Consider the following 261,972-nt stretch of genomic DNA (forward strand, 5'->3'; position numbering starts at 1 on the left):
AGCCTTTTCCCTAGAAATGCTTCCTATTAAGTCATTTTTAATTGGGGAATATTTTTATTTTCTTCATTTCCAATCCCTGATTTCCGGCCCCAAAGCTTTTTGAACAAAACAAAGAAGCAAATAAAAATAATCTCTTTTTTCCCTTGACATTAGTAGTTCTTTGAATTCCTCCAGCACCTGCCCTCTGAGGATCCCAAAGCAATTTGTACACATTCATGAACCGGGCTATTGAGAGAAATTTGGGGCCTCAGTACCCTCATGTTCGCTGGGTCCCCGCCCCCTCCCGTTTCATCCCAGTTATAGATGTGTTGTTATAGATTATAGTTATAGATGGGCCTCCCTGGCTTGGGACCCCAGTAGAACTGTCTCCCCCTTTCACCTCCTCTTGTCACCTCTGTTCATGAATGAAGCCTCATATAACCCCAGAGATGCAGAGTAGGTATAATAAGCCAGTTTTTGAGAGGGGCAAACTAAGGCACAGAGATATGAAGCAACTTGCCCAAGGTCATGCAGTGAGTCAACAGTAGAGACAGAAATCGAACCCAAAAGTCCTGACTCCATGCTTTCCTTTGCAACCACTAGACAAATCTGACCCTTTTCTTTTTGTGTTAATAGAAATTCTTGCCAGTTTACACATTTAGATTTAAATTGTGACTCTCAATGTTGCTCATCGTTAGAGTAACAAATGGGTCAAGTAAAGCACTAGGATGGTCCTTTTCACCCAGGGCTTGTCTAAACTACCCGTTATGTCGGTATAACTTATGTTGCTCAGGGAGGTGAATAAGCCACGTCCCTGGGCGACATAAATTACACTGATCTAAGTGCTGGTGTGGACAGCGCTATGTCCGTGAGAGATCTTCTCCCAGCGACATAGCTACTGTCTCTTGAGAGGTGGTTTTATTTTGCCAGTGGGAGAGAGTGTCTTCACCCAATGCGCGTGCTACAGCGGCACAACTGCATCAGTGCAGCTCCGCTATTGTAATGCTTCTAGTTTAGGCTAGCCCTGAGTCTCGCTATTTTCTCACAGACAGGCAGGCAGAGGCTAACTAACATTCTGCAGGAGGGTTGGGTCAGATGTGCTGGGTGAGTGAGATTCTCAGATGAGTATATAGAGTTGTGAGAAGAGGGAGGGAACTGTCTGAAGCCCATGGTGGAGTAATCGGGGGCGAGGAGTTTTTGGCTTATAAGTGAAAGCTGGGTAGGGATATGGGATAAAATAAAGGATATTTGGTTTTTACAGAGTTGTCCCAAACTGTGCAAGGGATCTAGCTACACATCTTCCCTTAGAGGGAATTCATGAAAAAAATCCCTCTATATTAAAAATTAATGTAAGATTTGTGCCTAAATCCCTTGAACTGCTTTGGAAATGTCAAACACTGGTTTAAGATTAATTAATATTTATTTACAAACCTAGGCTCTGATCCTGCAAACACTTAAGCACATGCTTAGCCTTAAGCACATGAGTAGTCCCAATAATGACAGTGGGGCTACTCATACATTAAAATTAGGGCAGTCAAGCGATTAAAAATATTAACCGCGATTAATTGCACGATTAAAAATTAATTGTGATTAATAGCGTGATTAATCGTACTGTTAAACAATAATAAAATACCATTTATTTAAATTTTTTTGATGTTTTCTACATTTTCAAATATATTAATTTCAATTACAACACAGAATACAAAGTGTACAGTTCTCACTTTATATTTATTTTTGATTACAAGTATTTGCACTATAAAAAAAAAGAAATAGTATATTTCAATTCACCTAATACAAGTACTGTACTGCAATCTCTTTATCATGAAAGTTAAACTTACAAATGTAGAATTATGTTGAAAAAAAACTGCATTCAAAAATCAAACAATGTAAAACTTTAGAGCCTGCAAGTCTACTCAGTCCTACTTCTTGTTCAGCCAATTGCTCTGACAAACAAGTTTGTTTACATTTGCAGGAGATAATACTGCCCGCTTCTTGTTTACAGTGTCACCTGAAAGTGAGAACAGGCATTCACATGGCACTGTTGTAGCTGACATCGCAAGATATTTACGTTACAGATGCGCTAAAGATTCATATGTTCCTTCATGCTTCAACCACCATTCCAGGGGACATGCGTCCATGATGACAGGTTCTGCTTGATAACAATCCAAAGCAGTGTGGACCAATGCATGTTCATTTTCATTATCTGAGTTAGATGCCACCAGCAGAAGGTTGATTTTCTTTTTTGGTGGTTTGGGTTTTGTAGTTTCCACACTGGAGTGTTGCTCTTTTAAGACTTCTGAAAGCATGCTCCACACCTCGTCCCTCTCACATTTTAGAAGGCACTTCAAATTCTTAAACCTTGTGTCGAGTGCTGAAGCTATGTTCAGAAATCTCACATTGGCACCTTCTTTGCGTTTTGTGAAATCTGCAAAGTGTTCTTAAAAAGAACAACATGTGCTGGGTCATCATCCAAGACTGCTATAACATGAAATATATGGCAGAATGTGAGTAAAACAGAGCAGGGAACATACCCTGGCAATTTAAAGTCAATTGTGAATGTTTTTCTAATATTTATGCTGTAATTCAAAAGGAATTATTTTGGGGAAGTTCTATGGCCTGCATTATGCAGGAGGTCAGACTAGATGATCATGATGGTGCTTTCTGGCTATGAATCTATTGCAACCTGCAGAATAAAGATGACATCAATCTGTAAAATAAATCCTTCTTCTCTAATCCAGAACTCTAGTGCAGAAGACCAAATGGTACCCATATTGACCCAATATGGGCACAATATTTGACCAGTGGCAGTGCAGGATGCGTGTTGAGTTAAAGAGTGTCGGAGAGGTACAAACATATACATGCATTGAGGTGGTGGAGGTTGCGTGCACCTTAATGGGGGAGGGTGTCACATTTTGGGGTGCAATCCAGATGGGCGAGGGGTTCTACCACCGCCTGCCCAGTAAAGTTGAGTGCCTCAAAATGCTCTGCTGCTGTATGTCTCTGGGCTGGACATGTCCAGTCAGCATACAAGCATGCACGGAGTGTCTGTGTGCTAAACAGCTCTGACTCAGGAATTCTGATTCCAGCAGCCTGTATGTCACACCACTACCACACTCTGGCATCCACCAACCTTGGTCACACCTGGCAAGGTGACCCCAATGCCCCCCCAGTCCCGAATTTTCCCCAAACTGTCTGCATTGCAATGTCCAGCCCCCTCCTGGACCATTCAGAGAGATAATATGGTTAGTTTGTTCCTTTAAAGCTACCCAGAAGCTTGCCATATTAACTGGAGTTACCATTCACTTTAAATCAAACACATCATTGGGTTGGTTTAGAGTAAAAGTAAAACAAGTTTATTAACAGAAGGCGATTTTAAATGAAGTGAAGTACAAAGGATAGAGTTATAAATGGTTACAAGCAAATAAAAGTGAAAAATGCTTCCTAGAGGCTGACTTAACAAAACAAGCTACAGCCTTTGTTCAAGTTAGTCTCCTTACCAATCTACCTTCCAGCAAGAGAGTTGACCACTCTTCTGGTCTGGATCTCCCCCCAAAAAAGGCCAAAGTTTGGATTCCTTTGTCCTCTTGGTGAAAGATAACTTGGGGTTATTTGCCCCTCTCTTTTCTAGTCCAGTGAACGTTTGACATGGATTTTGTGAAAGGTTACTGCCCAAAGTAAAGTTCATTCAAGCTCTGAGGAAGGCGACATGGAGTCTGGTGGTGAAGGAAGTTCCACACTGGTTTCTTTCCCTGCTGGCGTTTGCTAAAATGCAAACTGATCTGTTTCCTTCTTTCCTGTTGCCATCATATTTTCTTTCCCCTTTACACAGAAGATACCTTTTTTGTCTCCTTTGTCTATCAGAGTATCCATAATTTTATCTACAAAATTCTTATATATAAACATTTCACAGTGACAGCAAAGACCAGTGTGTCATTTCAAATGATATATTACCAGTCATCTTTTAAATAAATATCATGACACCAGTGTGTGATGTGTAGTGAGTCTGTCAGGCCTGATAAGAGTTGCTGACACCGAATTGTGAATCACAAATGGATCTGTCTTTCAGTGGATTAAGTTGAATACATTTACATGAGAAGTTGGGGACATTGCACACACTTACCATGCAGGATGTGTGCATTAGCGTGACCACATGTCCCAATTTTATAGGGACAGTCCCGATATTCAGGACTTTTTCTTATATAGGTGCCTATTACCCCCATCCCCTGTCCCGATTTTTCACACTTTCTATCTGGTCACTCTAGTGTGCATGAATGTACTAGTGGTGATTTCATGCATGCAGTTCTATGCACTGTGGGGTGGGGAGGATAGAAGAGAGTGTTGCATACATTTCCTTGGTGGGGGAGCAACAGTATGCTGGTAATTGCAGGGAACGGGGATAGTGTGGGTATAGCATGCAGCTCCTTGCAAGGGGGTGAGGATAGGGGTTATGGCATACATATGGAAGACAATTTGCCAATCAGACTTCTTGACAGAGTGGGGATAGAGGATATTGCATGCAGTTCCTTGCAGGGGGTGGGGATGGGGAGTGTTGCTTGCAGTGCCAGGCACAGGGTGGGGATGGGGGGTGTTCCATGCAGTGCCCTGCACGGGGTGGGGATGGGGGGTGTTCCATGCAATTCCCTACAGGGGGAGGGGGAGATAGGTGGTGTTGCATGCAGGCTGTTCCCTGCGGGGGAGGGGGAGGGGATTGGGGATGTTCCATGCAGTTCCATGCAGAGGGAAGGGATGGGGGTGGGGGAAAGTGGGTGTTCCCTGCAGTGAGTAGGGACAGGGACGGGGGTGGGGGGAGATGTCTATGCAGTTCCCTGAGGGGATGGGGATAGGGGATGTTCCATGCAGATCTCTGCAGGGGGCGTGGATGGGGGGTGTTCCATGAAGTTCCTTGCGGAGGCGGGGGGGATTGGGGATGTTCCATGCACTTCCCTGCAGGGGGTGGGGGTGTTCCATGTGGTTCCCTGCAGGGGCGGGGATAGGGCATGTTCCATGCAGTTCCCTGCGTGCGGTGGAGGAGGGGGATTGGGGATGTTCCCTGCAGAGGGCGGGGATAAGCGGTGTTGCATGCAGTTCTCTGAGGGGGGGGGGGAATGGGCGGAGGAAAGGATTGGGGATGTTCCCTGCAGTTCCCTGCAGAGGGCGGGGATAAGCGGTGTTGCATGCAATTCCCTGCAGGGGGCGGGGATGCCGGGGGGGGGGGGGGGAGGAAGGATTGGGGATGTTCCCTGCAGTTCCCTGCAGGGGGCGGGGATAGGGGTTTTTCTAATGCCCCCCCCCCCCCCCCCCCCCCCCCATAGACAGACAGCGCTCAGCTCCTTGCCCCAGCCCAAGGTAGCAGGAGCACTCCCAGCCTCAGGCATTGCAACCCTTCTCACGTGCCATCCCACACTGCTCTCAAGCTTTTTGCCCAGGAGCCTAGGTGGGATCTCTGCGGCCCACCGATGTGGCTGACAGGAGTGAAGACCACCATTGGGTATGAATTTTTGCCTTGATAGGCAGGTAGAACAGTGGGGAGGGGCCAGGGAGGAGGCGGGTTTTGGATGGTAGCTTGTGGAGGTTGCTATGGCCCTAACCGGAGATGGGTTGCGAAGCGAGCCAATGGCCGTACGTGCTTCCTGTGATGGACATGAGAGATAGCCAATGGGTGATGCTGTAGAGTGGGTGGGCGGGCCTTGTTCGGGGGTTAGCGGGAGGGGGTCGCGCGGTGGCGCTAAAGGAGCCCCGAGGAGGGGGTGTAGTGGGGAGTGTGCTGAGGAGTCGGGCGGGAGGCGCCAGCTCCGGGGATACGGAGCGTCTGTAGGTGAGGGGCCATGCCAGGGGACTTCGGTTAGTGGGGCCGGACTGTCCGTCCCCTCATTGTTCGGGGCTTGGCGGAGTAGGGCGAGGGGGGTGCGGCCCCTGTGTGGGGGTGTCTGTGGGCCCCCCTCAGTGTGGGAGGCAGGGTGCAGCCCTGATCTTCGCCGCGTATAGCCCCCCCCGGATCTGGGGGAGGGTGTATGTGGGGAGCGGGGGGCGTGCAGCCGACCGCCCTCCCGGCTCTGTGGTGGGTGCGCCCCCCCCCCCCGGCTCTTTCCCGCCTGCGGGGTGGGCGTGCGGCTGAGCCTGGGCTCGCTGTGGGGAGGGGGCGGCAGGGCGGGGGTGGCGGTGGCACGGGAGACAAAGACCCTGCTTGATCGTTGCAGCCCACTTTACCCGGAGCGGAGCTGCCTTGAGCTACAGCCTCCCCCTTCACCGGCCCCTGTTTGGGGGGGCTGCACCCCCGTGCGGGTCTCTTCTCCCCACCCCTCGGCTCCTTCTCCTGAGCCTCTGTGCTGAGGCTCCTGTCTGTATCGATCACACAAAGGTGGCCATTTTCCCCATCTCCTCCCTTCTGCAGCCTTGACTAGTGGCTTGCCAGCCTGCCAGAGGCATGGGGGGAGTCGCTGCTGAAAGGAGAGGGCTGCGGTGATGGCAGTGTCTGATTTGAGGCTGAGGAGGCCCCTTTGGGGGTGGGGTGGGGTCCCGTTCTGCGGGTGGGGCGAAATACTTGCGTTGTGATGCACCAGTGGGTCTGAGCGTATCTTAGATCATGTTCCTCCCTCTTTTTTTGGGCGGGGGGGGGGCATGGATGGATGGAGGGTGGGTGGGGTGAAGCGGCCAGTGGGCCTTAGTGCTGTTAAATGGGATCCAAACATCAAGGGATTGGCAAGATGCAATGCTGTGAACATGCGAGGCCATAGAGTGGGTGGAGTGTTTTGTCCGCAACCCCAAAGAAAATGGTCCAAGTCTGGAGCTTGCTCTTTTGTCCTTTAGTGTCCGGGCTAGTTAAAAACTGCAGCCTGCTGCCTTATCACTTCATTCTGAAGCCATTGTTTGATTAATGCTTAAATCAGAAAAGTAGCTTGAACTGTGAAATTGACTCTTGCTGGCTTTAGCATTATATTTATGAAAAATAATGTACCTCTAGGTAGTGAATGAGGTTCTTCTTACAAATTCCTGTCCTTGGAAATGCCAAGGCTCCACTGAATGATGCCACTCCCCACCTCTGCTGGTGCTCTTTGCTCTTTTATTTTGTTAACCTTTTATTTAGAACTGTAATATGCGTGGGATTATGTACTAGCATCTTAATTGTGAGAACTGGAGTTCTGCATGGTGAAATGGTATAATTATGAAAGTGGATTTTAATTTATCTTCCCCCTAAATAATACTGTCTAGCAAAAAGCCCTCATTAAGGCAAAGCACAATATATCTGGCTTCCGTAGGGGTATCCTTATTGTGGCAACCTGGCATTGTCCTGAGTAACTGGGTCACATCTGTGCATTGAGGACAGAAAATGAAAAATGACCATTAATGGTCTGTACTCTTAATATTTAATACACAGATTTGATTCTTAGTATGAACTAGTTCATATACTCTTTGGGAGTAAATCTAATGCTTCAACTTCTAGCCCTTAATTTTACTAATAAACAATCTTTTTGTTATTGTATTAATTTGACTAGGTAATAGAGTCCCAAAACCACTCAGTTTTTCACTAAAAAAACAAGCATGTGAAACCGATCCTAATTCAGATTATAAATGATAAATTTTTATGGAAGACAATTTGCCAGTCAGACTTCTTGACAGTGAGAGAGTGCCTCACACTGGATGGAAGCTAGGTTTTATAATATGAAGATATCTGCAGCATCAAGTAATAATCTAGAATTACAAAGATGACTAGCTTTTTGGATTTGGACGGAAGGCTCTACAAGTAACTAGCACTCTGAATGGTTTAGTAATTTGTTATTCCTTGCTGAGGTAAAGAATCAGATGGAGCTCCTGCAGTCATTTGGAGTCACCTCTAACTCTCTTCTTTTCTTCTCCATGGATTTTTCTCCCAGAAGCTTCTTCCAATAAATTCAGCTGTTATTGCTGTAATCAATACTTGATCTGATGATGCAGAATTAAGCCATTCTGTAGTAAATGGAGCAGATTGCTTCACAGCCCTCTGGTGGGTTGAATGACCTCATGCTTGCTTTGCATTAGTTGTGTTGAACAGTTTATCAAACTGACATGCTGTAGATGTAGACATTAGTATTGTACTTAAGTATTTAATTGAATGCTCACTTGAGGGTGGATGAGTTGTAAGACTTCCATCTGAATGCATGCTATAGCATAAAAAGTGGCGAATACACAGTTAGCTTCAAACACAGGATTTTTCAAATGTTTAGATTGCCAAACTACAGATTTCTCAATGGATTAATGCTCTAAATGCTTGGAAAACAGTTATAAATTTACCATGAAATAGTTCTGATGAATAAAACAAGATATATAGTGACCCAAACGCTTTGTATGTAGTGAAAATTCAGATTTCTTTTTTTTTTTTTAAGGATAGGGAAAAGCCATTAGGCCCAACCTCCCTACTCTCAAGTGCTTAAAGATAACCAAACTGTACATTTTGGGAGTTCTTAATCAAATACACCTCTACCTCGATGTAACGTTAAAAATCTTACCGTGTTATAGGTGAAACCGCGTTATATCGAACTTGCTTTGATCCGCCGGAGTGCGCAGCGCGCCCCACCCCCCCCAAGAGCACTGCTTTACCGCGTTATATCCAAATTGGTGTTATATCAGGTCACGTTATATCGGGGTAGAGGTGTAGATGCAACTGTCCTTGCGGCTGTTGGTCACATTTACTAGTCTAATGGATGAGAGATGGGAATCAAATGAAATACTTGAGACATTTTGGTATTTTGTCTTCTCTCAGTTGTATGAGAATTGATTAAGAAATGTATTCAATTTTTATTACATTTTATACTTACACAGGTTTTATGATACAAGGTGTTTGTTGGAAACATTTAAAACATAATAGCACCTACCGTTTGCAGCTGGAATTGATGGAAAGTAAAACCATGATAAATCTGATCTGCTTTCAGAAAGAATACAACGAGTGGCTATATGATGTGTAAAAACCCAAAACATATAAAGTTCTTATCTCTCAAGGAAAATTCTCTTTGTAATCAGTGTTTTTAGTCTAACTTATCTGATTTCACTGCTCATTTTTGTTTGGATGATGTATTGAGAACCAGCTATGTGCTGCACAGAACAAATAAAGTGGTGCTTTCCTTTGACTACTATTTCAGTACTCTTTACAGTACCTCTGGGCAAACACGTATTAAATCTGGTGTTTCAGGTTGCAGGAAACAGATCAGTGTATATCATAGGGCTGTTGTGCAGACAAATACACTAAAGAATTTAAAGTGTTTTCAGATCTACTGGTAAAAATTATTATACAAAAACTAGATATTATTATTATTTATTTTATTATCATCCTTGCTTTGCAGACTTGGTATGTACAGTAAAGAGACCCCCTGCACTATTCCCCTCCTATATAAATGTCTCCCTACTGCTCTATTTATGAATGTGATTTTTAACTTGTATAGAGCAGGACCTTTTAGTCAGGGTATGACCTTGTTTAAACTACTAACTTGATAAGTAGCATCAGGATTCTTTATATAAGTAGTATCCCTACTAGGTATCCAATTTAATATGCCGATTAGCCACTTCTTTTTATATGTTAAATGGTTTAACTATGAAATAATCGCAAACTGTGTACAGTACCAGTGACTGACATACCTTTTCTCCATCTAACAAGGTGAATGCTAGTGGACACCTCTATTTACAATGGCGCAGAGGTCTGGACAGGAAGATCCAGAGAGGTATCTCTTTGTGGATAGGGCTGTAATCTACAACCCTGCTACCCAGGCTGACTGGACTGCTAAAAAACTGGTATGGATTCCTTCTGAGCGCCATGGCTTTGAGGCAGCCAGCATCAAGGAGGAAAGAGGAGATGAAGTGTTGGTTGAACTGGCAGAGAACGGAAAGAAAGCAATGGTCAACAAAGATGATATTCAGAAGATGAATCCCCCCAAGTTCTCTAAAGTGGAAGATATGGCGGAATTAACCTGCTTAAATGAAGCCTCTGTATTGCATAATTTGAAGGACCGATACTACTCTGGACTCATCTATGTAAGTATTGGCCATTAAATTCTCCTCTATGGGAAAATTAATATGGTTGCTAATTTAGACTGAATTAATCAACTGCTTCATTTGTTTAAAAAATGAAGAGGAGGAGGTGGGTATAGACTTCGGACTGGATTTTGATAACCTAAAGCGTAAACTTTTTTCTGTCCGAGTACAGAATGCTTGGGACAGGGACTCTTAGCTACTTTATGTATTGATTAGCAAGTGCTACCATTATACAAAGAATAATTTTTGTATACAATTTTGTATATATTTGTATACAATAATTAAAATACTGCTGCAAGTATTAGCTAGCTATAATTAAGGGCCACTTAGCGATAGAATGTCAAATGGCCATCTCAATGTTTCGCTCATACTATCTAGTTAAGCATGTCCAAGGCAAATGCTTTAACTGACAAGTGAACAGCATCAACTGACTAGAAAGATTTTATAATCTTAACGTCAACAAATTGCCATTGTTTAATATAGTACATGAATGAGCAGATAACTTGCTTTAACTTAGCTAGCTGTACATTAAAGAAGGTAATGAGAGGTTATCATATCTTTATGAATTCCCACCGCTTTCCAACTATATTATTTAATTTCTTTTTTGGAATCTTGTATCAGCGTAGTGAGCCAGGAAAGAATGTATTGTGCTTAAAATAAACCAATAGATAAAGTTCTCTTCTCAATGGGTTGGAAATAGAAAATGAAACATCTAACTTATCACCATCTTCCTCTGGAATGAGAAATTGCAAAGCTATTGCTGCCTCTTGATGAAATAAAACAGGGTCAATGTTGATTGAAGGTCTGTGGCAGTACAGTAAGAGTGGCTCCTTGCCATATCTCTGCTCTTGGCAAATGAATTACATAGTCGCTTGCTGAGTCAGAGTATCATCATCATCATCTACAACTAGGTTCTTTGTCCTAAAAGAAATGGTAACATCTGCCTAAATATTTGACTCAGTATGGTAAACATTTGTTCCAAAGAATTAAACTCAATCTCTTCAATTTCTCGCGTGTACATTGAGTAGGTTAGCTATAGGACATATTGCCTACCCAGTTAATATGAATGCTTAAAGAGGAGAGTTTTTTTCTCAGTCTAGCCATTGCTAATATGTTGATTATATTTCTTTATTTAGTGGCTCACTCACACTATTTACTTGTATTCATTTGTAAACTGTCTATACTGAAGATGGTGGTTTTAGTGGAAGGGAGACCCTTAAGAAAAATAGCTCAGTGAAACTTACTCTTGGAATGCCTCACATTAGTTTATAACTAAAATTAATTAGATGCTCAGGATTAGGATGGAAAAAATAAAACTGAGTATAGACAAGTTTGAGAACTAAATGCTTAGTTTATATATTGTCTGTCCACAGTATCAAAGCAAACTCTAGTGTGAGTACTCAGACAGCAAATATAGATATGAGCTGCTTATGATGATAAAGCTGAGAACCTGTCACTTTCTTGTTTAAATAGATGTTGCGGTGATGTGAAACACTGTAATTCTGCACTAAATTTAAAAATAACACTTCTCTATGTAAACGCAACTATTAAATGAAATCCTATGCGACTTGTATGTGGTTGCTATACCTATGCTTCATCTACATCCAAAAAAGGTGCTTTCTTGTCTTTTCAATAATCCTAACCATTGATGCTGACTCTAAAACTGGTGTGACATTCCCAGGGTACAGCCTGGACTGTTAAACAGTGGTGTCCCCTTAACTCTCTAGCCTGGAGTGCTTTTTACACTGCTTTGGTGTGAACAGCCACCACTCTGGTGTGAACAGCCACCACTCCGGTCCTGCTCATACACAGGCACTAGCATCTAAAATCACTCCCAGCTGAATACATGAATACTCTCCCAGCCACTCATGAACTGCGTATGGGGGTGACACCTGCAAGTTCTTAGTCCCAGCCTGGACCCCAGAAATGCATGTCTTGTACTGCACAGTACCCTTCTGGATAGTACAAGCTCATAGTAAGGCCATCATTTCAATGAAGGAAAATGATTATGCACCAACCTTGCTGTCTTAAGTGGAGTTTCCAAAACATTTTGATCTGAACATACACTGGATTACATAAAACATAAAATAAGCTTCTTAACTACAGAAAGATATATTTTAAGTGAATCCGAGTGATAAGGCATAAAAGTTAGAATTGGTTACAAAAGAAATAAAAAGATAATTCCTAAACTTTAACTTGTATTTTTAACACACTAATAAGATTTAAAGCAAGTATCTTTTACCACAGGCTGGATTTCCTTTCAGTCAGGGGCTGCCCCACCCCACAGTTCAGAGTCCTTCAGGTGTTTGTTTGATGTCATGAGCAGAGAGATGGGAGGAAAAGAGGTGAAGTCAAGTGTCTTGCTCCCCCTTTAACTTAATTTCTTATGCTAGAAATATCCTTGCTGAGTCATAGTGACACGTAGTCTCTTGTGGATGTGAGGTTTAAAATGTTTCTGTGATGTAATGTACTTTTTTTTTGTTTTGTTTATACCCTTCCCATTGCTGAAAAATGGCTGCATAAGTTGGTGATTGCTCTTTAATACTGATTGTGGTGCTAGTGCATCTTTGTCTCGGAAAAAGTGGTTTAGACCTGCTTGTCTTAACTTTGGAGCATGTTCTAAATAGTGAAACATAATCTAATCTAATCACTTCTGATACAGTGTTGCTACACACATTTTACCAGGACAACAATATTCAGCAGATTGAGTTTTCAAATGGTCTTTCACATGGCATGCTTGATACAAAATTTTATCATAGTCTTGTAAAAGTGATGACCATAATATTATAGTTAGGGCTCTACAAAATTCAGACATGAAAATGAATCTCTGGCCATGAAATCTGGTCTTTTGTGTGCTTTTATCCACTACTATATAGAATTCACAGGGGAGACCAGCATTTCTCAAACTGGGAGTCCTGACCCAAAAGGGAGTTGCAGGGGGGTCGCAAGGTTATTTTAAAGGGGTCACGGTATTGCCACCCTTACTTTTGTGCTGCTGCCTTCAGAGCTGGGTGGCCAGAGAGGTGGCTACTGACTGAGGACCCAGCTCTGCATGCAGCAGCCTAGAAGTAAGCGTGGCAATATCCTATACCATGCCATCCTTACTTATGTGCTGCTGCTGGCAGCTGCTTTGCCTTCAGAGCTGGGCTCCTACCACCATCAGCAGCAGTGCAGAAGTAAAGGTAGCTGTACACCCCCCCCACCCCCTCCCCACACACACAATAACCTTGTGATCCCCTTCCCCCAGCCCCACAAGTCCTCTTTGGGTCAAGACCCCTACAATTACAACACCTGAAATTTCAGATTTAAATAGCTGAAACAATGAAATTTAAAATTTTTAAAAGCCTATGACTGTGAAATTCACCAGAATGGACTGTGAATTTGGGCCCTAACTATAGACTGTCACAACTGGACTTTGCTATCAAGACTTTAGGAGCCACATAATAATAATAATAATTAATAATTCTAGAAAGATCTCGATACAATAACTTCTTTCAATTTGGAGAGAAGAGTTGGGATCAAGATGATACTGCAGTTTCATAGGGGTGGACTGAAGGCCTGAGTTAAGAAGGGAGCCTTGCTTGAGGGATGCTCTGCTTGTCCAAGAGCAGTATTTTTTTGTTAATCTCTTAGCTGAAGTAGATTGAGTCAAACATGAGTGTGCTTGCTCAAGCATTGAGTATTTACTGGAATATTGGCATAAACAGGAGCAAATGCTAGTGGTGGAGAGGAGAAGCTCAAGAACTGGGCCTTGTAGAACTCATAGAGGTACAGTTCTGGTGTAGAGGAAGAGTCAAACCCCAGTTTGGTCAGATTAGCTGAATATCAAAGATCAGAGGTATGCCAAGAAGACACAAGATGCATTTATAGTTATGGAGGAGAAGGGGCTGCTCTGAGCTCAAAATGAATGTTGTTTTTTAAACTGGCCAATTTGACCACAAAAAGCAGACTTCATGTCATACTTCATACAAGTGCATGAGATGTCTGTCATTTTAAACAAACTTGTCAGTGTGTAATTTATGGATACCCTCACAGGAAGTAGAGGATAAAGAGCTGTCAATTAGAGTAGTAGTACATATAACCACCTCAGTCTATTTTGCTTCCTTTGTAGGAAGTTGTACAGAGGGTCTGGACCTTTGCTAATAAGTAATAGTTTGGCAAGAGTAGCTGCTTGGGGGAGCCAAGATGGTGTATGAAAGGTTAAGACTTTGAAAAGTGGCCACTGATCATTGTTAAAGGTTTTCTGTTCCTCAGTGAACCATCTCCTAGAAGATGGAGAATACAGTGTGGGTTGATAGAGAACTTTTATCTTTGTATCTTCCTAAAAACTGAGGAGAGAATGTAAAAAGCATGCCAATGGAGTAGGAGAGGTGCTGATTAAGTTTGCAGATGATACCAAACTGGGAGGGATTGCAACTGCTTTGGAGGACAGGGTCATAATTCAAAATGATCTGGACAAATTGGAGAAATGGTCTGAGGTAAACAGGATGAAGTTTAACAAAGACAAATGCAAAGTGCTCCACTTAGGAAAGAACAATCAGTTTCACACGTACAGAATGGGAAGAGACTGTCTAGATTGTTACATTCTCTCCTCAGTTTTTAAGAAGATACAAAGATAAGTTCTCTATCAACCCACACTGTATTCTCCATCTTCTAGGAGATGGTTCACTGAGGAACAGAAAACCTTTAACAATGATCAGTGGCCACTTTTCAAAGTCTTAACCTTTCATACACCATCTTGGCTCCCCCAAGCAGCTACTCTTGCCAAACTATTACTTATTAGCAAAGGTCCAGACCCTCTGTACAACTTCCTACAAAGGAAGCAAAATAGACTGTCTAGGAAGGAGTACAGGAGAAAGGGAACTAGGGGTTATAGTGGACCACAAGCTAAATATGAGTCAACTGTGTGATGCTGTTGCAAAAAAAAAGCAAACTTGATTCTGGGATGTTTTAACAAGTGTGTTGGGAGCAAGACACAAGAAGTCATTCTTCCGCTCTACTCTGCTCTGGTTAGGCCTCAGCTGGAGTATTGTGTTCAGTTCTGGGCATCGCATTTCAAGAAAAAATTGGAGAGGGTCCAGAGAAGAGCAACAAGAATGATTAAAGGTCTTGAGAACATGACCTATGAAGGAAGGCTGAAAGAACTGGGTTTGTTTAGTTTGGAAAAGAGAAGACTGAGAGGGGACATGGTAGCAGTTTTTAGGTATCTAAAAGGGTGTCATAAGGAGGAGGGAGAAAACTTGTTCACCTTAGCCTCTAAGGATAGAACAAGAAGCAATGGGCTTAAACTGCAGCAAGGGAGGTCTAGGTTGGACATTAGGAAAAAGTTCCTAACTGTCAGGGTGGTTAAACACTGGAATAAATTGCCTAGGGAGGTTGTGGCATCTCCATCTCTGGAGATATTTAAGAGTAGGTTAGATAAATGTCTATCAGGGATGGTCTAGACAGTATTTGGTCCTGCCATGAGGGCAGGGGACTGAACTTGATGACCTCTCGAGGTCCCTTCCAGTCCTAGAATCTATGATCTCAAGAGCAAGGAATTCTGATAGTTTCACTTGGGAAAAGGGAATTGCTTTCAAGGATGTAAGATGAGCTGCTTTTGCTCTCGGAGGCCTGGCATATGTTAGTTATGCTGGCATAGCTAAATATGCTAGGAGTGTGGGGTGGGGGGGAGGAGGAGGGGGATTGTGAGGCAGCCCCCCAGGTAAGAATGGAGCACCCAGATCAGCAGAAAAGAGCAGTAGGAGCTGAGGATCCCTGGACCTGATCTGCTGACTGCACTCTTTCCCCCTCACCTCTGCTTTTAAAGAAATTGCTTGACTACAGACCTTCCTTTGGTATTCCACACTTCCACTTCAGAGGAGAAATAACTTTGTCATCTCCTCCCAGAATTGATACCAGCTGCACAGTTTCTTCTGTGGCATTTGCTTAAAATGTGTGTGTAGCTGAAACTCTAATGTAGCCAGATATGTTGACTAACTCGAACTCCTCAAGAGCTGGATTTCTATATTCAGACTTCCCCGTCCATGAAAGTACCATTACTAGATCCTAGGAGTCAAATCCTCTTCTTTCACCTTATCCCACCTAGCCGTGAGTACAGCCTTCTAGGAATCTGGGCCATCTGACTATTTTTTTAGCTTTATCCGCAGGTAAGAACAGGTTTGGAGCTTCCCTTCCAGCCAAATGGTCTCCCATTTTATAGTAACTCTTTTCTGTTTGGTGGGGTTAACCTCTTCCTTACCTGTACTTTGGGGATGGATTTTTCCCACTTTGTTTGCTCTTCCAGGGACTCCGCTGCATTTCCCTATCCAGCAAAGTGCTCTTAATGATCCTTTGGTGTGGTCCCTTATGGTGCAGCACCATGGAGACCTCTCAAAGGCCCTTAGCTCCCTTTCAGTGTTTGCTAACTATCTGTTTCTGCAGTTTTAGATCAAATGGGTTGCCTGTCACTCTTGCATCCTCATTTTCTTCGGTGCAAATAGTTGATCTTGTGCCTATCCTGCTTCTCAGTGTGATGGTTCTCTAGGACCTGTGCTTATGCTTACCAGGAAGAGTATTCTTCTTGGTGGGTACTGTACAGATAGGTTGGGGATCTTTCTAAAAGATTTCTGATTTGAACAAGTTTCTTGTTTGGAACTCCTCCAAGCTCTAGAATATTGCCCTACCCTTGCGAACACACACTTACACTTACACTTGAGCCCTTAAAAAGTGGTGTGCCTCTCAGTCCCTGCACATCTCTTCAGGATGCCACCCCAGAAATGGAGCCTGCTTATCAAGTGTCTAGCTGACCTCCACTCACAGCATTCAGTAACCTGTAGCTTCTGACAAGAATTATGTTGGAGGTCTTCAAAATAGTATTTCTCATGGATTTTGTGACCATTCTGATTTTTGTTGGTTGTGGGTTGTTTGTTTTTAACAGTAAAGTGAATGTTTCCCTTCGGTGTGGGGTGGGGTTTGATATCTGAATAATAAGTGTAAGGGTTAATGGTTAGAACACGTTTCTTACCATGCCTATGAAGTTAGACCTTGTCCTTTGCTCAGAATGCTATGTAGTATTTTAGGCCAGAAGATGTTAGAGGAAAAGTTATTGAAAGTAGTGGAAATGTGAAAAGATCTGATTTGAGGGGATGGGGAGAGAGGGAGGCAAAGGTTGCAGGTAGCTTTAAGGATCTGACTTGCATTAGACTGTTAAGGGTAGATGAAGAAGGAGAAATAACACTGGTCTACAATTTTTGAGAAGTCGTCTGCTTCAGAGATAAAATGTGCTATTTATTATGTATTTTGATGTGCTGAATTCAAATATGACAATTAAAACTGGCTACTGTTTCTAAGATATTTAAGTTTTTACATTTTATGTCTATGTATATTTTGTAGATAGTAGAGTTTTAATCATAAATTGAAAACCTAGGTCTTTTCATGTGTTTATGGTTGCTTTACATGATATTTCACCTGTCCTGTTTATGTAACACTTTAAAAATCAGCAAAAGGGTTATATAAATAGAATTTATTATGAAACAAAAGGCAAAAAACTATTATGTACATAGTTTAGTTTAGTCCTATTCAGTGTCTACTCGGCGCTTCTTGGCTTGTCTCTTGTATTCATTAAATGGAGCATCTCTTGTCACGGTCCAGCAATAGTCTGCAAGCATTGATGGGCTCCATTTGCCCTGATAGCGTTTCTCCATTGTTGCAATGTTCTGGTGAAATCGCTCGTCGCTCACTGCTCCGCAGTTCGGTGGAAAAAATCTAGATGAGAGTGCAAAAAATGTATCTTTAGTGACATGTTTCAACCAAGGCTTTTGTATGCCTTGAGGTTTTCCACCAACAACCTGTAGTTGTCTGCCTTGTTGTTTCTGAGAAAATTTATTGCCACTAACTGGAAGGCTTTCCATGCCGTCTTTTCCTTGCCAGTCCACTCTTTCTTCTTTGACACACCTTTCCCAACTGGAGGCACCATGCAGAAGTAACAATTGCTGGTCTGATCTGTTGGCTCTCTCCAAATCATTGGCACTGCAAAAGCCATAGATTTCCTTTTCCTGTTCAACCACTGGTGAAGATTTGTTGCACAAGTGTTGCAGCATATGTGTGGGGCCCACCTCTTGTCCTGATCTCCAATTTTGCAGCCAAAATAAAGGTGATAGGCTTTCTTAACCATAGTGGTAATACTGCGCTTTTGTGATGCAAAAGTCACTTCACCACAAACATAGCAGAAGTTATCTGCACTGTTCACACAAGTATGAGGCATCTCTGCTCGCTTTGGCTAAACAGAAATGTGTCCCTTTGCAAAATCAAACACTGACAAATAAGAGAGCACGACACTGTATGATTTCTAGAGCTGATATAGGGCAATTTCATCAGCAGAGTGATGTAAGATTCGTTATGATTACATCATCCATGACTTCTAGGAATAACATGATGCAATTCATATCATGGATGACTCAATACCAGCTTCAGATTACATCATTCATTGTTTTGCCTAAAAAGCAAGTACTGTCCAAACCCAGTCATAGATTTATTCATAGATCCAGTCAAAGATGTATTTTAGTAATTTCTGGTTTAAATTGAGATCCCTTCCCTTCATAACTCACTTATCCTCCGTCATTCCCAAGTCAAGGGTCGTATATACTGACCCAATAGCATATCTTGAAAACTAGAGCCAATCAACAATTTTAGGCATCATTTTCGTTCTCAGTGACCCAGAATTAGTAAAGTTTGACTACATTTATTTTGGCTGTAGAGCAGTGTAATAAGTGTTATGAAGTAGGGGAAGATATTGTGAATGAGCATGATTCTACATGTGGGTGGCAAAGCAGATAATTCCTCATAACTGACTACTGGTAGTTTCTACCAAAGAAGAAACTAGGATCAGTAAACTGGACTGGAATCCTCTGTGTAGTCTGGCCGTTCCTGATGTTGGAGTGGATGTAGAATACGTAGTCCTACCTTTTTTAGACCTATCCAGTTATGTATGGAATTGCACAACTGGCTCTTATACAGAGGGGGCGCTAACTGCTTCTGCAAGCCTTATGGATTTTAATGGCCCATTCTGATTCAAGGCAGAGATCATTGCAGGATAAACACATTCTATGTGATGTGGAGAGCATACCTTAACTGAAGGAACGATTGAGAGCAACTTTAGTTGGTGAGTTTAGTGCATCCAAGCAGTTCAGCAATCAGATGGGTTAAAATAATTGAGTATTCAGACACCAGTAAGGAGTACCAGATGTGGTTGAGATGAGGACAGGTGAGGCCGCTCTTGACTAGATTAAGAGTTAGGACAATGGATAACATCAGACTGGAGAAGCTAGGCCTCAAAAATATCTACTAGGTAACTTGGGGCTTGTCTACATGACAAAGTAGTGCTGTTATAACTGGAGGCATGAATTTAAACAGCTATAGTTAAATTAGTGTAAAAGGCAGTGTTGACATGTTTGTTTCAGTTTAGCTTAAGTCAGTTAAGAACAGGGTTAACTAAAATAAGCCAGTCACTTTCTTACTTTATTTTTATTTTTAATGTCCACACATTTAAACCAGAAAAAGAGTTTGACAGTTTAAAAATTGAAGTTCCACCAGTGCAATTTTCTAGTGTTGACAAGCCTTAATTTTTCTCTGGTGCCCAGTGTAGGTGGTGGGAATATTTGAAGGCAGAATATTTGAAGTACTAGTGTAGTCTACTGATGTGCTGTTTTAAGGGAACTAAAATGAAAAAGGGGAAAAAAATATCTTTACAACAGTTACTGGGCTGAGGATCCCACTTGCTGGTGCAGAGAACTTGAACAGTGTCTGAAGCAAACATAAATATCTCTTGAAAATGAGCAGTTGGAAAACCTTCAGAAGACTTCCTACAGTTCCTTCAGGCTGGAGCTCATAAGATCAGCCAAAATCATATCAACTCTCAAGGAAAGGCAGCACAAGGAGGAGGAGTTTCTGTAACTGAATGCATATGATAGGAACCGGAAAGATCACTATATAGTGTTCTTGACCGTTGCAACTAGTGTAAGTTCGGTGGAGAAAGGGAAACACCACATTGGATAAGTTACAGTATCATTTGGAGAGGTTGTCTAACCCTTTGTAGCGGTACATGGCTCAATGCTCTACTTTAGCCACAGAAAAGCCTTTTATGCTTAAAAGGCAACTGCTGTGGCAAAGTAAATGGCAGGGTGTGCCTCTTAACCAGAGAACTTGTTTGTATAGTAGCTAGCAGAATGGAAACTCTAAGTGCTACCTCAACATTAAAAAGACAAATCTGAAACATCTTACACCTTGTCAAAGAGCATGCCTGCCCTGTAGCACCCACTTCTGGCCAGCATGCTGCTGCGAAGGCCTGCCTCAGTTTCCCCTTCACTTAGCATCCCTTAGAGTCAACACAGTCAAAACATTCCCCTTCTGGGATCCAATTTATTAAGTCTTAGTCTTTCAAAATAGAATTCAAACCAGCAGTCTTCCTTACAGTTTCATCTGGGTTCAGCCCCACCTCCCCGAGGGTCTATCTTTCTGCTTTCTGCCAAACTCCAAACGAGGTTCTGAATCTCCATAGGCATTCCCTCTGCTAACTCAGGGCCTTGCAGGATCCTTTTTAATCCCTGAAATGTCTGCAGACATCTGCCAACAACGCGCAGGTGCTTTCCCTTAAGCCCAGTTGGGCAGCAGGTAATCAGTCCACATGCACTGGATCCCACTCCCTCTTAAAGGGGCCAATCGTTTCCAACCCTTTATTGAAGAGTTGGAGATAAATGTTGAGTTTTGTCAGCAGATTTTCTGATTACTCAAGCCAGTTGGTTTAGTATATTCTAAATCTTCAAATTCAACTAAGGCTCTTCATAGCACATTTTATAAAATGGTATTTAAAGTGTAGGTTGAGGCAGGAGCCTGGATTTCACCCTTTGTGTTACAATGTACAAACCAGTTGACACTTTAAAGAAGTTTGGTTACCAATAAAACATACTAAAATGTTGAGTCATAACTTTTTCAGTCTCTGACTATGTCTATGGTAGGGAATATTTTTGTAAGATTCCCTACTAGTTCACAGGATTCTGGTTTCTTGCGTTTTTATCCCCATATTTAATTAAACCTGCTGAAAAATTTGAATGTGGCTTTTGAAAAAAGCTTGGCCACAGAAGCTTGCATTAGGGCTCCCACCAGAACCAGTGGAAATCTTTTTGTAAGAGTCTGAAGTTTAGATATTGCCAAAGGGTGAAAAATTATACAGTCTCAGCTTTATATACTTGAGGTCAACGGACAGTGATGAGGGATTCTGTAAACTTCATAGGTTTTTCTTAAACCTGTGGTAAGTTAGTGCACTTCTTGTTGGTGTCAGAAGATACCATCAAAATATGAACTTCCACACTCTGGGGTAATGATATAATGAGCTCTCTACTTGGTCACAGATTGTTTAGATAGTACCTCTTTATTGGCAAGCTTGCTATTTGAAACATAATACAGTTTCCAACTAATTCTGTGCCAGGAACCTGAGTGCTACATTATTGGATAGTTTATCATTTAGTAATTTGGATTTTGCTATACTGCTGGCTGAAGCCTTGTAAGCATCTGGAAGCATTCAGGCGCCACAATTAGTGTCCTGAAGGAGACTTTTGTATAACAAACGTCTGTCGCAGCTCTGCTTTAATGTTTGTCTTTGGAGCCTTGCCAAGATAGCCATTCCAGCATTCCTGATTTCCTTTGACTGGTACTGCCCACATCATTTTCTTCAGCAAAACAGAATTTTGTGCTACCCAAACAAGTGCCCTGTTTTGAAATTGAAAATTTAATGTTTGTGAAAAGCTGAAATTTTTTTGGTAAATCTGTATAAGCAAATACGTGCACATACTTTAAATTTATTATAGCAGGTTTTCATTATAGCCCGCTTTATCAATTGATTATAACTGGCTGAAATTTTCAGTGCGCGGTCTTTGTGCTACAGTGAGTGTTCTGAAAGCTTGAACAGAAATGGTTCATCTGTGGAGAACTAGAAGAAAGGGTAAAATACTTCCCATTAGAGGTCCTGTGTTTAGCAGTTTGTAGTCTAAATTGCCTGAGTTGGGAAAACTGAAATTAATAACATTTTCTATTGGTTAGCACCATTTCTAAGTTTCTGTTGAAACTTGTCCTTGATTTGACAGGGCCTTTTATGTTTCCAATTCTGCAGAATTGTGGTCCAGAAACCGAGCTCTTTACCTCACAAAAATCATTGTTGCAAAGAGAAACACCCAAATGTAAACAATGGAAACTTGATACAGTGATGTCTGCTCTAGTTTTTGTAGCTGGAACACAGTAGGCCCAAGCCCTTGCTTGCCCATTCCTTTTAGTAGGGTGTTCCTTCTTCAGTCTGATAATACAGATGTTGGTGTCATGCTGGTCACTTTTAAACTCCATTTAATGTGTTTGGGTTTGTGCAATAACTGCATTTTCACACCTTCAGTTTGGGTGCCAAATGCAGCACTGTCCCCTGACCAATTGCTGAAATGGTTTGAGCATTGGCTTTCTAAATCCAGGGTTATGAGTTCAATCCTTCAGGGGGCCATTTAGGGTTCTGGGGCAAAAATCTGTCTGGGGATTGGTCCTGGTTTGAGCGGGGGGTGGACTAGATGACCTCCTGAGGTCCCTTCCAACCCTGATATTCTATGATTGAGACTAGAAACCTCTTGCTTCTTCCTCCACTCCTTTCCCCACAAATTCTATAATGTAACTATACATTTTCACTGCAATATTTTGCAGTACTCTAAAAATGAGGCAATATAAAATTGACCTTGGAAGTACACTATCCCTCTAACACTATCCCTCTATCTGATATCTCCCTCAGTCATATTTGATTCAGTAAGAGCTGTTTCAGAGGGGGAGAGTTCTAGACTGTACAGAGCCTACATTCTGCTGCAATAGATTTCATGGAATCCAGTGTTCTTGCTGCAGAACATAGGTGCAATTTACTATAGAATACATGGCGGTCTGTGTTATGACTTTCTGAAGGTCCTATGCTGTGCATGCATAGTGTATCTTGCAGCATTTCCTAGGCTTAAACTATTCAGTTCAAGAATGCTGCACATGTGAGAGAGGCCATTTTAGCTTGATTGGGAAAAGTGTGTTGGAAATGACAGGTTTACGAGGGCCGCTGCACACTGTGGTTTGCAGGAAGAGGCCTCTTTAGTTCGCCATCAGAGCTTGTAATGAATTTTATCTTAATTACTGATATACTCTCAGTGTTAACCCCATTTTAAACTTTTGTCTGGGCATTTCCTTCATTGGAAATGAAGATGAACAAAAACTTGAACATCAATAACCTAAAACAAGCCAAACGCATCAAAATTCAGTTCTTAATCCACAATACTATTCTCCTGAACACATTAGCCTCTGGTCTCAATCCCAGATCTCCTCTTCCTCAGAACCTCCCTGGATTCAGACTACCTCCCTCACACCATTGCTGAATTTAGTCAGAATACCTCTGACTTAGTATCCACTCCTTTCCCTCAGCCTGTCCTGCTACATACCCAAATTAGCTGCCCTGAATTAGCCTTTTTCTGGCCCATCTTCTAACCGTGGACTAGGCAACCTCCACAAAGTTCAGGGAATGTAGATGAGGGGATGTGTGATGGATGTGAGTTACAGGATTCATTACATTAAGGGGTTTGATTATATAAACAAAGTTAGTAAGCATACCAATATTTAACTTTGTGTATTGGAGGAAGCCAACATAAGCTGCCTATAAAAGGCAGGAAAAAAGAATAAAGGCCTCAGATAACAACTACTTCACAAACAGGTAAGAGACCATACTAGAAGCATTCATGTGGATGACCCCACCTCCAACTCCTTATGGAGCTCTCACAAACTAGTGTATTTAGGGGGTCGATTCCCAGCTTGCAAACACATGAGAACAAAAAAACCCCTGCGGAACCTGAGACAAAGAGCTTCTGGGTGGGATATGTGTCATTCTCTAGGGAGGGGGCAATGGTTGTTGGGAGTTGCTGATGAGAAGCTGTTCTCACAGACACTGACCCCTAGGGGTCTGGAGTAAAGAGTGAACTTCCTAGGGTCTCTGCGAAGAGATGACAAGCCTCTGAGTGAGTAAGATTTGTGCATAGACTTTAACATACTTTTTCTCTCCCTTTATACTTTGTTCCAACTATGGTAAATATTTGGAGAAGGCTGTCTGGTCACAGATATTTTTAGTAAAAGTCACAGGTAACGAGCAATAATGAAAAATTCACAGAAGCCCATGACCTGTCCTTGACTCTTACTAAAAATACCCATGACAAAATGGGTAGCCTGGGCAGATATGGGAGGGGAGAAGGGCTGGGAGCTCCAGGGGGGTCCCCCCCAGCCAGGAATGGTGGTGGGGAGCTGTGGGGCTCCTCTTGTAGCACACGGTGGCCAGGAGCACCCACAGCTCCCTGCCTCCACAGGTGGCAGGGGATTCTGCAGCTCCCAGCTAGCTGAAGTCACAGAGGTCTTTGGAAGTCACGGATTCCATGACTTCCGTGACTAAATCGCAGCCTTACTAATTACCACTTGTTGTTATAGCACCCAAAGGGAAGAATTGCAGGTACCTAACCCAGTCTGACCTGCTGAGAAATCACTGTTATATGGGGTGCAGTAGTCCAGGATCTGGTCTTGAGTGAGAGTTGGTAAGGGAGGTAAACATAAGGCCTCATATCTTAGAGCAGTGGTTCTCAAACTTTTGTACTGGTGACCCCTTTCACATAGCAAGCCTCTGAATGCAACCCCGCCTTATTTTAAAAAGTGGTTTTTAAATTTATATATTTAACACCATTATAAATGCTGGAGGCAAAGCCAGGTTTGGGATGGAGGCTGACAACTTGCGACCCCCCCCCCCCATGTAATAATCTTGGGACCCCCCCCCTTAGGGGTCCCAACCCCCAGTTTGAGAATCCCTGCCTTAGAGCCATGTCCGAGAAGGGGTTAGAGGTCCAGCAAGCCCTATAATTAACCAGATAAACCTAAGAAAACACTTTCAAGGGTTATAGTTATGCAAAAAGTCCTATTTTGTGTTGAATGAAGAGGACTGCAGTAGCCCTGTGAGAGTGGAGCCTCAAACACTTAAGTTTTAGAGAACCTATCCAGGTGATAACGAGGTCAATCTAGTCTAGATTTTAACCAGGGCCAATGGATAACGAAACCCTTCCAGTTGAAGGGGCTATGAAGCAGAGGTCCTGTGTCAGACCAGGCTGGAGCAGTTTTCAATGTGCCTTTCTTACCATTTGTTCCCTTCCTAGGAACATGTAGAGCAGTCAAAGACCTGTAGTAAGATTTAAAATGTATGCATCGGTAGCACTAGCAAGTAACATTGCTACAGGTTATCTGAGACAGGCAGAATAGATCGGACCTGCTGTGCAAGGTCCTTTTGGAAACACAGATCTAGCTTCCTTCTAATTAACAGCTTTTCATGTAAGTTACTTCTGTTTGCATGCTCACCATTCACAAAAGAGCCTACTATCAAGGCCAGGTTAAAGTACTGGAATGAATGTTGTATGGGGGTTATGAGCAAAGACAAGACTTCAGATTCTGTTTTTGTAAGGAAATCTGTACCTCTGGGCTAATCTATTTCTTTACTTAATGCTGAAATGTGCCTTACTTAATTAATTGAGAAGGTGGATTGCCTGCTTAACAAGATTCCTCCCAGCAGCAGAAAGAACTGTGCTGCTTCCCTCTAGAAAATCAAGAGTATAGAGTTGGAAATTCCAGCACGTGTTCTTCATTCTCTTATGAAGAGCTCCCTGAATGGCTTTATTATTAATGACCTTAAACATTCATCCTGAAGGTCTTAATGCTAGGGCAAAAACGAGGAATACTTGTGGCACCTTAGAGACTAAAGCTTATGCCCAAATAAATTTGTAGTCTCTAAGGTGCCACAAGTATGCCTCGTTGTTTTTGCTGATGCAGACTAACACGGCTACCACTCTGAAGTGCTAGGGCAGTGGTTCTCAACCAGGGGTACATGTACCCCGGGGGTTCACAGAGGTCTTTCAGAGGGTACATAAACTCATTTGCCTAGTTTTACAAAAGTCTACATAAAAAGTACTAGTGAAGTCAGTACAAACTAAAATTTCATACAGACAAAATGAGAAAGTAAGCAATTTTTCAGTAATAGTGTGCTATGACACTGTTTTTGACTGATTTTTTGTAAGCAAGTAGTTTTTAAATGAGGTGAAACATGGAGGTTCTAAGACAAGTCAGACTTCTGAAAGGGATACAGTAGTCTTGAAAGGTTCAGAACCTCTGTGCTAGGGAATACTTTCCTTTTTAGCATCTGTGCCGCATTTCTTGAGGACTGCAAGAAACATCCCCTCCCCCTTAGTCTATTGAGTGAGTGGGGGAAAAACAAGTATTCTGTGACTGATTCAACAGCTGTTCATATATTTATATCAAAAGCAACACCTATGGAATATGCAAGTCTTTGTGACGAACGCTGTCTCTGGAATAAGAGAACTAAGGGTACAACTGATAGATAAAAAACAATGCTTAATGAAAACATATCATTATGAATGCAGAGAGGGGGATGTGGGTATATTTTCAAACTCACTAGCCGAATTTGAGCTGAGACAGACTCTGCAGAGAATCTGCCAGGAGGCAATGTGGATAAATTTTTAACACACTTTTTTTTTCTGGGCATTACAAGATCGTTTTCAGGGAGTTTAATCTTTCCCTGGAGGCTGCACTTTGCTGTAGCAGATAACTAATTTTTGCTCAATCTCTTCTAGTAGGCAAAGGGAAAGACTGACTTCCTGTTCCACTTTTTCCCTCTCTCCTTTCCATTTAGGATACCTTTATTATTCGTTAATTAAGGAATTCACTGACAGATGTATTCTTATAGGGGGGAGAAATTTGGCTTGCCTTTCAAATGTCCTGTCTTGAGGAGAAGGATGTCCAAGCATATGGCCCAGTTGATGAATTTGTGGCCTCCATGACACATTCAGGTTTCATAGAATTGCAGCTTCTGCTTTTTCTAAAAAAAAAAAAAAAAAAAAAAATTCTATTCCCTCATGGTTGCAATGCAAAAAACCTTCCAACTGTGAACAGGGTGTAAACAGACCCTATCTCCCTAAGTTTGCAGATAACCTGTTACATTCTCTGTAATGGTTCTGAACTGTGCTGCTCCCTATTAATCTCATTGGAGCATCAGCTCTAAAAACAAGTAGTGACACTTCACTGTCAAAATTGACTACTGAATTGCTGAACATTCTAGTGCATGGAATAAGAAGATGTGAGAGTGAAGCCCTCAGGGAGACGAGAATTGAGTGGTGTTGGTGGGAAGGAAATGCAGCAGGGTGAACAGAAGACAGTCAGTCATAGGAAAAGAAACAGAATTCTGGGGAAAGAGAGCAGAAACAGAAGTAGTGGTGGCTTGTGGGGAGCAGGTTTTTGTCACTGAGCAATGGAGAATTACAGTAGAGGACTGGATAATATATACTTAAAGCCTGTTTTCGACTTCCCCTACTGTGATCTTCCGCTCTGGGGAAAAAAGTCCCGTCCTGCAGCTTCCTGAACAGGCCAGTGTTCCGAAAGATGCGTGCATCATGCACCTTTCCGGGCCAGCCTGCATTAATGTCAATGAAATGCCCACGGTGATCCACAAGCGCCTGGAAAACCATAGAGAAATACTCCTTCTGATTAACGTACTCGGATGCTAGGTGGGGTGGTGCCAAAATAGGAATATGCGTCCCAATCTATCGCCCCTCCACAGTTAGGGAAACCCATTTGTGCAAAGCTATCAACAATGTCCTGCACGTTACCCAGAGTCAGTTCTTCTGAGGAGAATGCGATAAATGTCCCTTCAAACCTGCATCAACACGATTCCAGTGGTCGACATTCCCACTCCAAACTGGTTTGCGACCGATCGGTAGCTGTCTGGAGTTGCCAGCTTCCAGATTGCAATAGCCACCCACTTCTCCACTGGCAGGGCAGCTCTCAGTCTTGTTCCTTGTGCCGCAGGGTGGGGGCGAGCTCCTCACACAGTCCCATGAAAGTGGCTTTTCTCATCCGAAAGTTCTGAAGCCACTGTTCGTCATCCCAGACTTGCATGACTATGTGATCCCACCACTCAGTGCTTGTTTTCCGAGGCCAAAAGTGGCGTTCCACGGTGCTGAGCATGTCCGTGAACGCCACAAGCAGTTTTGTGTTGTATGCATTACGCGACTCAATATCATCGTCAGACTCCTCACTGTCACTTTGGATCTTAAGGAATAGCTCGACTGCCGTGACGTACTGGCGAGAGTCGTCAGCTTACTCCTCAGCAGTTCAGGCTCCATTTCCCACAGACCGAAACAGAACACAGATTGCGCTGCACAGAAACCGTTGAAAGATGGCGCCAAATGTGGACGGAAACACGGGGATTGGTGGGATGTGAAGCGATGCATCACGGGGCGTTGAGACAGGACCCAGAATGCCCCTCACCCTTCCCACAGCGCCAGAATGGGAAGAGAACTCTTGGGATAGCTGTGGGATAGCTGCCCATAATGCACCGCTCCCAATGCCGCTGCAAGTGCCGCAAATGTGGCAACGACAGTGCGCTGTCAGCTGTCCGTGTGGACAGACTGCAGCGCTTTCCCTACTCAGATGTATGAAGGCAGGTTTAATTCACAGCGCTGTACACCTGCAAATGTAGCCATACCCTGAGGAATTTGTGGAGTCCTGAACTTGGATCCTTTCCCATAGACTGTAATGAAACTGTGAATCTAGCTCTCTGCACCAAATGAGTTTGAGGCTTCTGTTCTGGGATGTTTAGCAACTAACTTTCCTATTTTTGTTTTTGAGGGAAGAGGTCCTATAGCTGGTCCTTGTTATGGAACTATTGATTAATTTTTACTTATCTGCTTTAAAAACTGCATCAAGCTACCTAGAGATGTGGCCTGGAGGAAAGTCTTAAAGGGGGATGCTCTTTGTTTTCTATAGCAGGAGGAGCAACCCAGCTGTTCAGTATTTATTACTAGATCATCTTGTAGAAATCAGCAGCTAATTCAAAATTTCTTCCTTTAACTGAGTGAGTAGACTCTGAACGTGAACAGCTACATTTTTTCATAAGTTTTGCAAGCATGATCCAAAAAACTTAGGGGTGTGTGTGTGTGGGGGGGGGGGGAAGCACATTTTATCAGAGTAAAATTTAAATCTAATCTGCTTTCAACCTTTGATGCAATTTGTGTCCAAGTTTAGTGAAAATGGAAAACATTCACTTTGTGGTTTTTATGTACTAGTGTAATACTACAGTTTTTCATTTGCAAAGAGGGAAAATTCAAATCTGCTTTTGGGGAATGAGGAGGAATCAAATGCTCAAGACTTCACCTCTATCGTAACTAAGCTCTTTTGGATACAAGTTATTAGATGTCTCAAAGTACCAACCAATATTTTTGAACTAAATAGTTTGAGGTGGTGGTTTTATTGAAGTCACTAATGTTCAAGACTAGCACAGAAATGGCCCACAATTTGGGAAGAATGAAGCTTTCCTGGCTTCTGTGGCTTCATTTAATAGCGGACATATAAAATAGCTAACCAAACTGCTGTTGGTGTGGGTTTTTTTTTTTAGACTTATTCTGGACTGTTCTGCGTAGTCATAAATCCCTACAAGAACCTCCCAATTTATTCGGAAAATATCATTGAGATGTACAGAGGGAAGAAACGTCACGAAATGCCACCACACATTTATGCAATATCTGAATCTGCATATAGATGCATGTTGCAAGGTAAGAACTATTTAAATATTACTTTGTTATAAATAGCTGAAATTGCTTAATGCACTTAATTTTAGGCGCTCTCTCTTGTCACACTAAAGTTTTGCCTTCTAATAAATATAGTAATCTTTAAACTTTTAAAGAAATATTTTTTTGCGAGTTGGAACAGAGAGTGACCTTTAAGAGTATGACTCCATGGTGTGTTTTCTTCTTGACTTTCAAAGTACCTGCCAGTTTGCTGCTGTGACTGAATGATAGACTTTGTAATTAGTGGTGTAATAGTAAACTTAAAGTGGAAATGGCTCCCTTCAGAACTAAGTAATGATGACATTTGGGACACAAGAGGTGCTAATACACTAGGGAACATGTACTTCCAGAGGCACCAAAATAAGAATTAAAAGGTGTGCAGCAAAACTAAACTAATTGGTTTCAGAAACAATTGCTAAATGGGTACTTTCAAACTGTTTTCTGTACTCCTGTTTTAATGTCACTGCACACTATCCTGAGGTTTCTCAGTGGCTAAAATATTTATTTTTTATTTTTTTATATCATATATACATGCACGCATGGGGTAGTTCTAGCCATGTCGGTCCCAGGATATTAGAGACAAGGTGTGGTGAGGTAATATCTTACTGACCAACTTCTGTTGGAGAGAGAAACAAGCTTATAGAGCTTTTCTTCAGGTCTGTGAAAGCTAAATGTAGACCCGAAGAAGAGGTCTGTAAGCTTGTTTCTCTCTCCAACAGAAGTTGGTCAGTAAGATATTCCCTCACCCACCTTGTTCCACATGCCGATGGGAGGGATTCTAATGTTGGTGAAGGTACTCCACTCCCCAAGAGGTGGTAGCTAGATCAAAGGGAGAATTCTCCCGTTGATCTGACCTAGTGTTATCTATGCTGGGGGTTAGGTTGGTTTAACTATGTTGCCTGGGGGATGTGGATTTTTCACAATAATATGTTTGACCATAGTCACATTTTGTGCGGGGGGGAGGGAGATGCTGTATTGTCTAAGGCCCAATTACTTAAGGTGAAGTTTTTTTTTTAGCCAATAAGAGTCTCAAAGATGAATTTAAAAACTAACACTTAAACTGCATTTAAGACAATAAGGATAACAAAACATAGCTCTAGATCAGCGGTACTCAAACCTCTTCATGTTTTAGATTATTTCAAGGGTGTGTGTGCATGGTTGGTTGTTTTTTTTTTGGTCTGCTTTTTGGCCACATCGCCTCATCCCAGTCTTGGTTCCACATCTCCATGGCGACCATAGTTTTGGTCTACATAAATGTCCTAGGATAGTGAGGCAAGATGAAGATAAATGCTCATGGAATGAGTTTGGTTACTTTATATCCCTGTTTCCCTGCATCTCGTCTGTTGTTTCCATGTCTTGGCATGTAGGAATTTTTGTCTAATGCCACACTGACATTCTGGTGTGCCATCCAGAGTGTTGAGGTGCTGTCACTCCTGCCCTGCAACTTTGGGTGCTTACAATGCTTTCCTGCTGTAGCTCTCACCTGGGTTGCTAACAGACTGCCAGCAGGTAGGTCACACCCTGAGTGTCTGTGTATAGCCATAGCCCTGGTCCAACAACTTTGACCCCAGCAACCTGTCAGCAAACACCAGCCACACTCTGGCTTTCAGCAGGCTTCGTTACCACATGTAGGGTGACCCCAACACTCTCCCAGTCCCAGATTCTCCCCTAAAATGTGTTCAGCACTGTCCAGCCCTCTCCTGGACAGTACAGAAACAGTAGGTCCATTGCCTGTCTAAGGGAACCAATATACAACAGTCTGCTATCTTAAATGGAGTTACCAAACAATTCAACACCAGATTAGTTTTAATTAAAGAATAAAACATGTTTGTTTAGCTACAAGGGAGGTGGGTTTTAAGAGAGTACAAGTATAAGCCAGTAAAAATGAGAAATGGTTACAAGAGAAATAAAATTAAAAACACTTCCTAGTATTCAAACTTAACAGATGAGACTTGGTTCAAGGTGAAGTTCTTAGCACATGCTCCCAAGAACAGGGCTGACCCAATTTCAGGTCAAGAGCAAATGCTGTTTCTTTGTGTTGTCTTAAGTGACAGAGAAAGAGATGGCTAGGGAGAGAACTTGGTGTGTTTGCCCCTCACTTTCATAGATTGGTCACCTTTCTGAAAAACCTTTTCCTAAGGTTTACCCATAGATAAAGTTCATTTCCACTGTGGGGATAGAGACCAGGAGTCTGGTGGTGAAAGAGGTTCCTTGATGCTGTTATCTAAAATGCAGATCTGTTTGTTCCTGCTCCCTCTTCTCCCCCCCTCCCCCCCCCCCCCCGCCTCTAAGAATGGCCACTAGGTGAATGCACACCTGGCTAGAGGCATCAGCTTGTGTTTTGTCTCTGAGAAACTGGTTTACCCAGACTTGTCTGGTAAACACACTGCAGATCTAATTTCAGCTTATGTTTTTAACTTTTCATAGAATGTGACTACACACGTTTCATCATATTATCGACCAGTGAGTTTAATTTTCAAATGATACCACACAAGGCATATTTTTGTACAAAGATTATTACAGTAGTGTAGAGGGGTGCATTCATTCACATACTCCTTATTTGCAGCCCTCACCCTTCTTGGCTCTGATCTCTCTAGGTTACTCTGTTTGGTTCTGCCTTTCTCTGTTTGTTTGTTTCCAAATTTGGTCCATGTTTACAAGAATAAAACCCTTGAATCAAAGAATGCAATTGCTAAACAAGATGCAGAAGTTTGACTTTGTGTTTGGCTGACGATAGCTTTTGGAACCCCAGAGTTCTGACTTGCCATTCAATGAGACAAGGTGGTTTGAGGTAATATCTTCTATTGGACCAACTTCTTCAGGTTAAAGCTTGTCTCTTTATCCAACAGAAGTTGGTCCAAGCAGATTTTATTGCACTCACATTGTCTCTCAATATCCTGGGACCAACTCTGCAAAGTGCTGAGGTTTATGAAGTTTCACTGCATCAAGACTGGATGATTCATGCTTCATAGAAGCAGCTCCTTGGACCATAGTTTGAGAAATATTGATTTAGTACCACCTTTGTTTGCTTCAAAGGTGGTAGTGGGGAAAACTAGAGTAGATGGCTGTAACAGTGCCTTCGTGGGTCACAACTGAGAATACGAAATTCAGGACAAACTGCTGAGAAATAGGATGATAGAATATCAGGGTTGGAAGGGACCTCAGGAGGTCATCTAGTCCAACCCCCTGTTCAAACCAGGACCAATCCCTAGACAGATTTTTTTTTTTTTTTTGATTTCGCTTTGTCACAGCAGGAAAGTCCGTTAAGTGTTGATAGGCATCTTCTATTGTGAGTTAAGTGGTCCGTTAAAGAAAGTCAAGGGCTTAACTTGAATAGCCCCTTCAAGATGTGCAGGTTAAATATCTTGTGGGTGCTACTACAGGAGCAAACATTTGAAATCCAGGTATAGAGCCAGTACTCATAACTTCAAATACAAAAATGATACATGCATACAAACAGCAAAATCACATTCAGCAAATCATAACCTTTCCATAGACACCTTACTTGACATATGTTGTACAACAGTGATCTATGTGGTCATATTTTATTAGATAATGTCACAATGGCATCTCTGGGTTTGAAGAAAAAATATAGGTGTCAGGCTTGAAATTTGATAGGTTTGGGCGGAAACTTAAACAAGGAAATTGCTTTAAAGAATTAATACTTTGTAGTTACTAAAAATCTGTGCACTTGAATAACCTCCACCTATATCGACCCATTGCTTTTCTTCCTTTCAGCAAGAGGTGGGAAGTGGTGTCAGCTAGTGGACTTCCCACTGATGTCTTACCTTCATGATTTCATTGCCAAGACAAAACAAGAATTGGGAAGTACAGATGTTGACAAACTGTACTTGGCTGCTTTGTGTTAGATCAAAGGAAAGGAAAGGCAATATTTCCTTTGCATTTGTAATAGGCTCCATTTAGTTATTCCTAGGCATTTCTTCAAGAACAAGATGGCAGGCAGGCTGCTTCTGAGACGTGTATCTTAGATACTTATGACCCCCATTACTGTAGTATGTGAGTGCCTCAGTCTTTAATGTATTTTCACAGTATCTCTCTGAGGAAGGGATGTGCTACCATCTCCACTTCTTACAGATGGTGAAACTGAAGCACAGACTAAATGACTTGCCCAAGGCCGCACAGGAAGTCTGTGGCATAGCTGAACCCAAATCTCCAGAGTCCTGGCCCATTGCCTCCATAAGACCTTTTTAGCGTGGGTCAGGCTAACATGACATTGCATTGTCTCAGTGAGGAAGTCCGAATACCACCAATAAAAATGAGACTAGTTTGAGTATGGTGGTAGACTTCTTGGAGACACAAGAGTAAGTTGTGAGAATGCCTGCCATTCTGCAAGAAAATCCAGGTTTTCTTTTGCTAGTGAAAATGTTCAAGGATCAGTATGGTATACATATTTTCCCAAACCTGTTAAGTACAGGAAAATGTTTGCTAACCTTTTCTTATGTATCGGATCACTACAAACGTCCTCAGTCTTAAATAGAGGTTACAAGATGAAACTGGAGTATCATCTACTTTGTCGAAAGTAAAATGTTATTTCGTCAAATTCTGGAAAGAAAACCTAAGCCGGCTTCATAGCTGACCTAAAGCCAAAGAGCAGCACCGCAACGGCTACCTAAATTGTAAATCCTGTTTCTTGTTTTTATTATGTCAAATGCTTATGAGGGGACTGAAACGGTGCCGCTGACTTAGACATTTCAAATAATCATTGACAGGAAAGATTCCTCAGCACATTACAATCTTGAGTGTTTTGATATTGCAGTTTCAATTTCTGATAACTGGACTATCCGTTTCAGAGCCCAAATAGGAGGAGGGTGGGTCACTGTAGCAGTGGTGGTACAACCAAGCTCCACCTGTAAACCAAGCTGTTCCTACCTGAGGCACCAGGCGATGAGAATCACAGTAGATCACGTAGCTGTTCAAAATACGATTGTGTGCTCTGCTGTGTTCATCAGGCTTGGCTCATCCTCTGATATTCAGATATATCTTATCACTAAGGTATAGGTGAGTACCTAGGACCTTGGCTTTTGAAGCTCTGATTTCAGAATCTTAAGCTTTCACTTCAGAGAGGATGGCAGAACAAACAGGTGACAATTGTTAGTCATGTTGCTTAATGCACTACTTGAAAGTGTCCAGATGTTATCATCACAAGCATGGTATAATCTGTATAAAATAGGAACATAATCTGAAAATTCTGGGGCCTACACTTTTTGGAGAAAGGTTTCTTCATCTAGTACAAAGCATCATCCCTCTTAGGAGGAAATATGAGCTTCAATTAAAAAAAGCAACCTAATGTTCAGAGTAGTTAGGTGTTTTCTGAAAGAAACCCATATCCTTTAGTTGCTTCTCAGCAAGTTTCAGGGCGAAGAGGTGTGTGAAATGTGTATAATCTGTAGTTTCTTGGAAGTACTTTGAGTTTACAGCAATTTTGTTAATTTCGGTCTAATTCTGGTTTGAGGAAAGTACTGGTATTTGGTTTTTGCTTGTTCCCATTGTGTCTAGTTGTAGCAGCAACTTTGCTATTTTGTTACCTTCCCCACAATGGTGGGATGATTATTACTTGCTTTGCCACCAATTGAACCTATTGCAATGGAAAAGAAGTCAACACAGAAAGGCCTAATCTACACTATACCAGCCAGCTTTTACTAGCTATACCAGCAAACCCTCCTAGCGTAGAGTCTGCTCCTATGAGCAAAATTGTGCTTTTGCCAGTATAGTTTATACCAGTTCCCTGAATAAAATAAGCTAGACCAGAAAAGCACTTACTAGTTTGAATTGCCATTCCTCCTAGGAGCCCTAGTCATAGACATTATAATAGCAGAAGACCTAGCGCAGATGCAGTTATATTGGCTAAAAAATGGTGTTCAGAACAATGAGGCCCTGGTGCACGACGAGGGCTCCTAGGAGGTATGGTAATTCAAAATAGTACCATGTATACTCAATCATAAGCCGGTTCGTTTATAGGCCGACCCACGCGCCCCTCCCTCCCCCAGATGGATAAGTAAAAATGGAAAATTTTTATAACCCGTTCATAAGCCAACCCTATAATTCAGGGGTCTGCAAACTTTGGCTCCCGGGCCATCAGGATAAGCCACTGGTGGTCAGAGATGGTTTGTTTACCTCGAGCATCTGCAGGCATGGAGGTAAACCTAAGTAAAGTGTCCCGGCGCGCCAGCTGCTTACCCTGAGGGTCGGGACAGCAACTGGTGGGGGAAATTTTTTTTGGGGGGAGAAGCTGGGAGTCAGGGGAGTAACCCCTCTGACCACCCCCCACATGACCCCACCCCTAGCCTGGGACCCCCACACTTTCCCCATCTCATCCTTTCCCACCTTATCTGGGGAGCGCCAGGGGAAGATGTCTCATACCAGGCTGGAGCTGCTCCGGCTTGGTGGCATGGCCACAGCCTGCTCCAGCAGGCCAGACCAGGCGGCGTGGCTGCAGCCTGTTCCAGCGGGCTCGGCCGGGTGTGGCTGCAGCGTGCTCCAGTGCCCGGGTGGTGCAGCCACAGCCTGCTCTGGGGGGTAGGGCTGAGCAGCATAGCTGTAGCCTGCCAGCCCCGGACTGGCCCCGGCTCTTCCCTTCTGTCTCTGCTGGCTGTGCTGCCTCTCCTTGCTCCCTCTGTTGGGGGGAGGGGCTGTGTCCCACCTCTCCCTCTCTATACCTGTTCATAAGCCGACCCCGGTCTCTGGTGCTTCCCTTTTTTACTAAAAAAAATTTTGGCTCATGAAGAAGTATATATGGTAAGTGATTTTTTTTTTTTTTCCTGGTCTAGCTTATTTTGTTCAGGGAACTGGTATAAGCTATATTGGCAAAAGCACATTTTTGCTTGTAGGAGCTGACTCTATGCTGGGAGGGTTTGCTGGTACCAGCAAACTTTATTTTTCAATTGTAGATTCGGCTCTTTTCTGAGCTGAGGGGTGAAAACATTGTCTACTACCTGCTTCATGTCCCAACTAAGGTCTAATGTCAAAAAGGTCTAAAAATCTCTCAATAATATGGAGACAATTATTTTCTTTGGTTCCAAATTGCAGTAATTTTGTTTTAGTTTCGCCTTCTCAGTTTGAGTATTGACAGGAGGTGTAATCTGTTCGCAAACATTCCAGGATAGAGTTTTTAATTTCAAAAAAGAAAGGAAATTTTTTTTGTCTCCGTTCTTTTAGAATGATTAAATTTAGGACTTGCGTCTGGAGGAGTGGATCCATTCTAGGAGATAAAACTGTAATAAAAATTAGTTTAATTTTTCCTATTCAGAGGTTAGAAGTTAACTGTAAATGAAATCGGTCTGGCCTCTGAGTTAGATGGTCTTTGCAGTCATGTTAGGAATAGGGTTTCTTTTTCATTTTGGAAATAGGCATCTTGCCATGTTGGCATTCCATCTGGTAGGGCAGTGTTTCCCGAACTTGGGATGCCACTTGTGTAGGGAAAGCCCCTGTCGGGCTGGGCTGGTTTGTTACCAGCCACGTCTGCAGGTCTGGCCGATCCCGGCTCCCACTGGCCGCAGTTCGCTGCTGCAGGCCAATGGGAGCTGCTGGAAGTGGCGCGGGCCGAGGGATGTACTCTGGTTGCTGCTTCCAGCAGCTCCCAGTGGCCTGGAGCAGTGAACTGTGGCCAGTGGGAGCTGCGATCGGCCGGACCTGCGGACGTGGCAGGTAAACAAACGGCTAGGCCTGCCAGGGGGTTTCTCTACACAAGCAGTATCCCAAGTTTGGGAAACACTGTGGTAGGGAATGAGTTTGTGACATGTTGCAAGAAGTCTGTCTGGGATATGGAGCAGGCTGTTTTGGGGGGGAACAAATGCATTATAGCTGAGCTTTATGTGGGATACTCACCCTATAAATTTTAATACAATAAAGGCTTGGAGAACTAGTCTTAAAATAACCAAAAAGAAATTTAGATTTTGGTAGGCAATTCTCTATGGGCCATGCCCAGCTAAAGAAAATGGTCTATAATAAACAAGTGGCTTCTCTAGGTAAACTCTTGCTTGGTAGAGTCCCTGCTATAAAAATGTATTGGAAAACACATTTTGTTTAGGTTGAGGGTGAACCCATTTGTATTAACTTTGTCTCCATGTGCTCCAGGTGAATCCAAAGTCTTGCTAGGTAGCCTAAGGAGAATTTAACAAGTGGTGGAGACTGCCCTCACGCCCTTTTGACAGAGTGGACTGGTTCAGCCATGTGCATGCACTCACATCCAGTAGTGCCTGCTATTGGATTTCTAACTTGCTATATGCACGTTAACTGCTGCTACTTATGTAACTGTGCCTCACACTTGAATTGTTTAGTGGAGAGCAGTCTTTTCCCTTGATTTTGCTGTCAAACTCCCCCAGGGTCTGAAATAGCTAGAATTGGTTGGTCTTGAGGGTATGCTGCATTACCCAGCATGTGTGTGTACTGTATTTTGTTTTTCTGGCATTTTGGGGAGTAGTGTAGAATACTAGTGGTCTAGAACAGGTTTTTTTTTTTTTTAACTTTGGATATGTTGGGGGATGACACTGGAGTGTTGTACTAGTAAAATTTTATAGTATGCCTTCATATAATGGCAGGGACTCTTTATATTGAAAATAAAATGGTTATGGGAATCTTGCTTTTTGGGATGTAAACTAGCCTTGTAATTTTGGGATTAGTGAATATAGTTTCCATTTGGTTGGTTCTAAAACCAAAGAGGAGGATATTTGACATGAATGATAAAACCAGAGTAGATGGTTCTTCTGGGGATAAAATGCCTTCTCTTTCTGCCACACACAGTTCAGCTCCAACTCTTTTGACAATTTAGCCAATTGAAATTTTCAGTTGAAGGAAGAATATGCAGGAAATAAGATGCCTCTTTTTTCTCCTGGCATTATCAAGGTCTGAACATGTTGAGAAATTGTATTAAAATCTGGATTGTCCACACAGGTGAGAGATGCCTTATCACCTCCTTTTGCAGTAGATTCTGAAGTTAGCCATGCCCCACTGGCCACTTCCTTTACAATTGCTGATTTCCAAGGTATTTGTATTAGATCCATGTGCAAGACCAAAGTGAGGGATTATACAGACCTAAGCTGTAACATTAAACAACTCTAAGACCAGTCTTTATATCGTGCAAATTGAGACTTCATTTCAAAATTAATGTGATGGGAGAACTGCTTGGAACATTCTGGTTTCATATCCTAGAATCAGATTAAAAGCTCACTAGTGCTCAACTTTGTGTCTCTAACTACATTCTCTTTAAATGCAAGTGTGTTAGGGCCCAAGAGTTTAAATAAACAATTGGGGCTTAAACTCCAAAATACCTCTGGTTCAGATTTTAAAAATCGAAGTGAGTGTGTGTGTGTGGTGTGTTTTAAGTCTACCAGCAACAAAACTTAACGTTGCTTGATCATCTGAATTAATCAATCATTGTCTTGCCTAGTGCTGGAAAGACTCCATTTTGTTAAACTCCGAATATAAACTGGAAACTTCACTGCACAATGACAGCTCTGTTGCAGAGGGTTTGTATAGCTGTCAGTTAGCAGTGCTGCTGTCAAACTGCTTCTGTATTCTTGTCCTATTAATGTAGGATGTCCTGCTGAAAGAAGGAAACTGGGTTGAAATCTATGCACTTGTGTGTGTGTGTGTGTGTGTGTGTGTGTGTGTCTCTTCCCCTCCTCCACCCTGTGTGCTTATAAAGCAAAAAGTCCTGTTCAGATAATAGAAATGTAGGACCCAAAGGGACTTCAGTAGGTCATCTTTTCTGGTCCCCTGTGCTGAGGCAGGACTCAGTATTCTTGAGACCATCCCTGGCCAGTGTTTGTCTAACTTGCTCTTAAAAAGCTCCAGTGATGGCGATTACCTACGGAGGTTGTGGAATCTGTTCCAATGCTAAACTACCCTTACAGTTAAAAACTTTTTCCTAATTTCTAACCTAAATCTCCCTTGTTGCTATTTAAGCCCATTACTACTTTTCCTGTCTTCAGTGGCTAAGGAGAACAATGTATCACCTCTCAATAACAACTTTTTACCTACTTGAATACTATCATGTGCCCCTCAGCCTTCTCATCTCTAGACTAAACAAACCTAGTTTTTCAATCTTTTCTTGTAGTTCGTGTTTTCTAGACCTTTAATTTTTGTGGCTCTCCTCTGGATTTTCTCCCAATTTGTCCACATCTTTCCCAAAGTGTGGTGCCCAGCCAGCACTGGACATAAGGCTCCAGCTGAGGCCTTATCAATGATGAATAGAGTGGAAGAATTACTACTTGTCTTGCTTAGAACACTCCTGTTAATACATCCCAGAATGACATACTTTTTTGCAACAATATTAATGTTGACTCATATTTAGTTTGTTGCTTAACCTCTGGATGCTTTTCTGCAGTACCCCTTCTTGGCAGTCACTTCCCATTTTGTGCAATTGGTTATTCATTCGTAAGTGTAGTGCTTTGCATTTGTCCTTTTTTTGAGTTTCATCCTGGTTTTTATTTCAGACCATTTCTACAGTTTGTCTAGATCATTTTGAATCTTAATCCTGTCTTCCAAAGCACTTGCAACCCCTCCAAGCTTGGTACTGGCCACAAACTTTAAGTATACTTTCTGTGCTGTTATCCAAATTATTTATGAGGATATTGAATAGAACCGGACCTAGCACAGATCCCTGTGGAACCGTACTTAATAGGCCCTTCTTGCTTGACACTGAACCATTGGTAAAAACAGAATATGGTGTGTGGGGGTTGTGGTTTTTTTTTTTTTTTTTTTTTTTTTTTTTTTTTTTTCAACCAGTTGTGCAGCCGCCCGTTAGTTCATCTGGACTATATTTCCTTAGCTTGCTTGTGAGACCGTATCAGAAGCCTTTCTTAAGTTGGGATATCTCATCTACTGCTTACCCTGATCCACAAGGTCTGTTACTCTGTCAAAGAAGGATTCTAGGTTGGTTTGACATGATTTTGTTCTTGACAAATCCATGTGGACTGTTACTTATTATCCTGTAGGTGCTTACAAATTGATTTCTTTATTTCCTCCATTATCTTTCCGGGTACTGAAGTTAAACTGACTGGTCTATAATTGGGTTGTCCTTACTCCCCTTGTTATAGATCAGTATTATATTTGCCCTTTTCCAGCCCTCTGGGATCTCTTCTGTCTTCCTGGAGTTCTTGAAGATACCCACTAATGGCCCAGAGCGCTCTTCAGCCAGTTCCTTAAATATTTTAGGATGTATTTTGTCAGGTCCTGCTGATTTGAAGATCTCTAACTTGTCCAAGTAATTCTTAACTTGTTCTTTCCTTATTTTAGCCTTAGATACTACCCTATTTATGCTGATGTTCACTATATCATCCGACCACTGCTAACCTTTTTGGTGAAAGCTGAAAAGAAGGCATTTAACTCTTCAGCCCAACCCCCCCGCCCCTCCCGCCAACTCTCCTGCTCTCTCTTCCCTTAGACTTGCTTCTTATGAGATCTTTCCTACCAGTTCTGAGTTTGCCAAAATCTGTCTTGAAGTCCATGACCTTTATTCTGCTGTTCTCCCCCCCCCCCCCAGCTATTCCTTCGAATCATGAACTGATCATTTCATGATCACTTTCACCCACCTTCAAATTCTCAACCAGTTCCTTCCCTTTTGTAAGAATCAAATCTAGATCAGCCTCTCCCCTACTTGCTTTCTCCACCTTCTATAATAGGAAATTGTCTCCAGTGTATTTCAAGAATTTATTGGTTAATCTGTGCCTTGCTGTATTTTCCCAGTGGATGTCTGGGTTGTGATGGGGGACTTCAGCTACCAAGTCCTGTGCTTTGGATGATTTTGTTGGCTTTTTTTTAAAAAAAGCCTCATCTACCTCTTCCTGGTTAGGTGGTCTATAGTAGACCATGCCATGGCATCACCTTTTTTTTTTTTTTTTTTTTAACTCCTTTTATCCTTACCCAGAGACTTTCAACAGGTCTATCTCCCACTTTGATATCAACCTCAATCAGGTGTATATATCTTGATTATACTAGGCAACTGCTCCTCCTTTTTACCTTCCTGTCTTTCCTGAACAAACTGTACCCTTCTATACCAATATTTCAATCATGTGAATTATTTCGCCCTCTGTAATGCCAATTATGTTGTAATTATTATTCACTAGTATTTCTAGTTTTCTTGTTTATTCCCCGTACTTCTTGCATTAGTATGAGACATCTAATCATATTGAACATGTGTCCTTTTGACGAAGACAATAGTAGGCAAAGCTGCATTATCTTCGTTAGCCAGTAAAGTGTATAAAACTTGATTCACTGGCCAATAAATCACGTTACTATTTTGGTTTATTTGTTTTATTAAGGGTATGATTGAAGATGTTTTAAACTGACAAACACTGCTGCAAAAAAGTTGCTAAATCACGTGTTGCTGTTGAAATATTTTACACCTGTACCAGAAAAATGTGTGGGTAGTTTTTGTGAGCTCTTGAGTTCTAGGATTCATCCCTGAGAAGGCTCATCCCACAGTGTCCTGTGCTGTGACACCACGAGGTTAACACAAGGTGCTTATTATTTGGTGACATAGGAGCGCTTTTGAAGATTGTTGTAGCCTGTAAGGTACAGACATAACATTTCTATTCCCATTCTTTTGTTTCCCTTCCATTACTTTAATTTCCTCACTTGCTAGCATTATGCAGGAACAGTTGAAAGAGCAGCAGAATATATACTGATTTGTGCACTAAACTTTAAACTTCCATATAACTAAACTATTTACATCAACAGAATCACATAGATAAGTGTGATGAAGGAACTAGTCTGTTTGTTTGCCTAAAACTAAATCTCTAGGCTGAGATTTTCAAAGCTACTTAGATGCTCAGTTCAGTGGGAATAGGGCTTCTAAATCCCTTTGGCAGCTTTGAAATGCTCAGCCCCAGTTTTTATACAACATGCAGGGCCATCTATGCTGCTGAAAAGTGAATAAGTGAGGAAATGAAAGTTGGGGTTGGGACTTGGGTTTTACTTAAGGTACAGGAAAACTTACAGAACACATCTAATTGCTGACTTTCAATGTTTTTTCATTTAATTGAAAATGGAGGACTGGCCTAATCTTGAGATAGTAGCACCAATTTGGGGATGTTACCTAGCACTCGTATTCATCAATAACTCAATTTATTCTTCTTCCTCTTCCCAAAATTTACTGCTGGTTTACCCTAGCTATACCTTATTTGTAGTCACTGTGTGGGATTTTTCATATGGCAGTTAGTTCAGTAGGTTAAAGCTAAATTTTCAAAGCAATGTCTCAGGTTGCTCAGGAGAATAAGAGGCCTGGTATTTCGGGTCTGTGTATGGGGAGGGAAGAGTGTTAGTGCTTGCCAAGGTCCATCGTGGTTTTGGGGGGGGGTTATTTTGCTATATTTACACTTTTTTTCATCTTGTTTCCTTGTTCTTTTGTTAAATATTAAATTAGCATTAATGTCATAGGACTGACTTTAATTCAACTGGGGAGAATTTTCATCTGTAAACAGTAGTTATGCCTACCACTAACTACTTTAGGTTAATCAAAGGCTGATATGGCCTATGGTTTTAGGGCCTACTGTCGCTTAGTGATTAGAAATGTAGAGTAATGCTCAATACCTGTTGTAAGTCTGTCCTTGGGAAGAGAGGTTTCAGAGTAGCAGCCGTGTTAGTCTGTATCCGCAAAAAGAACAGGAGTACTTGTGGCACCTTAGAGACTAACAAATTTATTAGAGCATAGGCTTTCGTGGACTACAGCCCACTTCTTTCCGAAGTGTAGTCCACGAAAGCCTATGCTCTAATAAATTTGTTAGTCTCTAAGGTGCCACAAGTACTCCTGTTCTTTTTTTCTTGGGAAGAAAGCGTTTTCCTAGGATTTGGAAGACTAGAACTAAAATTACAGCACAAACTCCTTTCTGAAAATTAAATGAACAAGGAACTCTAGCAGTCTCTCCTTTGGATAGCCTCACTTTCTCAAATGGAAACCACGCTATGTAGCAAGCAGCATAACATGCTGTTAGGCTGAAAAGACTGAGAGGGAGCCACACAGCATTCTCTCCATGTTCTGTAAAGAATGCAAAACACCTATTGTCAGACATACTAAATCTATGATTAAAATCCCAAATATTTTCCATGATCGTGTTTTTTTGTTTTGTTTTGTTTTTGTTTTTCTGGTTTATCACAAGAGTCACACAATCCTTTCTACCCTGGTAGCCATTTTGCACTTCTGCCTACACAGAACCAGCTGCATGTCAAGCCTTATGTGAGGAATTTGTGAGTCTTTTTGTGTATTGTTGCAACATGTTGTCCAGCTGCCTATTGGAAATTGAAGGTAGACACTGGTGCATAATGTGAGGAATGAATAAGTGAAGAGAAAGCATTTGTTTAGTGAGGGAAGGGAGGCAACATACAAGAGCATTGCCAAAATCTGCTGCAGACAGGAACTGAGTAATATAAATTCTGTTCTGCTGAAACAAACTTCCAGTTCACTTCAAATCCAAATAGAAAGCTAATGGAAAACACTTGATTGTTAGCTAAGCTTATTGAACTTTTTTTTTTTAAATAATTTTACCACAATAGAACCTCAGTTACGAACACCTGAGAAATGGAGGTTGTTCGTAACTTTGAAATCTTCGTAACGCAGAAGAAAACCTTATGGTTGCTCTTTCAAAAGTTTACAACTGAACATTCACTTAATATAGCTTTGGAAAATGCTGCTTTCTCTCCTCCTTTTTTTTTTTTTTTTTTTTTTAAAGTAGTTAAACTTTAACACTACTGTATTTGCTGTGGGGGTGTCTCTGCCTGATTGCATACTTACATTTCCAAATGGGGGGAGGGGAGGTTGATTGGTCAGCTCATAACTCTGAGGTTCTACTGCATTTTGTTATCAGGTCTCTGTGGGTTCACACTGTGATGTGTAAAGTTTTTGACTATCTTGCTTTCTTGAGGGCTGAAAAGAATCCATCCTTAATTCAGTACTAGTTATATTTCCTAATTCTTGCCTTTTATTAGCCACCAGTCCCACAAAGGGCTTAACAATAAGCTTGAAGGATTTATTGCTCGTGCAGGAGAAACTGAGATGAATTCTTATCTTGTCAGCATACTACATTTTAGCAGGACTGCTAAGTGTCACACATCTTGCATGGTTCCCCACGCATTTTGCAGCTCTACCTGTAGGGCCCTACCAAAGTCACGGCCATGAAAAGTGCATCATTGACCATGAAATCTGGTCTCCTGTCCCCCCCCCCCCAACAGTCTTGTGTGCTTTTACCCTATACTATACAGATTTTGCAGGGGAGACCAGTGTTTTTTTTCCAAATTGGGGGTCCTGACCCACAAGGTAGTTGCAGGGGGGGTTGCAAGGTTATTTTGGGGTGTGGGGTGTGGAATTGCCTCCCTTACTTCTGCGCTGCCTTCAGAGCTGGGTATCTGGAGAGCTGCGGCTATTGGTCAGGTGCCCTGTTCCGAAGGCAGCGCCCTGTCAGCAGCACAGAAGTAACGGTGGCAATACCATACCATGCAATCCTTACTTCTGCACTGCTGTTGGTGGCAGCGACAACCCCGGGGAATTACAGACCAGTCAGCTTAACTTCTGTAGCCAGAAAGATAATGGGGCAAATAATTAAGCAATCAGTTTGCAAACACCTAGAAGATAAGGTGATAAATAACAGTCAGCATTGGTTTGTCAAGAACAAATCGTGTCAAACCAACCTGATAGCTTTCTTTGATAGGGTAACAAGCCTTGTGGATGGGGCGAGCGGTAGATGTGGTATATCTTGACTTTAGTAAGGCTTTTGATACCGTCTCGCATGACCTTCTCATAAACAAACTAGGGAAATACAACCTAGATGGAGCTACTATAAGGTGGGTGCAAAACTGGTGGGAAAATCTTTCCCAGAGGGTAGTTATCAGTGGTTCACAGTCATGCTGGAAGGGCATAACAAGTGGGGTCCCGCAGGGATCAGTTCTGGGTCCGGTTCTGTTCAATATCTTTATCAGTGATTTAGATAATGGCATAGAGAGTACACATATAAAGTTTGCAGAACCAAACTGGGAGGGATTGCAAGTGCTTTGGAGGATAGGATTAAAATTCAGAATGATCTGGACAAACTGGAGAAATGGTCTGAAGTAAATAGGACGAAATTCAATAAGGAAGAATGCAGAGTGCTCCACTTAGGAAGGAACAACCAGTTGCACACATACAAAATGGGAAATGACTGTCTAGGAAGGAGTACTGAGGAAAGGGATCTGGAGGTCATAGTGGATCACAAGCTAAATCTGAGTCAGCAGTGTAATGCTGCTGCAAAAAAAGCAAACATCATTCTGGGATGTATTAGCAGGAGTATTGTAAGCAAGACACAAGAAGTAATTCTTCTGCTCTACTCTGAGCTGATTGGAGTATTTGTGTCCAGTCTTGGGTGCCACATTTCAGGAAAGATGTGGACAAATTGGAGAAAGTCCAGAGAAGAGCAACAAAAATGATTAAAGGTCTAGAAAACATGACCTATAAGGGAAGATTGAAAAAATTGGGTTTGTTTCTTCTGGAGAAGAGAAGACTGAGGAGGGGACATAAAAGGTTGTTACAAAGAGGAGGGAGAAAAATTGTTCTCCTTAGGCTCTGAGGATTGGACAAGAAGTAATGGGCTTTAATTGCCGCAAGGGCAGTTTAGGTTGGACATTAGGGAAAAACTTCCTAACTGTAAGAGTGGTTAAGCACTGAAATAAATTTCCTAGGCAGTTGTGGAATCTCCATCATTGGGGATTTTTAAGAGCAGGTTGGACAAACATCTGTTGGGGATGGCCTAGATAATGCTTATTCCTGCCTTGAGTGAAGGGACTGGATTTGATGACCTCTCAAGGTCCCTTCCAGTTCTATGATTCTATAATTACAACACCATGACATTTCAGATTTAAATAGCTGAAATAATGAAATTTACTATTTAAAAAATCCTATGACCGTGAAACTGACCAAAATGGACCATGAATTTGGTAGGGCCCTATCTGCATTCCCACAGACCCTCTGAGATGTTAAGCATTTAGCTGTGCCACCAGGGGTTGCTGTGGTACTTCCACTGCTAGCTGCCATGAAGCCTCTCTTGCCCTTTCACCACTCTCCCGTTGCTTCTTTTTGCAGGGAAAGGGCAGTTGAGAGGAGGAAGAAAGATGTCAGGGGCCCAGTACTGATACCAGTACCTCTTATCCCCTTTGAGCCCCAGACACCATCACCCTGCCTGTAGTTTTCATCTAGCATCCCCACCCAGCTACATCCAGCATCCTCAGGTGTCTATCATCAGTCCATACTTCCTCAAACACACAGGCACCCTAGCACCATCCAGCGCACATCAGACACCTTGTGGTACTCCATGCACTTAAGTAACCCTAGCAGGTTTCATAAACATTCCTGTCTATCTCAGCCAGAGATGCCAAGTTTTTGTGCAGTGTCGTATCCTGCCATTGCATAGTTCAGGATGTATTGAACATAACCTGAAGATTATGGTTATCCACCAAACACTCAAATAGCTCATTTTACAGCTTGTATAAAATGTCACACACAGCTCTACGGAGATTGGCATCTACATGTTTTAATTACACCATACTCAATATTCCTTGCAAAGTGTCAAGTTATAGAGTTTTGAAGTATTACAAATCTAGTTCGTGACTGACCATATATTCAGGGTTGGCAATTTCCTGGGGAAAAACTAGTTTAGGACAGGGCACTCGTAACTACTAGCTTAAAGTTATTTTCCCTAATTTTGCTGGTTTATTGGAATATATTAACAAAAATACTTAACAATTGGATAATAGTTTTTGCAGTAATATGGTCCCTTTAATTTTAAAGGAAATAAAATAAAATAAAAAAAACCCCTCCACTTAAAGCGGTATGCTATTGTCTTGGCGACCTCAAACTGGAATTGAAACGTCTGAATCTGGGAATTCCCCTTCTTTGTTTAGCAATGAAAGTTAGCTAACAAAACATGTAATTTTCATTGCTAAACAAAGAAGGGGAATTCCCAGATTCAGATGTTTCAGCTCCAGTTTGAGGTAAACTGGACTGAATAGTTAAGGCACTAGTCTGTTCCTTGATCTGGCTGGCTGAAGTACAACTGCTGCAGCTGAACTCCATGAGTACAGTGACTCAAGTAAAAATATTTCAATCTGAGCAAAGGTGGAAGACGACTTGTCCCAATTCATGGCTATTTTGAGAAAGTTCGTGAAGATGACGGAGTCTTAGATGCAGAAAAAGCAAAGAAAGTGAGTAGAAAGGCAGACGCTATAAAGAAACATTTTGCAGAATGCAGTGGGAAGAACAAAGACACTAGAACCACTGACTGGCTAAACACATGAATATTAGAATCGGACTCTGAGGATGAAGGTACTGGTAATACTGCATTGCCATTACCAAATACATCAAAAGAATGAGAGATCCAGGCTGGCCGCAGACAAGGAGGAAGAAGTACCAGTTTTTTTCAACCTCAAATGGATATGTATGTAACAAAAACCATACCAGAGGTGAAACAAAAGAGACTTGAAAATGGCTTTTTTTTTTTTTTTTTAATGGCTGTAATATTCCCCTTTCTGTTGGATGCTCAGCTGCCTAAGACCAGGCTATAAATACCCAGTTGAAAGCAGGTAGCGGGGAACTGTTAGATGCAACTCCTGATGGCTTGAGGGTGGAAGCACACAAAGAATTACATGGAAAAACAGTTACATTCATATGAGATGGCTGGAGTAATGTGCACAATAAGCCAGTAATGGCTAAGTGTAGCAGATAAGGAAAACTGGCTTATATATCAGCGGTTGATATTGGAGACCAATAGACTGGAAAGTACTATGCTACACTGGCAAGAGAAGCCAAGACATTAGCAAATGAACTGTATGGCGGTGTTGAGCTTACCTGACAGACAATAAGAAAAAGATGCAAAAGATGAAGTGATTTGGAACAAGATGACTATACTTTTGGTTACGTATGGATGTGCGTCATATTGGCTTTGTCTACTTGGACAAGACCCTACCCCCAAGTGATTTAATGAAAAGTGTTGTAGATTTAGAAAAGCATTTTTGTAATCACCATCACTCTGGAGCCTGGTAAAAAGAATGCCCCGGATCTGTAAACCTCCATCAGGTCTCACCAGGAATTTGGAACATTCAACTTGCCTGGAAACATATGTTAAAAATCACGTCGGGATTGAGAGTGTTCACAAGGCAGAACTTCAGTGAATCTTTCAATCTTTTCAAACTTCAGATACATCCATTCAAAACTGAGGCATAGGCTCAGTCTAGCCACTACATCGAAGTTGGTCTTTCGCTACAGAATGCGTGTGGCCAAATGGACCTGGATTGGTACTCTGCATGCCTCTGATTGCATAATGCTTCAAGCCTACAACAGTGTGCATTATTTTCATATGGTTTTGACTTCTGAAAACTGAAATGAGTCATGACCTATAAAACTTCCTTGAGAAAATACTGAACCAAAATGTATAGACACTCTGGTGGTCAATATTATAATTACATATTCGTGTTACACCCACTGTGGTTTTATGTTTAATTTGGGGTTGTACAAATCTCCAAATTTATGAAACTAAAACGAAGTGTAATATGATGTGCATTAATGAAACAGTTTTTAAAATAGCAAAATGCCTTAAACTGGGACTAAACTCTTCCCCCCCCCCCCCCCCCCCTTCCCCAGGGTGGTAAAAAAAAAAAAAAAAAAAAAAAAAAAAAAAAATTGTAAAAACCACCTCTGGTAAACCATGCCATTCTGAAAATCATGTGAATCCATCTACAGGATGCTTTTCTAAAATACCAGTCATAGCACTAGAAACTATAGTACTTGGTTTCACATGACTGCCATGGTGCTGAATCAGGCATTACTGTGGTCATAGCTCTTAAATAAACATTTCTCCCAATACTAAGAGGAACTAACTGAAAACATGAAACTGGCAGATAAAAATCTTACTGCATTTCTTGAAATAATTTGTAACGTGAACAGTTGCTATTAAAAACAGATATTCGGAGTCTCGTATAGAGGACTGTTTGAATGCAAAACTGGAGGAGGGAAAACTCTGTCCTAGAATAAACAGAGGAATTCTACAAATAGACTCCTTAACTAGATAAACTTTATTAGTGTGTTACAGGAAAATTCGTTACTCCTTGTGTGGAAAATGAGTTGGGCTCAGCTGGCTACTCCTTATGGGCCCGCAGTTGAATCCCCTCCATGCAATGTCAGCCTTGTCCCTCCCCAGCCTGGATTTTCTTTTTGCTTTTACCCCACTGTTAAAGACTGGGGGTGGGGGGAGTGGTACAGGTTAAGTAGAGAGTCAGATGGCAAGGAGTCAGTTTTTGGGTTTTTCGTTTGCCCAACAGAGGGCCTCTGGTGTAGAAGAAGCAGCCAGGGTAGAATAAACTGAGGATTCTTTTTATTCCCTGTGTGTCCTAACCAAGAATTGGGAAGGGGAAAAGTCACACTGCACTTTACAAACAACTAGACATCAAACCCTGTATAATTTCACTAACAAAATAGTTCAAACTTCTCATACAATGAAGCTGTACATATACAACTGAAGAAACATTTTTAGGATTAATGGTTGCTCCATTCCCATCAACTAGGTAACAAAGCTGAAGAATATTCTGTTTTGGGGAATACCGCAAAGAATTGCCATTTCAAAATGGCTTCCATTTGCATGAGCTTTAAGCTAAAAGCTGCCCTAGCAAAAGTGGCTAGTGTCTCCTGACTGCATAGTGGGCTACCATCTTCTTTGAAAGGAGCTTAGTTGTGGATCATGGGAAGTGATTGACACTTTAAAAGAGGGCATTTTAGCTGATGGCAACCTGTGGCCTCATTCTGATTTGAGAACAATGGGAGGTGGTAGCCATTTTGAAAGATGGTAATCCTTTGTGACACTCTCTGAAGGAGAAGACTTCTGTAAAATGATGAAAAATAAAGTTAGGAAAAAATAGTGGCAAAAAATGACCATAATCCTAAATATTTTTAGAAACTATTTGTTGTACCTTATCTGTTCTACAGGGGGAGGCAGGGAATCCTCAAATTGTATATTTTACAGTCTGAAGTCTAATTGTCTTCCTTCAAACTGAAGAATTTTACATGAATTCTCACCTAAGCCACCGTAGCCAACTACAAGAGACTAACTGCACTGGAATGTAATTTGAACATTGAGCATTAAAATAAATTATGAAAATCTACAAGAAAGATTGTAAAATGTCAACTTCTGACGGAATGGTAAGGTTTTACAATCCTTCTTGTAGATTATGAAAATCTATTCTAATACTGAAAGGTATGTGTTGTAGATCCTTGCTTAAAAAGACTGAGATCTGTAGTGCTGATTTCCAACTACCACTGCTTTTAACATGCAGTAGGGATCTATCAAGACTTGCCTAAATAAAATTTGAAATTGTCAATTTTTCTTATTTTAATGGGAAAATGTAGCTGTAGGATCATTTTACTTGATTTCAGAGTTCTAGTAAATAAATACTACTTTACAAGTAAAGAAATTGTAATACAAATGTGTAACAAGTCACATACTCAAGAGCTCCAGCTGGAAGCTTGCCGCTGTTTTGCAGACATGCCATTTTGTGGCATATCTACAATAGTGGAGTGAAAATGCATTCTTCTATATTGTGCTTTAAGTTTAGTTTTCTGGGGCATTTTCAGTAATCTAAACACTAGTTTAGATTGTAAAATCAAAATAGTAAATCGCAACTTTGATTTTTTTACAATTTTGAGTTGAGATTACTTAATGTTCTAAAGCAATGTGTAATAGCTAGTCTGGCAGAAACTTTTCTCTTAAATATATTTTGCAGCAGCAAATTTGAATAGATCAATGTCTTGCCACTATGTGTAGTTTTTAAAAAACAAATGCCTGCTTTTTATAGCCTTTGCTATTGAAACACTAAAGATTACTATTCAACTGAGTACTGTAGTTATCAATAAATTACTTTCTGTAGTGAAAATAACGTCAAACTGGAAAGTGCTTCACTTATTTTAGAACTGAAAGATACTTGCCACTAGCTCACTGGTAAATGAGTAACAGAACTGGCATCCATTCAGTTTTTAATTCTAAAAGAACTAATACAATAGCATTCAGATTTTAGTGGTATCTCTTCTTTGTTAGTCTTGTTTTGGCACATGGATTTAGCTACTGAAATCACAAAAAATACACAAGTCTTTGTCTAGCCATTGTAGGAAGCTTGTAAATTTCAGAAACTTCTAATCTTTTAGTTGTCAGTACAAACTAATGAAATTCTGGAGTATCTGTGACAGTGTGCTCACATTTGTATAAGATTTCTATTTCTCATGGGATATGTAACTCTATTGGCAGCACAGCTACCTTTTTCAATTCTGCATCAAAATGGCTATAACACCAATTCAGTGTCTGGTTGCTTTCCCTAAAGTTGTTACTCTTGTTGGTGACAGCAGCATGAGTATGACTAGAACCCGTTTTCACTACAAAAAGAAGATCTTTAGCTATAAGCATTCTACTCTGTGCAGACATTCAAACTGTCCTATAAATATTTAATACCTCACACCTCTGCCTTCCATAAAATGTCATCAAAAAGTATTGCTAAATTGTAGCATTTAACTTCTGCTTGTGGCTAATATACTCTGTACACTTGCAATATGTCTTTTTCTGTGTAACAGAAACCACTGCCTTGTTGAAAGCTTATTTAAAGAATAGCTGTATTGATTTATTCAGATGGGGAAAAATAGTAACATGCCTCATATCAGCATTGTGATATTTATTTGAGATTAATCTAAAATGGGATGCATTTAAAATGGTTCCAAGAATTTCTCATTTAGCTAGTTGTGGTGGTACATGGTAGTCGTTGGTGTCTAGACACTTTCCACAACCTTTTGAGAGGGCAGTTAATTTTAAAGATTACTGAACTGTACTTTGAATGAGGAACAGAAGTAGTTCATTAGAAATTCTGGCCTTCAACCATTCTCTGCTCTAATGTCTGCTTCTTGGAGCAGCTTCTCCTGGAATCCACAAGGGGAGAGGCAATTCTTGATTCAGTTCTAAATGGAACACAAGGTCTGGTCCAGGAGGTGAACATAGCTGAACTACTCAGTAATAGCGACCATAATGTAATTAAATTTAACATCCTTGGGGGGGATGTCAAATAACCCCCCCCCAGTAGCATTTACTTCAAAAAGGGGACCTACACAAAAATGAAGAAGCTAGTTAAAAAGAAATTCAAAGGATCAGTCACAAGTGTGAAATGCATGCAGACTGCGTGGAGAAAACATTTAAAAAGACTATCCTAGAGGCTCAGCCTAAATGTATTGCACCCCCCCCCAACAGTGAGAGGACGAAACATAGCCAACATGGGTAAACAGCAGAGTAAAAAGAGATGGTTAGAGGCAAAAAGGCATCCTATAGAAATTGGAAGTCAAATCTTAATGAGGAAAATAGAAAGGAGCATAAAGCTTCCCAAGAGTCAGTGAGGCCAGGCCACTGGAGGAATGAGGTGCTGATAAAGCATTTAAGGAAGACAAGGCCATTGGGAAGAAGCTAAATGAATTCTTTGTACAGGTCTTCACTGCAGAAGATATGGGGGAGATCCCCCACATCTGAACCATTATTTTTAGGTGACATATCTCAATCTGAGACAGTTCCTCAGATATCAATAGAAGAGGTATTGGAAAAAATTGATAAATTAAGCTAAAGTCACAAGGACCAGATGATATTCACCCAAGAATTGTGAAGGAATGCAAATATGAAATTGCAGAACTAACTGTGGCATGTAACCTATCGCTGACATCCGCTTCTGTACCACATAACTGGAGGATAGCTAATGGAATGTAGCTCCAGTGGTGATCCTGGCAACTAAAGGCCGGTAAGCCTAACTTCAGTGCCTGGCAAATTGGTTGATGCGATGGTAAAGAACGTAATTATCAGACACATAGATGAATATAATATGTTGGGGAAGAGTCAACATGGCTTTTGTAACAGGAAATCATGCCTTACCAATCTATTGGAATTCTTTGCGGGAGTCAACAAACATGGACAAGGGTGATTCAGTGGATATAGTGTACTTGGATTTTCAGAAAGCCTTTGATAGCATCCCTCACCAAAAGCTCTTAAGCAAAGCAAAGAGTCATGGGATAAGAGGGAAGGTCTTCTCATGGATCAGTAACTGTTTAAAAGACAGGAAACAAAGGGTAGGAATAAATGGTCAGTTTTCAGAATGGAGACTGGTAAATAGCTGTGTCCCCCAAGGATCTGTACTGGGGCCTATGCTATTCAACATATTCATAAATGATTTGGAAAAAGGGGTGAACAGTGAGAGGGCAAAATTTGCAGACAATAAAAATACTCAAGATAGTTAAATCCAAAGTTGACTGCAAAGAGTTAAAGGGATCTCACTAAACTGGGTGACTAGGTGCCAAAATGGCAGATGAAATTCAGTGTTAAGTGCAAACTAATGCACATTGGAAAACATAATCCCAACTATCCATACAAAATTATGGGATCTAAATTAGCTGTTCCCACTCAAGAAGGAGATCTTGAAGTCATCCACTCCCTATGGAGCAGCAGTCAAAAGAGATAAGTGTTGGGCACCAAAAGATATACTGGAATTGGAGAAGGTGCAAAGAAGGGCAACAAAAATGATTGGGGGATATATTACAGCTTCCATGTTGGGAAAGATTAAAAAGACTGGGACTGTTCAGTTTAGAAAAGGGATGGGTGGGTGGAGGGAAAGGATAGAGGACTATAAAATCATGAGTGGTCTAGAGAAAGTGAATAGGGAAGTATTATTTACCCCTTCACATAACAAATGAAGCAGAGGTCACCCAATGAAATGAACAGTCAGAAACAAACAAAAGGAAGTACTTCACACAATGTACAGTCAACCTGTAGAACTTGTTGCCAGGGGATGTTGTAAAGGCCAAAACTGGGTTTGAACTGGATTAAAAAAAGAATTTAGGTAAGTTCATGGCAGATATGGCTGTCAGCCAAGATGGTCAGGGATCCAACCCCATGCTCCGGATGTCCCTAAACTTCTAAGTGCCAGAAACTGGGACTGGACCACAGGGGATGTGGATCACTTGAAATTGCCCTGTTCTGTTTATTCCCTCTGAAGCATCTGGCAGTGGCCACTATCAGAAGACAGGATACTGGGCTAGATGGACCGGTGATATCACTCAGTATGACCATTCTTATGCTTCTGCTAATTAACATACCCATCTGTGCAGAGACCTTTTCTGATCTGTAACTGTTCCTGTATATCTTGTTTCTCCATGGATCATCCATGTAGCCAGAGCACTGAAAATACAAGTGCTAGTCACAATGAGTGCAGGAGCACTTCCAGTATGGTTAGTGATTCTGTCTTTCTGTCTTCCATTTGCAATTGAGTTATAAGCTGGTTTGATGGGATAACGTGATTTTAGTCAATCAATCAACAGCGTGCCATCGCGGGTAAATAGTATCAATGGTCAAAGAGGGTCTGGCTGGAGAATCTTGCCTGCATGCTCGGGGTTCTACTGATCGCCATATTTGGGGTCGGGAAGGAATTTTCCTCCAGGGTAGATTGGCAGAGGCCCTGGAGGTTTTTCACCTTCCTCCGCAGCATGGGGCGGGGGTTGCTAGCTGGAGGATTCTCTGTGACTTGAAGTCCTTAAATCACAGGATTTGGGGACTTCAACAGCTGAGTCAAGGGAAGGGGGTGGGTCAGCTTTTGTGGCCTGCATCATGCGGGAGGTCAGACTAGATGATCATACTGGTCCCTTCTGACCTTAAAGTCTATGAGTCTGAGTCCCAGTCCTGCAAGCGCACATCTGGCCAACTCAATACAAGTAGTCCCAAAATTACCAAACTTTGCGAGTGTCTGCAGAATTGGGCCTGTAATTTCAAAGTATGCCTCACGTGGTCACTTGGTAAAAGTCATGTTCCCTGGTGGGCAATACAGGTCCTGTTTGGGCTCATAAGGAATGGTTGGAAGAAGGGTCATGCTATGTATCTGTTTGTGCATCTGATGTTGCTTTTAATACCTAATATTTTGCCTTCACTTTAATGTTTGCTCCTGATACACTGAATATGGCTAGAATTAGAGAACGATATCTCCCATCCCAACCTGCCACAAACAGTACATTAGAATTATTCTTGCAAACCAGTTGGCACTGCTTGATCCCCTTCTACTGGAATTGTTCAGTGGGTGTAGCAAAGAACCAAATACAAGGAGACACTAAATACTGTATTTAGCACCTCGAGCTCTTAAATCATGTGTTTTTCAACCGGGAGCATTGTCAGGATTTTAAATTGAAACTTTCTTTACAACCATCCTCGTACTTGGTGTGGGAGGTGTTTACTTTAAGATGTGTTTGTACTAGGTACAGGCTTCTACTTTTGCAAGGAGCGAAGCAAAGGAATGGGACATGAAGCATAGAATGGAAGCCAGAAGAGAACTGGTTTAGGAAAACCAACAGCTGTTCTACATTGTGGTACCACTTAGCAGTTTTAAGACCACTTTTTAAGTCCACCATTTTAAGACCACTTTTCACCACCCTTGGACAAAAAATAAAAATCTTCCTGTAGCCTGAAATGTTGCACGCATGCTATATGCCAATTTTTTGGGAAGTCTGAAGTAAATCAGGCAGATATTTCCAAGTAGTGTTTTCACATCTTCAATTTAGTTATATTTTTTGTCTTTTCAAAACTCAAACTTCAGAGCTTAAAGACTTCAAAGTTCTTTCATACTTAGTTTTCACTGGGGATATCAGTTTTATTCTGTGTAGACATCTAGTGATTTACTGCATTTCTAACCCACCCCACACACTGGAAAATCCACATCCTGATTTGGGGGTTTGAACATTTTCTCTGTATACAGAGATACATTTATACCCACATGCTGTAACTTTTCATGCACTGCCAAGAAAAGCCACATGCCTCTATAATTGCAGATAATACTTTAATGTACAAACCACACTCAATATATGGCAGACAAGCAGTCAAGTTCAATCAGATTAGACTGGTGCTTGTTTTTACTTTTCAACCTTAAGGAGTCACTTAGCTTTAAATCAAGGGCAAGTGTCCCTGGTTAACTTCTTGGTTTTGGTTTCAGCTTCTTTAGGTATGGGAACAGCAATTTGCAGATTCTCACAGCCTGTGTAGTAGCCTCCCAATCCAGTAAACCTTGATTGAGATATGCAAGTAGGTCTGCTAAAGCTGCTGACTAGTCCAGGTACTTAGTCCGACACTTTCCAAAAGCAGTTTAGGGGTCTCACCATCTTTTGTCTCACAGAAAATAGATATGAAAGATAAACAATAGATTTTTTGGATTACCTCTTAGCAGTCTTTTGCAGATAGCCCTGTGTATTACGGATTCTCTAATTACAGTTTTGAAATGGGTCTCTTACCCCTAATGACTTGCAATACACATCTGGGCTTCCTAAATCTCTGAGTAACGTATGTTTTATTGCAGGAAGGGTCTGAAGGCAAATCTATAACTCAAATATACAGATGAAACAATCCTCTTTCTCCCCCCCCCTTGCCCCTTGCCTTTGGGGGAGGGGGCGGGGGCGGTGTCAGGTGGGCAGGCTGTCATGGAAAAAGTTCCAAGGACCCTTCTTGGTTTCTTGTGTTGTGTATATCCTAGTTGAGTAACAGAGAAAACAGGTCAACTGCTCCCTCCTGCCTGAGTCTCTTTTTAGAGGAGACAGCTAGCTATTCTGCTTCAGTACTTGTAATGGTACTAGTTGGTACATGAAAGCTTTATAAAATTAGTTTATATGATTTGGGTTTTGATTTCATATTCCTCCATACTTAGTAGTATCTTGGAGTCTAGCTCCTAAAAATCGTTGGCCAAAACTATCCAAACCCAACAAAATTTTACTTTGCTTCTTGCAGCAAAGACACAGTTGAGTTATACTGGGATATCCCATTTAAAAAAAATACCATGTGTCTAGACTTCAAATCCATTAAGTGAAATCATTGGATTCTAGGGGGAGGAGGGATGGCAGGAAGGGAGGAATCACATGTTTCACAGCAACATAATTGTCCTCCTGCCTGTCCACCTTTAGTGCTTCAAGTCTAGAACTGTTTTCCTAGAGAGAACAGCAGTGATCAGTTGCTATTTGATGCTTTTTTCTGAGTCTTCCTACTTAGTGTGTCATGCATGGCCAGCAATTCATAAAGATCTCAAAGGTTTAAAGAATGGCACATCACTTGTTTTGAAGGACAGAAAAGGGACCTTATAATGAGGACCCTTGAAACATGGAATTGGTCTTATTCTGGAAGGCTCAGGGGTATATCCCTTAGTCTTGAACCTTACGTTCAAACAAAATAAGGTTGACTTGTTTGCAGAGGAATTCACTATTATTACGAAGGATATGATTTAGTCATGGAGATCAGTTGTCACGGATTCTGTGACTTTACCGGACCTCCGTGACTTCTTTGGCTTCAGCTGGGACTGTGCACCCCTGCCTTGCAGATGGGGCTGCAGGACTGTGCCCCCTGGGGCTGGGGCTCTGCTCCCCTACCCCACAGATGGGTCGGGAGCCAGGACTGTGTGCCACCCACTCTCCTGCCAGGACTGGAGCTGTGCACTGCCCCCTGGGACCGCAGATGGAGCCATACGCCCCTGCCTTGTGGCTTTGGCCAGGGTTGCAGCTGTGCACACACCCCTGTGGCTGTAGCCGGAGCTGTGCACCTGTGGTCAGCTCCAGAGCCGGCGCTATGCGAGCTAGCTCGCTCCCCCTCCTATGGTGGTGGTGCTCTAGCTGTCATTCATGTGTGCCCCCCCTCCGCCCCCTTCCGCTCTGCTCCCTGGTATTTTTAGTAAAGCTACAGAGAGGTCACAGGCTCTTGTGAATTTTTGTTTATTGCCTGTGATCTGTCCATGATAAAAATCTTAACCTTAACAATTACCCATTAAAAATAAATAATTCTACTGAAATTCCCTCATGAGTTTGCAGTAGATGACTACCAGTTATTCAGTGATCATTATGCAGATGGCTATAGAACCAGTTTGAGAGAAGGCTGTGTGTGTGGGTGGGTGGGTGGGGGGTGGGGGGTGTTCATAGGCATGAGGAGATGCTGAGCTTACTGAAGAAGTTGGGGGGGGGGGGGGGGGGGGGGGAGGGAGAGAAAGAGTTCTTTAACTAACTGAAAGACCAGAAAACTTTATGAAGTATTTTTCAGAGGAGCTGTTAAAGTAGAAGGAGCATATATTGAAATGCAGTATGTAAAGATGCTGTAACTTACAAGAGAACCATTCACAGTTAATAGTGCATGTCCTTCAGGCAATCTTTTCAACGCACAGTAGTGTATATTGTGTGCTGAGCAGTATCCTGTTGCACAGTTCAGTTCTGTTCTCTATCTAGCTAGGCATCCTGTTGGCAACTCTCTCTCTTCTGAATAAACTGAATTAAAACAGCACTTATGAGCTTCCATGTTCACAAGAAAAAGCTGTAGCTGGGAATTATCATATTGGCTGCAGACGTTCTTGCTTTTTCCAAGTACTTAAAATCTTGTTTGTAGCCAGTGAATCTGGGAGACTGTGTAGGGAACATAAAACACTAAAAGTTTCAACTAGTTTCATTTTCTCTCTGAAAATAGACTACTATATGGTTTTAAAAAAATCGATTACTAAAATGAAAATAATTTTGTATATAATATTTATTTTAGTTTAGTCTGCACTGGCCAGCACTTTCTGTATAGACAGACAGTTTAATTGTTTCCCTGACTAGTCAGTCTCTCTTCTTGCTGAAAAGAAGACCCTTTATAAACAAAGAGCTGAAAAACATCTCTCCTCCTCCCACGCCCCCTCCCCCAATTAAATGACTTCAGGATGCTACTTAAAGACCACACCATCAAACATAATTGATTTTTTTTTTATTTTTTTTATTGCTGAATTACAAAAAGTTCAAGTTTCTGAATGTCCTTTTAATATAACTTTGTAGCTTGCAATTACAACAAAATATCAGAAAAAAATCACAATCTATATTCTTTCTTCTTTGTTTTGCAGACCGTGAGGACCAATCAATTCTTTGCACGTAAGTAAACAAAATAATAAGTTGGCTGTTTTTTATCATATTAGTGATAGTACAAGGAACTTCACTACTATTGCCGGGATAGATTACTCTTAGTGTTTCTCTCAGCAGCTGCTTGTAACAATTAGCAACACATAATATAAAATCTAATCTAGTCTGGTATAGAGATGTTGACTCGTTCATAAAATGGTGCATTTGAACTTTGTCCCACTATCAACTTACTGAAAGTGTTAAATAGCATTTACCACTCAATAAGCATAATATCTTAAAAAAAAAAAAAAAAAAAAAAAACCATCATAAATCAAACAAGTGAATCTCTCTAATTTATAGATCATTAATATTCTGATAATGTTAAACCATACTGTAACTATTCAAAGTGTAGAGACTAGCTGAATAACTACAATAAAAGATCAGTTGCCTACTTGGCAGGTTCAAATTCAAAATTCACTCAAACTAAGATGGTCTTTTTTAAAATTTTTTGTTTGTCATCATTTATCCTATATTATTGGTGGCATATAGTGCAAGGGGTCTGGTTTGGACATTTAAAAACAAAGTGAGAACCCCCAAACACAAATGAGTTTCTGAAGAAACTGGCTGGTTCTTTACTTTCTCATCTCTCTCCAGCTGGCTAATAGTTTAGGTTGGACTTGGTTTCTGGCCTCCCCTGAGTGAGTTAACATTTGAAGGGCCTCCTAGCTAATTTACAATCTTCCCTGTCAGTCACCGCTCCGTGCTCCGTGTCTGTTAACGTACCAGCCAGCTTATTTACTTAACTTCAAAACATTTCTCCTAAGGGCTTGTTTATATTAGCTTTCCTATCTCCAATTCGATTACCAATTAACTCATTATAGGTAACATGTCTGTGAAGGATAGTTTGGACACTACCACAAATGTTTGTTCCAGGACACACACATGTTTGTAGGTTACCCTAGGGCACTGTAGAGGTCCGGACTCACCCCTGCAGCGCCCCCTGCTGGTTACTCTGGGGAATCAGCTCAATCCAGCCTCCGGAGCGCCCTCTGCAGGCCAGTGATCCAACTTGTCGTCTTCTGGTGCCCATGTCCCTCCCAGGACCCGGTGCCCCTATTACTGGGATGCTGCCCCCTGGCAGTACCCTACAGATTTGGGTCTCCCCTCCCCAGGGAACCCCCACCCACTATCCCCACCTTGCCTCAGCACTAGGCCACTGCCAGTCACCAACTAGTCCCCGCTCCCTGGGGCAGACTGCAGTATAGGCCACTCATCACTGGCAAGGGGGGTTTGGACCTGCTGCCTTGGATTAGCCCTGGGCTGCCCTCTGTAACCCCCTAGTACCCGTTGGCCTAAGACTAGGCCGCAGCCTGGGGTTTTCTAGGCTGGAGTTCCCCAGCCCTGCTCCACTACAGGTACCCTGTGTCTAGCTCCCTGCAGCCAGGCCCTTCTCTCCCTGAATGCAGAGAGAGACTCTGGAGCTCCTCGCTTCCAGCCTTTTTATACAGGCCAGCTGAATCTGTTTGGGGCATGGCCCCAGCTGCAGCCACTTCCCCCAATCAGCGCAGCCTTCATGCTGCCTGCTCCCTGGGCTATCTCAGGCCCTTCCAGGCAGGAGCAGGTGTCCACCCTGCTACAGGCACCCAAAGCTTAACAGACTGGATCCCTGCCTATCCAACCAGAAGCAAAAAGTCTAATATTTCCCAGCCTATAAAGTAATATCTAAGAAGCTGGAGAAGGATTGGGTTTCCCAGGGTAGGAGATGGTACATTCCAAATGCAGGGCTACCCTTCACCCTCTCATTGAAAAATGAGTTAGGGCCAGTAGTGTTCAAATGACCTATTGTTTTACAAAACAGAAAAACTCCCTCTATGAGGAGGACAGCTTTAGGACAATGTCCCCCAAAGCAAGAATAAACCCTTTGCCCTGCTTTTGATGACTGGAAGCTCCCAGAAAGGGCTTGCTTTCTAGCAGGAGCAGACAACCCAGCAGCTGCCACTGAAGTTCAGTGGGAGCCTCTCCAGTGTAGCACTACACAAAATCAATATAGCTTACATTAAATGGATTAAAAACTGGCTAACTAGTAAATTTCAAAAAGTAACTGTAGATGGAATCCTCATTCAATGAGGATATTCTTGATGCAGTCCCACAGGTTCTTCGTTTATTGCTATTCAGTATCTTTATCAACGATCTGGAAGAAAATATAAAATTATTACTACCAAACTTGCAGATGACACAACTGGTTGCAGTATTAATAATGAATGGGGCAGATTGGTTCTAAAGGCTGACTTGAATTGCTTGTTGAAATGGGCTCATTTAAACAAGGTGTATCTTAATAAATACAGGGTCATGCATCTGGGGACAATGAATGTAGGTGACACTTCCAAGATGTACTGGATCTTGGAATTGCAGTCATACTGAACAGGATTTAGGGATCATAGCAGATAACCATTTGAACATGTGCTTCCAGTGCAATGCTGGAGTTAAGGAGATCAATATGATCCTCTGTATAAGCAACAGAGGGTCCTGTGGCACCTTTGAGACTAACAGAAGTATTGGGAGCATAAGCTTTCGTGGGTAAGAACCTCACTTCTTCAGATGCAAGTAATGGAAATCTCCAGAGGCAGGTATATATCAGTGTGGAGATAACGAGGTTAGTTCAATCAGGGAGGGTGAGGTGCTCTGCTAGCAGTTGAGGTGTGAACACCAAGGGAGGAGAAACTGTTTCTGTAGTTGGATAGCCATTCACAGTCTTTGTTTAATCCTGATCTGATGGTGTCAAATTTGCAAATGATACAAAGTAGAAGTAGTGAGGTGGTATGGTCTCTGTATATGGCTCTGGTAATTTAATTACTGGAATACTGTCTAGTTCTGGTCCACATATCAGAAATGTCAAAATTAGAAAGTGTGTTTAGGACAGAGCTACAAGAATGACTTGAGGTTTGGAAAACATCTCTTTATATGAGACTTTAGAAGCTCCATCTCTAACTTATCCGAGAGAAGGTTAAGGGGTGATTTGGAGAGGCGATCTCTAATAACACTTGAATCATAACAAGATCTGGTAGTTGGAATCTGAAGCTAGACAAGATCAATCTGGAAATAAGGTACAGGTTTTTACAGTAATGTTCATTAACCGTTGGAAGAACTTACCTGTGTTTCCGAAGTTCCCTCTATTGCCTGTGGCAGCAAGACAAACTGGCAAGTGTCTGACCTGGTAGTTCTTACCTCCAACTAAATCTCTCAATGCCTCAAAAATTTTCAGAACTTCTCTGCTCTGCTGATGTAATGCCTGTCTGAACTGAATATTGGCTGCCAGACACCCCTCGCGCCCCCCCCCCCCCCCCCCTGGACTCCTCAAAATGGTGGATTTGAAACCTACGGGTTTCAGGTCCTTCCGATCCGGTGATGGACAAATCCCCCAAAAGATGGACAAGATGGACTAATTCCTCTCTTGTTTAGAACAGTCTCATATAATGAATTGATGTTTGTCTATATTTCTCTTTGGGTATGCACAAACAGTGCAGCTAAAGCTTCCTCCTCTTGGGGCAATCTATTAAATTCTCTTCAGTTCTTAAGGAGACTAACACCTGTCACCCAACAACAGAAAACCCAACTTTGTCCAGTGCTCAATCTAGCAGACAAGTGACCCCCAAAGACCAGACCGCAACAGAGAAGACTGCAAAAGAAAGACCTGGCTCCAGCACATATGCCCCTGGTGCCAAAGCAGACCACATGGCTTCAGACATTGGCACCAAAAAGGACATAGTCCCAGATTCTGGTAGTAGAGGTGTTTAAGGGGTGCCACTCCAAACAGAGGGCTGAGACTCCAAATGGAACTCCGTATTGTGTCACAGAGTTTTGATCATGAAAAGCCTCTGGATGCAAATCCACCAAGCCCCGCATGATGCCAAAGGCTGGTGAAGAAGGGCAGCCTACAGCACAGAGTAATATTTCTCTGGCACCAGTCCCAGAGCTGTGGTTGCACCTCTCTACATTGAGATCTGTAGCAGACAGTGTACCTCTAAGTGAACCGGGACAGTCACTGGCACCGTCACTGGCACAGAGGTATTTATCTGTACTGAGAGTGCACTGCCCAGAGAGGAAGTCAGTCTCTCCATTGCATGTGTTCTCCCAATCCTCAAACAGGAAACTCTATTCTTTATGGTGCCACAGAAGGACTGAAAATTCACCCCGACAGGAATGCTATTGGACTGGCCAATATCAAGCTATTTAACCATATCCCTACCTTTATGCTGCTGTGGCCCTTATGGGAGTCTGATATATCAGTCGGTTAAGATTCAATCTCTACGCTCAAGAGAGGTCAATTTACCCATCATCTTCTCTGACCAGACCACCTACTGCAGATAGGAAGAACCAGATCTGGGGGCTAAGCAACACCAGTGACCTGCCTTGCCACCAAAAGACCTCTCATCATCACCTCACGAAGTGGTGTCTTTGGCACCGAATGACCCAAGAGCCCCTTATAAGATTCTAGAGAGAGAGAAACATCCAATCAGAGAAATCTCAAGAGTTGTTTGATACTTTGAGAACTGCCAGTGGCTTTTCCCAACGTGGACAAACTTCAGCCTTCCCCTTGCCTGAAAAATGATCCTTAAAGCTAGTGTGCTGCCAAGGAAAAGACCATTGAAGATTGATTTGCTTATGAAGTTCTAACCAGCCTCTCTCTCCTTCTGTTGCCTCCCTATTTAAAATCTAAGGTTTTGGGTGCTATTTGGATACATGATTTCATCATTGGTGTAGGTAGGATAGGATGATTCAGTGGACAAGATTTGTAATGGCAGCTATGGAGTTCTTCTAATTCTACCTTCCATTGCATACTGGACACGGTTTTGCCTGCAGGTAGGTAGGTCATTCTTGGGAGGGTAAATGATTCAGAAGGGATCTGGGGATCTCTAGTGCTGGTTGGAATTTTTAGTTCAGTTCCCTTGGATTGTTAGATAACTGACAACTCTCGGGAGCAAGCTTTATTTATCTTGTATATCCATTTATAGCATCCCCCAGTTGGTTAGAAATGCCAGTGATTAATGGGGGACCATAGTAGTGTTAGGCTCTGGATTTGTCTCATTTAGGAAAACCAGTACCTGTTTTCTGGCAATGGTGCCAACACACTGTTGCTACCAACACTAAGTACTAATCAGAAATGGTAGGCAATATGTCTTGAGTCCTGTCTTCGGTAGCTACCAGTGTTACAAAAACACTGCCCCAACATCAACATCACTGTTGGCTGAGAAATGGAAGTAATTATACTAATGTAATAGCACCCTAAAATGTAAATAGACACTGAAATAGGAAATGTGGGCCTCAGATGAGGACTGTAGAAGCTTTTCCTCTTGCAAGGAAATGCCAAATGCTTGAGTTTAAGGAAGGTGACAAAACTTCTTGTACTCTTGCTGCTGCCCATTATGGTTAAATGGGTGAGTGTGCCAATCTGTCCCAGACTGGTGACTTAGAAATGAAGAAATTCCTGATATGGGATACTAGGGTTCTGTGAGAAATGCTCAAGCCTCTCCTACGCTTGCTGTTTTTAGCTCTAGGATTCTATTTCTGTTAAAATATGAAAGCATAAGTTGCACTTTTTTGCTGGCATTCTAAATTTGAGAACCTTACCACAAGCTTATGATATTCCGTTGAAAATGGTGAGTAGGCTTGATAAATGGTCATTTTTACAGATGCATGAAGCCATACAAGGGTATATAATCTGAATTGGCTTCAGATGGGAGTGGTGGGATGGAGAAGAAACTGAGTTTGCTTCTAAAATGACGACAGCAGCAAATACCAAGCCTTTCAGTATACAACCTCTGGCTGGGTTCCAGCTTCCTAACATTCCCCTGACAACTGGTGTGAAAAGATGTGAACTATCTACAAGAAGATGAAACTGAGAACTATAAATAGTAAAAAACCAATTCTTGGATTTTCTGAACCAGTCCAGAAACTCGGGTGTACCTCTCAGTTTCCAGCAGATGTAGGCAGGTAGTTATGATGATCCTTTTATCTACAGGCCTTGCTTTCTGAATTCTCCAATTGTTTCTAGTAGGTGAAGGATCCACCCAGTTATTTCTCTGATAGGAGCTAGCAAGGAAGCTTATTCTGCACAACCACCACTGAAGAAGCACCTGTGATTGCAGTCATTTCTGCAGCTACTTTACCAGTACCAGCAGACTTTCGGTACATGTTTCCATGTGCTTTTGGTGCCTAATATATAGGGATCCCATCATCTCTGAGGTAAGGTGCTTCCTGTCCTCCGTGTTTGAGTGAAGTTAGTCTCTAAGGTCCCACAAGTACTCCTGTTCTTTTTGTGGATACAGACTAACATGGCTGCTACTCTGAAACCTGCCAGAGTGAAGTGGTATTCCTATGTTTTCTGGGGAAACCTTGTGACTGAGAAGAAACCTGCAAAAGAGCAGGTAGCAAGCAGCACTGGTCATCCTTCCTCTTGCAGTGGGTCTAGCTGCTAGAAGAGCCTCTTGCTTCCAGGCGAACTTGTTCTTGTCCCAATTTTGGTGATTCTGAGAAACAGCAGCACCGTTTTGTCTGAAACTTTACAAAATTTGGTCTGAGGCAGACCTCTAGCATGCGGAACTTCAGCCTGAATAGTTACTTTAACAAAGTTAAAAGCAATTGAAATAGCTTGTAGCGGGAAGCGTTGGGCAACCTTAACATGGCTGTGACACAACCCCCCCTCCCAGCCCCCCAAAAACACCCCTCATTCAGCTGCCTATCTAACTAAATGGTGCTTTATTACTTTGCAGCAGAGAAACTGGTGAGTGGGGTGTGGGAGGGAGGGAAGTCCTCCACTAAGGCTGTTTTGGGGTATGTGTCAGTTCTAGAGTTCATTGCTGTCTGACCTAAATCTTAATGCAGCATCGTAGCACACATGTGGTCAAGCAGTGAGAGTCAGCAAGGTCCCCCCTGCACCAGCATGATATTAATGCAGTGGTGTGCAAACGTTTCTAGTTGTGCCTCCACCCCAACTTACCATTAATGGAATCTGGTTGTGCGCCCCTCCCCCCCCCATTACTGCACAGCCAAGGCTTCCTTAGCCATAGAGCTTGAGCTGGAGGCAGAGCTGAGCTGGGGGTGGAGAGGAAATGAGGCAAGGCTGGGCTGGAGTGGGGCTGGTGCTGGAGTGGAACTGGGGGTGGATCTGGGTTGCGGGAGGAGCAAGGCTTGGGGCAGAGCAGGGCTGGAAGTATGGCAGGTGGGGAGGGAGTGCTACTTTTCCAGCCCCTCTCCGCCCCCAATGGGGGGGATGCACCCTGCAATTTGGGGACCACTGCATTAATGAATAGGTGGGACAGCTATAAGGCCACATCCCTAGGAATGGGAATTCATTGGGTGATTGGATGAGATGCATATTTGAGAGCATGATAAAACTTTAAATTCTCTCAGGTCCATGGTTTTTGGTGGGACACCAAACTTCCCTTAGAAATCTAATGTAGAATTAGCTGCATCTGGAGAAGCAAAGGTTATTGCCCTGAAGTGTAAAATGAAACTTCTGCAATCTCTTCATCTTGCTATATGCATGCGAGTCATGAATGTTAAGGAAACAGGATATTTAAGAGGCTTTCTGCCTTCAAATGGAAATGCTACAGGCAATTGCTGTGAGTTAGTTACACCTTGCATGTGACGGAGGAGGAGGAGATCACCTGAACTTACAGCATAACCAGAGTGATACCCAATATCAAGACAATCAGATGAAGAAAACTTCAGTTTGTGGGACCCACATGGATTTGATGAGCGGAGGAAGATGCTGGAGCAAGATTTGCAGGGATTGGTGGGTTCAACAATTTGGCTGACAGGACAGGATGCGGTATGGCGCACTTCTCAAGGCAGTGTGAAAACCACAAAACATGGAGGAAGATTGCTGGCCAGCGATTCCTGTGTGTTTACTGTTCAGTGTGATGTGACTCTGTGGTGCTTTGCACTATGAGAGAATTGCATAATTCACTTAATTTACCCCCCCCCTTTTTTTTTTTAAAAGAAAGTATTTAAATTAAATATGAATCTGCCATAGAGTCTGAAGTATTGGCAAAATTAAGGCAGCATAGTCTAGTGTATATGGCACCAGACTGGGAGTCAGAAGATCTGGGTTCTATCCTTAATTGTCGTCTGCTGTGTTGCCTTGGGCAAGTAACTACTTACCTTATCTGTCTTGCCCTCTTAGATTGTAAGCCCTTCAGGGAAGGGACTACCTCTTACTACATGTATGTACAGTACCTAGTGTAATGAGATCAGGATTTCGGTTGGGGACTCTTGGGTGCTGCTGTAACACACAATGCAGAATTTAAGTCAAGCCAGTTGCAGATTAGAGACTTTTTATAGCATAGGGGGGGGGAAATGTATTCTTCTTCACAGTAATGTCTTGTCTTTGTATTGTGCCCCAGCAAAGTAAAATTGTCTGCATTTAAACTCTGTTTGGTTAGGTTTGCCTTCAAAGATCAGACTAGAGAGCTTGAGGCTTGATAGGCAGAGAAATCAAGCACTGGAGTGCTATGTAACATTTCTTAGCTTTCACTCTCTGAATCGTAGCTGGAGTGGAACAAATAACCTCTGATCATGACAAACTGTTCTGAATGTGAGTTGATGGGGGTAAAGGAGCTAGTCTGAAGTGCTTCAGTATAAATTGTTCAGGCAGCCACAGCAACAACTTCAAAACAGGAGGAATGTGTTCTGACGGTTCTGTCTCTAGAAGGATAGAGCCACTCTCTTGAAGGAGCTGAATTCTAGATGTTCTCTGCATTTGTCAATAAATAAAACTGTTTGACCAGTGGCCCAGCCATGTAACATAGATTTTTAAAATGACAGTAGTGGAACAGAGACATCCACTCCTCAGTTAGAGGATTTCACTGTCTATTATAGTAACAAAGATACATTGTCAGATTTGTCAAAGTAGGCACATTGCTGAGCAATCACTTGGAGCCGATAATCAGAATTGCTGTTTGTTTGCATCTGCTTTCATAAAACTGTGGGAGAGAGTGGGTCCCACTTCTAATTCAATGAGTGGAACTGAGATTTAAGGCCAGGGGTGAAATCCTGGCCCTATTGAACTCAATGGCAAGGCTCTCATTGTTAACTTCACTAGGCCCAGGATTTTCCATAAGGGTTTTTAATAAACACTTCTGTAGTAACCTAATGATTGGAGTGTATTTAAAACCAGGTATTTTTTTTAAAAGGCTGATCTCTGACTTCATTATATATTGTCCTTCCACTTCACAAATATTGTATATTAGCATTTCTAAAAGTTTACCTTGTTTGGGCAATTTATAATTCATGCATTTGCACTCTTGGGGGAAAAAAAGCTGAAGTATGCAGATGTTCTTATTCCTATAAATGAAAAGGATTTCATCACCTAAATCTTCTAATTCTTCTTCTAGTAGAGTATATGACAGCAGAACTGCCTAACAGTTCATATCCAGCAGGAAATACTCAGCATATTTGTAAGGCATAAGGCAAGAAGAATTAGATAAGATACTAGCTGAGTTGTATGGAGACATTCTATAAAAGTATAATTTCAGACTTGCATTTTAGCCAAAGGAATACATCATAAACTCCAAGCTTTTGGCCTCATGTGCTTTATGAGACGTACAGGCTTTTATAAGAACTTGTTGATTTGTGGATTGTATTTGTAAAAAGGCCGTGTGTAGTCTCCTTTAGAACTGGACCTATGGAATATAATTGTACTCCCTCCACTCCCCAGAAGTCTGCTCACTAGATCACTGGAGTAGATTCTTTAAAATTTAGCTAAACTTTTTTTAACTACTTTTTAATCTTTTCCGCCAATTTAACTTCCATTCAGAGATTAGAAATATTAAATGTACCCTTCATTGAATTTAAAGAAAACCCCAAAACTCTTAGTCTCTCTTCTGAGGTAACAAATAATTTAATATTGATTCAGAATATAAAAGTTCGGTTCAGTATACAAAGCAAACTACTAAATCTAGTATATATAGTGCAATGGAGGGAAGTGTTGCCTTGGAAACTTCAACTGCAAAAGTTGTTAATCCACACTGCACACACATACGTTTTCAGTTAAACTATTTGTAACAGAAATCGCAACGGACTAAACTGACATCCTAGTAGGCTTGAAATGGTTCCACAGTTAACTATGTCAAGATTTATTTCTAAAATGAATATTTAACAATGGGAGAAAATTGCACTTTTCCAGTGCAATTCCAAGTAATTGAACTTTCTTAATTTCAAATGCTTCATAAACACAAACAGCAATCTCTTCCTACTTAGCTATGATTTGGTAGCCGAGTTAAGTTTGTAGTGAGTGTTATTAAAAGATGCATCGATAAATTTATAATGTAGCATTGTCTGAAAACTAAATTACGGCTATGAAAAAAACCTTGTGTCAGTCCTGTTTCATGTAAAGATAATATAGATTTAATAAATACCTCCCTTGGAAAATCAGTTTACAACTTTGTGTCCTACAGACATATCTTGAAATAAGTCAGACATATCCAAACACATTTTACTTCAAACCTAGCTGAGCATTCATTAAAATAATGCATGTTGTACCTGTTTACAGCAATAAAATTAAAAGTGTAATAGATGTGTACTCCTTGCAATCCTAGATATGCTTCAGCCTAGCCAAGAATCTGATTATGGTACGATATGTTAAGATGTATTTTACTGCTAATGCTCCTAGGGCCTAACTTTCAAAAGTACTGAGCACTTGCAGTCCTATTGACTTCACGGGGATTTGTGGGAGCTCAGTGTTTCTGAAAAATCTGGCACTTAGAGCATGAAGTGCCATTATGGCATTATGTTTATATATTCGTTATTCTAAGAGATTCAATCCATGGCCTTGGTCAAGTCAACCTCTCTGCTTCAGTTTCTTATCCTTTAAGGAAGAGGTAAGAACGCTTGTTTCACACAAGAATTGAAGATTAGGGTTTGTTGTTAGTTGGTGGTAAAGAACTATGATAAAAAGTATGCTTAATACATAATAAGCATACTTGACATTGTACCAATAATTAAATGATGTGCTAGGGAGACATTTTGGATAACGGCAGTGTTTAAACTGACAAACTCCTGATTTGTTTCCTTAAACATTACAGTCAAGATGGGTCAGGTAATGTCTCTTATTGGACCAATTTCTGCTGATGAGAGACAAGCTTTCGAGCCACACAGAACTCATCTTCAAGTTTGGGAAAGGAAAATGCATTTTGTTGTGAAGCTGTGAGTTCTTTTCCAAGGCCTGAAGAAGAGCTCTGTGTGGCTTGAAAACTTTTACCTCACCCACCTTGTCTCTCTAATATCCTGGGATAGACACATCTACAGCTACACTGCATACATCCTTAAACATTAGCACTTTTTCTTTCAGACAGTTAATAAAATACCATTGTACGGTCCAAGCCTGAGACTGAAATGCAATTAGGTAGTTACCATAAAAGACTGACTATGCTTATTAAAACTGAATTTTGGGAGAAAAATGTGTGAATGTGTCTTGCAGAGGTGAATCTGGTGCTGGGAAGACCGAAAACACCAAGAAAGTTATTCAGTACCTTGCTCATGTTGCTTCCTCCCATAAAGGAAGAAAGGACCATAATATTCCAGTAAGTATTTTTCAATTGTCTTTCTCTTTTCCAGAACCAGGCTTTATTGTATCTAAATACCCTAAAGTGCTGTCACTGCTAAAAGGATTAAAAACTAATATTTAGGATCTAAAATAAATATCAGTTGATATGGCTGTTAGCTAAGATATCATTAAAGTGTTCTAGCAACAGAAATGAATAATTTGGAAAATAAAGTGTGATTGTTTAATTCATAGCATTAAAAACAAATATTAACTGTTAAACTCTGACAGGATATGTGGAAAATTACAATATGTAATAAACACCGTGCTTTTGCAATGGTGAGAGCTAGAAGCCCACTGTTAGGGAAAGGTAATAAAACAACTGAGCCCTTTGCTATGATCGTTATCTTTCTGTTTTTATATGACATGGTATTGGAAAAACTTAACTCACTGCCTTATAACTTGGACTCTTTCAGTAAACTGGACTTCAGCAAAATCTGACATGCACATTGGTGGATTAAGGGTTTTATGCAATGCAGAGTCAAAAGTATATAAATGGGTTTCAGATAATCAGTTGTACACTCATAGTGACTCCATTATTCAGTTTCGCTCTAGGTTACTGATTCACTATCAAAAGTATTGCTGTTTGCATGCTTTATATTTTGCAATGGTACCACAGGTTGTATGGTGCTTAAGACCTAAAGCAGTCTCTGTCTTGAACCATTTACAGTAGCAACCCCTATGGTTTAGTTGACCTATTTCCCATTATAAGTTGTCCGGTGGATCCCACGCCTGCCCCTTAACTTGAACCCTGAGCACATGGAGGCTCAAAATCACAGGGAAGCAGGAGCCAGAACAGGATTTATACATGAGTTAGCAACGCTGAAGAGAACTGGTAGCAGCAGGACAGGGTTAAGAAGGAGAACCTGGAGGAGAGTGGGAGGGACAGGAGAGCAGAGGGGAGGCTGCTCTGTGTTCAGATGGACTCTTGGGGGAGTTTTTAACAAGTCCTGTGTGCAGGGAAACCTAAATTACGAACTCCACATCAGCAAATATTCTATTAACTTTGTGCATAGGGTAATTATGCAATGTGTTGTGCGCTTATGGTTTGAGCATGAGTTTGTAATAAGGCTTTTGTGTACACAGGTGCCGGCTTCCTCTGGGCCCTGGGGGTGCTCAACCCAACCCCCCTCCCCGGTGCCCCAGGCCCTGCCTCTTCTCACTCCTGCTCTGTCGCAGACACTCCCCCTGCCCCTTCTCTCAAGCCCCCACCCCATAGAAGCCTAGAATATCAGGGTTGGAAGGGACCTCAGGAGGTCATCTAATCCAACCCCCTGCTCAAAGCAGGACCAATTCCCAACTAAATCATCCCAGCCAGGGATTTGTCAAGCCTGACCATAAAAACCTCTAAGGAAGGAGATTCCACCACCTCCCTAGGTAACCCATTCCAGTGCTTCACCACCCTCCTAGTGAAAAAGTTTTTCCTAATATCCAACCTAAACCTCCCCCTCTGCAACTTAAGACCATTACTCCTTGTTCAGTCATCTGCTACCACTGAGAACATTCTAGATCCATCCTCTTTGGAACCCCCTTTCAGGTAGTTGAAAGCAGCTATCAAATCCCCCCTCATTCTTCTCTTCTGTAGACTAAACAATCCCAGTTCCCTCAGCCTTTCCTCATAAGTCATGTGCTCCAGCCCCCTAATCATTTTTGTTGCCCTCCGCTGGACTCCTTCCAACTTTTCCACATCCTTCTTGTAGTGTGAGGCCCAAAACTGGACACAGTACTCCAAATGAGGCCTCACCAGAGTTGAATAGAGGGGAACGATCACGTCCCTCGATCTGCTGGCAATGCCCCTACTTATACAGTCCAAAATGACGTAAGCTTTCTTGGTGACAAGGGCACACTGTTGACTCATATCCAGCTTCTCATCCACTATAACCCCTAGGTCCTTTTCTGCAGAACTGCTTCCTAGCCATTCGGTCCCTAGTCTGTAACAGTGAATGGGATTCTTCCATCTTAAGTGCAGGACTCTGCACTTGTCTTTGTTGAACCTCATCAGGTTTCTTTTGGCCCAATCCTCTAATTTGTCTAGGTCCCTCTGTATCCTATCCCTACCCTCCAGCGTATCTACCACTCCTCCCAGTTTAGTGTCATATGCAAACTTGCTGAGAGTGCAGTCCACGCCATCCTCCAGATCATTAATGAAGATTTTGAACAAAACCGGCCTCAGGACTGTCCCTTGGGGCCCTTCGCTTGAAACCGGCTGCCAACTAGACATGGAGCCATTGATCACTGCTCGTTGAGCCCAACGATCTAGCCAGCTTTCTATCCACCTTGTAGTCCATTCATCCAGCCCATACTTCCTTAACTTGCTGGCAAGAATACTGTGGGAGATCGAATCAAAAGCTTTGCTAAAGTCAAGGAATAACACATCCACTGCTTTCCCCTTATCCACAGACCCAGTTATCTCATCATAGAAGGCAATTAGGTTAGTCAGGCATGACTTGCCCTTCGTGAATCCATGCTGACTGTTCCTGATCACTTTCCTCTCATCTAAGTGCTTCAGAATGGATTCCTTGAGGACCTTTTCCATGATTTTTCCAGGAACTGAGGTGAGGCTGACTGGCCTGTAGTTCCCTGGATCCTCCTCCTTCCCTCTTTTAAAGATGGGCACTACATTAGCCTTTTTCCAGTCATCCGGAACCTCCCCCAATCGCCATGAGTTTTCAAAGATAATGGCCAATTGCTCTGCAATCACATCCGCCAATTCCTTTTAGCACCCTCGGATGCAGCGCATCCAGCCCCATGGGCTTGTGCTCGTCTAGTTTTTCTAAATAGTCCTGAACCACTTCTTTCTCCACAGAGGGCTGCTTGCCTCCTCGACATACTGTGCTGCCCAGTGCAGCAGTCTGGGAACTGACCTTATTCGTGAAGACAGAGGCAAAAAAAGCATTGAGTACATTAGCTTTTTCCACATCCTCTGTCACTAGGTTGCCTCCCTCATTCAGTAAGGGGCCCACACTTTCCTTGACTTTCTTCTTGTTGCTAACATACCTGAAGAAACCCTTCTTGTTACTCTTAACATCTCTTGCTAACTGCAACTCCAAGTATGATTTGGCCTTCCTGATTTCACTCCTGCATGCCTGAGCAATATTTTTATACTCCTCCCTGGTCACTTGTCCAATCTTCCACTTCTTGTAGGCTTCTTTTTTGCATTTAAGATCAGTAAGGATTTCACTGTTAAGCCAAGCTGGTTGCCTGCCATATTTACTATTCTTTCTACACATCGGGATGTTTTTTTCCTGCAACCTCAATAAGGATTCTTTAAAATACAGCCAGCAATCCTGGACTCCCTTCCCCCTCATGTTATTCTCCCAGGGGATATTGCCCATCAGTTCCCTGAGGTAGTCAAAGTCTGCTTTTCTGAAGTCCCAGGTCTGTATTCTGCTGCTCTCCTTTCTTCCTTGTGTCAGGATCCTGAACTCAACCATCTCATGGTCACTGCCTCCCAGGTTCCCATCCACTTTTGCTTCCCCTACTAATTCTTCTCGGTTTGTGAGCAGCAGGTCTAGAAGAGCTCTGCCCCTAGTTGGTTCCTCCACCATTTGCACCAGGAAATTGTCCTCTATACTTTCCAAAAATTTCCTGGATTGTCTGTGCACCGCTGTATTGCTCTCCCAGCAGATATCAGGGTGATTAAAGTCTCCCATGAGAACCAGGGCCTGCGATTTAGTAACTTCTGCTAGTTGCCAGAAGAAAGCCTCATCCCCCTGGTCTGGTGGTCTATAGCAGACTCCCACCATGACATCCCCCTTGTTGCTCCCACTTCTAAACTTAATCCAGAGACTCAGGTTTTTCTGCAGTTTCATACTGGAGCTGTGAGCAGTCATACTCCTCTCTTACATACAATGCAACTCCCCCACCTTTTCTGCCCTGCCTGTCCTTCCTGAACAGTTTATATCCATCCATGACAGTACTCCAGTCATGTGAGTTATCCCACCAAGTCTGTTATTCCAATCATATCATAGTTCCTTGACTGTGCCAGAACTTCCAGTTCTCCCTGCTTGTTTCCCAGGCTTCTTGCATTTGTGTATAGGGACTTAAGATAACTCGCTTATTGTCCCGCTTTCTCAGCCTGAGACAGGAGTCCTCCCCTCTTGCACTCTTGTGCTCGTGCTTCCTCCTGGTATCCCATTTCCACACTTACCTCAGGGCTTTGGTCGCCTTCCCCCGGTGAACCTAGTTTAAAGCCCTCCTCACTAGGTTAGCCAGCCTGCTTGCGAAGATGCTTTTCCCTCTCTTCGTTAGGTGGAGCCCATCTCTGCCAAGCACTCCTCCCATGGTTGAAGAATCCAAAGCCTTCTCTCTGACACCACCTGCGTAGCCATTCGTTGACTTCCACAATTCGACGGTCTCTACCCTGGCCTCTTCCCTACACAGGGAGGATGGACGAGAACACCACTTGCGCCTCAAACTCCTTTATCCTTCTTCCCAGAGCCACGTAGTCTGCAATGATCCACTCAAGGTCATTCTTGGCAGTATCATTGGTGCCCACGTGGAGAAGCAGGAAGGGGTAGCAATCCGAGGGCTTGATGAGTCTCAGCAGTCTCTCTGCCACATCGTGAATCCTAGCTCCTGGCAAGCAGCAGACCTCTCATTTTTTTTCGGTTGGGGCAGCAGATAGATGACTCAGTCCCCCTGAGGAGGGAGTCCCTGACCACCACCACCACCCACCTCCTCCTCTTGGGAGTGGTGGTTGTGGAACCCCCATCCCTAGGACAGGGCATCTCAGGCCTTCCAATTGGTGGAGTCTCCTTCTGCTCCCTTCCCTCAGATGTATCATCTAGTCCACTCTCTGCATTAGTACCAGTGGAGAGAACATGAAAACGGTTGCTCACCTGTATCTCCATTGCTGGTACATGGACGCTTCTCCTTCTTCTGGAAGTCACATGCTGCCAAATGTCTTGACCGTCCCTCTGTCCCCTCTGCACAGCCTGCTCTGATTCTTCAGAATGTTGTGCTCATAGAAGCATATCCTGACGTCTGTCCACCCCCATCCTGCCTCTTCCCGCCCACTCCTTCCCCGCACCTCCTGCATACTGCAGAGCAGCTGATGGTGGCGGGTGGGAGGCACTGGGAGGGAGGAAGAGGAGTTGATCAACGGGACTCCGGTGGGACAGAAGGTACTGGGGGGGGAGGAGGGGGGGGGGAGAGCTAGCTGCTGGTGGGTGCTAATTTTTTTTTCTATGGGTGCTCCACCCACAGAGTTGGTGCCTGTGTTTAATGTGCTACACAATCTCCCTGTGTTGTGTAGTGTTTTTGTCAGTTACAAGCAGAAGGAAGTTCCTTGTGGTATTTGAGTCTTGTCATGCCATGGAGGCATTAGGGCATGATTAAGAGGTATAATGTGACTTTTTGCTTTGGGAAAATGTCACAATTGCTCAAACTTAATTACTTCATTTAAAAGTTTTTGATTATGGACAATCCTGGCTCTGCCACTGACGTACAGTTTGTCTTTACGCAAGTCACATTCCCATTTTCTGTTTTCCCCATCTGTAAAATTGCTCACATCTCACAGGGATGCTGTGAAGATTGATTAGTTAATGTCTGTACAATGCTTTGAATGTATGAAGTGCTATGAAGATGTTTAAGTACTGTGTGTGTGTGTCGGGAAACCTAATGCTGGTGTCAGGTTGGATTCCCAATCACTCAAAAATTAGTGGACACTTCTGTGAATTTTGATCTTAATCTCTTTTTGCCTGAATTCCCATGAGTAAAATGGGATAATACAACTTTTGTATCTCATAGGGGATAAATTCATTTAATAGTGTGTATGGCACTTGGATATTGCAGTAATTGCCATAAAAGAGACCGTGGAGAAAGTAATTTTTTTTATTAGGTGTAAAGCTTTGGATGGTGAATAGTAAAAGGGCATGGAGTTGCACACACTGAAGGATGAGGATCAAAAGAAATTTTAAACACCTACCTCTTTCACCAAGTACCGTACTGTCTGTTGTGAGCAGTGAATGAGGTGGGGTCCTGTGAAAAATGTAGGAAGATGCAATTTGTAATCCATGTCCTAATACGTATAAAGGAGGGGAGCAGAATCCAGGTTGCATAAAGCAACATAACTTTTAGACTTTTTATGTAAAGAAAAATATTGGGATTGCGAAGTCCAGCATTCAAAGGGAATTTAACTGAAGTAAAAAAAAAACTATGTATTAAAAATATTGGGAAAAATACTTTGCTAGAGTCTGACTTTTACTGTACCTGGTAATCCACTCATATCTTTGATGCTTTATGGCTTGATTCTTGTTCTCTATTGGCATATACTGAGCTGGAGGCAGGGTGTCAGGAGTAAAGCTGCATTACGCTAGACCGATGTAGGAAGAGATGAAACTGATGAACTCCCTTCCCTTATCTGTATATTTTGCCTGTGTGCTCACACTGCATTAAAAGAACATTAAGATTGCAAAGTCTAGCACTCCATGGTTTAGGATATGCCAGAATAAGGCTGCCTGTGCAATCATAATTTGCCTGCCTTGTGTGTATGAGTCATGGCAGGGGTCAGCAACCTTTCAGAAGTGGTGTGCTGAGTCTTCATTTATTCACTCTCATTTAAGGTTTTGCGTGCAAGTAATACATTTTAACATTTTTAGAAGTCTATAACTTTCTATAATATATAACTAAACTATTGTTGTATGTAAAGTAAATAAGGTTTTTAAAATGTTTAAGACGCTTCATTTAAAATTAAATTAAAATGCAGAGTCCCCTGGACTGGTGGCCAGGACCCGGGCAGTGTGAGTGCCACTGAAAATCAGCTCACGTGCCGCCTTCGGCACGTGTGCCATAGGTTGCCTGCCCCTGCGTTATGGTGTGGTTTTTAGTTACGTGACTGCATACGATCTTTCCACAGGACCCCTGCCTCATTCCGTGCACAGGATGGACCAATAGTGAGGGGAATCACGGTTATGTAGTGAAGGAAGCTGTTTGTAAGACTTTTTTCTCATTTGAGGAATTTGGAAGTGTAGTGAATGCATCAGGGGATTTTAGGAAGAGAGGACAGTCTCATGGTTAAGGTAGTTCATTTCTGAGTTAGAAAATGGTATTCTAGCCCTGCCCCTACCACTGAATTCCTATCTGATGCTAGTCAAGTCACATAAACCAAACACTTCATAGGTGGTCATTAATTGTGGTGTTCATTTTCCAGATGCCCAGCTTGAGACCTTGAGCACTCAAGCGGTAAACTGAAGTCAGTGGGAGCTGGGCTTTAAATATATAATGTGCTATATAATGCTAAGTACTCTGGGGGGGGGGGGGAGGGGGAGAATCAGGTCCTAAGTGTCTCAAATTAGGCATCTAAAACCTGTGACACTTCGTACCTTAATCTGGGTGCCTCAGCTCCCTTTCTGTAAAATGGGGGTAATACCCCCTCACTTCAGAGGTGTTGTGAAGATAAATTAGTTCACTTGTGTGATTTGCATTGTAAAAAAGTGTCACGGAAGTTAATTCTGTAGTCAGAGCAGGGTTTGAATAGTGTGCAGTAAATAAGGCATGGGGATACACGAACAACAAGGATAAAAACAAAATATTAAATAGCTGTTCATTCAGTGAGAGCTGTCCATACTATGCACTGAATGAGGCAGCGTGGGTTCTGTGGAAAAATTAGTTTGTGATGATGTAATTTAAAGACCGTATCAAATGCATATGCACAAGGGAGCTGAATTAAAGTTGCACAGTCAACTTAACTCTGGCATTTCCTAGAGATTAATTACATAGGATTTTAAGAAACAAATTCCATCATGTGTTGTCATTGAAATCCATATGGTTCATCACCAGGCTGGAACCTTTTAGATCCATCACACATACTCCCTTTGCTCAAAGAGCAGGGGTAACTGAGAATAGCAGTAAGAAGAACAGGAGTACTTGTGGCACCTTAGAGACTAACAAATTTATTTGAGCATAAGCTTTCGTGGGCTACAGCCTACTTCATCTGATGAAGTAGGCTGTAGCCCACAAAAGCTTATGCTCTAATAAATTTTAGTCTCTAAGGTGCCACAAGTACTCCTGTTTTTGCAGATACAGACTAACAAGGCTGCTACTCTGAAACTTGATAATAGCAGTGTCACCTGCTGTGTGGACCAGCACCAAAAGGGGATGAAATGTATATTCTGCCTTTGAGTTTCATAGATATTTGTCAACAGCAGAAAAACAGTGAGATTCTGGGATCTTGTTCCTTTCGAGGTTCTGGAGAAGAGTGTGCTCTGGTGGGCACAGACCCTTCTGCCCATTTCCCCCTCCAACCTGTACTTTGTCCTGCTTTCTCCCTACCCCTGCTTTTTTGCAGTCCCAATCTTCATCTAATCTCTTCTTTCTCTTTTTCTTCCCTCTCCTGGCTTGCAGTCTTCTTGCCCAGCTAGTCTGCTCTCCCTGGCTTTTTGTCTCAATCTACTCTTCTTCTAGCCCCTTTCTCTCCCCACTCCATCCAGCTCTTGTTCTCTCTGCATTTGAGTGTCTCCTTCCTCCTCTGTGCTGCCTGAGCACCAGCAGGACAGGCCATAGAGAGCATCGGCTCCTTGTTCTTTGTTTGGTACCCAGCTCTACCTTGGCCCACAGCAACCAGGAGCTGCAGTTGTTGGAAAAGTCCTGACCTCCAGCATGCTCGGTAGCTCTGTGGGGATGGCACACACGTTCAGTCTGGTAGTATGTGGGAGCTGAGAGGCTGGAGCATGCTCAGTGCAGATAGACTTTTCAGATATAGCGGTGAAGCTCTAGCAAGCTCCTACCAAGCATCTGGAAACAGATTTTGTTTTCAAAGAGTTTAGAGACTTATAGTTCAACTATAACCTAGGGTTGCCAGCTTTCCAACTGCACAAAACCGAACACTGAGGCCTCGCCCCTACTCACTACATTTCCCCCTCCCTGGTGGCTGGCTCGCTGTCCCCCCTGGGTGCAGGAAGGGGGCTCCAGGTGGGGGTTGAGGGACTCGGAATGTGGGAGAGGGCTGTGGGTTGAGGCAGGGGGTTGGGGTGAGGGCTCTGGGCTGGAGGTGCTGGCTCTGGGCTGGAGCCAGGGGTGAGGGGATTGGGATGCAGGAGGGGGCTCCAGGTTTGGAGGGGCTCAGGGCTGGGGGTTGGGCTTACCTCAAGCGGCTCCCAGTCAGTGACATAGCGGAACGGAGGGGGGAGGCTAAGGCAGGCTGCCTGCCTATCCTGGGGCACCGTGCTGCACCCCAGAAGCGGCCAGCAGGTCCAGCTCATGGGGTGGGGGTGGACAGGAGGCTCTGTGGCGCGTGCTGCTCTCGGCCGCAAGCACCTCCCTTCCCCCCAGCTGCATGCAGAGTCCTGTTGTGTCCTCCCCCCGCCTAGGAGCTAGACCTGCTGGACACTTCCAGGGTGCAGCACGGTGCCCCCAGGACAGGTAGGGACTAGCCTGCCTTAACTCTGCCGCACCGCCGACCGGACCCTTAGCACCACCAATGGGGCTGTTGACCGGAGCCGTCAGGGTCCCTTTTCGACCAGGTGTTCTGGTAGAAAACCGGACATCTGGTCACCCTAATAACCTCTGAATGTTCAGTCTGCATGGAGGACACTCCAGTCCTTCCTGCTCCTAGTGGTAGCCAGGCTGCATGTGCAGTATCCCCATCGAGCAGCTGAGCACACTGGAAGGGGTTGAAAGCACTTCAGAGGAACAGAATTGAAAATGACTGAGACAATTTGGAGAATTCGTTTGCAATCAATAAAATGTGTATTTGATTTTTTCCTTCTTAGGTGTAGTACTTGTCTTAATTGAATTTCAAATACAAAATGGAGAGTAGCTGACTAGGCAGCAGTATTGCAGAAAAGGGGATATACAATGGGCCACTAATTGAGTGAGTTAATAGTGTGGGACTATTATAATAAAGGCAAATGTTATTCTGAGTTGTATTAACATGAGTGTCGTATGTGGCATCATATTGAATTAAGATGAGAGGTAACTGTTCCACTCTTCTTGGTGCTGGTGAGGTCTCAGCTGGAGTACTGTGTCCACTTCTGGATCCCACACTTTAAGAAAGATGTGGACAAGATAGAGGAGAGCAACACAAATGATAAAAGGCAGAAAACCTGACCTATGGAGAAAGATTGAAAGAATTGTCAAGAGAAGACAAAGGGGGAATGTAACAGTCTTTAACTATGTAAAAAGTTGTTATAAAGAGGTCGGTGATCAATTGTTCTCCATGTCCAAGGGTAGGACAAGAAAGTAATCTGATTAGTTTGCAGTAAGGGAGATTTAGGTTAGTTAGAAAGTTTTCTTCTAATATCTATCAGGATAGTTAAGCACTAGAACAGGTTACTTAGGCCACAGAATCCTTTTCATTGGTGGCATTTAAGAACAAGTTAAATGTCAGGGTGGTTCTCGATTTACTTAATCCTGTCTGAGCACAGGGTGCTGGACTAGATGACCTCTTAAAGTCCTTTCCGGCCCTACATTTCTATGACTCTACGCTCCAGCCTAGAGCTGCAGGGGCAAAGCGGGACTTTCCGTGTACATGGTGGCCAGGCACCAGAACTCAAAGCAGGGAGCTTGTCTCTTGTGCCGTCCGTGACTCCAAATCAGGCACATTTATTCTCTATTGAGTATGTGCCAGCAGCGAACACAGAGGGGGCCAGACTGGGAGCTGGTGGAGGGAATAATGGGAGGCTGGGAGAGGGGACAGGACAGATGGGTGAGGAGCTTTTGGAAGAGGTCAAGGGGACCTGGGACTAGCTGGGTAGAAGGTGCACAGGTCCATTCTGTGCAATGAATAGCACAGAGACTTGTAGGAAAAGTAACTCCAATCTTTCATTATATGATCATAGATAGGAAATGCCAGAATTCAGGTTTCCTTTTTTGGAAGGCTTAATTTTGCAACATTAATGTTCTCTTAATGTGGCTTTTTGATATACAATTCCAAAAATGGAGAAAAGACAAATTTATAGAATGTTTGTGTGCTTCCATGGTATTTTAAAAAGCCAGTGCAGAGGTTATAAACTTGTGGTGGAGGGAGGGAAATGGAGGAGAATTAGGGGCATGGCTCTATATAAGCTTGCAACAGCTAACCAGATCAGGGAGTCTTTTGGGGACTAGGAGGGCAGGAGGCCTTCCTGACCAGGAATATTTTATTTAGTACAGTAACCTCTTTCAATAAATCTAATTCAAGTGAGAAGCATTAATGAAAAGAGAAATTGGCAAAATTTGTTTTTGCCAAATGTAAAACTAATTTCTTTCTTTTTTTATTTTTTTTAAAGGAGTCTCAAGTCTTTAACATGGGGCTGGTCCACACACAGGCTTGCAGTGGTTTTAACTAAATGGGTTTTGCTTATGCAGATCAGTGGACACTTTGAAATTAAGGTGGCTAAAGTTGATTTAGCTAAAGTCAGTTTGTTGCCAGCTTCAGAATAAAAGTGTTTGTAAAGCTGGTAACAAACAGACTTTAGCCACCTCTATTCTAAAATAATTGTCCATATTTAGATATGTAGCTAAATAACTAAAATGGTTTAATTTAATTCCTTTGAGATTTACTGATAAAGAGCTATGTAAGAGTGAAGTGGTATTAATGTATTTCAGTTCAAGATTTGGTTTAGACCAGTCTATAGTGTTGCTATTGCATCATGAGGCATGTTAATAGGACTTGCTGATGGTATGTTTTAAGTTGAACAAAACCTCAAACTGAATGAGCAGCTTGCTTGAGAACATCTTTAGAGACACTTTTTCCTTGCTATGAAATAACTTCTTCAGTGCTTTGGAAATTTTGGGTGTAGATTTCATAGCATGCATTTGGCTTGGTATTTTATTTATTTATTTATTTTATTAAAATTCTAGTGTAATCAAGGGTTGTTTTACAGTAAGATTTAAAATGGTCTCTCTTGATTTTTGAGGGCCTGAACTTGCAGCCCTTTTGTGTCCTCTGTGAGAAAAGGTTTTAGGATCAGGTCTTACATAGTACTAGAGCTGGCTGAAAAAAATTAGATTTTATTTTTTTATTTTGCAAAAATTTCCCCAAGAATTGATCTTGTTTTCTGTCAAAATAAAAATTTGGAAAATTTCTACTACATCTACACAGTACTCTCATATTTTGACAGCATTTTCTTCCTCTAAGTCCAAGTAAGTGTCTTCCAACAATATTCACTTTCTCCTAGGGTGAAAAATGACTCTTGAACCCCCCCCCCCCCGCTCTTCTAGTGTGAGACCAAGATAGGAGGTTGCACGTTTAATTCTAAAAAGGAATTGTACAGCAAAAACATCCTTTCTGGGGAGGTTGGGGAGAAGCAAGTGCTCAGACCCTTTCTCTTGGTATCTCTTAGGACCAAGCGAGCTTCTTTAGAAGGATGCTGAATGCCATACTGCTGAACAAATATAATGTCCAGTGATTAAGCCTGCAGAGAAAGAACAACTCAATTTTATTTTAGTTATATTTTTAGTTGGCATTACTGAGAAAGTATATGTATACAGCAACTAGTTAAATTCTTGCCTCTGCAGTTGCCTGTTAGGCCATAAATGCCAGTATGTATGAGGGAAGACTTACTTTCTGGCAAGTGTACTTCATATGGCATTAGTTCTTTGAATATGCATAAGAAAATTTAGTAGGAAATGACAAATGAAATACAATAGTTCTGCTTCTAGCTACAGTAACTGGGTAAAACCACTTCCATGAACTGAGTGTTTGGTTGAACTAACATGTATAATTAACATGGAGTATAGCTTGCAGCTGGAAAAATGCGGACTTGCTAACACTTGCATTTGTTTGTTTGCAATGAACAGCCCGAATCACCTAAACCCGTGAAACATCAGGCAAGTGTTTTTCTTTATGCTTCTAAGTTTATATGGATTAATTCGTATTTTTCCAACTGTTTTTGTATGACGAGATGAGCGATCAATTTTAAATGTCTGTATACTACTAATTTGGCGGCATGTTTATCGTGAAGTGGTGACAGACTAGGACAGGTATACAGTTAAGTAATCTTAGCAAAATGTATTATTCATTTTTGTACAAAAGCACCGACTGGTACAGACTTTGAATTAAACTAGCTTGCGATGCTCCAGGATAAAATCTGGTATCTATCTGTCCTAGAGTTGCCAACAATGATTGAAGCTATTCCAGGAGATCGATTTCCCCCTTCTCCCCCTCCTCCTCCCCCCCCCCCCCGCCCAACATGACATAGGATATTTTAAGAAAATGGCATTATTAAAATTTTCGGGATTGCTTTCAATAGTCACTGGGAGATAGATGCTGATTCCAGGAGTCCCCAGGCCAATCCTGTAGGGTTGGCAACCCTAATCGGTCCTGAAGCAAAAGCTCCATCTTTACCACCAATTTAAATCCTCCACCTCACTGTGTGCCCTTGGTAAATGTACTGTGGAGATTTTAATGCAGAATGCTTTGGCATTATTAAGTGATGTGATAAAGACATTATTTAAATTTAAACTAATGGAAATTAAATGCACATTAATCCTAAAAGCTTGGGTGCTTGAATGTTTTATAGCCACTCAGGTTACACATTGATATGATATTCTTCACAACAGTACAGGGTGTGGGAAAACCAAGACTTCCTCTAAAGTGCAAACTCTGCCATGATGTACTATAACCTGACCCAACAGCTTAGTGGCTGCTCAATCCTGTATGGATTGAAATCTTCAGAGTGTGCTTGAGCTACTCTTGTTTCTCAGGCTGTCTGGAATTGTCATGAGGATGATGCTCTCTGATTCCTGACAGAGGAAGGGGTAGGCAAGCAACAATGATTGAGGTTTAACCCTTCCCCGTTCTTATGATGTGATGGAGCACTGCTGAGCTGTCAGTGGGGCTGTCTAGACTCCTATCTACAGAAAGTGCTGTGATCTCTACTGCTTTAATTAGCAGAAATGGGCAGTTAAGGGTAAAGTTAGGACTCCCTAATGCAGAGGGAAAAGCACACCAGACAAAGTATACACTCTCTAATCCAGGGGTTCTCGAACTGGGGGTTGTGACCCCTCAGAGGGTCACAAGGTTATTACTTGGAGGGTTGTGAGCTGTCAGCCTCCTTCCCAAACCCCACTTTGCCTCTGGCATTTATAATAGTGTTAAATATAAAAAAAGAGTTTTTAATTTATAAGGGGGGTCGCACTCATAGGCTTGCTGTGTGAAAGGGGTCACCAATACAAAAGTTTGAGAACCACTGCTCTAATCATTGCTTTCAGGAAGTAAGGGTGTGTCTATCATGGTCACCAGGGTTAGATAAAGGTAATATTTTCAAAAGCACCTAAGTCTCACTTTCAAAATACATAGGTATTTAAGTGCCTAAATCTCATTGAAAATCAACAGGACATGAGCAATTCTGAAATTTTACTTGAAGTCTTTACTCAAGTGTTTCTTTGTTGTAAAACCAGAAACTAATGAATAATGTTTAGATGGATTGCTTTTTTTTGCCAATGGACCTGTTCACATCAGGATTAAAAAAATGTGAAATTATGTTCATATTTTAAATGTCAATAGGAGTATTTTAAATTCTAATCCGGAATTGTTGGTATATTGCATAAATCATAACCATTAACATTTTGTTTCACTGTCATTTTGAACTACAGAGTGGATCCCTGTTGTATGTGAGTAGCATGTAGCTCCCTGTCTCTCACCCAGATTTCACAATGAACCAAATCACTGGGATGCTGGTTTTCTAAAACTGAGATAACAGTATCTCTTGTCCTTGCTCTAACATTGCTTTATTGATCTGCATGAATTATTGCATGACTTCACTTTTCACAATATCTTGATGCTGCTTTTTCCAAGATCTATTTGACTGTATAAGTACGGGAATCTAGCCCAATCTTGCCTTCATTCTAAAATCTCTGTGGAATGTTTCTGAATAGGATAACTGATTTCATAAAATTAAATGAATTTTTAGTCTATAATTTAAAACTATTTTAAAATTTAATGAAGAGAATACTTAAGTATGAGTGAGTTGTTTAGTAATCTGTGATAAGTTCCTTCTTATCTAGTCATGAATACCAAAAACTTCAACTAGGAAAAAACATTCTAGCTTTTTAGGCTGTAATCAAGTTTCTCCTCTTTACCATTCCTCACCACTCCTATCCTGATTGGTAAAGAACAGTGACAAATCAGTAGAAAGCAGAATTAGAACTTAACAGTTTTCCCAATCTGTGTACTTCAAACATTCAAAATCCCCTGAACAGAGATCAACCACTCTCCATAAATAAGTGTCAATATAGTCTCTCCAAACCAAATTGGAGGCTATTGCATTTCAGGTCATTCTGAAATTTATATATAATGCAAATGTTTCCCCTTATCAGACCAAACCATTTCTTTGTGCTTCCAATATTTTTACTTTGGTTTCTCTTAGGTAGACTTTGAAGTATGTACAGCACTGGTCTGTAATACCCCTCTGTTCAGTGGTAACGCAGTGTGCTGTCATTAGGTCAAAATTTTGAAACCAATATCTGTTGTTTCCAGGCTAAGTAGAACCTGAAATATCAGTGAGCTTCAATGAACAACAACTTGTGTGCATCCTTTTGTGAAAGGTGTTGGCTTACTTTATTTCACATATTTAATTTAGTCTGTTTCATGCTGAATACAAACAGGTGAGCAGGCTTCTCTGTCTAACTGTCCCGGACATCTGCTAACGATGAAGGCGCAAAAACGTGAACAAGATGCTGCCCACTACCTTGTATGGATCAAAGATTCTGAACAATCGATTTACAGTGTATATAAAAAAGAGACTAGTATTACAACCACTACACTGAGTAGAGTGCTAAACATTTTTCTCCAAGTTGGTTTCTGTTTTGTTGGTACAGTGTTGAGGAACACTTTTTTTTCTTTCTAAAACACTGGGAACGGAGTACAATATTTGTGTGTGTCCTTTGTAAATGTTCAGTGGTTAGTCTGGGAGAATACTCTGAATTTTTTTAGGAACTCTAGAATTCAAAAGATATACAGTTAGAAAGGAAATCTGTTTTTGAAGTGGATCAAACTTTGAGCAGTCTACCTGAGGTCAAGTAACAGATCAAGAACAAGCAGGAATCAGTTTTCAGCAAATCTGATATATGTTACAACTTAAAAATAAAAGCCTCTAACAGGCATTCATCAAAGTGAGTTTTAAAAAATAGTTCGTGTAATCATTGACATATGTAAGGACTAACAAAGGTGTGTGATGTCTCTCATTGTCAGTTGTTCATTCAGTCCAGGAGTTTTACTCCTCCGTGTGCTATAAATGGTAAATGATTGGAAAAAGCAGATTTATGAACACTAATTTTGTGATTGCATTCCAGAGACACAATTCCACTTTTTGTTCCCATCTTTCTGGGCAAGGAAATAGTATCACATCTTCCCACACACTTGCTACTTTTATGGGCTCATGGATGCAGCACAGACCTGGTTATACTAGTCAGATCTTTTAATAGGCAGCAAGCTTTAAAACAATTGGATGTCATAAATAATAGTACAGCGAGGTACAGCATATGTTGACTTTTTAAGTTTGAAAATAATTAATCTTACAATTTGGCATTATTCAACTTCACTTATGCCATTTGTGTCCTCCTTACTCCAGCTCAAAATATATGGAAGTACCACAAATTTTGTCCAAAATCTCCAGTTAGCTATGAGACTCAACAGCTTGCTGACTGATGGTGTATGCTTAAGCACCTGCTGTCCTATATGATCCTGGTTTAGATACTGATCATCAACAGTCCTAAAGCTCTAATTTGCAGAAACAACTTACACAGAAATCCAAAGATTATTCATTACTTTGTCAAATTGTTTTTCCCCTGCAAAAATAGCATACGGGCTTTATTCTGACTTCTGTGCCTAATTCATTTGCCCTGAACTTGAATTCACCTTTTTATGTTCAGTGTTTTTAACATCAGCCCACCCAAGCTCAGTCACTTTTCTATACAATAGATGCCATCTTCTCTTTTCCAGTGAAGTGTCAACAGAGCAAGGAATCAAACAAATAAGAGGCAATGTGTTTGAAGATCTTGTCAGGCACCTGGGGTAAAATGATCAGAAGGGAAACAGAATCAGGGACAGTCTGACATACACATGGTTTTCATATAAGTTTGCTTTTGTGTTTGTGTGGCTTTTTTAGGGGGAGCTGGAACGTCAGCTTCTGCAGGCGAATCCCATTCTGGAATCCTTTGGGAATGCAAAGACTGTGAAAAATGACAACTCTTCCCGTTTTGTAAGTTTAAAAAAAAAAAAAGACCAAAACCTGGATGTTTGTTCACAAAAATATACATTTTATCTACTCGTAGGCTAGCTCTCTGTTTGTGAGAACCTACCTTATTGGTATTGGAAGTTTCCTTTACACTCTACCTTCTTGAGTTCAACTGAAGTTTGTATACTGAAACTTTGAAGTCTTATTCCAATGCTGTATCCAGCATATTTAATTTACTAGAGATACTATGGTCACAATGTGGTGTTAGGCAAACACTTGCTTTAATACAAAACTTGTAGGCTCCTCTATCCATGAGTAGACAATTGTGCTGTTTACATGAGATGCGTAGTGGTAAACTTTCCCCAGATGGCAGTCTGTCCTGCACATAGCCTATGACACAAGTTAGTAATTACACAATAGACCTGAACTGTGGCTTGTGTACAGCGTAGTTAGTGAATTACCAAACTGCATATCATTTGAGAGCCCATAGCAACTAATTAAAGTTGTGAGAGAAGGGGAGGAATAGCTATAAGACACCAATTGGTTATGACTGAATATCCAGCTTTGCTATCAACTTGGTTTAGAATTGTATGGGTTTGTGTCAGTCTTAAAGGGTTATCAACTTAAAAACAAAAATCATACTTCTGTGTGGATTTTTCACTTGCTGTTGAGTAAAATCTAAGATTATGATTGAAAGATTGGAGAGTTGTCTTGTTAAATGCATAGAGCACTCGTGTAGTCAGTTAAAAATGTTTCCCATGTGACCTTCTGTTTTTATAGGCCTTTCAAATATCAATAGGGGAGAGGAAAAGCACTTTCTTTGGTTTTACACTTATACTTTACAAACTGGTAGGGCAACGCATGGATAGTAACTCTTCTTAATATATAAAATAAAACTGGATATGATTAAAGAAGCTGTGCTCTTGCTAAAGTGTAAACTAAATTTTACAGAGCAAATAGAACTTTTATATCCGTCTTACAAAATCGGGGGTGAAGTTTTGAGTAAGAATTCAGTTTGAACAGCTTTATGGCCTTTACTGTTTGGTTAGATCCTTTAAATAGTTCCTATCAATCAGAAGCTAGGAAGGGCACCACAAAAATGCAAGTTTGAGAATTCTTAAAGCCACATTATTTACAGTAATGGTTGGTATTCAGATGTGTTGGATATAAACTTTATAATATCAACAGATTTCAGCTGCCCTGTAATTCTATTTCTTGGATTCTTTGAAGACTACTAATTTAATGAAGATACTTTTTATGAAAGCTGTAAAGCATCTGTTTTGCATTTTTTTCCCCCCCCTTTAAGTTTGCATTGCCATTGTGAACATAGTCACTCAAGTGACTCTGGCATTATTTTTATAAAGGAGTAAGTATAATGCACTCCAGATGGTGCCTTCAATAGTCTTCAATAATAAGGATTTAAAAGGAAATGACAGCAATCCTCCCTCAAAGGGAAGAATGCAGTATGAATTCTCTTATCTCTAGATTTGAAGTGCAGTGCCTTGTTACGTAACACAAAAACCAGCAGCCTTTCCCATCTTTCTGAAATTTAATAGCAGACCATACTGTAGTGAGGCTGTCAGGTCTACACTCCTACAAAATATACAGTTCTTATGTTCGATAGTATACCAGGAATTAAAATCCCAACTTCCCTATCTTTTTACCCATTATAGACTTTTTGTTGTGGTTTTAATCAAATTTGGGATTGCAGACATCACAGAACAGGTCTCTTGCCATCTTTTTTGCTTGTGTATGTTGTAAACAGAACTAAGCTAGTTGTCAAATTGGAAAATACATTGTGATCCAGTAGCCTTTATTTGTTCACTTGGTGGTTTGATAAATTCAGTAATGCACAGCCTATCATCTAGTCACTGGTTTGAAGGTTCTGCTTTTTCAGTTATTGCTTAAATATCAGTGACTCGAGTCTACTCATAGTATTTCTGCGCTTTCAAATTTAAGTGGCATATCTGGAATATTCTGTTCTTATAGCAGATGGTGTGGAATCTACTCTTAAGTTTCAAAAAGCTGTCACTGTAGACTTACTAGTGTGGTACAGACTATCTAATCTGTTTTGACATAAATTAAACAAGAAGTCAGTTCATTCATCTTTTTATTCTTAACATTTCCAGAAAGCTGTATATTTTTCCTAATGAAAGAAACAGATATGTTCACCATCCATCATGCCAAAGTGAGCTTATGGAGTATGCTGATCTTCTGTGCAATGATATCTGGGATAAGTCTAAGAGCAAACTCTGGCCCTTAACAGTTAGCACATCTTTCATACATTTTAAAATAAGCTTCAGTGCTAAATTCACAGTTGTGGAGGCCGAAGTTCTCCCAGTTTAACCACAATTTTTTGTATGAGTAACAGAGCACAGTGGCATATTTTTGGGGGCTTTGAAGTAAACTTAAATGTGAATAGGACATTGTTTTGCAGTACTTCTAGGCCCAGTTTTCATGCATGTATGTCTGAAAGTTAGACATCGGAACACAGATTTAGACAACTTGAAGATAAGGTCCCTAACTGGAGTTGCATTGTTTATTCTCAGTGCTATAACTCTTCCTGTAACCACTTAAACTGTACAATAGAGCAATAAGATAACCAAGCACATAAGCATGTCAGTCTGTGCATACTTTAGACTTTCTAAGCAATCCATAATGTTAGGGGTACTGGATGGCGCACGTGACACACTGAGGTTTTTATCTCCATGTGTGGCATGTGCAATGTGAATGGCAGATGCAATATCAAAGGATTTGGTCATCTCAATCTAGTTTCTACTTGGCACATCTCTAGGTTGCACTCTGTACCGTCCACTGACTTAATGTAGACATGTCCTGATACTAGGAAAATGTGTTTTATTGCCAACAAGATGGCACATCTCATTGTAAAACTAGTGTAGACAAGGCAAGTGGTGGTTTCATCTTGAACAGTTGCGTAGAGGTCAAACTCTCACCATCTTGTCTAAACTCGGGATTTATGAAAAGTCATCTCATTTTAAAAATTACACCTTTTTTCTTTCCCTAGTGTAGATATGACCTTGTCAGAGTGACTTGAATGGGTGCAGAGAATGAATTCGCTCCACTGGAGGTGTGCCTTCAAGTCAGGATGGAGACACATTCAGGAGAAAGTTTATACTGCTGTTGCCAACCTTTCAACTCAGTACCTTTCATCAACATTAAAATTAAATGCCCTTTTAGTAAAAGCTTTCTTTCATAACCATATAAAAGGTGCCTATCTAGGTTACACACTCACCTTATTTTGAGCTTCTGAAAAACTGCAGTCTCTTTACAGTACATCGCACCTTATAGTAGATTGCAGTATTTTAATGGAATACAACTGAATGTGTATGAATGGTGTGAACGAATGATATCTTGCCACTGTTATCTGTATTAAACACTTATCACCTATTAAGACTGATGCAAATGTTACCTAATACAGTAGAATTTCAATGTTATGAACATCAGCGTTACAAACTGATCAGTCAACATACACCTCATTTGGAACCAAAAGTACACAATCAGGCACCAGCAAGGGTGGGCGGGGGGAGAGGGAAAGCAAATACACTAGAGTATCGTGTCAAATGCAAACTACTCAAATAAAGGGAAAGCAGCATTTTTCTTTTGCCTAGTAAAGTTTCAAAGCTGTATTAAGTCAATGTTGAATTGTAAACTTTTGAAAGAACAAACACAATGTTTTTTGTTCAGAGTTATGAACATTCTCCATTCCCGAGATGCTCGTAACTCTGAGGTTCTACTGTATGCCTTTTTAAATGGGAAAGATGTTTTAATATGGACAATTTTTTTTTTCAGTTACTAAAAACAGTTATTTTTTTTTGTTTCTTTTCCAGGGCAAGTTCATTAGAATTAACTTCGATGTTACGGGTTATATTGTTGGGGCCAACATCGAGACCTGTATCCTGCTTCAGCAGTGCAATGTCCGTTAAAATATGAAGTGACTCACTCAGCCTTTTGTCTCTCCAACTTCGTGTATTGCTTAGACTTCTTTGTAATGCAGCGTTAACACATTTGCAGGAAATAACATTTGGTGAACCTAGTGACATAAGGTATCATAGTGTGAATGCTTTCTTTGACTCCCAATCCTCCCTTTGTTTCAAAACAGTTTATCATACTATCAAGAAGTCTGAGAATTTCCTTTTTACTCTGAAATAAGTTTTCAGAAAATGTAATACTTTGTTTGAAATCTGCTAGATTTTGACTGTTCTGAAGGTATGACTGGGTGGTGTTTATTGGAAAAAACAATTAAGGTGAGCCAGTACTCCATAAAGTGACACTGTGGAAAATTGCATTACCTTAATCATCTCTGCCATGCGTGTGTACCCATTGTTACAAGCATGATTTTAGTCTTGTTTGGGTTGCATAGGCAGCGCATGCGGGGGGAAGGGGTGGGGGCCTGCAAGGCCAACTTCTGTCTCGTTTTTGTTAACAAAAAGCATTGCACAGATGTAGTTATATGAAGTCTAATGATTCAGTTTTTGCTGAATGGTCTTGATTCCTATTTCTTCCATACTTCCAGATGAACACTTGTTTGTAGTATTCCATTTTGTTTTGTTGAAAGTTGCTCTCATTGCATTGTAATAAAAAAAATCAGGGTGTTAGTCTCAGAGTTGAGTGTGCTCTCTGGAGGAATGGGATTAAGGCTCCAGTGCCTAAATCAGTATGGCTCTTAAATCAGGTAGGCGTTACAACTCTAAGTATCTGTAAAAATCCAAGCTTATTGTCTAAATAGCTGAGCGGAATTATTTTGTTTCAATTCATGAAAATTGGAGGATTTAGTGTCCAGTAGAGAGAAGTTAGGTTTGTTCCAGATGGTACATTACTGGGCTAATTTGATAGGTTACCTGTATCCTTTATAAAACAAACTTGTATTGCACTTCATTTCAGTATAGAAAAATGAAAGGAATTAATCTATGTCCAGCATCCTGTATGAAGCAACCTCTCCATTTGCACAAACTTTGAAATTTAGAAACTGTTTAAATACTATTAAACTCTTTAAAGTGAGAGAATGTGTAAACACTAACTTTTAAAAACATTTTTGAAACGACAAGTGCCATACAGAAGCTTTTTTTTTTTTAATGGAATTTGAGGTTTCAGCTGTACACTTTCTTTGAAAGACTGATTGATTGAAAGCATGGTTTCTTTAGGATCCCAACTTGTCCATTGTAGGTGGTGGTGGTTGTTTTCACATTAGGGAAAGCTAACCAGCACCAAAGAAGTTAATTTGCTGGAATTACAAACTCAAACTTTTAATTTGACTGTGTTTTGAAACCTGTTTAAATAAAGTTGCTGAGAGATTATAAAATGGAGCCCCAAAACTATTTTAACTGAGTGGGTTTAAACTAAAGCTTAAATTTCCGATTGAGACTTTTAAAGGCTTGGGGTGAACTTACAAAATTGTTGAGACACCAGAATTTTCTTAAGATGAGAAGAAGTGTCTATGTGAACTATCAAATTTATATTGGTTGAGCGCGTCTGATGGTGTCTTCTCCCTGTCCCTCTTTTTGGACACTTCCGAGGAATAATTGGTAACTTATTCAGCTAGACAGTATTGGTATCTTCATTCTTTCAACTAATATCACCATCATGGTGATCATTGCCATGTTCTGGTACCTGGGGATTTATAACTCTGGCCTTTTTGGATCCTCAAATATGTTCTTACAGATCAGATAAGGAGGAGATGCCAGATGACCCCTTTCCTTGCTGCAGTGTCAGTGCCCCCCCCCGCCTTATTCCTCCTACTGTTTTCCCATCTCTTTTCCTTTTATCTAATAGGAGCGTGGTTCAGGAGGGGCTAACTGGATTATGTGCTGTGCCTATGATCTTCCAGCAACTAAATTTTAATCACCAGAGAGAGAAGCTGCATTTTCCTGTCTTTTTTTTTTTTTTTATATATATAAAGCTCTTTTCCCCCTTTATGTGCAACTTTTGTTTTAGAAGACAAGTGATAGACTTTACCAGAACCTGAGAGCTACCACATAAACTGACTGACTCCAATGAGGATGTTTGTCATTTAAGACAGGTTTCAGAGTAGCAGCCGTGTTAGTCTGTATCCGCAAAAAGAACAGGAGTACTTGTGGCACCTTAGAGACTAACAAATGTATTAGAGCATAAGCTTTCGTGGACTACAGCCCACTTCTTCGGATGTCATTTAAGAGATTTTCAAGAAAGGATTTTTCCCTCTTGAAAAGACCTTACAACAAATACAGAAGGAGGGAGTAAGGAAAGTTGTTATAATGAAAATTAATTCTAGTTTTAGTGTTCCTTTTATGTACGTGAGAGTAACATTAGAACATTTCTTGTAATTGTGCAACAAGCAAAGCAAAGGACCTGGCAGTGGGGGCCTCAAACCCCAATTAACTACTAAATTAACACATGGGGGGGGGAATTTAAGAGCTTCCTAAAAAAATCCCTATCTGATCCTCGCAATAGGCTTTCATATGTCTCCTGCAAAAAATGAATAGAAAGGACGAGATCTTGTGTTACATGTGTTAAAAGAATCATAATTGTTTGTCACTTCTTGAGGGTGTAAATCCAACACAGCAAGCACCAAACTTAGCTTATGATAATTCTGCTGTTAATGTAGCCCACTTTGTGGAATTTTATGTTTTGAATTTTTCATGAAAAGATGCACAATGCAATTTAAGATCCTTGACTATTCATGATCAGATTTGTTGGAAAAGTCTCGCGCTGTTCGTCAGGCCAAAGATGAACGAACATTTCATATATTCTATCAACTGCTCTCTGGGGCAGGAGAACACCTAAAGTGTAAGTTACAAATCTAATCCTAGCACCCTGTTCGGTTCTTATGTATTCTGAATTTGTCATTTTTAGTGCTTGAGCAGTGAAGTTCCATTACTCCTTGGGCTTGAAAGAGTAATTAATGATCAGAGATCTGAGGTATGAAAAGAAAACAGCTGGCTTTATTCTGAAATCACTCTTCATATTACAACAGACTTGTTGGTTCAGCAGCTGTTGCATAACCGCAGTATTTCAGGTGAATGACTTCCAGATCACAAACTCTGGACCAGAGCAGACCAAGGGACGGTATCTGTCAGGGACGGTACTTGGTCCTGCTGTGAAGGCGGGGGACTGGACTCAATGACCTTTCAAGGCCTTTTCCAGTTCTACATTTCTATGATTCTAAGGGTTTTGCAGTGCCATAATTGAGTCCCTGCCTGGCAATCGGCTGGCAGTATTTCAGTTTCAGCAAGTCACAGAGCATGTTGGCAGGAAGTGCCAAATCTGTACTGTACCACACACTCAGACTGGGCAGAATGCCAAACCATTGGCCAAATCAACACACGATAAAAGCCTGAAGAAAACAGTCTGTAATGTTTACACTTCCATGGTGAATATCAATTAGCTCCAGCAGTGGGGCTCCGCCTCTTCTCTGTATATTTGATGTAATAACTTACATATATTTACCCAATAGTGTGGCATATACCATTACTAGAAGAGTGTGGTTATACTGGACAGCTCCATCCTTAGTCACATTCCTTAAAACAAAGAACTGCTAGTATCTAGTATAACTAAAGCTAAGATTATCACAGATATTTTTAGTAAAAGTCACGGACAGATCACGGCAAAAAAGAAAAATTAATGGAAACTGTGACCTGTCTGTGACTTTTACTAAAAATATCTGACAAAATGGGGATCTGCAGGTCCCCACACCACTTGAAGTGGGGCAGCTGTGCAGGGGCTAGGAGCCGCCTGCAGCAGCTGGGGGCTCCTGAGTACCCCTGCAGCTCTAGGGGTCCCCTGCTGCCCTTGGGGGCTGGGAGCTGTGGGTGCCCCGACCTCACATGTCAGCTGGGAGCCCAGGGTTTCCCCCACCTTGGCTGGGAGGTCGGGTGTCCCCCTGCCACCCTCAGCGGCTTGGAGCTTCAGAGGCGGCGGGGTACCCCACAGCTCCCTGCCCCTGCAGGTGGTGGGGGCCCTGCAGCTCTTGACCACCGCAGGCTGAAGTCAGAGGTCACTGGAAGTCACGGATTCACAACCTCTGTGACTAAATCATAGCCTTAAGTATACTACTTGAACCTTGCGCCTTAAACAGTAGCTGGCTGTGGCTATTCCAAAACAGGCAATTGGCTTCCAGTTAGCCAGTCAAGATTAATATGTGATGGGCCAAATTTTCAGTCATATGTGCATGCAGCTTAGCATATACTCGCTTTAGGTGCACAAACACTCCTGCCAACTTCACCTCCCCGAGAAGAGTAAGATGAGTACAGAAATCGACGGGAGAGCGCTCTCCCATCAATTTAGTACACCTTCACCAGACCCACTGAATTGATGCTGCTGCATGGCCTGTGTCAATACCTCCTCTAGAGCAGTGGTTCTCAACTTTTTACCATTGTGGGTTACATCCAATACTACCGGTATGGCCCTAAGGCTGTCACATGGGCTGCAGCTCTGTGCTGATTGGGCTGCAAGGAGCCTGTGGGCCAGAGGTTGAGAACCACTGCTCTAGAGGATTGCAACAGTAATCCCTATGCAGAACAGTGTCCAGTTCATGCCCAGTGCAAGGAACTAATCCATTCAGTTGTTTACGAAACCAACTTGAAGCTGTTGGTAACTGAGCCTTTTTATATTAAAGATTGTGGGAAGCTGGGCTGGATGGACCTTTGATCTGATCCAGTATGGCCATTCTTATGTTCTTAAGCTGGGATCAGCACTTTCACTCGTATTTCTAAAGTTACAGAAGACTTGGGGTAACTGGTTGTAATCCAGTTTATTTAAATGCTGATATAACTGGTAGTCCATTTATCTGTTAGGGTTTTTTTTTTTTTTTTTTTTTTTTAATATTAGATTTGTGCACAAAGCTTTTACTTTTTTCCCTCCACTACAGCTGACTTGCTGCTTGAAGGATTTAACAATTACAGATTTTTGTCTAATGGCTATATCCCCATTCCTGGGCAGCAAGACAAGGATAACTTTCAGGAGACTATGGAAGCCATGCACATCATGGGCTTTTCTCATGAGGAAATCTTGTGTAAGTTGAGTCTGTAGTGTACTTGTTTTTTATGTTTTTTTTAAAAAAATGTAAAATTACAAAAATTAAATGAAACAAATGTTCACAACCAAATTTAAATATAATGGAGTTTTGATGCACTGAAAGCCTGTGGCAAACATTGCACCACTTCAAAAACTTAAAGCAGTCTTCTGATTTTTAAGCTAAAATTGACCTAGAAGCAAGAAAGACTGTGCTACATAGTGCAATAATAATTATAAGTAATTCCTTTTTGAACTGAGCTTGAATGCATGCCTAAGATTGGAGAGGGGGTGAATTTTATTGAGACACATTTGACAAGAAAAATATTTGTATCTTTCTGTTAACACAGCAATGCTGAAGGTGGTGTCGTCAGTACTACAATTTGGTAACATTTCTTTTAAGAAGGAAAGAAACACTGATCAGGCCTCCATGCCAGAAAATACAGGTAAATTGGTCACACTGTGTGGCCTTTAATGACCTTAGTTGTGGTTTTCTGATTATAATTTGTTCATCAGATATCCTGTAAAGTTAGTCTGTTTTCCCCCCTCCCCCAGCCCCCCTTTTTTTTCCTCCCTGAACTTCCTCTATAAAGTTCTCTGCCAGAGAGAGGCCATAATTTGTAACTGTATCAGCCAGCATAGAACTACTAAAACTCTCCCTATCTTCTACTCTCTTCCACACAGACATTAAAACTTCTGTCTACAGAATTCCATAAATTATTGAAGCTGTTTATACTGCTCCTAAACTTTGAACAAGCATTTCAGCTGTAACCTCATTAATTGCTTCTCAGCAAAGACTTACGTATCGGGGGGGAGAAGGTGTGCTTAAATCAGTGTATTTTCTTTGGTTCTTGATAGTCATTACATTGCCAATGAAAAGAATCCTGGAGCGAAGCACAACTTCCTTAGTGAAGTGGCTGAATTTAAGAAACACTGTATTTAGACACTTAGTTCTGAAATGACAGGGTAGTGTGACTATGATTTTTTTCATTTTAATACTTCAGAGTGCAGTCATTATTTGGTAGATGTGCTTAAAAATGGAGACAGTCCCTTAGGTACTTCTAAGAATTTTCAGACTTCTAGTTTACCCAGTGTTCTGTCATTCTAAATCCTCTCTTAGAAAGTAACATCTTTACAGTAGTTTAGAACTCAACTTTGGTTAATTGCAAAGTGTTGGCTGTTTTCATATCTAAAAATTGGCTTTGCTTTATAGAAATCAGTTAGCAAGGGGGGGGAGGGATAGCTCAGTGGTTTGAGCATTGGCCTGCTAAACCCAGGGGTGTGAGTTCAGTCCTTGAGGGAGCAATTTGGGGATTTAGTTGGGGATTGGTCCTGCTTTGAGCAGGGGGTTGGACTAGATGACCTCCTGAGGTCCCTTCCAACCCTGACATTCTATGTAAGTCACAGAAGCAACTACAGGCTTCTTGCATAAGTCACGATATGTTGTGTTTTGTGATTATAGATGGGCACTTCTTACATCCATACTAGCAGTATCTTCAATTAATTTGTATCACCTCTCCACTTTCTGGATATCAAAAGTGTTGAATGATAAAACAAATGTTGCAGAAAGGCTGGCTCAGATTTAAAATTTGTTTCATAGCTTGAGCATCTTGCTGCTGTTGCTCATTTTCCTTGCTTTTTATCAATGTTTATATTTAGTGCCCTAACATTCTTTGAGGGAGAAAGTGGAAGTGGGGGAGTTATGAAATTTGCTGAGGACTTCATAGGCTCTGAAGAACAAATGAAGCTTTATATGAAGAATATTAATGATTGATGTATTATGCAATGACATAAAGCAATAAAATCCTATCCAGAAACATCAAGATGGCCTCTTAGGGCTTGTCTACACTTAAAATGCTGCAGCTGAAGCGCTTCAGGGGTTCTCCCACCGTTGGCATAGGTACTCCACCTCCCATAGAGGTGGTAGTTCTCCTCTTGACTTAATGCTGTCTACACTGGGGGGTGTTTTTAACTGCTGGATTTTTCACACCCCTGAGGAACATAGTTATACTGAAACTTAACAGCCTTTTTTGGTTCAGGAAGCCTAGAAACCTCTGAGTTGTTAGAGCTGTAGTGAGCTGTACTGAGACAAATATATCCTCAGAACTTGGGTATTAAAACAATGCTTTGTAGATTTGATGACAATTTGACAGTTATAAGGGAAAATTTTAAGACGCATGTTATTTTAATTTGGGCATCAAATTATCTGTTTCTACTGTACGCTAATCAGGTCTCCACTACAGAACAAAGTTGTTCTTGTGTCTCTATATATAGTTATACACAATAAAAATGTGGCAGTTCTACATTAATTGTATTTAGTTTGTATTTTTATAATCTGTTCGTGACTATTAAACAGCCAACAAAAAACATCCATAAGCAGATGCAACATATAAAACTATCATAAATTACCCCTAGAGATGCACCTGCCTTTCTATGCAGCATCTCAAATATTTCACAGGTAAAACAGAATCATAATATGCCTAGCTCCATGAGAGGGACACTTAGTAGATAAGGTTCAAAACCTGAAAGGCCATGTTTTGCTCTTGGACAAAGCAGGAAGTTTTCAAGTAGGGGGATGGTGAGCAAGACCAATATCCACTCTTGTGCTCCCCAATACAGTGCACATTTTCCCCCCCCCCCCCCCCCCAGTGGCAAAAAGCTCAAATATTTTGCAGTTTTCAGAAACTGGAGAAAAGTTCTGTGTACTGTCCCTCTTTAATAAACGAGTCTAATAACTTGGTGGTCCAATGACTTGTGCTAGATACTGCTATGTGGGTGACCCAAGCTTTAACTTAGTCCCATCCTTTTGCTCTATGTGCTAGCAGAGGCTTGAAGTCCTGAAAAGCATCAGTTCCTGGAGGTGAAAAAATTGATTGCATTGGTTGACCGACTTCTCCAGCCAACTGAGAATGCAGGTCTGTCCTGAACAGTGACTGTATCCTGTAAAACTGGTCATAGCTGTTTGTTTAGTGACAAATAGCTGTATCGGGTCTGTAAAGTCAAGAAAGATTCTGTTCCTTCATGTGGATCTTCCAGCAGAACCTTTTATTTGGGTACAATCGGTTACCTCTGCTTTCAGTGTGCTGCCCAATCTATGGGCATGGCTACGCTTGCAGATGTAGAGCGCTTTGAGTTAAACCAGCCTTCGGAGAGCAAATAGGGAAAGCGCTGCAGTCTGTCCACACTGACAGCTGCAAGCGCACTGGCATGGCCACATTTGCGGCACTTGCAGAGGATTGGGAGCAGTGCATTATGGGCAGCTATCCCACAGAGCACATCTTCCCATTCTGGTGCTGTGGCTTGTGGGAAGGGGTCGGAGCGTGCAGGGCATTCTGGGTACTGTCCCAATGCCCCGTGATGCATCGGTTCGCATCCCAGGAATCCCTCTACTTCTGTCCACATTTGGCGCCATCTTTCAATGTTTTTTGTGCTGCGTGTTCTGTCTTCCCTTTCGGTCTGTGGGAATGGAGACCGAACTGCTGAGGAATATGCTGATGAGTCTTGCCAGCACATCACGTTTGGCAGTTGAGTTATTCCTTAAGATCCAAACTGACAGGGAGGACTCCGACGATGATATCAACTTGAGTAACACATATGACACAAGATTGCTTGTGGCATTCACTGACATGCTCACCACCATGGAACGCCGCTTTTGGGCTTGGGAAACGAGCACTGAGTGGTGGGATCACATCATCATGCAAGTCTGGGATGACAAGCAGTGGCTGCAGAACTTTCGGATGAGAAGCCACTTTCATGGGAGTGTGTGGTGAACTCGCCCCCACCCTACGATGCAAGGACGCGAGATTGAGAGCTGCCCGGATGGTGGAGAAGCTGGTTGCTCTTGCAATCTGGAAGCTGGCAACTCCAGACAGCTACCGATTGGAGTTTGGAGTGGCAAAGTCTATCGTTGGAAGCGTGTTGATGCAAGTTTGCAGGGCCATTAATCGCATCCTGCCCAGAAGAACCGTGGCTCTGGGTAACGTGTATGACATTGTGGCTGGCTTTGCACAAATGGGTTTCCTTAACTGCGGAGGGGCGATAGATGGGATGCATATTCCAATTCTGGCACCAGCCCACCTAGCCTCCGAGTACGTTAATCGGAAGGAGTATTTCTCTATGGTTCTCCAGGCGCTTGTGGATCACCGTGGGCGTTTCATTGACATTAACACAGGCTGGCCCGGAAAGGTGCATGACGCACACATCTTTTGGAACACCAGCCTGTTCAGGAAGCTGCAAGCCGGGACTTTTTTCCCCAGACTAGAAGATCACCGTAGGTGAAGTCGAAATGCCCATTGTGATTCTTGAAGACCCTGCTTACCCTTTAATGCCGTGGCTCATGAAATCCTACATAGGAAGCCTTGACAGCACCAAGGAGCAGTTCAGCAACAGGCTGAGCTGGTGCAGAATGACTGTGGAGTGTGCTTTTGGCCATTTAAAGGGCCGCTGGCGCTCTCGGTATGAGAAGCTGGACCTGGCCGAAGACAGCATCCCCGCGGTTATATCTGCGTGCTGTACCCTCCATAACAATTGGGAAGGGAAGGGTGAAAGCTTCACTCAGGCATGTACCTCGGAGGTTCAACACCTGGAGGCTGAATTTGAACAGCCAGAGAGCAGGGCTATTAGAGGGGCCCAGCATAGGGCTGCAAGAATTAGTGATGCCTTGAGGGAGCAATTTGAGGCTGAAAGCCACCAGTAATGTCTGGTGCCCTGCATGGGCATGAAGTGCAGTGGTTCCAATATTAATAGGAATCTGTTTGCCACGCTGACTTGCAGTGCCTGTTGCTTTCCTGGGCCTAAGGTATCTTTTACTTTATGCAATAATAAAGAATGTTTGTTTTCAAAGCCAAAAAATCCATTTATTGAAAAGAAATTTCATCTCTTGAAAAGAGACACAACTGCTTGGGAAACAGGGCAAGGGGGTGGGGTGGGGAACGGTACAATCACAGGTTTGCGTATATCCTGTCTGGAGTGCTGTGCAATGGGTGCTGCACTTCAGGATGGCTATACTGCCTCGTGATGGGGATTGAGTGCAGTGGGTAAGGGTCATAGTTTTCAGGGCTGGGTGGTGAAGCTACAGTTGTTGGGGGCAGCTGATGGCAATAAGAACCCGGATGTTGGGGAAAGTGGGTTGGAGGTGACATGGGGGCACAAGGGAAAGAGTTTTGGGACAAGGGCTCCGGGGGGGGGGCTCCACCTGCATGGCTACGAGGGCCTGGATCAAGTCTGCTTGGCGCTCCATGATGCTTATCAGCCGATCCGTGCTTTGCTGCCGGAGCTCCGTGCATTTGTGCCAGCAATCCGCATTCTGCTGGCGGATCCTCCTTTCACTTTCCCTCCACTCCTGCGCTTTTAGCTTCTCGTTAAGTGACTGCTGCATTACTTCATGCAGCATGTCGTCTTTGCTTCTTCGTGGCCTCTTCCTGATTCTTTGCAGTCTCTCGGCCGGTGATAACATGGACGGCTGAGATCTCAAGGTTGCATCTGTAGAGGCAAAATGTAACACTTAACAGAGGCAGCATTTTCACACCAGGCAGAGCAATGATTTCCCCCGTACTTAAGGAGGGCAAGCACGGTCTACACAATAGCGTAATTTGCCCATCCCAAAGCGAGTGCACATAACCCATGGGAGCCCCAAGATGGTGAGTAAGCACAGGGACTGATTGTTTCATGGCTGTATCGTCCTTTGGGTTTCTGTGCCTTGGGGAGAGCCAACAGCTGCAGGGGGCCCCTGTACTGAACAGTGTCCCCACACTTTCCACAGGAATTTGTCCTGGAAGATGTCTCAATGCGGAGGGTGACCTGGGAAGCAGGGGAGGGTCTTCTACTACAATGCAGCATCTGCCCTGGCCCATTTGTAGCTTGCCTGTATGCAGCAGTGGTCTCCCTGCCCCTCACGGCACAGTGGTGCAGACACGTTAGACTGGGACAAGGACCACAGTGGCTCTCCCAAGAAACCTGCTCAAGCGCATTGCCCAAGTTCTGTCTGAGACCTTTGAATAGATCACTGAAGCCATTTACCGCGATGTGAGAGAGCACATCAATGCCCTATTCTGCATCTAGGCATGCATGCAGCCCTAACCCTCCTTGCCCCAAGAGCCCGCACTGAATAACTTCCTTCCCAAAATAAAAGACACTTACCAGGAACCTCCTCTGGTGTTTGTCCTTCCCCAAGCACCGGCCACCGCGACTGGCTACCTTCCTCTTGGCTTGAGAACAGCTCCTGGCTGCATGCATCTACGGATTCCGGGATGTCTTCCTCCACCTCAGCACCCTCACTCCTGCTTTCATAGAATCATAGAATCTCAGGGTTGGAAGGGACCTCAGGAGGTCATCTAGTCCAACCCCCTGCTCAAAGGAGGACCAACCCCAACTAAATCATCCTAGCCAAGGCTTTGTCAAGCCTGACCTTAAAAATCTTTAAGGAAGGAGATTCCACCACCTCCCTAGGTAACCCATTCCAGTGCTTCACCACCCTCCTAATGAAAGTTTTTTTTTTTTTTCCTAATGCCCACCCTAAACCTCCCCCTCTGCAACTTGAGACCATTACTCCTTGTTCTGTCATCTGCTACCACTGAGAACAGTCTAGATCCATCCTCTTTGGAACACCCTTTCAGGTAGTTGAAAGCAGCTATCAAATCCCCCCTCATTCTTCTCTTCTGCAGGCTAAACAATCCCAGTTCCCTCAACCTCTCCTCATAAGTCATGTGCTCCAGCCCCCTAATCATTTTTGTTGCCCTGCGCTGGACTCTTTCCAATTTATCCACATCCTTCTTGTAGTGTGGGGCCTAAAACTGGACACAGTACACCAAATGAGGCCTCACCAGTGCCGAATAGAGGGGAATGATCACGTCCCTCGATCTGCTGGAAATGCCCCTACTTATACAGCCCAAAATGCCGTTCGCCTTCTTGGCAAAAGGGTACACTGTTGACTCCTATTCAGCTTTTCGTCCACTGTAACCCCTAGGTCCTTTTTTGCAGAACTGCTGCCCAGCCATTCGGTCCCTAGTCTGTAGCAGTGAATGGGATTCTTCCGTCCTAAGTGCAGGACTCTGCACTTGTCCTTGTTGAACCTCAGCATATTTCTTTTGGTCCAATCCTCTAATTTGTCTAGGTCCCTCTGTATCCTGTCCCTACCCTCCAGGGTATCAACCACTCCTCCCAGTTTAGTGTCATCTGCAAACTTGCTAAGGGTGCAGTCCACACCATCCTCCAGATTGTTGATGAAAATATTGAACAAAACCGGCCCCAGCACCAACCCTTGGGGCACTCCACTTGATACCGGCTGCCAGCTAGACATGGAGCCATTGATCACTACCCGTTGAGCGCGACCATCCAGCCAGTTTTCTATCCACCTTGTAGTCCATTCATCCAGCCCATACTTCTTTAACTTGCTGACAAGAACACTGTGGGAGACTGTATCAAAAACTTTGCTAAAGTCAAGAAATAACACATCCACTGCTTTCCCCTCATCCACAGAGCCAGTTATCTCATCATAGAAGGCAATTAGGTTAGTCAGACATGACTTGCCCTTGGTGAATCCATGCTGACTGTTTCTGATCTCTTTCCCCTCCTTTAAGTGGTTCAGAACTGATTCCTTGAGGACCTTTTCCATGATTTTTCCAGGGACTGAGGTGAGACTGACTGGCCTGTAGTTGCTCCTCCTCCTCCTGCCTTGCTGAGCTGGGCTCTGAAGTGTCCATGGTGGTACTTGGAGTGGAAGTGGGGGTCGCCCCCAAGTATCTCATCCAGCTCTTTGTAGAAATGGCAGGTCGTGGGGGCCGCACCGGAGCGGTGGTTTGTCTCGTGGGCTTTGCGATAGGCATTCCACAGCTCCTTCACTTTAACCCTGCACTGCAGTGTATCCCGGTCATGGCCCCTTTCCATCATTTCCCTTGATACCTGCCTGAAGGTATCATAATTCCTATGGCTGGAGTGCAGCTGGGACTGGACAGCTTGCTTCCCCCCCCCAAACACTGATGAGGTCCTGCACCTCGCAATTGCTCCATACTGGGGATCGCCTGGCGCATGGAGGCATGGTCACCTGGAAAGATTCGCTGAGAGCACTCCACGCCTTGCTGAGCAAACAGGAAGGAGATTTTCAAAATTCCCAGAGAATTTAAAGGGCAGGTCTGGTGGTTGGTCACCTGAGAGCAGGGCAGTAGAGTTCAAACTGATGACCAGAGTGGCTAGAACAGGCATTGTGGGACACTTCTGGAGGCCAGAGTGCATTAACAGACCAGGGCGTTCACACTGGTGCCATGGCGCTCCAGCAGGGGCGCATCAAACATTGTTCCACTCGCCGAGGTGGAGTACCAGGAGTGCTCTAGCCACAGAGTCAGAGTGCTCTACATGCCTTGCAAGTGTGGCCATATCATGAGTTAGAGTGCACTGGGCTCTAATGCGCTCTAACTTGCAAGTGTAGCCATGCCCTAGGACTATGGGACTACTTTGGTAGGTACTCTGGTGATGATGCAGGAGATGGAAAGAAAACAGTGTGAGTTTGCAGCATTTGCAATTCAATACAGAGCAAATTTGATCAGGATATACTGAGGGGTCACTGTGGGGTTCCTGTTCAATTAAATTCGAAGCACTTTTTTTTTTTTTTTTTTCTCGAAGAGGAACAGTACATGCTGGCTTCAGAGAGAAGGAGTTGTCCGGTCTAAACCTGTTCAGCTGAAAGGAATGGCTCCTTTGAGGTTGCAGGGGATTTTAAAAACACCCCCCCCACACTCCCTTAGAGGAATCTTAAAGGATTAAGAGAATTCTTGAAATAAGACTGAAGAGGAAAACGAACTTTCATTTTCTTTAGGAAGTAGATTGCTCAGGACAAGTTCTGTGGGTATGTTTTAACTCCCCACTGGTTACATTCCCTTCTCTCTCTGGGTGAATCAGGCTGAAAATATAGTAGAACGGTCCTGTCAATTGTCAAAAATCTGTTAATCAAGCTTACAGCTACAGCTTCTTCCTTGCATGTCACTAGACGTGTCAATACATACATCCTTTCGGAAATGTAACCCAAATCCTCTAAAACATTGAGATTAACCTCTCTTCACAATCCAAACTGTCCATGTGATTCTAGTGCTAGCTCAGTGTTACTCATCATGTTGTCTAGCTTATAAAATACCATACCTGAAGACAACTAAAAAAGCAAGCTTTAGGTATTTTGGGGGGGAAGGGGGAAAAAATGGCAAGAACATCCCTGCAAAGTGGACAGTACATTTAGACTTCTAGAGATGGATAATGCTTCAGCTAACTCTTGGTATCTGAGTAATGACAAAAGAGAAATAAGTGCGGGAGGGTGGAAGAGTCTAACTTTTTTTTTTTTTTAAATAAGCCACCATTTCCGCAGATACCAGACGAACATGCTGTAAGATGCAAATTACTGGTGACTGTAGCTGTTCCTTTGCTTAGGGAAATCCATGGATACATGAGAGAGAGAGAGAGAATAGACTAACTTGAGATATTGGCAGGGAGGATTTTGAAACAATAAATCTTCTCTTAAATACCAATTTCATTTCATTTTTATTTTAAAGTTTGAGTGACTTTCATGCCATAAAAATATCAAGCCAAAGGGAGTTGTGACTACTCAATCTTGGGGGAACAAGACTCATCCTTAAAATGTGTAAATATGGACTCATGGGTGTCTAGTTCTAGATACCCACATTTGTGTTTTCTAACGATTGTTTAGAATGTTGTACTCCAAGTCCATTTCCTCCTGTGTTACAGTAGAGTGAAAGCATAATGCTGAATTTTTGATGTTACCATTGTTTCACTGACTGCATACTGAACCCACATGGAGTACATGATCAAGCACAGAATCTGGGGCTTTGGGGTTGGGAAATAATATCTTCAGTACTAGATTGCCCCTGAAAGAGGGTTCCCCTTTCTTTTTAAAAGACTAAGTTGAGGGGATGCCAAATCATCATATTGGAAAGATGAGGGACTAAAATATATTCATTTGCTAGATGTCCTTCTGAGAGCTTAGAAGCTGGCACACTTGAGAAAAACACTTAGCCCCAGGGCTAAAAATAGCTAATGTGTGTCAGATTCATTTTTAGAAATCTTAAGTCACAAAAAACACCCAACCTATTAATAGAAAATACGTGTAGGAAAGAGGATTGACATTGAAAGAAAATAAAGTAGAAATAATGTAGGTGTTGCCAAACCAGGAAAGGGCAGTGGGCCATTCAGTTTGATATTCTGCTTCCAGCATTCTTATACCAGTTGTTTTAGGTGAAAGCACTCGGACATTGTTTCAGTGACTGCTGTGATGTGGCCTAGGACTGAAATCCCCTAGCAATGCATTGGCATACCTGCCTGCATGGCAGCACAACAGTTTCTCTAAGCAGCCATATGTCTACACTACAGCGTGCTAGCTCTGCTTGAGCTAGTGCACTAAAAATAGCAGGGTAGCCAAGGGTAGTGTGAGTGGCAGCTTGGGCTAGCCACCAAAGTGTATGCCCAGGGGGTCTGGGCAGGTTATAGTCCAGCATGTCTGTCTCCCCAAACTTGGATGCACGTCTTTCCTAGCTACAGTGTAGACATATTATATCAAAAGAATGAATAAGCTTTTATTGAAAACCTACAATATTCAGCTCCAGTGCTTCCTAGCAATTTCCTGAACTAACCTGGTATTTGCTGTACTAAATTAACAGGGACTCACTAATGTGTTTATATGTAGTATTGCAGTTTCTGGGATTCCTTATAGACACTAGTTGTAATAATAGGTTTATTTTTCACAAGGTTGAATGCTACTTCTGACTTGTTTCATTAATGTTCTGGCTAGTCTGGAGAGTTTGGGGTATTTAAGTGAATAACTTTATTACTTTCAACCTCAGTTGCACAGAAACTCTGCCATCTACTGGGAATGAATGTAATGGAATTTACTCGAGCTATACTTACGCCACGCATTAAAGTTGGCAGAGACTACGTTCAGAAAGCCCAAACCAAAGAACAAGTAAGTTCTGATATATAAAAATAAAATGAAGCTCCAATTCATCCAAAGTAACTTTCCAGCTGCGGTCAGTAAACTATGTTGATGCTAGTTCCTGTTTAAATCTCTGTTCTTTGTTGCATCTTACAAAATGTCTTGTGTTTTGTATTTTCTTGCATGGCAAAAAACAAGACTGTGTAGAAAGTAAGAACTTCTTTCCTTTCCTTGGCCTTCAGCTGATCTTGATTCTAATGTCGTTTGACATATCAAATGTAGAAAAGCAGTCTTAATTTTTATTGATAATAGGGTTAAACTTTGTTATTTTTAATCAAATCATGTAGTATTTCTGCTGATTGTTTTCTTTCCTCAGTAGTATTCTTTCCTCCATGGTATTAACTGCATTAAACTTGCTTAGTTCCCTTAGCAGTTATTTGTGATAACATCCATCTCCTTGTTCTTTTAATGACTCCTTGAGAATAAGTAAATGTTTAATATGTTTTGATTTTCAGGCAGACTTTGCAGTGGAAGCCTTGGCAAAAGCCACTTATGAACGCCTCTTCCGCTGGCTTGTTCACCGCATTAATAAAGCTCTGGATAGGACCAAACGACAGGGAGCTTCTTTCATTGGCATTCTGGATATTGCTGGATTTGAAATCTTTGAGGTATGCTAAAGAGCCAGTTATGGGAAACTAATTTATAGCTTTAAATTCTGTCTCTATTGTAATCTGAGTTACACACCCATGCATAACCATTTATTCTGCAGTTGTGGATTTCTCCTGTAATATAGCAGTCTAGAGTGTACTACAGATAAGAATAACATCTTGTGGGTGAATTGAACTCAAGTTTTTTATATATTAATTTCAGACCAAATCGTATCTATCATTTATTGGATGTTAGGAAACTATCCCTTAATAAAATCAGAAATTTGCCCTACAAATACTACTTGCAAATGTAACAGATGACATTTTATAAGATTATAAATTCTGCTATTGAGTTATTCTTCTAACTCACTAAATATTTTGCAGCTGAACTCTTTTGAGCAACTTTGTATCAACTACACCAACGAGAAGTTGCAGCAATTGTTCAACCACACCATGTTTATCCTGGAACAAGAAGAGTATCAGCGGGAGGGCATAGAATGGAACTTCATTGATTTTGGACTGGATCTGCAACCCTGCATTGATTTAATAGAAAGGCCTGTAAGTTTGTCTTTCATATCTTGTGGATTTCTGAACCAGGTACAGACCCTCTTGTAGAACAGTCCCAAGAACTGGATTAATTTGAATATGTGACCACTGAGGACTGAATCCCATTATTTTTATATTAATTTTAGTCTAAGTAGCCTGTGCCCACTGGAGTAAACCTGTGTCCATTTGTGTGTGTACATATCTGCATACACATAGTGCACTGTTTTAGTCGTATGGGACTAAATACTTTGACCTACTATTTATGTTGTTTCCAATGCCAACCAAGTCCTCATTGCTCTCATCTTCAAGCCTAACCATGTGATGGTATTATGGGTGCTTAATGTGGTGGCTCAACCAGAAAGCTCTTGAAGATTTAGGGTGAAATCCTTGCCCCTTTTCAAGTCAATGGTAAAATTCCCATCAACTTCAGTGGGACCAGAATTTCACCCTATAAATCTGCCTTGTGTTTGAGTGGGTTTTCTAAGACTGTAGCCTTTGGGAAACTGTTTGTTTTCTCATGGCACTTGGCTAAAGGATCCTGTCTGTTGCCCAATTTCTGGGAACAGTAGACCGCTCCGATCAACTACAGATAACATGAGGAGCAGCTTAAGAGTCCAGGAAGAGAGCTCCAATCTTGAGTGGCTGTTCCCACTTCCCCACTCCACCACCCAGATCTGGGCTGAAGTTTATCCTGAAGTCCTCTGTAGGACAGATAATTAAGATGTCACAACATATGCTTGTTTTGAGTTACGGCATCATTATGTAACATCTCTATAGTATCATCCTTACAGGAAATGCAAAACCGAGCTAAGGGGTTCCTCCCCTCAGTTTAGGAAAATATTTCTTTTGCCCCAGAACCCAGTTTTGCAGGCTGACAGATGCACCAAAAAAAAAAAAAAAAAAATCGGTGGCATAATAATGGTTATGACCAGCACTTTAATCTGTCAGTTTTCTTATATTTTTTTCCCCAAATTTGAGCTGTAATTGTTGTGAAGGTATATTCTTTCACACATTTAATACACTATTTCTGCATGTAATGCTATACTTGTATCCAGAGCAGCAAACCAGTTCTTTCTTTAAAAGTTAGTTTGCAGGGAGAGAAATCTTAGCAAAGATCTTCACTTCAAATGTGTAGATCCAGAAAAAGGATCCAAATTCTGACTCCTTGGAATAAAGAGCTTTGCCTGCCATAAAGTCTGAGGGAAGAAATGTGCATGTTTTCACTATACAAAATATTTAGCATGAAATATTCTAAGACTACTTCTGTTTAGCGGGTTTTAAGAGCCAAACATTGGTACCTTCTCAGTCTTCCTGTAAATGAATTTGCATGGGCACATCGTCATAGAATGATCTCCGATAGCCATATCTTGTAAGATGTGGAGACTTGCAAATTCACAATTAATTGTTTTAAAGTGTAAATCTTTATAAATCAGTTCCTCTACTGTTAGTGTTTTTTTTTGTTTTTGTTTTTGTTTTTGTTTTTTTCCCCCTCTCTAAGACTTGTATGTAGGCATCTGTTTCCCCTGGAAAAGATAACTGATACCCTCAAACCAATCCCCACCTGTAAAATGAAAATAATAGTTTTTCCCTGCCTCATATGGATGTTGAGGATAAATACGCTAAACATTGTGAGGTATTCAGATACTGTGCTAAGGGGGGGAATGTATAAAATCCTTAGATAGCTAGGTAGAACTTTGCAGCTCACATAAGGGTTTTATTGACAAGCATTTGAGTTTTGTAACTCTACTGTTGTACCCAAAAAAGTATGAAATTATTATAGAACTGAGGATGTTTTTCAGGATATACAGTACAGGTACATGGTCTAAAATGGAATGAACTTCCTCAAACTCATTACAGGCTCTCTTATGTTTGTCATTGGTGAAGTGTATTTAAATAAAATGGGACTTGAGCAAATGAAATCTCAAACTTCACACTTTCCCTCCAGAAACGTGTTGTGGTGTTTTTTTTTCCTGGAGTGTGATGGGTTGGTGTATAAGATTTTTAAAAGGACTTAATTAAAAAATATGAAACCACATATTGAGAAAATTCTTGTTTAAATGCACCGTTTATTTTATTAGGCAAACCCACCTGGTGTACTGGCTTTGCTGGATGAAGAATGTTGGTTCCCTAAAGCTACTGACAAGACATTTGTGGAAAAATTGGTCCAAGAACAAGGAACCCACTCCAAATTCCAAAAACCACGGCAGCTAAAGGACAAGGCTGACTTCTGCATTATTCATTATGCAGGGAAGGTATGGGTTGTATGTTGAACAACTTGTATTATTGTGTTAGCAAAATCTGCTAAAGTTTTAGCGATATTATTCAGCTATGTGCATGCGAACTCAAACATAGGAACAGTTTAGTTCTTTTTGTTAAAAAGATATTTGAGAAAGCTTTATTGAAATCCCTGTTGCTGGATCAGAATCTACAGTGGCAGAACTGTAAGAAGATATTAAACAGACTTACTTGAAGAGATTTAAGCTTTCCAAATAATAGAATAAAAAAAGTTTTTGGTTCAGAAACGACTTATGATTGCATTATTTCCATTTGTAGTAAAGCTGATTGCATAGTAGGTGGATTTTTTTCAGGGTTTCTGATGAAAAAATGTAATTATTAAAATTAGCACTCTTAAAAGGTTTCAGATTTGACAGCTCTTGAAATCAGTCCTCTGTTTTAGAATAAGTTCAGCAGAGCAGTGGCAGTACCAGCACCAGCTTCCTCCTTCGATAGGAGTATATCTTTTGGAAGAATCCTTTTAGGGCTAAGAATGTATTTCAGTCATCATTAGTCATTCCATCTTTGCTTCCTCTGCTGAGACTGCTAACTGGCCCAGTCGTGATGTGGACAGTTGTTCATCAGGAAGTGGCTTTTTTTTGTCCAGATGTGTTACTCACTGGACCTGCCGTGATCCAGACTTGAACCAGTGCCACTGAAGTTTTCTGTTTAGACTTAACTGTTCTGGAATTCATGCTTCTACTGGATTTGGGCTCCTAGGGCTAAATGAAAGCATTCCTCTTATGTAAATGATGCTCTCGACTCTTCCCTTCCCCCTTCCCTCCCCCATTACCATGACCAGTAATTCAGGTGTTTTTATGGTTATTCTCATATATATGGTGCACTCAGTAACTATGCATCCGAAGAAGCCCATGAAAGCTTATGCTCTAATAAATTTGTTAGTCTCTAAGGTGCCACAAGTACTCCTGTTCTTTTTGAGGATACAGGCTAACACGGCTGCTACCCTGAAATCAGTAACTATGATCAACCTCTGGATGGATTTTACATTCGTATTTGCACAGGAAACTCCATGCTCATGTTGACAAGGAAGTTTAAATAACACTTCAAAATTATGGACTAGTAAATGTCCCAGGAAGTGGGCCTAAGTTTGACATAGGATCAGATACCCTGTCTTCTCACTCTGCTTCATTTTAAAAATTCCCTTCTAAGAGAATTGTGCCCCAAAACAAATTTTTAAAAATATTAGTGCATTTCCATACCCATTAAAACTGCAGTATTTGGCTGTTACCTTGTATAGCTAAACAAACATATATCCTATCCTATCAGAATATAAAGTGAAATTTCAAATTGATAACTTAGAAATACTGATGCCTGTCACTGTTTCACAGTTCCCACAACTGAATGGTGCTGGTGTGTCTGAGCACTGACATTTTACTGATACTTCACAGCAGGAGGGCCAGTATGATAAAGAAAACAAATCTAAATAGAGAAAATTAGAATAATGTAGCGCCTGCCTTCGTGGCAGGAGGCAGTCCAATATTTCTTGCTGTGAGGAGTTGTAATCTTGCCTTATGGAGAAGAGCAATCCAATTTGGAGTGGATTGGTCACTTCTGTGATACTGGCATTGTGTTGTGCAAATTTTTGTGGCAGGTGGAGCTGCTTAGAAAAACTTAGGAAATGTGTTTTGTCATGCAGTTCCACCAAATTGAAACACTCTGTGAAATCATGTCCATTTCAGCAAAATTTCATTTTGAAGGAAAGGAAGAGGGGAAAAGTCTGACATTGTCAATGTCCTGTTTCAGCACTGGCAGGGGGATTTTTTTTTTTTGTTTTTTCCCGTTTTTAAAGGACTTTTTGTTTTGAAACTTTTTATTTTATATTATAACATATAAAATAAAAAGTTAAAAGCTTTACATTTGTCAGAACATTTTGATCTAAATATTTTTTCATATTTCAAAACTTTCAGGTTCCATTCCAAATCAAAACAAAAACCTCAAAATCCTTCACAAAATAGCATTTCTGTTCTCCGCACAGCCCTACTGGTCAGGTTCCTGTTAACTTCACGTGCTGTCTAACTGTGAGTTAGACCAGAGGTTTCCAACCTGTATTGTGTTGTGTGCTCTTCTGAGAGCTGGCTGCTCACATGGGTGCTGACTGTTCTTTGTTTCTAGATGCAGTTGTGTGTTCTAACATAACTGCAAAGTACTTTTCAATGTCCGTTTTTGTAGTTTACCCACAGTGATGTTAAGTGATCACAAATGGGATGGGGTGGACAACAAAACAATCTCTTTATTAAAATGGAGTGTACACACTATGAAAAGCTTAAGAGCACTGAATTTGTACCTGTCATCTTCATGGTTGGCAAAATCTTTGAGGTGTTAAGTCCTTTGTAGGAGATTGATATCTCTCTTTGAGCTGATGCCCAAATTTTTAAAGGTGTCTAGGCACTTAGCTACCATTATAAAGTAAATATTTCTGAAATTCTGGGCTTGAAATATTAATTGTGGAAAACTTTCGTATTCAACTGCTGAGCTGTACTTCTAATATCACCCCGCAGTATTCTGCAAGACTATCAAAATAGAAGCTTTGTTTATTTTCACTAGTGTTAAATAACAGTTTGTCTGATTGCAGTAGTCATCCACATCTAAAAGTATCAATTATTTGCAACAGATCCTTAATTTACTCGACTTTGTAATTTAGCTGCATTAGTTAGAATCTTCTTATTTTACATGTTGTTTTGACATTTCCACAGTAAAGCTTCTGCTTGAAAATAACTTCTTTGAAAATGTTTTACCTATCATTGTTACAAGCAGCAAAGCTTGGCGCTCTCATCAGCAGAAGTTGATCCAGTGAAAGATACTACCTCCCCCACCGTGTCTCTCTAGCCAGCAAATAAGATGAATAAAATGGGGGTGGTGGGGAGAAGCAAAACTTTCTTGTTTGTGAAATTTAAAGTTTTAAAACTGCATTTGATAGCACTTAGTCTGTTTCTCCTTTGTTAGCACAAACTCTCAGCCACATAAACATCAATAGGAGGGAAAAAAAGGCTTTAACACTTTCTTGAAAGAATAGAAGAGAAAAATTCAGAGAACACTGTTTAAAGGATGTTTTTCTTGGGGGGGGGGGGGGAAGCTTTTTGAAAACACTAGTTAAAACAGAAAACAAAACCCAAGATAGCAGTATCCCAGTAACTCACCACATGTACCTTTTTTGCTTGCTTCTTTACAGGTAGACTACAAAGCAGATGAGTGGCTGATGAAGAACATGGACCCTCTGAATGACAATGTGGCTACCCTTTTGCATCAGTCTTCTGACAAATTTGTTGCAGAGCTTTGGAAGGATGGTAAGAGAATATACTGTGTCTAAATGCAGATTTCATCATAATCTGAGATGTAATCTTGTTTGGATTAGTTTTTTGTTTACACTCTTTCCTGGTCCATAATTGAAAATAATAGCAGCTTAATCCCAATAGGCTAGCCCCGATTAAACAGCCAAAATATAAGCAGAGGGAGCTGGTTTGTTCCCTAGACCCTGAATTCAGTCCCTTGCACATGTACCACCTCTTAATTTAGCTGCTTTTTCAACTCATTGCCATATATTGACTATTACTTCTAGCTGAAAGTCTTTGGAGTTAGTCAGTTTCAGGCTTGCTATAAAGAGCGGCAGGTGATGCCACTTCTGGTGGTGCTGCTGCTTAACAATGCTATTTTCATGAAAACCCATCTTATTGGGCTTCATGTGTCTAATGATGTGCAATATGTCTGTATCTCTTTCAAGCAAATTACAATTAATTAGCATATTAAAACATTGTAAGCAGTAAAATTCCCATGGACTTGGCATTGCTATTTAGCTAATTATCTGCACATCAGCTAACATATCATCTTTCACCACTCCCACTAAAATAATTTAAAAAGCACAGTTAACCATAGAAACACTTTGCAAGAACTGTGGTTTTGATTTCCCTTGCGTGTGTCCCCCCCTCCTTCCCAGAGTGTATTACGCTACATTTTCATATTTGGGAGCAAACCAATGTCTGTTTTATGATACAGAAGACACCTGAGCAATAGGCTTAGTATTGAGTTTTCCATTTGATGTATAGGATGAAGAATACTTAATTTGTGATTCAGGTACAGAGAGTTTTATGAAGTATATTACTCTGAAATCTGTCTTCTAAAGAAAACAAAACCCTTTTTCCTTTCAAGTAAATCCACTTCCCCTAAAAACACGTCAGGGTTTAATACTCAAAGTTTGATTCTAAGGATTACTGAAATGTGCATGAAATGTGTGTGGCCTAATTGCTTTTGTAGCACAACTTAAAGTTTGCTTGCGATTGTTAAAATGTGTTCTGTGTACTAACTGAAGTGTCTTGTGTATCTGCTCTTCTGTCTTTCTGTTTTTGCTGTTTCTCTACCGTAGAGATTCAGAATATTCAGAGAGCATCTTTCTATGACAATATTACTGGTCTTCATGATGCACCAGGTGAATGTATATATAATCATAGGCAGGATTGTACCTACAGGAAAACCATTTTTGCTTATAGGCTTGCACGAACCGTTCATTTCATGCTAAATTTAGATATTCCCACAAGGCAAGTGACTTTGAGTGCATACCTATTCAATTGCTACTGCATCTTATATTTTATGCACTGCACTTAAAGCATTGCAGATTAAAAGATTTATTACTGCTTCCTACTTCTATTTTGAGATGCCAAATTGCTTCTCCAATAGAAACAATACTCTGATAGCTACAGGTATTTGAAATCGCTTGTAGGCTTTTCAGGATTCTCATCTTTGTTCACAGCCCAACTTTAAGAAAAATACTAAAGCATTTTAACACTTATGTGCTTTAATAAAAAAAAAGGTAATTTGACTTGTGAACATTTTAAGTGGTACAAATACAGTTGGACAGTGGCTCGTTTCAAACTCCTGTAAACTTGCTTTCACTTAAGAGCTCTCTAATGTTTGCTGTTTCTACAAACTCTCCCTTGATGATTTTTGTTTTGTTTTTGTTTTGTTTTGTGAGGAGTTGAATGGATATTTGCAGTTTGTCATTATTTGAAAGTTCATCCAGAACACTTAAATTCTACTTCACACCCTCCCCCAAGAGTTTGTGAAAGTTTAAAAAACAAACCAAAAAAACCCCACAACAATAATTTATAATGGGCACCCTTAAACTTAGGTTTTGCTTTACATTACCTCTCATTACTTGCACTATTCCCTATACTTCTGTAAACTAGAAGTATTCCTATTAATTTCCTAAAATAAGTACTGAAGTTATGTTGTACAGTTATCCAAGGCAGCTGAAAGGTTTTTAAGTTACCACTGTATTTCACTGGCTACCTTTAAGGAAAAGCTGACATTGTCATTTACCTTTGTGTGTTTTAAAAAAAAAAAAAAAAAAAAAAAAAAAAAAAACCTGAACAGGTTTTTTATTTTTGTGGTTTTCAGTTATAACTAGATGTCTAACTTGGGTTATACCCACACAATTTAATGTATCTGTTATCATGGAGATGTAAAATGCAAGTTTGTGTGTGTTTAGTTGTTACTGTGTGCAAACAGACAACAGCATCTTTCTAATATTTTACAAACTGCTGGTTTATTGCATACTCTGTAGCATGGCTAAAGATCTCTTTAAATCCCACTTCTGGTTTAGATTTGCATTTTGCTTTCAGTTAAACCTTTAGGACATGAGCCTATAAACACATGTATAGGAGTAGTCCCATTGACTCTAGTGGAACTACTGCACTGCTTAAAATTAAGCATGTGGTTTAGTATTTGTAAGATTTGGGCTCTAATTTCCACTTATTTTGTTCACTTGTCACTAAGCTACACCTACTAAAGGGTGTCCAAACTCCATTAGGCCATATACATTCAGATTTTAATCTCAACTTCAGCAATAGAATGATGTAAATCATACTTGCAGGATGGGGCACTCTATCCACCATGATCCCCAAACCTTTTTCAGAGTTACTGCTTACTAGGATAATCAGCTGAACATAACTTCGCAGTGTGGCCAAAAAGGCTAATGCAATCTTGGGATGCATAGATAAGAGTAGAGAGATTATTTTACCTTTGTGTTTTGCACTGTTGCAACTGCTGCTGGAATACTTTGTCCAGTTCTGGTGTCTCCAATTTATCAACATCCTTCTTGAATTGTGAAGGGTTCAGAGAAGAACCACAAGAATGACTAAAGAATTAGAAAACCTGCCTTAGAGAGAGTGACAGACTCAAGGACATCTCTGTATTTAGCTTAGCAAAGAGATGAGTAAGGGGTGACTTGATCTACAAGGCTACAAGTACTGCATGGGGAATAAATATTTGATATTGGGCTCTTCAGTCTATCAGACAGACTCATAACATGATCCAATGTCTGGAAGTTAAAGATAGACAAATTCAGACTGGAAAAAGTTATAAATTTTTAACAGAAAGTAACTAACCATTGGAACAGTTTACCAGAGGGCATGATGGATTCTCTAACACTGGCAATTTTTTAAATTCAAGATTGGATGCTTTTCTAAAATTTCAGCTCTAGAAATTATTTTGGGGAAGTTCTGTGGCCTGTGACATACAGGAAGTCAAACTAGATGATCACAGTGTTCCCTTCTGACCTTGGAATGTATGAATTATGAAAATGAGAAACTGGTTCCAATTTGAAATATAAAACATTGCCATTTATGAAATATTGTATATGAAATAAGTAGCCAGAACCAATTCTAAAAGCATTGTTTTGTTTGAATGAATCTATTTAAAAATAGACTTGTAGGTTTTAACGTAAGTATAACTACTTGTTTCTAGCTGGCTAGCTTGGAACTGATGAATTACCAGTGCACACTGTATAAGAGTTCAATAACGAGAAATGCCAGCTCCCAGCATCCAGGTATTGAGCTGCCTTTTTGGATGAGAAATGAAAGATTAGAAAGGGTGTCTGGAGTTGGTTCACTTTGGAAATTTGGCTTTTGAGTTGCATTTAGACTCTTAGGCGTCATGAAGAAAAAGCTGTAGAGATACCTAGTAGAAATTTAAGTTACTGAGTATTTTTGATATTTTTTCTCTTCTGAAATATCTCTTCTGATGCTTTATTGCGGCTTTGGGACACCTTTATGCAATTTTGTTGTGCAGTTTTTATACTTTAAACCTATTGCATTTTTGGCTGAGGAAATCTGTGCAGTTTGACATAAAAAACTGTTAAAATAATTAAGGCCTTGCAAAACTCCAGCACATTTATCTCCCCTTTCTTTCACTGAAATCATAACCATCTATAGAGGAGCTAAAAGGAAACGTCTTTTCAATTAGTCTCCAGGATACATTAGGGCTTTTATTTAATTCTATTAAGTTGTATAGAACATATGTGATTATTCTAATTTAAGAAGATGTGCAGAGTTTGTGCAATTCAAAGTTTAAAATTTTCAGCCTCGAATTATTTTGCCTTATTTATAAGCTTTTTTTCACATCATTCATAACTTGCAGTTTCCAAGTAATTCTCTTTTGCTCATCAGTCAAGAGTTCACTTAAAATAGAGACAATGGCTTTATTGGTGCATATAGAATTTCAAAATAAAGAGCTGGATGTTTTTGTACATAGTTGTCAAAGCTACAGTATTCTGCCATATAAGTTTGTGGCTTTCAATTCCACTGCTTCTGCACAGTGTCCCGAACGTATGCTGTGACTGCCTTGTCTACTGATAGCATCTTCTACCATTTGTTCCACAAAGCTTTTGCTGCTGCACGGTCACTCCTGTGTACTGCATATTTTTATATCTGACTAATGTTAAGATCTGCTTAATTTTATTTTCTTGTCATTCCCAGTGGACCGTATTGTGGGCCTGGATCAAGTCACTGGTATGACAGAGACTGCTTTTGGCTCTGCATACAAGACCAAGAAGGGCATGTTTCGTACTGTTGGGCAACTGTATAAGGAATCTCTCACCAAACTGATGGCAACTCTCCGAAACACTAATCCCAACTTTGTGCGCTGCATCATTCCAAACCACGAGAAGAGGGTATGGGTTGAACACCAGTGTTGTACTCTTAGCAATTTTTGCACTAAAAATCATTGTGTTCTGAATGGAGACCTCATAAATGATGCTCGCTGTATTCCTCCTTTTAAAATAGGGAGAGTATTTAAAGCAGAATATCTCCTGTTCCATGTGTACATGGAACATAGGTGAAGTTGTGAAAAATTATAATAACTGTCTTTCCTTCATGGGAGTTCAGAGTATAAAGGTATTCTTTTGTCTCCTTGTCCAGGCTGGAAAACTGGATCCACACCTGGTTTTAGATCAGCTTCGCTGTAATGGTGTCCTGGAAGGAATAAGGATTTGTCGACAAGGCTTTCCAAACAGGATAGTGTTCCAGGAATTCAGACAGAGGTACCAGTATGGACAGCTTGGGTTTTTACAGAGCCCTCCCCCCACCCCACCCCGGTTAAAACTGTTTTTAACTTACACAAGGGTGTGGGGTGGGTTGGGTTTTTTGTTTTGTTTTATTAAGAGATCTGGAGGTGGTTTGAGGCTGAAGTGTTGAGGGGAGGGTGTTTGTGATACTTCCTATTTTCCCTTTCCAACACCAGTCATCTTTCTTTTGCCATCTCATGTCTCTTCCCACGTGGTTCCAAACCATTCTCCGCACAGGCATTCAAGATTCCAGACTTTCAAAAATAACAGCAAAGACACTGTTTTTCCTGAAACTTTTTTAGATGTTGATTATATTTAAAGTAAGCCAGAGTAGTGTCATTCAGGTCTCATGGAGGAAAATGTTTTCTTTGCTCTTTTTCTTGATTTTTAGAGTAGGAAGGTGAATATGGGTTGGTCACATTTTTGTGACTTTGCCTGGTGCTGTTAAGCACAGTTGTGTGTGAGTGCAAAGGCTCTTTACTTTAAGTAGGTGTTATTAAGAAAAGCTTACTGAATATACTGATTATATTTTAGCAACAGAGTAACTGGAATGCTAGCAATAGTACATCTTGTCCTTTTGTGGCAAAATTGTGAAGTGCTAGAGTCCTATTTTTCAAAAGTGATGTGGGCGTTTTGGTGCCTAAGCTACTTTTGAAAATGGAACTTTAAACTTTAAAGCTTTTTTTTAACACATTTTTTGAAAATCTTGCCCATGGTGTATCTTCCTTTTTCAATGGTGTAAAAAAAAATATTTTCTGGAGAAACTCTTTTTGAAGTCGGTCCACACTCCCTCCCCCCAGTGGGTTTGGATATTCAGAGCTTCCCAGGGTAAACAGCCTATTTTGGTCTTTCTTCCAAAAAGCAGTACTTCAAACACACTTTTGGTTAATGTGTAGGGAAAGACTTCCCAGACCTCTCTTTTTAGCGTATTTGTGTGTCAGTTCTGAAACACTTTTTGGGTATTCACAGGTATAGGAATAAAGTACCTAAATGTCTAAAATGCCAAATTTCCTTGAGTTGGCTTCTGGACATTAACCTTTCCTCCTCCAAATAGTATCTCATCTCCAGTGGGTGCACATGGTGGTGATGGTTCACTTCTTGTCGCATGCTGCTGGTGAAAACATTGAGGCTGCCAGTTCATTCATCTCCCTTTTTTGTATGAAAAGTCTCAGACTTACAATTTAGAAATAGAGAAAATCAATGCCAGTTTGCTAGTATGGTTGTGCTGGTGGCGATTCATTTCTGGGTCCAATGGTTTGTTCTTTACTTGACTTACAGGTATGAGATCCTTACTCCTAATGCAATCCCTAAGGGGTTTATGGATGGCAAGCAGGCTTGTGAACGAATGGTAAGCATTTAGTAATATTTTGGGTGCAAATGTTAAATGATTTACATCTAAAATACATTGTTTTGTGCACTTTTGTTTTAAATAATTGATTTCCCTCCCTCTTAGATCAGAGCATTGGAGCTGGACCCCAACTTGTACAGAATTGGGCAGAGCAAGATTTTTTTCCGAGCTGGTGTCTTGGCACATTTAGAAGAAGAACGGGACCTGAAGATCACAGACATCATTATCTTCTTCCAAGCCGTCTGCAGAGGATACCTGGCCAGAAAGTGAGTGAATGGGTAACTTAAGTGGCCATCTAAAGTCTAAACTTAATCCTTTTAAAGTTCTAATACATACTTTCTTGGCTTAACCCAAAGAAGCGTGTTCATGGTAAATTTTACGATCTTTAGTAATAGTTGGTTTAGGTTTGACAAGCTGGTCAATTAACAGGTCAAATGATGTCTATTGACAAGCTTGCAAGTCTAAACTGACACTTAATGAAGATCATACGACTTAGCATAGTTATATAGTCCAGCAAGAATGTCCTGACAGAGGTGGCAGCCTACCTTTTTTGACTGCAATGTGGTGCCATTCTTCTTCTTTTTTTTTTTTTTTTTTTTTTTTTTTTAAGAATTTCATTTAATTGTTTCACATTTTTTGAGTTGAAATAACTCAGGTACATTTTTATCTAGCTAAAGCTAAGCCTACTGGAGACCATAGTGTCTTACTCCTTTCTGTTACTGTTCTAATATATCAGCGTTTTAAAATATTTGACCAATATTTGGTCAGTTGACCAGTTTATTTTTGGACCTGTCAAATGCCCAGCCCTAAGTTGGTTATGCGATTAGCATGAAATTGTAATTTTATTTTCATTACCATTGAATGTCTTAATTATTGCTTGGGTGGTGATGTATTGATGGCTTTAAAAATGCAATTATTTTTATTAATAGCATGGGTAGGGACAGCAAAAACTCTCCTGCCCCACCAATATGTCTCAAACCTAACCTGGAGGGCCACCTCTAGGATTCAAGGGAGAGCTCAGTCTTTGAGGCCGTTTGTGGGACTTTTAGCACAGAGGGTCAGCCTATCTCAAAGGCTCTTTGTAATGTGAATGCTGAACTCAGGTATTAGCTTGATCCTTAGATGAGGAATGATCACTTTAGAGTTCTGTTGCCCATAAATCGGGTTAGTCAGCCTGTTGTGGTTTAAAAGTGTTCCAGAGTGGATCACCTAACGCCTACAAATATACTTTATGCTTGGCCTTACTGAGTGTGGAAAATGTTTTTGTTTCTGCCTTTAGGGCCTTTGCAAAAAAACAGCAGCAGTTAAGTGCATTAAAAGTCCTGCAGAGGAATTGTGCAGCATATCTAAAACTAAGGCACTGGCAGTGGTGGAGAGTCTTCACAAAGGTTGGCTGTTTTCTGTCACTTTCTTTAACTTGTGATAAGCAAGTAGCACACTATGCTTCACATTTTCCTCCATACACACAACTCACTTTCTAATTCCATTGCAGGTGAAGCCTCTTCTGCAGGTTACTCGACAGGAAGAAGAACTTCAGGCCAAGGATGAGGAGCTGCTGAAGGTGAAGGAAAAACAGACAAAAGTGGAGGCAGAACTTGAGGAGATGGAGAGGAAACATCAACAGGTTTGTTGTGCTAAAGATCAGCCTCTAATGGCCAGGTACTGACCCTAGATTCTTGTGTGAAGAACTCCTTTTGACAAATGTGGACAGAGGGCATTATACAGCAAGTGATTAACTCTACTATGTGAGACGAGACCACTTGTTGATTTCACTCATTTACCTATGGATCCAAACCTGACAAATCATCTTTCTTCAGAACAGAGGGGAAGATATTTTGACCCCCCCCCCCCTTTTTTTTTTTTTTTTTAAACACAGAAAAAAAGAATGGTGACAATAACACTTTAAGTGTAATTTTCAGGCCGGGAAACTTTCTGTAGCACCCGTGTGAGGAAACAGATTTATGTGATGTTTGGTTTTTTGTGGTTGTTTCTAACTGAAACTGGATCAGAGTAATGATGAATGTAAGTGTGTCATATTGAGCAGAAATGTTGTATGAGGTCATAGTGATTGGTGTTTGGTCCAGTCATTTTAAAATCTTAATTGGTTATTGATTGGAGAAGACAGGAGTTAATATTGCGGAATCTACAGAGCAGGAAATAAAATGAATTTCAATCTAGGGAAAATAATCCAAAATCGATTACTGCTGTTATTCCAAGAGAGCCAGAGGAAATAGTGGACATCAGATTAGACTTGAGCTTGCTCTTAGATACAGTAGCAAAAAATGCAAAAGAGAATTTGGGTGGCCTAAGCAGATGAATCCTATCCTAAGGTGATAGTTCCTCTTCATATGCACCTAAGACATCACCCATGACGCTGAAGTGCCCAAAATAAGGAACGCGTACTAAGGTGGTGAATACAGTGTAAAAAGAAAGTAGAAAAAAAAACTGCACAGTGTTTTGGAAAAATGAGAAGAAATTCAGAGGGGAGCAACAAATGACAAGAGTCTAGACAGACTGATTGCAGAAACTCTCAAAAGGACTAAATGTGGATAATTTGGCTAAACAGAGATTTAAGTCAAACTGTCTAAAAGTATTGAAAGGATGTAAATGCCAAAGAAGGAGAGCAATTGTTTAAGATGATGTAGGAGGGAATAACTAAAACTAATGAGTTGAGATTAAGAGTAAAATAAAATAGGTTAGTCAGACTATTTCTTCCTGGTAGACCAGATGTAGTCTCCTCAGGGGAAGTGTAGTGGGAAGCTCCATTACATGAATAACTAAAAACTGAACTGGACAAAGCTTTAGAAAATACCCTCTAGGAGACAGTCTAGTGTTGTGAGACAGAAGGTGGACCAGATAAAGAATAGGTCTTATGCTTTTAACTTCTGTGACTTATGGAAAAGGGTACATATTCGTTTTCAACTTCTGTAATTTATCATGTCTATAATTTCATGTGAGGCTTTTTGGCAACGTAGCAGTAGAGAAGCTTGAGGGTTTGCTGTTCTGTAATATTTGCAGATAGTAGAAGAAAAGAACATTCTTGCGGAGCAGCTGCAGGCAGAGACAGAGCTGTTTGCTGAAGCTGAGGAGATGAGAGCCCGTCTGGCCGCCAAAAAACAAGAGTTAGAAGAAATTCTGCATGATCTGGAATCCAGGGTTGAGGAGGAAGAGGAAAGGAACCAAGGCTTGCAAAATGAAAAGAAAAAGATGCAGGCACATATTCAGGTATTCCTCTGAGTATGCTGCAATTGGAAGGACATATGATCAGAATGCTAAATAAGAGAGCTATATTGTCACCTCCAGTAACTTTGCCTGGAAGGAATGAAAGAAGTGGAGACAATCGCTCCTTTGGGGTAAAGGTGGGGGAGTGAAAAGCAATATCCTAGCATCTTGTACAAATTCTGTGGTCTTCATGAGTTTGAGTACTTGGTGAAAAGATGGAGAAAGGAGTAGGTAATGTTTGCAACATCATCCTTCTTGAAACAAGCGTGGATTTTCCCTGAGTATATGTATGCAGACTCATAATAAAAAGGCTTTCTTGGGAGTTGCACCAAGTGCAGGTGAAGAGTTGATGGCAGCATGGCTCTTGAGGGAGCTTTAAAACAGTTTGAAGTGGAGTGGGGATTGGGAATATACTGCACAGGGCCTAGGTGCTTTCATGTGGGAACTAAGATCCATGTGATTTCCTCAGAGGTGGAAGTGAAATGTTTCATGCTTGTTCGTGATCATAGAGAAATCCATTCACTAGGTCTTACCAAAGCGTGCAAAGACTATTTCGTCCACTCCAAGTTGCTCAGATTTTCTTTTGCACTCTCATGGCTGCATCTTGATGTGGGTTAGGTCTTCTATTTCAGACTTGAGTTGGGGGAGAGTTTCAAAAAAGTCTCAGGTGTAAAGGAACACGCAGCCATCTGAAAGCCAGGAAGTGCTCTTAAAAATCTTTCACATTCTTCCTTAAGAACTCCAGGTGGTCTTCCAAGTTTTGTGGGAGAAACTGATTGGGAAACAAGTGTAAATGAATGGAAAATAGTATGATGTTACCATGGCTGCAACTGAAGTGTTGAAAAGTGCTGTTAATATCAGCGCACTTACATGTATATCTAGATGGCTTTACCAGTCTCAGAAACCCTCTTTGGGACCTAGATCCTTTGTGAGGTCCAGTAAGCTCCTTTCACTGCATCCCTCTCCTCATCCTCCTATATCTTTTTAACCATCCCTCCCACACTTAGATTTAAATGTTTGTGAAGTGGCATTTCTGCCCACATATGAGCAGTGTCAAGCTTTACACGCTTGCTTGTGTGCAGTGCTCTCTGGGGAAGCTTTGATATAAATAAAGCCTAATATGATGGGGGCCGTAAAAGGAAATTAAATGCGAAAAAAACAGTGCCATTTCACAGACCAAGTGGCTTGCATTCCTTCTGGGAGCCATATACTCTGCCCCACTGAGTGTGCATCTGTTAAAGTTAATATACCATACAGCAGTACAGAATGTGTGCAACATGGCTGTGTTAGCTGCTTTGGAAAGCATACACTTGAACTTCCTGACTTATCATATAATTGAGATTTATAAGCACAACTTTGCACTTACGTAGTGTAATCCGATCATGACTATCTAGTATAAAGTTGCCTTATACTAGGTTAAGGCTCCTACAATTGAAGCCACTTTTCATTGTTAGCACTTTACTCTGGAAAGCAAGGGGGCCTCTTCAGAAATAGCGAGGAGCGTTGTGCTTCTGTTGACTTGGAGCAGATGGGAAATATGGAAAACATGGTGCAATTGTGCTCTTTCTTAGGACCTAGAAGAGCAACTTGATGAGGAAGAAGGAGCTCGACAGAAGTTGCAGCTTGAAAAGGTAACTGCTGAAGCTAAAATCAAGAAGATGGAAGAAGAGATCCTACTTTTAGAGGACCAAAATTCCAAATTTTTGAAGGTGAGAAACCTGTATGTGATGTAAGTAAAACCTCTCATGTTAGAAGAAAATGTGGGAGGTGGCACCTTTCAATGGACACTTCAGGCTTTCTGGTAGTGTCAACATGTTTTTCAATGTATTCTCAATCCTTCCAAGACTATCCTTGTACTGTGATCTTATTGGGGGGGCAGGCCTGAGCTGCTTCCTACAGACTAAATATAAAATGCAAAGTTTTTAGTAAGAATCTTTGGGAGTATTTATCACACTTACTCTCATGCAGTGCTCAATAGCAAATACAATATATATTCTTAGGCCTAAATTGTCAACAGTGGCTAAGGCTTTGGAGTGCCCCAATTTTTGAGTACCCAACTTGAGGCACCTTTTTGGGGGCTCCACTTTCAAGTGGTTTGTTCTCAGCACTTTCGGAAAAGTGTTGAGCAGGCACTATCTAAAAATTATATCTCAGGCGTGGCATTCCAAATCACCAATCACTGTTAAATGAGGGCTTTCGTTATTTGGCAACTAGTCAAACTGAGCAGTAATGCTAACTTGCAGCCAGTTGAAATAAAGCTTGTGCTAAGGTATAAGATTTCTATACAGAATTCCTAGAGTCACACTCTATTGGTGCCTCGAGGCATTTTATATACTCTAACAGTCAATCTTTTTATCAACTAGGAAAAGAAACTAACGGAGGATAGAATTGCTGAGTGCACCTCTCAGCTGGCTGAAGAAGAAGAAAAGGCCAAAAACTTGGCCAAACTCAAGAACAAACAGGAAATGATGATCACAGATTTGGAAGGTTGGAGATCTTTTTGAATATGCCTTCTAACAACTTGGCATGTATGATAGAAAGTAATAAATAGGTCATTTAAAGTAAATGTGAGTACAGTAGAACCCCTGTTTTATGAACTAATTAGGGATTGAGGCATTCATAAAATGAAAAAGTTCATAAAATTGAACATCTTAAAATTAGAGTGGATACACTGCATAAATTGTACTACGGCACACTTCATCTTTCTTTTCTTGTCTTTCAAACCGCTGCAAATTGATTTCCAGTGTATTGAAGGCTTTGGAATGTGAATGAATGTTGACTTGTTCTTCATCAACACCACTTTCTTAATGGTTTTGGGTTTTTTTCAGTGGGAAACAATGGTTTGTATATCTTGGTCATTCATAAGATTAGTGTTTGTAAAATTGAGGTGCTATGTTCACTAGTCTGAGTGATGACTAATATGTTGGAGATGCCCCAAAATGGTGCATCTTTTGTGAGGGCTTGGATACCTCGGTAGCTGCTGTTTATTGTCCATGCAGCCCTTCTTTAGCTACGTGTTCCACTTGCATCAGACTTCTTCTATTTTGGCATAGCATTTGGCCACACCAATTTTAATGTGTCATATGGCCACACTAACCTATTGCTGGTCTTTGCTATTAGTTCCTCACTTTTGGAAACCCATTTAATTTACAAACACTTCTTTAAAAATTCAAGGCGCTAGATACATCTTTTTAATAATAGCAAAAGATGCTTGCCTTTTCCAGATGGTAATTGCAATTTCATATGATAAAAACATTCAGATGACAGTTTTCTAAAATAATGTTTAGGGCTGTCAAGTGATTAAAAAAATTAATTGCGATTAATCGCACTGTTAAACAATAATAGAATACCATTTATCTAAATATTTTTTGATTTTTTTTTTAAATTATCAAATATATTGATTTCAGTTACAACACAGAATACAAAGTGTACAGTGCTCACTTTATTTTTGATTACAAGTATTTGCACTGTAAAAAAACAAAATAAATAATATTTTTCAATTCACCTAATACAAGTACTGTAGTGCAATCTCTTTATCATTAAGGTTGAACTTACAAATGTAGAATCATGCGCAAAAACAAACCTGCATTCAAAAATAAAACAATGTAAAATTGTAGAGCCTGCAAGTCTACTCAGTCCTACTTCTTGTTCAGCCAATCGCTCAGACAAACAAGTTTGTTTACATTTGCAGGAAACACTGCTGCCTGCTTCTTGTTTACAATGTCACCAGAAAGTGAGAACCGGCGTTTACATGGCACTGTTGTAGCTGGCATCGCAAGATATTTACGAGCCAAATGCACTAAAGATTCATATGTCCCTTCATGCTTCAATTACCATTCCAGGGGACATGTGTCCATTCTGATGATGGGTTCTGCTTGATAACAATCCAAAGCAGTGCGGGCTGACGCATGTTCATTTTAATCATCTGAGTCAGATGCCATCAGCAGAAGGTTGATTTTCTTTTTGGTGGTTCGGGTTCTGTATTTTCTACATTGGAGTGTTGCTCTTTTAAGACTTCTGAAAGCATTTTCCACGCCTTGTCCCTCTGATTTGGGAAGGCACTTTAGATTCTTAAACCTTGGGTCAAGTGCTGTAGCTGTCTTTAGAAATCTCACGTTGGTACCTTTTGCGTCTTGTGAAATCTGCAGTGAAAGTGTTATTAAAATGAACATATGCTGGGTCATCATCCGAGACTGCTATAACATGAAACATATGGATGAATGCATGTGAAACAGCAGGGGACCTACAATTCTTTCCAAGGAGTTTGGTCACAAATTTAATTAACACGTTATTTTTTTGTATTGAGCATCATCAGCATGGAAGCATGTCCTCTGGAATGATAGCCAAAGCATGAAGGAGCATACAAATGTTTAGCATATCTGGAACGTAAATACCTTGCAATGCCAGCTACAAAAGTGCCATGCAAATGCCTGTTCTCACTTTCTGGTGACATTGTAAATAAGAGGGCAGCATTATCTCTTGTAAATGTAAACAAACTTGTTTGTCTTAGCACTTGGCTGAACAAGAAGTAGGACTGAGTGGACTTGTAGGCTCTGAAGTTTTACATTTTGTTTTTGAGTGCAGTTATGTAACCAAAAAATCTGTTTATAAATTGCAGTGTCATGACAGAGATTGCACTACAGTACTTGTATGAGGTGAATTGAAATACTATTTCTTTTGTTTATCATTTTTAGTGCAAATATTTGTAATAAAAAATACACACTTTGATTTCAGTTACAACACAGACTACGATATATATGCATATGTAGAAAAACTTCCAAAATATTTAATACATTTCAGTTGGTATTCTATTACTTAACAGTGTGATTAAAATTGCGATTAATCGTGATTTATTTTTTGAGTTAATCGCATGAGTTAACTGCGATTAATTGACAGCCCTAGTAATGTTATAGGCTAACTATATTTGTTGTTTTGGCCAGCAGAAATCATTCATGAATAACTAATTCTAAATAACTTTTGCTTGTCTTGATGCTCTGTTTATCTAAAATGGTTCCCTTTCTGCTCTTAACACTTGTTTCATATCTTATGTTTTTATAAGAAATACCATAAAATGTTTTCTAAGCAGCCACTTGCTAAGTAAACTTTGTGTAATCTCCTCTTAGAGTTGATTTTTACAGCTAGAAGCCATTTTGTATAATGTCTGGTTATTGTGCAACTCCGACTTGACACTTAATGTTGTGCAATATTTAAAGTCTGTGTTGCTCTCTGCCCCCTAATTTTGAAATAATTTCTCATCTTCTGTACTATGGGCAGTTTTGCTTCATATTTTACAACTGACTTGATTATGGAAGAATTGAAACATTTGAATCTTCTCCAGTTGGGCAAAAATGGAAACAAATATGGGTAGCAGCTGACTTTTGTACCAGTTTTGAGATACTCAGAGGCCTTAGAATGGACATAAGTAGACTAGTTACTCACTAGAAAAGAATGCTTGTTTAAACATCTGAGTAAATCAGCTTTGGCCATTGCTGATTTGCCTCAACAAACTGGTGGATCTTACGGGGCACTGTGAGGACCATTTTTTAAAATGGAAAGCTAAAGTTGATATGCAGTAAGCACTCTTGCCCTCCTTGCCCAAGGAAAGTATAATTATTTCCTCTCAAATAGCTTCAGTATAAATAGCCTACAGTTTATATTTATTAGAGCAATACTGCAGATGATTTAAGAAGGCTCATATAATTCAGATGACTCATTTAGGTTCCCTAATCACAAAATGGGTGTCACTTAAACACTTCAGCCCCAGTCCATTTCCATTATTTTTAATATAATGATTGAGTCATCTTGTAGCACAGACTTTGGAGTTCTCCTTCCCATCTAAACCACTAAACCAATGAACAATTTGGTTTAAGGACTTTGGTGTCCTCCAGGGAGGACTACTTAGTCTGAGTCTTGCTTCTCAAGAAGTCAGCTGCAGGAAAGTGACTTGGGTGTCCTCAAGACCCTATTCTGAATGCAGTAAAGCATGAAATCAGAGCCTGAGAACTTTTTCTAAGTAGAAAATCCCTAGTCACTATGCTTCTTGCCACAGAGGTTTGTAAGCTGCTGCACTCAGTACATTCTACTCATGCTGTGACCTCTTCAGGCCTCTGTCATTGGGCCAGACAATGGGGGGTGGAGGAGGGTCTGATGGAACCAGCCCACTCAGCTGGCAGCAGTATAAGGAGAGAGCTGTTATCCAGAGAAGATTGGCATAGAATGAGGGGGATAAGGACTTTGAGCTCTGTAAGGGAAGGGATTTTTCAGTCTTTCTGAACCCTGTCCCATCTCCTGAGATACTCAAGTGAATTAACCAAATCTTCCTGGAAGCCCAGGCATAAACTCAAGACCCCTTCTAAGATATTTCTGAAGCTGTCTCCAGAGGCTTCATATTACTCTGTGTCTGTCACTTCAAGGTAACAACTTGCCATAGCAATCACCCCCTTCCCTGGAAATAAAACTCTGTGATTCAGGTAATTGCCAGATCCGCCCTTGGCTCCACTGCTTCCTTTGGTTGTTCCATAACTTGTCTGGAAGTGAAATATTTCCTCTTACTTGGAACCAAAATGTCCTTTAGAAACTGCTAAATTGGTGTTCTAGCAGGATTGGGATTCTTACCAGAAATGCCTTCCATCAATGAAGTTCACTATTTCCTGAGGATTTTTGAACTCCAATGATCTTCCGTTATTCCTGGGGGAGATCCCTCCTTGTTTCACCCTTCATTGCAGAAAGATCATAGAGACAGCTTGCTCATCTCCTGATAGTAAACCTGTCTTCTCAAGGCTGCCTGGAAAATTATACAAAGTATCAAATGGCTTTACTGACATAGGGCATCTGTCCCTTCATGTGGGTTCAGTCAAGCCCTGCCCCAAGAAAAAACAATATCAGTGAAATTCTGTGCCTCGCCAGAGGGCTCCCCTTAGTAGGCAAAAGTGAAGCATTTATGGGGGGAGGGAGGAGAAATTACCTCAGTTCAGTTCACCTTTCTGCAGCAGGACAAAGTAATAAGATGTCTTGGTAGTGACTTGGGGGCAGCACCTGAGACTTTGAGGCCTGGTAGTCAGTCATGAGAAAGAGAGCCTTTGACCAGTGCAAGTGCTACTCATCTGGATTCATAGACTGACACCAAGCAAGGCAGAGTCGTCCTCATTGGAGAGCCTTCAAATGCTCAGTCTGATCCTACAGTTTCAACTAACATCTTGAAAAGCAGTCTTATTAGTCCTGGTTCAATGTTACCCTGCAACCATCTGTTTCTGCAGGCAGAATGGCACTCTGGGAGCAGGGAGGTGTGGAACGGGAGAATTTCAGACTTTTATTTGTGCCTTTTTGAAAGGCTCCCCTTGAGGCCCTCTGGGAGAAGACCTGTATTCCATTGTGATAATTCAACACAAGTTAGTTCAAGGAGTGTCCAAGGAAAGACACTTCTCGCAAATGCTGTCAAGAGTAGCCTTCTGCAAGGTAATGACAAACCTTATCAAGACGTTTGAGTTCATGTATTGAAACCAACCAGGAGGTACCCAGGCTCCTAAACTTTTCTTCTCTGCCCATCTGAACAGGAGGACTTTGTCTTGAGAGCCTTGCACATCAGACAGAGTATGAACCTGCAAGCTGGTGGCTCAGCAAATCCAAATGCCCCATGAGAAATAATTCCTGAAAGAGAGGAGTATTCCCACCTGACACTAGTTTGTGTGGTATGCCAACTGGGGAATTGTCTGTGCCACAGAAAAGCAGCATTACCAGTTCTGCAGCAAGTACCCAAAGCAGGAAGCTCCAGCCCATGATGACCACCATATGGTGGGAGTCCCACCTTACTTACAAGTTCCCCTGGCTTCAGAGGGCCTGGTATGCAGACATCTTGTTCTAGGGGAACTGACTTAACCTGCCTGTATGCCAGATCTTCTCTAACAGGGCTCAGTGGTACACCCATGCCTCAACACATCCAAACTCTCTCTACCTGGTTTGTGACAGAACACTGTAAGAACTGGAGGGGTATCTCCTTTAAGGTAGCATAGACTACATTGCACTTTTGCAAAAGCACCTTCTTTGCCTATTACTGGGTTTGTTCAATTTTCACAGCATGGTTCAGGACAAGATCTCAACTAGAAGAGCTAATATCATAGTTAACTCCTCTTGGAGAAAATCTAGGTTGGCTCACAATTCCTTAATGGTCCAAACCTCGTTCCTCACTGCTTTAAGGGTGTTTGTGGATGGGAGGATAATGGCATCAGCTCTGCTAGTTTCTGCAGTAAAATTTTCAAAAGTCTCATTGATTGGGCTCCCAAGTGACATAGGTGCTTGTGAAAACTACCTCACATTGGCCTAGTCTTCCAAAAGCAACACAAACCATCTTTTGACCCTCCCAGGAAATGACAGTCAACTGATGACTGATCTTAGATGCATTTTGTTGATCACCTTTTCCAGTAGGGCTGGGGAAATTGCAGTCTTCTTGCATCTGACCCTGTTCCTCGTTTTCCATCAGGGCAAGGTTGTCCTTTTTGTTATGACTTTAAGAAAGAAACTTGGTCCGTTTGCCCTTCCATTTAAATCCTAGCCCTTCTCTGTTTCTGTCCTCAAACTGCAGGCTGGGAAAGAAAAGTTGTGGCATAAGTTAGACTTCAGAAGGGCTTTGAAATACTACCTGTCAAGAACAGAGCCACTTGGGATGTACACCCTATTCATTGTATTCAAAGGACCTTAAAACATCTGGATATGCCATTGGAAAATGGATCAAAGCTTGCATTCAGGAAGCATACAGAATAGTAGAAATCTCTTGACTAGCTATAATCAAAGCCCACCGCAATCCCCATATTGTCAGTAGAGAGGGAAGAAGCATCAACAGTGGATAAGCCCTGTGTACATACTCTCCATACATTCACTTAAGTAAATATAGGCTAAACACGCAGGCTTTGGCTGATGCAGGCTTTGGCTTCTGTCTTTGGAGTAGTACTTCCATCAGGGAGCTTTCTCTGGAAATACAAAAAAGGGAGAAAATCTTTCTCCCCTCCCCCAACAGGTGACTGATTACTAGGGCTGTGGGGTACATGTCCTCTTTTGTCCCTTAAAGTGTTTCCTGGAGTACTGCCATTAGAGACCCGACAGTCTGTTGTAGATATTGCAAAAGGACAAATTTTAATCGTACTTGCCTGAAAGCTCGACAGACGCTGCTAACCAAGAAGGAATGAAACTGGAAATGGAGAGGCACCAAAATCCTTCCATCTGATTGTTTCAGAGAAAAGGGAGAAACCCAGGTGCTCTACTGTCTTAACCTAGTTATGCAAAGCAGACTTTCAGGAAAAGAGGATTAAAATGATCCCCCTACTGATATTAAAAGAATTAGTAGTTTATCATTCAGTTGTCCATAACCAATAAAATTGCTATCTGCAGGCTTTTTGCCATCTTTCTATACAATGTACTGAAAGAGTTGTATTGAGTATCTTCTCATCCTTCTAAAGAGCGCTTGAAAAAGGAAGAGAAGACCCGTCAAGAACTGGAAAAAGCTAAAAGAAAACTTGACGGAGAAACAACAGACCTTCAGGACCAAATAGCTGAGCTGCAAGCCCAGATTGAAGAGCTAAAGATCCAACTAGCCAAGAAAGAAGAGGAGCTGCAGGCTGCTCTTGCCAGGTCAGAGACTGGTAGGGTTTGTGCATAGATAAAATCAATGGGATTTTATTTCAGATTTATCTTTAATCCATTTTCAAGATTATACTGATTGGAGTTGGAAGTAGGGGAAGCTAGTATAGCACGAATTGCTGCTTTTTATTTTGAGACTGCTGAGGTTTCCTAGCTGAGTAAGTTGCTTCTGTATTGCAGACTAACTGCAAAGCCAGGATGGTATTAAGGCTGTGAGACAGGTTCTTATTTACACAAAAGGTATGTCTACACAGCCTGCAGCAGCGAGCCCTCCAGCCCAGACATGGGGTTGCAGGGCTCACACTACTGCTCTAAAAATAGCGGTGTAGACAGCTCTTTAAAGTTGCTGCTCAGGGGTGAGCCTCAGAGCTGGAGCTCTGGCCCAAGCTGCAACTTCAAAGAGCTGTCTACACAGCTATTCTTAGAGCGGTAGCGTGAGCCCCACAACCCCATGTCTGTCAGCCTGGGCTGACAGGAGCACTGCCATGAAGCACTGTGTACATGTAGCCCAAGGCACCTCTAGACTGTCAGAGTAGCATAAAGGAGGTTTGGCATAAATGAGAATCTGGCCTTATCAGTATGTTCCTTTTCACAGTTTGTAGTAAAAAGAAAGAGGTTTTGCATTTGTATGCTAGGCTTACTCTGCAAAAGAGCCTTTAACTTACCAACCCACTTCACTTTAAAAGGACTTCAGTTGGCATATTACAATTCAGCATCAAGAGCGCAAGACCACTTAATCATAAGTCAGTCAGTGGCTTTGCCATTCCTCAAGAAATATTCAAGAATTTGCATTTTCTCTCTGACACCAACCACATAAAATTCTGCACAGTAAGAAATTGGGTTGGGAGTATGGTGTGTCTGTGTGTGTGTGATGTTAACCTTGGTTTGGGGGTGGCTGACTATGTTTTAAATTTAATTTCTGGTTATTGATATGGGTTTGGCAACACCAAAATATACTACAGTTACTTTGTTTAACTGCTTGTTTTGCACCAAACAATCTGTTTTTAAAACAATTGATCTACTTGGGCAACTCTGCCAATTTTCCATTCAGTTGCTTGGGATAGTAAATGTGGCAGAATTGCTGGTAATGGAGCTGCTCTTTCACCTTCCTGGCTGTTGGGCCTTTAAAATCAGCTCTGTGCTGGCTCTCCCCACTCTGGTCACTATTTTAAAATAATCTTGCTGCTATACTTAGGTTTCTTACCAAAAATTCACAACTTAATCACACTATTAAAAAATATAGTGTGCAATAGAGACACAACTGCAAAAGATGTCAGTTTTCATGAATCATGATTAGTATACTGATGAGAGATGAATTTTGGGGAGAATTTAATATAGGCCTTAGAGAATTGGAAGACTGGAAGTAAGACAACTTTAATGCCCAACATCCCTAAGTATCTCTCTCAATAACTGAGGTACTAGTTTCAATACACTAAAAATGTACATGTTTGTTTAAAGGTGCATTTTGATTGTTGATGTTTTAAGTAAAATCTGTTTCTATTCCATTAACTCAAATTCCGTTATGAGAACTGGTAGTGAATGTCTTATTCCATCTTTAATATCAGATCTTATTCTTGCCAATTCCTTATCCTGTGTCCATCTTTAACAGAGGTGATGAAGAAGCAGTTCAGAAGAACAATGCACTGAAACTAATAAGAGAGTTGCAAGCTCAGATTGCAGAACTCCAGGAGGACCTTGAATCTGAGAAGGCATCACGCAACAAGGCTGAAAAGCAGAAGAGAGACCTAAGTGAGGAGCTGGAGGCACTGAAAACTGAGCTGGAAGACACCTTGGATACCACTGCAGCACAGCAAGAATTGAGGTGGGGTGACCAGCACATTTAAAAAGATACTGTTTAAAGTCCAGGTTTAATTTAAAGAGAAAAAAGTTACTTCATAAAGATGTTTCATCTAACCTTAGCTTGAAACTAATTTCAGTAAAGATTTTTGGCTTTAATAATTTCACCATGTAGCTCTTTCCAGCTGACAATTGCAAAGTATTTTACCAAATCTAATGAATTACACCTCAGTACCTTTTGAGGAAGGAAAATATTAATTGCAAAAAAACACAGATGGGGAAACTGAGAGGTGAAGTGACTTGCCGAGGTCCTACAGTGAGCCTGGTAGAGCTGGGAATAAAATCCAGGTCTACCAACTCTAGATCATTAATTGTGAAACCATTCTTCATCTCCCTCGCCCTTCCTCTCTTTTCCCCCCCCCCAAGGTATGGATTGTGAACACTGCTGTATTATGCTGCTGTGGAAACCACTGTAACACTTCAGGTAGACAGCAAGAGACAAAAGTTCAAAAAGAAAATTTGCTTAAAGGAGGAATAAACTAGACTGTAAAATGTTGATCTTTAATAATCTACAGTAGAACATCAGAGTTATGAACACCAGAGTTGCAAACTGACCAGTCAACTACACACCTCATTTGGAACTAAAAGTACACAATCAGGCAGCAGCAGAGACAAAAAAAGCAAATATAAACTACTAAAAAAAATGGAAAGCAGCATTTTTCTTCTGCATAGTAAAGTTTCAAAGCTGTTTTAAGTCTATGTTCAGTTGTAGACTTTTGAAAGAACAACCATAACATTTTGTTCAGAATTACGAACAACCGCCATTCCCCAGGTGTTCGTAACTCTGAGGTTCTACTGTATTACGATGCTTTCTCCAGGACAAAGCGTGAGCAGGAAGTGGCTGAATTGAAGAAAGCTATTGAAGAAGAAACCAAGAACCATGAAGCTCAAATACAGGAAATCAGACAAAGACATGCTACTGCACTGGAGGAGCTCTCTGAACAACTTGAACAGGCCAAAAGGGTGAGTGGGAATTGCAAGCTACTTCATGTGATAGCTGAAATTTTCTTGCTTTGAGATTGAATACACTTCTGTCAAATAGCACTGCCAGTCTTGTCCCTTTGTCTCATACTTGCTCTTGGAGCTAATAGATCTTTGCTGATCGTATGTATCTGCTACAAAATGACCAAGAAGCTAGAATTCTAGCTCAAATAGCAACCTGTTACTAGTGAATGCTCCCAGGATCCATCTCCCTGACAGACTTTGAAGTGATGCATCTAGAGACAAAGTATTGTACCAGGTATTATTAGCTGCTTACTTGGTACAGCAGTCTGCAAACTCATTTGATGAGAAGCACTATTCAGAATGTGTAGCTTGCAGAATGTTTCCAGAGAAAGTGGTGGTAATTTGGGGCTTATACAAAAAGTTCATATTGGCTAAATCAAGGTACTGGAAATGCTTCTGCATTCAGTTCTGACAGTGTACTTGAGTTGTGACCCATAATGCCCCTTTTGTTCTAGTCCCACACATCTTTTTAATACATGCTGTCAAATTGTGCAGTGGTGTTTGTGACTTCTATGACAATATTCTGCAATATCCTAATTTAATGTTGTTGAATGAGGTAAGTATTTTATGAGTTCATTGTATTAATTCAAGTATTTGATGTGGGATTTTATGTAACTTCTTTAAGGGGAAGGCATGGCTAATGTAAAGCCTAGGACAGTATTGTGCTTCAAATGACAGTATGAAACAATGGGCTAGACAAAGAAATAAGGGGGTTTCCTGACCTACCTCTGCATCCATCCTTTTGAAGCTGTGTCTTGAGCATTGTCTGACTGATTACCTATTTATGGTGGCTTCAAATACTCAAATGGGTTAAAGGAGTGACTCTAAGAGCCATGAGTGGGCTGGTTCTTAGCTGAAGCTGTGTTGAACTTGTGACCACAGGAGAAACCCTGAATGGGGTTTGATGGACTTAAAAAAGCCAACCAGAGCCATTGCTGGAGTGAAGGGATGATCTCTGGTCATCTTATTATCACACATGTAGGTTCTTTTATTGGTTTAGTAGTAGGTTTTTGTCTAATGCTTTTACATTAAGAATAAATGAGTTTGCTTAGAAAGAGCTGTGTGTTAACTTAAGTAGCAATTACACAGAGAAGAGAAGCAATGCAGGTCTGCTTAAGCAGTCTGTCTTTGCTAGGGAGGTCACAGTATAGTCAGGGAACTGTTCAGCCTGGAAAGCTCCTGGTCAGAAGGGGGAGAGATTTAGGTTTCCACCCAAGAGAGGTAACAACTGGGAGCCAGAAGTCTGGACTGGGTGCCCTTGCTGGGCCATATACAGGGAATACAGGTGCAGTTACCTTGAACTGTGACCATTTTTATGATAGTTGTCACCCTAGCAGCCAGGATGAGGACTCACTCTTGTTAAAAGAAGAACAGGAGTACTTGTGGCACCTTAGAGACTAACAAATTTATTAGAGCATAAGCTTTCGTGGACTACAGCCCACTTCTTCGGATGCACGAAAGCTTATGCTCTAATAAATTTGTTAGTCTCTAAGGTGCCACAAGTACTCCTGTTCTTCTTTTTGCAGATACAGACTAACACGGCTGTTACTCTGAAACCTGTCACTCTTGTTAATTACATTTGCATAACAATGTCTTCTAGTAGCAGCTACAGTATCTTGTTCAAAAGTAACAGAGGGTCCTGTGGCACCTTTGAGACTAACAGAAGGTGCCACAGGGACCCTCTGTTGCTTTTTACAGATTCAGACTAACACGGCTACCCCTCTGATACTTGTTCAAAAGTGAAATTATTCCAAACGCTGCCAAGTGTAGTATGCTGAAGTCTGTTTAACTACAGTCATCATAATTCACTAATGCCTTTGCAAATAATTAACATTACTGTATTTTTGTCTATGTTAAACATAGGGAATACTGCAGCAATTTCTCTTTGGAAAGGCAAAATACTTGCGAGTGGGAACTACAGCATTAAGTAATGCTGGTGGAAATGTAGTTTATCCACCTGAACAACTTTAATGCTTAATATACTTATGTAAGACTTAAACACTTTGTTAATTTAAAACTCTTTTTGGATAAGCAAATATAAAGGATGGGAAAATACCTGCAGTCTTACCCAAGGGTCCTGTGCTGCCATTTCTCTATGTACAGCTAACACTCACATTGGGCTCAGTTGCCACTTGTGAATTTAAAAATGTGTTTTGAGGTCAAATATTTTGTAGGAAAGTGCCTGATGGAGAATAATGTGAAGTGCTATAATTAGTGATGCACTTGTATTTTGTGCTTTCCTAGTTCAAAGCAAATCTTGAAAAGAACAAGCAAGGCCTGGAGACTGACAACAAGGAGCTAGCCTGTGAGGTGAAGGTATTGCAGCAGGTCAAAGCAGAGTCTGAGCACAAGAGGAAGAAGCTGGATGCTCAGGTACAGGAACTACATGCCAAAGTGTCAGAAGGAGAGCGGATTAGGGCAGAGCTGGCAGAAAAGGCGAACAAACTGCAGGTAAGATTGAAATTGGTCTCTTCTCTGGCATGTTCTTACAATCACAAAATCCTAACCTCTTAATTGGAAAACATAGAGGAAATTTTCAAAACACCCCATTGCATTTTAGTCTTGCATCACCTGCTAAAATCAAAGGACTCTGCAAAAACATACCTTGCAGTGACTGAGCTGTATGTGCTTGGTATATGGTCAGTGTGAAACCTGAATCTACAAATAGACTCTTGAAATGATTCTGCTTAGTCACAGTATAGTCTACAAAACTTTGAAACTGTTCTTTTTTTTTTTTAATCCAGATTTGGAATTTCTCCTAATAAAACTCTGACTTCTGTAAAATGGAAATAGATGAAAAATATGTAAAGCTTTTCTGCACAGTACAAGAGAAGTTTATGTAAAAACTGGGCAAACATTCCAAGACATTTTTAAAAATTGTGAGGCACTTCCTAAATATTAAAAATATGGAACATTTTACTAATATAAAACTTTATCTTTATTCAGTTAATTACAGGTCTGAACTTTTTTTTATTCATATTGTTGCTATCTGGGGTTGGTTATAAAATTAACAATATCATTAGCAGCTGGCCAATAAATCTCACACTTGCTATCTCTTGCACAGTGATTGTAAACATAGATTAAGCTGTTGATTTAAATTTGCAAAAAGCTCCATTAAATAGTTGTTTTGCGCTGTATCTTAAAGGCCCCAGCCTTGGTCTCTACTGAACAGCGAAAGAGTGAAGTCCAAAGCAGAAGTGTCTGTAGTGAGAGTACGCAGTTACCAGGTTTTCAAGTCTGGCTCATCACAACTATCAAATAGGGCAAAGGAAAGAGATGATCTTTGAGAGAGAAGCTTCCAAGCAATTTACAGCTCTATATACAAAACCTAGTGCCCTGAATTGTATTTGTAATTGTTTCAGAACCAGTACAATGCAGGGTCTCTTATTAGGTAAAACAACCTAAACTTTCTCAAAGGTGAGTGGCTCCATTTCATGCTATCTGAAACTCCCAAGCAGTCCTTGAGTAGCCCCATAGAGGGTGCATTATAGTAGCACATCCTGGAAATAACAAGCGTTGACAGTTTCCAGGGATCTGCCTGGAGAGGTTGCAGCCTCTGGACCCTGCTGTCACTTGGGAATCCATGGACAGTGATAGATCCCATAAGGCAGCCCTGTAATGGAAATACCATTTAAAATACTAATTGCAATATTACCAAAAGTAAAATGTGAATACAAAAGTGGTTATGGGATTGTTCTCTCAACAGCAGTGGAGGTAAGCATGCATTTGAAAGAGATTTATTTTATAAAGTCATAATTGACATTCAACTTAAAAATGTAAAACTTAGTTAAAATTATTACCTGGGGGCATCTTTGTACCTGGAGCTCTCATTGCCTTCGCTTTCATGCTTGGTATATTTTGAGTGTTGTGGTCTTTTTGCACCCACAGCTCTCAGCAGGGTACAGCTGCTACAGCAGACCAGCTGCTTGGTGTTACCTTTAGATTGCTTGCTTTGCAGAATGAGCTGGACAATGTCTCAAGCCTCCTGGAGGAAGCAGAGAAGAAGGGCATAAAGTTTGCCAAAGATGCGGCAGGTCTGGAGTCTCAACTTCAAGATACACAGGTGTGTGTTCAGTTTTCAGTAAGAACCCAGTTTTTAACGCTGAACTTGTGTTCATCAATAGAAACGTTCAGCTGTGGAACTGAAAACTCAGGGTCTCAGTCTCCTCTTCCAGCAACACTCAGAGCCCCCTCTAGAAGGCTTTGTGAGGAATCTAAGTATCCACACTTGCTTAGCTTTTTGAATTGGGTATGGCTCGGATATCACACTCCCTTCGTTTCCCTCCCATCAATAACTTTCCCTGTGGGCCAGAAATCTTTGGTCTACGCAAGTAATCACTGCACTTGCTCAGATGAGCCACTGTGCACTGAAATATGTACTGTTTTGCTGACTGTTCAGCTGCATTGGGAGCTCTAGTTCAAAGGGAATTCTCCAGTTCAAAAGGAATTATTTTTGGAAAGTCAGTGGCCTGTGTTATGCAGGCGCTCAGACTAGATGATCAGAGATCCCTTCTGCATACTTCCACCTTTCCATGTTCTCTGTATGTATAAATCTCTTCTGTCTGTGTGTTTCACTCTATGCATCTGAAGAAGTGAGCTGTAGCCCACGAAAGCTTATGCTGAAATAAATTTGTTAGTTGTTAAGGTGCCACAAGTACTCCTGTTCTTCTGGCCTTTGAATCTCTGGAAAAAAAACTGACTTTTCATGGCAGACTAGAGTTGCTAATTACTAGACTTTGCCCTCTCAGTAAGGTTCACTTAGTGTTTCTTATGTTCTACCAAGGATGATTCCATAAACTTTACTAAGCCAGTACGTAAAATGTTCATGTAAACCAGGCCCTTGTGGCACCTGTAAGGCATAAAGGAGAGTGTCTTTCTCCTCCTCTTCTCCCTCCCCCCCCAATAACTTGAGATCTTAAAATTACCTAGCCCTACTGTTTGTTTTGGGCTAATATACAAATAAACCATGAAAGGTTTTATACATTCTTTACAGCCATTGTCAATAAAGAGTTTGTGTGCATTTAATTTCCCCTTGAATAAAGGAAAACAGGGAAAATATATATAAAAACATTAGCATTTAAATGATTGCAGTTAGACTTGAAATTTTGAGGTGAATTGGGTGAGGGAGGGGCATAGTCAGTCCCTGACAATTTTGAAACTTAAATTTGTGGAATGTAACAAAACTTTGAAACATGCTGAAATCACAGGATTTTGTTGCCTTCTTTCCTGCCTCCCTAGTCTTTTCTCCCGTTACTCTTGTCCCACAGATAGACATACTATTGGTGCAAATCCTCAGCAGGTGAAAATTGTCATAATTCCATTAACTCAAGAGACAACAGCATGGCCTCTGTAATGGAGAATTGTGCTGCTCTTCTAGAATTCTGAACATCTCTCCAAAATAAACGATTAAGAAAAACCTCTTTAGAACTTGAACTTTCAAAAAACCTTTTGTCAAAAATCCCTCATGGAAAAACTGACGAGGAAAGTAAGTCATGTGCCTTGAAGACAAGATGTGAAGTGTTGTCCTAGATTACGAACAGGTTGAGACAGAAAACAGAAATGGTCAATTATAATTGCAGTAAAACCTTAATATGAAATTTGACTGAGTGATCTGGAAAAGGTCAGAAATGAGGTGACTGAATTTGCCAATGACACAATTTGTTAGCTAAGACCAGAAACGACCGAGGAAATTCAGAAGGACTTAACAAGATAAGGGGGCACCATCATGGCAGATTAGCTTAAGTAAGATTTAAACTAAAAGTGAGCATTTACATAAATGAGAACATACAGAGTTGCATTTTTAACCCCATATAATAGACTTCACTATTTAATGGGTATTAGGAATACCCTGTCTCTATGGGTACACTGTTCTAGAATTCTCTACTGTGGAGTTCCTTGCACCTTCCTCTGAAATGTCTTGGGACTTGCCACTGATCGATGCAGGACTAGAGAGACTGATGGTCTGACCCAATAGGGCCATGTCTTCGTTAAGGCCATCTGACCTCAGGAAACTTTTCTAACCCAGCCACTTACTGGCCTCACCATGGAGCTTGTGAAGATAAGGTTGTGATGTGTCCAAGGGCAGGTGGCTTCACTAGGCTGTTAAGGTCTTAAACGTTGTCTGTGGAGCATGTAAGTGTTTTTATCACTTAGTGGAGTTGATTCTCACCCTGCTCAACCAAGCGATTTCTCCACTTCTCATGGTTCTTGTCCTTTCAGGTCCCAGTCTTTAGTCAGTTTTGCTGTTCAGACAAGTGGTTTTTTTTAATAGGAAGAGAAGTATAGAAGTGTAAGAGCACGACACAAATAAACCTCCCCCCACAAGGAAAGCAGTGGGTTCTGATGAAAATTTATTATAGATGTAATGATCTATTCTAGCAGGTGTTGGGTAATGCCAGCTAAGCAGCATAACCAGATCTTGCAATTTTAAAACAATTCTCCTTTTATCTCATGTAATTTTTTTTTCTGTTTGAAAGATGGCTTAGTTCTGCATACCACTATGTATTAAGCCATACCAATTTAAGATGACCTTTTGGCCATGAAACTAGATTTTAATTAAACTTCTTGGAGATGTGAGTGATAGACCTGATATTAGCAAATTAGAGGGGTATTGAATATCTTCAGATCAAACAGTATATTCAGGAAAATAAAGCTGACTTTAAAATACTATTTTCTTTCAAGCATCCCCCTTGCCCCTCCCCCCTTCCACCACCCGAAACAAAGGACTTGTTAAAAACAATATTGGAGGGCAGCTCAGCTTAAGGCCAGATTTAAAAGATTTAAATACTATCAGCGAAGGGTGAAATTCAAGATTAATTATTTTTATGCCAACAGGAGCTTCTTCAGGAGGAAACCCGCCAGAAATTGAACTTGAGCAGTAGGATTAGGCAGCTGGAGGAAGAGAAGAACAACCTACAGGAGCAGCAGGAAGAGGAGGAGGAGGCCAGGAAGAACTTGGAGAAACAGATGCTCGCCCTGCAATCGCAGGTATGAAGCTATTGGAAGCGGTAGGACATTAGTGTGGCCCACAAATTCAGTGTGATGACTGTGAAATGTATTACAACTTCTGCCAGGCAATATTTCATTCTCAATTGGGACAAAAATTAGGCTGAGTTGTCGAATAATTTTTCACTGATCTTTCTCCACTGAAGTGTAAACATTTTGTAATAACAGTAAGATTTCAGTACTTGAGTTAGTTTGGGCAGATTTAACTGTCATAGCATATAAGACTTCATACCTTTTTAATACATTGTTGAATCATCATTTTGTTTGTACCTTGCTTAATCAGTAATAGCTGTTTTTGTTCTTGTGGGTTTCCCCCAGTGTAATATAGGTTACTTTCTTTGCATCGTGGAGGTGTAACTGCATTTTTATTCTATCCTGTTAATAGTTGTGAACATTAAGAAGTTATAAGAAACCACTTTATTGTATTCTGTAAAACTTTAGCTGGTTGATGCCAAGAAGAAGGTAGATGACGACATGGGAACTATTGAAGGTTTGGAGGAAAATAAGAAGAAATTGCTGAAGGATATGGAGGCTTTGAGCCAACGTCTAGAGGAGAAGGCAATGGCTTATGATAAACTAGAAAAGACCAAGAATCGCCTGCAGCAGGAGCTGGATGACTTGATAGTGGACCTGGATCATCAGCGCCAAATTGTCTCCAACTTGGAGAAAAAACAGAAGAAGTTTGATCAGGTACTCTAATTCCGGTCATCTCACTTCTGCTTTCAACATTAAGGCCACATCTGCTTTACAGAATTATGTTGAACTAAGTTGCATCAGTAAACAGTCGCTGCAATTATTACATCGCTTGTGTGTGTCTACACTTTGCTCCTTGTTTTGGCAGTGAGCGTCCTCCCCAGGAGCACTTGTACTTAAGTTGACGTAAGCTGTCTTGCGTCGACCTAATTCTGTGTAGACCAGGGCAAAGAAATGGTAGTGTGTATAGCCTCAGTCATGTGTTAACTACTCCAAGACTTTTTAAGGGAGACCTCTAAATAGAAACACAATATTTTGTTTGGACTCAGTTGGCTGTTGCAATGTCAGCTTTTCACAGGGGACAACTTTTGTAATAGCTTCAGTGAGCCAAGCACCTATCTTGGTGCTTTCCATTCTGGTCAGATAAGTCTGTGAAAAAGTGAAATGTCTTTTAAGTAGGAGCTTATAGCCATGCTAGAGTTTGACTTGTCCTTTCTCAAAAAATCCATCAGAATCCCCCAAGACAGTTAAAGTCATGAAGACTGAAGGAGGAATATAAAACTGAGGCTCTGAGCCAGTTCCTAGAGCATGGATAGAAGCTCCCTTTATGTTCAGACTGCTATGTTTTGGGTGATAAAATAGGGACTATCTCATGTCCCTTCACCAAGAGTTGACACTGTAGACAGAATAATAAGGTACCATGTAACCTGAGAGGGTTAACCTGTTCATTGAAACTTCAGTGAGTGTCCTTCTGACCGATTTTCTTGTAGATTTATATTTGAAACTTGTATTGATGGTTTCAGATGCTGGCGGAAGAAAAGAACATTTCTGCTCGCTATGCAGAGGAGCGGGACCGGGCAGAGGCAGAGGCTAGAGAGAAGGAGACCAAGGCACTGTCTCTGGCGCGAGCTTTGGAAGAAGCCCTGGAGGGTAAAGAAGAATTTGAGAGGCAGAATAAGCAGTTGCGTGCAGAGATGGAGGACTTAATGAGCTCCAAAGATGATGTGGGCAAAAATGTAAGTATTTTTCCACCTCTCAGGTGCTGCATTGCATGAAGGGGATAAAATAGTAAAGCCTATTTGTACAAAGAAACGAATACTAGATAGTAAAACTTGCAAGTCTGAAACCTTGATATTTAAGAGCTGTACCTTAAAATACCTAAAGAATTTAATACTCTGGAAGCTAATCGGTATTCACCAATGCCGGGCATTTCTGCAACATTCACAAACGTGGTAAGTAGGAGAGACCGATCAAATGATTGAATGTTATCTTTATGCTAGATTAAAAACTTGTTACCTTACTAGCTCTGTTTTCTTTGGGATACTCTGAATCGCTGACTACGCAGCTGCTAGTTTCCTTCTATTTATCAGACAGTTAAAACTTCATCTGCTGGTCTGGGTTGTTCTCAATACAGATTTAGGAATGAGTTTTAGTTTAAATGAGTGCTAACGAAGGACTCAATATCTTATTGATTGTTCTCCTATAATCCTCTATTTTGCAGTCATACCATTACTATTGTCAGAATAACAAAAAGATGGTGTCTGCTTCATGCTTGTGTTTTAGGTCCATGAACTGGAAAAGTCCAAGCGAACCTTAGAGCAGCAGGTTGAAGAGATGAGGACCCAGCTAGAAGAACTGGAAGATGAGCTTCAGGCGACAGAAGATGCCAAGCTTCGCCTGGAAGTGAACATGCAAGCTATGAAGGCCCAGTTTGAGAGAGACCTTCAGGCCAGAGATGAACAGAATGAAGAGAAGAAGCGGATGCTGGTTAAACAGGTATCCCCTACTAAACACGCTTTTGAGAGCAACTGTAGCAAACAAAGAACATGGTTAATTGATTACTTATTATCCAAAAGTTGGGATGTCCCTCAAGGTTTGTGTGACATTCCAGCCCTACGGAGCTCTTAAACACTGATCTTTACACATTCTGCATGACAGATTAGCACAAAACCTCCAGTACATGTAATGTAGCGTGTTTGATTTGAATTTCTTAAGGGGACACTTTCTACTTGGCTGTTCTTTCCATTTTATCTACCTTTTAAAATGGAAAAGACTGGAAATGTCTTTATAAATCCAAAACTACTAACAAGTCACGTACAAAAATGCAGTTTTTGGTGTGATCTTACTAAAATATGTGCAATGCACGTGCTCCTGCTACCGTTCTGTAGCAGCAGTTGCTACCTGGATTTATGCCAAGTAAAATATGCGATGCAGTGTTTGGATTTTCAGAGATGGATCCATTCCTGCTGACAGATATGGTACATAGTTTAGATAAGTGCTAGATAATTAGCAAAACAAACTATTCCCTTAATGAAATTGGAAAAGGGATCACAGGATTGCCAACCCCTAACATTGAACTATTATGTCAGGCCCCAAAACATTAAGAGATGGCTTAAAAATCATGAGATTTTTTAAAGACGTTTTTAGATTCATATTTGTCTTCTAATGTAACAGGCTTTTGATTTCATTCTCAAGCTTTTTTCCAGAACAGTGAGGGCTTTTTTCTCTTTAAAATTAAAGCAGTCACATAATCATATGACTCAAGGAGCTGGGTCTTAAAGAAAAGCATCAAATATCCCCAAACTCTTGATAAAATTGTGAGTTGGAAACACTGGCCTGATTCCAGCTTCTATGGGAATGTTATAAACAATGGACAGAGAAGGTAATTTTTTAAGGCTCCCTACCTCATTCTGCTGTAATCGTGCAAATTGCTGTATCACCACTGGAAAAGAGCTCTTGACAGTCTAATACAAAATAGTAAATTCGATTCATTATACAACAAAGTCAGTTTTGTGTGTTTCCTTTCACTATCCTCTCTGTAACAACCAAGTTTTTCTGGTTCAATTTTATCATTATTGCATAACTTGTTAATCTGTTTTGGCTTACTATTGGCTGGTTGCTCAGATATGTGATACTACTTAAATTGCTCTTCATTTTTGCTTTGAAGAATTATGGTTGAGATACAATGTCTTACTGTATGTGTTGGTGACATAGATGTGCCTGAAGTAACCATTTAATTATAATTCTGTATTAAAAATGTTCAGGTTATTCTATTGTTTTGTGTAAAAGCTGTTTAATAAGCTGAAATATTAGCTTCTGCACTGGAACAAAGAAGGTAGACAGAAACACTGATCAGAAAGTTGATCATTTGGAGACTTCATCAGCAGAGTCAAGGGAAGGGTAGGGACGGTTTTGTGGCCTGCAGCATGCAGGGGGTCAGACCAGATGATCATAATGGTCCCTTCTGACCTTAAAGTCTATGAGTCTATGAGCAGTTGAATGGGCAGAACTGTTTTAGTCCATAGGATGTTTAGCATATGAATTTTCAGAAGTACTTCAGAAATTCCCTGGAGGTCGCGTTTGCTTTGAGATCTTGCTTTGCTTCTTGTTGCAAAAACTTCTGCAGAGATCACAAGCTGTCAAGTTTTCCATAAGTTGTGTACGGGTTTTCTCCCTCAAACTTACCTTTTGAAGTACTGTCAACCGGCTAATGATCAAGAGCTGAGCTTTTCTCAGTCACTCTTGTGTTATCAAGGCCTTTCTTGGTTCTTATCCTTTTAGATTCATTCTGAGATCTCCTTGAGTTTTCCCATTTCATCCATTTCTGTAACAGAGCCTCTCAAACTATCACTTCACAGGTGCGGGAGCTTGAAACGGAACTGGAGGATGAGCGCAAACAGAAGGCTCTTGCTGTGGCTTCCAAGAAAAAAATGGAGATGGATCTCAAAGACCTTGAAGCTCAGATAGAAGCTGCAAATAAGGCTCGAGATGAAGCAATCAAACAGCTGCGCAAACTGCAGGTGTGTGAAGCCAGTCCATGAATGAATTTGGAGTCTCTCTTGCTTTAGAGTGCTGCTTTTGGTCAAGTTTCCTTGCAGTCTGAGGGTGAGAACAACTCCCTATTCTCAAGCTTCACTCTTGTCCCTGGATGGCTGCTTCCTGCAGCATATTGCACCAGTGTCTGTAATTTCAGTTCATCAGTGTGTATGTCAATGAGATGGTTAAAAGTGCCTTATTTCAGTATTTTGTGTAAAGGACTCAGTTAAATATCCCCTCCTCCTCCCCCCACCCCACCCCCACAGACCTCCTAAAACAACCAGGTCAAAATAACTAATCTAATAGCTGAGCAGTGACTTGAAAATGTGTCTTCAAATGTGCTAGGTGGGGCTCGTAACACTGCCTATTAAGGTTGCCCAGCACTTCTCATTATACTGTCCTGTTTTGAGTTGCTTGTCACTTTGACAAACTAACTGTTTGGCCTGAAATTTTCCAGGCTGGGTGTCTGTCTCAAGCTGAACCATTTTTGGAAAGTTTTGGCTGAAACTGTTCAGCCATTTCCAAAAATGAGACTAGGAGAAGATGCATAGCTTTGCCCATGGTGGGTTGTTGTGTGTTTTTTTTTTTTTTTTTTTTTTTTTTTTAAATAATAATTCTGGTGACCTTTTCTTTGAGACGCTCTAGTGCCCTCCATGCTTTGGAACAGGGTTTGAAATTTGGAAGAGGGAGGGTAGAAATGACCTTTTTGTCAGGGATGTGCCTTTCTCATCCCTGTGAAAATCTGCCTAAATTTGGCCAAGTGATAAACCTTTGAAACATCACAGTTCTCACATTCTCAGTAGAGATTAGCTGGAGCATTGCAGCTAAATTCCCTGAAGATTCTGTCCACACTGAACATGCTCCAGTCTTGGGCAGTAGGGGCATAAACAGGACTTCCTCTGTAATTGCAGTTCCTGGCTGCTTTGGTCTGGATCTGGGTCCAGGTCCAGGCTCCGGAACTGAGAGCAAGTAGCCTGTCTCTCCTGTGCTCTCAGTGCCCCACTGCTGCACCCAGGCAGTGTAGAGGAAGAAGCTGCCTGAACCAAATGCAGAGGGGACCATTGTCAGACTGGGTGGGAGAAGATACTGGGAGCTGGGTCAGGGGCGGGGGACTGGGATCCAGTGGTTGGAGGGGAAAGGGGAAATGGCTCTGACAAAGAGCCGGGGTGTGGGGATGGAGGGGAAACCTGGGACTGGCTGGGCAGAGAGCTAGGTTGGTGGGGAAACACACTGAACAAAGAGACTAGGATAGGGAGCTAGTCAGAGCAGGGAATATGGGCGCAGGGGTGCTTGGAGGCTGTGGGGAAGACAGATCAGATGAAGAACTGGGAAGGGAACTGAGACTGGATGGACAGTCTCAATTCTGGTAATTGTGAGTGATTGATTCGCAACCTTAATATTCTTTAATGTATTTTTATTTGTAATATAGCTATTGACTCCTAATCTCTGAGCATTTTGTGCATGGTTCCAGTATACAGAGGCAGCATGAAGTTCAACCTTAGGTTTTGCAGTGAGACACAATTTTTTTTACCTGAGTGTTTAAGGATTAGATTCCTAATTTCAGAACCCCCCAACGGTGTAAAGTTTGACATCTCTTTATATCACACAAAAAACTAGGTACATGACAGCATCAAAGTTGGACTAGTTTTTAGTAGGGCAGGCCAAATGTGCGGTTCCATACCCTAACGTGTACTGCTGTGTATTCTTTTAGGTATGTATAAACTAAGCGGTCCCATGGCTTGCAGATTTTGGCTTGCATCCATCACTTTAAAACAACTTAGTGCCATTTTTCTTAAAGGAAATTGAAGTTTGAGTTGATTTTTTTGGGGTCTAATGATGTCCACAGTCAAGCCAAGTTTGCGGAAAATCTGATCAGTAGTTGTAATGTTCAGAACATTAAATTTAGCAAAATATAGTTTTAAAGTGTGTACTTAACGTCACACATTCAGATGAATGGATCTTTTTGTGCATCTACAGACCTGAGAACATTTCCTATTACAATGTTCATTACAACATTTTTCAATCAATTTAGGTAAATCAAACCTTTTTTCTCCCCAAGCCACTTAAAAACATGAGATCTCAATAAGATTCCTGCCAATTCTTATTAAAATTTAAGCAGGTGTTTTTTTTCTGTAGCCCTGTCTCTTTATTAAAAATAAACATGGGAAGTTGGATAGAATTCAGTGGAGGAGTACGAGACCAAAAATGCATGTGTTTTAGGGTTCACAATGAATAGTGATCTCAAACAGTAAGTAGGACTAGGCCCCTTTTGTGTGTGTACTCTCATTTACTAAATGCTGACCTCCCAAAGGGATTATAGCAAATCCCTGCACTTGTCCTCTAACAGATGATGGTTTTTCCTTCTCTTAAATTCCAGGCTCAGATGAAAGATTATCAGCGGGAGCTGGAAGAGGCCCGTGCATCCAGAGATGAGATCTTTGCTCAGTCCAAGGAGAACGAAAAGAAGTTGAAAGGCCTGGAAGCAGAAATACTCCAGCTCCAAGAGGTATGATTTAGTTCTGAGTTGCCTTTGTGAGTGGCATGTATGTTAGTGTTCTGTACACCTGTCTGGTGATTAGAACACTGGATTGGGAACCAGGAGATCGGGGTTCTCTTTCAGCTCTGCTGTGAGCAGCCTGTGTGACCTTGGCTGTCATTTAATCTTTCCATGCTCAGTTTCCCCACATGTATAACTTTCCTACCCCCTGAGGGGACATGAGGCTGTATTGATTTCAAAGTGCTCAGACATTTCTTTGATGGAAAGTTCTTGAAATGCAGAACATCAGTATTACTAATAGAGAATTAGATCAGTAAATGCACAGGAATCTTTTAATGCCTCATAATCTGGATACAGAAAATATACTAATGAAGCATTGTAGAATATATTTGAAGTTTTCCTGACACTGGTTGTGCTAACTACTAAGTTGTGGGCCACAGAGAACCTGAGAAGCTTGTGCCTTTTAGTTTGTTTTGTCATGGTTGCGTATGCTTATTGTAACATCTGGCAAACAAAGACTCTTCTGTAGCTTTGTAAATGACTGTTTAGGGGGTGTTTATTTTTCACGAGCTTCAAAAATTAAGACTTTCCATGAAGAGAAACCAGTAATGCAGTATGAATAATAATAAAATCAATTCAAGATATCGATGTATTAAGAGAGCTGGAAGGTAACTGACATAATTAAAGACCAATCTAAAATACTACAGTATATTTTCCATTTAGGGTTAAGGGTAGTAAATCCACTGCAGTCGTGAAGAAGCCATTAGCGACAGACTGGGAGTGTGAGCCAGTGGTTGGAACAAGGGAGGGAGCCTGGCTTCCTGCGTTCTGTTCCTGGCTCTTTTGCTGACTGTGACACTATGTGGAAGTCACATACTAGCACTTCTCCTAGTGGTATTGGGGAGCTGAATGAATGTTTGCAGAGCTCTGAAATCACCAGTGCTATTTTAGTCTGTGTATTAAATAAGCAAATGAATCTTCTCGTCACCCCTTGCAGGATCTTGCTGCCTCCGAAAGAGCTCGTCGCCATGCTGAGCAAGAGAGGGATGAGCTGGCTGATGAGATTGCAAACAGTGCTTCTGGAAAGTGAGTCATCAAACGGACTATCATCCTGTCCAAGGCTGTTTACAAGCAGCAATGACTGTGTCTTCTACTAATGCACTTGCATGCCCCACACTGACCTCTTGGTTCACTGTTCCCCTGATTGAGGGGAATGATTAGCATAGGCACTGCAGCATCGGGAGAGAGTTTGCTGAGTTCTTAAAAGCAAGTGGAGGTAATTACTGTGTTACCTGGTTGGACCATGTAACGTCCCACACACTTTCTTTCACCCTCCAGATCAGCTTTGCTGGATGAGAAGCGCCGTCTGGAAGCCCGTATTGCACAGCTGGAGGAAGAACTGGAAGAGGAACAGAGCAATATGGAACTCCTCAATGACCGGTTTAGGAAGACCACATTGCAGGTGAAGTACCTTTGGCATATGCTGCTTTGGGCACTTTTATCTCCCTTAAGTGTACCATATAAAAGATGAATGAAGGCTTTGAATGTTGCCAGATGACTGGCTGCTCTTGCCCTCCCAAAGGTTGATACGCTCAATTCGGAGCTGGCAGGAGAACGGAGTGCTGCCCAGAAGAGTGAAAACGCACGCCAGCAGCTGGAGAGACAAAACAAAGAACTGAAAGCCAAGCTGCAGGAGCTGGAGGGATCTGTGAAGTCTAAATTCAAGGCAACCATTTCTGCTCTGGAAGCTAAGATTGGGCAGCTAGAGGAACAGCTTGAGCAGGAAGCAAAGTAAGAGATGGTGGTTTGGTGTTCCAAGTAAATACAGGCAACACTGGTTATTTGAAACTTCCATGGCCCTAGCAGGACTTCTCATAGGTACTAAATGTTCCCATCTCAGCCCCAGCTAGAACTCAGTTGCTAAAGGGACACTCTTGGACTGAACAGCATAAAAAGATTGAGGCTTTACATTGTGTTCACCTTATTTGGGTTTCAAGGTCAATTCACTGTACAGAGGAAACTGCTGAACTGGTTCTTTCCCCAGCCTAGCTGTGTGTGGAGCCTCCTTGTGATGTTTGTGGTAATACAGTGGATCCCACAGTGTGGTGCAGCCGTATAAGCACCTTGCACAGCCAGTGACACAGACCTCGGCAGTTTGATAGCACTCACCCCCACAACCCTCTCTCAACCTGAATTAGGAAGTGTGTTCAATGGACAGTCCATTAAAATCTCATTATTTTTGGTATTGTGGCTATTTTTCTGAGTTAAGGATGGCTTTTAATGTCCTGCCCAAGGACAAGGCAGCCTGGCTCCAGGGAAAAAATCAGCATTCTCTTTTAGTACCATAATTTCTCCCTGTGATAAGACCATCCTCTCTAAATCTTCAGTCCGTTTCCCTCCATCCACTATTGTACTTTAGCTGTGGGGGAGGACCATAAACCATCTCTCTTCTGCAGATGGTTAGCAGATGCCCTCGTTAAAGCACTGCAACTGAGCCCCACCACAGTGAACAAGCACCCCTAGTTTTAACCTGGGACAGCCAAGCCCGCTCTGGTCCCGTGCTGACAGGTTAGATCCTTCAGTTACAACCAACACAATTACAAGATAACATTTTAGAAAGGTACTTAGAAATCAAACCTATTTGTGCTCCAGAGTGTGACTCAAATCTGGACGTGCTAACACCAAACTCCACATGTGTTATAGTTGTGCTCTGGAAAGAGAACGCTGCCAAAGGTGAACCAATGTGTAAAATTCCCAGGCTGATTAATCCTGAGGTTAACGTTGCTCTGCTTTCTTAGGGAAAGAGCAGCTGCTAACAAGCTGGTACGTCGTACAGAGAAGAAACTGAAAGAAGTCTTCATGCAGGTGGAAGATGAGCGTCGGCATGCAGACCAGTACAAAGAACAGGTAAGCAGAGGTGCACAGCCAGGCTCCAAACCCAAACTCCTGCAGACATGCTCTGGGAAGAGCCTCAGATACAACTGCTGCTCCGCAATCGACCTGGAGGATAGAATACTCCCCGGAAATTCCTGCTGCAAAAGCCCCACACCAGACATAAAACAAACCCTGTTCAGATGCTTGCTGATAACAATGAGTCCCAATGAGAATATAGCCCAAGGTCGAAGTTCTCACAGCAGCCCTCCGCAAATCCAGGTGGAGCTGCTGGGTAGTTCCGTACTTCCTGTCTCCAGCTGCACAGCTTTTATGCTGTCTGCTTCTGCTGGGAACTCGCGGGCCTTCTTTCTCCTTGCTCCATCCCCCCAGACGGTGTTTTCTGTGGTCTCCCCAGCCACCTGAGGGGCCTTCACAGTGGCCCTGACTCCCATCCAAACACCTCACCAGCAGCAGCTACAGGCAAGCTGCTGGCGGGTGGAGCCTCTGTGCATGGGCACCATGGTGTAGCCTGGTGCTCCCACCTACTCGAGCTGGGGGACTGGGCATCAGCAACCCCAGCAGGCTCCCAAACTGCAATCAGTACAGCACTGTGGGTCTGCCAAGACTGGAGGCGGAGGGAACTGTGCACCTGGCAGGTGTGGATGATCTCCCACCGTGGGCTCCATGCCTCTCCTTTACATCCTGCAGACCCCATTGCTAGGTAGGACACAGCTGGTGTCTCTCTAAGTATGAATTGCAGCTCTTCAGTTGGAGATTTGCATAGCATGATAGTCTGGTCACTTAAACTCTGGGCTCCACAAGATGCATTTGAGGAGCTTCACTCACTCAGGAGACATCTGGCTAGGATAGAGTCCCACTTTGACACGTGGACCTGTTCTGTCCCATCCTGATCAAAATCCCCAGCGAGGCTGAATGTGAAAGATGAGAATTCAGCTCTTTCCTTTCTGCCTTACCCCAAAACTTCACTCCGCTGCAGCTGCTCAGCTCTCTGCTTAGTCGAGCTTCGTGCTGACAACCTGGCTCTCTCTCCTAGATGGAGAAGGCTAATGCCAGGATGAAGCAGCTCAAACGCCAGCTGGAGGAAGCTGAAGAGGAAGCGACACGTGTGAATGCCTCCCGTCGTAAACTTCAGCGTGAATTAGATGATGCCACGGAGGCCAATGAGGGCCTTAGCCGGGAAGTCAGCACTCTGAAAAACAGGCTGAGGTAAGCAGTCGGTCTGCAGGCCTGGGCCCTGGAAGGAGCTCTGAGCACAGGTAGCATCTTACCTAGGTCTTCACAAACCCCAGTGAAGCTTTGAAGTAGCTACAGGAACTCGCTCTCATGGTGGGAGGCTTCCATGATGCCAGGGTCTGTTAGAAGCAGTCTGGAAGTGCCATAGCAGAGCCAGTAATGTCACAGGAACTTCAAACTGGAATCTGGAGTACCAGGGTCTACGCTGGGAAATATCAGTAAATCCTCATGAAGATCCTTGTACTCGGTCAGCTCCAAACCTTCCAGGCTCTAGCTCTGACAGGTGGGTTGGTTTTAGTCCGAATGATTGATTCCAACCTCTGTGGAAATGCTGTAAGGGTCAGTGAGGGGGCTCAGCTCCTTGTTGATGTAAGTGACAGATGGCAGAAATAAATGGTTTTGTCCTGGCTGGAATCCAGCTCAGTACCCTCTCTGGGAATGGATACCCTCTCTGGCACACCAAGACAGATGTGTGGTCTGAAATACAGGGGGAGGGGAACTGAGTGAGCTAGGCACAGAGCAGAGCGTGCGAGAGGCAAAGAGCAGCTGAACTGGCCAGCTGTAAGACCGTGGCAGTGCAGACGAAAGGAGTTGCTTGTCATGCTGGAGTGCAGGAGCTCAGATCTCGTTATAACGTACAGCGTCTTTGAGATCTGCTCGGGCCTCATTTTTAAACCTTCCCCTCTTTTCTTCCCCCTCTCCCCCCCGAATCAGCGCTGCCCCCCTCCTGCCCGTGGGGTTGGCCTCACTGCATTGGTGGCTGCATGCCTTGCCACCCACCACCCTCTGCTGGGCTGTGTGTGTGCTGCAGTGCCATGAGGTAGTGATGGCCAGCTAGCGTGAGGTGCACAGCCACTGCGGCGCCAACCCCGTGGGCAGGGGAGGAGAGCCAACCTTTTCTGACCCGACCCAAGCCTGACACTTTGGATCCCATCCGGCTCCGGTCGGGTTGCAGGGCTCTACAGCATTAGTTGTCCACAAATCAAACATCAGCTAGTAGTCAGTGTTTCTCACTATTAATGTACTGTAGCACTGAGCCCATTTCCTGCTGCTGTTAATGTTCCTGTATCTGGGGCCACAAATGTACTAAACTCCATCCCTTGCCCTGCTTCTGGCTTACATGACATTTGGGAAGGTGGTCTGCATTGAAATAAACACCTTTGTTACAAAGTGTCTTTGGAAGGCATAACTACTGGCCCCAGTGAAGGTTTCAGGACCCTCCTTAGTGTAGGATGCCCAGACATTTAGTGACTAGAAGGATGGATGACTTGGTGGGACTTCTGGGTTCCACCCTATACCTCTTGGTGGCTTTCCAGGTGACCCATTCACTCCACAGGCTAGACAGTGAGCACAGGCCTGCATTCAGCAATCATTTGGTGTTTTTTTTTCTAGGAGGGGTGGCCCGATCACCTTCCCTTCAAGTCGATCTGGTAGACGCCAGCTGCATATTGAAGGTGCTTCTCTGGAACTTTCTGATGACGATGCAGAAAGCAAAGGCAGTGACATCAATGAAACGCAGCCCGCCCAAACCGAGTAGAGCCGTGTCACACCATTAGCATGCAGAGACCTTTTACACATAGTGGAATGCAAAGGACTTACCTGACCAGCAAACTGCCTTGTGGCCGTGAATCTGCCTTATGTAATATTGGCATGCTACAAGGTTACTTATCACAGGTCAACTATGTCTTAAGGCTCTGTAGCCTCACCATACTGTACCCTGCTTCAATATAGGTACAACTGCTTTTTTATATATAGTAAACTGTCTCTGTTCAGTGCATCTCTTTTCCAGATATTCCTTGTAAAGCCATTTTATAAAGCATCATGTGAAAGATACAACTTTTTTATCAATTCAGAAACTTCATTCCCAAGCGGTAGTTGGTTGGGGCAGACCCATTGTTATTACTATGCATGCTTTGTTGTACAGATAACACCCTTCCATTTCTTTTGTGCTCACATGGCCCTCAGCTGTAATACATCTGTTGGCGCACTGTGAAGACCAAACTGCTCCCGTATCTCTTCTTTTTCTCCTAATTATTGTGAGCAACACACAATCAGCAAGTAAACTGTGAAAAGGCCTTGGAAGTGTTCAGAGGGAAATCTAGGGTTGAATGAATAGTATCCATTTTTAACCTGCCATATCATTTTGAAGTGTTCTTGGCATCTGCTTCATCAATTAGTGCTTGTGCACTACAGGTAAATTGAATAGTATCACCGTTCTTCATTTGGACAATACCTCGCATCTGTACAGACCTGCTATATCAGTCCGAAGGCATCTGTACATAGTAAGGCTAGTAAAATATGAACACCAGTAACATGGAAAAAATAAACATGGAACAGAGGCTCAGGATGGGAATTTACTTCTTAACTGCTGGCTGATTAGTCTTCAGAACATGGAGCTGAATAGCTGCTGCTCCTCTTGACATGAGGGAGTTTCACAGCCATGAGATGCAGGTTTAAGAAATACCCGAGCCAGCCTTGTGTAACACAGAGCTGGCTCACTTACCAGCTGTTGAGCCTAAATCAGCAGGACCATCTGTACTGTACTTATGTTTTTGGCTTGTTTGGAGTCTCTGTAGTTTAGAGGTTAAAAGATGGATATTGCCTGCCTGAGAGTTGACACGCCAGTGGATGTGAATTCTTTCTTTTGGTTATTATTTTGAACAGTGTTACACCAAGTAGTTACATTCTTTTTGTTTAAATAGCTGAAAAACCGACATTACAGAAAGTGCCTTAGACACTACAGTACTAAGACAATGTTACATATATAATTTGCCTATATAACAATGATTTACTGTATTAATTTTTGACTGACTAGAGAGGTACATGATATGAAGCACAAAGTGGTGGTATTGATATTCAGTGATAATGAATCAGTGTTAACTATGAAATTTCATCCCTCTGCAATGTGCTTGAAAACATGATTTTCCTTTGGGTTAAAAGCTTTAACATCTGTTACAAAGGTTTTGTTGTGCGTTTGGATATTTTTTAATTGAACTGGCTGTTGACCACCAGGCATCTGACTGCAGATATCTTGTTTTCTTGTATACCCATATTTCTAGACGATGATTTTTGTAAGACAATAAATTTATTCATTATAGATACTGATGCCTGCTCCATTTACTTACAAGAAAAGTTAGCACCTGAGGCCTACATAGACCTAATAAACAAGAATATGACTTTGGTGGCTGCTGTTTCCCTTCTTACTGTTAGCTAGTCTGTTTTGATTTGTATAGAGTATATAAAGGGCCTGTCTGGTGCTCTGTGCTTTTGACATGGTTACCAGTACAGTTTTAGCAGGTTCTTTTCATTGCATGCCCAATCATTGGACTTAATAGAAATACACAAGTGGGGAGATGCATGGTATTCTGCAGCCACCTGAATCTGTTTTATAAATGACCATCCGTGCACTTCTTGTAGTGATTTGTCTCCATTCTGGCCTTTAACTGAAGCTGAGGTCTTTCTGGATGGTGAAGTTCAGATTTCCAGTGTAAGAACTCCATGTTAATATCCATTGGCAATTCCCACTGGAGTCCTGAACTGTTGGTTGCATACTTTATCAGGGAGGAGATGAGCTAAGCTTTGGAGGAGGGCTTCTGAAGGAAGAGTTCGCCTTTACCCTACTGGATGGAAGTGTGGTTGATCTGCTTAGTCTACCCAAAATAGACCTTGGATTCTCCTATTGACTTCAGCTGATGTCATTTGGAAATAAATGTTCCTATACAAACCCTTTGTAGATAAACTGAAGTCCTCAATGATAATGGCCATCAACATACTAATTCATACAGGGAAGACACAGCTCAGGGTCTCTTATCTCCCTGCTCCATTTCCCCCCCACCCCCCCCCCCCCCAAACTTGTGCAGCTGGCCCATGACTTATCACTAGATGCAAATTAGCCTTTGAAAGGACTGGCTTGTAATGTTTCAGCACATGGGCTTTAAAGAAGTGTCTGTTATGTATCAAAGCCCTGTTCCCTAACCACAGTGCAGGTGGGTGGCTTTAATTCAAAACCTTTCCTGTTCCTGCAGGGAACCAGATGGGATGTGGCCTGTATAACGTTTTCATTAGCAGTTGAGGACCTGGCCAGTATACACAGTGATTCATAAGTACAAGTTACTAGCACAGCAAGAGGTGGAGAACAAAATTGCTCTTAATGTAGAGAACGTTTGGCTCCACGCTGCAACTGCCAAAGACTGATGAGCCTGCTGATTTAAAGGTGATGTGTGGACCAAAAACTGAGCGGAGCACTGATTCCCGTGCTCAGAGACCTCGCTAGCCAGCCATGGACTCTGAATTGGATCCGGAGTTGTCTGGGGAGATAACGGCTACGATAGAGCTCTGGTGTGGTGATTTTGTAGGTCTTCCTTACTCCAAACATGGCATGCTGCCTGTTGCACAAGCTGGAGTTTGAATACAGCAAGTGGGGTCATTCTGTCTGGAGGGGATTCATGCCTCATGAGGCCAGAAGGGACCATTGTGATTATCTAGACTGACCTGCATAACACAGGCCATAGGACTTCCCACAATTAATTCCTGCTTCAAGTCCAATAGCTGTGATTGAATGTTTGTTTTTCTAAAATATGATTGAAACATCACCAGTGATGGAGAATCCACCACAAGCTTTGGTGAGCTATCCCAATGGTAAATCATCATCCCTATTTAACTAATAGTGCAGCTTATGTCTAGTCTGAATTTGTCTAACTTCAACTTCCAGACATTGGATCTTTGTTATACCTTGTCTGTTAAACTGATGAACCCTCCACAGTAGGTACTGGCTGACTGATCAAATCACCCATTAACCGAACATAGTGAGAGACTCCAGCAGCTCAATCTAAGGCATGTTTTTCCTAACCTGTCAGTTCTCATGGTGGTCACTGAGCCTTGTTCAATTTATCAAAACTCGATCTTGGCCATGTTAAACTGCATCTTGGTTGCTTGCACCACCCTGATCTTGGTCATGGACAAGCTTTCTCAACAACCTTTTCTTCCAGTCACTGATAATACTTCGATCAAAGAGCAGTGCTATCCTTTCCCCACCCAGATCCCACATGTCCAGCAGTGGGGTGGGAATGGCATAAACCAGAGTAAAACAGGTGTGGAATAAAGTTATCACCTTATCAGGCCCAAGGCTGTGGACTAAGGGGCTCAGCATCTCCCAGGCATTAGGTTCTTAACCCCTAGCAGAGCCAGGGGCACCCTGCACCTCACAAGCGTGGCCCAGTGTGCCTAGAGAGCTGCTGCCTCAGCTTCACCCTGCACTGTGCACTCAATACAGAACAGCAGCACTTAGCCTGGGCCAGCCCACTCAAGGATGTGAGGCAGTGAGCTGGAACTGAACTCTTACAACAGGAGCTCAGGTTCCCTCCCTCTCTCTCCTGCTCTGAGCCTATAAACACTTACACTGGGAGAGAACAGGGGTGCTGCTTGCAGCTCTACTCCACTTGTCAGCATGGGAACCCCCTGATCCTGCCTGGCTCCTGGGAAATGAAGCATTCCCTGTGGCAGGATGTGGGGCTCAGTGGTGGGTATTAAAATCCACACCTCAGAGGGACTATCTGCAGGTGACAGTTAATCTTCAGGGCTCACTTGATTTGTGTATGGCAGCATGCACAGGTGAGCACAACTTCCAGGTACATAGCTCGCTTGGGGCAGGGTCCTTGTATCTTTCTCTAAAGCAGCTGGTGCTGGCTGTTGTCAGAGCCAGGATATGGAGCTGAGGCAGTCTGGCATTTCCTATGCCAAGGGCTTTCTAGTGTCCTTCAGCTGGTAGAAAGCTACTCCAGGACCTGCAACAACTAAAACATGCCAGAAGAGGGCAGCAGAGCTGCTGGGCACATGATAAAGCCCAGCGTGGAACAGCAAATCTATCACCTGTTGTGTTCTTCTCAGAGTGTCCCAGGAGCAGCAAGGGGGAGCTGTAGAATCTCTGGTACCGACTCAAACTGGTCCTTTCCAAAATCCCAGACTCTAGAGTGAGGCTAACCTGGGGTCTGTGTGTACTTGGAGGACAACGCCTAGTGTTACTGCAAGGGATGGGAGAAGTAGCTGCTAGTGCTGCCGGTCCTGGTGTCAATCCCTTGTGGCCCTGCCCTGCTGTGAAGGAAACCGCCCAGGTCAGGGTTTGGTGCCATAATTAACCTGCTGGTGGGAAAGCCCCCATGCACTGAACAAACCATTGCTCTAATGGCAGGGGGCCCACTGGAGCTGGCCTGCTAGGGTTGCCATGGCGAGCACAGTGCAGAGGTGTGTTTGCACAGCCCCTGGGCCTGCGCTGGGAGAACAGCCTGCCCTACAGTCAGCTAAGGGGTAATAGCCTCTCTCCTGCCAGAGCACTGAGCTGTGTGGGCATCCCCCCTTCTGGGCCAGGTAAAGTCCAGGCAGGCTGAGGCCAAAGGCTCTGTGGGGGCACAGAGCAGCCCCTCCCACCACAAGGACCAAAGGCTGGGGCCCAGAGCAGGGTGCTGGGGGAGACAGTGGCCCTGTGTCCAACTCTCACACATCCAGCTCACAGTGAGGCTCTTTCCCAGGTTTCCTCAGCAAACCCCACCAGCAGGAAATGCTGTGTGCTTCAGCCAGGGCCTGGCTGCGCAGGGTGGAAGGCATCAGGTCTGGCTCCATGGCGAGGTGGCAGGAGCTGGGCCCTTGGAGCAAGGGCTGCTGCATGCTGCCTGGCAGAGCAAAGCCCCACTGGAAGCTGGAAACTGGCAGCAGGGTGAAAATCACCCTCTCCCTGGGCTAGGCCTTGTCCTGCCTGATGCATCCACCGGAGCTGGGCTGGGCGTGCATCTGTCTGTCTGCCAGGCCAGTTCTACCTGGCTGCCGTGAAGTAGCAGCTACAAAGGCAACAACCTACACTGCTTGGGGAGAGAGACTAGGACTGGTGGGGCCAGGGACTGTGTGCCCAGCCATAATCGCTGCAGGCAAAGCCAGGCACACTCAGAAATGGCTCCCCCAGCACTGAGATCAGGGGCACGGCTTTGGGAAGTGCGCTGAGCACAAAGGCTAAGTACAGATGCCTGCTGGCTAGCTTCCACTCTGCTTTTAGCAGCAAAAACAGTGCAGCAGCTTTAAGTGAAGCTGGGCCCCAGGGCAAGACTCCTCCCTGCAGGCTGTCAGGGGGAGGGGCATCCCCCCACTGCAGACTGCTACAGAGCACTGTGCAGTCCAATGAACCCCCTCACGTCACTCAGCACAGAGCTGCCCAGCCCTGTCTCTGCTCAGCGCTGAGAGCCTGGGGTCCCAGGGGCTGGATTTGTGTCACCTGGTCACTTCAGAGGCCGATGATCAGTTGCAGTAGCAGCACCTGGCCACTCACACACCCCAGCAGGGCTGTTGCAGATTCCTGGCCGTTTAGCGTCACAGGGAGAGTGAATGACGCTCTGCTCCCCCCCAGAAGGAGCAGCTCCACTTCCCTGCACTGCTTCCACCCCCCCATGGGGAGCCAAGAGCAGCAGCTTGCTCTCCGCTCCTAGATGTGACTGCTCTGTGTGAGCAGAGGGAGCTCAGCTTGCTGCAGCTAGAGCAATGGGAAACTGAGCAGAGGCCCAGATCTGCTAAAGGCCCAAGCCCATCGTTTAGCTAAGCCCGCTCTACCTCATACCACACACGTAAGTGCCCCTCATCCAAGAGATCACTGGTCCTGGGCACCTTCCTAGCACGAGAGTCCAGCACTGAGCTCAGTCACCGCCCCCAGTCAGAGCAGGCCACCTCTGTTAAGCAGCCAGTCCGGCCTGGGGTTCCCTGTCCATTCCTAACCCAGCAAAGCCCCAAGGAGGGCCCAGGGCAGCAAGGGTAGGACTCCCAGCGGGTCGCTCAGACACTGCTGAAAAGACACTTCACATACGATTGTGGCGAGAGGCATCTCTAAGAGTGCATGAATCCGGTTTGTTGTGGCATGAACAAAACCCCACCTGAAATGGCAGCCCAGCTTGTCCATCTTCATTTCCCGCAGTGGGCGTCTCCGTGAGGAACCTGCCCACCCCGAAATCACCCACAAAACAGCCTCCACCTTCTTTTCTGCAAAATCCACTGGTTCCACGTTAAAAGAGCTTTATTTTTTGGAAGTTCGCTTTTTGTTTCTTTAAACCACATGATCTTTATCGCCACTGTCTTATGATACACTGTCCTATTTAAACATGCCATATAGATTCTGAATAAATAAAGCTACCAAGCCCAAGTTATGTACAAATATCTTAGGCAAAGATATTATGTTTACAAACCTATATACAATAAAACAAATGTAAACAGTCAAATGCAGCGAAGGATGCACAGGAAAAAGGGACGTACAAACCCCTAACATTAAGTGGTGATTCTCCTCCACCCCTTCCCTTCCATTTGGGCAAATGGTTTTACTTGGCATTTGTAAATAAAGCAGTTGGCTCTTACAAATGAAATCCACAAAGCCAAATGAGGTGGGATGGTCTAGACTGGAGAGGGAGATTTTTAAACCCATGGACCAAACCACTGGCTGGTTTGCGTGTCCTTTTTAAAATCCAACAACTTTGAGGCACAGAGAGAGACAGCGAATCGCACAAATACATCGCTTTGCAGACCCACAAGGTACAGAGTGGCCCAAAACTGTCACAGAAGCCCATTGGTGGCACTGTAAAGTCAAGTCGTTCTATATTACACAGATCTGAACACTGGCTAAATGCTCACACATTTTTAGGGGGCCTATTGCATTGGCAGCATTGCCAACACAATTAGTGGTGTCTCACAGTAGCAAAAGCAAGACTCTTTAGATGCATGAACATTTCACTAATGTTCAAGGAGAGTTAAAGTCATTTGAGGCCAGGTGTCTCCTTCCCAGGGCATTTGTCCAATAGCATTAACACATCTAAACCGTACCTGGCATCCCTCAAAAATGGTTCCCTCCATACCGAAACTGTGGGGCTGCGTGTGCTTAAGTGCCAGGCTGCTAGGGGAAGAGGGGCTGTAAATACAGATTCAGCCAACGTTTGCATCCTATCCAACCTAAGTTAAGAAAGGTACAATGTGAAGGGCTGAGGATCAGTTGTTGGCTAGTGAGACTCCTGCATCCCGTGAGACAGAACACACGTATCAGCTGGTGTGACCCACAACAGAGTGTGACCATGTTAGAGAACGTCCACTACAGCAATAGGAGAAAATAAACTGTATTGACATTGAGTGAAGGATTGTGCGTGTGCTGGGACTCCTCCAGGCAGCGGGCCGGCTCCAACGCTGCTCCACACCGCAACGCAGGCTGAGGTCCAGCAGGGGGTGCTAATAGGAAGGACTCAGAAGCAGTTCTTTTCTTGGGGGGCTCCTGTTTGAGAAAAGGGTTGGTTCAAAGTCCTCCTGGCTGTTCATACACTCAGAGGAAGCATGCCTGGCGCTGATGAGGGTCTGGAGGATCCTATGCCCGGAGGTGGGCCTTGGTCAAAGCCGTTTACTGTCCTAAAGAGCGAGAAGACAAGAGAGGCTAGTAAATGAGGAATACAGCAATACACTGTGGCCAATGTACCTGCATCCCCACCCCGCGCGGCAGCTGGAAGGTGGGAGCCCGACTCCTTCCAGCGGCTTTCCTAGACATGCTAAGGGCCGCAACAACAAAAGGCTACGTGCCAGCCCTGGGAGCTAGCCAGCTAAGGCGGGAGGGTGGGTGTTGTTCTGCAAGCCATCCGCCTGTCACTCAGGCCTCCCTTCAGCACAGGCCGCAGCACATGGTCCTGAGCTCCAGGCATCAATGGGACGACTCAAGTTATGCACATGTGCAAGTCCTGTGCTGAATGGGAGCCCTGAGCAGAGAGTCAGGATCAGCCTCCAGAGAGCTGAGCTCCTCCTGCCCAGGGTTTTTACATCCCACTGTGAGAGAAACTGTCCCTGCCCACTGGGGAGACGCAGGGCCATAGTGCCAGGCACTGGGAGCATGCACCATCCCATTGTTAACAGGCTCCCAGCGCCAGGCACTCAAACGTTACCCAGCTACTGGACACGCTCACTGGGCCACGGCCTCACAACCGAGGGATCTGTACATCAGATACAATCTGAACCAAGCAGCTCAAGCATCACACCTCCCCATGGGCTCACTGGAGCCAGCAGGCCGGGACAGCTAAAGCCTGTAGGCAGAGCTGCCCCTTGGTTTAGCTCTTGCTTCCAGACTATTTCCCAGGGAAACAGCTGGGTATTTTCTAAGCAGCATTTATATTTCAAGGATCCCTGTAACAAATGTGCTGCCCCAAGAACTGCATACAGTGGTGGTCACTGTGTTGCCTGCCATGGCCACCCCAAACTGCACACAGCAGAGGGGATAGAACTTAGAGCTCCCTGGCTCCAAAGGAGAATCTTTTTCAGCTGTCAGCAATACAGGGTATATGAGACACAGCAGAGCGCGTCTGATTCCATCCAGTAATGGGGAGCAGTGCGCGCACACACACACACAAAAAGCCTGATGGGTTAGTTAAGGCAGCAGCCGGTACGTGTTATTAAAAAGGCGTCATATTTTTGCGACTGCCTGCTATAAAGAGCAAATTTTTCTTGGTGGGGGCTCTGGCCCCTTAGGTCTTGGTCCATAGATTTCCCATCCGGCGCTCTCTGCTATGGAGACAGGGCAGGATGTAAAACGACTTGTCTGCATAAACATTTAATTCATGACAAGCCAGGGTGTAGATTACCCTGCACCGCCTGCCACGCACTAACTGTCCCAGTGGACTGTGCTCCCGCTTAGTGTGCATTCCCAGCCCGGTTCAAAGCGGGGTAGACCAAGCATGACGGGGACCTGGGAGTGTGCAGCAGCAGGGTCCACGTTGTGCATGACCTGCTAGCGCAGGGTAGAGGCCCAGCCCGGCTTGCTGCGCAGTCAGTGTGTGTGCAGACAAGCCCAAAGGCGCCATCTAACACCACCCGGCAGTCATTTGCTTGTGAGCTCTAAGAAGCTGGAGGGGCTCCCTCTGCAAAGCCGACATCAGCCGGGGAAGTGGGGAGAAGCTTTTCTCTGGTGTGTCAGGAAACAACCACAGAGGTTTACAGTGGGAGCTGCTCCAGGCTGGCACTTTCCACACGTGCCCTGGCGTGGCTTTTATTTGACCAGGCTCTGCCAGTTCTCTCCTAGTTTGGATCTTCATCAATTTATGGCGCTGGACTGAGGTTCTACATGGAGCTCCAGGTTCTGTTTACACATCCTCCGGAAAGAGAGGCAAATCTTTCCTTGGGGCGCACATGGCAACATCTCACTCCAGCTAAGCTATTTCTAGCAGCACTGTAGTATCTGCGCACCTGGCAATCTTTACTGGTCTCATCCCCACACCCCCCGCCCCCAGGGGAGACTGGGCAGCGTTACTACGCCCACTGTACAGAGGGGGGAATGGAGTCTAAATGACTTGCCAAGGTCACACAGAAAGGCTGGGGGTTTGTCTACACTGAAAACACTGCAGCTGAAGATGTTGCCTATGCCACCCGGAGGGGGATCGCTGGTCGGCCCAGGTACTCCGCCTCCCCGAGAGGCAGGAGAATTCCCGTTGACCTCGTGCTGTCTACACCAGGGCCAGGTGGAGTTAACTGTGTCACTCAAGGGTCTGATTGTTCACACCCCTGAGCGCTGCAGTTATACTGACCTGACTTCCTAGTGTAGACCAGGCCCATGGTGGCGCTGAAGCTGGTGCCAGGCTAGAGCACTGACTGCTGGACCATCTTGCAGAGTTTCAGAGCTCCCCAGGGCAGGGCTACATGACAGGCCAACACCCAGTGTCTGAAAGTTCTGGTTCTACTGAGGATCCTGGGGATTCAGTGGCAATGGGTTCCTCATCCAGCTTTCCTTAGCCTTGGCAGCTTCCTGAAAGGGGCCATCGAGGACCCACTGCATAGCGACCGGGGGAGGGAAGAATTTGGAGAGTTCTATTGACGGGGTGGTTGTCTGCTCCAGGGGCTGAGTCAAGTCTCTGTAACAGACACCATTGGTTGATGTCACTGTAGCGGATAATACCATTATAGCAGCTGGTTTCCTGCAGCTCCCCCCCAGCTCAAGAATGGCTGCTCTTTAGCACTGACGGCGTTCACACTCGCTGAGGAAAAGGCCCCATCGTTCTTTGCAGAACTAAAACAGAGTCACGGAGTCGTTACTCCTTTGGGCGTTACACTGTTTGCCAGCTGTGACGCCAAGTCAGTATCATAGCTGTCGTCTGTCTGGAAAACCCACAACGTACACAAGTGTCTCCGTGCACAGGTATCAGCACAGAAAGATTCTTTATGACCCTGTAGAGGCTCTAACAACTTTCTGAGTGGTGCTGGAATGAGCCGGGGATGTTCCTGGGTACACTGCCAGAGCCGGAAACTCCACCGACCTTTAACCAGCTCTTACTGGAGGTGTTTGCAAACAGAACAGCTGTGATCGTCTCTCTTGGTTAAAAAAAAACTTCCAGGGAAATCAATTTACCAATTTAAATACTCAAAAGTCAAAGTCAAAAAGTTTTCCTCGCCATATACACCCTGCTCCAATGGGGATGGCAGATGTTTTCGGTCCCCAGGCTGCTGTTTAAGTGGATTGGTATTTACATTAACATACACCGGGATGTAACATGAAATATGCAAGATGTGCAGTGCAGCCAGGGGTAATGTTATCATGAAAATCTGCGTTTTAATTTCCTGATCTTTGAGCTTTACATTCCAAGTGTTACCATAATGGAATTTCAGAAGAGTTAATACACAACATGGCTGAATGACACACGATCCCCCACTGATGGGGTCTTAGGGGCAGAATTACATCTTCACAGCATGTCCCAATTTGCAGGGCCATAAAACCAACTTGATTCCGAACTGCCGCTGGACAGGAAGCAGTTCCTGCAACTTGCTGAGTTAGGGCAGGAGGGGAGGGACAAAGTGCCTTAAAACATGAGGGCTTTGCTCTCTCCTGACTGAAGTAAAAATAGCTGAATTTTGGCTACAATAAACGGCCGAGGATCATCACCGGGAACGATGAATCATCATCTTCTGCTGGAGAAACGCCAAGGATCAAAGCATTTCCAACATCCCCTGCTCAGATCAACCAGCTCCTCTTCAAGGCTCGCAGGGTGTTCTCATTCTGGGGTGGTTCATCTAAGAGGTATCTTCACCTACCGCACTACAGAGATTGGCCACAACCAATACTCTGAACTGAGTTGGCAAATGTTATGATCCTGGGTTCAACCGAACTGCCCTGAGACTCCTACTGAGGTGCTAACAGCTCTGCCCGCTTTGGAAATCACAGTAGCGGGACTGAGTTTTTCTAAGAGCCAGCAAATTGCTGGTTGGAGCACTGTGAAAATCCCAGGCTGGGAAGATTAACTGCTCACCTTTCAACTTAGAGCCAGGGTTATTCAGTGTCCAGCCAAGACTGGCGTACAAAGGGACTCTTACAATCCTGTCAGGTCAACAGCAACCCCAACACCACACTAAAAGCCAGGGGATGGGTTAGCAATGAAAGACGACGCAGAGCATGGGAACAAAACCAGCGGGTAACGCTCCACACAAGAAACCCGGCTGGGTTCCAGATGGAAAGTGACTTGTCCAAGGTCACATAGCGAGTCAGCAGCAGTTAGGGCTCAGCTCTCTTCACTCCCAGTCTTCTGCTCCAACCACTCAACCATGCTGCCTCCGTCCTTGTCTCACACACAGGCACTTGAATCTCGTGAGGCACATTCATTATGGATGGCCAGTTACGCCATGCCCGTAACTGCAGCCACGCAACGCTCCCCAGAATGGCTAGCTCTCGCTGCGTGGGAAGATGCTCTGGAGTCAGTCTGCCATCTAGCAGCCAGGATGCAGTCCTCTGGGGAAAATGCTGCCATGTGAAGGAGGTGAAACATCAGAGTCCCCCTCGATCTGTGCCAGGCGGAAGGGCTGAGCGACAAAGCTCTGCAGGCTTGGGAAATGCAAACTTCTCCAATTTGGCTTCGTCCAGTGAATTACTGCTGCAGTGCGTTATGGTCAGCACGCGGATGGCTGCCAGCATGGGAGAATTCAGCTCTCACCAGCACTCAGGGCCCTTTCCATAGCAGACCTTCCCCAGCAACTTGCTGCCCCCTTTTAATACTGCTTGGTTCTTATCCACTGGTGCCCTGTACTGTCCTGCCATTTCCTCGGGGACCTTCGGCGAGCTCCCCACTGTAGCTGAGCAAGGCCCAGAAGCCCCCTGACAGCACATCGTCCTAGGCAGATGAGCGGTTGATGTGGCAGAGCCCAAACGAATCACTGGTGCCAGAACTGAGCCAAGCCGTCCCTGGCTTTGCAGGACATTAAGGGGGAAGGCGGCTTCCGGGCGGGAGCTACAACACCTGGGGGTGAGTCTTATCCACATCAGGAGAGTATCTGACTCCGTTAGCTCTGCCAGCAGCCACATCGAGAGGCAGCAGGCCGTGCTGGGTCTTCCTGTGACCCTAACTCCCCCTCTGCCCTTCCCGGAAGTGAGGGTGGGAGGCGACACCTCGAGGAAATCTGATGGGCTTCAGCTCCCAAGTCCATGAATGTCTGCAACTCCCTGCTAATGCCCTGTTACACGGAGAGGTTTGGCACTACCTGTCCAGCCCCTGCAGAGACTAGAACAAGAGAGTGGGGGCAGGAGCTCCTCGGCCCGCCCTACGAGTCAGGGCGACACGGCCATGGCTATTGGCGATGGCCTCTAGCTGGGAAAAGGTGCTTCGGGAGGGGTCCGGCTCGTACCATAGGTTGGCTCCCTTACCCTAGTGAACACCTGGACCCGTTAAACCATGGTGCAGTACTAGCATCTTTAGAAGAGCCATTAAACCTCATGCGTCAGGGTGTCAGACTCTCTGTGGGATTAGGAGGAGACCTAATGTGGGGGGCAGATTATCCCCCACCTTCTACTGCAGGGTGCATACATATTCCTACGGAGCATCTGCCTGGCCACTGTCAGAGGCAGGGCACAGGGATGGACCCTGGCTCTGAGCTGCTCTGGCAATTCCTGTGTTTTTCTAGGCACGCTAAAAACATTATTCAGCTCAAGACCCCGCAAATCTTTTGAGCACTGAGTGAAGGCTGAGTAGTAGTTTACTCCTGGAGACAATGGGACCGAGCTGGCTTGGCCATCACATCTCGGAGCAGGGTATAGAGGAAGGCTGGGATGGGACAAATGCATTTCAAGACAGTGCAGCAAGTGGCAGGCACAGTGGGGTGGAGTGTGAGAGACAGACACCCTTACCAAACTCGCCTGGCAGGCGGCAGCTCCCAAGACATACATTTTGGGGGTGCCCCAGCTGCCCTTCCTTTGCTACTGTGTTTTATTAGTTGTATCTGGGCCTGCTGGGCTGGCAGGCACGTCCACGCTACACAGGGACGTCATTGTTTTCTAGGAACATGAACTAGCGCCCAAAAGCTCATTCTGCATGAGGACAGGTGAACTCAAACATTGCTGTGGAAACCTGACGTCCCACCTTCCCGGCCTGCTGGCCAAGGTGTCTCTGGACAATTGCACAAGCCCCACCTTCAAAGATCTGACATCTACTGGGACACCTTTCTGGGAGTTCTGCAAAAGATGACGACGTCGAGCCCAGCTGGATTGACAGGTGTTTATTGATAACTCTGTACTGGATATGGAAACCTGCCAAGTCTTTATTTGCCTTTCTACACACTCATCAGCTGCACTCTGGAGCCTGGGAATCTAGTCCTTTGCCTTCTGTTCTTCTTTGTGCCTGGTCTCTTTCTGAATCTGTAAAAACTGAATCAGACAGTCTCCATGGATTGCTCTATGCCAAGGCATTGGCGAGACTTGAGAAAGAATGCCTGTATCTTTATACACAATCTTGACATTGGTTAACAAATGCAAAACTGATTAACTGGCTAGCTTAGAAGCAAGGGTGGCATATGAACGATAAGTATCTGATAAGGCACCAATATACTATACTGAGCAAGATGGACAACTAGTCTTTACATTACACCAAAGGTGGGTCCTGTACATACAAACTCTGCTTTCCGCTTAAGAGGCAAAAACTCCAGCTCTTGTTTAGGAGCTCTTCCAGGTTTTAGAAGCTTTGATAACTAAAATATTTGTATGGCAAGATATACAGAGCAGCTCTCCAAGGATTAGCAAGGAACTGGTTCTCATGGCATTGTTCAGACCCTGCTTGCCCTAGCTTGATCTCGTTATAGAAATAAACCTAACGCTGTTGCTCTGATTCACACAGAGCTGACGGAATACAAGACTGCCACAAAGAACGGCTCCAAAAACTAGCAACCACTGTGAAGATACCAGAAGTTGGTGTTTAAGCTCAGAGCACCGAGACCACATCCATCTGTACGGTCTTGAACACACTCCCCCTTCGTGTTCGTTTTAAGTTAAAATATTGTGCTGATCACAAACATTTGTAATACCACCAGTGAAAGTGAGCAGACCAGTGCTTGCATACTGTGCCTGACCCCTCCAATCCATCCTCTCTTACTGACAAGACACCCATCGGGTCTCACATTTGCCCTTTAGGTCCTTCTTTTCAGTCTAGCTTCTCAGATGCTCCCAGAGCAGTTTGCATTCAGTGAGTCCTCAAGCTACTCAGCGCAGGACACATGCGAGCAAGTGCTGTCCACCGAAACCTTCCAGGAGTCCCGCTGCATTTCTAGTTCTTCCCCGAGGGCCCCATGGAAGACATCACAGGAGCCTGAGTTTCAGGGGATGCCAATGCTGTAGCTGAGAGTGACCATCCAGCCTGGCTGGACACACTTGTGTTGGCGGGGCTCGCACCAGTACACTAAAAATCACGGTGGGGAAGTTGCAGCCCCAGCAGAGGCTCGGGGTGGCCACCCATCCCCCTGGGTCTGAGCTCAGGTGACCAGCCCAAGCCTTAGCACCACACTGCTATTTCTAGCACACCCATGCAGACTCTGCCAGCACAAATCTGTCTACCCAGGTTGGGAGCTTTGCTGTGCAGATGTACTGTCCGAGGGCAGTGGCTGAAAGTCAGGCTCCTGTCAGGTACCCAAAATCCCTAGTCCCTTTTGGGAAGCTAGGCCTTAGTGATCTCGGACAGACGGAGGTAACAGGGACGGATTCAGGATCTTAGGCTATTAATTTCTTCCTTTTATTTGGCAACTTCTCTCCTATCCTATCATGTATTTCCTCACTGGTTAATCTGCATTTTAAGCAATATTTTACATTTACACAGCACCTTAATTTGGGGGAATCGATCTCTCAGTGCTTTACAAATATAGCAAATTAATCCTCACAACCCTTGTGAGCTAGACCAGCATCTCCATGCTACAGATGGACAAACAGGCATACAGGTTAAGTGACTTGACCAAGGGCACAAATGAATCTGTGGCCCAGCAAGGAATAGAGCCCAGATCTCCAAGCTCCTGACCCACCTCTGAACCCCCAAGTCCATCCATGCAGCCAGTTTAGGGTCCGCATGTTGCGCCAGATTAAGACTCAATCAAAAGGAATCGACCATTTTCCCTGACATCCTTCCCAAGGGGATGCTCAAGAGCCTTCAAAAACAGACAGACAATCTGACTGAAGCCTCCATATAAACATCCAGATGGTCTCTGTAGACATGCTGGCCCCGCTGAGAGTGATCGGCTTTGTCTGGGGATAGACACTATTCCCAGGACATCCTGATCCCATCTCAGAGCCTACAACTGCAACAACCCTAAGAGCATCAGAGACTCCCCGGCCATTGCTCAGTGGCTTTCGCTGACCAAGGAACACGTAATGCTGTAAAGCCCCTTTGCTTAGCCAACGGCCAAGACTTTGTTCCAGATATTTGTGCAAAAGGTGCAGATTCGGTGTCTGCTGTGCAGCAAATGCTGAACAGCGTAACACTGGCAGACATTGGGAAGCGGCAACAGGGACTAGCAACAACAGCTGGAGACCAGGTCCCTTTAACCCTGTGATCATTTGTGTGTTTTCAGGGCTTCTTTGAGACTTTCTTCACAACTGTATTATTACAGGAAAAGGGTGTTAACCTTATCCCCAACCCCCACTCCACAACCTGGAGGACCAGCAGATTGCTCCTTTGTCTGGCCCCTGGTCTGACCTGCCTGGCTTGGGAGACCCACTGGGTAGCATAGCACTCAGGTCATGGGAAGACAAGCCCCTCCACCCCGTCAAGGTTATACACACCTAGGAAGGAGCCCGGGAGGGTTACAGAGCCAGGGAGCTGGCAGGATTCTATTCTTGGCTCTGCCACTTACTCATGACTTGGGCAAGTCACTTCACCTCTGTGCTTGTTTCCCCATCCATAAAACAGGGATAAGACTTATCTGCTTCACAAGGTGGTGTAAAGTTTAATGAGCTGACATTTGAGAAAGGGTTTGGTGATCCTCAGATGAAGGACACTAGAGGAGCGGGAAGTTTTATCTGCAGTGAGATAATACAGGCCAGTATAAAGCAAAACCAGTGTGTGCGGTTCAGTCAAAGGCATGCATCTCTAACTGTATTGAGAGCACAAGCTGCATTCAATTCCCAATTTCCCATTCTTGAGTCTGAAAAAGGTCACATGATACCAGGACACTTTGTCTGATGTAATGATGGGAGAGAGATTGTGATCAGACAAAAACTGTGGCCTTAAGGTTTCACTAATGGACTATTAGATCATAAATCTAAGAGGAGCTAGCCCCGTGCAGTGAGTAGAACTGACTACTGGTTATTCTCCAGCTCCAAGCATGCAATGCATGCAGCTCATCACTCCAAATGAATCCAATTACCCATGAACAATGTGGGGAATACGACCTTTTCACGCCTGATGGAGGAAAATGGAAACAGTTTATGTAAACAGTACAAGGGAAATTCTCAGACAGCACCTGGAGGGTAGAAACGTGGGAAACGCAACGGAGTTAAACCCAACCAGAACTCAGCTAAACATCCATGAACAAACACTGCTAACCTACTCTGCAAGAGACAGCTTAACGGATCTACTCCAATGACAACCTATGTCCCAAATTCCACCTGTTCCCCTCAACTAAACAGCCGAGTAACCTGAACACAAGGAATCTGTGCCTTACGCCACTCACCTGTCATTAGAGTTCCCTGGAACGCAGCAGACTCCAGAGACTTGGATCTCTTTTCCTGGGGGACATTCTGAGAAAGATGGACTATGGAGTGTTCATGAACAGCAAGACTATTCTCATCCCCATGCACTATCCCCACCAGGGTAGAGTACCTCTGTAGACAGCAGTGGCAGTGATCTAGTTAAGGTTGGGCTGGGAGGCTTTTCCAATTGAAATCCCAGTTTATGGCTAAAGAGATGTTTTTTCCATTGTTTTGGATTAACTGGGGATATATGTCAGCTAAGGCGGTGAGTTTAGCAGTGGGGGTTAACAACGAGTTAATGCCAGGTGTACCCCAGACAGGCACTGGGCAAAGCTTTGCCCACACGATTTTGTCAGTGCACCTCAATCCTGCTATTCTCGGGCCTCTATAGCAAAGCTGATCACTTGTTGTGGTCAATTGTTTCCCAAAGTGGATCTGAACCCAGGTTTCTCAAACGAGCAGGATCCCCAGCTGTACTTCCTGGTTCAGAAGCATTAAAAGGAAGAAAAGAGACGCACTCAGCTGGAGTTACCCAGACTGTTCTGCGACCCCTGGGGTCTGGACAGGAACGCTGCCTTTGTGAAGGAACAACATTCTGCAGGGAACTAATCTTACACCGGCACGTGGGCTAATGCTCTGCTGGAGCTTTTAAAATCTTGACGCATTAGGAACCTTCTTAGCTCCCCTGATCTTAGACCACAAGCCCAGCTGCTCCTGCGGATCTCCCGCATGATACCACTAATTGCATTGTTCCTAAAGCTCGGAGCCGGCCAGGCCCAGGGTCCCTCCCACCCCGTTCTATAGATGCCTGCACAGCTCTGCTTGCCAAGGAGAGATGAAGGACTTGTCAAACACTGTAACCAACAGAACGGCAATTTGCAAAGGAAACGGTACTATAATGATTGGCTGAGTTACCTCTGTCACAATCCCACCACCCAACAATAGGCTGTTCATAAGGCAGCAGCAGCAGATTGGATCGGGTCTACGGGCACACGAGGCTGTTTCAGGCTCCAACGACAGTTGGGGGCAGGGAGAAGAGTACAGGGGCTGGAGAGAAAGGAGGAGAAGAGGGGAGAAGAGAGGGCATGCCTCAGCTCAGCCCTTTGTGCCTAGCTACCACAGCAAGCCATGGACAAAGCCCTAGCGGGTGCTGCACACCGCTGGGGGGACACAGCGACGTGGCTAGAGGCTATTCTTGTGCTGCAGTGTGTAGGCACAACAGGGCTGACCTCATTCATTTCACAGTACTTTGTGGCTTAAATGCGTAGACAAAATGCATAGGATCGACATAGCAATAGCAGAGATGTGGATGGAGCACAGATGCTGCCCCAAGCTTCCAACACACACCCATTTCAAGGGAGGAGCACAGGGGAGGGAGGGAGCAGGTGTGAAGAGTGGGATGCCAGGGTACGAATCTCATGGGAAGTGAGATATGTGGCACAGAAAGGGGGAAGGAGGAGGAGGAAGAGGTCAGGGCTGTGTAGAAACCGCCGTCTTGCATGCACGTTCATCTGTCAATTACATTCACTCTGTGATACTTCTAACCTCCTTAGGTGTCCATTATTAACATGCTGGATTTTTAAACTTTCCCCAGAGCCAACCTGCCTCTAACTGAAGACAAGCAACCCACTTAGGCAGTGCTTAATGACAATCTGGATAATTAACAGTGACACCCCTCCCCACACGGCAACCAGCTTACTTGTCACATCACAAGGCAATGTAGCAATGCTGGGATCTTAAGCATAATCCTTCCTCATCAGCTTTCTTAAGAGTTTGCACCTGGAATCTAGGCTATGAATTGCAAGCGTGAGTACCACTGTGGTGGTGTGCTGCTAAGCAATATGCCGGCAACGTGCAAACCAAGTGGAAAGCTCTTTGATTTGCACAACATTGAATTAATTTTTTTTTATATATATATAAATATATTTTTATATATATATAAAATATATATATTTTTTTGCAACCAGGTTCTGGCTAAAAGATTTCACATGGTAGTTTCCAGGATGTGGCCTACTCTGCCGGCCATATAGCAACACTGCAGCTGAGCACAGAGGTTGCAAAGACTGAAATGTCAGTGTTTACAGTGGCACTCTAGAATTTTAACAGTCAGTAGAACACCCGAAGAAGAATTTACTATTGCAAGTTAAAGAGGAACACCAACCCCTTGGTCTGTAATATTAGCGTTAAAGAGCATGTGCCATAGGGTTATGGAAAACTGTAGTACTGAAGAGAGTATTAATACTGTGACCAATGATGATTATTCCAGCACTGTCAGCGTGCATCACAGATGCACAGCACTTTACAAACACAGGAGAAATGCTCTCTGCCGCACAGTTGCTCTTATTTCTGCCTGGCACCCCAGTGCAGGGGTCAGTGGCACATACAGTGGGGGAAAACCTCCCTGGTGCTCCTCCAGTGTTCGCTCCTTGACGTCACAAAGTGGAAGCTCTGACTTCAGGCCTGACGGCATGAAGGTCAAAGGGAGCTTTGCATGAACAAGGAATAGAAGGATTTGGGCCCCAGGGTCTGATGCACAACACAGCAACAATTTGATGGCTGGAGCCCAGACTCAGCTAGCTCGAAGGGGCTAATGACATTTTTGTTTTCCCCTAGGAAGAGGAAATCAAAGCAAGCCGTGCCCCACCCCAGGTGGGAGTCTGCTGCCTGCACTAGGCAGAGGGGAATCTGACTGAGGGGAATCTCCAGGCTTGCAGAGAACGCATTCCCCCCAAAGGAGCAACATGGTAACTATGGTAATTCCAACACTAGTCACTTGACATTCTTTTTACACTCACATTCCAACTCACTAGCATTGTTGTTTTGCTGCCTGGGCTTGGAATTACCATGGGACGCAGCAGGCCAGGAAACTAGGCAGTGGGAGAAACAAGCAACAGCAGTAACCTCCACCAGTCAAGAGAAGGGTTTAAGCAGTAGAGCTGTTTTTTCTCCTTGCTTAGTAGAGGTCAGCACTGTAACCTTGGCTGCCACTGTTCCCGCAGGGTCTAACCCACATTACGGTTTATCTATAAAGACAAATGTTCTATTGGGCTAAAAGTGAGCGGAGAAAAGATCTGTCTGTTTAAAAAGTGACCCTGAAAGCCATCTCCTTTTAAGCCAAAAACCCGTCAATCCCAACTCACCCTTTGTCAAAGAAAGATGTATGCCCTGAAGGAGAGAACTTTGTGCCGTTGCTGCTCATCAGGCTGCTGCTAACGTTGCCTGAAATGTAGGATTTCCGTGAAGCCTGGTCCTTTGCAAAATTCCTGCACGCAGCTAATTTGGATTCTAAGGCCTGTGGAAGGAATAGAGGGTACAGCTGTTAGAACAAAGAGCTCTTCTCCACTACATGACTTGAAATGGCCACTAGTGAGCCGGGGGCCAGTGTGATGAACTTCAGTACAAGCTAAGCTTCATTGTAACAAAGCTAATGCTTTTAGCAGTTATGGCTGCAAAGAAAACCTTCAGAATGGGAACGCTGGGCCAAGTTCTCAAACGTGCTCAGCATCCACATTTGAGGGGGAAGATTTCCAGAAGAGATCAGCTTCCATTTAGGCACCTAAATAAAGCGGGCCCCTTCTCAACAGGAGCGGCTGGATGCTCAGCTCTTGAAAATCGGTTTCCAAATGCAAACTGCTGCAGCAGCATCTTCCTGAACCTGCAGGCGGCACCCTGCCCCAATGCTGTTCCCAGCTTCCCCAAGCAGCTGACCAGGCTCCCCTGGCTGTCATCACTGCTCTTCAGAACCTTGTAGGCAGCTGTGAAACTGACAAGAATCAGATTAATTTCACTCCGCTGCTACTGCTTGGGAAAACAGAGCAACAGTGAAGGCAGATACTGGAGCTATTCACTGTAGAGGACAAGTCAGAATGGAGAGGACGAGGGTTGTCAGAAGGAGTGGAGATACCCACCCACCCACAGCAGAAAATGCACCTCACCCTGTCGCTTGAGTGGGCCCGGGTGTGGTTCAAGCAGCAGTTGATGGGACAGAGGGCTCTCCTAAGCAGGAGTCAAGAGCAGCTCCCTGATAGAAATCCCAGCACCAATCCCTCCCCAGGAGCTGCGTGTCTGTGTGGGAAGTTAAGCTGTGCTTCTCACCAGCCACTGCTCTTCCCTATCAGCCTCTGGCTAACGGGTCTGGCCAGATTTTCAAGTCCTGCTTATGTAGCTCAAAGGCAGAGATGGCAAGAGTACAGGAGCAGATGAACAGATGTATTGACATTGTGACAACCTAGAAGCAAAGACAACAGCCAGCACTGCACAGCAGGCCAGTCTTACTGGGGGAATCTGGGTTTTTAACCAGAGCCAGTAAACAGACAGGGGAGCGGTAATACTAAGAAGAGGTAAGGTGCTGAAAGCCCCAGCTAACCTCACTTTGGGGTGCATTCAGCACAGGACGAGACCCTACTTCTTGTGCTGGAGGTTTAAGCGTTAGGTGGGCTCTGCTGGTTCACTGAGGCAAGTGACTCATTACCCACCCAGATGTAAGGGAGATGAGAGGGGCTCTCAGTGGGACAGAGGAGATCTGGAGTGTGGGCTGAGCAGTCCCGAAGGAGGAACCCCTAGAAGAAGCCAAGCCAAGAAGTTCTGAGCCAATCTTTTTCTTACTATTCATAAAGACAGGGGTGAGTTTGGACTTTACACAGTGGGTGGGCTGGGTTTCTAAGGGTGGGCTGGGAAAGATGTCTGCTTACTCTTGGGCTCCAGTCCTCTCAGAATAATCAGAAAGCTCCTTGATTCCAAATAAACTCCTCTACAACCCACACTGATTCTTACTCCTGCCTGCCCTAACTAGCCAGAAGCTCACAGGCAACAACTGGATTTTTAATTTTACCTTTGCTAAAATGATTTCCCTGGTTGTGGCTAATGCTATTCACAGCAGATTAAGCAAAAGAGAAGGATGAAAATCAGCCCCAAGGGCCAGATTCTAACCTTAGACACAACGTGTCCTGGCTGTAGCTTGAAACCTTGACACTGTGCATTGAGGCACAAGCATACGAACAAGTTTTTCATGACTCAAAGCAAGTACAGCCATGTCCTCATTATATTGGTGAGCCCGGCGCTCCAAGCAGCAGATGTTTAAAGCATTTCTCTTCCACTTATAGTTGTAATCCATTTAACAGCTCAAACATTTCACTTCCCTACCAAGTACACCATGGGGAATATTTGGCTCTCTCTTGGCTTATTCTATTGCCTGTTCACCAGCCTCACATAGGCCGCGTACAATTCTGAGACATGAGTGTGATCGGAAACTGCTCTGCCCTTTGTCACTCTTTTATCTAAGGGCTCCCTGGTTATTTTGTTTTTTTAAAACAGCTGCAGGGGGTTGGGGAGAGAGGGGCAGTGGCTCAGACAGCTGGAATGCACACTATGCCCGTCACACCAGGGAAGGTCAATCTGCACCGTGCCTAGGCATGAGACCTGCAGCCCCTTGAGAGAGAGCTGGTGTGATCCTGTGGGCTCAATATTCAAATGTGAGCAATCCGTTTAGGGTGCCCAGTCCCATAGTTGGATGCCCACGCTATACGTTCTTGCCCAAACGCCAACCTCAGCACCCCAATGTAGTACTTGGAATCCCAATCCCTTGTTTACACCTGGGACTCTCTGACTGAAGGCCCCCCGTCACACATGCAGCACTCCGAGAGCATGATGTGAAAGATCCCTCGAAGGCTAAAGCGGGGCTGTGCAGAGGCATGGCCCCACAATCCCTTTTAGGCACGACTGACACGACTGCAACCGGCAGCAAACAGTCCTAAAGCTCGGGTCTATCACAGCAAAAACGTGGGTCCTATAGGACAAGGCACTTACCCCGACTTTCCGTAAGAGATCCCCCACAATGTTCAGTGCCGATATTCTAGCAGAAGGAGTTAGGGGGCTGGTACCAAACCCATTTGGTATAGCTGCAAACATAAATGCACTTCATTATATGGGCTGCTTCTCAGAAGTTTAAAATAGTGTATTCAATAAACTAACTTCTTCATGAAAGGGGAAATCTAAAATTCCATCCCAGCATGGCCTCCCATGCGGCTAGCCCCCTATAATACACACACTGTGGGATAACCAGCTTAATTTATACCAGCTGTCTGCTTTCACCACACTCTGCCTATAACAAGGGTTTGTGCATTCCCCAGCTGCGGAGCATCCCTTGCCACAGAGCTGTGCTGTGGAATCAGCTTCTTTTTTATGTTTTTAAATTATGGTATTAGCCCTGATCATTGTGAACAGCCTGTCACACGTGAAATGAGCATAAACCAGTGCTGTCTCCCAGAATCTGCAATGGGAAGAGGAGCGCAGAGGTGTGCACTGCCTGCAGCGTCTCATCTCAGTCACTGGGAGACCTAGTTTAAATGATCAGCATTGTGACCTATTTCTCTGGTGGTCATTTTAGCAGAAAGATGCAGTGATTGCTTATCCTACTATCTCAGACTGTCTCCCCACGATACCCAATCTCGCCCGCCCTCTTTTGCATTGTCAGTGCAAAAATCTGCAGCATACTGAATACTCAAAGGCAGGGTAAAGAAAGTTGAATGCAATATCAAATTAAACCCAAAGGCAGAGCTGAGTCACTTCCATATTAATTCAAAACTCTACTCCTGAATTTACCTGAAGCTGCCCCAGAATTTCTAGCGGGCTGCAGGAGATGCAGTTTTTAGGCACAACTTGCTGCAGAGTACTTGGTGCCTATACGTTCCTAGCTTTACCCAAGAGTGCCACAGTGGAACCGAGCTGGTGGGAGTGCTGCTTGTCAGCACAGTTTCGTGTTCCCAAACAACCACCCCTGCTGCACGGCATACCTTTTGGGGAAGGAAAGCTATTCTCTGATCCTTTTCCAACAGGCGTGGCGGGCAAAGAGAGAGATGCCTGGACAGCAGAATCCATCTTTTCACAGTCTAGAGTCGGAGAACTAGGAGCAGACTTCCTGGTGACTTCCTGTTGCCTTTCTCGGACAGCTAACTCTTGCCGTAAGTCTGGAGGTTGGAAAAAGAAAAAAACCCAAACATTTCATATTTATGGCTTGATGGTTAAAAATACAGCACCACGATCATCCTGGGGGCACGTACATGGCATTCTAAACACAATCCAACATGAGCTCTCCAAGGCCACGCTAAATGGAGACTCAACCCTCACCAAACAAACATACTTCACCATCAGCTTCTCATCTAAGAGCCTGAGCAAACAGCTGGGCTTTGCACTGTGCCCTGAAGATCAACTGATCCTGGCCCTTCAGACAAGGCGGTGAGGGGAAGTAGATTCTTCAGCCATAAGGTTGCCCCTGAAAATGCTCTCCGGCCATTCAACTCTAGAAACCCTAAGGACACCCTAAGCAAGAGCCAATCAGCTGATCAACTGCTGTGACATTGGTAGGAGCCAAACTGCATAGGGTGTTATAGCTCAAAATCAACCCTCCCATTGCAACTGGCAGTGAACAGGCAGCCAGTGGAATCTTCACCACATCAATGGAATATGCTCCTCAGAGCCAGCACAGCTGAGTAAACAGGCTCCTGTGTTCTGCCCCAGCTGCAGCTTGTGTGTAGTCATCCGGTGGTCCCGTGTAGAGTGCATTACAATAATCTCTTGGGAGGTCACAAAGGCATGGACAACTCTGTGTCAGAGCTGGAGAGAGTCATTGCTTCAAACACAAAGGTGCTTCTGGCCAACAGCTCCACCTGTGACCTAACAGTGACAGTGAAGATAAATGCAAGCGAGGAAACTCACAAAGGCCATTCTTCACTGGACCTCCAGAAATTCCCATGCAGAAAATGCGATGCCACCTACATGGCCTGGATATGGTTTCACCTAAGTGGCCTCCATTGTGGCCTAGATATTTCATGACAAACAGCATGTTTGTCTCACCCTTTACGTGACTTGTCTCGCAGCCTTACTATTCTTTTAACAACCAGAGCTGAACATCCCTGGATGTGCTTCTACGCCCCACACTTCTAGTATCAAGCTAAAACATATAATAGGTGTTAATTTAAAGGGAGGTGGGTGGAGAAAGTAGTTGGGCATCTAACTCCCTGAATGATCTTGCCAAGTGGGCAAAACCCCTTGGTTTGCCCACTAAACCCCCAGATACCAAGCAAAAGAGTTGTTAAGAAATTGAGAATGTCTGGGCATACATTGATAGTGGATTGGAGAGGCAGTGTAATCCAGTGGACAGGGAGTCAGGAGACCTGGGTCTATTTCCCAACTCTTCCAGTGACCTTTTGTGTGACACCTCCCCTTTCTGAGCATCTTTTTCCTCTAGCACCCTTTTTCTGTCTTATCTATTTAGATTTTAGTCTCTTATTATACACACGTATAGTGCCTTGCACAATGGGGCATCAAAATCAGCAAGAGGCTTTAGACGCTATGATAATGCAAATTAATAATAAATAATAAACGGGAGAGTGTTATTTTTAAATAAAGTGTGAACTTAGTTTTCCATTTTTATTTTAGGCAAACCAATTAGATTTTTCACAGGCCATTGGTTTCTCATGTGGACTGTCAGAAAAAGCCAAAGCAAAATGTGTTGCATAGTAGAGTTTTTAAAATACCATGCACTTTTAGGAGGTGTTTTCAAGGGCAAGCTGCAAAGCAAAAATGAAAACCAGCCCAGATACACAGGTTTGAAAAGTCAGAGTTTTGTATTTGAGTGGGAGAGCAGCAATTTTTTAAAACAGCTAATGTATCTGACTGCTGGCCAGAAAATAATACGGTTTTGTTTGCTTGTTTTTCTTCTTCTATTTTAAAGAAGTTGAACACTTTGTTCATCCCATTTTGCAACTGGGTAATTAATGTTGATCATTCAGATGTTCCTGAAGATTTGCCATGAGTTTCATTATTACTGCCCTTACTGTAAGTTGTGATTTGTATGTTTCGTTAGACAACAACATTTGGTCTTCCTTTCTGTCTTCTTTGCTGTCAGAGACAACTCCATGTTTGTATCAATAAGACATGAGTGATGTTGGGCACAGATCTGTGAACTGAGTGACCCTACTAACCAGGCTTTGGAGTGCCATTTATCAGAGAAATTCATTTCAACCAGCCTTTTGATATTCTTCCCTCACTTCTTCTTGGCGAAATCCTTCTGGGAATTCCTGGTTTACTGAAGATGTCCCAGAATGTAACATCACTAATCCCGCAAGTCTCATTGCAATCCTTTCTGGGATATCTTCCAGAAACCAGGCAACTTCCAAGAGGATTACAGAGGACAGCAGAAAATTTCACAAGGTTAGTCAGCATTTATTTCCATGTCTAATCCCATCCTCATATCTCCCCAACAACATGCACAGAGCCTGGTTAATGGAAGCATTTGACACACAGATCTGTGCTTAACTCAGTTTTCATTTGGAATTTGAATTCTCCTGAAGCACTCACATATTTAAAAAATCCTGAATGGATTTGATGGTATTTTCCCCCACTCACCGGATGAGATTTCTTTACTCCCCTTAACTGTGCAGAAATTATTATTATTATTATTGAAGATTAACATTGTACAAGCAGCTTGGGCCCCATCGTGCTAGGTGCTGTACAAACATGAGCTGTCGTTGTTAGAATACATCTCTATTACGCAGCCACCCATGTACTAAACCAAAGAATTAATCAATCAAGCTGTACCTCTCGCTTCATCCTTTAACCTCTGTACAGAAACTAGCAACGATTCCTTGTCATCCAGCTCACTTTCTAAAAACGCATTTCTCTCAATAGCCTGGTTCAGCCTTTGTTCAAAGTCTTCCAATGAAACTATTGTTGCCCTAGAAACAAAATCCAAAATATTAGGCTCTTCAGATCAGCTAACATAAAGCACATTGGAAAGCATAACAACAAAAGGAAAAGGTAAGCAAAGTCCAAAACTTTACAGCTCTGCCAGTGCATCCTGGAAAAGACCATGAAGTGAGGGCTGGACAGGTCAGAACTCTAGCAGCTGGACTTCAAGTGATGTAAACCACAGCTGTGTAAGAGCTCACCAAGCACTGATCTCCACTCACTCTCCCTTCTGCTCAGCGACCAGAGCCAGTCAATGCAGCACTCTGCATCAACCCAGAGGACTTGCAAGGTGCTACCACCTCCATTTGCCGAGCAGCTGACAACTCAGCAAGCCAAGACAAGTGTGGGACTGGAACATTAACTCAAGCCCCAAGTCAGTAAAGTACTTAAGCAGATGACTAACACAACATGCAAGCCATTCCACTGACTTCAATGGGACAACTCACATGTTTAAGAAGTTAGCCATGTGCTTGCTAAATCAGGGCCTCAGCCCCGTGTCTGCCATGCCAGATAGCCAGAGACCCAATACTGCTACTGCTGAACTCAATGGCAACATTCCCATTCAGTTAACAGAGGCAGGATCTGTTTGTTACTTTCCAAACAGGGCGTTGCTAGCAGCACTCTTGCTAGCTTTATGCACTTCTTATCCAATATGCAGTCATTCCCTGCAGCCAGCCACAATGCTTATTAGGTAAGGGAAGAAGAGACTCTCTAGACTTGTTTTATTTACAAGGGACTGCATAAGGTATTAGCTTCTTATCGGAAAGAGGCTGTGTCCTGGAAGGGCTGTAAGAGTCACCTGGCTGCTGATGTCAAACCTGGCATGCTGGCTGGGCTTGCTTTTATGCTCTGCTCTCATCTTTTAGGAATCCATAAAACAGAGTGGAAATTACTGCTCTTGTTTCTACCTTGATTTACACAAAATAGAATACTTTAGAATTCTCCAACAATCCAGGTTACTGGGCCCAATACCGGGGTAACCAGGTGGGATTTAGTAACCTGTGATATGCAGGTGGTCAGACTAGATGATCTGGTGATCCCTTCTGGCCTTAAACTCTCCGATTCTAGGTTCTTGCTGTACTGCAGGGTTAAGGAGTGAGTGAGGCTAACTGCCTTGGACATCTGACTGGGCTGGAGCCTCAATACAGTTTTAACTGCATAAGTGCAACAATATCTAGTGTCTCGCCTTATGGAAAGTTACATCCATTAGAGACAGTCAAGAGCTGTGAAGCTAAATGACTAGAGGAAGTCTAGCAAGACAATCGGTTTGTAGCCTTCACCTCTTAGCGCGCTCCAAGTCGTCGTTGGCCTGTTCCAGCTCCCTCACATATTTGTGTAGCTGGTCTTTAATGGCCCGTGTCTGACTCAGGTCATCTTCCAACACTGACACTTGCTTGTAACTTTGTGTATATTGGTGTTCAAGTTTCTCCTGGAAATAAGACGGAAAGCAAGATTAATGTTGCTAATATACAACCTTCTGAGGCAAGCCAGAGCCAAACAAGAGGGAACAAAGTAACACACCAGAATCAGTCAGCTCCTGTGGGTTTGTTGGTGGTAGCACATAGAAACGCCATTATTAACATGGATATTTACTAAGCATCAGCACTGGGCACCCTGAAATAAAGAAAGTTCATAGACTCATAGACTTTAAGGTCAGAAGGGACCATTATGATCATCTGGTCTGACCCCCTGCATGCTGCAGGCCACAAAACCGTCCCTACCCCTTCCCTGGACTCTGCTGTTGAAGTCCCCAATCCTGTGTTTTAGTGACTTCAATTGGCAGAGACCCTCCTGCTAGTGATCCCTGCCCCATGCTGCGGAGGAAGGCGAAAAACCTCCAGAGGCTGAGCCAATCTACCCTGGAGGAAAATTCCTTCCCGACCCCAAATATGGCGATCAGTAAGACCCCGAGCATGTAGGCAAGAGTCTCTAGCCTGACCCCTGTTAGCCATTATACTATTTACGTACCATTGCTTGGTTTTCCTTGGCTACTATGTTTTACCATTAAACCATTCCCTCCATAAACTTATCTAACTTAATCTTAAAACCAGACAGGTCCGTCGCCCCCACCGTTTCCCTCGGAAGGCCGTTCCAATATTTCATCCCTCTGACGGTCAGAAACCTTCGTCTAATTTCAAGCCTGAACTTCCCCACGGCGAGTTTATATCCATTTGTTCTCGTGTCCACATTAGTACTATGCTGGAATAATTCCTCTCCCTCCCTTGTATTTATTCCTCTGATATATTTAAAGATAGCAATCATATCCCCCCTCAGCCTTCGCTTTGTCAGACTAAACAACCCAAGCCAAGTTAACATGGTGCACAGCAGGGATCCAATCACCAAATAGCTAGTTATTCTCCCAAAGACACCCATCAACTTCCAATCTCAATAGTCTGTAATAGCAGGTCCAGGAGGCCCGGCAGACCTACAGGTGGCCAGGAAGCAATACAACTGCTCGAGAGGATTCTGACTGCATGTTTCCCACACTCCAGACAACCATCATGATACAACAAGAAGCGGCCTGAAATCCCTCCGTTGAGCAAAAATAAGAGCCACTGGAATCTGCTTCTTGACTTCACAGGGAAGTTCACTCCAACACCTTTACCTGGAAAAACTGGAAGGTGGCGGCTGACAGTCTGGTTGGTTAAGAATGTCCGCAACTCTGAGAATGCAGCTAGAGACTTTCCTGAAGAAGCTACTGGCCTCCTCAAGTACATGCAGATTTCACAGCTATAACAGGGAATGGATAAGATGACCAGGGATCCCACAGAGCACGTTTGCCCTGGCTCAGAACACAATGGTTTCCAGCTACGTTCCCATCTCCTGTCCCGGATCAAGTTTCCAAGAGCAGGACCAAACCATGGTTCTCTCCAAGATCCCAGAGCAGGGTAAGAACAGATCAGCCCAGATGCATTAATCAGAATAGTCTATTATCTATCTGAACACTCTACAGAACACTATCAGAATCTCTGCTGAAGGACATGCACAAGTCAGAGGTCTTCAACTGCCTTACAAGTCTCACAAAACTAAAGACATTCTGGGCAAAAAAACACTGATTCACAGGAATTAGCTGCACAATCCTACCGCTGAAATGAGGCCATTGAATCATCTCATTCATAACAAAGCAGATCTGTAGTGTGTCCATTGCATGGCTACGTTAACTTGCTGTGGTAACAACAAATCCACCAATTGGCAAAGTCTCCGAAAATCCAAATCTGCTGCCCTTACTCAGGCAAAACTCAAGATCAAGCTCAAAAGCAAAAGGATCCGAGTCCTGTCCCTCTTATGACATGGCCAAGAAACATAGCAAATTCCTCCACAAATTTACCTGACATCTAAGGTGGCTGGTAAATACCTGGTCTTACCCATCGGGCATATGTCACACTCAAAACTAGATCTCAAACACATGACTGCTGCCCCCCCTTTATATTCTGGACACTTATACTAAAATTACCAAAAAACCTATACGGACCAGATAGATTTTGAATAATTTAGGACCACACTTTTGACTACCTGCAAGAACAGGCCATTCCATTACAGACACTGCCATACCTTTAATGTTTCCACTTCATATTTCAGTCTTTGGTTATCTGCTTGCAAGTCTCTATTCCTCTGTTCAGCCTGCACTAGCTGGGCCTCCAATTCAGCTTCCAATTCTCTACTTCCCTCCTGGAATTCAGCCAGTTCTTCACGTGCTTCCTGGAAACTGTAAGCAGAGGATTCGTATCAGTCATAGGTTTAGCTTGTCAAGTTATAACAAAACCCACTGATCTTATCTAAAGATAAACCCAGGAAGAATCTCCAGCATATTACAGGACTCATATAAACAGCATCTCTTTAAAGAGAAGAAGGGAACTGTGGTAAGCTAAGAGTTACATGAAGTTCAGCCAGGAAAGGAAATTCATTTCTGTGCAACACACAAACTGCTGTATTAAAAACATGTTTAAATACAATTCCATGCACCAAGGTCATTAACAGGATGTCTAGGAGTTTGTCAAAAATTCTCTATTCATTAACTTTCACAGATAGCATTTATTAAATCATTTTATGGACAGGTTTGGTATTAGCCACTGAATTTTTAACCAGGTTTTGGTTGAAAAACATACGACTGAATGTAGTCTAACAATAGAGAACAATATTGCTATACCATGTGGTCACACCAAAGTAACATTAAACCCCAACCCTTTTCTCGAACATAAGGTTATTAACCACTTAGGCAGGGAGCCAGCATACACCACTGCAAGGTATTAAACAGCTAAAAGTAGCCACTGCCTACTGTATTCACGTCACTGACATGTCTGTATCTGCCCTGTGCTTAACAGCTCAGCTCTCAGCAAGCAGCAAAGTTTATAGGAAAGTGAATTATAAGGGTACAGAAATCAAAGCTTTCCCTAACCCCTCAAGGCCCTGACTTTTTTCTGACATTCAAGAACAGCTCAGGAGACACCAGGTCCCTTCAGATGCTCCCTGTAAAATACGCCGGTTCTGCGTTTCTTTCACCAGTCTGACACATTCAGTGGTCTGGAAGCAACATGAATTCATTAGCATCCTGGGCTCTGATGTGCATATTGGGACTGCAGGAAGTTTTGTTTGCTGCACCTGCGCAATCCACAACAGTAACGCAGAACAGAAGGACAACACTCCAGAGGAAAGCAGGCACAGGTCCCCGAAACACAGAATCAAGCAAGTACTGCTCCAGGGTTTTAGATACCAATCCGCAAAGCCAGCCCTGCTAATGCCAATAGTAGCCAAAAGAAACTCATACAATCTGCCCTAGGAGGCTGCAAACCACAACCTGGAGCTCTCAAGTTGGTAATGCCCATGCAGAAGATGCTCTGCTTCCAGCGGTGGGCTCTTACTGACTGACCTGGCATTTCTAAAGATGAAAACGAAGAAATTCATTTGGACACACCTGACACTTATCAAAGCATAACCCCCATAGAGAGGCAGGTTGATTAGCTACGTTCTGATAGAACTAACAGTAAGCACTGGTCTAAGAATCCAAAACAATACCTTTGTTTATACTTCAAGGAAAGCTCTTTCCAATAAGCAGTTTCTTCTTTTGGACTCGAAAAATCTGGGATATCTTCACAGTCCATGATCAATGAAACCTGCAAAAGACAAACACAGGAATAAGCCAAGGACAAAGACAAACGGGAAGTCCCTGGGATTGCCGCTGAATGCTGGAGAGACCCCATCACCGTGGCCTTTCTTGAGTTTTTATGCCTTGCCGAGAACTGCAAGTGAATTCAGCGTTCATGAAACAGACACCAGTAATCCCTGACAATTTTTTTTTTTTTTTTTTTTTAAATGGAGATATCCCATCTCCTAGAACTGGAAGGGACCTTGAAAGGTCATCGAGTCCAGCCCCCTGCCTTCCCTAGCAGGACCAAGAACTGATTTTGCCCCAGATCCCTAAGTGGCCCCCTCAAGGACTGAACTCACAACCCTGGGTTTAGCAGGCCAATGCTCAAACCACTGAGCTATCCCTCCCCCCATGGGCAGGCACAGTGCAGACAGACCAGCACCAGCCAGCAACCTGCCCACTATTCCAGCTCACAGGATAGTTTTGTGATGGTTTGTGATCTGAACACATGGAGACCAGAAATTGAAGAAACTCTAGTCATATTTTGAACCTAGCTCTGAAGGGTTAGTAGCTTCACACACTTATCTAGGACCTCTTTCTACAAGGCTTGGTTTTAAAATTAGCAGTCATCAAATATTAATATTAATCCACTTAAAATAAGTGTTTTTAAAAGGACAGGTATTGTGTCTAGAGTTGGTAACCCTCTCCTTGATGCAGAGTATAATCCCCAATCAGGCTAATGAGAGTCACATACTTAGCAAAAAGACTTGTCCCCTTTAAGGACTGACAGCCCAACCATGTGCTATACAGGAAGGAAAGTCAATTTATTTTTCTTTCACTAATTTGAGTTCTATTTGGTTTTGATCTGGTTTACATTTTTCAGGTAACAGAAGAAGTTACAAAATTAATTTCACTCACTCAGTCCTTCCAAATCAAATGAGAAACAGGTAGAAAGAGCTAGAGTCTGTCCTATGATTAAACTGCCCATCCTGGAACAGTGTTTTTAGTCTAAAGACATTCAGAGGGCAAAGCTCCCCTTGCCAGGGCATCTGGATCAGGCTGTATTGGTGGAGGGAAGTTAGCGCTCTAAGGTTATGCTGGAAATTGACTCAGCAGGGCATGAAAAATGCACTTCTTAATGGAAACTATCTGGCAGTAGCACAGAGAAATTTACCAGACTCTTCAGTTTCACTGAAGTCTGGTTCTGAGCAGCAGCATCTACCTCTCTATTACATGGTGCTAGTTACTGTCAGACCTGTGCACTTTGTACCACCGAGCTGCTCAAGAGCACAAAGACATAAGGCAATCCATCTCTGTCCCCCTTCACTACAACAACGAGGATAAGTACTGCTCTGAGCAGCTCTGGGTATGTCTACATTACGAGCTGTGCCGCTGTAGCATTTGTAGTGCAGACACTTACTACAGCGACGGAAGGGATTTTTCCATCACTGTAGTAAATCCACCCCCCTCGAGAGGGGATAGCTAAGTCGACAGAAGAATTCTTCCATCAACCTAGTGGTGTCTACACTGGGGCTGAGGTTGGCTTAACTGTCTCCCCTAAAGTTGTGAATTTTTCACACCCAAGACACACAACTAGGTGGACATAAATTCTAGGTGTTGACCAGGCCTTAGTGTCTAGATTCTGGTCAGTTTCACGGTTGTTCAGCTAAGAGCAGAAGCAGAGAAAGTGACGCATCTTGTAATTTTTATTCTGCTGCTGGGAAAAGAGATGAGTAACAGAGGGATGTTCGTTTCACAGTGGGGGGGAGGCTTGGGCGCCACACTTATCAGATCCCTCTTGCTTGGCTGATGTGAAAGATGTTGTGGAAGAACCCACCAGCAGGCCCCAGTGGAAGCATGCTGCACTGGGCTTCTTACCAAGATGCTGTCTCTGAACTCCCTCTCAGGAGAAAGCCCCATCTTTTATACTAGCATCTGGTCCATTACTCAAGCCTTGTGATCCAGATTTCATTGTTAAATCCACGAAGGAGGGTAGGAATGGGCTGGCTTCTCCCTCACCTTCAGGACAGACACTTTAAACCAGTGTTTCTCAAATGCAGCCACCAGGACTTTTCTTGAGCCACAGCCTCCTGGGCAGTGATGGGAGGCGGGGGGTTAAAGCAGCGGCCCCCTCCCCCAGGGCTGCCAGCAGTGGTTGGGCCCTGCCCACCTTTGGAGACACAAAAGCTGGAGGAGCAGGCAGGCAGTGGGTTCCCCACCTTCCCAGCGCTGGTGGGGTCAGGCTTCAGCTCTGGGGTGGTGAGTGGCAGGCTCCAGCCACGGGGCTTCAGGCGCCGTTCCCTAGCCATATGGTGGTGGGCTCTGGCCCCAAGGTCACCCCCCTCCAATGCCCCGGGCCCCCACTGCTTCCATATTCACCTCCCCATCCAGGGCTTGCCAGGGCTGAGTAAGTCTGCTGTGAAAAGTGATATTTGTATGTTTGTTAATATCACTTTTCACAGCAGACTTAGTAACTTTTTTTATTTTTTAATTTAACTAGCACATCTTCGGGGAGGGGGGGGGGGGCAAAAGACAAGAACATACAAAGCACCTTATTTGTGTTTCTATTCTGTTTAGGTCCAGTAAAGAATAGAGACAACTATACATTATTTTTATTATTGAGTCTGGAAAAAAAATCCTACATCAATAAATTACAATGATTTGAACGTGTCTATGTGGATATTTATACGTTTTTCCTAAAGTTAATTAAGTATTTTAGGAAAAATTGTCGGAGCAGCCACCAGCAAGTGATGGTGGCCCCACTCTGAGGCCACCAAAAAAAATTGTTGCGAGAACCCCCGCTTTAAACAATCCTCATAGCACGCTGCTCCTGTCAGCTCAATCAGCCATACACAGCTTGTCATTTGGGGCTCTAACAAGCATCAATGCCCATTTCCATCCCTCCAGGCCTAGACTCGCCAAATTGACATCTCCTACATCTCTGTGACCCACATTTTAGAGGCCTGGCCATGCTCAGTAAATGTGGAACAACACAACTGCACTGCATTCAGTAAAGGGAAAAAAAACCCATGAGCACCTTAAGACAGCAATACTTAATCCATAAATAATGCAAAGGAAAACTGCCACTGTATCTCTCCAGCCCAGCCTATAGCTGCTACCATTCATGTCAAGAGACCAAATTCATTCAAAGGGTATTAAGCACCTCAAAAACTCCTCTCCCCCTGCCCCTAGAGTCACTTCAAATGCACCTTGTTTTCAAATCATGAGTTTATCACTATTTATCTGCTTTGCCAGGGCCCCAGTGCTAGGTGCCGGACCGACACAGACCAAAAATCCGGTCCAACCCCCAAAGAGCTTCCGGTCTAAGTAGCATTTTGTTGTCCACATTTCAACAGACGGAGGATGAGCTTACATGTGGATCCCATGCAGCTTCACTGGAATTCCTATCAGCACCATAGCAGCAGCAGCAGATTTTTGCCTGTTAATTTTCACAGGACAGCGCTAGTTGAATATTCATTTAGTTTGGCGGGGGGGAGGGGAGCTGCGGTAGTTGCCTTTGGCTGGCAGAGCAGTGTGAACACACTTCATGCGTACTAGACAGCTCTGGAGCAGTAGCAGCACAGGAGTGCTCAGAAGAAAACACTGGCTGTGAATTTATTTTCACAGCTATTTTTAAGTCTGCGAAAATAAACAAACAGGGAATATGTCCCAGTTCTACAGTACATTTCCTTGCACTGGTTATACCTGTTATACCTCTGACCAAGGCAATTTATCATTGTGAAGGTACAAAGGTTAAGCTTCCATGCAATGGCCTCACTTATACACCTGCAGTCCCCTTGACTCAACATCATTAAGGCCACATAAGTGCAACCTACTTGAATTCAGTCCAACTCTGCTCAAAGCCTTATCAGTGAACCATGTTTGTTAACAGAACCGAGCACATGTTCTGACCTGTAGCTCTAGGGAACCCATCGCTGCAGCCTGGCACACATGACATGCTTGAGATCAAGAGCAAACACTTTCCCCACCCCCAGATACAACGCTCAGCCTCTGCAGCTCCAAAGTAGTTAATCTACTAAACAGCCAACAAGTGACATGCCAGGAGATTCCAGTTTGGACACGGTGGAGAGCTTGGACGAGGCATCTTGTAGAAATACCTCCATCCAAAGACTCCTCCCTGCCCATTCAAATGAGCTACACCCTTGGGAACAAACACCTGAGTCATCCCTGCCAATTGCAGGGGTCGGGAATGGAACACCAGAGAGGCTAGCAGAGACCTTGAAGCTTTTATGGCTTTGTAGATTGTGCTGTGGGTGAAGGTCGGGTGGATTATTTCCTCTCACGAAAAGGCTTCACAATTTTACTGTATAACGTGTATTTACACACACACACACGCACACACACACACCCTCTTTCCCCAGAATACCCCAGCCTTCAGAGGCATACGCAGCACATGGCCAAGTTACCTTACTATCTAGAGAGACCGCAGTATCTGGGATGAACTTGCTTCAAGGCATGATGGGAGGCTGACTCAGCCTATATCCTTGCAGGACCCTTGGGTGGGAAGGCTCAGAGAAGAAACGAACCTAGACCCATGACATTTGGCGGTGGGTCTGATACAGGGTGTTCTGCGTCCCCAGGCCGTATTGCGGCTCAGTGGTAGAAGGCTATTCTGAGCCCACTGAAGAGCTCTTTCTTGGTTTCATTCCTGAATTTCACCCAGAAGTGAACTGCTCACCACTGCCAAGTATTATAATTATTATTGTTTGTTTCAGAGGTTGCTGTGGTTGGCACACCACCATCTCACAGCTTCCCATCACAGAGTGATAGGGGGAAAAGCTCTGCATTTTTAGGGTTGCTTATAAGGCTTTTGAAATGCCTAAGAACTGTCATTTGTTAACTACCCATTTTTCCAATTCCAGATGGCACGAAAAGAAGCCGAAAAGCTTGGGGGACTTCACTTATATCCCAACGAGGTAGATCTGGTTCAGCTCCGACAGAAACCTAACTACAATTTATAACTCCTGGGGCTGGTTTGTAGATGGCTTTTATTGATTCTACATTTGAACAGAGAATCGATTTTCATAAGTTAGGCATAACTTGTGCCTTCCTTCATTTGACATTTAACTATTAGATGGTTTTAAACAAAAACAAAAAAACTACCACCTACAAATAGCAGGAGAGTTCCGCAGAGAGATTGAAAGTTAGAAAACCTGGTTTCTAGTCCCAGCTCTGTTACTGACCTACTGCTGCGTGACCTTGGGCCAGTCCCTTCGCCTCTCCCACCCTTTTTCTTGTCTATTTAGAGTGTACGCTTTTCAAAGCGGGGAAGATCTTACTATGTATTTGTACAGTGTCTTATAGGTACTAGCATGATACACAAATAATAAGAAGAGGCTAGTTTGTTGTAAGGCATATATATGCCAGTGCAATCATGATAACTTAAGTTAACAAACAATCAGTGCTCTGCTCTATCTATGGGGGGGGAGGGATAGCTCAGTGGTTTGAGCATTGGCCTGCTAAACCCAGGGTTGTGAGTTCAATCCTTGAGGGGGCCACTTGGGAATCTGGGGCAAAATCAGTATTTGGTCCTGCTAGTGAAGGCAGGGGGCTGGACTTGATGACCTTTCAAGGTCCCTTCCAGTTCTAGGAGATGGGAAATCTCCATTTTTTTTTTTTATGGTTAATTCCTGGCCTTAGCAGTTATACAGGGGAATTCAGAGCCCACTATGGCAAGCCCTTATTCATGGACTTCAACAGGAGTTTTGCACATGGAGCGTTTGCAGTATCAAGCCTTTAGAACACGTAACACTGAGGTTTTCAGAGTACAGCGGAGACAATGCACTGGCTTCTCCCAGGGCTTTTCCCTAAAGAGGATAATCCGGAACTGGGACATCAAAGCAGGATTCACTGTATGAATACACAGGGCAGCACCCCAGCTCAGCATTCATTGGCTGCCCCTGGAAGAACCCAAATAACTGGCCAAAACTCCACAATTGAAAATATTTCTAAATCAAGCACCATTTTGAAAATGTGCTAGTTCCTTCCAAGCCCATATTATACAAGTGAACAGGACTGAACAGCTAGTAGGGGGGAATCTCAGACTGAGACAACTGTGCTAGTTTTAACAGTTGTGACCATGTTAAAAGCTACCAGCTCATGATCTATGTGTAGAAGTTATCTGAAGATACTTCTCTTTGCATTGGCCCCCTGCCTCTGAGAGGGTTAGTAATAGGACATATAACTTAGAATGTTTCAGAGTCAAATGGTGAACCCACTGCACAGCCTGAGTGAGGTTTGGTGCTGTGAAGAGCCTGGGAATACTGTCTCCTAATGGTCGGTGTGTGACAGCACTACTAAAATGAATCCCTGTGAAGCTGCTCTTCAACGAAGTCACCAGAACAGCACAGCTCACTGCATAACAGAGTACCTTTAAAACTCTTCCCTAGCCCTCTAACGTGTGACCCAGTGCTCCTGTTAGTGCTCGAACTTAATACCAACCTGAAACAACACTGAGCATGGAACACAACACGGGATTTAGAATGCAATGCCAACTTTCTGTGAGCACAGAATCCACCCTCACATGTCAATTCAAGTCAGTGATGCTTCCCGGGCAGGATAAACTATACAAATGTGGCCACAGTATGTGAGAAAGTCAGACCCCCCCCAAGCATCTGTCAGACGCAGGCATGACTCAGCCAAGGTGAGGATGTATGTAACATCTGTCATTCCTGTAGCCTCCCTGATTTGAACCACTCCTCATCCTCCCATCTAAAGCCAGATTATCATTTCTTGTGGAAAATAAAACTAACCAGTGTATTTAATACCCATGAAACAGGTTATTTCTGTATGTGTTAAATAGCTTCTCCTAGGCTACCTCCATGCTAGAATCTCACTGGCTTCCCTCCCACCCACCACTTCTATCCACCAAATTATTCCAAAAGCCAGAAAATGAAACACGGAGGAGAGGCAAAGCAAGGCTACATCTCACTGTGCACTAAGGACGTGATTTCCAGCTTGCGTATACATACTCCCAGTAGTTCTCACTGAGCTTGTGCAAGTATAAATAGCAACGTAGCTGCAGTCACACACGTAGCTACAGTGGAGGCATGGCTTAGCTGTGCCAAGTTCAAACCCACCTGAATCCCACAGGTAAACAGTCAGCATGGCTAAGCTCTGCCACCATAGCCTAAGAGACATGGCCTTCTGTTATCTAGATCTCCCTAGACATCCTGGAGAGCAGCCTGACGCTACCATCCAGGGCGATGACAGACTTCCCTTCTCTAAAATCTGTCCAAGAACGCCTGGCTTGCTCCCCCACTCTTTAAGGTGTCCCTATTGCCAGCTGGTAACCTGATGGATCAGATGCACACTTGACCAAGATAACACATGGCAAGAAGCAAAGGGCCTTTGGGATAAACAAACACCACATCATCATCCATTCTGGCTGCCAGATTCCTGATCTTCTTGAAACTTAGATTTCCCAGAGATCCCAGGATGTTGCTAGAGAGTCATTCCCTTCCTGCACTAAAGATGCTCTCCAGTTCAGAAAGCTAGTGCTTTTTGAGTCATGAATCAGGCCATCTACCGCTTCCACACAAACACTGGTAAAAAGGGCTCTCATCCTTCACTTTCTTGTATTGGCAGTACCTGCTGTGGCCACAGGCAGGAATACTAACTACAGACTGTGCAATAACTAACTTTAGCCTGTTGGATTCTTGATTGCTTCCCTATCATAGTTCTCAGGATATGACCAGGAAGCAAACAGCTGGCAAGAGCTAACACATCCACATTAATTTTTTTTTTTTTTAGTTAGTTATTAAACCGTTTGAGATACAGATTACATTTCTCTGGTCGATTTATTATTGCTTTTTTTTTATCTTGAAATGGGAGCTGGAAGCATTTTCATACACAGATTGGAAGGCTGCCCACTTCCACTGTCGCTTTAGTAAGTGCACCTATATCCTTTACTGAAATACTATTTTTGCACTTAATATTCTCTGGTGAACCACAACAAATATCTTATGCTTCTTACAACAGCAGCATATGGGCTCTAACAGAAAGGACACCGCTGTCCCAAAGCTGCTGCGTCAGCATAATTGGCCCTTTCTCCACCAATGCTAACCAATCCTGCTCTTTAAGTTTGGGCCAGGCAGTCTGCAGAACCTAACTAAATCCAACCTGGAAAAGATCACAATATAAAAGCCTTTAAGCTATTCAAATGAAGCACAGTGGAAGCCATGGTCTCCTAGCCTGATGCATCTCCCTGGAGCCTCCCAGTGAGGGAGGTGCTGGTCTATGACAAACTGGTATCTAGCTGTGGCACACGTAACTTGCAGTCCTGGCAGCACAAGAATATAAGCCCAGACATTATGTATCTGAAACCAGTTAGGAGCGAGCTGATGCAAGAAGTCTCTTATCACACATCAAGTTACAATTGCCAAGGCATGCTCCATTAGCAATTGTAGCTTGATGTGTGATAAGAGATTTAACGATTCCTCCTTTCCAGGCGTTCACGTTTCACCATAAGAGAATCTCAAATTAAGTGAAGCACAGCATTGAATCTACCTCTGCCAGCTCCCAAATGGCACGTGCCAAAGCACCTTCAAAGAGAAAGATAAAAGGCTCACTCAGAACCAGACCTGCAGGCATAGGAAACAAAAGCCCCACAAAAGTATAGACCTTTGAGAACAAACTAGATCCACATCCCTGGAATCCTTGAGGGCCAGACCCATTGAAAGCAGCCAGGCTGGGGTGTGGGGGAGCACACATCCCAGGACAGAGACTATAAAAAGATACGCTCCTCCCTGCTAGTTTCTGTCCATCTCTCTGGAAAACTGTCTCCGAAGAAGCCAAGGGGGTTAGTGCCGATCTGTTGAGCCAACCCAGAGCTCCAGTTGGTGGTAACAACGCTGCTCTCCCTCTGCTTCCCTAATAAGAAGTGGTTTGTTTCCACTTCCTGACTGGGCATTTAATCCGGCACTTGGGAAAGGGATGCTGCAAAATGACTGGAGAGAGGAGAACGCAGTTTGCCATGCAGCCAATATTGAACTGTTTACTGTGAAGTCACAGAGATTAGATTGAGCTGGCATGGTTTCCAACACTAAGCAGACAAAAGACTCCATAGACACAACCAATGGAGTTTAGTGATGCTGGGGAATGAAAATAGGGGAAGTTTATGCACTGCCCTCCCAGAACCTCCGGTACAGTATATGTCACTGGTGTAAACGATACACACAGGCCTTGTTAAAACTACAATGATGCCAGATCTACACTACGTATTTCTGCTGGCATATTGGTCAGGAGTGTCCTTTTGCCAGCCCTGAATCGCTTATTTCACTCAGGGGTGGTAGAATAAGCTATGTCGGTTAAAGTGATTAGTTTTGCCAGTATAAGCTGCATCCACATTAGGTGTGCTTTGCCAGCGTAGTATACCAGTACAGCTCTACCGGCACAGCGATCTACAAGGTAAACTCACCAAGGTTAACCCAGGTGGAGATATTGTGCAAGACTTCGTCAAGTTTACCTCACGGTAAAACTAAAGCATCTCGTATTCCCTGTGTTTTTATCTCGGGGACAGCTCATGGATGGTAAAACCCCAAGGTAAAAAAACCACACCTTTTTTTAGCAGCGAAGAAAAGGCCTTTGTTATAGTCAAGGCTCAAACCAAGGCCAGAGGCTCATATAGATGGCAGACCTGACATGTGTGTGAGCTCCAGGAATATACTGCTTAATTACGACTGAGCCAATGATATGATGAGTGTGGTTAATAAGTACTATCAGTTCAGAACGTCTACGTACGTAGCCACAGTAGATCATCAATGCACCAAACACTGAAAACAACCATCCCTTTCTGACCCTTTTTTGCCCCAGTACAATTTCTGCCTACTAGTTACACCCCAATCCAACAAACCACTGGCCCTGGCAGCAAGCTGCTCCTGGACTAAGACTCCTATACGGTGTCCCACAACCCCATTCCCCAGTCCAAATGCAGCCTGGTTTCCCAAGCAATTTGGGAACTCCCAGCTCCAGATTTTCATGTTGAATCAGCTCTTTTCTGTGCTTAGCTGTCACACTCCCAGCACAGTTCTCTCCACCTCCCATGACCTGATTAGCTTGTCAATTTCATTTGGAATTGAAAATTCCCATTAACCGCTACTGAACAGGCCCTCTTGGGGTACACGGGCAGGTGAGGATAGCTTGTCTAGCCACACCTCAGAAGGGAAAGAGATGCTTGAAAGTCAAGCTATAGCCCTAGGAAATCCTCTTGTGTTGCTCTGTTACTCCTGACTAGCATATCTGGTGCAATTTGTGACACCCACACATCACACTAGGACCACTAAGCAGCAAATCAAACCACCAGGTAAGCTGAGAGGTAGGTTTGATGGCCACCAGAAGAGCCACCAAATAAAGAAAAAATAATTATTTAAAAGACAGCTGATCTATCAACTAGTTGACATGAAATCTGTATAAAGCAACTATTCAAATATTGCTGCACTTCTGCAGAAATGTCCAGGGAGACAGCAGCCCATGCAGGAATGATGAATAATCCGCTTCTTACAACTGGCTTTGTTGTCAGCAGAGTTTGCTGAACAGACACTAATCAGCACTTCCTCACAATTACTGCTAATGCTGGTGTTTCCCAAACTCTGGCCTGTGGGCTCCTGGGGGTCTCTATAACCTTCAGCTGGAATGATGCCTCCCTGCCCAGGTAGACAGACATGCACTAGCTCTGCATGAGCTAGTGCTCTAAAAGTAGCAGTGTGGATGTTGCGGCTCAGGCTTATCCCTCCCTCATCCCACCCCCAGTACAAGCCCACGCAACCCCCTGGGTCCGAACTCAGATGGCTAGCCCATGCCGCTGCCTGCGCCATAGCATCAACGCTTCTATGTTTAGCATGCTAGCTCATCTGGAACTAGTGCATGCCTGTGTACCCAGGCTGGAGGTTTGCTCCCAGCCACAGCGTAGGGGAACCCTGGGAATCTGCAGCGTGCTGAGAGATCACATGTTGTTGGCTTTCATTGTCTCCAATGGCTTCTATAAGCATCTAGGCTCTTAAGTGGAAGGAAGAGCCAAAGGCAATTGGAATCATCAGCCAGCCTAGCTGTCTCCCCTGGGGCCCACTGCTACATAGGTGGATGAGAAGGAGCCACCTTCAGGGACTGGAGCCATCAGTGAAACTGCAGCTGCTAGGGACCAGTAGGAGATAGGAACAAGGCCGGTATGCCCAGGGGAGAAGAGAACCAAGCATCAGGGAAAGGTACCAGACAGCAGAGAACCATGGGCAAGAGAGAGGATAAGATGAGTCAGGGTAACCAGGCTGATTGATTTTAACAAAAATTGGGCAAAATACTTATCGCACTAATGACACCAAAAATACGCTAAACACTTCCCTAATGTCACTTCACTATGGAAGCAACTGCCATGGGCATGTTAAGTGATCAGGAATGGGAGGAGAGGTGGTCCCCTCAACTGTGAATGGAAAGAAGGGCATCCAAGAGACATCTATTGAGATGTGCTCCAGCCTACTCAGTAAGCCTACAGTTGTAAGTCCAAATCCCGCAAGCCTCACTCAGGCCTTTACCTGAGTAAAGACTGCAGATTGTGGCCTTAGAGAACTGTCTCTGTCCAATCAATGAACTCACTTGCTAACGAAAGCTTTCTTCCCCTACTACCAACCACCAGATGTCTGAACTGAACATGCCGGGGTAGAGAATTAAGGTGAAGAAAGTTTGCAGAATGATTCCTAAATACAATTTTAAAAAGTAGTGGCAAGAGGTAAAATGTAATGGGAGTAAGAAGAAATCGGTCTCCTTTAAACAGGTGCAAAGATGCACATAAATTAGCAGCTGTTTTCAATGGATGAATTTTAAGTTCTGGAGAAGTTCCCATTTAGCTAACAGGCCAGGAAACAAGTGTGGCAGTTTAAAAAATAAATAAATCCCAAAATACTGCACTTTGGTAAAGAACCTGTTATCAGTGTGCCTATTCCTGTCACACACCAATGTCAAGGGAATGACTGTAATAAAGGGAAATTGCCTTTTACAAATATATATTTAATAGCTCATAATGTTCAGCCCACACAGCCACCTCAATTCATGAGAAAAGGCTGCACAGTGAATTGGGTTCTGCTGGAAGAGTCATTTCAAAATAAGTTACTTATATGTATGAAAATCAGTGTCTGTTGATGCCACATATGAAGTGTATATGCGCTCAGGTATTAATAGCGCAGCGCACATTTCATAAGCGATGCAAGTTAGGGCAGCCCTCCAGAGTTAATGTATCCTCAGAGCTGCAAAGTTTCCTCTGATTTTTCCACAGGGAGAATGAAAGCCATCCAAACTCCAGCATCAGATCTTCCCATCAATTACATGATGCAACCCTGTTGTATTTATTAGAAACCAACCTTTCTGAAACTTGGGTGCCTTAATTTAGGCCCCTAAAAATCCATATGTTGTCACCAAATTAAAGTGACCTGATTTTCACAGATCATTTGTTTTGGAACCTACCTTTAAGCACCCAAGTGTGAAACCTGAATTTTGAGGGTGTGCACATCAACAGTGAACCGTGATTCCAGCAACACTTCCTGTGTCCAATCAGATCAGAACTGGATTCAGTTCCCTGCACACAGAGACAAACACAGGTAAGAGTGGCTACTCCAGCTCACCAGATTAAATCCAGCATCTTCAAATGAGCTAGTCCAGCAGGCACTGGGCTGCTCAATGGGATCAGAATTCAGGTTTATAACACAGTCCATTTCTGGCTGGCAGAAGCTGAGGACACACTTTCTGTCTCACTGATACCACACATTGCTTTCCATTGACACAGCAATGAGGCACTCTCCAGCTGCAAGCATTTAGCACAAGTTGTCCAAACAATAAGACAGCTGCCCCTCAAACCCTTGTTGCAATGATGGAGAGAAAGTAGTCCAGTTTGGAGCTTTGTCTCGCCATCAGTCCAAGCCAGTGGTCACCAACCAGTTGATTGCGATCGAATGGTCGATCCTGGAGACTCTCCCAGTTGATCGCGATCTCTGGCTGCTAAAAGTCCGGCCGTGTAGCAGGGCTACTGCTAAAGCAGGCTCCCTGCCTGCCCCAGCCTCACGCTGCTCCCGGAAGCATGCCCCACAGCCCGGGGGGGGGCAGGGTCTCCACAAGCTGCTCCTGCCCGCAGTTCCCATTGGCCAGAAACAGAGAATGTGGCCAATGGGAGCTGCAGTGCCTGCAGAGCCATGTGCCCGGGGAGGGCGTTGGCCCCTTCCAGGAGCGATGTGGGGCGGGGCAGGCAGGGAGCCTGCCTTAGGTCTTGTCTACACTGCCACTTACAGCGCTAAAACTTTCTTTGCTCGGAGGTGTGAAAAGACACCCCCCTGAGCGACGCAAGTTTCAGCACTGTAAGTAGCAGTGTAGATAGCGCTGGTAGCTATTCCCCTCGCGGAGGTGATTTTATTACAGCACAGGGAGAGCTCTCTCCCAGCGCTGGAGCTGCGTCTACACAGCCACATTAAACCACTGCCGCGGGAGAGCTTTAAACGTTGGCTGTGTAAACATACCCTTAGCCTCACTGTGCCGCTGCCTGGGAGCCGCCCAAGGTAAGTGCCGCCCGGTAGGAGCCTGTACCCCAATCCCCAGCTCTGAGTCCCCTCCCAGAACCAGCACCCATACCCCCTCCTGCACCCCAAGTCCCTGCCCCAGCCCTGAGCCCCCTCCAAGAGCCAGCACCCCATATCCCCTCTTGCACCCTGTGTTCCCTGCCCCAGACCTGACCCCCCACCGAGCCAGCACCCTGTAGCCTGTCCTGCACCCCAACACTCTGCCCCAGCCCAGAGCTCCTTCCTGCACTCAAACTCCCTCCCAGACCTTGCACCCCACACCCCCTCCTACACCCCAACCTCCTGCCCCAGGCCCCAGCCTGCACCCCCTACCACAGCCAAACTCCCTGCCCCAGCCTGGTGAAAGCGAGTGAGGGTCGGGGAGAGCAAGTGACAGAGAACGGAGGATGGCGTGAGTGGGGTGGGACCTTGGGGAAGGGGCAGGGTAGATCCTGGGTTATACTTAAATTCAAAAAGTGATCTTGTGTGTAAAAAGTTGGAGACCACTGGTCCAAGACATTGGGCTGCACCTTTCTCCTGGCAAATACTGGAGGCAGTTCAAACTTGTCAGTTGGGCTCCAGGGCTTGGCCTTACTCCTTCCCCACCCAAACCCCAGATTTTCTGCCTCCAGTGGTGCAAGCAGCGCAGACTCCATGACTCCCACCTTGCCTAACCACTGACATTCCAATTTTTAAAGTTTCTTGGAGGCAGCAGTGAGCCCCTTCCTCTTTGAAGGTCCAACATCCCCAAGGCTTTGCTCCCCAAACAAAACTACCTGCCAAGCTCCTTCTCCATCATGGTCAAGATTAGAGGGTTCAGGGCATCTCCTCCTTAGAAATGAAAGTGGTCAGACTGGCCCTTCAAGATTTCCAGGACAGCTAAGGAAGGAGCACATCTTGATTCAATCACACATGATGACCATGGGATACATAAACTAGCAAGAGGACACAAAAAGTAATGTAGATTCTCTTCTGATTGGAGGTCACCTAGCCTTCATCAGGACAACTCACACAGAAGGGACATTGGCAAAATCATCAGCTGACAGATACCTGAGAATGGTTCCTGAACAAAGAAGTATTCCAGCTGATATCCAAGGGGCCAGACTGCTCCCATGTGGACCCATCTTCATGCAGTCACAATGCAAAAACTAAGCTCATGTTCACTAGAGCAGACATCACTGGGAACAAATGCTCTGGTTCACAAATGGACACATCTCTTATGTGCCCTCCCTGTCCCCAAGTCGGCTTTTGCATCCCAAACCAGGTTACACAGGTCTGACAATTGGCTATTGAGCAGCAACAGGTGGGATATTCTTCCAGTGTAACAGATACTCTCCAAACTCTCTATCCTCTTGAACCTCACAGGATATGGACAAAACTCTTACTAGTGTCAAGACCCAGGAAACCAAACATCCCGGTTCTGCTGGATTTCTTAGAGAACAGCCAAGACCTCCCCTCACTGCATCTCACATCTCAGAGCTAAACAGTGTCATGAACACAGGCTGATCCAAGTCTGTAGCAGGTATTAGGGATCCCCTGGGTGGTGGCAGGATATCTGTCCAAACCAACAGTCAGGCCTATCTGCTTGGCCTGGAACCTGCACCAGAGTAACAAGCTCTCACACCATATATTCAAACAATGGCATCTAGGTGCCTGTATTTCCGATCCTTGAAGATATAACTCCCAGTTGCAATCCCTTCAGCTCGAAGAGTCTCTAAAATATCTGCTCTTAAAAGACAGGAGCCTTACTGGGCATCCCAAGAGCATAAGGTAGTTCTTTTATACTCATTCACTACCCAGGAAAATTCTTCCTTCCACACATGCCAGGAGATCATTCTTCCTGAGTTTTCCCCGAAGTCTAACCAACCAGAAGAAAAACCATGAAACTGTGGCATGCTAGATGTGAGAAGACCAGCTAGGAGGATCGAGTGCAGCATCAGCAAAACATGCAGGTCCAGACTGGTCTCAGAAGGGATAGCGCCTACTCCACATGTTCTCCAGCAGCTTTCTGGGCAGAAAGACTGACGGCAACCAGGTCACTCATCAAACCCTTTATTAAAGCACTACAGGCTCGACCTCCTATCCTCCACAGCAGCATCCTTCTGCAGGAAGGGGATCCCAAGTGGTAATTCCAACATTAGATTAATTCCAGGGAAGAGAACCTTCTTCTGTCTTATTCATCTCTCTCCCTGACCTTTTTTTTTTTAAACTGGTCACTACATATCTTGGACTGGGAACGAGCTCAGGATTCAGAAGGGAAAGTTTGTTATTTAACCATTATTTCATTTCTGTGACTGATCTCTCCCCAGATCTGCCCTTCCCAAGGTAAACTCTTCAGATACGTTTAAGAGGACCTCTTCCTGGGACCAGGTATATAGTTATCCCAGTTGAACAAGCATTGCCTTAAAAAGTTAAAATGTATGACAAATAGTGTTTTGATACCACTGTGGAAATAATCATCTGACGTGCAGTCAGAAGGGTCATGGCCAAGTCTGGTGCCCTGTGGACAACCCAGAACTTCCTCTGATACCTCCCAGGTGTCAAAGATGGGGAAAGATGTCAATCCCAGAAAGTTATTCAAGGAGCAATTTTTCCAGAGTCACCCCTAGAGAAGTTGGAGGCAATGGCTTGTTATGGCAAATACACCTGGGGATCTTCATTGTTTTCTAGCAAGAAACATGTGAGTTTTATTGGGGCTAAAGGGCTGTTGAACTCCTGCTCCACACTTCTATCTGTCAATCTTTATGCAGTTAATATTTACAAGAGATAGAAAACACAGAGGTAACTGTGTATACAAGGCTGCCCAGAGGCCATCCCTTTTTGCAACAATTAAGATTTTCTGCTATAACCAGAAACTAATTTTCCAGACTACTCAGGACTCTGTTTGCCATCAAATAAACTGGACACGTTAGGCACAATTTTCACTCTATCCAAGCTGGACCATCCTATAGTTCATACTAATAATATAGTTAAAATGTTCAGATCAGAAACATCCTAGGCAACAAGTCTATTTTAGTGATGTGAGTGCAACGTAAGTACATAGCTACACAAATCAAAAGGGGAATTTTGTATTTTTTAACTGAACAGGGACAAGCTATCCTAAATTAAAGAAAAGTTTCTGATCTCCAATTTGTATCATTAACTGATCACTTGAGAAACAACTCTAACCACAACAAGTGAATACTACAACATATAAAACATTCTGCCCAGAGATGGGCACAGAAATCACTTTCATCCGTATAAAACCACAAAGATTCCTTGAGTAGCAGAGTTCAATGTGCACTGCAGAGGCAGCATGCTCAAGCGAGCAGAGGGGAGGGGGAGACACAATCTCACCAGCAAACTCTGATTAAGGAACAACAGTGACAGACAGACAGACTGCCAGAGCCCTATTTTAGGCAGACGAATGGTGGCTGGAATATGGGTGGGTGTGTATGTATAAAAGCTGTGAAGTTGCACCCTTCCTTAGGGTTTCAGCAAGGTGTTGCCTGTTCCAACCACCTTCACCTACCTGACATGAGATTTGTGATACTTAGTTTAAGCTTTTCAGGGCATCCCCTCCCGATAAAAATTCTCTCCCGAAGAATGGACTGAGCTAACTCCCAAACCTGCCCTTTTCTTGCAGTAATAGAAATAGTATTTTTAATGACTCACTGGACTAAGTGCATTTGACATCATGGGCATATTTGTGTATCCTAGCACCATCTGACAGCCAACATTTTGCAGGCCTTTCCCTTTCTCCAAACACACCAGTGAGGATGGATTCCAGGGCATTCTCAATAAGACAACTAGTTTTGGCAACCAATATATATATACACCTCCACCCCGATATAACACGACCCGATATAACACAAATTCGGATATAACGCAGTAAAGCAGTGCTCGGGGGGGGGGGGGGGGGGGGGGAGAGAGCACGGCTGCGCACTCCGGCAGATCAAAGCAAGTTCGATATAATGCAGTTTCACCTATAACACGGTAAGATTTTTTGGCTCCCAAGGACATTATATATAGATATATAGACTATCCAACCCCATTACCCAGCTGCCTCCTTGACCCTAAAGTTTGCCTTCACCAAGAAAAGTAAACATGCTGAAAGTGGGTTTTTACTCATTGGTTTAGTGGACATAATGGTGACTTGGCAGCAGAGACAAATAACATTCAGCATCATAAAAGATAACTGTTGGGAAAATCTATTAGGACCAGGTTTTACCTACAACTAGCTGACACAATGCTGAATGCAACATGTCTCTATCCACACTTAGCACTCAGGCATAGTCAGCATCACGCCGGCTACCCAGAATACTGAAATCACGTGCAAAGAGGATTATATATTCTAGTGAATATGATCCCCCTGCTTCTCCTAACCCTTGCACCATCCATGTGGACCCTGCACCTCATTTTATTCACTGCGTCTGTCAGGCCATGGGGACCCTGCACTCCATATACCCCCACTGGGACCCCATGCCGCCAGCCTCCACACCCCCCCATCAATAAATGGACCCTCACATTGGGACCCATGCCCCCAGTCGCCAAACATCCCAACAGTCAATGTATCCCTACAGGAATCCCATGCCCCCACACCCTCACCAGCCATAACACCGACCTATGGGGATCCTGTGTCCCACAACCCCCGAGCTTGTGTCCCCCACCAAGCATCGCACCCACCCATGGGCGCCCCACGTCCCCCAACTTCCACACACCTCATCAGTCACCGCGCCCTACATCCCCCAGTCAGCCACTGCACCCCGCACGGGGCAGGCGGGGATGGCCCGAGACGCGGTGCCACCAGCCCCGGGGGGCCAAGGGCCGCTGCGCGCTGCTCCGGCGGGAGGCTCCGGCAGTGCCGGGTTCAGTGATCCCTGCCCAGGCCCCGCCGGTGAGTGACGACACCGTCACTAATCGCAACCCGTAAGGGCTCCGACCCCGGCCAATGGCAGGAGGGGGCGGGACCTGCCCCGTTGTCAATTTACATCCAATCCGGTGAGGTTTGCGGAGCAGGAAACCGCGGACCCTTCCGTGGAGCCACCCGGCCTCCGTACGCCCCCGGCCAGCCCTGCCCGCGCGGCTCCTCTCCTTCAAGGCGCCGCTTTGCCCCGGCCGCCGTGTTCCCCTGCGGAGCCCTCCGACCCTCAGACACATCCCCAGACCCTCCCGGCTTCCGTGCCCGCCACAGGGCGTCTCCCTGGTAGCCCCGCTCCCCGACAGCCCCCACCCCAACGCCCCTCCCGGCTTCCGTCCGCCCGCCGCCGCCCCTGCGCTCCCGGAGCCCCCCACTGACACACTCATCACCAGAGCCGAAGAGCCCGCGCCCCTCCTCCCGAGCCAGCTCCGCGCGCCCCGCACTCAGACCGGGCCCGGAGCCCAGACTCACCCGGGCGCATCCCCTGTCACGGCAGCAGCATCTCCCCCGCCGCGTCCCCCGGCTCCGAAGCCTGCCTCATCCGGGCTCCGCGGGGGCGGGGCCGCCGCTGTGACGGCAGGCTGGGGGGCGGGGCTTGGGCCGCACATCACAGCGAGCGGCGAGGCCGCGGCCGAGACCCGCCCGTGTGGGGGCGGAGCTATGGTTGCGGTTGATCCACGGGGCGGGGCTAGGAGCCGGCTTCCAGCCGCCAGACCCCCGCCCCCGCCCGTGAGCGCCAGTGTGCGGGGCAGGGCGCTTCGCTGGCCTGGCTCCGCCCCACGTGGCCGGCGCCGGGGCGGGGCTTGCTGTCCCCCTGCAGGGGGGCAGCCTGGGCTCGACCGCTGCGGGCTGAAGGCGGCGGGGCTGCCGTGTTTGCAGCAAACCTGGCGGGGTAACGGGGTGCTGTGCTGGGCCTGCCTTAGCGCGGGTCAGACTGTGATGCCAGGGCCCCTGGGCCCTGTCCCTGCCGGCTGTAAGGGGGCGGGGTGCAAAGGGGGCAGTGTGTGGGCACGTCCCCCTGGGACTGGGTAGCTTTGAGCTGGTCAAGGCTTTATGAGAAACCAATTAGGGGTTGGCTGGGCCGCAGCTCGCAGCCATTGGGCCTCGTTCCCCTCGGCATGGCCAGGTGCCGCCGGGATGATCTAGACTCTCAGTGGCAGTGATTCCCCAGGCCTTGTCTTGGAAGTAAACGCGCGGAAACGAGCAGTGCTTGCAGGTAGAGAGGGGGCTGCTGGGTCAGAGGGGCTCGAGGAAAGCAGGGTGATTGCCTGGCACCTGAGTACAGCACCTGGGTAGTCCTGCTCCTGTGCCCCAGGGGACTGGGTTCAGATCACCCTTCATGCTGCAGATATCAAAGCAGCAATGCGTTCCTCACAGGCAGGGCGGTGACTAATGGAGCAGCACTGCGCTCAGCGATAGCTCACAGGCAGCCCAGGGTGGCAGAGAAAGAAACTTGGCTGGGGGCACTAATGAAGGGGGTATGTTCTGCAGTGTGAAAGAGCCTGGCTGTTTTACCTTCCCAGACATGCTGTCCTGTTGTGAGGGAAGCCCAGCGTGTTATCTTGAGAGTTGATAAAACAAATTCGATAGGAAAATGGCTTTTTGTCAAACAAAGGCTTTTGTAGAAGTTACTTTCAATTATTTTTCCCTTTTTTGATAGAAAAACCAGACATTGGTTAAAATTTGGGGGGGGGGGGGGTGTTTTAAAAAATTACCAAAAATTGCCTTTTGTCAACCCTCCCCTTTCCCTCTCTCTCCCTCCCCCCCCCCTTATTTTTTTAAAGGAAACTTTAACAACAAATATTTTTAGTTTTCCTGTGAAAAATAATTGGCAGTTTGGTAAATCCCCATGGAGGATTAACCACGTGAGAACTCCAAGGGGAATCATCAGTGCTCATAGAAAAACAGCAGATCTGTGCCATTCCCTGGTAACTGTGCTCAACTTTAGTGACATGCTTCATTCTCCCCTTGCGCTTGCATTTTTAAGATGCATATTTTTATGGTGCATTTGGAGGGAAATAAGGGACTTATGAGAGCAAAAAGTCACAACTATGACCCTCATCCCCACCCTCATCCTGCTCTTCAGCTGGGATCTCATGAGAAGGATCCTCTGCATTTCTCCTCCTATCTCTCTCCCCCTCCCCCCATACACACAGTTATAAATTGTAGATTTGTAATAAGAGACTTCTTGCATCAGCTTGCTCCTAGCTGTGTTCCCAATATTGGATTCCCTTCTGTTCTGACCTCCTCCTAGTATCATGTCCCCAGCTGCCATCCTACTGGTGGGTGAGTGAGATGCCCCAGCCACCCTGTGAAAGCAACAGCAGGCGGTGAAAGGGGCCATGTTTAGAGTAGCGGAAAAGAGGTTGCCAGACTATAGAACTACAGAGGATATGAGATTGTAGCAAAGACTCATAGAATATCAGGGTTGAAAGGGTTTCTAGTCCAACCCCCTGCTCAAAGCAGGACCAATCCCCAACTAAATCATCCCAGCCAGGACTTTGTCAAGCCTGACCTTAAAAACCTCTAAGAAAGGAGATTCCACCACCTCCCTAGATAATCCATTCCAGTGCTTCACCACCCTCCTAGTGAAAAAGTTTTTCCTAATATCCAACCTAAACCTCCCCCACTGCAACTTGAGACCATTATTCCTTGTTCTGTCATCTGTTACCACTGAGAACAGTCTAGATCCATCCTCTTTGGAACCCCCTGTGACGAACTGGGCCTGTTCTTGCTGGGGTGTGTGAATGCTGACAGGGGAGTGTGACTAGGATGGTCTGCATCGGGGGATGGGAGTCTGCCCAAGGGAACATACCTGAGCTTGTAACATGAGAACCCAGGAAGGGGTTGGAGGCAGGTGACTCCGGGGCCCGGGAAACTGAACAAAGGCTGTGGGAGGGGTCGCTAAAGGCAGAGTGTGGGGGAAGCAGGCTGGAGAGATGGCTGGGAGGCAGAGATGGCTCTGACCTCCCAAGGGGGGCTGGGCTGGGATGGCCGGGGACCCCAAGATGGACCTAACTGAGGGGGTCCCTGTTGTCTGTGCCTGCAAGACCTGTCTTGGACTGTATTCCTGTCATCCAAATAAACCTTCTGCTTTACTGGCTGGCTGAGAGTCGCAGTGAATCGCAGGAAGCCGGGGGTGCAGGGCCCTGAGTCCCCCGATACTCCGTGACACCCCCTTTCAGGTAGTTGAAAGCAGCTATCAAATCCCCCCTCATTCTTCTCTTCTGCAGACTAAACAATCCCAGTTCCCCTAGCCTTTCCACATAAATCATGTGCTCCAGCCCCCTAATCATTTTTTTTGCCCTCCGTTGGCCTCTCCAATTTTTCCACATGCTTCTTGTAGTGTTGGGCCCAAAACTGGACACGGTACTCCAGATGAGGCCTCACCAATGTCAAATAGAGGGGAAAGATCACGTCCCTCGATCTGCTAGCAATGCCCCAACTTATACAGCCCAAAATGCCGTTAGCCTTCTTGGCAACAAGGGCACACTGTCGACTCATATCCAGCTTCTTGTCCACTGTAACCCCCCTAGGTCCTTAGCCATAAGGGAGTGTGCAATTGGGCCAAATGCAGTATCGTGCCCAGAGTAGGATCTGTGGCCAGTCTGGAATCCTATTGACTCAGTAAATGTAACCAAAAAGGAACTGTTTTTCTCTGAGGCCAAGATTCAGTCACTCTATGAAAGGGGAAGCGGGGGACAGGAAATGCGGTTAAAGTCAGGAAACAGAGCAGCTGACAGTCGCCTATGTGTTTCAGGTCTTCCCCACTGTTTCAGTTGAAACCCTGTGACGATCACATTGCTCATCTTGGGTGTTTGTCGCTAGGAAAGTTAGTGCCTGGTCAATATCTGAAAGTTCAGATGCTTGGTCTGGGGAAAACCAGTGAAGACAGAGGAGGGTAGTAGGAGTGAGGCACTGAGATATCTTGGTGATGAGCCTGGTATAAGAATTTAGCTGGCAGATTACATAGACAAGCCAGATCCCTGTTTTGTTGGATTGTCCCAGCATCTCTGCTAGTTATAGTGGAACTGCTGATTGGGTCCTTTCTCAATAGTTCAGCTGCCCTTGTTCCTTGCATGCTCTGGGATTCAAACTCTGCTTTTGGACACAGCATAGAGAAGCCCCAGGACCCCAAAAGAGCTGGCTGGCCTTAAAGTCATGATAAAATAAGGGAATGGAGGCTGCCATGGGGAGGAAGTGTTGAAGGAAAGCAGAAAAATTAATTTGACATTTGACATCATGACAAAATGGGCATTTACTGCAAGTGCAGTATTGAGACTCACTGTGACACGTGTGGAATCTTCTATATCTAGACTAGCAAATCCAGCTAATAACTACAATAAATCAGCCTGCTCCAGCTGGGAAATGTTGACTGTTTTTTAGTCATGCTTCCTGTTCTTAGTAAGAGTGGGGTGAGGTCACCAGCAGACCCCAGCCCCAGTGTCACTCCCTGACCCTCCCAAGTTTTCTGAGCTGCCAAACCTGCCTGCATTTCCACCAGCCCAGTAGCTGCCAGCTCTCTCCCAGGGCTTTTCTTATGCACTTGGTTTGACACCATCAAGTTGCACAATAGGTAATCTGTGTAACGGCTTGGTTTTGCCATCACCCTCATTCTCCTTCCCACCTACTGTCACACTCACTTGTGTCTTGTTTCAAATTAGACTGTAGGCCATGTTTCCCAAACGGTGGGTCCCAGGAAGGTTGTCACATCCAGGGCCTGCTTAACCCATCCCTGGGCCCTGGCTTAGGCAAACATTCTCTTCTTCCAGCCCAATGTGGAGGGAAGGTCCCAGGGTGGGGGTGGTATGGCAGGGAGCAGGTTGAAAAGCGAGTCTGCCTCGCACTCACCCTTCATTGGCACCTCCTAGTACAACACCTGGAGTAGGGGAGCCGGGCCCAGCCCCATAGGACAGGAGCTGCTGCTGTGGGGTGAGCTCAGTCTCCACCCCATCCCCAAGGGCCTCCCCTATGTACCGATCCAGGATTAGGGGCAGAGGCTGCATATATGCAATGGTGGGGCGTAAAAAAAGATAAAACCCGGTTTGTGGGATGCCTTAGTGAAAAGTTTGGGAACCACTGGTCTGGGCTCCTCAGGGTTGGTGTGGGTTCGTACAGCACAATGGAGCCTTGGCCCTCTCAGAGCTACCACAATATAAATTGTGGGTCAGATCCTCAGTGGCATTGCTGCTTTGACATCAACAGAGCCACAGTGGTTTATCCAGCTGAGGATCTGGCTTAATATACACCCCAGGACAACTTCCTATGGACTTCTGTATGACTCACTTATCTGCTCTGTGCTCCAGTTCCCTCCTCTGTGACATGCAGAAGATAGTTACCTGCCTTGCTTGGCTGCTAGAAGGCTTAATTCATGTTTTGCAAATAGCTATGAGAAGGGCTACGCGTGGTTTCACTGTCATTCCTGCTGCACAGCCCCCTGCCGGCACCCCAACTCCAACCACCCTCCTGCCAAGTCCTTCCCCACAAGCTCTACAGTTAGAGAAATTACAATATAGTGACATGGTTTTGTGTGCTAACATCTAGTCCCTTTCTACCCCTTCTCTAACGTGCCCCACCCTTCTCCTTATTCTGCCATTAGTCTTCTGTATTCGTCCCCCAAGTCCCACTTTCTGCCTTAGATTGCTATACAACCCCATGTCCGGGATATCTGAGCACCTCACAAGCTTTGACCTATTGGTCTTCACAGCACCCCTGGGTGATGGGGAACTGAGCCACTGAGAGACTAGGGCCTGGATCCACAATGGGACTTAGGCCTTGCGATGGTCAGCTTTGCGGCACCTAGAACTTCACAGGAACGACACTGCAATCCACAAAGCTGTTAGGCCCTCAGACTCTCTCTCCAATGCATGGGGAGAGACAGGCACCTCAGAATGGGATCCACAAAAGCCAGTACGCTAGGTAGGGAGCTACCTCAGCCAATCAGTGGGGGATGCCAACAACGGGGGTGAGCTAAACTCTGCCCTTCCCTGGAGTTTGGCACCTAGGTCAGGCTGCAGGTAGGTGCCCGTTGTGACAGGTTCCCCCTGGGGTGCCACCTGGAACTGGGGTACCACTGAGCCCTCTGACCCACCAGCCTGGGCTCCCTCTCACACTGTGCTGCTGTGACAAGCTACAGACCTGCTCCTGTTTCTAACTCCCTCCAGTATTCTCACAGGTAGGGACACACCCAGCTGCAGTTACATACAGGCTCTCTGACCAACCACTGCATGAACCAACAATGGAGAGACTACAGCCAAAATAACCACCAGTTTCCCAGCCTAGGACCCTCCCCACACTGGACTACAAACCCAAAATTATACTGTCGTGCATTGCACAGGGAACTGTACAACATAAGCTCACAGAGTTTGCCCCTCCCTCAGTGTGGAGAGGAAATGCACCAGCCCCCTGAGCTAAGATTCCCAAGCACTTCGCTCCAAACATACTGGTTTAGATTAAAACATAAAATAAGTTTATTGACTACAAAAAGATAGACTTTAAGTCATTATAAGTGATAGCAAACAAATCAAAGGAGATCACCTAGTAAATAAAAAAACCCACAAACTCAGCCTAAGATACTAGAAAGATAGAATATGAATTAGCAAATACTCACCCTGGCTGATGATACAAGCAGGCTGCAGATTGTTAAAGCACAAGCTACACTTGCTTTGCAGCTTGGAATCCCCAGATTTTCTTGCACAGGCTAGAAATCCCTTTAGCCTGAGTCCAGCACTTCCCCCAGTTCAGTCTTTGTTCCTGAGGTGTTTTCAGAAGTCCTCTTGTGTGGGAAGTGAAAAACAACCAATGTTGTCACTCCCTGCCTTATATAGCTTTATCATATGGCGGGAACCCTTTGTCCCAAACTCAGTTTGTGGAAAAACACTGACATCCCAAGATGGAGTCCAGAGTCATGTGGCCTGGTTATGTGGTGAAGTCATGTGGTCTGGCTTCTTCATTGTTGTACCAGGAAGGCTAGTTGAGGATGTCATCTAAAGTAAGCACTACTGAAATACAGATACATAGTCAATATTCCTAACTTTAGATACAAAAATGATACATGCACACAAATAGGATAATCATATTCAGCAAATCATAACTTTTCTAATGACATCTCACATGATCCATCTTGTACCAAATCCATCATAATTATGCCATAATCATATCATAATATCACTATTAAAAATAATGGGTGCAGTGTCACACCTATATCTTGTAGCGATCCACGACTGGGAACCCCTATGCTGGAGTTAGGCAGCTGCCTTACTCCTCACGTAGCAGTGGGGAGAGGGGGAGAAGGTGGACCCCACTGTGTAACTTTTAGCCCAGTGGTTTTAGCACTCACCTGGAATGTGGAAGACCTGGGTTGAATTCCTCCCTCTGCCTGATGGAGAGCAAAGATTTGAATTCGGGTCTCCCGCCTCTCAGGAAAATGCTCCAATCACTAAAAAGTCATGGAAGCAGAGGGACTGGATCCTGGGTGTACAAGGAGAGACTGAGAGAACCTTACTCCCCCATCAGAATATCCCACAGCTCAGTAGCTAGAGCACTCCCTTGAGAGTTGTACGAGATGAGACCCCTGTTCAAATCCTTCCTCCCCATGAGGCAGAGGGGGAATTGAACCAGGGTCTCCCCCAGCCCCCTGGGGGCTCTGACCAGTGGGCTAACAGTTGTAGGTGCAGCTCCCCTTCCACCGGCCAGATTTTGAGGAGGACTCAAGACAGGAGGTGGCCTCTGAACACCCCTCCCAGACCAGGCCCTGTAGGCAAGTGAGGTGCTCCTCCACTTGTCTTCCCCCAGCTTGTGGATGGCTCTGGGGCTTAGGCAGGAGATAGGGATCCAGATACCTAAAGGGAGGCAGCAGCGCACATGCCCAGAGGCAGGGGCCAAGTTTGAGCACCTACAGGATTACATGGCAGCCAAGTGTGGGGTTCTGTGAGGCACAGTGGTGCCTAAAACTGCGACTTAGACACATAAGTGGATCTGGGACTATGTGATTTTGTGACAGGGTGGCCTGTAATAGCAGGGGCTAGACTCAATGATCCAGGAGGGCCCTGCTAGTCCTATGGCCCTAGGCCTTACCCAAGCTCATGCAGGGAGTGTGTGGTAGGGCCGGGAATTGAACCTGGTCTCCTCAGTCCCAGGCAAGTGCACCAGCCACTGGCCTGTCCGTCTTCTTGGTCCTGCCACCCCTGTCCCTGCTCCCCATACCACCATGCAAAATATGCACAGACAATGTAGCTGCTTTACCTATCCCATCAAATCCCTGTTAGAGTGGAACAAGTGACCACTGGGAGAGGCTGTGAGAAGCTCTGTGCTTCAGGTGACCTGCTGGTCATGAGCCAGTCTCTGGGAGGGTTTGAGCCTCAGAGACAAACCCTTCATCAGTCACTGTCACTCTTTGCCTGGTATGTCACAATCACACTTTACAGCCTCCTTTCAGCTGCATGCGGTGCTATTGATTTGCTTGTGGCCTGTCCCAAGTGACCAGGAAAGGTCACATTTCAAGCTGAAAAGGCTGACACAAAGTTCCTGTCTACATACAAAGGGGTCCATTAAAAATGCCCTCAACAGATGAGATCAAATGGTGACCGTAGCCTGAAATCCCTGGGTACAGAAAGGGCAAAGATGCAGTAGTGACAGATGCCTTAGGACAGGGAGATGCCCAATCTTTGCCCAACTGAGGGCTGTGTGGCAACTTGTCACTGGCCCAAAGTCATTCTTAATTTGCATAAAAGGGAACAAATTAGAGCTGCCCTCCTCTTTAATTAATACAAAGAGTAGCCAGCGGACACTGCAGGTTCCAGCAGGCCATGCTCTGTGGATCCAAGTGGGCCAATATTCTCCCTATGCATCACCTTAGGTCACATTGTAGAATTGTGTGAGCCGCACCCAGGGGCCACATTTTGTTTGCTTCTGTTCTGAGAGAAGCCAGAGTGTGCTGGGGTCAAAGAGACACAGAATCAGTCAGCCTGGAGCTTACCGACAAGTGCTACATGTACCACGGCACCTCCGGAACCAAGCTATAGCTCAGCAGAGACAAAGCACCAAATGGATATGAAAAGTGAACTCTCCTTTCTCCCTAAAGTGATCTCTCTGGTTTGGGGCAGGGCAGGATGAGGTATGGGACTTGGCACTATTCCTGCCCACGCTAAACCATTCCCATGCTATTGACAGGTCAACACTCTTCACCAGCAACAAGTATTTAATACAGAGTAAAATACAACATTCATGCTTCTCTGAGGGGAAAGCTCCAAATGTCCCCTATGTTAGACTGCATCTACAAAGTGTGGTCCATATAACAAACCCTGGAAATGGACAGAAGGTTAATGCGTGATGATCTGGATTATTATATAGTGACAAGGATATAAAGAAAGCTCTACAGCAGTAAAATTCACCTCTAACAAGGTCCCTGTCCATTAATCTTAAACTAGATTAGTATATTTGAAAGCCATAAGGGACTATTACGATAACCTAACAAGCCAGAAAATGACAGCCAATAAATTCTGCATCGAGCCCATAACTTCTGGCTGAACCACCAGCAGATCGTTTAGAAAAAACATCCCATCTTGATTTAAAGACTTCAAGTGATGCAGAAACCACCACATTCCTTGGAAAGTTGTTCCAATTGTTAATTATCCTCACTGTGTGGTGGGGGTTTTTGTTTGTTTGTTTTGTTCTAATTGTGTCTTATTTCCAGTTTGAATTGGACTATCTTCAGCTTCCAACTCCTGGATCTTGTTATGATTTTGGCTGGTGCATCAAAGAGGCCTCTGCTATCAGAAATCCTCTCCCCATGTAAGTACTTACAGACTGCGATCAAATCCATCTCGTATCCTTCTCTTTGGTAAGTAAATTAGATTGAGCTTCTTAAATTTCTCACTGTAAGGCAGGTTTCCCAGACCTTGAATTGTTCTTGTGGCTCTCTGCTGAACACTTTCCAGGTGAGAGCCTGGCTCTTCAGTCCTTACTCATGCAAAACTCTCAGTATAAAGTCAATGGGCCCAATGTAGCTTTGGCTGAAGGAGTGCAGGATCTGGCCCTAGAATGTTATCCAGCTTAGATCACAGCATATTTCAATGCTAAGGCACTCTTGCACTGTATAAATGAATAGGGAGCCGCAGAAGTTGAAATTTCAATTTATTCTGACCACTACAATTGTATGCAAAACTGTTCTATCCAGGGATGGCCACAGGGAGAGAGGCAAACTGCCACAGTTGAAGTCAGTGGAGATGCCTGAGCTACCTTAAGAAAGGGCTGCTGGCAGAGTGTTTTTTTTTGATTGAGCCCAGCACCTTTGGATTTCGCTCCATCCCTTGGTCTATACCGACCTGAGTTTGCAAACCCTCAGATTCTCCCTGCACTCCCTGAATCATGAGGAAGGGGAAGATATGTGAGGCTGGGCAGTAGGAGGCGGCTGGGGGGGGAGGGAGATTCTCGTTGGAGGGCTTGAATTGTTTAACATCTTTGCAATGGCTGCAATATTATGAGCTAGAAGTAACTAAGGGAGTCTGTTTATTTAACACGTGCACAGTATATCCCTGAAGAATGTCAAGGGCACCTCTAGCTTGGCATGGGCTTCCTTACTGCATTGGAAATCTAAAGCAATAAGATAAATGAATAATGCACCCAGGTCTGAGTGGGGAGGCTGCGCACTGCCTGGGCTCTAGATTCATCCCAAACACACTTGTTGCAGGATTTGTCTAATACATTTGATTACATTGTCGCGTTATAGACCCATGAGACACAAGGAGGAAGAGCGTAGAGCCATAGACAGAAGAAAATCACATTTGCAGGTTACTGTCATTGCACAGAATGGCTGAATAGTATGTTTATTTCAGCAGAGCAGAGCACATGTGAATATTATTCCTATTGTGACCTATCCTGAACTGCACTCTTTGCAATACAGGTCCCACGAAGGAGGGAGGCGAGGACGGAGGAATGAAATACAAAGCCCTTCAATTATGCCAATATGTTTTTATGAGAATCAGCCTGTGGCTCCATTCTCAGCTCTGCCAGCTCACAGATTTTGGGTAAGTTGCGGCCCTTCAGCGTGCCTCAGTTTCCCTATTTGTACAATGGGAATATTATCATTTGGCCACCTTTGTAAAGTGCTTTAGGAACTATGGGGGGAAAGGGCTAAAGAAGCAGAGTATTCTTACTATAGAAGTGCCGTGCAGTCATATTAAATGACCCTTTAAGCTCTCTGCACATGGAACTCCTATTGATTTCAAAGGGAGGGCTTGCAAGATTGAGCCTGTATAGTTCTGTAACTCCAAATTTGATTTAACAGAGGAAGCTCAAAGCATGGGGCAGCTCGGAATATTTTTCTTTTCCAATGTTTGGGTTGCTTTTAAGTTTAATCCTAGCTCTGAGTTTCCCATGTTTAGAACGGATCGCTACAAGATTTTTATACTCTCTACTCCTGATCTGAATTCCGGCTTGACCAAATTGTCTGGGAATGCTGTGCCTAGCAGAAACATGCCTCTGAAGGGTGACTTTGACATAACATCAAAAGGATGAGAGCGACTGATGCCATGTCAGTATCTCTGGGGCAGAAACCCTTCCAGCAATGGACACATCAAAACATCTTCTTAGTTGTCCTGACCCACCGGAATTTGAGTCTGCTAACAAAGAGGCAGTGTTGGTATCCGTGTTTCCCAAGATGTCTGGCTTGCCTGCCTGGTTAACATTGATTTTAAGTAAATGTTTGCTTTGAGGTATGTTTTGCCTGCGCCCTGTTGTAATCTGGAGTCGTTCCCATACATTCTGCAAGGGGCACTGAAATCTCAGCCTCACAAAGGAGCAGTCACTTAGCATTAGCTCCTGCACAATGCAGCCGTGCCTCCCTCTTGGCCATGGCAGATTTGTGTTTCCCCAGCAAAACTCGTCCATTGAAAACCCCGAGAAAAAAAGAGCTTAAATGTATTCTCTTGAGAGAGGGTCTCACGGGGGGGAGGGAGCACTCAAAGGGTTGGGGACAAAGACATGGAGGTATCTCAGAAGAGAGATCCCATGAAGGGGGGGATGTCTTACCAATGGGGGTCCCAGGATGGAGGCTTAAACAGACGTCTCACAGAGAGGGGAGTGCATATGATGGGGGGCTGGGATTGTCTAGGTGAGGGTTAGTGTCTCATGGAGGCGGATCCTGGGGGGTGGAATCTGGGGGGCTCAGGAGGGACATGCTTCTCATGGCAGGAGTGGGCTATCCAGGTGACTGGAGGGGTCGTGGGGGGCAAACCTTGGTCCGTAATGGGTGGGACTGTTCTTGGGGGATTTGTCTGAGGTGCTGCTGACTGCCCCCAGCCCCTATGGCTAGCACTTGGCGCGAGGGAAAGGGGCTGCGTGGTTGCGGATTTTTAATAGACAGTCTGTAAATAGTTAAATGAAACTGCAAACTGTGTCTCCACTGGACTGGGGCCTCAGCTTCTGGCCTTCCACTCTGCTGGGAGCCGGAGAGTGGGACAGACGCTTTGATTGGGATTAGCACAGCTTTGGGGAATAGAAATGGGCATATGGGACCCCCAGCGCCCTGCTCTCCCTCTCAGGCATGTGAGGACCTTGGTCACACACACAGCCCCGAGGAGGGGCAGGGTGCCAGGAGCTCAGCCCCAAACCCTGAGAACAACGGGCATGAGAGTGTGTGTGGGGAGGGGGTGAAAGGGGAGAAGGGGAAGAGCTACCTGGGGGAGGGTTATAGCTCTGCACAGGCATTGTGGGATGCAAGGCAGCATTTCCCATAGTTCCTTGGCTCTGTGTGGTTGGGAGGCCCCCAACCTCTGCACTGCCACTAACTCCAGTCCCAGAGGACAATAGGAGTTTCCATTGCTTCTCTATCCACATGCTGAACTGACTCCCCGAGCTGGGCATTTCCACTCAGGAGCAGGTGGTCTGATCCATGAGTCACACACAGCTCAATGGGATTCGAGCTGCTGGGCAGACTGGGGAAACATAACCCAAAGCACAGCCACTCTGTGAGGAGGAGGTGGAGGCTGCGGGGAGGCAGAGATGCTAAGAGAGACCTTGGCAGAGACAGTGGGTACGGGGCGCATGCTCAGGGGTATTACATGACACAACGTGAGCCTTACCATGCAAAACGCTGAGCACCTGCAAATCCCAGTGAGCTCAGCACCTCACAGGATCGGGGCCCTGGTGCAGGGAGGCAATCGTCTTTCCATATATGGCCCTGGTGCAGCCACCCCGGGACATTCGCCCATTTCTGGACATCTCATCACCAGAGAGATATTGGAAAACTGGGAAAGAGCGACAAGGGTGTGGGGAGTGATGTAGGAGGAGAGACAGAAAGAGTTAAATGTGTATTATGGAGCTAATTACAGCCTGCCTGTGTGGGGAGGTGATAACTGACTGCAAACTCTTCCAGCCTGGAGAAGGGCCAGGGCGGGTGTGTCTACACTGCAATTGGGACAGCACAGACAGGCATACCGGGGCTAGCTTTGCTCAAGACATCTTGCTAACAATAGGCCAGTGTAGCTGCAACAGCATAGGCTAGGCACACGAGTGCGTAGCTCGGGCCCTGGGCGGGATTGCACTCCGGCAGCTAGCCCATGCTGCCACCTGTGCTGCGGTGGCTCCTTTAGCGTGAGAGCTCGCTCAAAGCTAGCACTGAGTGCGTCTACACAGGCTGCAATCACTTCTCCAGGCAGAGGCTTCGTGTGGTGCAAATGGGTGCAACGGGGACGAATGGGATGGAGAGAACAGGGGATGTTCGGCTGAAGCTCAGGAAAACCTTTCTGACAGTGAGATGGCTTTGGAGGTGGGATAGTCTCTCAAGGGGAGCGCTGGCAGCTCCACCCGGGCTGGAGAATTAACAGCAGAGGGAACAATCCTGCCCTTGGTGGGAGACTATTGTTTTACGGTGGGTCTGATCTCCTGAATGACCCACCTCTAATTCTAGGATGCTCTGGCTCTATCTGCTCTATTGGCAATGTTTCGATTGCAGGGGGAATGATGCCAACCTGTATTTAAGCTCCTGTGCCATCTGTAAAAACCAGGAAACAGCTATTTTCTATCTCATGGAAAGTGTGATTAGTGATGCTGGAGTGAGAGGGTTTCCACATGCGGATGTGTGTCACTTCGCCCACGCTCCACGCATGTCACGCAGCACACTTACTGCATGCTCGTTCAGGAGGGAGGAACAGGGCATTAACTTGTCTCTCTCTTGCAGTGTGGCCGCAGGCCCCAGTTCTCTCATTTGGTTTGTGTGCAAAGAAAAGAAAAATAATAGAGCTGCGCGCTGGGCACTGAGGAGCCAGGAGTCCCTAGGGACTGCCTGGGAGCCTGACTTCTGTCCCTGGAGGAGGAACTTCCTAGCAGTCACCTTGATTAGGCTGTGGAACAATGACAGGAGGATTGTGGGGTCTGCAAAATGGACTGGGAGTGCCCAGTGTATGACTCAAGCTCTTGCCCCATCTCTGAAACCAGGCAGCATGGAGGCTGAAACAGGGGAGGATCAATGGGGGAGCACACAGGCAAGCTTGGGACAGCATGGCTGGGCCCCAAGAGACAAACACAGGAGCTGGAGGGCTGCGTGGCTCAGGCCCGGTTGCTGCAAGCCCAGGGTGCATGCCAATTCTACATCTCCAGACCTCCAGCTAGCCTCCTCACAAGAATCAGCCCCCCACCTCCAGTCCCAACCAGTCTCCTTCCCAATACACCCACAGTAGGTCTTCTCCTGAATGCAGACCCTCACTCCAGACACCAAACAGCCTCCTTGGCACTGTAGATCCATTCCCTCGCACACCTTTAGCTGGTCCACTCCCCAGCACAGAGCCTACCACTCACAACCAGCCTCCTTCTCCGAGCAGAATCCTCAGCCCTCTTCCCACTGCACATCGCCCTCATGCCAGGGGGGCTGGGCTATTGCTTCATCATGTTATAGAGAAAAGGTGCAGCCATGAAGTTCAGGATCAGAACTCCCCAAAGCTGGAAGCTTGGAGTAGGGTTGGCTCCACCTCTTATTTTTCTGTCTCCTCCCTGAGCTGCAGTGAGCATAGCTCGCTATGGCGCTTCTAACATTTACCCTGTCTATGTAGCATCTTCACTGACCCTGGCTAATACAGAGTTTCCATGTTAGACTGTTCCATCCCTTGTATAAAATACACCAAACTCATCAGCACCCAAAAACTGGAGATAGGGGTGCCAATCCTCCAGGATTGTCCTGGAGTTAAAAATTAATCTTTAATGAAAGATTATGTCATGTGATGAAACCTACGTCCAACCAAAGTCACTACCCCAACTGTAGGAGGCTGAAGGTGGTAGCATAAGCTGCTCGCCAACACCAGCCCTAAGATCAAGCTACCTGCATTTATAAAGAACAAGCCAGTGCTGGGCAAAGAACAGCCCCTGGGACATTAATGAAGGGCAAAAAAATCTGCAATGTACCCTACCGAGTGTCGTCTGTGGAGACTACCTGTCCCATCAAGACCTGCTCCATCAGTGACCTCTCATGTGTCTGAGCTGTTACCACAGGCAGCCCTGGGGTATTACATACACGGTGGCTGCAAACTGCTCCAGTTAGTGCAGACCTTAGGCGTCAGACGAGTCACCAATGTGGCCAGTGTGGCCACTGGTTGGGCAAGTTTGGGAGCCACTGGCACAGCACTTACGTGGATGAAGCTGGCAATAAAGCTGCGCCCCAAGAGGATCAGGTCTCTCCAGAAGGATTATAGTTCCCCCGTACGGTGTGAGCCCTCTTGTGCACTGAACACTGGAGCAAGTGGATCACTGAGAGCATCTCTCAAAGCTCAGCAAGCCCCAGAGAGCCCTACTGGGCACCACTTCCCAGGAGTTCCCGTTCAAAGGCCTCGTGTCCTGGAGTCCAAAGAAAGCCATTGATATTCTGCCTGCGGAGCTCGCTTTTTGAAATGCAAATTTCATAGGTCTCTGCCAGAGACAAATTACTACAGTGTGGATAAAGAGCCGCTAAAAAGAGCCGTTTCTCTGCTGCGAGGGGTTTGATGGCCAGGCGCAAAAAGTCGACTTCCAAGCTCCCAGTGTTCGCGGGAGAGCAGAGCTGGTGGCTCCCATCCCCAATCTGCTTTCATACATTAAAGCCCACTTTCAAACAATACAAGGGGAAGGACACAAATATTTGCAGAAACAGCAGGTCTCCCCTGCTGCTAAGGGGTGGGGGCATTTGTTTAAAGAACAAGGGGATTTCCTCTTTTTGTACCACAGAGATGTTACAGGGCTTCATGGAGTGAAAATCCACCCATTGACATGGGTGACATGCTCCGTGTCTTTCACTTACAGAATCTATCTACCTGGGGGAAGATTTGAAAGTCAGTGGGAAAGTCAAAGTGCCTAACTACCATGTGTGCCTTTGAAAATCAATATCTATCTCTCTGTCTCTCTATCTCTCTATCTCTGTCTGTCTGTCACTCCAATAGCTACCACTATCTCATTCAATAGATCTAAATTAAAAAACAGGAGGTCCAATGCTTCCTTTAACCTCTGCAGGCAGACTAGATAGCAAACTTGGGAGCAGGCCCTATCTGCAGCCAATGCAGTGGGCAGGAGCGGCGCCAGGATTTTTGCCACCCTAGGCGGCAGCACTCCTCCTCTGAGCATTCAGCAGCGGGGGTCCTTCCGCTCCACATCTTTGGGGCACTTCGGTGGCGGGTCCCGGAGCGAGTGAAGCTCCCGCTGCCAAATTTCCGCCGAGGACCCGGAGCAGAAGGACCCCCCGCCGCCGAATTTCCGCTGAGGACGGCAAAATGCCGCCCCCAAATCCTGCCGCCCTAGGCGACCGCCTAGGGTCGCCTAGTGGAAGAGCCAGCCCTGGCAGTGGGGCCTCCTCTGGACACTGCAATAACACACGTAACAGTAACGAGGACTCGATCTGTGAGGGGCAGGGGTTGTGCTCTGCAGTGCACTGTCCTCTTTCTCTCTAACCTGCTAGGCACCCTTCTGTGGGGTCTCTGTGGGATTCAGTCTCCCACAGCTTTAGTGGGGCTGGGGCTGGGGCTGGGGCTGGAGGGATGTCCTCTCTCCAGAGAAACATGCCCTCCACCCCAATGGGAAATCCTGGTGCAATCCCGAGCCAGCAGTGACTCATGTGGCATCCACCACCACCACGGATTGGAAGATCCCCTGCCAGTGGGGGAAGCTAGGAGTGCCTGAGCAAATCCATGCTCCACTCCCCTTGCATGGGGACCAGGCAACAATGCAGGGATGACAGATCCCTGCAGTTGGCCCTGGACACTAGGGGTTTGCAGGCTCTTTGGCCCGAACGCCCTGCTACTTCTGGGATGTTTTAGCGTACACCACCCACACAACGTATGAGCAAGGAGGAAACCCCACCATCCAAAGGCTTCCTGCTCCTATGTGGGAATCACCTGCTCTGGAGGCCCTGTGACTGAGGGGTTCCCCGCACTGATCTGCTAGTGAAGAAATCACCAGCATCCATCCCACACGTAGGTTTCTCAGCTGACAGCTGAGCCTGATGGATGTTGAGAGCCAGCAAAGAAACCACATGGCCCCGTCAGACTCAAAGCCAGAGAGAATTAGAGGAAATAGATGTGTAAATGGAATCAGCAAACACGTCTGAATCCAAAGGAGGCAGCTCTGCACATGTCTGAAATGAACATGCCGGCTTTAATGAGTCGAGCATCACACTCAAACGTCTCCTTGACACTGGCAATAATAATCCTATTTGCCAGTGCCTGGAAGAGCCGAAACTGCTCACAGAGCACCTATCAGGGATCAGCTGGATACTGTGTTAAGCAGGAATTAGCTCTCCTTTCAGCAGTCTCTGGGTGTATTATCAGTGATAATGCTGCCTAAATCTTTGGGGGTGGGGTGGGACGGGAAGTTACATTTGACAGAAATAGCACAGAAAATTACTCTCACACAAAAATACACATTCATGTATGTGCGCGCACACACACACACACACACACACACACTGGGAGAAGATCAGTAATTCCTAGGATTGTCAATGCTTTATGCCAATCTATTAATATCATTGGCACCTTTCCCAAGAAACTGCTGACATGCAACTGGATTGTGAAAGCAAGTTAACCTCCTAAACTGCTTTGTATGTCACTAGGAATCACTAGGAATTGCCGCTGTATGTGCCAAGACTACAAACGTAATGTCCCAGCGAAACGCCAGTTATTTATAGTCTCGGAACAGGAAGAACTCAGTGTTCTTTTTGTTTATTTAGGAGAAATTATATTTACCACTCAGCACAATGCTAGACCACTTTTTTCCCTGATGGCCCAGAAACCTCAGCTGGGGTTCAAACACGGGGCTTCCCAGTGAGTTGAGGGAGAACTAAAGTGTGGGAAGGATTGTAGAGCACAGGACAAGGAGTATCAACAGTTCTGTGTTATAGTCACAGCTTTGCCCCTGGTTTGCTGTCAGATCCCGGGCAAGTCACTCTGGCCCAGATCCTCAAAGGTATTTAGGTGCCTTAACTCCCATAGGTGCCTACATACCTTTAAGGATGTGGGCCTCAGTTTCTCCATCTGCAAAAAGGGGCTAATGATGCAGTAGAATCAGTATTCACTGAACCCCACTTTGCTGAATCGCCTCATTTACTGAATTCCCAGTGGGTCACCCCGTAAATAAGGCAGTTCCAAAGTCAATGCAGTAAATCAGGGTCCTCATCTCTGTGGAGCTCCACCACAGGAGCTTTTGCCTTGCAGAGCTTCGTCCTTCCACAGGGAAATCCCAGCTCTCAGGACTGACTGCTACAAGGGACCTGGCTGCACCAGCCTCTCTCCTCCTTCACATCCCTCCTTACAACTCATCTCTCCATGCAACGCCTCCTCCTCGCTTCGCCTCAGGGAGAATCCCTGCAGCCTGCCTGACCCTGTCTGCCTTCCTAGGTCTTGTCCTGGCTCATGTGGATTGGAAGCTCTTTGGGGCATGCTCTAGCTAGCTCTGTGCCCCAGCACCAGGGCCGGCTCTAGGCACCAGCAAAACAAGCTGGTGCTTGGGGCGGCACATTTTTAGGGGCGGCATGGCCAGTGCCAGAATGCCGCCCCTAAAAATGTGCCCCGGCCACCCTAGCTCACCTCCGCTGCTGCTGCCACGGTGCGCGAAACAGCTGATTCGCGCGCCGCTACTCGCCCTCCCTCCCAGGCTCTCAAACCTGGGAGGGAGGGGGAGATCCCGAGCGGCCATTTCGCGTGCCGCTGCTCCCCCTCCCTCCCAGACTTGAGAACCTGGGAGGGAGGGGGAGAAGTGGCGCCCACGCCGCGGCCACTTGGAGTCTCCCTCTCCCTCCCAGGCTCTCAAAAACACAACTGAGGAGAGTTGGCAGTTTTTCAAACGGACACTATTAAGGGCCCAAAAGCAAGCTATTCCGCTGGTTAGGAAAGATAGAAAATGTGGCAAAAGACCACCTTGGCTTAACCACGAGATCTTGCATGATCTAAAAAATAAAAAGGAGTCATATAAAAAATGGAAACTAGGACAGATTACAAAGGATGAATATAGGCAAACAACACAGGAATGCAGGGGCAAGATTAGAAAGGCAAAGGCACAAAATGAGCTCAAACTAGCTACGGGAATAAAGGGAAACAAGACTTTTTATCAATACATTAGAAGCAAGAGGAAGACCAAAGACAGGGTAGGCCCACTGCTTAGTGAAGAGGGAGAAACAGTAACAGGAAACTTGGAAATGGCAGAGATGCTTAATGGCTTCTTTGTTTCGGTCTTCACCGAGAAGTCTGAAGGAATGCCTAACATAGTGAATGCTAATGGGAAGGGGGTAGATTTAGCAGATAAAATAAAAAAAGAACAAGTTAAAAATCACTTAGAAAAGTTAGATGCCTGCAAGTCACCAGGGCCTGATGAAATGCATCCTAGAATACTCAAGGAGCTAATAGAGGAGGTATCTGAGCCTCTAGCTATTATCTTTGGAAAATCATGGGAGACAGGAGAGATTCCAGAAGACTGGAAAAGGGCAAATATAGTGCCCATCTATAAAAAGGGAAATAAAAACAACCCAGGAAACTACAGACCAGTTAGTTTAACTTCTGTGCCAGGGAAGATAATGGAGCAAGTAATTAAGGAAATCATCTGCAAACACTTGGAAGGTGGTAAGGTGATAGGGAACAGCCAGCATGGATTTGTGAAGAACAAATCATGTCAAACCAATCTGATAGCTTTCTTTGATAGGATAATGAGCCTTGTGGATAAGCTGTGGATGTGGTATACCCAGACTTTAGTAAGGAATTTGATACAGTCTCGCATGATATTCTTATCGATAAACTAGGCAAATACAATTTAGATGGGGGTACTATAAGGTGGGTGCATAACTGGCTGGATAACAATACTCAGAGAGTTGTTATTAATGGTTCCCAATCCTGCTGGAAAGGCATAACAAGTGGGGTACCGCAGGGGTCTGTTTTGGGACCGGCTCTGTTCAATATCTTCATCAACGACTTAGATATTGGCATAGAAAGTACGCTTATTAAGTTTGCGGATGATACCAAATTGGGAGGGATTGCAACTGCTTTGGAGGACAGGGTCATAATTCATGATTCTGGGATGTATTAACAGGTGTGTTGTGAGCAAGACACGAGAAGTCATTCTTCCGCTCTACTCTACTCTGCTCTGGTTAGGCCTCAGCTGGAGTATTGTGTCCAGTTCTGGGCACCTCATTTTAAAAAAGATGTGGAGAAATTGGAAAGGGTCCAGAGAAGAGCAACAAGAATGATTAAAGGTCTTGAGAACATGACCTATGAAGGAAGGCTGAAAGAACTGGGTTTGTTTAGTTTGGAAAAGAGAAGACTGAGAGGGGACATGATAGCAGTTTTCAGGTATTTAAAAGGGTGTCATAAGGAGGAGGGAGAAAACTTGTTCACCTTAGCCTCTAAGGATAGAACAAGAAGCAATGGGTTTAAACTGCAGCAAGGGAGGTCTAGGTTGGACATTAGGAAAAAGTTCCTAACTGTCAGGGTGGTTAAACACTGGAATAAATTGCCTAGGGAGGTTGTGGAATCTCCATCTCTGGAGATATTTAAGAGTAGGTTAGATAAATGTCTATCAGGGATGGTCTAGACAGTATTTGGTCCTGCCATGCGGGCAGGGGACTGGACTTGATGACCTCTCGAGGTCCCTTCCAGTCCTAGAATCTATGAATCAAACCTGGGAGGGGGGGGGAGACTCTGAGTGGCCGCGGTGCGGGCACCGCTTCTCCCCCTCCCTCCCTCCCTCCTAGGCTTGAGAGCCTGGGGGGAGGAGGCAGGGCTGGGGATTTGGGGAAGGGGCGGAGTTGAGGCGGGGCCGGGGGTGGGGTAATTAAAGAACCAGGGGGGTGGGGGCAAAATTGTTTTTGCTTTGGGCGGCAAAAATCCTAGAGCCGGCCCTGCCCAGCACCATATAAAATGTCCCAGGTATCATCCTTGTACTGCGTCTGACCACAGAGCTTGAGAGTGGAAGCCCAGAAACAGGGAGCCAGCTAGACCCAGTGCCAGGGATTATCATAGGAGAGTGGCGTTCCACTCTGAGATGCACAAGAACCCTCAGTAAATTGATGGTGAGCTCATGTCATTCCAGGTGCATTTCTTCCCTCTCCCGAGGAGCCCTAAGAACCGGTGCTAAGCCTTGCTCCACGAAGAGGCCCTTGTCCACAAGTGCACAGGGATCTTGCCAGGCCTGTCAGGATCAGAATCCGACAGGAGAGTTGTCCCCTGGCACAGTGGGAGGGGTGGTGAGAGACAGGGCCCTGCTGTGGAAACAGGGTAACTAGCACAACCAGTTAATACGCTCCAGCGAGCGAGCACTTCCAAGGGCAAACACAGGAGTTATGGCCATACAGGTTTGTTACAGCTGCTAGGCTCACCAGCCCATGGGCAACAGGGCTTAGTGCTACCCCGACTCATTCCTCTGCAACATCCCCCAATACAAGAATCCAAGGGCCTCGTTCTCCCCTTGCACCTGGTGTAGGCATTTACACACGTGCCAGGGGCCAGGAAGTGCAGAAACAGACCCCTTGTGCCCCTTTGGTAATGTTACATTTTGTTTTTAAAATCTAAAGTCTGCCCTGCCCCTCTCTCCCCCTCCCCCAGGTGTGCCAAACGGCTCTTGGGGAGAGATCACTGAAAGCAAGAGAGCAAATGGAACTACCCCAGGCCAGGCCTGGGCGGGCTGCCCCCAAGTGCCATTGCAACCAGCAACTCCGGGCCAACGTTTACTTCCCTGCACCCTCGAACTATAACTCTCTGGGTCAGGGATTCCAGAGAAAACATCTGCAGCATCCCCGCATGGCAGCTGTCCAGCTCGAAATGAAGAGGATTTGTCTGTTTGAGAGCGAAAGGGATTTATAAGCAAGAATTCCATAGACTCATAGGGTCTAATTCGCCGCTGACCCCATGGGGTAACTGCACGCACTTCAGGGGAGTTAGGCCTCATTACCATGGTGGAAGTGAGAGCAGAATCAGCCTGCAGAAGTTTATGGAAAGTATCCATTAGGTCACTTTGCCCAGCCCCCGTCAGTGCAATATTGTTCCCTCCTGTATATTTCCTAGTGCTTTATCCAGCCTGGGGGTAAATCGCTAAAGCAATGGGACTTCCCTTAGAAATGTTTTTTGCCTAATAACAGACCTTAGGGCTTCTCATTTTAAAGAGGAAGAACAATCACTGACTCCTGGAGAGGGAGAATTTTTCCAACAGCTAATTATTATTTGGATTAGCGTAGCACCTAGAAGCCCCAATCAAAATCCGGGCCTGACTGTGCTAGGTGCTGTATAAACACACAGGAAGAGACAGTCCTTCTGTCAATTGAAATCATCAAGGGGAGTGACTGAACCCATGTTTCTAGTCCTAGTGTTTCATGCTGTAGTTCTACACTAGGGAATCCAGCCGCTAAGCCACACTGGCTTTAAGGTAGGGTCTTTCTGAATTAATGTAAGGGAGAGAGAACTCTGGTTGCCATGTGTCTTTTACCTCCTGGGCCTGTCTCTGCATGCTGGTCGCCTAAGGACTGCATTTCTCACTTGTTTTTTAAGATTCATTCTCTTTGCTCCCAGGTTCCTGAGAAGATCTCTTTATTCTCTGAGGACTCCAGTTAGTTTGCCCAGACGAGCTCTTCGTTTCTCAAAGGAGAAGCCGAGACACCAAGTCCTGGCAACTGGGAAGCAATGGCAATGCTAGCAAGGCAAATCCTGCCACGCCCTTGTCAGCAGGGAAGTTGGGAAGCCCCTAGAGGTGGAAGTTCTCACCATACAGTGCAGTAGGAAGTGGAGGGGGCCAACGTGACACTTTGTTTTTTCATGCAACTTCAAAGCATGAAATACAGCAACTGTCTCAAGGGCTGGTCCAAGCAGATGTGGTCACTTGTATTCCTAGCCAGTGCAACCTAGGCACCTGACCCTGGGTTCTGGGAATGGGTCTGTGACCCAGAACCTTCACTGCAGAGCTCAGCCCAACAAATCCCAGCCTGTGGGCTGTTTCCGAACAGGTCGCTATGACTATTACTCTTCCTCATCCAGGGGGTGTGATTGGCCAGATCAGTCACATGGTATCACTGCTGCTCCCCGCATCCCCTGCAACTTTTGGAGCAGGAGTAACACCATGAGTCTTGTTAACACCCAAGCCCCCTTGTTGCTGAGTTTCCTGGGTACTGGCCCAGGGAGCAGCCCTTTCCCACACACTCCCACCCAGAAAGCCCATTCACAGCAGAGTTTGTGTCAATTGGTGACCGAGAAGGGCCAACCGAAGAGCCCCACTGAGTCTGCAAGCCCCAACCCTGCTGCACTGGACCAGCTGTTCCTGGCACATTATGTACTGCAGGGAGGTTCTGGACACATGCCGTTGGTGGTTCAGGGCTAGGGTTACCAACTGTCTAATAGCACAAACCCAAACACCATTGCCCCACCCCTGCCCTGCTCCTCCTCCGAGGCCCCACCTGCTCACACTCATCCCCCCTCCCTCCATCGCTTGTTTTCCCCACCCTCACTCACTTTCATTGGGCTGGGGCAGTGCACAGAGATCCCCTGGACACCCCTGCATCTAGGGGCCACACATTGCAGGGACATGCCGGCTGCTTCCGGGAGCCGCGCAGAGCCAGGGCAGGTTGGGAGCCTGCCTTAGCCCTGCTGCACCGCCAACTGCACTTTTAGCAGCCTATGAATATAGACTGCTAAATAGCTTTCAATAGCAACTGGGAGATTGATTCTGATTCCGGGAGACTTCCAGCCAATCCGGGAGGGTTGGCAACCCTATTCAGGGGCCACATCACAGCTCTTAGAGCAAGTGGAGCCCTGCGGCTGAGAGCTACAGAGCCGGGAAGCATCATGGCAGCGTGAGGGGTAATGCCTCCCCAGGCCATCGGGAGAGTGCTTACCATGCCCAGACATGAGGGGCAGGTTGAGCTGCCCTCTGAGCTAGCTGGTGCTCAGGGGGGCAAGCAGGGTAATAGCGTGACCCCTGACACAGCCCACCCAGACACTCCCCCTTTGCATCCCTGCCAGCCCGGGTGCCCAGGTCTTCTCTGACCGTCAGGGTGGGCACTGGCCCCATTCTGGCTGCCTGTGGGTGTCCATGTGCTGTGGGAAGAGGCTTCCTAAGCTCCCCACGCTCCTAGCGTTTGAGCCTATAGGCTGGTTCCATAGTTTACACTAGCTATGACTACTACTGTGTGCATTACAGCAGCATCTATGTCCCAGCTAAGACTAGGGCCCCGTTTTGCTGCACTACATATTGTGAGAGACAAGTCTTTGCCCTGACGTGCTTACCAGCTAAATAGACAAGTCAGACAAAGGGTGAGAGGGGAAACTGAGGCACAGAACAGGGCAGTGACTTGCCCAAGGCCACACAGTTGGTCCATGGCAGAGCCAGGAATAGAGCTCAGGTCTCTGTGTTCCTAGCTCAGTGCCTTACCCACTCAATCACACCGCCTCTCAGACAGTCTTTTACCCGGCACCCTGGAAGAAAGGTGCCGTGTTGATGGCTCTGGAGGCTAAAGCCTGCTCTTTATCCACAGCAGGTACGAGCAGCATGCACAATGGCATGGGTGAGCTCTCATAATTCCCAGTCCTCCCCAGGGTCTGGGTGTGTGTGTGGGGGATGGCGGGGCCAGTGGGATTCTCCAGCACTCTCTAGCCTTCCACGTAACACCTGGGCACAAGGAGTCCTGAGCTCTTGCCAGAGAAGCGCCAAGTCCGAACTCCTCCCACCATAGCACTGAGCACTGGTGAACATCACTGCCCAGGACAGGGGTTTTCAGCTGCCAGGTTCCCAGGAATAGCAGAGCTATTTAAAGCAGGTGTTTGTATCACTCTCAGGTTCACAGGCTGCGTCCCCTCCCTGGCTGAAGGAACCAAACGTTCTAGGCAGGAGCAAGCTGTCTGGAAATGCAGAATTTCTAAAAGGGGAAGTTGATGGGTGAGCTCTGAACTGCTCTGAGGCTGTCCTGGGGTTTATTTACTGTCTGCACCGCCTGTGTTGGAGTCATGCAGCCTTCCAGCGGCGGCTCAGAGTTCAGCGTCTGAGGGAAGCTGTTACTTTGCTTGGGCTACTGCCTGTCAGAACCCTGGTTTATACAGGGGTCACCCGGAGTGAATTTCACGTGCAGCTGGGCTCTCAGCATTCCAATTGAGTCATGCACAAAACACTCAGCAGACATAGCTTTAGGATGACGGCCGTCCAGGACGTCCATCGCTCTTAACAGGCAGGTGACTTACCCTGAGTCATTGGAAATCCATATTTCACACACCACTGATGTCACTTGTGTAAGAGTGACATATTTCTGGGCTCCAGCGAGTCTGCTAGAGAGAGCTGGCTGAAAATTTTCTATGAGAATGTTTTGGTTTTGGGGGATGGAAAATAGCTTTTTTTGGACGAGGTGGAAATTTTTACAAAATATATCCATTTGTGTCGAAAATTTTCAGATTTTTGTCAAAAAACTGAAAACCCTGGGAAACTGGAAAAAAATAGCTTCTTTATCTTTTGACAGAATTGAATTGGCTCGTTAGCACTGACCCTCCACTTGGTAAGGCAACGCCCATCTTTTCATGTGCTGTGTATTTATACCTGCCTACTGTATTTTCCACTCCATGCATCTGATAAAGTGGGTTTTAGCCTACGAAAGCTTATGCCCAAATACATTTGTTAGTCTCTAAGGTGCCACAAGGACTCCTCGTTGTTTTTATTTTTAAAAATTAAAGTTTGGCAAAAATTGTCCCTGAAAAAAAAAAAATCATGTCCCGACCAGCTCTGCTTTCTGAAACTGAGGCTGGCATCTGCATGGGCACTGGGACTGTCTTCTAAAATGCCCGCTCAGGAAAGGTTAGCTGGAAACCAAAGAGTTCCCACTGTACATGCCACTGAGATTGCGGGTGTGCTGAGACCTTGTCTCATTGTTGTCTAGTGCACCCCCATCAGTCTGTATGTCTCCACAGGCTCTCCCTGGGGTGTGGACAGGTGCTCTGGCCCTGCTCTACTTTCCAGACTCTGTCTCTCCAGTCTGATCCCCAGGTCCATCCCCAAACAGGTCATCTGAGAACAGGCCCAGAATACCCACTAACCCTCCTGCTGAGTGGCCTGATTCCAGATGTCAGACTCCGTGGTCTGTTCCTAGGACTGCAAGCTTGCCATGGTCTCATCGGCTGTAGCCCCTGCTCCCCTTCCTCTGGCCTCACAATAAGGTCCTCCAGTTGCTGGATGAGAGATGGGGGGGCTCTGTGCTAGGGTGGTGCCAAGCGCCTTGTCAAGCTCCTCATAGCAGAGGTATGTGCTGGGCACATTACCAGAGCCATGGGACGAGTCCTTGGCCTTGCGGTACAAGCACTTCAGATGTTCTGACCACTCCCAGCACTGTATCACTGTCTGATGGATGCCCTGCTCTGCCAGTCTCTGTGAGATACTCCCCTGGAGGGCAATATTCCTAGAGCACCTGCTGAGGTCATGATCACACCAGCTGGTACCTAGCACCCTGGGGTGGTTCTCCAGCCAGCTGGCAGCACACTGTTTTCAAATGGGGGGCAGGGCTGAGCTGAAGAGAGCATGGAAGTGGAGCAGTCCACGTGGAAAGAGAAGGGTTAAATGCTGAGGAAGAGCATAGAAACAGCGGGTAACTTCTGGTCCATGGAGAACAAGTGAGAGGGAAGTGAGGGGGGCAAAGGGTGACAGATACAGGGCTGGGAACTGTGGGAATGACAGTAGAGGACTATGTAGACTTCAGGGCAGGTCACCATGTCATTGCAATGTCTGCACCATACAGTGTGTGGGCAGAGAGGATGGGTCACATGGCCTTACCCACCCCCCAGGAGGGTACGCTAACTCCATGTCTACATGCCTGAGGATGCAAGTCTATGAGCGTTGACTAAACATGGATGCTAGGGGGGCAGGGGTAAAACCCCATGGCTCAACACGTGGAAGTGTGGACATACCCATACTCAGAGTGGGGCAGGGACAGACACTTCGTTCTGTGTCTGTACAGCGCCTAGCACAATGGGGGGGCCTGGCCTGTGACTATGCCTCAATACACAGTACACGTAATAAATAGTAATATAATCTTAACTAACCTGGGATGCCAGGCACCAGGCCTGCCCACCAATGGATCAGTGTCCAGCTTTCTCCCTAATTCCTGCTAGTCCACATCCTCGGGGTCTCTGCCGGGCGAAGGGATGAGAACCTGTTGGATTCAGGCTAAGGCTGCGCAGAGGTGGCGACCCTTCCCCGGAGCTTACAGAGCCCCTCTTCCAGCATTCCCTGAGGGATGGCGTGGAGGGCAGCAGGGAGGAGGAAGACAGGGCAGGCTAGGGGTCCCAGCACTGTCTGTGTCAGCTCCCTGAGACTTTAGCAGTGACTGTGCTGTCCTTGTATTCTCTTTAAATGGCAGGGGGGTCACCCTGCCACTGCTGCCATTTGGTGTGCGTTCCAGTGCAGCACATCGCAGGGCGAGTGTCCACGCTGTGCTCTTTCCTGGTGGGCTTTAGGATTTGTTCGCTATTTGCCGGTTGTTCCCCTTAAGCCTGGGAGATGCACATGCCATGGGATGTGCATCACGAGGAGCAGCTGTGCAGGGCTCAGGGAGTGCTAGTTTGCTCCTTCTGCATTTCTGCATGATGATCAGTGGGCATGCACAGTCGCCAGCCATCTGATCTGCCCCAAGCCCTGCAAAGCCCAGTAGGGAGGAGGTATTCTGGGGCTCCCAGGGAGGCCAGTACCCTGACCTCCATGTGTGCAGAGGGAGATTCACCCATGCAGGGTCCCCTCTGTGTACATACTCAGAGGGGCTGCCCCTACCCACTGCAACAAAGTGGTGTATGTGTTACGACTGCCCTCTGTTCAATGCTCTCTGTTCAGCTGTGTGTCATGGATCCTACACTGCAACTCTAAAGGAGAGTCTTCTTTGAGCTCAAGTGGTAGCAGGGCCTGTGAATCTGAGCACAGTTCCCTCTGCTGCCATGCAGTGCTGAACGGCCACAAGGCACAGCAAAGTGGCAGCCACACAGCCCTACATGGCAATGATGCAGTGCGTATCATGGCATTCTGTCCCAGCTGGTGGCAACCAGGAGTGGGCACCGCCAGAAATATCCAGTGCAGTGATACAAAGCCCCAGCTGCAGATGTTAAATCCAGTGCAGAGCACTGCATCTTTATTAATTATTATTATTATTAATTTCACCCGGGCAGCCCTCTCAGGAATCAGGGGCCCCACCTGTATAGACAGGTAACTAAAAAGACAGGGTATTCTCCAGAAAGTTCACAGTCTAGGCGCCAGACTGGACACAACATGTAGATGAAACATTTAAGTGGCTTTGGGGAGAGACAAAGTAACAAAACCAAGAGCGTTTAGCAGAAAACAGAAGTCTCAGCTGCCCGCTTGGCTAACCAATGCCAGGTGCAGGGAGCTGCAGGCAGTATGGACTCGAGAGCACTGAAGCGAGCTGAGGGGAAAGGAGGAAAACGAGAGAGGTTTAGCGTTGTGTCATTTTTCATTCATCGACTCCAAAGCCCTTCACAAAGGAGTCCTCACCACTATGGGGAAACTGAGGCACCGAGTGGGGCAGCAACTGCCCAGAGTCTCCCAGCACTAGAACCCAGAGCTCCTGAGTCCTACACCCCTGCCCGGTGCACTGGGTGACCTGCCAACTTAATGTTTTGAGCACTGTGCTCACTTCAGCCACAACGCACTGATGTACTTGGCTCTGCCTCAGCCCTGGCACTAGTCACACTGAGGGGTCACTCAAATGCCAAACCAGTGGGTCTAGCTAGTTATATCCTAACTGAAACTAGAAGTTTAAGAGTTGAAGGAATTTAATAACTTGATTATGACTTATTTGCACGTGCATTTTGCTAGCTGCCTGCCGAGATGATGCAAGACTGAATCACGCTGGCAAAGGAGCTGATTCCAGTTATTTCTGTTTTAAAGCATTCGCGTGTTTACACCTTGTCCTTGAGACCTTCCCTTTTCAATCATGACACAGCCAGGCTAGTGGATTCCCTTCCCTGGGACTAAGAGGGAGCAGATCAGGACGAGTACAGCAGCATATAGCAATAATTCCTGCTCTTTTAAAGGTTGAAACAGAATGAATCTGACTTTTTTCTGGGAGGGAGTAGCCTGATCTACTGTCGCATGTCAGCAATCCCCAGAGGCCGGCTGGTAGTTGGCCAGATGGCCCGAGTAGGATTTCTAACCAGACGGCCTGGGTGAAGGTAGGTCAGGAGAAAGCTTAGTGCTCACACAGACTCCGAATGACCCTCCAGCTGGGACTGCAGACAGGCAGGATCGAGCACAGAGGCAGCTGGGCTGAACATCAGCTTGTTGTAGATTAACTGATACCGCCTGGTCATTCAGCAAATGACACTTACCGGGCAATGAATTCTTTCCCAGGATTCATATTTGTCGGCTGAGGCTGCCGGTGTCACTTTTGACCAGAGCTGAGTCAAATATTCTCACAGCCTGTTTGCAAATAGCTCGGAATGCAGCATCTTCACGGAGGTCTTTTCATGACTGTCAGGCCTGGAGGCAATCAAGGCACAGGGTGACTAGAAATCCGGATCTGTTCCTGGACAATCAGGGAAGGAAGGCTCAAGCAAACAGCCCCCAGGTTCTAACAGAAGGGGGCTGGTGGTGGGACGCGCTCTGCAAAGGGTCCTGGAACGTGCTTGGTCTGACAGTGCCTGGGTTTGCTGATGCTGTGAGGTGTATCAGTTCTCCCTGGCGTTGCTGAAGGGCTGCATCCAGGTGAGTGGCCTGCACGGGCGGGAGTTATTAGACCTAGCTGAGTGGGGAAGGTTTGGTCAGCAGCAGCCCAGCTGGAATCATTTGGTTTGTAGTTTTATACGAGTGGTTGTAACTGCCAAGGAGAAATGTCCCTGCCTTAAAGCTAGAGTAGCTCACAAGCGCATCCCATCAATGTCACAGCATTGCCAGTTCATACACACTCCCCGCCACGCCTTAGCACCCTCACCTTCCCTCCCTCCCTGCCTTCCCAGACTCCTCAGCTCCCTGCCATGGCCCCACCCACAAAGCATCCCACCCTTCCAAACCACCCACAAGCACACAACCACAGTGAGGCTCACTGGGCCAGATCCCCCAGCATGCTCTGCCTGCTTTGTGCTGCTCCAGGGATGTAAAGCAGCCCTAAACCCAGCTTCACTGTCCAGTTGGGTTGCTGTCTGCTTTGCATCGGAGGAAGGGCACATAACAGCCGGAATCTGGACTACAGTCCCTTCAGCTGTATGTGCACTGGTAAGGTTGTGCAACTGGGGCCCAGTCCAATGCCCATGGATATCAGTGGGAGGCTTTCAGCTGACTTCACTAGGTGATGGATCAGGTCCCTGAGGAGTGTGTTCAATTTGGAGGCTAAAATTCAAAGATTTAGGTGTGTAAACAGCAGGATTTTTGTCCTGCTTTAAGTGCAAATCCCAGAGCAAGCGTTCTGATACAGCTGCCAACACACCTCACTCGGATGTGCCTGGAGCATGGGATAGGAACATTTGAGACATCAAAGAAAGGTGCATTCATTCTCTCTTGCATATACCAATTGTGCTCAAACAAATAGCACAAACGTGCATGGACACCGCACAGTCCTGCACCCCAATGACACATCGATCCTCTCGTGTCCAGGCACATTGCTAGCAGTTCTAGCCGAAAGCCCATGCTGCTGTACGGGTGGAATTTGTACAGTGCAAAAAAATGGAAAACGGCTGAGAATCTAGATCTTGGTCAGTACCAGACAGCAAACCCCAGTGATGCCTGAACCTGGTGGTATTCTAAACAACGAGAACTCTCAGTCATATTTCCATCGCTTCACACCGACTCAACGCACATTCTAGGCTTCAGAGAGACAATTCTGGAGTCTTGTCATATAAATTTTGGTAGCTCCCAGGGACCCGAAACGAGATCAGAGCCAGCTTGTGCTAGGTACTGCACACACAATCCCTGCCCTGAAGAGCTTATGCGATAGCTGCCAGCTTTGGCAACTCCCTGAGGACTGAGCCAGCAACCTCCAAAGCGAATGGTACGTGTTACTATAGCATGAGCGAAAGCTCTCTAGTTAAGGCTACAGCAGGCTCATAATCTCTGCAGATCGGCATCGCAGGGGCCCTGTCACACACCTCCCCAGTGGTTTACACTGACAATCTACATGGACAAGCCAGATCCAGAGATGGGAGGAAGGGACAGAACACAGCTGAATGTTTGCTTAAGTGACCATAAAGAATGAAGCTAAATAGAGCTTTATTATCTAACAATGGAGTCACTTCATGTATACCTCCCGAGCCCTCACACTTTGCATTGAATCCAACATATTATCCAGAACTGCTTGGATTATTCTGCGCAAATAATGTCTTTGACACATGTTGCCATGTGTCATTGAATAATCCAAGCGGCTCTTGAGACGGTCAAATGATATTTGTCAAATCCTTTCTTCGGATTGTGTTTGTCAGCAAGCGCTGACTAAAGTATTTGCAAACAGGCTTTCCCAATAATCAAACAAAGGCAATCTTCTTGGAGATGCTCCTTTTCTTTCACTGTGTGCACAGCTGGTTTCATCTTTCTTGTGGCTAAAAATGGCCCGTGTATTATTACTGATGATTTGTATCACCTAGAGGCCCCCAGTTAGGGTTCAGGGAGCCCCTTATGCTAAAGTCAATGCCTCCCCCAAGAGCTTACACTCTATGATGTGAGCCAAAAGAGATACAACAGACGGAGGGAGGGCAAGGTAGCAGGGAGACAATTCTGATCAATGGAACAGGCAGCAGTTACAGCACACTGAGCCACTTACCCCTTGTTGAGTGTTTTGCAGGCGGCATGGTAAAGGTCAGTCCTAAGAATCTCCTGAAATCTAAACCTTACCCCTCATTGTAGAGCCCAAGGGGGCCTGCGAATTATTTATGCTGAGACCATTTTATATTGATCTGGTGCTGTAATGGTGCACTGGAGTAAATGAGAGTACAGCCCCGGGGAGCCCTTTGCTGCTGTGTTTTTCCATACAAAGATCAGCCAGATACTTTCAGCTAGAAAGACCTTTCTATTAGATGAAGGCAACAAACAAGAACAAAGGTAATGTCTCCAGGAGAGAGAGCACAGTGTGTGTGTGTCTCTCCTCTGCAACAGTCTGCACTGAGCTGGACCACAAAATGGCTGCTGTCTTTGCATGCAGTACAGACCTCAGAGATTTCAAGGTGAAACTGAGTCACAACAGTTACCTAGTTAAATTCACCTCATCCATCTCTTTCATACATTCTCTCGAACTCCATTCACCCTTCCTTAGATACACCCAGAATCCTTTACACCCTTCATCTGTGCAGGAGGTGGCTGGAATGCATCCATCTTGTCAGTCAGGTTGGAATGACTGAGGTTGCAGGCCTGAGTTCCCCTTCTCCCCATATGCACAAACCAGCCACTTGGGGTGCAGGCTGACTCCAGGATCAGGTCCTTAGAGTTTCAGCCTCTAGGTAAACATCTCCCTGACTCACTGGGTGTGAGAGGCGCGGGGCGTGTGGACGAGAAATGAGAGGGAAGCTCTGGGAGAAGAGTTTTCCCTGCCTTGCTGAGACCATGGACCAGGCATCTTTATTTCATTAACCCACTTCGATTGTTATTGGTGATTAACCAGTTAATTGTGAGACACCAGTCCCGTCTGTCCATGGCTTGCAGGGCAACCTCTGCCTCCCTGGGGATATTGAGGCTGCTTCTGTGGCTGGCCCAGTGCCCGGCAAGGGGCTGGAGAGGGGGCAGGATGAGGTCACTCTGAGCCCATGCACATGAGGCAGCTTGGCTCAGGCGCAGCTGTGCAAACACCTCCCAGTGACACACAGCCCAGAAAGGCGCCTTTGGTCTGGGGGGGGGGGGGGGGGGGGGGGGGGGGGGGGCGGCGGGCAGCACGGTCAGAGCCACAGAGGAACGCCAGCCTTTTGGAGCCAGAGCTGGGCTCTGACTTGGAAGCTGGCCAGGGCAGGTGCCAGATGATAGCAGGCCGGGAAGCTGATGAGGGAGGATAATTGGGAAGCTGTTATTCCTCCCTGTGTCTCTCCCTTTGTTAACTAATAGCAGGGGAGGCTGGTCTAATGATTAGATCATGCATTGCAACCGCCTGCTTCTGGCTCCAGTCCTTCCCCAGAGGCGTCTCCATAACCCCCTCCCGCCTGATGGGATTTGTTAGCCATGCGACCGCGGTGCTGGCTGTTTTTATGCAGTGCACCTTTCAATCTCTCCGCTGTCTGCAGGGACAGGTAGCCAGTCTGGGCTCAGCTCCCAGCACTCAGGGGATATACACTGTCTGCTCGCTTGGGGAAACTTGGCTTTGGTCCCTCCTTGCTTTGCTGTTCTCTGAGCCGGGCCACGGCTGCTCCTCATGCATGGAGAGATCTAAAGAGAATTATCACTTCAGGCTCCCCACCTCCTCTGATGCACTGATCACTGCAGCGTTAGCCAGGGTGATCGTACCCCGCTCCAAGCCCCTGAGATAGCCTGGCCTGGGTGTGGGCAGACAAACTGCAAAGCCCAAGTTACTGCATCCTCCCCCATGGGTGTCGCTAGGGTGTCTGGGCGCACGTCCCATGCTTCTTTGGTCTGCAGTGAGCTTTTGGGCACCTGGATGGAATTGTGGGAAGGCGCTGGAGGACTTGAGGGGTTCGGCCTGCGTCATCAGTGTAAGGTCAGTGAGTTGCTAGCCCGAGTGAAAGCAGCACCTTGGGTTCAGCTTATTCCCCAGCTGGGCAGGCTAGCCTGGCTGTGAAGTACCACCACACTTGGTCACGGGTTGTGTGTGTGGGGACACAGTGAAGACAGCCCCGAACAGCCTTTTGATTTGCTCTTCCTCCCTACCCTTCCTCATCCTCAGGGCCAGGATGTTCTCATGGGCTGGCCGCGTTTTGGAGCAGGCAGGCTGGCTGTCAGGGCACGTTCTGCCATTCGCTGCGTTCTGTTACCTAATGCTTCCAGCGTTCCGAGCACTGCCAAGCTGCAGTCACCCCTCCTTTGCAATTACACAGCACTGCGGGACAAAGGGCCTCCTCCTGGGAAAGTGCCCAGCCAAGCGGGGCTACCCGGGGAGGGGGCAGGGGCGATCCGACAAGCTTGTGGTAGCTGGATGAATCGCCTTTTGGAGCCTACTAGCTGCTAATGCTGCAGCTGCTAATTGAGACGTTAAACGCACAGCCCTGGCCTGTGCACAATGGGGACAGTTGTTTGCATCTGCATGGTATTAATTCCCTGTTTGTAATTCGTTCTCAATGAGTGGGGCCCTGGAGACTTGTGGGACACAAACCGTAGTTAGGAGCTCAGACGATCAAGCCGTAATTTCCTCCCGCTGCATCTCAGAGGTGTTAACTTCCAGCCTTGATGCTGGTATCTGCTGCCGGTGCTGACATGCCCCTCGCTGGCAGATGCCCTTCTCCTCTCTAGCAGACTCCCACAGGGCAGGGCGTAGCAATAAAACACGATGTACTGTGCGTTCCATCCCCGGAGGGGCAGTTCTCTTGGTAGATTCTCTTTTATGGCCTGCCCTAGCCAGGGGGAGACTCCAGGCACCGCTGTGCTGTGTAGCTTCAAACGCTTGCTGCCATCAGGAGAGAAGCGTGGGTGCAGCACAGCAAGAAAGGTCATGGTGGGAAAGGACATCTTCTTCCTCCACAGATCTGATCCCGGGGGCGGTAAGTTCCTGGGGGCAAGCACAGATTTTCTGGTGTTGCTTGGACAGCTCCTAGCATGTGGGGCTCCTAGCTGCTACCCCACATAAATAATAAATAATGCTAATAGGCAGCCGCTAGCTACCCAGCAGTGGTGGGAGTGGTCACCTCTGGAGGACGGAGACAATATTGCATTTAAACATTTTTCCAAGTCCTGGCTACACTGAGACAGAGTTGGGGAACCAGGACAGTGGTCCCATACCCAGGAGTACAGCATTACTAAAGCCAAGCATTCAAAACTCACGAGTGAGGCCCCCCCAATCCTGAGATTGGCTTAAACATGTGTAATTTTAAAATAATCATCATTTGGGGGGCCTTTTTGTTTGCCTTCTGGCTTCGGATCCTTTCAGGGCTCTGTTTCCAAGCTTTTCTCTCCCATCACAAGGGGGAGAAAGGTACTTTTCATTTAAATTCTCCCATAATCACAGGACTCCAGGAGCTGGGGCCCAAGGGAAAACATCAAATAGCACTAGAGTGGCAGTAAAAAGCATGAGAGCTGGCCACACTCAGAGCATCCCGCTTCTGGTGGGACATAGAAAGGACACAGGTGGGTTTGGACTGGAGACAGGAAAATCACCTTGTAGTTGTTCCATGAGCATCTCTGATGGGAGAGGAGCCAAGAACTCCCAACGACACGCACGCTGAGTCACGTTTCAGCCGTCTTTGAATTCTGGTGACCATTGGCCAGGAAGAACAGAGGCTCCTGTATCTTTCTTTCAAAGGCCTCCCACCCCCATCAACCTCAGCAGAACCAGCCCCTCCCCCTTGCCTAGCTCTCAATGTTTCCCACTGACTACGTAATGAGAATCCAGGGCTAGGGTCTGGCCACGCAGTGCAGGGCGTGGGGGAGGAGATGGGGGGTTCTGATGTCTGCTGGATCCAGAGCGGGCCTTTCCAGGGTTCAAACGAGCCTGCTAGCTGTGGCTTCGGAGCTCTCCTGTAGAGCTCAGCATCAGAGATTGTGTGTTTGGGTCTGGGATGGACTATAAGCTGGGAATTGATCCTGGAAGTGGGGCAGAGAAGTTTCAAATGGATCGCAGTGTAGTTAGATACACACCCTCCGGGGTCAGCCGTTTGGCTGCTGGCTCGTGGATTTGGAGGCAGGTTCTGGGGCGGACACAGGACCGTCAGGCAGCCTAACCTGCTCTCCTTTCAGTAAATGAACGTCTTCAAAGAACTGGGCTCTCCATGCTGAGCATATGACGAGGGCTGGCGTTGGGCTCAGGGGAGCTGGGGTCAGTCCCTGCTCTTCCACTGGTTCCCTCTGTGACCTCAGGCCAGTCCCTCATCTGTGCCTCAGGCGGTGACCTATGGAGGGCAGGGCCTGGCTCTCCCTATGTGGCTGTGCAGTGCCCCTTAGCTCAGCCGGGGCCTCGGTGCTGCTCCAGTCAGTGGTAGGAATGGTGCATCTCCAGCTCAGCCGGCTCCTGGCAGGTGCCTGTGCTGGCTGCAGTGGGATCAAGCGGGGCCTTCCTGTCCCACAGGCAGAAAGATACCCCCCAAGTCCCAAAGGCAATCTGTGCTGGGAGAGGCAGCTGCCAGCGCCACCGCCTGCAGAATAGAGCCCTTCTTCTTCTCCGGCCAGCACCTGCTCTGGCTCTTCAAAGCGTTATTGTTTCTCCATTACACAGACAACGCTGTGGATTAACATTTAACACTCCCACCCCCCAGCCTGTTACACAGGCTCCCGGGCTGGGGCTAGCGCTGAGTATCCCCGGCCAGGGGATGGATGGAGGCGTGTGCCTCTTTCAACGCCCCTTCTTTGTGCCCGCTGAGCCACCGCTCCCCCCAGCTTCCCAAGTTCTCACATCCTCCCATGGATGGACGCCCCAGCCTGTTGTGACACTGGGGGCCGGGGGAGGGGAGGGGCAGGATGGGAGCAGTACTGCTCACCAGTGCCCCCTGCTGAAGGACCCGTAACACAGCGGCACAGTGGCCAAGCTGTGATGACTGTGCTGGCATGGCTGGGGCAGAGTGTTGAAGGCCGTCATCCCGTTTCCTCCGTGCCTGTTCCCAAAGCATGACTGCAGGGTTCCTACATGCTAGAGACAGCGTCTGTGCCTGACGCGATGGGCCTGGCCCAGAACCCCAGGAGGGCGGAGGTGTGGGGCACTTTGGAGAGCCTGGCTCCTGGTGTCTCTCAGGGTGGGGCAGAGGCCGGACTCTGTGCAGTGACAGCCCAGGGTATTTGTTTACTCCAGCTGCTGCCTGCAGCCAGACCCTGTGCTTCTCCCTGCCTCTTGCAGAGTGACTAGCACAGCCTGTGCATCCCAGTGTCACTCTAAGACCTGGTCTGGGCCTCACCAGCACAGCAGCGGGTGCTGGTCACATGACACCCTGGATCCTCACAGCCCTGAACTTTGCGGGGGGGGGCCTCAGAACACAGCTGGATCTGGATTGTGCAGCCTCCGCCTCTTCTCCGATGGAAGCACCAAATCACTGCTTACAGCAAGCATAGGTCTGTCTTACTGAGCCCTCTACCTTCGACTGCCGCTCCAGCATACCCTGCCTCTGCTCCCGGCAGCGCAGGCTTTACCCTGGCCCTTAGGGACTCCGCTGATCCCACAAGCTGAAATGAGCCCAGCTAAGTCACTATGGGGCTTGAGAGACTCAGTGCTGCCCCCACATGGTGTATCTGTTGGATAAGGCATCAAGCCAACACCCTTGTGGTCACTGAAGACCCTTTTCACATGAACCAGGTGTCTGAGACAAGTCCAGACTCAGGTGATTATAATCCGCCTCCCTACATGGCCCCTGGACACAGGATTCTTCTTTGCTTTCCTTTTCAAACTGTTGTGTATGGCAGAGTTGCTGTGTGCTGTTGAGCAGCTGCTGTGTTTCACCCCAGAGGTGGCTGCATTTAAGTGGGAGGTGATGGTGGGTGGGGGATGGAGGGGCTGTTCCCAAACTCCTGCCCGAGGTGGGGTCCTCTGGGAATCAGCATTATCCTATGCAGGCTCCTCCCCATGCACCCAGCAGTCCCTCTCATCTTGTAGAGCCCTGTGCCTACAACATCCCTGCTGAGGGGGTTTAGTGGGCGACGGAGGAGAGGCTGCTTCACCTCTCCCATGTAGGGGCCCAGTGCTGCTACGCATGGCTTCCCTGTGCACTTGGGAGCACGTGGACCTCCCGCTCTGAGAGCTGCTGAAGGGACAGGCAGGCCATCATCACTATTGACTGAGAAAAGCTGTGTTTACGAATAGGGGTCCTGGATGGAGACAGGACGGGATCCCCAGGAAAATTAAAGTCCCTGTGGGCAGGAAAGGCCCGTCACTCGCTGACATGGAAAATCCCTCGGCCGGAGTGGGTTTGGGCAGCACTAGAATAGCCAGAGCAGCAGAGACACGGGCAGGAGTCACAACGGTTCATGTCACATCCAGGCTTTGACGCGCTGTGACTGAATCAGACCAAAGGAAACCGCAGGCAGCTGCTGTACGGAGAACACCCTCCGAGCTGCAGGGGGGCGGAGCTGGGGCCAGCAGGCTGGGGCTAGCAGGAGAGCAGTCCCCGCCCCACCAAGGTGGGGAGTCATTAGGCCTCGTTAGGTCTGTTTGGGGGTGTAATGGCAGTAGATGGCTCAGGGAACTGGAAATGGCATATGGATCTGTTCACCTCTAGGCCAAAGGCTTCCCCCACCGCAGGCTGGTCGGGGCTTAAAGTTGTGGTGGTCTCCCTCCAGTTCCCAAGTGAGCGGGTCACAGACATCAGGCTCCCCAGGCTGGCTGGGGCCCACAGACCAAACTAGCCTGTCCCCCAGGTGGGTCCCTCCAGGTTAGGGCAGGGAGGCTGCCACATTGCCCCTGTCCTGGGGATGAATGGAAGGTGCAGGGCTCCTTCCCCAACATGAAATTCACCTGCAAACAGAGAGTCGGGCCCAGGGACTGTAAATATTGTGCTGTGGCTTCAGGGCCCGATTCCCCCTGCCTGCCCTTGGGGGTGTGACATGCTACCAGACCGCCCCAGGGGCTGGTCAGCCCCGCTCTGCACAGGGATAAATTACCACGCAGGATGCAGGGCTGGGGGGAACCAGCCCCTCAGTGTCTCCAGATCACAGTCAGTTCAAAGGGTTTCTTGTGAATTCCCCTGGGGCTGCCAGGAGGGGGAAGGGGCCAGACATGGCAGGGCTGGGGTCAGTGATGGTCAAAGAGCCTTGAAGGGGGAGCCAATGGCATTGCTGCATTGCAGCACCATGGAATCCTGCCCCCTTAGAGAGGGAGATCAGACCTGGGCCTCCCCTTGTCCCCAGGGCCCAGCTGTCCCTTGGAGCTGTTCAAGCATCTCTCGGTTCTGAATCCCTCAGCCCCAACCCCTGATCACCTGTGTCACCATCTCAAACTCTTACCCAGGGCTTGCTTGTCCACAGCGCAAATCACATTAACCTCCAGTAACTGTCAGTTCATCTACCCCAGCTGCCCAGTTACAGTCCTTTGTCGGGACAAACTCACGTCACAATTTGGTCCCATTTAGGGTGACCAGATAGCAAGTGTGAAAAAATCAGAAAAGGAGGTGGGAGGTAATAGGCATCTATATAAGACAAAGCCCCGAATACCAGGACTGACCCTATAAAATCAGGACATCTGGTCGTTCATTCCCATTCTTTACGTCCCTGGTCGATAGCTGGGCAAGTCTCCTGTAACTTCCAGCGCTTGGCAGCTGGAATTTTTGTGGTGCCCATGAATAATATTCAATAGCGCCACCTTGTGCTCACAAGGTATAGACCCATCAGAGCCACTAGAAAATTAGTCCACATCGCAGCAAGCGGGGCTAACTGGCCCAGCAGCGTTGATGTCTGGAAGGTGAAAAGTTGTTAGGATTTGGTACTGTGCATCCCCACCCTGCTGTGCCTGCTTGTGGTTTATTCTAGCCTCTTACGCTGCAGTGGAGGCTTTCTAGTCTGTTTGCATTCCCATCAGGAATATTTGGGAAGTTCGCATACCTCTGCCTTAAACAAACTGCTCCAAGGGGACAGAGAACAGAGAAAGCCAGGAGAAAATCTGCTGTTTTGCACCCACACATACTGGCAGTTTCTTTAGCAGCATGGTCTAGAGGTCAGAGTACAGGACTGGGAGCCAGGACTCCTGGGTTCTATTCCTAGCTCTGACATTGGCCTGCATCGGGACTCTGGGAAAGCGACTGCCTCCCGAAGCCTCATTGTCCCTGTCTGTCTGCTCCCCAGGGGGTCTGGGAGGGCTAGGTCCTTTGGGATCCTTGGCTGGAAAGCTGCTGCTGAATTCCATGACAGGGAGGGGTGGGATTGGGCTGTGAGACTCTGTGTCTGGTCTTGCCCTGCGGTGCCCTGTCAGCTTCACAACACGTCCCCTTTCCCTCTTATTGTGTTTTGGGGCCTGGCAAGCATACAGTGCCTGCCACGCAGCCCCTCCCCCGCCAACCTGGGTTGGGGGGACACAGAACCAATGACAAATTCTCTCCGAGTCCCTCCAAGGGGCCGCTGGGTGCTGCCAAGCATGCAATTGACTAGCTTGGTGGCACTCAACCTTTCCAGACTATTCAATTAGGGTTACCATACGTCCGGATTTTCCCGGACATGTCCGGCTTTTTGGGCTCCAAATCCCCGTCCGGGGGGAAATCCCAAAAAGCCGGACATGTCCGGGAAAATCGGACATGCGGTCGGTGGCTCGGGTGCCGGGTGCCGGGCCGGGCCGGGGGCTCGGCCGGCGGTGCTCGGGGGGGCCGGGTGCCGGGCCGGGGGCTCGGGTGCCGGGCCGGGCCGGGGGCTCGGCCGGCGGTGCTCGGGGGGGCCCGGTGCCGGGCCGGGGACTCGGGTGCCGGGCCGGGGGCTCGGCCGGCGGTGCTCGGGGGGGCCCGGGGCCGGGCCGGGCCGGGGGGCTCGGCCGGCGGCTCGGGTGCCGGGTGCTGGGCCGGGGGCTCGGCCGGCGGTGCTCGGGGGGGCCAGGTGCCGGGCCGGGGGCTCGGGTGCCGGGCTGGGCCGGGGGGCTCGGCCGGCGGGTCGGGTGCCGGGTCGGGTGCCGGCGGTGCTCGGGGTGGCCGGGTGCTGGGCCGGGGGGCTCGGCCGGCGGCTCGGGTGCCGGGCCGGGGGCTGGGCCGGGGGCTCGGCCGGCGGTGCTCGGGGGGGCCGGGTGCCGGGCCGGGGGCTCGGGTGCCGGGCCGGGCCGGGGGGGCCGGGTGCCGGGCCGGGGGCTCGGGTGCCGGGCCGGGCCGGGGGCTCGGCCGGCGGTGCTCGGGGGGGCCGGGTGCCGGGCCCGGCCGGGGACTCGGGTGCCGGGTCGGGGGCTCGGCCGGCGGTGCCGGGCCGGGCCGGGGGCTCGGGGGACGGGCTGGGGACCTGCGGTGCCGGGGGTGGGCCGCGCCTCCTCCCCCCCCCCACACACACACCCTTACCTGCTTCAGGCTTCCCGCGACTCAAATGTTCGCGGGAAGCAGGGGAGGGGGCGGAGACTTTGGGGAGGGGGCGGGGTTGGGGCGGGGCTGGGGCCCCTTTAAAGTGTCCTCCTTTCGGAGGCACTAAATATGGTAACCCTAATTGTACCCATGTCAGGAGTCTGATTTGTCTTGCGTACTCCTAGTTTCACCTCATTTAAAAACTACTTGCTTACAAAATCAGGTATAAAAATACAAAAGTGTCACAGAACGCTTTCCTGACAAACGGCTGACTTTCTCATTGCTACCATATAATTATCAAATAAAGCAACTGGAATATAGATATCACACTTACATTTCAGTGTATGGTATATAGAGCTGTATAAACAAGCTATTGCCTGTATGAAATTTTAGTTTGTACTCTGCTAGTGTTTCTTATGTTGCCTGTTGTAACACTAGGCAAATATCTAGATGAGTTGATGTCCCCCCTGGAAGACCTCTGCGTACCCCCAGGAGTATGTGTACTGCTGGTTGAGAAGCACTGGACTAGCCCCCCTTTTCCTTAGTCCCTTCATATCATCTGCCCCTTTCACACAGACACGCTCACACTCAGTGACTCAGCCACATGGTGGATATTGGGTCAGCTGACCCCCCACATCTCACTCAGCTCAGAGCCCCACTTTAGGAACCCCATGGCAGCCTCTTGCTTGGAGTGGCTGGGTCCAGGACTGTGCAGAGGCTTCAACCTTTTTTAGTTGCCTTCTCCTGAAACACCAGGGACTGTTCACCTGGAGACAGGATCTCAGGCCAGCTGGGCCTGATTGAATATGACAGCTCCTGTATCCCCTGGGAGGATGGATTGGTTCTGGGTGTTGGGAATGGCAACACCCTACTGGTTTCCCATCTGGACCCAGTGAGTGTCTGAGTTTGTCCTGGCTTTTTTTCTGGTAACTTTTCACCTTGCAAAAGGTGATTTGAGTGGAGCAGAAACTCTCATTAATTTCCTGCTTGCAGCTGGACTCTGGCAGGCTGGGGAGCTGAGAATGAGTCATAAACCTTCTACAAAAGACAATAAAATGTCAATTATTTACCCTAGAAACGGGAGTGGTTCCTTGGGAGCTGGTCAGACATTCTGAGCCAAGATGCAGCTCAGCCGATGTGCTTTCCACACACATGCTTCGGAGATGAGCCGCCACCCCCATTAAATCCGGACATGTGCAGCCACAGCCATGCTGAGCGTGCTGGTCGTTCCCCTGATAGACCACTGGGCTGCTGGGGCACTTTCCTAGGAGGGGAGGATAGGCTTGTGGCTGAGGCACTGAAGTGGGACGCAGGAGATCTCGGGTTAGCTCCCAGCATGGCCTTGCTCTATATTGCTGTGTGAGGAGAAACCAGATATTGTGGGTGAAACGCTGGGCTTGATTACAGCTGTGCAAGGGCCTGAATTCTGCTCTCCCATGTGCCCGGGTAAGCCAGGAGCAACTCCTTGGATTTACACTGCAGGTCAGTCTGCGGGAGGTCAGGCCCAGGGCCAGCAATTGCAGTTTGCTCTGCTGGGTATTAGGGGTGGTAGCGGGGACAGGGGGTGGCGGGGTTAAACAGCTGACTGGTGTTAACGTGGTTTATACTGAGAGGGGAAGGAAGAAAAGGACAGGAAGGTGGAGTGGGGCAGTCCCACCCCATGTCCCGTACTCAGGCGAGAAGCCTTTACTCATGCACATCATCCCATGCAAGTGAATGGGTACCGGCAGGTGTGAGGGTTTGGAGGGTCAGGTCCCATGTGGTGGGTAGAGATGTTAACACACAAATAGGTGGGAGGAGAGGCCAGTGACATGGCGAAGCGACCAGGTAAAGCTGGGACATTAAAGTGCAGCCTGGCAGCCAAGGCCAGAGTGACTGTGACTCTGACTCAGAGCAGGGTAAATACAACCTGCACTGGTGTGCCTTCACTTTCCTGGCAGGGCACAAGGAGCCAGGAAGCATTCACCGCCCTCGGGATCTGGGGTAGGAAATGGGGAGCTGGCTCATGGGCTCATAGTTATATGGGCCCGTGGTGCCCTTGCTCCACTAATATTCAGGAACATGGGCCCAGCTCCACCAATGTTTGGGTTATATTTTCAGAGCTGTCTGGTCCATCCTATGGCAACCGCCCCAGGCCCCATGCTTCAGGGAGATGCGGAGTCCATGGAGGCCTAGGAGGTTAGTGGGGGGTCTGGCGCCAGCAGCGAGCGACCTGGCCCCAGCCCACTCCGCCCCGCCCGGCCTCTTCCCGCCCCTGCCCCACCCCGCCCCTCCCCCCACTCCACCCTTTCCCCCAAGCCCCCACCTTGCTTCTTTCCGGCTTCCGCCCTCTCCCCTGAGCAACGCCGGGAGCCTGCGGAGCAGGGCAGGCTGGGGCCGGGTTGCTTGTTGCTGCCAGCACCAGGCCCCCAGCTAATCCCCCAGGCCACCCTGGACCCTGCATGCCCCTGAAGCGTGGGGCCCCCCAGAGTGCGGGGTCTGGGGTGGTTGCCCTGGTCCATCCTATGGACAGGACGCCTCTGCTTGGACCCATTCTGGAGACCACCAAAAATTATACAAACCTGGTGCCCATGGGCTCAGGGTTCAGCTTGGGCTCTAGGACCCTGTAAGAAGGGCAGTGGCACTGGAGCAACTTTAATAGTGGGGGTGCTGAAAGCTAGCTCCCTTACCCATGTCCACGCCCCACCCCAGCACTGAGACCAAGAGCAAAGCCCCAGGTGTGGGGCGGGAGCAGATCCGCAGGCATGGGGTGGCCTCATAGCCTTGGGCGCGGGGCGGCAACTGGGAGCCTGGGGGTGCTGCAACACGTCCCACACTCCTAGTTCCTGTGCCTATGGAGGAGGGAAGGTCTCGGAGCTTGGGCTGCAGCATGAGCCCGGACGTCTGTTGAATAGCCCTGCAGTCCGAGCTCCATGAGCCCAAGTCTGCTAGCACAGGCCAGTTGGGGGAGTATAATTGCAGTGTAGACATACCCGAGTGTGACAGAATGCACTCCTGTAGTCACACCCGACACACAATTGTTAACATTTTTGTACAAGGCATGTCTTGTAAGCTATCATTTGAAAACTGTCATATTCAATCTGATAAAATATGGGTGGCAACATTGTATGTAAAGTTACAAGATTTCCCTGTATGATATTAACACATGTTCCTAAAGCCACAGCCCGACCCAAACTGAGGCTGGCAAACAGGTCTGTCCTAAACAAAGGAATGTGTGCTTTGCTTAATTTGCATTTAAGCAGGAAACAGAGTCATCAAGCTGCAAGGTAAACAAAGGAAGCTCAAACAGGTGAGAAAAAGCGAGCAGGGAGCATCCTTCCACATAAAATCTTTGTCTCCTAGTGCCCAGTGGGAAATGTTCTTCAAGAGGGGGACTGAAACTATTAAAGGAAGGGACAAACAGCTCAAGGCACCCCCCTCTCTCTCCCTGCCCATCGCATTCACTGCACCTTAAGCAGGGCTGTCCCTAGGGAGGGTGTGGGGCCCGGGACAAATCAGCCTATATGGGCCCCCCCTTAACATTTTTTATACATGTGAAATCTGGTGTGGGGAGGGGACACCAGTGCTGGGGGGCAAGGGATGATGGAAAGTCACAGGGTGGCACCTGTGGTAGGGCGAGGGGGCCCCCTCTGCTGGGTGGTCCCAGAAAAGGGAGGGGTCCAGGGCAGATGGGCAATGGATGGGGTCAGCCTGACACTGGTGTGTTCTGGTGGCGCTAGGGTGCTGGCGGCCGATGCGACGGTGGCTGAGCAAGAAAAAAATATAATGCGCGCTTCCTGCCGGTGAGTGTGGGCCCAACCCCCGCTGCCGGTGCCAGGCCCCCCACTTAGCCCCCGGGCTGGCCTGGCCCCCCGAACACTGTATTGTTATTGCAGTGTGAAAAATGTTTCTCTGGAGTCTGGATCTTGACTATACCTTGACCAAGCCATTTGGACCTTGATGAAAAATAATTGACTACCCCGACCTAGGCCATGACAAACATCCAGCTGGTGCCAGATTCACATGTGGATCCATCCAGTGGTTTCCAGGTGGGAGCAGGGTCTGAATGAGCTCGCCCCTGGCAGCTAGTGACGCACGGAGGGCAAAGACTTCAGGAGCACAGACCCACCCGCTCTGTCTAGGTGTTCAGCAGACTGTCCTGCTTTACTAAAGTGGTCGATTTTGGCTGGTTTGGGTTACAATTCACATTAGTATGGAACACAGGGTGAGGTTCTGTGGCCTGCAGGAGGCCAAACTAGATCATCACGATGGTCCCTTCTGACTTTAGTAAGAGTATCTGAGTAAGAATATACATTACAATATTAAGCCTAACCAGTGTCCCTTAAGTGACTTGCCACAAGATGTCAGAACATGTTAGTATTAGAGCTGAGTGGGTCTAACATTTATTTAGTTTTCTTTCTTGATATAGGAATTAGATACAGTGCTCCTGTCAGATATTTCTAAGTTATTATCTGCAAAAACACTAGAGTTTTCAGTTGCCTAAGTAGCCCCTGGAATCACAGTAAAAGTTGTGCTCCCCTCCAATCTGAAATGGCACCCTTGTGGGCAGGCATGGAATCCCCCCACCCCCCATGCATGTCCCCGTTGGCCTGACTGGAACCGTGGCCCCCTCCCCCCAAATATAGAAGTCAAACTGCGCCTACCAGGCTCTGGCAGCGAGCGGTACCGGCTACTCAGAGCAAGGTGTAACATACTCATTGTGGGCAATGGTATGTGACTAACCGGTTCTTTCCTACCCCCCGGCAGTTTCTGCTGCTTTATGTTCTGGATCCTGAGGGCTGATGCCCCTGTACATCCTTAGCTAGTGCAACTGGTGAGTCTCTGCATACAGGTCACCCAGATGTCTGGTTCTGGGCCGAGCCGGGCTAAGTGTGTTGGCCACACCCCCAAAGCTATTTAGGCTTCTAACTTCCATGGGAGTCATTGTAAATTAGAGGTGTAAATACCTTTGAGGATGTGGGCCATTGTATCCTACGCGCTGGGGAAGGCGTTTCCTTATAGCTGGTTAAATCTGCCGCCTTTTTGGTTCATTGGGCAGTGAGAAAGGGCAGTAGACATTGTTGGGGGCACTGGTTCAACCTGCACTGCCGACCTGCTCCCAACTGCAGCCTGGGCTGGCTGCTGTGTGTGGACACAAGGGGCCCAATCCCCAGCTCCTTTCATCCTGGGCGTGGGGCAGGAGTGCAGAGGGGTTTGCCCAAGCCAGCTTTAATCTGCCTTCGTGACCCCTGTGCTCTAGGGCCCTTCTCCGCCCCTGGTGTAGGTTAGAACAGCCAAAAGGCTGCTGTGATTTATGCTCAACTACCCATAGCTCCCATAGCTCCTGTGAGCCTTGGGAAGCACAGAACAGCCATAGGGCAGGGCACCCTGCCCATTTAGAGTAAGACATGCTGTGGTTTTTGCCTTTGGCTGGAAACTGGTTCTGAGTTGAGTTCATGGGCCATTGCCACCTATCCTGTTAGGCACCACCGCAAGAGGACAGGCAGACAGTAAGTGCTTAGGTACTGTGAGGACATTGTCCTTTCCACGTGGCCAATCTCCCTCTACACTTGTGGGGGATTCAGCGTCCAACAGAGCAAAACACCTGGGTTCAGCACATCCCTGAAGTGACGCCCCGGTGCACAGCATGATGCGCCCGAGGTCGGATGAAGCTCTCTGACACGGGGACGTGTCGGTGTTGTGCCAGGCGCCACGATTCTTCTAGAGCAGCTGGATGAATTCTCCCCAGAGAGCTGCAGGAGCTCAGTACGGTGATGGTGCAAGCAGCTACTAAGAGCTAGTGTCCCTCTTCCTGACTCCGGAGAGCCTCTTCCAGAGCAGTGTCTTCGGAGCAGCTGTCAGCTGAGTCATGCTGCCTCCCTGCTGGTCCCTCTCCTACCCTGGAACCCCGGATAAAGATCAGTGCTGAGCAATGGATCGGGTTCATTGTCTCCTTCCGTGATTTCCTCTGCCGCTTGGCCACGCAAACGCCCAGCCAGATCTGCTAGGTGTTTGTACAAACCGTTGCCTTGGCTCCAAAGCACAGGATTATGACATTCTCAGGGCATTGCTGGCACTGGGACACAGGGCCAGTCCTTCCCAGCAGCTCAGGGAGCAACCTCCTTTGGCCGGGGATGGATGGGCTTGGGACTGTGGCCAATCCAGGTCTCCTGCTGGGGATGTGCACCTGCCCCTTGTCTGGCTGCGTGAGTCTGCCCAGGTTTTGTTCTGCTCTGATCCCTGTAGGCTCTAACGCCAGTTTGCTATAGGCCAGATTGTGGCTGCCCCAGTGCGGAGCAGAGGGGAGTGCAGGGACCTGTCTGCAGCCAGAATCCCAGGGCTCAGGATCCTGGACTGCAAGCTGCAGGGGAGCGATAGAATGGCCTGGGGTGCTGCACGACCTACCTGGGGTGTGGCTGGGATGGGTGGAGGCATGGTCATGGCCCTGCCCCTCTGCAGCCCCCTCCCCCTGGTGGTCTGTAGCCCCTCTGCAGCCCCCCCCTCCCACACCCTCTGTGGCGGTTGGAAGCCTGCAGTATGGGGAGTGCCTGATGTCTCCAAAGTTGGGCCACTTGCCCTTCCAGGGCATTCTGCTTCCTCAGCCCTCCCCAGGCAGGAGCTGCTCATGCCCCTTGCCCTGCGACACCAGCAGCCAGCACAGCTTGGCACTGCCTTGGAGAGCCACAGCGCAGCTCTGGGTTCACGGGCCGGTTCTGCTCTCAGCTACACCCATTGTGATTCACTCTCTGTGTGATGGTAGCTCTGGGAGGCCCTAGTGGCAGCCCTGCAAGTGGCCTCTAACCTCAGTTTCCCTCTTGGGTCCTCAGTAACCCCATGAGAGCTTGTCTTCGAGTCCGTCAGCATATAGATAATGAACAAAACATAGTGCAAATAATCCCAGAGCGTACAGTCCTTTGTTCTCGCCAGAACCCAGTGTCGTCTGTCACAGCGAGGCTCCTTATCTGTCCTCTTCCATCCCTCTGCCAGGACCACCAGCCCAGCCCTTCTTCCTGGGGTGCAACCCCTCTCTTCCCAGCACGAACCCCCCAGCCTGTCTGCTGGGAGTATCCTTGCCTGGGAGCATCCCTCACTCCCCTGGCCCTCTCACAGGTCCTCGGGGTCTACGTCTCTGGCCCAGGAGATGTGAGTAGGTGAGCTCCTCCTGCTTTCAGCCCTTTCCAGACCTCTGCCTCTGGCTGTCTGGCTTGGGGATGCTGGCCAGCAAACCCCTCTTTCTGTTCTCCTGCCTTCAGCCTTCTCCAGGGCAACATCTTCTCTCTCTGGCAGCTCTCCTCTCCTGCCCTTCCCCTGTCTGACTCCTGACTGACCTTTTAGAGCCCCAGGTGCTGCCCTGTCCTCTTGACTGGCCCAGCTGAGGGCACCTGGACTGGAACAGGAGAGCTGAGCCCAGTTATATTTCATGGCCCCTGTTACACGGACCTGATGTCGTCAGACACAGAGCAGCTTGTTAATGGGGAACGATTCATGCATGGGCGTACTCTGCACAACCCACACATCTCCACTTGGCACTCCCTTGCAGCATTTCACTTGGATTGTCCGGATGGATAATTCTGCCCAAATCAATCTTTTCCTGCAGAAATTTTTGATTTCAGTGAAAGTCCATTTTCTCATGGAAAAATGAAGTGTTTCTACTTTTATTGTAGATTAAGAGACCAGCAAAGCAAAAGTAAAATCTCCAGGAGACAGAGCATGGTGTGTTTGACTCCTCTGCATCAGGCTGTCTCAGAACACACAGTGGCAGCAGAGACAGGGCCCTCTCTCAACTGAATGTCTGGTGCCCAGAGAAGAAGTCATAAACAGATACAAGTTATAAATATTACAACGCCCACACTCCCATTACATCATCTCACTGGAGTCTCTTCCATACTAGTAACCCAGCCATGCCACTATGCAGCAACTGTTTGCATTCCAGATCCTCCTCATGTGTTTGAATCCCAACATGCTGGGAGAGAGACCGGGGGCATATGGATAGATACATCCATGTTGCAAGAGCCTGAGGTGTAAGCAGAAATTCAGAGAAAGGCGGCATGCTTGCAGGGAACTGAAGGACACAATTCCAACTGGCTGTCCTGGAATGTTCCTAAAATTGCAGGGAAGGGTGAAATGATGGCAGAGAGCAAAAGTCAATAACTGGAGAAAGGACATATGGAGAAGTCAAAAAATGCACCAAAAGAAGGCAGGGGTACTGGAACAATTTGTATAGTGGGGGTGCTGAGATTCATTGAACCAAACTGTAAACCCTGTACATAAAGGAAACCACTTCAAGCTAGGGGGTGTGGTAGCACCCCCAGCACCCCTCGTTCCAGCACCTATGAAGGAAGGACCGGAGGGGAGCGATTTCTGTGTAAGGGCCTAAGGAAGCCAAGGAATGGGCCAAAGGGGAAATCTACCTGAACACACATCTTCCCAGACACCTGTGTTTCCAGTAGGAAATCCAAGGCAGACAGCTGGCTGCAGAGAGGCAATGGATCAACTTCCATACAGGCCATTTGTTGGAAATGATGGAAGCTGTATACAGGGGTTAACATCCCCCACGGTTCGAAAGATCACAGAGATTATCTCCAGCAGCCCCCATTCTCACCTGAGGCTTCTGTAACACAGGAGTCTCTCACTGTGATTTTTGGATACTTCTCCAAACCATTTGTGAGTCCTGAATGAAGCTTTAAAAAATTTCTACCAAAAAAAATGACAAAACATTTTCTCTGAAATTCATGTTTTTTTTTTTTCCTGTTTCTCATCAGCGCTGATCCTAGGCAGGAAATCCTATAAATCTTTCTGGGACTTTGTGAATTGCTTCATCTTCCTAACATTTCCAGTCTCAGGTGGAATTCAGAGGTGCACAAAACTGAAATGCAGCATGAATGGAACATCTTTGAGCCTGGAAAAAGATCAGCTTGAATTTGGGGCAATGATTTGGGGTTGGCGCTTGTTTCAGCTGAACTTGGTTGCCAGTCCCTAATCAAAATACATCTGCTGTGTTTCACAAAATCTCTGCAAATTTCAAACGACACCAAGCAGGAAGGATGCCATGCAGTGTTAAAGTGCAACAAAAACACGCAGACGCAAAAAAATACAGGGAAGAAATGGAACAGCGAGAAGTGTGCAACATGCAAAATACCTTCGGTTGCATTGTGGATGGAGCAGAAAAACAAGCCCAACAAGTTGTTCCAGTATCTATCTATAGCATTGTGAGCTCATAGTTTCTTATAGCCTGTGGAGAGTATTCAAACTATGGAAAGCATGTATTTCAACACCACCTCTATGTCAGTGGAGAACAAACCAAAACCAGCGAGACTCTAGACTGTCTGGAATTCACCCTTGTGTTGGCAGCGGCCTGGGCCAGTATCAAGCACAAATACTTGGTGGGAGGTCAGAATCATAGAATCATAGAAATGTGGGACTGGAAGGGACCTCAATAGGTCATCTAGTCTGGTCCCCTGCACTGAGGCAGGACTAAGCATTATCTAGACCATTCCTGACAGGTGTTTGTCTAACCTGCTCTTAAAAATATCCAGTGATGGAGATGTCATAACCTCCCTGGGCAATTTATTCAAGTGCTTAACCACCCTGACAGGAAGTTTTTCCTAATGCCCAGCCTAAATCTCCTTGTCTGCTATTTAAGCCCATTGCATCTTGTCCTATCCTCAATGGTTAATGAGAACATTTTATCGCCCTCCTATTTATAACAACATTTTATGTACTTGAAGACTATTATCATGTCCTCCCTCAGTCTTCTCTTCTCCAGACTAAACAAACCCAACTGTTTCAATTTTTCCTCATAGGTCATGTTTTCTAGACTTTTAATAATTTTTGTTGCTCTCCTCAGGACTTTCTCCAATTTATCCACATCTTTTCCAAAGGGTGGTGCCCAGAGCTGGACACAGTAGTCCAGCTGAGGCCTTATCAGTGCTGAGTAGAAGGGAAAAATTACTTCTTGTGTCTTGCTTACAACACTCCAGCTGATACATCCCAGAATGATGTTTCCGTGTTTTGCAACAGTGTTACATTGTTGACTCATATTTAGTTTGTGACCCACTATGACCCCCAGATCCCTTTCTGCAGTACTCCTTCCTAGGCAGTCAGTTCCCATTGTATATGCGTGTGTAACCCACACACCACCTGGGTGTGGTGCTCTGTCCCCTCTAGTGGCACTGAGATCTCTTAGAGATTAATGAGTTTGCAACAGCCTTAGCTAAGGGCCACAGTGCTTTTAGCTCATGCAGTAGAGGCTCATGCATTTAGCTCCAGAGGTCTCAGGTGGTAGTGATCATTTGCCATTTGGTCTGTTCCTGTGCGGCTGTGAGGGTTTGTTGGGCCAAGAATCCAACCCATGTAATACAGAGGCTGCCTCTGGGCTGCCTCCATTCCCCGGTTGGTGGAATTTTATCCTGGATGTTACAAGCCACCTGGAGAACGGTGTTCGCCGGAACATCTTGTGGCATTTTTGCGACATGTCCAAAAAGCGAAAGATGCTGTCTGTAGACGATGGCCCCAGTAGTCTGTAGACCGGAGCGACTGTAAACATCTGCATTACAAATGAAATCATTCCACTTTATGTCCAATATACGACATTGGCATTTGGTGTGGAAAGCCTCCAATTTGCCCAGTCTGAACGGCGTAATATCCATGTTTCGCAACGCTATAGCAGGATGGAAATGATACAGCTCGAATAGATCCTGAACTTGATTGTTGTGCCGAGATGATGTTGATTCCATATATGTTGTAAATGACCTTTGGCAGACATTGCAATGCCAATCCGGTGGAGAACCTCAGGGTGAGAGCTGGAGGAACGGGTGAGTATAGAACCCAAATAGCAAAAGCTGGAGATTCCTTTGACAGTTTCATTATTCAAAGAGATTGGAGTCATGGGTGGACCTGATCCTAGATTTTGTGGCTTTGTCTTTGAGCATGAAACATGGAGCCGACCTTGGCTGACTCCCCCTCCATTTGCTGGAGTGCCTCATGAAATGTGTCAGGGCTGTGTATTAGAGCAGTGGTTCCCAAACGTTAACAACCTGTGAACCCCTTTCACTAAAATGTCAAGTCTCGCAACCCCCCTCCTAAAAATGAATATTTCCAGGGATTTTCTCCTTTACCTGAGTATAAATTATAAAAGCAGTGATCTTGGAAATATAAAATTTGTTTTTATGACATGCGTATTACCCACTATTTATTATTAACTATTATTTATAATTACAGTATTTTTATTACATTATGAAAACGGCAAGACTCTTCCAAGATCTCACTTTCGTAGCTTGTATCACTTTGAATAAGCCTGTTATAAGACAAGGCTCCTATGTTTCATCAAGGAGTATCAGATGTGAAACAGCATGAAGGTATTTAAGAAGCCAACTCAAAGAGTTCCTCCTACACAAGCATTCAGGTCTTGAGCAGTCCAGGCAAACAACGCATGTTACAACAAAGCTTAAACTTGTTCTTCATAATAATTTTAAAAACAATACTAGCTGCCTATTTACTTTTAAAATCAGCAAAAAATATCCACCTCCCTTTTTTATAAGGAGGATGCACGTCCTCTGGGAGGATGCACGTCCGTTTTTCAGTTTGCAGATGGCGCACTTCACTTCATCCAACATTGGTACGTCAGTCCAAGTGTCTGGGTTTGAACCCACAGTGGCTGCCAATCATCCAGCTCTGAGCAAGCACCAGTTGGAAGGTGGTTCAGGGCACTGTGATAATGTCCCACCCAACCGGAGAGAATGTCATCATCCGATTTACATGGACAGCCTTGGCTGTTGTTCAGGATGCCGTTCATAGTGACTACTCCTGAGCACTGAGATTGCGGATCGCGTGGAATGCTGGCTTGTCTCCCCTGGCTCAGCCGAATTCAGCATCATCCGCCACGTGGTTATAACATGCCTTGCGCTCGCAGGACTTTGCATTTTTTGTTATTGAATTTCATCCTATTTATTTCCGACCATTTCTCCAGTTTGTCAAGATAATTTTGAATTCTAAACCTGTCCTGCAAAGTGCTTGCAACCCCTCCCAGCTGCAGACTTTATAAGTGTACTCTCCATGCGCTTATCTAAATCAATTAGGAAGAAATATTGACTAGAAGGTGTTCATTGTCAGTTACCACGCCCCAGTGTTAGAGGGGAGACATATCTGCTGGGCAGGCCAGCAGTGAGAGAGTACAGAAATGGACTCTGGCTTTGCCAGGAGAAAACATGGGGCTGTTCAGTTTAAAGAGCCAAGGGAATGGATTGCAGGAAACCTCCATGCCAGCAAGGCTAGAGCAGAAGAGGATATTTGCTTTACAGATGGTGGCAGCACTGTGTCCAAGGACAAAGGAAAGGAGGTTTGGCAGCAGTGAAATTAATGGATGGAATGGTCCTAAATACTTTGCAGTATAACTGTGGGAGTCGACCATCTGTGTATGCAGAATGAGCAGCAATTAGCAGCGTGCTCATGGATGAAACCGGATCCCGCTCCAAGCTCCAAGTTCTGGATTGGGTGTTCAGGGGAGCTATGGTAACGCTGGCCTGATGGGCTTGGCGCAAGTATCGGGCTACAGATGGAGGCGAGCTTGAATCCAGCACTATGTGGGAAATGTTGGATGATGTAGTCAAGCTGTTTGATAGAGTGGAGTTGGTTAAAATTTGGGGCACACAGGAAAAAGGGGTCTCAGTAAAAGGGATTCAGGAAGCTGACTTAGTAGCCAAAGATATAGCAGTAACTAGACCACCCTGGCCATGGGAGATGTTGGAATAGTTGCAGGGCCAACTCCAGGCACCAGCAGAGCAAGCACGTGCCTGGGGCGGCACAAGCTAAGGGGCGGCATTCCGTCCATTCTTGGGGCGGCAGAGTCCGGGCAGCTTTGTTGGTTTTTTTTGCGCTTCGGCGGTGGCAGTCCGCGTGGTTTTTTTTTGTTTTTTTTTGCTTGGGGCAGCAAAAATGGTAGAGCCGGCCCTGAATAATTGGAAACTATCCCAGTAGTAGTTTGCACTCAGGGTCAGCAGCAGTTGCAGCAAGTGAAG

At 44.9% G+C, this 261,972-nt stretch overlaps 2 protein-coding genes and 1 long non-coding RNA gene across 12 annotated transcripts; 2 read left to right on the forward strand and 1 right to left on the reverse strand.

The window, feature by feature from the left end:
• Positions 1-5,384: 5,384 nt before the first annotated feature.
• Positions 5,385-158,348, forward strand: MYH10 (myosin heavy chain 10). 4 transcript variants are annotated; one of them, XM_054047844.1, is made up of 44 exons: positions 5,385-5,467; positions 9,605-9,978; positions 29,507-29,663; positions 59,595-59,622; positions 71,069-71,171; positions 83,915-83,944; positions 85,712-85,729; positions 88,225-88,317; positions 92,142-92,205; positions 94,978-95,076; positions 97,157-97,300; positions 97,650-97,745; positions 108,138-108,256; positions 108,742-108,894; positions 109,258-109,431; positions 111,498-111,671; positions 114,884-114,998; positions 116,072-116,134; positions 119,460-119,653; positions 119,901-120,022; positions 121,325-121,394; positions 121,500-121,660; positions 122,674-122,782; positions 122,887-123,018; positions 124,413-124,619; positions 126,188-126,325; positions 126,980-127,103; positions 134,066-134,237; positions 135,856-136,068; positions 136,922-137,066; positions 139,353-139,559; positions 141,067-141,171; positions 143,943-144,095; positions 144,555-144,803; positions 145,610-145,822; positions 146,370-146,582; positions 148,445-148,606; positions 151,000-151,128; positions 152,117-152,205; positions 152,458-152,581; positions 152,702-152,910; positions 153,918-154,026; positions 155,048-155,220; positions 156,640-158,348. In XM_054047844.1, exons 2-44 carry the CDS (start codon positions 9,634-9,636, stop codon positions 156,782-156,784), a joined length of 6,042 nt encoding a protein of 2,013 aa, XP_053903819.1. In that variant the 5' UTR covers positions 5,385-5,467; positions 9,605-9,633; the 3' UTR covers positions 156,785-158,348. The 4 variants fall into 4 exon arrangements, with proteins under 4 accessions (XP_053903819.1, XP_053903820.1, XP_053903821.1 ...); XM_054047845.1 differs by lacking the exons at positions 5,385-5,467; positions 116,072-116,134 and adding an exon at positions 5,716-5,794; XM_054047846.1 differs by lacking the exons at positions 5,385-5,467; positions 85,712-85,729; positions 116,072-116,134 and adding an exon at positions 5,716-5,794.
• A 4,920-nt stretch (positions 158,349-163,268) lies between these two features.
• Positions 163,269-208,058, reverse strand: NDEL1 (nudE neurodevelopment protein 1 like 1). Of its 7 annotated transcripts, none has more exons than XM_054047418.1 (11): positions 207,972-208,052; positions 201,519-201,630; positions 188,975-189,072; positions 187,514-187,667; positions 185,242-185,390; positions 183,812-183,948; positions 181,006-181,179; positions 180,020-180,111; positions 177,355-177,506; positions 175,130-175,261; positions 164,575-164,661 (listed from the first exon to the last, which is right to left on the reverse strand). In XM_054047418.1, exons 3-10 carry the CDS (start codon positions 189,058-189,060, stop codon positions 175,165-175,167), a joined length of 1,041 nt encoding a protein of 346 aa, XP_053903393.1. In that variant the 5' UTR covers positions 189,061-189,072; positions 201,519-201,630; positions 207,972-208,052; the 3' UTR covers positions 164,575-164,661; positions 175,130-175,164. The 7 variants fall into 7 exon arrangements, 6 of the variants coding, with proteins under 6 accessions (XP_053903396.1, XP_053903397.1, XP_053903393.1 ...); XM_054047419.1 differs by lacking the exon at positions 207,972-208,052 and adding an exon at positions 207,301-207,467; XR_008446943.1 differs by lacking the exon at positions 201,519-201,630 and adding an exon at positions 173,890-173,924 and having other exon boundaries at positions 164,608-164,661; positions 207,972-208,058.
• Positions 208,059-208,649: 591 nt separating this feature from the next.
• Positions 208,650-219,217, forward strand: LOC128848422 (uncharacterized). Its single transcript, XR_008447030.1, has 4 exons — positions 208,650-208,716; positions 217,195-217,341; positions 218,404-218,527; positions 218,885-219,217. It is a non-coding gene; the product is annotated as an uncharacterized LOC128848422 (long non-coding RNA).
• The last annotated feature ends 42,755 nt before the right edge of the window (positions 219,218-261,972 follow it).

This window comes from Malaclemys terrapin, chromosome 13 (assembly GCF_027887155.1).
Source record: "Malaclemys terrapin pileata isolate rMalTer1 chromosome 13, rMalTer1.hap1, whole genome shotgun sequence".
NCBI classification, from domain to species: domain Eukaryota; kingdom Metazoa; phylum Chordata; order Testudines; family Emydidae; genus Malaclemys; species Malaclemys terrapin.

What these genes read in the sequence shown, in the direction of transcription:
- MYH10 (XM_054047844.1), top strand. Translation starts at nt 9,634, where the DNA reads ATGGCGCAGAGGTCTGGACAGGAAGATCCAGAGAGGTATCTCTTTGTG. An exon ending in ACTACTCTGGACTCATCTAT is followed by an intron (nt 9,979 to 29,506) that starts GTAAGTATTGGC and finishes TTTTTTTTTTAG; the next exon opens with ACTTATTCTGGACTGTTCTG. An exon ending in ATGACAACTCTTCCCGTTTT is followed by an intron (nt 88,318 to 92,141) that starts GTAAGTTTAAAA and finishes TTTCTTTTCCAG; the next exon opens with GGCAAGTTCATTAGAATTAA.
- NDEL1 (XM_054047417.1), bottom strand. Translation starts at nt 189,060, where the DNA reads ATGGACTGTGAAGATATCCCAGATTTTTCGAGTCCAAAAGAAGAAACT. An exon ending in TCCTTGAAGTATAAACAAAG is followed by an intron (nt 187,668 to 188,974) that starts GTATTGTTTTGG and finishes CTCTGCTTACAG; the next exon opens with TTTCCAGGAAGCACGTGAAG. An exon ending in ATCTCTTACGGAAAGTCGGG is followed by an intron (nt 177,507 to 180,019) that starts GTAAGTGCCTTG and finishes TTCCTTCCACAG; the next exon opens with GCCTTAGAATCCAAATTAGC.